The sequence below is a fragment of the Phaethon aethereus genome, assembly GCF_964289735.1.
Source record: "Phaethon aethereus genome assembly, chromosome: 20".
Lineage (NCBI taxonomy): Eukaryota > Metazoa > Chordata > Aves > Phaethontiformes > Phaethontidae > Phaethon > Phaethon aethereus.
In genome coordinates this window covers 1,232,622-1,519,888 of record NC_138596.1, presented here as the reverse complement: position 1 = coordinate 1,519,888, position 287,267 = coordinate 1,232,622, and the positions used below count along the sequence as shown (strand labels likewise).

At 47.5% G+C, this 287,267-nt stretch overlaps 2 protein-coding genes across 2 annotated transcripts; one reads left to right on the top strand and one right to left on the bottom strand.

Annotated features, from left to right (window-relative positions):
- Nucleotides 1-89,135: 89,135 nt before the first annotated feature.
- Nucleotides 89,136-249,608, top strand: ZNF618 (zinc finger protein 618; the record flags this gene model as incomplete). Its single annotated transcript, XM_082009003.1, has 17 exons — nucleotides 89,136-89,189; nucleotides 158,958-159,001; nucleotides 176,640-176,896; nucleotides 180,738-180,833; nucleotides 184,499-184,576; nucleotides 191,545-191,583; nucleotides 204,804-204,887; nucleotides 210,774-210,863; nucleotides 212,321-212,356; nucleotides 213,123-213,200; nucleotides 214,204-214,293; nucleotides 221,007-221,195; nucleotides 224,711-224,794; nucleotides 225,917-225,973; nucleotides 241,766-241,843; nucleotides 246,909-247,010; nucleotides 248,095-249,608. 17 exons carry the CDS (start codon nucleotides 89,136-89,138, stop codon nucleotides 249,606-249,608), a joined length of 2,970 nt encoding a protein of 989 aa, XP_081865129.1.
- A 14,763-nt stretch (nucleotides 249,609-264,371) lies between these two features.
- LOC309412251 (cholesterol 7-desaturase nvd-like) lies at nucleotides 264,372-285,332 on the bottom strand (the record flags this gene model as incomplete). Its single annotated transcript, XM_082009123.1, is given in 9 exon segments — nucleotides 264,372-264,409; nucleotides 264,412-264,550; nucleotides 266,539-266,658; nucleotides 266,921-267,046; nucleotides 268,470-268,648; nucleotides 275,151-275,196; nucleotides 275,199-275,341; nucleotides 281,205-281,220; nucleotides 285,282-285,332. Coding segments are annotated over 9 exon segments (858 nt in total).
- Between the last annotated feature and the right edge of the window lie 1,935 nt (nucleotides 285,333-287,267).

The window sequence follows — 287,267 nt, the reverse complement described above, 5'->3', positions numbered from 1 at the left end:
GTCAGTTATTTTTGTCGCTCATTATTACTTGTGAAAAATGTGTGTAGCAAACGTACTAACATACTGTAGCAGCTGAATTCGGGATGCTAGCATTTCTTTTACACATTTTTAGGACATGTGTAAATGACATGATTTCCTGATTGCAATGTAAAAGCCAATTATTTCCAAAGTCCAGCATATTGGGACATGCCGTATGAAACCACCTCTGAAATACCTGTGCCAATACGCTGCAGTGAGGTTCTCAAAGCAGCTGGATGCACCTTGCTGAATCTTGAGGAGCTGGAGTCTCACCTGAGCTACGGGATTATTTCTTTTGCTGTTATTTACAGAAATGTGTTCTGCCATATGAAGCACACAGGACTCAAGCCCCCCTGGCAGGACACACGTAGTGTCACAGTAGGATACATCTCCTCTTGCCGCAGAAGTCAGCTCTGGCTGCCTCTATAGTGAGCAGAGAGACTTGGGCACCCTCAAAGGGGAATCCACCTTGTCTGGGAGTGGGGGCCGAACCTTCTCCAGGAAGCTTTTCTCTCTCTGTGGACTTGAGCTGGAGATGGGCATCTTAGATGTTAATGTTAGGGGAAATTAATCTAGAGTCTATCAACATCAGCAGGGGTGTTTCCACCAGCTGACAGTTGCCCTTGGTGGTCACTCTTTACAAAAACCCTGTTGGCAGTCAGATGCTCTAGTTACAGCATGAAGAAGCTCAAGTAGCAATTTCCAGGAGTAATTCCCGAGTGTCCACCCACTGCAGAGGCTCAGGTACAGCTAGAAAATGTACACATACGTTTAAAGTAGGGCTAGGTTGGGATGCAGAGGCTGGGGACAGCTCTTGGAAGAGTCCTAAGCTGGTAGCACAACTGAGCATGTTGGGAAGATGAGGTGCGACCAAGGGCTCATCACCCTTGCACTGAGGGACAACGGCTGTAGGGAAATGAGGTGCTGCTTCCTGAACTCCTGAAGAGCAGATGGGGACAGAGCAGTTTGCAGGGCTGTCCCTAAGGTGTGTGAATGGTCGCAGGGGAAAAACGAAATTCTGGGCCAGGTGGCGTGGCGCGTTGAGATTACGTTCATCGTAAATCAACTCCTTTTGGAAATTTGCTGAATATGACAACTCACGCTCTTTGTTCCTGCTTCTTTCCAAATGGTGGGTCATACCTGCCTTGAGGGGGAAACTGCATCTGTATGTTCACAGTCAGGAAAGAAAATTTTTGCTCCTTTTCTTTTTTTTTCCTTTTAAAATGCAATGGATGACAAATATGTGAATGGCTCTTGGGTTAGGAATATCCTGATTGAGAACTCCCTCTTGCTCTCTGACTGCACTTGCTTCCAGCACTGCCAACTGTGGCTGATACACGGAATATTCTGGCAAGAACAGAGTCACTTTTTGGCACAGAATACACACAGAGTCCCTGGAAATGCCTGTGGGAGGGTCAGGTCGGCCCAACAGGGCTTCACTGGGTTTTTTGTCATGCTTAGTGGGGTGCGCAGTGGTGGTGGAGGGAGGATGGGTTCCTGCACCGCTGTCTCAGTTTGCACTTAGAAATGTCAGTAGCAATCTGAATGTTCTGTCGGTGTTTCTGCTCCTGCGCTGGCAATGTGTACTACAGTTCAAAAGAAAATTTTAGATATTTTCCAAGTAAAATGAAGACATTTTTCCCCAATTCCTCATCTCAGATAATCTCTTGGGGCTTTTCGTCTTCCATGAGGAAAAAGACAAAAAGGAAAAAAAAAAGTTTTTTTACTTCTCGCACTGTAGACTCTACTAAAATTCTGGCCTCAAGGCTAAACTGTGACATTGAGTCCCTCAGAGTGATCATTTATTGCATTTTCTTTCAGTATTTTTAAATTTCATGTCATTCAATATTCTTTGGTGTTCCAAATATGAAAATAATCAATTAGAAAATTACTTCTTTCCTCTAGACCATTCATTATTTCCCATTACCTTACCTAGGCCCTGCTTTTCTTGTCTCCTTCAAAACGTAATACTCCCCATCTTTGAAGTCTGTCTTCACAAGAGAGCCCTTCTTTTTCTGTAATGCCTGTTTTGAGATGGAGTTCTGCTATCCAGAGACGCCTAAGGGTGATCCTCAAAGATGTTTAAACATCTGAATTCCACAGAAGTTGAAGGGAATGAGCTTTCTAAACGCTTTTGAAGAGCTGGGGCTTGTACTTCTACATTAGGTGCATTTGAAAGCCCGGCTCTGAGCAGAACTGAATGCAGCCGCAGGGATGACATGCAGACAACCTGGGCAACGGTTTTAGGATGTCCTTTAGATTATTTTTTTTTCCACTTGCTCCAAAAAATCAATCAAAAGGCATTTATAGAAAATTGTTGAGTCCATTTGGACATGCTCTCAAAGTGAATCTGTAATTTCATTCTAACAATTCTGTGTGAACAATACTTTGAAATATTCCCTCACTTAAAAATCCGAAAAGTTGACCAAAACCAGAGAAATCACACACAAAACGATAGATGATACTCACCAGGCAAACAAGGCAGTTGCTGTTGAGCAAGGAAGCTCTTGTGAGAAACCGTGAGCACTGCTGACAATCGCCTTGTTTCGACACTGACCTATGGACCCAGTTATCCATGCTGAGATTTCCCATTCTCCTTGACTAAGTTTTCCATCTCCCAAATCTCCCTCTTCTTGTTTAGACCATTCCAGTCATCTGATTTGACTTTTAATATGTCTGGGAAAGAGAAGTTTAACTTACTTTTAAAACTTGGGCTCTATTAAGGTCAGTGGTAGCACAGTGCCAGCAAGAACTCGATTTGGCTGAGTACATATACAAATATATATTTCCCAGCTCAAGGAGAACCCGACTTACTGTGTGTCCCAACCAGTGGTAACCAACCCCCAATTAAACCAACGCAAGCAGTCGAAAAGATAGCAAAAAAAGAAAGCACACCTACAGTGCTGCTGTAAGAAGATCTTTAAGCAAAGCCAGAGGTGCAGGACTGAGAAGTGGACATCACCTGCATAAGAAAGGAAACCTGGAGTTTCTTTATCTGAGCAGGAAAGCACCACTCCTCGTAATTATGTAGGAATCCTGGTTCCCTTGTGACTTGGTCCTAGGCAACCTATGCAAAAGGTACAGCCTTCTGAATGCTACGGTAAATCCCTGCTTCCGCAGGGACATTAGCTTAAAGCTGGAAATTACATTCAGGAAAAAAAAAAAAAGAGGGGTGGGGAGGTGCAATCAAGTAAAGGAATACTTTCTTGAATTAAAAACTGCCTTCTTCCTCTGTTTGCATTTTTTTCTGTGGCTTTTGCTTTGCTGGCAAGTGGCAAAATGTCTCACCACCAAGGATGCTCTCCTGGCCAGGAGCTCTGTGCATGTGTGATGAGTTGGGGGCCGAGAACACCTCCAGGGGAAGGGACTGGGGCTGCTGCAAGGAACCTGCGCTGAATGTAGGGTGAGCGGAGCAAATAACTCACCCCGGCCCTCATCAACCCCTCCCTGCCCCAGGCAGGGCTGACGAATGCCCCTTCCCAGAAGGAGAGGAGGAGAAGTGCTTGTGGACCTTCTGCGTGTTACGCGCTCCTCACCTGTGTCCCTGGATCAGGGGCTGTGGAGGAATGGAATAATGCAGGCAAGGATTATTTTGTGAAATGCTCACTACTGGTACCAAGAGATATAACTAAGCAGCCGTGTTCAGAAAGGAGCTAGAAACGTTCTGAATTTTGGACATGTTGTTATCCCGATTTAGTGTCTTCAAGCCACTGAGTGGTTTGAAGCATGTCATGTCCTTCTGTTGGAATGGAAGGCAAAACCTGACTTGAATCTGTATTATGCTATGGGTTTTCAAAATAAAAACAGAACAGGCTAATTCCAGACATCATTCCTCGTTTTCAAACAAGGCTTTCCTTTGCTGCAGCCTTACAAACCATTTTTAATAACTGAGATGAGACATCAGACTGTGACCTATCACATCACATTGCATCAGTCAAATTGTGTTACATCCAATAATAAACTACTGCAACTGATGTTACCCAACATGACAAGCCAAATATAAACCTAGAGCTGGAGAATTCAAAGAAAAGTGCAGTTTTGATAAGCCAAGATCTTAAAAAAATTTGAGCTGCTTTTGATGGTGATTCTTAGATTTATTCTGAAGTCTAAAACCCTTGGAGAAATTGGACTGGCTGTGAGCAGGCATATTTTTCTAGACAGTTTTGAGCATATGTGTCCTATAATTACTTTTGAAATAAACTTCGGTTACTGTTTTTACAGAAACAATAATTCCTTGCAAGAAGCAGGTAGTGGAGGAACAACAAGAAAACTAGGACCTAGAACTCCCTCTTGAAATTTAGGGTGACAATTGTATCTGGGTTTTATTAATCCAAATATCCAGTTTCAGGATGCCCCAGGGTAGTGGTGAATGCCTGTCAAAAGAGAATGGGTGAAAATGTATGGAAAAATCAGAGAATTTCTGACTTTTAATTCTCAATGCTGTTCAGTTAGAAATGTAGTTGTACGGGAATTTTTACTAAAGGGAAGAAAATCTCATCAGTCAAGCCAAAACAACTTGCTTTGGGTGAAATATTTTGGTGATTTTTGCATTTGGAGAGCTTCGTTGTTTTAGGACACAGAAAGGACACAGAAAATATATTTTAGATCGTGGTAGTTTTAGACAGAGTGCAATAAAAATATAAAATCCTTCAACTTGGGACCGAAATAAAAACTCAGTTACTTGCAAGGTCCAAATTCTTTCACAAGGAGTGGCATCACCTTCTTTTCCTACACCCACTGTATTTTAAGGGTGTACACAGAAGGATGAATGGCAGGTTCAGCAGAGTCATTTTCAAAATGTGATGTCTTGGCATGGTTTAGCCCAATTCATTCTTAGTTACTTTTGGTCTGGTTGACTTCTGAGGAGCAGAGGGGCAGAATCCCCTCCCTCGCCCTGCTGGCCACGCTGCTTTGGGTGCAGCCCAGGACACGGTTGGCCTTCTGGACTGTGGGCGCACATTGCCGGCTCATATCTGGCTTTTCACCCACCAGTACCCCCAAGTCCTTCTCAGCAGGGCTGCTCTCCATCCCTTCACCCCCAGCCTGTGCTGATATTGGGGGTTGCCCTGACCCAGGTGGAGGACCCTGCACTTGGCCTTGTTGAACCGCATGAGGTTCACATGGGCCCATTTCTCAAGCTTGTCCAGGTGCCTCTGGATGGCATCCCATCCCTCAGGCATGTCAACCACACCACTCAGCTCGGTGTCATCTGCAAACTTCTGAGGGTGCACTAGATCCCACTGACTATGTCGTTGATGAAGACATTAAAGAGTACTGGTCCCAATATGGACCCCTGAGGGACACCGCTCATCACCTATCTCCATCTGGATGTTGAGCCGTTGACCACTACCCTCTGGATGCGACCAGCCAACCAATTCCTCATCCACCCAACAGTCCACCCACCGTATCCATCTCTCTCCAATTTTAGAGAGAAGGATGTTGTGGAGGACGGTGTCAGAGGCCTTACAGAAGTCCAGATAGACGACATCGGCAGCAATTCCCTTGTCTACTGATGTGGTCATCCCATCATAGAAGGCCACTAGGTTGGTCAGGCAGGACTTGCTCGTGGTGAAGCCATGCTGGCTCTCTCAACTCACCTCCCTGTCCTCCATGTGCCTTAGCAGAGCTCCTAGGAGGATCTGCTCGGTGATCTTCCCAGACACAGAGGTGAGGCTGGCAGGTTGGTGGTTCCCAGGGTCCTCCTTGTTACCCTTTTTAAAAATGGGTGCAGTGTTTCCTTTTTTCCAGTCTCCAGGGTCCTCACCTGACTGCCAGGACTTTCCAAATGTCACAGAGAGGGGGGACTTGGCAACTGCATCAGCCAATTCCCTCAGGACTCTGGGATGCATCTCGTCAGGTCCCATAGGCTTCTGTATGTTCAGGTTCCTCAGGTGGTCTCGAAGCTGGTCTTCTTGCACAGTGGGAGGGACTTTGCTCCTCCAGTAGCAGTAGTATGGTATGACTTGGAATAATTCCGTATCTAGGAGGCATCAAGTATAACATTTCAAAAGTACCTACGTTTATAAACTACTTTGCACCTGCATTTGCTTATGCATTGAAGTTGTAGATATTTACTCATAAATACCTGTTAAAAGCTACTGCCCCAGAGTCTAAATCTCATCAGCCATACTTTCCAGTCTTTCTGATCAGTAGGCCAATCAGGATCACCAGCTATCACAAAACCATCATTATTCTGAGCTGTCATTAGATCAATTATATTGGTAAGTGTTGTTTTGGGTCAAAAAATCATGACTGCAGCTGCTTCCCTGAAAATTCAGCCAGCGCCCAGTTCCTGTTGTTCTGGGGTCCATATTCTCCACATCAGTGTGTTAGACAACACACACTTTCACACAGTGTAGTTGAAAGACTGGGTGATAAGGCCATAGGTTTTTACATAACAAGTTATGAGTCATTCAAAGGAAAGATCATACTAAAGCTCAAAGTATTTTACTCCAAAATGATACAAAAATTGGAAAACCCCAAATTCTGACATATCTCAGTCTGTTTACCAGATGCTTTTATATTAAACACAACTCTATCTAGTTGCATCTACTCTTAATATTTCTATCTTCATGTGGAAAAAAATCACAAATAGTATATCCACTATTTCTTACTCATTTTCCTTTATTTCACACAAAAAGAGAAAAGAGATTGATAGAGCTGAAATTTGAAGCCATTCTCAGGGGATTAGTTTCATATTCACTTAGTTTCCTGTAAAGCTTCTGCATTTATAGTTATTTTTAAAGAAAAACTAAACTGAAGGTTGAAAGCCATTAGCAATAACTCACTTGGATTTTAACTCATTCTGATGTTTACTTATTTTGATTTTAATGTAGTCTGATATTCTTATGCCATTTGTTGGCATATTTCCATGTGTTCAAGGGCTGAATTGTTCTTATTTGCAATACATAGAAGGAATACAGCGTACCAGACCCACCAAATCACCAAGTTCCTTAAGATTTAATCTATCCATTCAATTTCTCTTGATAAAGATTCAGTTTAACCCTTCAGAAATTTTGTCTTCATCCAGTCTGATGTAAGTTCCTCCAAATTCATTGAAGAGTTTCTTGAAGGCCTTAAAATCTCACAGCCACAATGACCAGAAATATTTTTTGTTTGGTGTAACCAAGAAGGCAAAGAGCAGACGCCAACCCGCCAAGTGCTGATGCCCAGGCTGACCGGGGCTGTGTGTGACTGCGGGCTCTCTGGTGCTCCTCTGCCCAGGAGGCACTTTTCGGATGGCAGCACATCAAGTCAGAGAGCAAAGGGAGAGTTTTCTTCAGTGGGGGGTGGCAGGAATCGGTGCTCAGCGCAAGACGTTTGTAAAAACCCTGCAAACACTGTTTGTAAAATAATAGTGCAGATAACTCGTGCTACAGGTACTCACCGGCTTCAGCAAGAGCAGAGGATGGGTGGGTTGTGTCTAGCACTGTGACCCCAGACCACGCACAGCCAGAGGGTAATTCCTGGCACTGCGCATGAAAACACTGAGCATGAGAAAGCTGTGGGTCCGTCGGGCGCTGTGAACGTTGATGATCCCTTCCATCCCTTACACAAAACGTACCAGAAAGCTCAAGAGAATCCTCAGCTGCAGGGCTGAGACGCGGAGGAAGATATTTCAGGCCAGCAAAAATGTGGACGGTGTTAATGTCAAGCCAAAAGGGTCCCCGGACAAATCCCCACTGGTGTCCCTGTTAGATTACCGGGGTAAGGGCTGTCCCTGTGCTTCGGATGCTGTGACCACACAAGAGTTTTGTATTTCAAGGGAGCTTGAAAATGCCTTCCTGGTGTGCCTGGGGCTGGCTCCAGCGCAGCAGCAGAAGGACCTGCTTTTTCCTGGTGCCAGGAGGATTTCAGCAGGACTGTTAAAAGCAATGCATCTCCTCCGCTGCATCACCCTGAGCGGTTCTTCTCGCACAGACCCTGCCCAGCTCTCCCACAGATCTTCTCCAGGTCTGCCTGCATCCAGCATCCCCTCCACTGCATGTGAAGAGATGAGGGCACGCATGTGGCCCATGTGTATACCATGGCTGCATGTACATGCCCAGCATGCACCCTCCCTGACACCAGCGCTGGGTCTTTCAGACACAGAATAGTAAAATATGTTCCCAACACACCTATTTGCACAAGCACACGTGTGTGAGTACACACCCACCACATTTCTGCTCACTGACTCATTCGCAGTCAAAATCAGTTGTCCTGACAGGGAGTAACCTCAAGCCTACAAGGCATCCAGGCTTCCCTCGACAGATCCTCGTTTTCTGCTCGCAATCTCTGTTAATCTTCATGTCTGTGAAAGTTATTCTTTTTCTTCAATCAAATAAAAAGCTATAAATAAAAAAACTAGAGTGCACTTCTAGCTGGAAAGACCTTAATAAATTCCTCTTATATGGATGGCATTTCCAACAGGTTTCACCAGGATGAGACCTGGATTTGACTCTCATCAACAGTTCTTTCATAATAAATGTGGTGGCATTCAACGCATACTTGTGAAATACACTTCCATGCCTGAGGTTGGGAGAGGTTGTGAATGCTTCATAAGACAGCATTAGTGACCGTGAGATGTTGGAGGAGGAGTGTCAACATCTGGGAGATGATCCAGAGAAGAACAGTAAATATTATAAGAGACTGGAAATCATGACCTCTGAAGATGGGTTAAAAGAATTGGGTTTCTCCAGTCTAGAAAAGTGGAACAGTCAATTGTGTCTCATGGCTGCTTTGGAATAATTTGTAGGAAAACAAAAGATATGCAATCTTTAGGATATGGCATTAGGATGGTTTTGCATTGGACTAGATTATCTAGAAGCATTGTAGGACCTCATCTGCTGAAATACTGGGGCTTGGGAGAGTGGTACGCAGCACTGCTCAGAGCAGCACCGTGCGCACTTGGTCTGAGCTTGTTGGCTGAGGTCACATTTACAGGTTCCCATCTCTCAGGACTGGAAGGAGGGTACCCTGACTTGCACTATGCTTCAGGAAATCAGGACCAAGTACATGTGTATCAACACCAGTAGCTTGCCATTGGCCAAAGGTGATTTCCCAAGGAGGCAGCCTGGGCTTGTATACATTAGGAGATGACAGAACCACCACTTTCCCCTGTGGCTAGCTCCAGTAGTTTATGTGCCTTCCAGTTAGAAACTTGAACTTTTTTTCTCATTGCAGTTGAGTCTGGTTTCATCTTCCAACCTCTGGCTTGACCTATGTCTTCTCTTCCAGGTCAGTAACCCCTTGCTCTTGTTACACAGTGTATCTTCCCATGAACAGCACAGTCAAGTCACTTCACCGCCTTTTATAAACTAAGACCACAAATCCACCAAAGTCCTACTGAACACATTTGTCTTAGATGTTGCTCCTTGCTGGCACCCTCTGCATCTCATCTTTTATTAAAGGAAGTGACAACGTCAAGAAAGAAACCCAAAGTTGAAACAAAAAATTAAAGCATCAAAGCCACAAGACCGTAAATGTTCACAACAGAAACCTGTTGTTTGGACCTTTGGCCGTCGCTACCTGAAACCACTTACCATGACCTTCCCCTTCTGTCCTCGCCAGGCTATCATGGCCACTATATTACTGTTATCTTCCATGACTGCTCGGCGTTAGTGATCCTTTTAACACATACTGATATCCCCGAGCGCAGTGATTTTTTCCAAGTGTATATATAGCACAAGCAATAAGCTTGCTATAGTGTACAGCGCTGCAAGCAGTGGGTACAACCCGAGCAGCCACCCTCAGCGCAGCTGTGATCGCACCTGATGGGAGAGCAGTGCAACCGAAACAGCAACTAAGCTGCGAAATCTGCTTGGAAACTTGGGGAAATACTCGTAAGTCTTCCTAGCTGAGCTTCACTACCAATTCTTCAGCTGCTTAATTCAAATGAGCTTAGCTTTGACTACGCTAGCTCCACTGCTCCCCCGGGTTGCGGTGTAGACGCTCTGGTACACTATACTCCGTCCGTTATGTCAGCTGCAATCACATCTGCAATGTGGGAAACAGAGGAAATCAGGGTTGTTTGAAATGGTCTATTTTTCCATAAAATCCTGTTGATTGACATTCGCCATATTGCTAGCTCTGCTTTCATTAGCAGCTGGAGCTGATTCTGCCTTTGCCATTATCTTGCCAGGACTGATGCTGGTTTGCAGTTTCCTCAGGTGTCCCCCGCCCCCTTTGGCATACAATTACCACTCCTGTTTTCTAGGTTTTTGCCTTGAACTTTCAGACGAGTCAAAAATGAACATCTGTAATACAGAGATCTCAGTCAGCTCTCTTAGGGCTTTTGGTACAACCTACCCAAGACTGCTGATCTTAAAATGTTCTTGCACAGCAGACATAACATAATGTTTTATCTTTGGCTACTGATGATCTTGTAAATACTTCATTGGCTTTATGTGGGAAAAATACATCAAACTCCTTCTTTTCCAAGCGTATAACAAATATTTATTGCATATAGCCCTTCCCATTTTTCAATATCCTGTTGACAGTAAATAACTACCAAAGTAATAAGCATTTTTAAAGTACTACTGCTAGGCAATCTGCTGGAAAATAAGCATGTGCGTGGTTGTCTCCACGCAGCGTGGATGCAATTAGCCCCTCTTCTTTCTGAGATGTCCAGATTGCCAAGGCATCCTTTGCAGACAATACAAAATTGTATCCTAAGTCTACCCCACAGCCTCACGCAACGGTAGAAAAATTCTCCAGTGCAGTATCACCACAATACCACCCTGCCTGAGGTTATTGTCTGCAGCACTGATCGCTGGAGGCAGAGGAGGATACCAGAATGCTGCATGTAACATCAATAAGGAATAAACAGCAGGACTTGCTGTATGGCTGAATTGCTCCAGTTCTGTGGCTTTTTTTGCTGGGAAAATGAATCTTTTTCAAGCTTTTTATAGTGAAGCTCGAAACACAAAATATTCAGGACAAGACTTCTCCATACTGGAATGATCTGATAAACTCAGGGAAGAGAAGCAAAAAATTGGAGGAAAAAAAACACTTTGGAGGGATTTACTCTTGGAGAAAGGGCACTAACTGTATTAAAACAGTTAAATGAATACAGTAGTATCACAGTGTAGATTCTGTCCTCAATATGTGACTCTAACCACAAGTAGTGAAATAAGTTACAGAATCAGAGTTTTGTGGATCTGCATCATCAGTCTCCCACAGATATGAGAGAATGGGATTGAGTACCGCTCTCCTAAAATATTGTTAAATGATCTGCTGCAAAAATCTCTACTCAAATTTTGGCAGCAGACCAGAACTTGGATTTGACATCAATGACAGCATGATACAACGGGTTTTCCCAGCTTGAAAAGCCAACTGGATGAGACAGTCTTGTCTAATTGATGCAAGGGTGGGATGATGCACAAGAGATACCAGACCATACTGATATGAAATGCTGTAGATGTTTAATTTTTGACTCCTTTCTTCCTGTTGCCTAGTCAGGGTGCTACATCCACTGCTAATGGTGGTTTTGCCACAACAGCTCTAGCAAAGGTGCATTCAAGTGCCATGTTGAACTGTGTCGACTGAAGATGTCCACTCTGCAGATGAAGAAAACCACAGACTTTCACCTAACCTGCAGATTTTCCAGCCCTGGTCTATTGAATTGAGTCTGGTCCTGACTAAAAAGGAATTGAAACTGTCTTCCTTTAGGCAGCAGCACCTCCGGACAAGCAGGCACCCTCTGGAGTTACATGCGTATCTCCCAGTGTCTTGGTCTAAGATCATTGGCATGTACAGTCAGAGGCTCCACCAGGTGAAACTAAAGAGGTTTGCACATTTGTGTGGACATCCTCATCAGTTTTAACCTTGCTCTGTCGCTTTGGCATGAGTAACAGATGCTCAGATTATCATGAGGAAGGCTGAAATGCACTGGAGAGTCTGTAAAAATTGCATCAATTTAACCAAAACTGTATAAAATGGTGCCTTTCATGGGCAGGGTCAACTCAGAATGCAACAAAACCCACTGATAGCAGAGGCTAAGCCATGCTGGGACATGGATAAGGTGCATTACCTCAGACATGGTATTTGGGAGCTTCATTCACATTGAAGAAATAACAAGTGTCCTCTGATACAGCTGTCCTGATGTCACAGAGGTGAGGACAAAACCTCTTTGGTTTTGTCTCGGAGTCATCCTGCTAGTGCAATAAACAAAGAATATGTGACGTTACCAGCTCAGAGAAGAAATCTGAGCGTTTGCTTTCATTCCAATTCAGAACACGAACAAAATGTTGAAACATAAACGAACTGGAAATTTTGACCAGCTGTGAGGGGGAGCTCCTGCTGGTTCAGTCCAGCCTGCAAGCAGAACCGCAGACGTGGTGCCAAGAATAAGACACAATTAGTGAGTGGTATTTCATCTTTTGATGAGATTGAGGATCTCCCCCTGCTGCATGCAGGATGGTGAGGATGTCTGCTGTAAAATAACACAGCTGGAATGACAGTGTCTGTCTCCAAGGCTTAGCAAGTCAGAAAAGGGAAATTCCTGCCTTGACCCATGAACAGCTCAGGGCCTCACATTTTAATTCAAGCTAGTTTTATACTTCATTCCCTATAGTTCTGTGAGGAGAGACTGACACCACAACTCCCAATCTTATCACATCCAAAGAGCTGAATCCAACCACATTTCAACCTTCCTTTCCCCAACTGCCCTCTGATCAAGTGCAATGGGAAGGAGTAACATAGAAATTATTGCCCTGAGGAGCATAAGAGCAATCCCCTCATGCCTGAGGGAATGGGATGCCATCCAGAGGGACCTGGACAGGCTCAAGGAATGGGCCCCTGTGAACCTCATGAGGTTCAACAAGGCCAAGTGCAGGGTCCTGCCCCTGGGTCAGGGCAACCCCCACTATCAGTACAGGCTGGGGGATGAAGGGATGGAGAGCAGCCCTGCCGAGAAGGACTTGGGGGTACTGGGGGATGAAAAGCCAGACATGAGCCGGCAATGTACCCTTGCAACCCAGAAGCCAACCATGTTCTGGGATGCCCCCAAAGCCACGTGGACAGCAGGGTGAGGGAGGGGATTCTGCCCCTCTGCCCCACTCTGGGGAGACCCCCCTGCAGTGCTGCATCCAGCTCTGGAGCCCTCGGCATAGGAGAGACATGGACCTGCTGGAGCGGGGCCAGAGGAGGCACCAGCAACGCTCCGAGGGCTGGAACAGCTCTGCTGGGAGGACAGGCTGGGAGAGCTGGGGGGGCTCAGCCTGGAGCAGAGAAGGCTCCGGGGAGACCTTAGTGCAGCCAGCCAGGGCTGAAAGGGGGCTTAGAAGAAAGACGGGGACAGACTTTTTAGCCGGGCCCCTTACAAAGGGTAAGCGTTTTAAACTACAAAAGGGTAGATTTAGACTAGATCTAAGGAAGAAATTTTTCACAATGAGGGTGAAGGCCCAGGTTGCCCAAAGAGGCGGTTGGTGCCCCATCCCTGGACACATCCCAGGTCAGGTTGGACGGGGCTCTGAGCAACCTGCTCGAGTTGAAGATGTCCCTGCTCACTGCAGGGGGTTGGACTAGATGGCCTTTGAAAGTCCCTTCCAATCCAAACTATTCTATGATACTGTGATTCTATGATATTTACCTGGTGTTCCTTTAAAATGCACAGAAAATTTACAGTGCCCGTGATCAGCACCAAAGAAAGATTAGGAACTTGCTCAGATACGGCGTTTCCACCTTTGATATGTGCCAATATCTTAAAAAAGTGTACATATGCAATACACTTGATGAGCTATGATCTTCAAGGTACTTATTTTGGATGAACCATTTGTGTTGTGAATTATCAAACCTTACCTTTTCCTTGCTGCCATCCTGTTGGTCTGCTTGTGATCAGCCCTCAGCCCATGGTTCATAAGATTCCTCTTAGGGTTGCTGCTATGGAGAATAGTTGGTATACATTTTGCTATTTCCCTCTGAAAAATCCCTTGTCTAGATGATCACCTTAATCATAATTGCAAGAGTGCCTAATGGCAACCAAAATAAATGGGAGTTGCAAGTACCTCTGGTGCCTCCGACCTCCATGAGCTCTGGGAAGCAAGAGGTGGTCAAAGTCGCTTTGAAAGGGAGCAGAGGCACAAGAAGAGCCTTTGGAGCAGCTTCTGTCCATATGAGCTCTTCCTGTGGCCCAACAGACTTCAGGAATCTGCCCTAGCTGGCCCTCCTTTAGGCAGGGGAATTGGACTAGCTGGCCTGCAGAGATCCTTCCAATCTCCACGGTTCTGTGATTCTATTATCCTGTATACTTGCTCTCTTTCTCTCTCTTCTCTCTTCATCTCATGCCTTTCCCTTATCCTGCCTCTTGGCACAAATGAGCTAATATGCTGAGATCAAGCCATCAGTCACTCTAAGACCCATCCCTAGTTTGTAAAATGAGCATAATAACACCCTTCTACATGGCAGGAGAAGGTTACTTCATTCCAACAGTGTCCAAGATATGGTAAATCACCTACCTCTATATCAAAATGTGTAGTAACAGCTCATGCAAAGCACTGAGTTGGCACACAACACTCTGCTAGTTCAAATTTCTTGGAGATTGTTTACAGGGGAATTTTGCCCTAGCAGGCGCTCTGCCTGGTCTGGTATTGCCCGTCCCACAGCCAGCAGAAAGGCAGCACGCACACAACGTCACGTAGTCCGGTTAATCCAACAGGAATGTGATCGATGCTCATGCTTGATCCGGACCAAACTTACACTGAATGGTGAGCTGAGACTGCACAGGTTGCACTGCTAGACACAGCCTAGGAAATGTTACTTGACTTGAAATTCAGTTTGAGTAAACCTATTGACTTACCAAAATACAAACATTAGGAAAACCCTCAAACATTACATTCACCCTCAGCTGGCTTGACAGAGAATAAACAAATATTCTGCAGCAGATCGTATTACCCTCAAATCTCCATTGTCTTAGGACAAGGTCCTATGCAAACACCGCTGATCGCTCCATGGGGCACCCATGGTTCATCCCTATTAGCTGTTACGAAAACCTTCCTGTCACTGAGTAACGTGTGGGCAGATCCATCGCCCTGATCTCTGCAAACAAGATAAAACTCACCTTCTCAAAGTGCTCCTTCAGCACACAGGCAAATTTTCTAACAGCCTGAAGAGAACTGAAGCGTACGAAATAAAAAGCAAGTTGCAAACCCAGACGCAGCAGTTGTGGCTGGAAGGATGGTTGAATACTTTGCTTCTCCTGTGAAGTGCTGTCAGCTCAAACTGAGGCTGGAGTCTCAAATAAAATGAACTAGTTTTTCCTGTCTGGAAACATCCCAGGACTTCCAAGTAATCTGGTGTCACATTGCCAGCAGAATTGAGCAAATGATTTAGTCCACAGTTTTGGTCTCTTTTTTTCTCTTGCAACATCTGTGAGTCGTTCAGGATGTCTTCAAATACATTGCTTGATCAGATTTCTTCAATGAAATGATGACAGGGCTTTTTTCCAGTCCCTGATCATTATGCTAGGAAAATCAGGCTTCTGCCTTGTTGTGAGCTGTGTTGCAGTTTCTATTCCTACAGCTTCCTGACACCCTTATAGGCTGAATCAAGAGCCTATAGAAGTTTCCCTAAGTGCGCCTGGGCAGTGCATGCTGGTATTTAGGTTGCCTAATGTATGTAACTTACAGTTGCTCAAAGCAAAAGGAGCAGTTGTCTTGGCTGAGCCAAATACTATCCCAGTTCCCCTTGTGGGACCGCTTGGGATGCCTGGATGCTGTGAGCCTGGCTCAGCGAGGGAGGCCAGCAGACGTGTGTAAAAGCTAGAGGAGAGCCATGGCCACCTCTGGAGGGTGTCTGCACAGCTGGGAGTGGGAGGGTCAGCCCCTCTCAGCCTGGAAGCGGGGTGAGCTCACAGCTCTCGCAGCTCAGTAGTGTGCCCCAACAGCCAACTGAACTGTGAAAGACCGGGGCTGCAAATGCATGTGGGCTCTGGGTGCCTACTCAGGCTTGTAAAGTCCCACCGAAATATTTGGGGAACTGAGATAGGCTTGATGGACCTGGCCCAACCACCCATTCAAGAAACCTAAGAAGTTACGGTAGTGTCTACCGCACAACTCCAGAAAAACTGTTATAAGAAATCAGAAGCCCACTGAGGGTGTTTGGTGCACATGGACAGGTTAATATTAAATTTATGCACAATGTGGGGGAAAATAGTGGAGGCAGCTGGAGGTCGTTAGTCCTACCTCAGAAGAGTTCAGGCTTTAGGACAAACTAGAAAGAAATATTAAAGGTGTGGTGGAAAATGGGATTCCATGCAACAAGGAAATTGCCTTAAAAATAATTCAATCTACTCTTTAAATGCTTGGTGAATCAGACAGTACGTTGCAGCAGAGTGTTTTAGAAATACATTTCATTGAAAAAAAATCATATAGTGCAGATAAGTATTTCCCTCTTGGCAAACAGCTAAAGAAAATTCACTAAACAAAGAACAGAGAGTGGCCTAGAAATAAATGTAATCCAGGTGAACAGGTCTAAGGTAGAAACCAACAATAACTGCTGGCAGCAATGCCTAAATGTGCTGACACTTCCCATTATGAGACTCAGTTTTCACTTTTTGATAACTTTGCTACTTTAATTCATTTGGGCTGCAACTCTCCCAGCCAGGGTCTGCTTCAGCTTGGGTTTGAAAAATTGCTACTGCAGATCAGGGCTAGGGGTAAGGTCTTTATGAATTTATTAGCCCTGACTCTGACAGCAGTGCATGCAAGAATGGCTCCACGTTCTTTTCCTCTAAAAGTTTTTACAAATCAGGAAACTCATCCAAACATTTCATTACAAGGAAAGTGAGGCTCTAAAGGGAAGCACCAAAGAATTTGAAAATGGCAGCAAAAAGGTTGCCCTGATCTGTCGGCCATATGGCCAAAGAGTCCCAGCTTGCCTGCCAGGCAGAATGGTTGTGTAATACCACTGCAAGAAGTCAAGGGATTATAATGCCGTATAATACCAGATTTTCCATTTTAGCTGGGAGAGAAAAAAACCTGTAAACATATGACTTTCACATTATAATTTCATTTGAAATATTTATTGCTATTTGTGCATAGGTTTAGCAGTGGAGAGAATCTCCCATTTCAGGTTTGTTATGACTATTTCAGTGAAGGTCATCAATTACATCCACAAATGGTCTTTGGTGCCTAAATATCTATTCAGCTGTTTAAATCCAACCCCCAGTTCACAGGCTCCCCTGACACTCACTAAAGCTCTACTTAGCAGTCATCTCCTCTTGGAGAGACTCAGACTTTCTGTGCTTTATGGGCTAAGCCACCCCAAGTCCTGGCACAACCTCTCTGCTTACACCCCTGATTGGAGTCTTCTTCTGGCCAAAACCTGGGTTAAACTCTCAGTAGCTGATCCAGACTCATGTTCAGAGCTTTACCAACTCTGCCAAGAGGTAACCAGCGGGAGACCCTGGACCCAGCAGAGCGAGCTAAACAAGTGTCTTCTCTATCTAGATGGGTGCCCTAGTGTAGACAGGCCAACATGGACAGGTTTTTTTGGTCTGCCACACTGGACAGGAAGAAAAAAGCTTGAGTTTCTTCTGCTACAGCTCTATAGCTTTGGCTTTTGTCAGAGGTCGAGGATAGCCAGGTTGGCACCCTCCGCCTTTGTTACTGTGAGAGTGGTCCAACACTGGAGCAGGTTGCCCAGGCAGGATGTGGAGTCTCCATTCCTGGAGACATTCAAAACCCAGCAGGACTTGGTCCTGAGTGACGGGCTCTAGCAGGACTAGGTGATCTCTGGAGCAATCCTCAAGCTCAGGGGCTGTGATGATACTTCACAGTTATCTCAGACTCTTGCCTTCTGAAGACCTACATCCTGTTGAGGAATGAAACGATGAGATCCTTTATTTTACATAGACTAGATGAATTCTCAAAATTGGAGGTTTTTATGAAAAGCATATGCTAGTGTTAGATGATAGGATTCTGGGATAATATGAGCCAAATTTGATTTTAGGTTAGTCCTTGGAACAGAATTTTTTGATGCCCAGAAAGCTATTAAATCATAGGCTGACCTTGCCAAGATTTTCAGCTTCTTGCTTCTTTTCACACACTTTCCATAGTGCAGCTGTGGGTGGAGATCATGTGACACACTCGTATTTCCATCAGTTTGTGCTGGTTTTGGGCATTGTTTGGGTCAACAGTGGCAGGATGTGGCTCTTTATAAACATGCTGAGCTGCCTGACAGTGCTCTCAGCTGCAGAAGAGCTCCAGTCCTGCTGCTTATGTAGATATTACATTTACCTGGCACGTACTCTTAGATGAAGTTTCAGTGCAGATCTCACTTCTCCTCAGACAAACATGTTCTAATCTGTTCTTTGGAAGGCTGCTGACCTCCAAATGTAGCTGAGGCATTTCCCAAGCAGGTCATATCCGTGAGAAAAGCACAAACTTGTACCTGGAGTTTGAGGTGTGATTCAAGACAGCCCCCCAGTAACAAACAATAGTGGCTAAAAGAGTTGTTAGAGGGTGCTCAATCCTAGGAACATCTGTTCTTATCACCATGAAGTCAGAAGAAATCACTGCTGCTGCAAATTTCAAAGGAATCCAAGGATGCTTATAGATGTAGGCACACAGATTTAGTCTGCTTGCAAAGGAAAATTCAGCAACTTAACTCTACCAGGGTAATTATACCCCTACAGCTCCTCACATGAGCGCTTGTATGCAGCACAGTTTTCTGTTTTACCTTGCATTACATTCAAAGCAAAGCAAAGACACTAAACTGTAAAAAGCATCTGTAGGAAGGGACGTGAGTGGGAGCTGTGCTGGTAAAATTATAACAGTGGTATAATTACCCTGATCAATTTTCCATATAAAACAGACTTTAGAAGAACTCATTTGTTAAACTTTGTAAACCTCAGCCTTTACTCTAGTGGCATTTCTGTTCACCAATCAACATAATGAACACAGGCAATTAAGGTGCACCAGAAACCTGGTTACATTTCCTAAAGGCATTTCCCAATGTCCAAATGCTTGATTTGCAAAATTAATGAGCTGCTAAAGTCCCTTGGTATAAATCAGTACATCTCCACTGACTTCAGCTGAGATCTTGTTATACTTACCAGGTGAAGGTTGGGTCCTTTGTAAGCCATGGACTGCTCTGGGAAGCGGAATGATGGTTACTTTCAATATTTACAATTTGATCTTAGAAGTTAATTTGGACAATGTAACCAGTGATTGAATTAAATAGCAGCCTCGGCACAACCACGAGCTCTTATGCTAAGAAAAGAACGGCAGTTTCCTATGGTGTGAGTTCTACATAGTGAGGTGCCATTCAACGCCCTACCATAATGGCCAGGCTTACAGCCTCCAATTTTCATTCAAGCAAATTTCTTCCCAGAAAACTGCATAAAACCTGCCGGATTTAGCCCCCCAGAAATTGGGAACGAGCCCTGCCTCCTCATTAGCAGTAGGATGTAATAGTAGCTGTGGTACCTTTGCCATTTGCTAGGCGAATACCATTTAAATGTATAAAAGATTCTGGTACTTGATTGTTAGGCAGCAGCAAGAGAATGGACCTCAAGTCCTTTGCTCACAACTGTGTTGGCTAATGCTGCCCTCAGGGGGTGAGACTCTTTCTAAAACCTGAGTGTTTATGGCTGATTTGAGTGAAAGTGTTTTGCTCAAAACCCTCCCTGTATTTAGTGGCTTTAGCATTAAAGGACCGGCCCTACTCCCACAAAGGATCTAATTTCAACACTGTTACCAGCATTTTGTTCCAGAAGAGTGTCAAGAGGACAAGGAGCGCAAGGAGCAGTGCCAGAGAGGTAGCGAGTCCTGCCTTAGCAGCAGGCTGACCCCACAACCTCACCACCCTGCCCGCAGGGATCTGTTCTTACACCCGCACTCACACTCAGGAGCAGCACTCGTTTGTTAGGAAAGGTGCCGCTGGAGAAGAGGGAGGAGTTTGGGATCTGACTTTGGTCTGTAGCTGCGGGCTGCATCCCTCCCCAGGGCTGCCGACATTCCTCACACTCACGCTTAGGGGGTATCATTAGGACAAGATTGATTATTGGGCTGCCTTCATTGCTTTTTTCTTGCAGGCTTATGCTTATTGAGAAGGGTCCAGGCTATGCTGTGCTAATCAAACATCATGCAAAGTTGGGCTTGTGTATCCCAAGGCAAACTCCCTAACTTTTGAGGCAAGAGTTTTGGCCAACTAAAGCAGATGTATGGAAATCCTAAAGGAGATGTGTAATTTTAAATGGACTGTGAATTATGGCTTTGCCATGAACCTGACTATGTGTAACTGCTGGCATGTTGACCTTGTGCCATATCAGAAAGGCGATTGCAGCTCTGCAGCTGAGCGATGCCATAGGATAGGATAGGATAGGATAGGATAAAACAATTTCACTTGGAAGGGACCTATAGTGATCATGTAGTCCAACTGCTTCACCAATTCAGGGATGACCAAAAGTTAAAGCATGTTGTTAAAGGCATTGTCCAAATGCCTCTTAAACCCTGACAGGCTTGGAGCATCAGCCATCTCTCTCGGAAGCCTGTTCCAGTGTTTACCATGTAGTATAGCAAGGCAGCTCGGAGACTTCCAAACAATGTTTAGGGATGAACATCCCAAGGAAAGCCAGCAGAGCACTTCTGTTTGCCAGCTCTCAAAATAACCTGAAAATTAGGGTGCACATGGTGACGATGAAGGACAAATTCTCCTGTGCAGCCCACTGCCCCAAAGTATCACTGAGGCCATGGGAACAGAAGACTGAAAAAGAATTAGAAACTACCCGAAACATTGTAAAGACCATCAGTGACTCTTAGGGGAGTAAATACGATTGCAATAAGCATTTATGTTTCTGGTCACATTAAATCACATTTAGAGGCTGGTAGAACTTCCCTAATGTCCTTATGGATACAGACTTCCTCTTCACCTGGCTCGTCTCCTCTTACAAATGTGCCTCATTTCAACTGGTTATCAGACCTGGTGGACCAAAGTCTGAAATGTTGGTAAATGAGACTTTGACATTGTTGATTTTGGGGTTTATTTCCTATTGCAGACACCATTTATTAATTTGACAGAAAGTGAGGGGTCTGGCTCTAAATCTTATACTAAGTCAGGAATTTTTCATGTTTTCCTGAGCTACCAGCCACGCCACAGAGAGAGAAATCAGAGCATATTAAAAAAAAAAAGAAACACTCAGTGGCAAAATTTTGGTTTTCTTTTGATAACAGCTGTTAGATAGCTGCTATGATGGCAGGGCTGTTAGGAATAACTCCGTTCGTTAGATAAGATGGGTAGGCTGGTGGAGGACAGATGAGACAGTCAGTGGTATGTAAACAGAGAGACATTTTCTTTGTACATTACTGACGAGAAAGAGCAAGGAAAGGTTTGATCCGCTATTTGAATAGAGTAAGATATATCAATAGGTGACATGAAGGTGACCAAACATTTAATGCCTCTTTGGTATTCACTAAAAAAGTCAAATGCAGTCAGACAGAGATCATAATTAAAACTAGTGTTAAATAGAAAGTGCTTAGCCTTGAATATTTGCAAGGACTTGTAAGAGAAGAAGATACGTATTTGTATTCAACACAAGCAAATTGTCTGCTGTTTATTTAATTTCATTCTAAAATTGGAAAAGGAGTTGTGTGGACAAAAAAGGAATTGTATACCTGTACTTCAAGGACGTGACATTCAAGTGCCCCCATTCTAGTAAGCAAGTGAGAAAAAAAAAGGTCTGAGTGAATCCACAACAGGTGGGTGCACAGCTGAGTACTGACAAAGATGTCACCAGTGGCTACACAGAGGGGTGCACTGAGAGGGACTCCACAGATGTCTGCCCTGGGAACCAGATGATGAAGTAAGAATGTGTGCTTTAAAGCCATGGAAGACACCAAGTCCAAAGGGTCTGTTAATATGTCAAAAGACAGGGTTAAATTTCAAAACTTCTCGGTAAACTTGAGAAACAGTCTAGGGAAAAACAAACAAACAAACAAAAAAGGGTAATTCTCAGTAGCGCTTTGACACCAGTAGTCCTGGGTGGAACAGCTGGCTGGAGAGCAGCATTTAGGAAGAGATGGAGGAATACATGAGTAGTGGTATTCTGCTGCTACAAAAAGACCAAGATACATACAGGAGCCTATAAATGGATGTTTCACCTGCTAGATATGGACCACAATCCTGATGTTCTTAGAGCTGGGGAAGCATCAGCCAGAGCTGGGATCTGGGCTTGGGCTCTGTGCTTCAAGAAAAAGGTGGGACAGTTGGCATAGAGGAGAGTGATGAAGGTGACTAGAGGTCTAGAAAGCTGTGGGTTGTTTAAACTACAGTAGAGAAGGAGGGATAGGGACAGAACCAGCAGTGCTGAGAGCATCTTCAAAGAGGTCTTATCCAGTCTCTGGGGCAGGCAGGATGAGAAATGAGGGCTGGATTTGCTCCAGGGTTGATTTGAATTAGCTGCTGGGAAAGCCGTCCTAAGCACACAACACTAAGCACACAAGCTGCTTGTGTTGAAGCCTGTTAAGTGTGTGTCTTTGTTAGTCTTACAGAAAGACAAACTGCTCTTGAGTTTCACATAGACTGAACTCATCTGGCCCTAGGGCAGAGGATGGACCAGGCAGGTCCATGAGGACACCAGGGACCTTCTGACTGTAACTGTGAAGCACTCCATTGTTTGCCCCAGCACTCTAACATGAGTTCTGTGCTCCCATCCCTGTGCATAGTCATAGACAGACACACTTGCATGTCTGGCTTAAGTGTTTGGCTCCATAAGGTCTCTGGCAGCAGCAAAGCCTGGGAGATCAGCTATCAAAATTCTGTTCAGCAGCAATGGGACTATGAAGAAGGGTAGGGATGGTGCAGGGAGCGGGAGCAGAGCTGCTGCTGCCCCACTGTGAAAATGCCTTGTGGTTCTGGCAGACATTGAACCAAAATTCGGCAGAAGCACAGAGAATTTTTTAAGAAGCTTACACATTTCCGGAAAGAGTTGCATTTCTTTCAGTGTGCAAATAGGCCAGACTGAATGTCCTTCACAGAAGAAGGACACTGAAGTATTTCAGATGCAGAATTTAAAGCATTTTAATGACCCATTCTTTACTCACATTCATTATTTAGGTCTGACTGTTTCAGAAACCTGACTATTTCTCCTTATTCTTAAAGGCAGATACTGATGCTGAGCTGGAAGTTTTTCATCTTGTATTTACATTGAGTTGACCTCTGTCTCTCCTCCTAACATGAACACTGAAATACAGAAGCCAAATCCAGAGTCCTCATTCTGTTCTGAAGAGCACAGAGGCTAAAGCCTTTCCTATCATTGATAAATTGGTGTAATACAAGTGATGTCTTTATCTCACTGGGCAACTGTATTAGGCTGATTAACTGTATCCCTCTGTATCACGAGTGCCTTATCATTCCTCAGAGTCCCCCCCGTTCTTCTCCTGTGGCACCCTCAGTCCTCACCCAACACTCAGCTATTTTTGATAAAGCAAGACCAGCCCTACATAATGACATGTTGTTCCTCAGCGAGCACCCCGAGAGTCACGCACAGCCCTACCTCCTGGAGAAGGTCATGCCAGACCATGCAAAGAGCCAGCCTAGCTCTGGAGGACCTAAGTCAAGAATGGGCAGAGGAACACGGTGGAAGCATAACATGCTGTACTTCGAATCAACCCACTCGTTCATTAGTCCAGCGCACCGGCTGACTTGCTTTTGCTACCTCATTTTGCTCTTTGCAAGGGCTGGGTACATCCTTTGCCCTTGCAAGGCTGTCTGCACAGCACGGTGCCACCAAACAGAGGGTCTGATGACGCTGGAGACTGAGACGGTTTGTACTGCAGTGACAGATATATTAAACAGCACCTTCTCAGGAGGGACTGAGCTCAGCTGGAGACATTATTGTGTCATGGTTACCGCAATCATCACATACGCTGAACGCAAATATTCACCCATCAGCCTCCAAATTTTCTGCAGCAAAAGCTCAACAAGCAGGGATGAATCCTGCTACTGGCTGCATCTCTGGGTTTCAGGGGGTTATAATGGTTTAAATGGGGCAGAATTTGGTCTCTCACATGCTGTCTGGAGGGAGGAAGGTAGAGGGGGACACTGAGGTTTCCATGTAGAGCCGGTTGTTTTACCCATGTTTCCTCTTTTATGGGTTTTAATGTGTTCATTCTAATTTCTTGCTCTGGTAAAGCCTCTAAAGGTTGCACATCAGAAATGTGCATAGAGGAATGTCAGTCTTGCACAGATTCTGTAGATGGAGATAGTGTTTTCTGACCTGAGTCTTGGAGAGGAAGACAGGGACAAGTCTCATCCTGCATCTGCAGGTACGTAAGAAAAAGCCTTTTACCTTTATAACAAGTCTGAGCCACAGCCTGAATTCTGGAAAAAAATGACTGATGGGGACCTAGCAACCCTTGGTATTTTAGTTCTCATTTTACAGTATCCATAGGCAATTAACATTCTGCAACCCCCTTTAGAAGCTCTTGTGCTCCTTTAGAAATACTCATGTTCTTTTTGGGAAGCTGACAGGCTCTGCCAAGTCACTGCGTCATTTCAATTCAAAATGTTCAGAATTGCTGTTATCCAGTCAGGATAAAATAAAATAAAAAAAAATCTTCCTGTTTCTAGCTCTGGGGCTATCTTTATGGTCATACTCCTAAAAAGCACAATGGAAACTGGGGGTATCTACTGCAGGGTAGCATCCACACAAGACACTTTCTAAAGTAGCTTAATAGGTGTAACAGCCCAGAGAATCGAAGTTGAATGGCCATGAAGAGAAAGCAATGCTAAAAATGTTTTGCTATGTGTACAAATGAACTGAACTGTGCACTAAACCTTGAGACCAAACAAGAGGAAACATTACATTCTGGTAAAAGTTAAAAAAAAAAAAAAAAAAAAAAAAAGGCACCCCCCGCAACTTGTCTCTCTGTGACTAAATATGGTTTCTTTGTGTGTGTCAAGTGGCCAATAAAATTTTTGTCTTTGAAAATGCATAGAATGTCATATCTCTGTGGATATCAAATTAGACAATTGTTCTGCAAAGTCATCGTGAAGAGGGTGTAGGAAACACATGTGAGTTCCAGAACCAATAAGCGGAGGAAAAAACCCTACAAGAAAACAAAAACTGTAAGTGAACTTGAAGAATTTAATGTTGTTTTTGTTTGGTTGCAAATGAAAATCCTGTGGAGGCAATGCAGAAAATGCTCTGCAGATTTATATTTTCTTTTTACTTAGGCTAAGTGGTCTTTCAAGATTGAAAGGTGGAGAAACATTCTTCCATGCATGCAGAAGGGAGACAGCCCCTCTTTGACCATTTGGGCTGGAGAGGACCATGTGATGGTCTGGGACCATGTGCTGGTCAGTCTGCGAGCAGTACGTAGGTACGATGGCATTCAACAACATGAACAGGTTGCTCCCCTGGGTGCTCCCCATGTTTCAAGGACCACAGTACCTCCCTGATAATAGATTTTCTGAGAACCCTCTATCTTTAGAAGACACTGAAGCCTTCAGAAGCATAGTTCAGAATGACATAGACTGCTGCTGTCACTTCGTGGGTTTGCTTAATTTTCCCAACAAACCTATAGACCTGAGACCCTGCGACTACACAGCTGGGGTGAAGGACTTGGAGGCTTCTAACCTGAGTCAAACATGGCTGAAGCTACTTCAGTCAGACCCATTTCAGGACTTCCAGCCAGAAATGCTAGGGAAAAAAATCCATAATGATTTCTCCTGAAGAAATACACCAAAAATAAAATGAAAAATAGAAGACAGGCTTCACATACAGTGCAAGGAGCTGAATGCTAAAATCCCTTCAAACTGCAAGCCAAATGTTGCAGTCAGCCCTTTCTCGGTTTTATACGCTTGAGCTGCCTAGTTGTGCACCTTGGTGTGGCGTGGGGGGCACACGCTGCCCTGGGGGGCTGCGTTTCTGTAGGTGGTGTGTTGGGTACCACACGGCTATAGGATGCTGTCGGTGTCTAGCTGCGCTGGCACATCCCTTTGTCCCCGTGGAACATTTGCTTTGTGCTATGGGACCTGGGAGTGCCCAGTGCCCCTCTGCCCACCAAACACTAGCCCATTGCTTCCACAATGGCAACGACTGGTCTCTGGGCAGCTTTTCAAAATGAAAGGTGAGGAAACGGGTAGGATAACATCTCTAGATGTGCATGAGCTTCAGTGGAGCCATCTTCACCTATGGATCAATATCACAGAAACCTGGGCTGAACCCGGCAGGTCTTCCCTGGTACTGGAGGCTGCGACCTCATTTTGTTAGACTGGCCTCCTGCTCTCCAAGGATCAGAGAGGGTGATGTTCCCTCTCTGGAAAAGGAGTTAGATGTGGAGTCCAAGCACATAGTGTCATGCAAAGAAACAACAAAGTCTGCAAAAAGCTGTACAACCCTGGGCCAGGTTTGGTGTGGGTTGTATGGCTCAGGATTTCTTGGTTGTGGCAAGGTGTTTGCCTCCTATCGGGAGAAGAGTCCTCTCCGATGTCCCTCTGTTCTGCAGGTTTCTCAGAATTTCTATTTATGGGTGATCACAAATGTTGATGTTTCTGCAGTGCCACCTCTTCCTTGAGCTCTGCCCGCCCGCCCTGTTCATTCAGAGAAGTGCTGGTGTTTGACAACTGGCTCAAAATCCCTGTCCACCCTGATTTCCTTAGGCAGCTTTCACTTAATTAGCTCCTCATTACAGAGTCTTCGTCCAGAGAGCACCTCAGCCCGATGCACATCAGGTTCCTCTCCTGACTCACACGCAATGGGCATCTAACCTTTAAGTAAACGTTTGTGTATATATATATAAGGAAAAAAGCTAGGGAGGGCAATGTCTTTTGAAGTGGAATTGAAGGGCACAGAGTGGGATGAGGACTGTGTCAAGCAGATTTTGCTACCAGGCTCTCCAGAAAGTGAAACTTTGCCCCTAAGACCATGACACACGTCACAGCAAATACACCCAAGACATTGCTTGCTGGACCCTGTGTCCCAGAGTGTGGGCTGAGGAAGGTGGGGGTATCCTGTGATGTGGTGGGGCTGCAGCTTGGGCTGGTGGAGGGAGAAGCAGAGGAGAGAAGTGCAGAGGAGCTCAGGAGGGGAGAAATCAAAAGGGAGAAGCTTGAACGTGGCAAATTGAAAGGTCTCTAAGCAAATTCAGACCCTGCTGATCCTGACTCTCACCTTGAAGTTTCTACCTTCTCATCATTGGCACGTTTATTTCTGATCAAATCAAAGGCTTTTGTCTTCAGTGGCTGCTCTGCTTTTCGTTTTTTTCGGCTTGCAAGAACTAGCAGGGAAGTGACCCCAGCAGCTCCAAACCCCAGTGTTCTGCTCCAGCTCTCGCAGCATCTTTTCCCTTTTGCCTCTGAGCTACAGAACGGCATTTTGGCAGCCCAGGGCAAACAGTGTAAGTAGGGTTCAGGGATGCGGATGGATAGGATGGGTCGGAAGTATTTAGGAGCGAATTAGAAACACAGTCAATTCTACTTCAAATGTTTGTTTCATCTGGGTACGAAAGCTTTTTGAGACCTCGGATACAAAGGGAAATTCAAGAAATGAGAAGCCAGGAATGTGAAGTCTGCGCGATGTCAGACAGAATGGCATTTAATGCTCTGGGCATTTGATGATGCAGTCGGAGGCGAGAGGGTGTGACACAGCGTTTACCCTGGAAAGAGGGAGAAGGGTGGGAGGCAAAACAAGGGATCTCTCAGAGGTGCCGGCGGAGGTGGCAGCATTGCAGTTTCCAGACTACACTGCAGAGGATGAGCAAAGATGGGCTGCTCCTTGCTGGGAAGCCTTGTGACGAGAGGTGACCTGCAGGACAGGGCATCGGTTCTGACTGTCAGGTGATTCGGTGCCTGAGACGGGTGATTCCAGCAGTTTCCCATTTCACGGGCAGTGCTAGCCCAGACCCAGCCGTCAGCTACGCCACACTGGCGACAGCTTTTTCCTCTACTGCCAGTGGTGAGTTTTGATGCCGCTGTCATGCCAGCACCAGACCATCAACTTGGCAGCTGCCTTTGGAGAAAACTGGCTGCGCCAATTCATTCAGTACTAACCCCGCCTGAATTTGGCTGTTCCTGCAAGCACGTGCCCCACTCCGGCAAAGGTCTGTGTTTGCCCCCGTCCCCTCTGCGAGCGGAGCCAGCCCGCACTGCTGAGCTCTGACGCGATTTCTTCTTAACCAGAGCGAAACTGTGCAGCGCCTGAAAGACAACTTATTTCAGAGGGAGAGGGCAGAAGCGCCGCGATGCACCCCGCCATATCGTACGTGTGAATCGAAACACGAAAGGGCAGGTGCTGAGTCACAGCGAGGCCTCGGCATTTAGGGGGAAGCGCGGAGCGAGCGGGGTGCCGGCCCCCCATGGCCGTAAGCATTTCGTCTCCGCAACCGTGCACGGCGGGCACCGAGTCCCCTCAGGTCCCGGGCAAAATCTGATTACTGCCAGTCCCTTCCCATGGGAGCAAGAGGAAGAGATCGCCCCAGCTGCTCTGCCTTTAGGGGCTGTGTGTCCCCAGACCAGGCACTCTTTGAAAAAGCTAGATATTTTTTGATAAAACGGGGTTTCTGTCTTGCGAAGGACGGGCAGCGCCTCCCAAACCAGGTGCTGCCAGGGGTCATGTCCACCTGCACTCTGCTGCCGACACGGCTGAAGTTGTCCAACCCGGCACAGGTTTTGTGGTCGCCGCTACTTGCTGTGCCACAGTAACCCGACGTGTTTTGCCTTTCCTACAAACCCGCCAGCTGTATTTGCCTGCCTGGTTGCCTTTTTCATATTAAAGCGTTTAGCAGTTGTGCTTTCTAACTCTTACTGCTTTTAGAAAATAGATTAATATACGAAATAACATCATAAGCAGCAGGGATCTGAAAAACTCAGCTGGCTAAATAACTGGTGGCAACGTTTGTTCCTAAATCGGAAATCATTGTCTAAGGTACAGGATTAAATGAATAGTGAGGATCAGCGGTATCTCGTCTGTGTGTGTGTGCAAACGTGTGTGTGTGTGTGTGTATAAGAACTACGGGTGTGTTTTTGAATCAGCTCAGCATGCAGATAAATATTTCTGCTGAAATTATGTTCAAACAGTCAAAGTAGAAACAGATGTATTGAAAATATAAATACAGGGTTTAATAAATATTTTATCATCAAATATTTCAAAAATGTCATCTTTAAAAACATGAAAATTCAGCCTCAGGAGGACCAAAATATTTAATCACTCTCAAGAAATTCTTAAAAGGGAATCTCTTTCTATCAGATTCCTTATAAATAGAAGAATGAATTTCCAGGTGCTGTGAGCTATATTTATTTTAATCAAAATCAGGCACTCGGTTAGAGGAGATAGAATAATCAGTGAGGTCATTATTAAGCGAGATAACAACTTCTGAATGAATGCCCTCATTAATCTAATTATAAAATGGAATAGTATCTTCCTAATCAGGCTGTTAATTGAATCACTGAAAATGTGAGGCTGTAATCACAGTTACTCGAACCACGCCAGGCTCCGTGACACCGATGCCGTGGGAAACGCGCAGGAATCACGCCCACTGCAGCCGCGCAGGGACAGCCGTCCCGCCTCGCACTGGGCCCCGCCGGTGACGCAGGTACCTGCCGGTGGAACACCGCCTGCGGCTCATCTTCACACTGCTGAAGGCCATTTAAAAATCGGCTGAAAACCCCGTAATTATGAGCTCTGCGGGTGGCAGCCGTCGGCGCCTGGGGCGAGGGCCCGCGTTTGGGGACGCACGCCAGATCGGGTCCCTTCGGCACCTCTGCCTCCTGCTTTGCCCTCAGCGTTGCCCTGCGCCTTGGGCACGTAGCAAGACCCCGGGAGCCTTCCCAAGCACCGGAGACCACCGGGACCTCCAGCAAGGCCCATATCTGCTCTGCAGAGAAGGGTTTTTAGCTGGGGGGTTGTTCAAAACGGCCACTTTTTTGGGAGGAGGCAGATTCAGCCAGGCACAGGTGGGTGAGGAGGGCTCGGGATGGCCTTCGGGGCCGCCTCGCCTCAGAGCCCGTGGTGGGTTCGCAGCTGGGGCTCCTGCTGCCCAGCATCTGCTTCGCCTGGGCAGACCTTTACGGACAAAAATACCTGGTTTGGACAGCGGGACTCCAAAGCCCCTGGTGACCTTCACACAACACACCGGGCATGTTCAGATCCTCCAGCGCTCCGCCCCGCCGACGCCGGTACCTTTTGCTTTCAGTTTGTGGCATCGTCCCATTTCCTGTGGAGGTTCCACATTTAATTCATTTTTGAGTGATTTTCCACTACCCAGGCAAGCTGTCCCGCGGGCCTGCTCTCAGCAGGGGCGCCCCAGCCCACCTTGCCCTGTCTGGGCGAGGCCCGCCCTGCCTGTGGCCGTGAGAGAGCAGCGCGAGGGTCAGGAGACCGGCGTGGGCAGAGCCCGGCAGGGCAGGCGGGGCAGGCGGCGGGTTTCTCAGGGGCTCTGGCCCCTTGTCTCCTGCAGATCGCAAGCAGTTTCCTTCGCCAGTTTTCCTCTCTAAGCTGGCAATTGCCAGCGATTTACCCGGATCAGCGTTCCGGGTCCGCGTAACGCCAGGCGAGCATGTGTCCGTCAGAGCAAGCGCGCACACGGCGGGTATTGACCTGCTGCCGAGGCACAGCGGTCAGGCATATCTCTGAGTCTTCCTCAGCCCGAACTGCTACCGGAACCTGCGTCTCCTGTTGCGAACAGCAGGCTGGTCAGTCCTGACCTGGCTGGTCAGCCATCTTGCGAAGCGGTGGCACCTCCGGCTTTTGAGGGTGCAAACTTGACAAGTTTTTGTGAAAGTCTTTGTGTTTCGGCTCTAAACCCTTCATCCAGCCCTGCACACAGGTGTTGCTCCTCTTCTCAGCTCCTTTCTTTGCTGCTTGCGGGACAGGGCAGTTTGGAGCAGCAAACGCTGCCGGTACATCTCGCCCTGACCCAAGTGGCCCCGTAACTCCGCCCTGGTGGCCCTCGGAGGCTGCCCTGCTCAGGAGGGGGAGATGATGGTTCTGCATCTCTAACTGATGCCAGGTGAATGAGGAATGCTTGCTTGTTTTAAAGTGTATACGAACAAATGTAGGCATTGGAGCTTGACGGAAACCTGCAATGACATACCCCGAGTGAGCTTTCCAAACAGCGTAACGGGTTTTAAAATATTTGCGAAGAAGATGACACTGTACAAATTGTATAAAATGCATGCGGCTGTCCCGCTTGCACAGCAAGGAATGCATTTCAAGGGGAGCAAAGGTTTATTTCTTGCCTAAGTGTTTTCATAAATCCCACCCAGTATCTTTCTGCATTTTAATTCCTAAATTCCTTTAAGTTCTGACGTAATAATTTATTTCCGGGGCGGGTGAGAAGAGAGAAAAGATTTTTCTCCTACTTACTAATGCCTGCTAAGAATTGTCACAGCTATTAGTAAAAACACAGTATTTTATTTCATTTCAGCAGATACAGGAGCCAAGTGATGTCCTATCAGACATATTTTGAAATTTCCAGTAAAAATACTTTGCCACAAATAATACAGAAAGTGCAGTTCGTTACAACACCCGCTTGCGGTGCATTACAACACTCACTCTATTTTCAGTTGTCCATACAAATGTTCTACAGCCAGATGCATTCAAATTTTGAAATATGAAATAAATTTAAGCTTAAATTAAGTAAGAAATGTTACTTGGAACCTGTTGCAGAAAAAGTCTTCCTTCCTAAAAATTTCAAGTCAGCACTCCTAGATTGTGGGAAGAAGGTCCTCAGAGAAGTGGAGCATGTGAGAAAAGAAGAGCGGGGGTAGGCTGAGGGATCAGGCTGGAAGTTGCACACAGGTAGGGCTTTGTTTTCTAGTGCAGTAATAGACATCATTATTTTATATTTTCTTAGATGAATAGTAAGACTTACTCAGGTGGTTCGAAACAATGGCTTGTTTTTGAGACTGGCCAGGACCAGACACACCAGAGGAAAGTAAAAGATGTCTTTGCTGGAAGGACTCATGTCAGCTCATGGAAGATGCCACGTGAAGGGGCAGCAGACTAGGTCCTGCATGTAGAGCTCCTCCTGTCTTAGGCCTTTGTATTGCTTCCAAGATCTTATTTGACCTTTCCATTAAGGGGAAATTTTCGGCCCTTTATAGGGGATCAGCTTTCCATAATTTCATGTATGATGTATCTTGGACAACATCTCGATCATGAGTTCAATGGAGGATGAATTTCCTGAGTGACTTAGGGAATTTTCATGAACATTTGGGAAGTCATATGCTTGAGTTAAGCAAGCAAGTGATCAGTGTCACCCTCCTATGATACTGCATTGATGGACATCACGCTCTGATATTGAAGTCACTCTCATCCAGGCATTTCCAGAGGAGACCAAAGCTACAGTTCAGGAACACTGCGTGCAGTCTGAGAACACTGAAATTCAAGATATGAAACTATGAAATGGGAGCATTAGCCAAGATGTAAGCCTGATTGCCCAAATCAGTGCTAATATATAGAGAGAATTGTAAGTGCAGGTTTCTCTTGCCAAGCTATGCCCCAGACCCTGCTGAAAGCTTGAATGTTTCCATGGAAAGTATCCAGAGGCAATGGTCCAAAATCCAGACTGATTTCATTTGGGTTGTTGAGGGAATGGACTTCCAGGCTGTGGTGGTTTCTTACTTACAAGAGCCAGAGATTGTTTTAGTCTTATTACAGTCAACTACCACAATCACCTCTGCTCCTTGGGATTTGGTACCATTTTTGGGTTAATGCATAACACAACGTCTGAGGGTGGAAATGTCATCACCTTGAACAAGTTGGAAGGTTTCACTCAAAGCAAGGGTGCCATACAAACAGCCCTCCCACGTGATGGTGAGGCTGAACAGATCAGGCAACAGTCAAGGATGCCGCAGAAGGGATTGCTGAGGCTCGGTGGGCTCTCCATCGCTTATCAGGCCAGTCTTTAACTCACTGTTGGAGCGAACCAAGTTCATCTGCTCATAGGTTGATATCTGCAGTGTCACAACCCTCATCTATCTAAGCCCTGAGGGGAACAGGATGCTTTTTAGTGTATTTGTCATCATGTTCCTTGAGTTCCTCTGTGTTGCAGCACTCATGTTTGAAGGATTTGGAATAGACTCCTTCACCAGCTAGCATGGCCTCCACAGCTGGTCCATTAAGGTCTAAACTGAGGAAGGCAAAATCCAAAGCCACTACACGGGTCCGGGGAGAGCATCCTCGGGCGGCACTGCTCTGGAGGAGCACCCGGCTGTGCTGTTTGAGGACGTTCTCTCAGCACACGACGCAAACAAAGCCTTCCTACATCATTTTAGTGGCTGCCTTGTAAGCAGAGGAACAGCGTATGACCTGAACTCCCTTGGCACCAACGAAGAAGCTTAACTCAGGTGTGACACTGCACAGAACTACCATTCCCCTTGCGCAAGGTGGAAGCAGCATCCCAGTGTCCATGTCCCAGTCCCTGAACAGGATCGCTCCAGTGTCAAGGAGTGTCCCCCAGTAACATCAGCCCCCTCTGACACAGCCCTCTGTACCCTCAACCTCAGCAGCCGATGCCTCCGGCCTCACTGCAGAGCCCCATCCTACACCTCAGCTTATCCCACTTCCTTACGCTTCTCTCCTGCCCCAAAGCCCCTCCACTACGGACCCCAGCCCCTTCAGTGCTCCTGGCCTCCCCCTCTGCCCTTGTTTCCAGCGCAGCCCCCTCGCCCCAGGCCCCCATGGAGCCGTCCCCTGCCTGCGTTGCCCACCCCAGGAACGCGGGTGGCAGCACCGGGGATAAGCATCGCCCTCGTCCTGCCTCACGTCCCCCTGCCCCAGCCCCTCCCGTAGCGGCCATGCTCTGGCTGCTGCTCAGCGCAGGGGGAACACGGCGGTGGGCTGCGCCGCGGGGACGGGGGCAAACCGCGATGGGGCTGGGAGCCTGCGGCCCCGGGCAGGGACGCGCCGCCGGCGGAGGGCAGGTGTCGGAGCACTGGTACCACAGAACAATTTCTGCAGAAGGCACTGAAAAGGCTCTCGGGGCCGAATGCTGGTGTGTTGGCTGCCACCAGCTTCGCTGCCTCGCTGGGGTGGGTGTGTGAAGGATGATGAAGGGTGAAGCACTTAAGATAAAGAAGAAAATCCACCATTATTAAACATTTCCTTTCACCGTTTCCCAAATCACATCATACTGATACTCTCACTGTTTTCGCGTCCGGAAAGGCACGGTGGGTTAAAATTAACAGTGATCCTATATTCATTGCAAGCTCCTAATTACCCAGGCTGGGCCGTACTGCTCCAGCCAGCTAATTCCCCAATATTTAGCCATTAGTTCTTTCCAATTCGGCCTGCTGCTGCTTCTGGCAAGTTTTGTCTCGCAAACAATTATGCTGAATGCCAGATGTCCTAACAGACTGCCCTGCTTCCACTGGCGGCTGTCTCCTCAGGCCGGCCTTGCTGGAGCTGGGGAGACAGCTTGACATTTGACATCCGTTTGTGTGTAAAGCTAAGGGTCCGCCAGAATCCCAGTGAGGACTTTTAATTACAGCAGTCTCACGGACTGAGCACACACATCCATATCACAGTTATTTTCTGACAAGGCAGGGCCCGCATTTCATGCTCATGCAAGGTCCCGCCATCCTCTTCTTCGACTCGAGTTTGATTTGCACAGGAGAGGGCTTTTGGAGACGGTGATCTGGATAGCGGGACAGGGCAGAGTATGTGTGAGTATAAAGTTGGTATTTTACTCTGTAGAGAAAATAAAAGTGCAGACAACAGAGGCCCAAGCAGTCTTTTCAGCTATCCTGCTGTGCGCCAGGGCCCCTGAGGAGTCACAGCTCTTTTAGCTGCAGACCCCCGGCAAACCGGGCATAGGGTCATCCCCCAGTGCAAGACGTCCCCGGTCTGGCTCCACGTGCAGCGGGGCTGAAACCAGAGCTCTGGAGATCCCCGTGTCGGGCCACCATCGCGGTGGGTGATACCTTTCAAATTTCACGACACTGCCCCAGCCAGGAGGATTTTGCTGAGACCCTGGGACTTGTCCCATGGCTAGTGGGGCATGTGGGACAGTGGGGATGCAAAGAGGCACTGGGGTCAGTGGGATGCACCTCTGTGCCCTCCCTCCATCGGGCTGCTCCTGGGATCGGGGGATTCCCACAGCTCAGGGTCGAGGTGCTGTGCTCCACCACATTTCTCTAGACCTGCCTCGCTGGACCAGGGTGTGCAGCTGCAGGTTTTACTGCGGGAACACAGGAGATGGTGGGCCAAAGAACTGGCTCATTGTTTATTTTAAGGCAAACTTCACTAAAGGGTTGTGCATTACATGAAGAAACTTTTCTAGTTGAAAAGGCGTGATTCACATTAATGTGGAGGAAAGCAGTTGCCAGCTGAAATTCCCCGGAAGAGAGTCTCATGAGATTCAGAAAAGCAGCAAAGAAATATGCATTTTAATATAATATTCTTTCAGATTCCCACATAAAACGCTGCATGTTTTTATGCACAGTGTGGCAGCTTACTTTTATTTTAAAATAAACAAGTGCAGGTTTAATGGAAGGGCACTTGTTGACAGACACATTAATTTCTCACCAGAGAAACAGAGAAAAAGCACAGGTAAATTCCTGAGACAAGTGTATTTTGAGATAAAAGGCTAATGACGTTTTGTATTCCTGAGTTGCTGGTGTAAGTAGCTGAGATGAATTGATTGAGGTGGAACCGTTCAAGCTGGCTCTAGGGCAAATAGTGTGGCGGCACCCTCGGGTTCCGGCTGGGGAGACACAGGGGTGGCACACGGGGAAAACAAACTCTTACAAGACAGGGTCTGGTTGTGACACTGTGCTGTGATTTTTAAGCAAGTTGAGAAATAGAGGAGCTTTTCTACTCCGCTGTCATTGCTAAAATAGTCCACTGGTGTCCACCCCTGTCCTAGATCATACGCCCAGCAAACAGAAGTTAGTAACACTTGCTCCCAGTCATGAGCATCTCCTCATTTAGGTCCTATTCCTACTCAGTTTTTTCAGCAAAACAATAAGCCCCTTGAAATTGCAGAAAATGCACTTCTGGGAACAGCTAGGTACACTCTGTGGTCCTTCCACGTGGCTGTCCTTTCTCTCCGCCTCTTAAATCAGGCTCTTCTTGGAAAGCACTGAGGGGAAATGATATTTCTTGTTCCTGACGCTGGAGCTGTTTCAGCATGCGCAGAAAGGTTGGGCACCTTCCATCGGAGCAGCATCGCGCTCTGGCAGGTGAGATGCAGTTCATACACACTTCAGGCTGGACCACCCCAGATGTTCCTGCCTGTTACAGGCAACACACCTTCTCCAGAACTCTGTTACCAACAGGGAGTGATACAGCATTACATTTGCATTTAACTAGCAGAACCAATCAGTGATAAATCACTTTATTTTGAATTATTTCAGTTCAGACAATTGGAGGGCTCACTTTATTATCTGCAAATAAGGCTCTTGATTTCAAAGGGCAGAGGATAACTAGCCAAATGAACTAAGATGACTGTCCTGAGCAGCTCGGGGATGTAAGTGAGGAAGCAGTGGGAATGTGTTGCAATCAAATATGCACAAGTATCTGGCATGGGCTTCCAAAGCAAGTGGAGAATTCCTGGAGGATTAGGCTCCAGGTTTTACACAAGGAATAACTTCATCCAAAAGTCTGTTATGACCAAACAGAAAGGTTTCAAGGACAGGAAGAAAGAACTGAGCAGCAAATAAACCTACATCTTGAATCTCAGAATGTGTAGGGGAGAAGTGAGAATTGGTAAAAGTCAAGCTGAGTTGAAGCTGAATTGAAGAAAATTGTAAAGGACTCGCTCGTGTTACGAATAAAGAGGGAAGATGGGGGTTTGCTGATCAGCAACAGTGAAGGTTAAAGATCTTCTGGATATAGCCGCAAAGCTACACATCTGTTTTGCGCCAATCTTCACTAATGAAGAAAACCTTGAATGCAGACGCAACAGCAGGGTGAACGAGGGTGTGGAAATGGAGCTGATCACATCCGCGGAGGAGCAACTTCTGAACAACTCAATGCGCTGGAGCCAGGGGGGCTGATAATCTCAACCTCAGACTTCTAAAAATAACCAGAACATCAAATTTCAGGTCCAGTAACGATTATTCCAAATAAATCTACTAAGTTGAGGGTGGCACTGGAGGAACAAAGAGCAGGCAGGGGAGTTCCCAGGGCAAAGGAAAAGAGTGAACCGGCACCTATCAGCCGGCTAGTTTGATCCCTGCGGTATCTGAGCTGTTAGAGCCAATTTGGACAGACAAGAATTAAAGATGTAGGACAAATGAAAAGAGGTTAGAGCTCAGCATGGGTTTATTAAGCTAGATGGTGCAAGACTAATCTGACAACTTTGAATAAAAAAGTGCATTTCTCAGTAAAGAAATGTAGTACCTCTAACCACTCACACTGGAGGAAAGCTTTTAATACTGCATCATATAGGAAAAGAGCATCTAAACTACAGTAAGAGACAACCAGGACCAATCTGAAAAGGTGCTTAGGAGACAAGTTAGGGCAAAGCTGCAAGGGCTGGCTGGAAGGAAGCCACTAAGGAAATTGTTCTGAATTCAAATGTATTTAATATCTTCGTTAACAAAGAGCACAAGAACCAGTATGCGATGTGGCTGTGGAAAAGGCAAATGTGAGGCTGGGATGGTTTCAAGAGAAGCCAGGAATTACAGGTGTGATGTGACCAGACACACCGGTCATCACCCACAGAGCTGGGTTTGGGCTGTCCCAGAGACACAGGGCTGACCAGCCACCCAAAAAGAAGAGATGACACAAACTTGTGGCACCCAGAAGAAAGCTGATAAAGGGTGGTGTTATTTTTGCAAAAGAAAATGGGGAAAAATAATCTAGCAGGAGAAGAGTGAGTTTGGGAACAGAGGAGCAGCAGCACGGGAGCAGATGGGTGTCAATCGGGGAAATACTTGTCAGCGGTGCATTGGAGAAAGGCTTGTCCTGCAAGGAGGAGCTCCGAGCCCACCCTGGGGGCATGGGATACACAGTGGGGTCTGAAGGGAGATGTGCCATGGCACAGGAGGCTGGTCCCTTTTGGCCCCTGCCCCATGCTTCCAGAACCCTCACAAATCTCAAAACATTCACATCACAGTCTCATCATGCTTTAGCTGGAAACTGCTCAGCCCTCTCTCTAAATCTGAACTGACGTTTGTTAATTCAGCAAATGCCACCCTTTCGGGGGTTCTGCCAGAAATTCTCTATGGTTTCGCTACCCTTTCTCACCCTAAGCCATGACCCATGTGTTCCTCCTGAACTATTTTCTATATCTGGTCTACTCCAACGTTGCTGTAGGCTCACCCATACATCTTCTCCCAAATCCTCACCTCGGGTTTTCTCAGCTCCTTCATCTCATTTTTTCACTGTAGAATAATTTTTCTGCTTGCACTAACACCGCTTTTTTTTTCTTTCTCATAAAAAAAACTTTGTACATGCTTACCAGCCTATTCAGTATGTCCTCAGCCCAGACCCTGCCCTCTCTGCGCTATCTTCAGCTCTTCCTGAAGGGTCATGTAGTCAGGACCTCTCCAAAATGCGCCAGAGCCTTTCCTTACATATTCTTCCTGATCAGTCTTCCACACACTTGTTTTGAGACTACCTTGATATGTTCATCGCGGCACCTGAGTTTTGTGAATCTCCTTATGTGATGCAGATGCATTTGTTTAGCAAACCAAATGCAGTATTAATTAATAGTACCACAAGAAAAAGTTGATCACATGTTTTACTGTATACCTCCATGTGAAAAATCACACTGCTGCAGAAGTTGCCTCCGCACTGAAAAGTCACCTGGATGAAAAACAAAATTAGGCGTTTCTATTTCCAAATCTGTCACGTTCAGCCTCTGGATATCAGTGTTGCAGATATTTTGACTTCTAAATATCTCCCCAGGGGTACTTAGATCTCTCTCTGTTTTTTTAAGCTGGGCAGAATCTATCCAGCAATCACTGATCATTACTTGGTTTCATGGCCCTGAGGTTGAGACAGTGTCCTGCTGATGGAATTTCTTACGAATGCCTCTCCAGCTCCCCCAAGATGTTTCTGCTGGAGCGTAAACTTCTGCAAAGGGGTGAGTTAATCAGATCTCTGGGCATCCTTATGCCCAACACTGGACTGATTTCAGAACTGCCTTTGGTAGGTGTTGTTGCACCACCGGGAGCAGGCTGTCACCCAGGGGACTGCCTGCTGGGGGTAGATCTGTCCTTGGGCATCATTGATCTCATTACTTCAACATTTTCAATGGGAGTCCTGGCTGCTTGCAGGCTTTTGAGACACAACCAGAAAAAAAATCATTCAATCATTCTTTTTTACCCTAGGACTGTTTTCTCCCAAACTTTCTGTTAGTGCTGGCCTTTTGAAACCCAAATCAGGAGCAACTGTCATTGCCCGGTTAACAGCTCCTTTGTGTAGTGGGAGGATGGAGGAGAGGGAACCTGGAGAAAAGCCTCTGATTTCAAGGGCACGAAACCACAGGGCAGCCACCAGCAGTGAGGATCAGCATCACTGCGGTGAACCGCCCACAGTATCTATCTTTGCCCCTGTTTTGTCTCTGTGAATATTATCTTCTTATTAAAAGAAGGAGAAATAATTAATTAACCAATTAATTAAACTTTCTTTACTTTTTATTCCAGTTCAACTTGCAATTTAAAACTGGCATAGTAGCTAAGATAACAGTAATTAGGAAGGTATATACCAGGATTTCAAGATGAACTTTACTTAGAGAGAAAAAAAATTCAGAGGCCCTCGTCTACTTTATCTGAGTCATTTCATTCTTCTCTTAGGGCTCAAGCAGCATTAAAGTACCTGTGTCACTACAGGAGGCTAAATAGAGAGAGAACCATATCTACCTGTCGGCTGAAGGACTCAGCAGAGCATGTAGACGTGGCACTTAGGGACATGGTTTAGTGGTGGACTTGGCAGTGCTGGGTTTACAGTTGGACTCAGTGATCTCAAAGGTCTTTTCCAACCTAAATGGTTCTATGATTCTATGAAAATGTAGGAGCAGGAAAACAGTTGACAGATATCGGGTGTGTTCCTCAGGAACGGGCTGGGTGCCCAAGCTGAGTGCATCCCAGCAGGTCTGTGCATCACCTGCACCTTCTTCTCCAGAACTAAGTGGCCCATTAGTCTCAGCTGGACTAAGTGAGGATGAATTTTACCCCGAAAATTTTTCTTCAACACCTTGTAATTGGTTCCAAAAAATGAATTTCAACCACTGTTGTTACCATATGCATTTTAAACATTTTAGATACCTCTGTAGCGGGCAAAATGAAGGCTTTCCCCCCACCCTCAACAGTTCCATGGTAAGTGAAAGTTCCTGTCATGTCTGGTGATAATGATCCTATGTCTGTCACAACTCTGATATGCTCAGAGCCTACTCACTGATTAATGTCAAAATAACAATTCCTGTGCTTTTTGCATGCTTGAAAACTTTTCAGAATTATGCTATCATCAGTAATTATTTTTTTACCCTTGTATTTATGCAACATATTATAGTGACTTTAAAATTTAAATGAAGATGGAGTTAAGGACATAGGACATTGTATAATGTATTCCCTCATCTGCATATTACAATTCAGAAAGCAACAAACGATCATTTATTTTTATTACAAGAGGTGTTGGCAGAATTGCGTTGTCTGACAGCTCCGTTTTAAAACATTCTTCTGAATTGCTTAAAACCTTGCCAGATCTCAAGCATTTTGGCTGAAACTTTCGAAGTTAAGCTCCTGTCTCATATCGATGCCTTTATATATACTTTTTTGGAAACTGAATCTCAAATAGGTCAATCATTTCACATTGGATGCAATTAGGGGGAATACATTGCTATGCTAATGTTTAAAAGCTCTTAAGGTTGTTTTGTTGAACAGTTCTAATACCTTCCTGGTTTGGAGCAGCATTTAAAGGTCGGAAGGGTTGGCAGTCTGGCTAGGTGTGTGTTTTATTGTTCCTGTGGACAACAGCCAGATTTATATGTGTTATGGACCACAGGCAAGAAAAAAATGTATTTTTTACATGTTCATGAAGGTGCAGCTAAACTGTCTGAAAGCCCATCTACACTGCAGGGGCTGCCCGCAGCGCTGGGGCGAGGTCTGCGGTCGCAGAGCTTGTCTCCCTCCGAGTGCGGTGAACGGTGCAGAGGTGAGGGTGGGCTTCCTTCCCCCTGCGGTCCCTGTCGGGGGGAGAGCGGAGGGCAGCGGGAACACAGCTGGGACGTGGGCCCGCGGCGGGGATGAGGTGTGCGGCTCCTCCACGCGCGCTTGCTGCGCTCCCGGGGCACCAGGTCAGGAGTGCCGTGGAAAATAGCAGTGAGCAATCACACAATGGAGGCCTTCTGCAAACGGGTGGGGAAACGGGGGGGGGTTCACTGCTTTTGCCCCAAAGTGCCCTTTGCTAGGCACATTTTAATAGGAACACTATTCACCAGTCCCCACTGTCTCCAGGGCTCTGGTCCAGGGAGGATCCAAGATTTTTGCTGGAAGCTGCTGTTTTTGCGGCTAAAGCTCCGTCCTAGGTTTTTCTCGGTGTCACGCAGCTGGTGACGGGTCTTCCGTGTCAAGGCCACAGTCGGGCTGGGCAGTTGCAGCCAGCCCTCCAGCTTTGGCAGCCCCAAGGGAGAAGCAAACGGAAGCTGGAGCATGCAGCCGGCAGCTCGGAACCCTGCTGCCATCCTGCTGCCACCTCACGGGGCGGGCAGGGAAGCCCCCGGAGACCACCAGCTGGGTCTTCACTGCTCTGACCTCCCTGCGAGTGGGAAAGGCTTCATCAGCAATGCAAAGCCGATTGAAGCAGCGAAGAGTGAGGAGAGGGGGACAGGAGGAGAGGGGACGGCTTGGCTGGACAGTGATGTGCTGTGGAGGGCATGGGAATTGCTGGGGTCGCTGCCAAAAAATGCGGTTTCCTCCTCCCGGGATCCTCCAGGCTTGCAGGGAGCTGCCAGCGGGGCAGGGAGCGGGGACGGTGCCGGGACAGCGGCAGGGCGTGCGGTGCCCGCGCACGGGTTTGCTGGAGGATGAAATGCAGCTCCTGGGTGTTTCCTGCAACGGCATAGCTTTTCGTGTAAAAACGACAAAATTACTAATTAGAATTTTCTTTCTGCATTTGGCTTTGGAAAAAAAATTAAAAATGCATAAGCCCCTCTGTACTGCATATGTATATTTTATTGCTGTATAATTGGGATCTTCATTAGTTCCCCGGGTGGTGAAGTGACAGGCTTTTCATGTGATACAGACGCTAATGCATTGCGATACGGTTCTCTATTTTTTTTTTCCCTGAGATGCTCCTTCCTAAACATGTGCAACGCTCCCTAATAAGGACTTATGTACAAAGCCCCTTTTTGGGGGAGCACTCTCCACTGTAGTGGCACTGAAAGACAAGACTCTGATTCCAGCAGAAGGGGCGGAGGGGGACATTTGGAGATCGAGAAAGTATTAATTATGTTAATCCCAAACCCCAGGGTATAATTGCTGCTGCTCTCAAACAAAATGTTTCTTTTATCTAAATTACTAAAGTGGGAAAAGCGCAATCGGGTTTAATTTAGCCCCGGTGCTCCCAAGCAGACGTGCAGAACCAGGCTGCAAAGGGGAAGGTGCCGCGGGGGCTCTCGGCACAAACGCTGCTCCCTTGGCCTCGAACAGAGACTTTCCCGGGTCCAGAGGCGGCTGACCCGGCTCCACCAGAGACCGCAGAGAAAGATGAGGGTGCAGTAAGCTTCTGGGAGGAAGGCCACCGGCCCTGTGAGGGAAAGGAGATTCCAGCCCTTGCCTTTTTCCCTTTTGCTACCAGGATTCAAGACCCTCATTCCCCGAGGAACCCGAAGAAGACTTTCCCCTGCAAGCTGCTGAGAGCAGCTCTCAACCAGGCGTGTTTCGTATTCCTCCTGGTGGCTCGTGCCTGGTCACTGACTGATGACTTCTCTGTTCTGAGGCAAAGAAAAATCATGCATATGTGGCTCAGTACTGCAGTATTTTTAGGCAGAGGGTGCTGAAACATTCACATCATCCCCAGAGGCATGTTGAAAGCCAGCTTCATAAGGCAATCTGACCCTGACCTTGGGTTTCAAGTCCCTGGATGCAGCAGCATCTCTCTGCTCCTCTCCCTGTACTGGGAGTGCTGGTCCTATCACCCGATCTCCCCTCTCCAGCTCTTCCTTCACCCTGGCTCATCAGGCTGTTGCCTCTCCAGCCTCCTGGAGAGGCCTGGTCATAACTGAGCTTGCCAATGTGACGCCCGTCTACAAGAAAGGCTGGAAGGAGGATCCCGGGAACTACAGGCCTGTCAGCCTGACCTCTGTACCGGGGAAGATTATGGAGCGGTTGGTCTTGAGAGTGCTCACAGGGCACCTGCAGGACAACCAAGGGATCAGGCCCAGCCAGCATGGGTTCATGAAAGGCAGGTCCTGCTTGACCAACCTGATCTCCTTCTATGACTAGGTGACCCGCCTAGTGGATGAGGGAAAGGCTGTGGGTGTTGTCTACCTGGACTTTAGTAAAGCCTTTGACAGCGTCTCCCACAGCATTCTCCTGGAGGAACTGGCGGCTCGTGGCTTAGACAGGTTTACTCTTCGCTGGGTGAGGAACTGGCTGGATGGCCAAGCCCAGAGAGTTGTGGTGAATGGCGTTAAATCTAGCTGGCGGCCGGTCACAAGTGGTGTTCCCCAGGGCTTGGTTCTGGGGCCGGTCTTGTTCAATATCTTTATTGATGATCTGGATGAGGGAATTGAGTGCTCTCTCAGTAAGTTTGCAGATGACACCAAGTTGGGTGGGAGTGTTGATCTGCTGGAGGGTAGGAGGCCTCTGCAGAGGGATCTGGACAGGCTGGATCGATGGGCAGAGGCCAACTGTATGAGGTTTAATGAGGCCAAGTGCCAGGTCCTGCACTTTGGCCACAACAACCCCATGCAATGCTACAGGCTTGGGGAGGAGTGGCTGGAGAGCAGCCCAGTGGAAAGGGACCTGGGGGTGCTGGTTGACAGCCGGCTGAACATGAGCTGGCAGTGTGCCCAGGTGGCCAAGAAGGCCAACGGTGTCCTGGCCTGTATCAGGAATAGTGTGGCCAGCAGGAGTAGGGAAGTGATTGTGCCCCTGTACTCGGCACTGGTGAGGCCGCACCTTGAATCCTGTGTTCAGTTTTGGGGCCCTCACTACAAGAAGGATGCTGAGGTGCTGGAGTGTGTCCAGAGAAGGGCAACGAAGATGGTGAGGGGTCTGGAGCACAAGTCTGATGAGGAGCGGCTGAGGGAACTGGGGTTGTTTAGTCTGAAGAAGAGGAGGCTGAGAGGAGACCTTATCGCTCTCTACAACTACCTGAAAGGGGGTTGTGGCGACGAGGGTGTTGGTCTCTTCTCCCAAGTAACTAGAGATAGGACAAGAGGAAATGGCCTCAAGCTGCGCCAGGGGAGGTTTAGATTGGATATTAGGAAAAATTTCTTCACTGAGAGAGTGGTCAGGCATTGGAACAGGCTGCCCAGGGAGGTGGTGGAGTTGCCCTCTCTGGAAGTGTTCAAAAAACGTGTGGATGTGGCGCTTCAGCACATGGTTTAGGGGACATGGTGGCGCTGGATTAATGGTTGGACTTGATGATCTTGAAGGCCCTTTCCAGCCTTAGTGATTCTGTGATTCTGTGATTCTGAGCTCAGATCTCCACATTTCTCACCTCTAAGCATAAAAACCCTTGTGGGCTTTGCAGCTGGTGGAGGCACAACTTAGACATTCAGTGGGAGGAAAGTGAGTTGCGAGATGGTCTGGTCATGGTTAGAGGTGGTGGAGGGCATGGCTCTGCACATGTGCAAGCTGGGCCAGCGCACAGCTAAGGACCTTCGTCCACCTAAATCGAACAGACTGCTGGGAACATCAGAGATAATTCACTGGGTGAGAGTTAGATGCCTCCAAGCGCCACAGATTACTAACTCACCATTGCAAGAATCTGACCCTTTATTCATTAGTTCCAGTGGGTTTGAGTTCAGTGGGGTTCTGGCGTCCTACCACATCAAAATTTTTCAATTCCTTGTGACAAGCTCTTAGAACAAAGGATATAATATCCCTATGCGAGTCATACTGTTGTCCTGAACAGACCTGCCTGTGAGCTCACCAGGATCAAACAGCCTGAGAGAAGGAGCTTTCAGTGCAACAGTGTGAAGAACGAAGAGGAAAGCCAAGTGACTCTGCAGGCACTGTCAAGGGCTGGCCCTATCCTCAAAGCATGTGTCAATGATGCTCCTTCAGTGATTCATAAGCTCATTAGAACATGCAGTTACTGGGGAAAAAACCCCTCCACACCAAGAAATATGCTCATGTCACTGTTGAATCGGATGTGACACCAGCATACATTTTAAAAAGTGCATTTTTTTAATTCTAAAAAACTGTTGACAAATAAGTGTCCCAGTTTTTTAAAAGACTGATCATATTTTTAGTTTTCTAAGCAGAATAAAGATCAGCTTTTTCCTTTGTTGTCAGAAATTCTAATTCACCGCTGCCCACTACAGTAATTAGGGCTTCTGTCAAAACACCCAACCAAGAATCCCTACATTGTGGAAGTCACCAAACTTGCATCAGGATGTAATAAGACTGGAAGAACGGACATCCTGGGTCAGATCCATCCTCTCAGTTACCTGTCCCTGCCAATGGTCACCACGGGATGCTCAGAAGAAACAGGACAAACACGGAGTGGCATTTCCCCGATGAGTCTCCCTGCTTCCAGCAGAGTGTGGCTCAAGGATTTTTTTTCTGAACGTTGTTCTGCATCACTGTGTTTCAGACAACATCCTTCTCATCCATAAATTGGTTTCCCTGCTTTCTGAACCTATTTGTACCTTTGGACTCCACAACATGCTTAGCCATAGTGTTATGAAGTGTAATTGTGCATTCTCAGGGGATCTTTCCTTTGCTGGTCTTAAACTTCTTGCCTGATAATTCAAGATGCTGATTGCAGTGGTTTGTGTTTTGGAAAATAGGAAATAACTATTCTCTAATCACTGTTTCTATGTCACTCACGACTATGTACATCTTTGTCCACCATAATCTTTCTCTTCCCTGTGCAACCACCCAAGGTGAGGTGTGGTAGCCTTCTAAAATCTATTATGAAAGTCATTCTAAATCTCTGGTTATCCTTCTTGCCCATCTAAAGCTCTTCTAGTTTGCCAAAAGATTTTCAGGGCAGTTTCAATAGGAAAGTACATCATATTCAAAATGTGGTCATTCCATGTCTCGCTCCTAATGTCCTCTTTGTTTTCTAACACTTCCTTTACAAGCACTACCAAGGACTGTGCTGATGTTCCCAAGAACTCTCTATAAAGATTAAATCTTTATACATCTTCATACTATACCTGTATGCATCCTTATATTACACTTGGCAGGGCACGACACATATCCATACCTTGTGTTAATGCTCTGCCTCCCTCCAGAAAAGGCTGGTCGCACCCACACGGACCGTCGGGAGCGACCGCGGGCTGCGCCAACTGCCCCGCAGTACCTGCGGACTGTTCAGTAGGGCGCGAGTTGGCTGGGGAAAACCGAGCCAGAGGCCAGACTAAAAGAGTAACAGTATCACGTTGTAATTAGTGAGTTCCACCACCCAGGAAGGTCCCTGGCACTGCTTACTTGTTGTAAGAAGATTGTCCTGAATCCATCATTACTCTCTTGAGACACGGAAGGTTTTATTCCTGCATTTTTTCATGTCATTTAAGTGCCCATTATACCGTATAAGGACCTTTCCTTTTACCTTGTAACTGCGTTTGGGGCAAACTTTATTGAAAGCTTTTTGGAATCCAAGTACTCAAGGCTACATCTGTTCTCACCTCCAGAATCTAGAAGTGCTCTGTTGGTGAGTCTTGGATGAGACACTATCTTGTTCTACCTTATGTACCTGCTTATTTTGTTCTTTATTATAGTGTCTTCCAGCTTTCCTTGTAAGAAACCAGGCTTCCCATTTCACAGCTTTCCATACCTCTCCTTCAACTTTTCTTAATAAGTTGGCAAGAAATTCTCCACCTTCGAATTTCTGGTGCCTAGGTAGATTGAAGTGACAGATTTCTCAGCACAGTTAATAGACTGGAATTTCATTTTTTGATTCCTTTGCAGCTCCTTGGAAAATACCATCTGGTCTTGATGAATTTTTATTATTCAATTTTAATTTCAAGCCTAAAATATAAAACAGTTCCTTATACTCATCCTTTGTAATGAAAATTCCCCATGTGGGAACATTACCAAATTCCTATGTTTATTTAACTTTCCTGCTATGCCCTTTCTTTCACAGTTCTCCCATTGAATTCTGATCTTCCATGAACTGTACTAGCCCTATGGCATATACTCACCTTCTAATGCTTGAAAAAAAAAGTCATTAGAAGTTGCTAAAGACATAAAAACTTCCTCAAACACATTTTTGGCCCATGTTAATATGGCTTTACATTAACTTGACAGAGTTTATTTTCCTCATTTGAAAAATATCCTTTCAGTTCTAGATGTTTCTACGTAACTGCTGTATAACCATGGCCAGAATTATTTTTGTCCATTTAAAGTTTTCTAATAATGTTCCAGAGATTCTAATACAATGTCTTTCAAAAATATCCCCTCCACTTTCAATCTTTTTACCCTTCTAGCCATTCCCTTTAAATTCCCTTTTAACTAGTCCCCTCATTTTTTTTGTAGTATCCTTTTAAACTTTATCAGAGATTTCTGCTTTTTTCCCCCCTCTCCTGTAGAGTATTGAACTTCAGTCTATTATGGTCACGCTTATGGAGATGCTTTTTGACAGTTAGACCTTGAACCAGGTCTCCTGGACTGCTGCATACTAAATCAAAGGTTACTTCTCCTCTTTCCTATTCTCCGAAGAAAGTCACTTACGTTGCCTGAAAATGTAGTCTCAGCACCTTTGTAACAGTCACTAATCACCATAGGGGTAATTGAAGTCTACTTCTATTTTTGTGTTTTCATCCCTGAGAGACCAGATGACATTACCCAGTGCTTGATGACCCCGTGCACCATCACGGAGTTGTTGCCTGCCCATAGAGTACAGCATACAGCCACCGTGCCATTTCTTCACACGAAATTTCAGTCCACAAGAATTGTACACTACTTACTGATACGGTGAGCTTCTTTACCTTATTGGTCTTTAAGATCTCCCTAGTGTCTCTTCTCCACTGATGCCAGTTACTCCGTTGTTACTATATGAATGACACCCTAGTATGAATGTCCCACTGATTACTATCTCACTGTGAGGCACCTAGAAGGCCTGTTAAGTCAATACATTCCTTTACAACTGAGTCTCCAGATCATCTATCTTATTTTTTTAAATTCTAGCATTCAAATAGACACTTGCAAGTATTTGGCCTTGGTTCAGCTGTTGTTTTCTTTTTACCATATTCTTAAATGCCATCTCCAGCCAAGGTCTGTTTCAGCTGCGTGGGAACCTGCATCTCATGGGCACATTCCACCAATTCAAAAAATTTATTCAGTTTCTAGCAGGTCCAGATTCTGCTCCCATATACATTTTTCTCATATATGCCTTGAGACTTCTAATTCCTCTGCTGCATGCTTGGTTCTGAGAGCATTTTGGAAATTATGCTGTTGAGATCTTGCTACGTAACAGCCTCATTAGCAAATTGAACTTTGTGTCTAAAACTTCTGTCCCATTCTCCTTGGGCCAACAGTACTCACACAGACGCCTCGGTACCAGGAGCCTACCTAGACACCTTAGGAGGTCTGCACCTTTGTGTTTCGCCCCGTGGTCCTCTCAGAGCAGCTATCCAAACATCCAGCAGTGGGAGCCTCCCCGCGCCTCCATCTGGGACATTACATCCTACAGCTTGGTTTTGTCCATTGGGCAGGTGTCCCTCATCTCTTGGATTTCCAGATATGGCTCTCAGATAGCGATAATGGGACAGAAATCGAAATCTTACTGGAAAAATGAAAATTATATGTGTGTTCTGCTTGGCTTGGATTTGTTAAAAGTTATTAGGAATGAATGTGACAAATCAGAATTAATCCCCAAAAACGACTAGCTGCAGCTTTCTCAAAAGCACTTGATAAGATCGCTTGAGAATTTTGATGTCCTGCCAGTATTTTTTCCCAGCAAAATTTAGAAATTGAGCCAAACCACTTATAGAAAACTCTGTGCTATTTCTAACAGTTTTGTGAAGAACCGAGCCCTAACCAGTTTCACTAGGGAAAACACTCTTTTCTTGTGCCTCTATTTTTATATTTTTAATATTAGGAAATGAACTATTGGCTTACCTATACCAAATCACCAAGGAGTAGAAGAAATTAAGTCTGGAGACCAAGTTCCAGAAACTAGTCTGTATACAGACGGCTCACTCCTGATTCTAGGACCACAGGAGGATCTGATGCAATGGAGATGGTGGAGTACTTAGATTCCCAGGGAGGCAGAGAAGTAGGAAATGATGCCCTTGAGTGATAAAACACTGAGATTTAAATGGAAAACTTTTACAAGTGGAGATACATACACACAAAATGCATGCCCGAGCATGCTGTCAAGAACAGAAATGGTCAAAGGCTTGAGCAGGTGGGAGGTTGCCTCTCAAAATATCTGTCTTCGTTAAAACAACCTCTTAAAATACGTGTGCTGCCCTGACCTTTCTGCTGCCACCAGCAGCCCACTGCAATAGTTCAGTCTAGTGGTTAAACGCAGTGACACATTACTGGCTTTCTGCGGAAATGGGCAAGGCTTGTGGTAGTTTCCTAAAGCAGCCGGAGTGACACATGATTAGCCATTTATTCCATTAACGCTGGATTTCTTTTTCTCTCAGAAATCAACTCTGAACAGTGTGTTTTGTAAAAATGTGCTCTGTTATTACAAATGTACTTATCATGGGAACATATTTCTATTCACCGATGACTTTTGAGCTATTCACAGTAGTATTTTCCTTCCACTACTCATTATTTATGGTGAATAAACCATCACATAAGTCATTTGGTATTGCTTTGGCTCCATGACTGGGTGACTGAAATGTTTATAGATAGGTGGAGGGATAGCAGAGTATTTTCAAGCTGGCCAGGCAACCACATGCCGAATAAATGCTAATGCATGTGTACTGCGAAGGGAGTCAGGATAATATTGCTGCTTGTTGCTAAAGAAATTGGAAATACACTGAAAATCTCACAGCACAACAGCAAAGATAACATCCTTCATAAAACTTGGGCAATAAAGTTTCTTTTTTTTTTTTCAAATAGCAGACAATTTTAACATTAACCAGTGTGGAATTAAAAGGGGTCACCAAAGAAAAACATAAAGAGGAGTAAAGCTGGATCTCCAGTTTGTGTGGATAAGCACAGTTCAGTCCATGGCTGCATTGTTGCACTGGCACTGGTTTACATACCTGGGACTTGGCCTTGGGAGGGGACACGTTCATCTTCTTGCAAGGTTCAGGGAGAGATTCAACTTCAGAGGACCAGAGGCTTCTGGGTGGAAAAGGATGAACCTCTCTGTAGGCCCTGACAGCAACATCTGCCAACACAAAGGGAAGGTCTGAGCTGGAGAAGGAATGGGAGATGAGAGAGCAACGGCATGGGAGAGCATCCATGCTAAAGGAGTGGTCCCAGATGCTGAACTGCATCATTCCAAGCGAGACCCTGAGCTGCCAGCTCTTCCGCCAGCTCCATAAGCCCTGTGGACCCTGTGATATTAAAATATCTTTCATTAGAAAATGTCTCTTCACCCAGTTTTCAGCCAGGAAGGCCCATTGCCTTATTAAGATCCATCCCTCACTATGAGAAAGGGCTTTACCTCTGCAAAAAGGCAAATCCTTGATGTTTGGGTAGAGCGTGTCTTCAAAAAAAGAAGCCCAGGCCTGAACAGAAGCTATCAGGAGACAGAAGACAACTCGCCTTCCCTCAGGACTTTCTGCCAGTGTTTAATCACCTCCATTATTAAAACCTTGTGCCTTATTTACTCTGAATTTCTCCAGCTTCAGCTCCCAGCCATTAGTTCTTATTACGCCTTTCTCCATTAAATTAAAGAGCCCTTTAGTACCTGGTATTTTCTCCCCATGAAGGAGAATTAGGCACTAATCAAGTCACCTCTCACTCTTCCTTTCTACAATCTAAACAGAACGTGTTTTTTAAAATCATTCACTGTAGGGCATTTTGTCCAGTCCTCAAATTATTTTTTGTGGCTCTTTTCTGAACCTTCTCCAGTTCCCGTACCCTTTTACAAGCACGAACGTCAGATTGGTGTCTCATAATCCAGGCTTGACATGGGCACTTGCACGTGGAGGGAAGAAATCTTTCCTGACTCCTACTCTTCCCTGTGTTAGCATGCATCAGACTACATTAACTCTTCATGCACTAACAGCTTACATTTGCTCTCTTGCCCACAGTGGTCTTCAACCCATTTTTGGAGCCACTGTTTTCCAGGAGGTCCTTTCTGCCTTTACATGGATGAACTTGCATTTGGCTTCACATTAATAGATGTGAATGGGCCCGTGTGATCCCAATCACACAGATAGCTGCCTTGTCAGGTGCATTGCAGACATCTGCTGTACCCAGGCAATACGCTTCTCAAATCTACTTCCAGTTCCAGCAAAAAAAGGGAATCAGACTTGTTTGACAGGCTTTAATTGCTACAAAACCATGTGGACCAATATTTGTTGATTTTCAAGGTGTTTAATTGGTGGTGGTACCATTATTTTGCTTAGGACCTGTGCCAGGCTCACTTGCTTAGAAATAACTCACATTAGCCTGCTACCCCAGCTTGAATATCAACACATCGCTTGCAATGGGTACTAAAAATCAGCATCGGAGTGCAAGAAATCTCCTCAACCTGCTATTTTTGGATGCTGAAGTATAAAGTGAGAGATACGCCAATGTTAAAACGTTCAGATCTAATAGATGTTGCTTAATAGTACCCTGACATACACTAAGGGTCAGAAAAAATGCATCTGCAAGCCTTGACATACATTTGCACCGAGGGATTCAGTGTCCACTCATGCCATTCGAGTGACATTTTGCTGTTCAAATGCACATTCAGTTTGGGCATCTGGAATGGAAAACAGCCAACTGGAGTCTTCCTGTATGTCATTTCTTAATTCTTTATTTATAAAACAAGGCTGACATGACCAAGTACTTGATAGAGTATATGTCAGGCAGGCTGATGTGAAGGTGATGGTGGTGGGGCTGAAACTACAAAATGACTTGCTGGATCTCAGCTGAGCAGCTCCTGGAGAACAGGGTTTTCATGCAGTGCTACCGGCTCAGTTTCTTTAGACTTCTCTCTCCCTTCAAAAAAAAGTGTACATATATGAAAAGCATTTGTAATTATCATACAGTGCAGCACATTAGCACAGATATAGCTACAGTCCTGTCACTTTGTAATGATAATAGTATATTGTTGGTGTTGTGTTCCTCCTACAATGACAGCACTAAAGCAACGCTAATGCCTGGCAGCCCAGATGCAAAGATACAGCATTATTTTACTACAAATATAGGGGTAAATACAACAGATTTATGGCATGTACAATGTGCACTGTAGGATTAGAGCACAACACAGTCCTTCCTCCTTATGCCATGAGGAAGGCTGTGGGAAGAAATGGTTGAATATTCCATGTATTATAGATGCCAATTACTGCAGAATAACACAGTGGAGCAAGGTCTGTATTGACCTTGCACTCAAATTACAAAATAAACGTGCGTTATGCAGCTCACTGTGCAAGGCTGACATGAAAGACCCACGGGGATGGCTGCACAGGAGAAAGGACTTTCATTACAGAGGAGGAGAATAAACCCAGACTGACAAAATTGCAGCCCCAGGTGCCAAGCAGACCACACTAGCTCTGAGCAACTCTTGGGTCAGGAGGGTGTGGAGACACCCCACTTTGCCTTTTCCTTTTGCTCTGGTCCCTTTGCTGGTCCCTCTCTTCACTTCTTCTGTGTCTTTGACCGTCACTCTGTGATCGCTGTTGGGTCATCAGTCAGAAAGTGGAGAGGACCCCACTGCCAACCTGGGCACTTCCCCCAAGCCTGGCTCGGCAAGGAGTCTTTAGGCATCTTCCACAGCAGCCAGTTTGGGATCTCAAGATCCCACCCCAGTGCCAGAAATCTTACTTTTAAACAGGCTGTGAGGCCTTTATAGGATGATGACAGCATCATTTGTGCAAATTATCTGCCCTAGCTCCTGCTTTTACTGAAACGGACTGTACTGAAGGAAAAGCCGCTCCATATGAACACTGTGTATAAAGCTGCAATAATACAACTCTAAGTAGATACCTCCTGTGCCCACCAGACAACAGGAGAGCCCACAGACAGTGATTTATCCTGCAGCCAGTGCTACCAGTGCTGGTATTTATCTCACCATCTTGGCATCAGGCATCCTCAGGACTGACAGCAATTATGGTCTGAAGGAGAAAATCAAAAGATGACCCTTTGCAAACTGGGGACACGCCTGCTGGCAAAGAGGAGCTGCTGGAAGGAACAAGTCCCAGCATGATTCAGCACCGTTCGCTGGTCCCAAACCCCAGACTGGGCAAGCACCTGCAGGAGCATTTGTAACGAGCGGCCCCCGGGAGCAGCTCGGGAGGCAGAAACCTGATGTGGACAGCCTGCAAAGGGATAGCAGTTTGCATTTCCCCAGAGTTTCCTTGCTTCTATTAGCAACAAGGTAAAATCCTGAGGAAACTCCTCGCACCTACCTCCATCCAGATCACAGCAAGATTGTGGCTGCTGTACCCCATCCACCTGTTCTGCCAACCAACCAACAAACATCAACCATATATCAAACAACAATTTGTAGAGACTTACTGGGACTTTCACTATATCGGACACAAATTTTCTACAGCACACAGACCCTGGATCTTCAGCCTAGCATTCAACTTTCTGCCTCTTTCAGCCTATTTCTACACTTTCAGCTGCAGGCAAGGCCATCAAGACTTGTTTGACACACAGGAAGTCCCTATTTTCTCCTGACACTTGGTGCCAGCTGCACCGTTTTTGTAATATTCTCAGAGGAAACCCACCTGGGAGCAGAGACAGAGCCCAGAAAATATCAATACAAAAGGTTTTCAGCTGTGTCCAGCTTACAAGGCTTGGAAACAGGAGGTTGGAAAGGGAAGGTATCAGTAGCCTGATTGCATTCACAGATGGTCCTACTTCCTCCGTATGCTGTGGACGCTAATACCACTATTTTGCTGATTTAGGGTGACACAAAAGCCACAACAGGTCTAAAAACTGCAGAAAGAGGTGAAGAAATGTCAGACAGCAGCTCTGGCCAGCTTTGTAATCAGTCTTTGATGCCTCTGAGAACATCCTCACATAAGCATCACTGACGGCTCTCGGGTCTTCACTCTGCTGGCTGTCCATTTCCCTTCAGCCTCGCCCGGCACACGCCAGCTGCCCGACAACCCCATGGTTCGTTGGCTACAGCAAAGGAAAGGAGCATAAGACATTTTTTACTTCTTTGGCTCTTTGACATTAGGTGAGCTCTGCCGTTCTGTGCTTTCGGAGCCAGGGCCATATCTCTGCACCTCACCATAAGCTCCTCTGAATTGTTTCTTCACATGAGTTTTTCTTCCTTGAGGAGCATGTGAGGTGGCTTGGCACCCTCGCCATCCCGTTGTAAAGGCTGCATTTTTCAGTGGCGAATTACAAAGATTGATTGATCAAATTCTTCTGGCATTTTCCAGCTGTTTTGTCACACAGGGTCACTGCTTTGGCACCCTCATGTTAAACCTTCATCCTGAGACGCTGCTGCCAGGAAATTCATTATTTAACAAGGGAGTTTCAAAGCAAGGTCTGGGGTTCCCTGTGCCATGGCCTCTGATGGGTTTTCCAGCCAGCTGGTGACATTTCCCTCCTGCAGCGTGGCTGAGGAGAGCTGCAAAGGGAAAAACACCAGGCAGCTTTCCTGGCGTGGGCTGTCTGAACTGCCATAACCTGCTCCAGGTTTCCAGATTCAGGGAGGGCTGAAGAAATGGAGGTGCTCCACACTGGCCTTGCAGACATCCATCCTTCACGCTGACACAGATGAGCACCACAGTTCCTTTTCCTACTTCTCTCAGATGGAGCCTGGTGACTTCTGCATGTGTTAAAAGATAAATATTAAGCAAAGAAGGCTCAAATGTACCTACTCAGTGGTCTAGAGCTGCTTGCCATTGCTCTAGGTACCAGAACAGGAGGAGGTGACGTGACACAACGAACACTATTTCTATTGCTATTGCCATTAGATGATGGCTGTGCACATAGGCTGTTATATATGAGGGATGTCCCAGAGACCTCACACAACCAAGGTACAACCAACCAAGGTGACCCAAATGTCACCCCTTGCTGTTGCAAGCTCAGGTCTCTATTTTGGAGTGCACCCACTGACTCATTTTGCCAGGCTGGGAGGAGATCAGGTCTGCATGTGTGTCACATGCCAACGTGCAATGCAGGTGAAACCAGCACATCTCAAGGGCATGTGGATGTATGAGCTATGGAGGTGGCCAAGCACCCCTGGGGCATCCTGACCAACAGTTCAGATGTGTCCCAGCAGGTCTTGTAAGCTTGCTGACCCCCACTTGTTTCATAATTTCCACACCAATTATCGCTGGCACAGCCTCTCATTTCTCCCCACCAAGCCATGGTACTACCACTCACAGTTCTGGGAAGCCAAGGAGACCTCATCTCAAATTAACATCTGGATCAAAAGAATAGCAGTTTGGTGCTTCCTACCATGTTTGCCTGTAACTTTTCCCTCCAAAAAGCTGAGGCAATCGCAGCTGAGCTCTTCCAGGCGGTTCTCCTTAGCCCTAGACTGCAGGTCTGGGGAGTAATTGGCCCATATTATGCCTAATTGCTTGGTGTCTTTGTGGAGGGGGCAGTCAATGGAGGCGCACAGCCTTCTGAGGTCAGGCCCTTACCCTCAGGTCTTCCTGTGGGATTTGGGGAGCCAGAACACTCAAATCCCGGAAGTACATTTCCTCCCACCACAGACCTGAGCACAGAAGATGCTCTTGGCTGCTCTATCCTCCCCTCCACGGGATGTCAGGCAAATGACCCCTTTGGGGCTTGTCTGTGCTTGGACTTGTGCCCATTTAGCATCAGGTGTCATGTCCACATGATTTAGCTCAACCTGAGGAAAGGTGCAGCATGTACTCTCTTCTCCATATCAGCCAAGCCTCTCTCAGCTTGCCTAAGATAATGAGGAAGAAGCTTAAGCTCATTTGAAATAGGTCACTGCAACCACACTAAAAATGCCTTTGCATTGATTGAATTAATTTAACTCTACATGGTAGCAGCAACCTAAATCCTCCTAAGTGAGAATTTTTGTTCCTCCAAATGCTCCAGAGCAGAGGAAAATAGGGAAAGCAAACACATCTCAGTGACCTTCAGATAGATGTATATCCTGTAGGTAGCCTGTAATCTAGAAGAGACTGTATACTGAGCCATAGAATTACGGTGTCACATGTTGTGCTCCTATAATTAAAGTCTTTCCATTGTAAACTCAATTTTTAGAGGTTTATAACTTTTCTTAAGAGAATGAACAGCAATGACCTGTTTCTGCATTCTAAGCAGGTTTTAAGGTCATTATGTGACTGTTAACGTTCCGTTACAGTATATTGCAATGAAATGAGTCTTTCAGACTAAAAGCATTTCACAGTATTGGCAAAAATGAGCATATTCATCTTAATTTTCGCATCTACTTAATTTCAGGAGCTTTTATAATTAAATGTTTGGTTGCACTGGCAAATAGAGGAAGCGAATCCTTGTCATCATGAAAACAATCCTATTCCACCTGTGTGCTCTGCTGGGGACGAATGAAAATAGCTTTACACAGAACTTCTTAAAAAGCCAAATGATGATTTTTCTATACTGGAGGAGCAGATGGGTGTTATTTTCTCAACGTACTTACAGGCCTTGGCTGCTGTGTCCCATCTGGTAACCAGCAATCACCTGCTTGAGAACATGCACTTTCCAAGGTGCATGTTTTCTTGCACTGCTGGATAGAGGTCTGCTACAGCACCAAGAGTGGCCAAACACCTCCAGGGATCTGCCGCCCTGACGTTAAAATAGAGCTGTAAGGAGGTGGTGAGTGAGAAGCAGAGTGGTGGTCATGGGGGTCAAGCGATGCCCTGCTCTTTACAGCTGCGTAGGGGGACCAGGACATACAAAGTCTTCTGCTTCTCATGGGAGAAGGGCATGAGCCACCATACATACCGCCCTTCCCACAGGCAGATGACTGCCTTCTCTAGGCAGCAAAGCTGCCCAGGCGACCACAAAATACATTGGGAAGAGTCTGGCTCACACGCATTACCCTTTTCCTAGAAGGAGACCATCATATTTTGTAGGATTCCCATTGGGATCGTTGCTCAGGTGCATGACTGCAGAGCAATTCAGGACAGTGCTTAAGAAGTTTAACTTCTCTCAGATGTATGATTCTATCTTCACGCATAATCAGAATTTTTTTCCTTTAGAAAACCACCACTCCAGAGTGAGAGAAGTGGGCTGTTCCCAGAGATGCAGGTGTTGCTACACAGTCACCCACCTGCGATTGGTGAGCCCACAACTGGAAATCATATCCCATTGGGGTGCTCCTCTGTCAAAAATTTGTTGATGCTTTGGACAGGTGGGAGAGAATGAGAATGATTCAAAGGCTGGAAAATAGTGTTATAATTAAAAATAACCACTCAATCTTTTTTATCAGTCCAGAAGATGTAATTCATAGATTTCAAGGTCTTCCATGGGGAGAGGAGCTCAAACGGTGGATGATTCTTGGACAGAGTAGGAAAAGGCAGACTGACAGCCAACAGTTAGAAACTAAATGTAGACATGTTCAGGCAAAAAATAAAGTGCAATTATTAATAGTGAGGTAACTGATCATGGAAATAGCATGTCTGGGGACACAGTGGATTTTTCATCACTTGGAGCCCCTTAAATCAAGTCTTGCCATCTTTTCAGAGACATTAAAGAGAAGTTATGGGTCTGAGCTATAAATTATTGGCGAGAGTCTTTGGCCTCTGTTAAGCAGAAGGTTTGACCAGCAGTTGAGATGGTTCTTTACGGCCTGAAGTCCATGAATCCCCACCTTTCAGCAGATTTTTCTGTCAAATGATGAGAATACCCACATCTTTTGAATCATATAACTGATAGAAGCTAAACTTCTTATCACTCAGCACCATCCTGAATTGCTCTGCTAATAATTAGGGTTGGAAGTAGCTGAACTGAAGGATTTGCAGACACAGATCCAGTTCAGGAGAGCATTGCAGCATGGGTTTCTTCAGAAACATGTCCCTGAGTGTGCTACAGCAAGCTCCAGTCTCCATCTGCAAGGCAGAATACACACACCCTGGGTGCTGCTTGGGGATGGGATGGGATGCGGCATAAGCCACCTTCATCCCCCTGCTACAGTGGGGCCAACACTCAGAGTAGTGGAGATTGCTTAAAAATCGTGAATAGGGAATGAGGAACAGGAGAGAAAGTAACAGAAAAAAGGTCTTGGATGTCAGATGGGGCTATTGGGCTGTAGTTTGTTAAACTGGACTATGAGTTCTCCTTGCTCGTGTTCAAGAACCTGCACTTGCAGCTGCCAGGGAACGGGGAGTCTTTCTTAGAGGAATGAGCTAAAAACCTGTGTCTGAGCAGGCTAGCAAAAGAAGGTTTTCTGTTCGTAAATCTGCCTGGAGGACATCAGGGAGGGAGAGAAACTCTTTGAACTGCAAGTCCATGGTGGCACAACAACAGATGCATTGGCCATAGGTAAATGGAGGCTGTAACCTAGAAGGATCCAAGGCCCCAGAGAACTGGTGTTTGGGTGGGACAGGCAGGAAACCACATTGATTTCCAGATGGGGAGGAAAACATTTATGAGCGGGACTGTTATGAACATGGTACAGGCCTTGTACTGAGGGACACATGCTTAAGATCCTTCCATTTTATGTTTGCCATTCTTAAATTTCTCTATCCCCATCAACAGAGATAAATCTCCCATGAAGCAAAGGATATCCTACTTTAACACAGTGCATAGCAGAACAGGTCTCCCAGCAAAGGAGAATCAAAAGACACAGCTCTCACTTCAAAATCCAAGGGTGTTAGAGGTGGAAAAAAAAAGAAGAAGGAAGAAACTGGTCCTGAAGCCAGATATTTCAACACTTCTGCCAAAAAACACCTAGTGTGCACCATCACAGCCAGGTCAAGGAGGTACCTGCCACTGGCAGGGCTGTCACCAACCACCCTGCAGCAATGCTCCCCTTGCATCTTGAACCCAGGGACCTGGTGCTGGTGCTACTTGTTTGTTTGATGTCACCATCCCAGTTCTCTCTCTGTTTCCCATACACACCTGTATAGGCACAGGGGAAACGTTGTAAAGGAAATTATGACAGGACATGCATTCCAACATCTTTAGAGTAGGCAGTTCTACCAGTTTTACCAAGAAAAACTTAGAATATTTTGACGTGTCTTCAAGATAGAACACTTCCTGAAAAGTGAAGTGATTTATTGACAGAGATCAGCTGGAAGCAGGCAGAGAAATGCTGTTTTTCTGGTGAGTAAAAAAAAAGGTGTTAGGCTGGGGTGGAATCACTGAACAAATTTTTTCCTCTCCAATTCTACAAGCCCCTGTGTTTGTGTGCACAGTGCCACCAAGGTCATAGCGAGGATTTGCAGGACAAGGGTTAGCAAGTGGCTTGTGAGAACTCGGATTTCTTCCAAGGAAAGCTATCTCTGAGTCCTCCGATTCACTGCCTCCAGCAGCCCCACACTTCCTCCCTTGTGCATCTTTGCTCTCAGCAATGGGCCAGCTGGATGCTGCTGTGACCAGATGAGAACTGATCTCACCCCTCGGGAAAGGATCACCTTGTTCCCTGGGCAAACAGCAGAGAAAGGGGTAAAAAAGGGTTTGTAGCTGAATGCACCGGACTCATGGGTGCAGGGGGGCTGTCTCAGCGTATAGTCCTGCCTGGGTTTTTGACACTAATGCCCCGGGCTCGGGCAGGGAGCAGCGCAGAGCACAGTCTCTCTTCAGACATTTATCAGGGTTCACATGGTTAACTGAAACGTTTCTGCTCCTACAGCTTTAATTTGCTCAGTGTAGTTCAGAAGCTTCTGATAATAAGACCTAATTTATAATTAGGTTTTATCAGTAATCAGTTAATTTATAGTACCCTAATTCTCACTAAGGTATTTCAGAAGCTTTGCTTATTATATTGTGGAGCTAATGCCCATAGATGACCAAATCACAACGATAGGATGGAAACAAATTTCAGGGTAATCCTGCTCCATAACTACTTAGGTATTTACTTCAAATTTCATGCAGTGGGTGTAATACTATAAACGTTTATGCAAGCAGCCAGGGACGAGGGTACTTCATTCAAACATGTCAGGAGTCAGTGTTACCATCAGTAACAGGTAACCTGTCCTGTGCATTTAGCCAGGTGCTACCTCCTGGGGATTTCCAGAGGTCTGCTACGCGCCGAGAAGAGAGTCCTGGGGAAAGGAAGGGAAGGGAAGGGAAGGGAAGGGAAGGGAAGGGAAGGGAAGGGAAGGGAAGGGAAGGGAAGGGAGAAGGGAAGGGAAGGGGGAAGGGAAGGGAAGGGAAGGGAAGGGAAGGGAAGGGAAGGGAAGGGAAGGGAAGGGAAGGGAAGGGAAGGGAAGGGAAGGGAAGGGAAGGGAAGGGAAGGGAAGGGAAGGGAAGGGAAGGGAAGGGAAGGGAAGGGAAGGGAAGGGAAGGGAAGGGAAGGGAAGGGAAGGGAAGGGAAGGGAGAAGGGAAGGGAAGGGAAGGGAGAAGGGAAGGGAAGGGAAGGGAAGGGAAGGGAAGGGAAGGGAAGGGAAGGGAAGGGAAGGGAAGGGAAGGGAAGGGAAGGGAAGGGAAGGGAAGGGAAGGGAAGGGAAGGGAAGGGAAGGGAAGGGAAGGGAAGAGAAGGGAAGGGAAGGGAAGGGAAGGGAAGGGAAGGAAGGGAAGGGAAGGGAAGGGAAGGGAAGGGAAGGGAAGAGGAAGGGAAGGGAAGGGAAGGGAAGGGAAGGGAAGGGAAGGGAAGGGAAGGGAAGGGAAGGGAAGGGAAGGGAAGGGAAGGGAAGGGAAGGGAAGGGAAGGGAAGGGAAGGGAAGGGAAGGGAAGGGAAGGGAAGGGAGGGAAGGGAAGGGAAGGAAGGGAAGGGAAGGGAAGGGAAGGGAAGGGAAGGGAAGGGAAGGGAAGGGAAGGGAAGGGAAGGGAAGGGAAGGGAAGGGAAGGGAAGGGAAGGGAAGGGAAGGGAAGGAAGGGAAGGGAAGGGAAGGAAGGAAGGAAGGGAAGGGAAGGGAAGGGAAGGGAAGGGAAGGAAGGGAAGGAGGAAGAAGGGAAGGGAGGGAGGGAAGGGAAGGGAAGGGAAGGGAAGGGAAGGGAGGTGGCAGGGCCTGGATGGTGAGAGACATCACCTCCAGGACTGAATTGACAGCCCATGGAGAACCACAGAAAGCTTCTCATAGGCTTCAGGTTCCAACATTGCCAGTCTGGATTAGTACAAGTTCCCAAAAATGCCCAACTGGTAGGATATGTCTGGTGGAGCTGATTCCTAGATGGACAGTCACTGGTCTCTTCTGCCTCTTTGAGAGGCATTCCCAAATTCTTCCAGCCTTTCCTGCAATCATATCTCCCTGCAAACTCATCTTCACCTTTCCATCAGGTCTCGCCATGCTTTCTGACCTTTCCACAACTCTGACTCCTGGTTTCTTATGCAGGTAGCACATTGCTCTCACATCGTTCCCTCCAAAGCACTGAGAAAAAATAAAAACAAACCCCTCTTTTTACCTTTCTAGGCCCTTTCAAATCACTGTCCATTCATGCTTGTTTCTCTTTCAAAGGCAATCCACAAGTATTCTTGCTGTGCTTGCTTTCAGGGAATTGATAATTATTTTAGGACCGAGCCCAGGCCCTAATGAGCCCAGATTGATGCCTTGCAGTGCAGTGCTCACCTTGGTTCACTATCATTTCTCCAGCCCTTAAGCCCTCTGAGAGCTCACAGCCAACCAGTTTCAATTAAATTTCAATTAACACATCTGAGCAAAATGTTATACGCTACGAAGTTGCCAGGAGAGATGGATTAAAGTACAAACACGAGTAGCTCACTCTGAGGCACTTGCTTTGGGGACTATGCGGCCATATTAAAGCCACATTTTGCTCTCAAAATCGTGACTCTTCCCAGCGGCAGTAGGCTCGACGGCAGGCTTGCGAGGGCAGAGTTGGTGGGAACTGAAGGGAGTCACCACCCCACCAGGGACCTCCTGGCCTGCAGAAGTCCTGGGCCAGCACACCGGGTGATGCTGCCCACGTGGCACAGTGCGGCTGTTGCACCACAGCATGGTCCTGCCCTCACCCCAGGAGGATGCAGAGCCCTGTGCGGGTGGTGACCCTTGGTCCACGTTTTCCAATACATCTCTTTAGCTCCTGACTTCCCTTTGGTTTTGCCTTGTGAGTGCCTCGCTCGTCATTTGTGTTTGTTTTACTGACACTCCCTTTGTGAAGAGAGATTTTGTCAAGCCATTCAGGGTCTCAGCTCCGGCAGCTGTGAGTCACCATCCATTTCACCTTTCCCCGCGGGCACTGCTTTCCCCAGCGTCCTTCTCCCGCCCCATCGGCCCACGGGATATTTCCGTTCTCCACACGTGTGATGGCGGCGCAGCTCGTGCTGTTGTTTTCCGGTCCCTGCCTTCTCCCTTCGAACTCCGCCGTTCCTCGCTCAGATCCCTCCCACCCCAGTCCTCTTCTAGGACAGGTTTTCTTTTATCCTCCAATCTATGAGCCGCCTTTTCCTGATGCCACATCAGCCAATTCTCCTTCCTTGTAATTGCAGAGGAGCTGCAGTGTGTTGTGCTTTAATTAAAGTGTATTAGTAGTGGCATGTTATTGATTTACTATACATTTGCACTAGCTGAGCACTTTACACTCTTATCTGATGGGCAAAGGCCTGATAGGGTGCACTGAGCCTCCCGTGATGAAACACAAACGGGAGATGCAGAAGGCCCACCTGGGTAGATCTGCGGAGCGCCGGCTGCTTGGCAGTGCCTTCTGTTATTGCCAGCCACAAATCCAGATGATAAGGCATGAAGCTTGAAAAACAGTTTTATTTAGACTGGCAGAACTTTCCAATAAAAATCTTTCACGTTTCATGCTTCTGTCTTTATTTCCTTGCTTGCAGCATAGACAAATGCTTTGGCTTGTGCCCCCTCACACAGGGCGGGAACTGCCCGGCGCAGGAAAATGCACAGAAAATTGCAAGCAAGTTCATCCCTTCGGAGCAGGCTCTGGGTGTGTGGAAGCTGCATTATCAAGGTTTGTGCCTTGTGACCATGAAGATACCCTCTACGTCTGCAGAGAAGCCTGGGTTTGATCCCATCAAGGTGAAAAGGCAGCTCCTGTGCTCCACCAGCAGCACAGCTTAGCCAGAGCCGTCTTGGTACCATGCTGTGAAATAGAGCTCACTGCTTCCTCTTTGCACGCCAGAGCCTTCATGGAGATGGGGACACTTCAGGCAGTATCTCTTTTCTCCTGGTGTCTCCTTTCTTCTCCACCACGTGCCGTACTCATGTGCCTATTCACATGGCAAAGAGGGGAAGGGGACATGGCACATCTCAATGAGCTCAATGCACCGCACCCCGCACAGATGAGGCACGTTTGGCAAGAGAATATTTAGCAACCGGTCATTCTGCTGTGATTTCCATTCGCAGACGGGCTAGGGCACGCCGAGCTACGGGTGGGGATCAGGGAACCAGAAGGGCTCTGTAAAGGGTCCCAGCTGATCAGGCCTGAGCACTTGGAGCTGGGCAAGATGCATTTTGCAGCTTTGGCTTGGTGTCATGGTCGTTTGTCATACCAAGACAAGCAGAAAGTCCTGGTCACATGCCTGGCCATGGTGTGTCTGTAGTGCTGACCTGCGCAGCTCCGTGGGAGCACGAGGTAGAAATGCGGCCGGTTGCCGACCCATGGACGTGCTGGCTGCCCCAACGAGGCTCCAGCGGCAGCGGGAGCATCAGTGGCTCTGGTCTCCAGGGGTGGCTGAGTTGGACTTCACCCCATAAGGGTCTGCACTGGCTTTCCAGCCCCACATGCCCTGAGCACATGCAGCAGCAGCGGCGAGTCACGCTGAGCCCGCTACGGAAGGGCCCTTCTGGCCCGCGGCAGGGCCTCCCTGGCAGTCGTTAACATCACGATCTCCGCTCAGGCGCTGCCAGCTCCCCTGTGCCAGGTTCTCTGACCGGCACTTCTGCATCTCCTGCCTTCGGTTGGACCTTTCCCTGCAGCCTCCTCCGATGGCGTCCCGGTGGCAGCTTTCCCAGGAGCCGAGCGGGGATCCGAGCCAAGCGGCAGCACGTGGCCACGGTCAGCACAGCGGTCTCGCAGCCCAGCGGAGCAGCTTCTCTGGCTGCTTTGCTGTAAAAGTGCATTTTTTGCAACAGCTGCGCTCACGAGAGGTGCACGGGCTTCTCTGCAGCATCTAACGGGCCAGCTCACAGGGTGCCAGGGATCTGAACGTTCCTCTCTTCCTCGCTCTCCTGAACACCCGAGCAACACTACGAGGGTCTTTGCAAGTGCCAGCAGTGAAACCACATCTCCCTGCGTGTGCAGAGCCTGGAATTCCCTCTGCCTAGGCTAGCAAAGGCGCTTCCCTGACAAGTACCCTCACCTGGAGTGATGGCTTTTCTTGTTAATATTAGACCTGATTGAAATTTCTGTCCTAAAAAGCAGATTTCTCAAGGTCCAAGAGTGTCATAGAACTGTATAATTTTCAACAGATATTTGGAGTTTAATTTGTTGAAATACTTGAAGAAAGTCATAACTCATTTTTCTGTTCAAATTTTCTAATCATAAATACCACACAACAACATTTTTCACCTACTGGCAAAGTTTTTTTTTTAAATTTTCTTTTTAGAAGGACTACTCATTTACAGATTTATTTTATACAAGTTGTAATGTAGTATTCATTCATAAAATGCACCTTTTGAAATAGAGCATGGACTAAATAAAATGTTAAAGTAGCAATACTCAAGAAATGTGCTAAATTTCTTTTTGCCAGATATTTTTGCACTTTTAAAATGTGCAAAGGCACGTTGCAGGCTGGATTTACTTTTCTGTCTTGTTCTGGTTATTGTGTTCCCCTGCACACTTAAGCACCCGCATTTCATCCTAGGTGATATGCTTCAAGGTTAAGAAATTAAATTTGTTACGTTCTCCAGCCAAAGAGGGAAAACGCAGCGATTTGCTCTGCACCTGAGTGCTGCTCAGAGCTCTCACCTGATGCTCGCCAGCCGGAGCAGCCGCACCCCTCCCAGGGCCACCCGCGAGCCGTCGGCGTTAAATACTGCACCGTTTTGACCTGGGACTGCATTTCTGCTGCAAGGGTCAAAATTTCAGCATCAGTTCTCCCGGAGACAGCAACTGGTCCTTGCTGCTCCGGCGTGACTGGCACTGCTAGGAAATGCAGCCTTGGAGCTGTCAGACCCGGTTCATTCCCTGTTTTTTGGGCACCGTGAGGGGCAGCGTCACACACCCCGGGTGCTCCGGGGGGGCTGGGGCAGACGCGGGGGTTGTGTGCCTCATGGCCCCGGCCCCGTGCCAGCGTACCGCCCCAGATTTCGGTAGCACTAAGCGCTGAACAGAGTCAGGGCTGGTGATGCTCATTGTACTTTTAGCAAGGACTTTTTTATTGCTCACTAGATGGCTAGGGAGAGCGTTAGCACAAAATGCAAACCAGAACCAGCCAAGCCCCCACAGGAAACATCCCCACATCGGTACCTCCAGCAAGGACGAATAAAGACTTTTTGTCTCATGGTTTGCACCTCCCAGCCCAGTGCAAAGTACAAAATCCCAGGGAAGGACCGTGGTCGTGGGCTGCGGCTGTGTACACCTCCCGAGATGAGCCTGGAAGAGGAGCCAAACGCCCAGCCCATGCCGACACGAGCTCATAGCCCAGCACCAGGGCTAAACCCCATCCCAGCTGAATGCCGTCTCGTGCTCTGGTCCCAGCTGACGGTGCAAGCGTGGCGGAGAATGACCCTCCGTTAGGCTCCTCACCCATGGACAGCACGACTGTGGTCGGCATGCCCCTCAGCACAGGCAGCTTGACCTCAGACTGAAGGAGGGCTCCCAAAAACAGTGTGGCAACAACCTCGGCTTGCATAGGTTCAAGGCACGGAGGGTTTGTGCCTGGTCTGGAGGTAGACACCAGCTCTCCAGATCGCACTCTGTGCACTGGTGCAGCACTTCTGCTTTTGGCCAGGGTGGTCCGAGCATGCTGCTCCCTCCTAGATTGAAGCTGAACGTTTGACAGCTTTAAATCTCCAGGGTTTCACGTGCACCTTCTGCCTTGGGGGAACAATTTAGCAGCAGAAGCGAACCCCACCCCACTGGAAAATCCCAGCACACATTGGGAAGTCCCATATAACAGGTTATCTGCAAAAAGCTCGTGGACCTGCCCATGCAATGGCACCATGGAGAGTCCGCTCTGCTCCCTCACCCAGCGGGCACCCTGCCCACCCCAGGGCGGCCTCCTGCCTGCACACGCCGGCAGCTGCCTGCCAGTGCCCGCCGGAGCGGGCAGGGCGGCCAGGCCGCGTCCCGAGCCGCTGCCCGCTCCTTGTGGCAGGACTGAAGTCCCAGCCAGCTCTGTCTTCCTAGCGGGGAAGGAGATGGAGGATGGTGCCCAGCCAGTACTGCTCCGCGAGCGATCCCACAGCCTCTCCTGCCACGTGAACCTTGGGGCTAAATCAGCAGCAAGCAGGCACCTTCGTGCCGCCCCCGGCGATGTTCTGCTGCGCTTGGGTAGACCTTCAGGAAAGCCAGTATCTCCTGCTTGCCCAGCTAGGGATTCCTCACAGCCTGGGCACCTCACCCCTGCGGTCCCCGCTCGCTGCGCCCGCCGGCTGCGCGCCTTGCCCCTTCTCGTGGGTCTGTCAAGGCAGGGTCCAACTCCATTGAGTTTGCAGCGCTATCGACTGAGTGACTTTATTCAAACACTCAGACAGTTGTAAATCAACAAATCTTCAGGGTAATTCCAAAGCAAACTGAAATGAGAGGGAGTTGGCCTATATTAATCTCAACTAGTTCTCAGCAAAGATGTATGCAAAAAGCACATTTCCGTATGGAGGCTGTTTCATTAGTTGACAAAGATAAGCTAAATAACTCTGTCTCTGTTCTTCATTACAGATGTGGCAGCTGTTTTAAGTATTTGGCTGTTCAGAGTTATCTGCTGCTGCGCCTTTGTTTAACCTGACTCGCAGCGGTGCTTTACTGACCTTGCTGCCTAAAGCAGCTCAAAGAAAATAAATGTTAGACCCTCACTAGAAAGATTCGGAACAAGCGTCAGCCCAACTGTGAGCATTATCCATCCCACCACCTGCAGCAAACTTCAGCCTGTGTTTGCATCTAACTTAAATTATCATCTCACTTGTGTTCATTATTCTAGAAGTCCTGCCTGCTTTGTGGGTGCAGAGACACCACACGCCGCTGCCCCCAGCGAAGCCCAGGCTGGGGAGCGTAACGCCCAGCAGCAAAGGCTCCACTCGGGCTTGCAATGGACACGAAAGCAGGCTTGGAAAAAGCACCCAACTAGAAACTCTGTTGGGAGACCCGCTTGCTCTGACACGCAGCCCACACCAGAGTTTCTGCTTGTCACTGCGCTGCTGAGATCTCTACCTCGTGCTGCATAAGGTGCTGATCTGCCTAGTAAATCCTCTAACTTGATCACCATCCTCTTTATCCTGGGATCCCATTCAGAGATATTCCTTAACCTAATTGTAATTCCTGCCTTTCACAGGCCATGTGCCACAAATGTTCTAGCTAAAGTAACTGTTTCAGCCTCCATGAGAACACTCTGTCTTCACAGACTTGTACCTTTTCCTAAAATTCTCCTCTTGGAATGAATCTGTTTTATGGAAAGTTGGAGGGAAATCAATCTGGCCACATTTGCATTAGGAGAGAAGGGGAAAAGCATACTATTTTCCTACCTTGGAAAAAAAAAACCCCTCTATTTTTCACACAACGCAAACAGCTCTAAAATCCTGCAAGTCTGCATTCTGCCTAACCCACCACAGCGGGGGCTGCCAACAGGGGCAGGACAGCAAAGGGGCAGAGATGTAGAGGAGGAAGAAGAAATGAAGGATTCAGCATTCTGACGTTGTTTGTTGGTCACTAGTGTGATAAATGAAGAAAATAGAAAAGGAGAGGAGAAGAGAGGAGAGGAGGGAAGGGGAAAGTGTTGAACAGATTAACAAACCTTTACAGTCCCAGGTGGAGCACTTTCCTTCCAGTTCCACAGTTTCTATAGTTATGTCATCAGTGTACGCACCTACTTACCTTTGTATATTCCATATTGCAAAGGATTGGTTGTTCCACCTGGATGCAAGCAAGCATTCTCCCAGCAAACCACATAAAAATACAATAATCCCTGTCCCTTCCCAAATGCCAGAGGGAAGAAAGCAGGGAGAGATTCAGAGAAGCCTCCAATGGTGTATGATCATCTGAAGGCACGCCAGTAAAGCTCTTGTTGTACATCATCTGGCTGGACCACCAGGCCAGGACAGGGAGGAGCTGGGAGATGCTCAGAGGGGACTTTCTCACTTTCTTGCTCTTTGTGTGCTTTTCCCATGTGCTTTCACAGCAACAGCGGTCCAGGTATCCCACAAAACCAAGGTCGTCTCCTTGTGGCTTACTGCAGTCGAGACTGTCAAGCCAATGTCACACTTTCTTCAAGAATGTGCTTCTCTGAAGAGAAGTTTTATTCTACATTAATAATCTCTGCTAAAGTCATGGGGAGCGACATTCTTCTTGGTGGTTTAAGACAAAGAATCTCTCCCTCCATGTTTTCTGTTCTGTTCTTCAGTGGTTATTAAATAATGCTATTCTCCTCTCACTGCCTCCAGAATGCTGTTGGTGTTTTGCTAACACAATTAGATCTGAGAGGGAATGAAGGAAGACTTCAAGAATTCAAAAATTTTCCCAGTCTAGTCAGGACAATCTGAAAATCTACAGTGTTTCGTATGAAGCCCTGCAAAACCCCTCACCTCTCTTATGCCCAGTAAGCACTTCATTAAACCAAGCAGCACAACTGCAGCCTGACAGGTGATGCAAAATGGCACAGTCATGTCTCTGGTCGCAAGGTTTGCCTTTGTCCAAACTAAGGGCTGATTCTTGGTGTGACTCAGACAGCTGGGAGATCTGAGTGGAGGTTTCACCTACAGCACAAATCTGTGCAAACCACAGGCAACGTGGATGTGGTCACAGGGGACTGTCCCAACACACTTCTATGCCCTGGCTATGCAGGAGCCATGGTAGGACTCTCTCAGATGGGATCGATCTGGCTGACAATCCCTTGGCCTGTATGAGATCTTCCACTGGGAAAGGAGGTTGTGCTCAGCACTCAATCAAAACCAGACAGGAGTTTCTGTCTTGCCTCCTGCACATCCCAGTTTCACCCTGTTTCCCTTGGGCTGGGACCAGTGTTGGACTAACATCTCCAGAAATGAGCCAGTCCTGAGCATAAAGGACCAAGAAAGAGAGAGTTCAATCTCTTAAACAGTTTATTCCAATGATTAACTGTCCTAATTGCTAAAATTGTGCCCGGTTTCCAATACAAATTCAACCGACTTAAGCTGTTGGTGATGGTTCTTTTCACGCACTTCTCTACTGAACTAAAAATCTCTCTCTAGTACCTGATATTCCCCACATGCACACACCAGTACAGGAAGTCTGGACACACTATGAGTCAGCTCAATTTTCTTTTTGATAAACCCCAAACTGCTGCAACCAAAGTCAAATACTTGACTCACCTCACAGAGTGGACTTAGAGCACACAAAGTGACGTCCTGTCAAATGAAATTAAACCAGAAGAATGTGCCCCAGCAACACTTGGTGCTCTCCATCCACTAATGTGCCACAGGACCACACTAGAGATAGTCCAAAATAACCCTGCCAGAACACAGGCAGCATGGATGCCAACCGCTCCATGCCAGCTGTTTCACTCTACGTATCTGCTCCTATTGAGCTGCACAACTTGTTGGTGCGACAGTTCACCACTCTCCAGACAGAAAATAGCTCCAGTTCGTTTGGGCAGGGTCTCTTACAGAAGAGTTTAAAAGGCTGGCAAACAACAGTGTGCCACAGGGAGTAGACTGAAAGCCTCTCGATAGGACTTTCTGGCTGGTGGGCAAACAGCTGAACACAGCAATGTCTTCAAGTGGCTTTTTAAAGGTTTACCTTCTGGGGGCGGTGAAGGTCCTGTCTGTGTGGCCATGATAAGATTGTAAGACTTTTGGAAAGACAGTTGTCTTCTGGTTTCTTCCTTTTTGAAATGGTTTGCTCCTGTGGACATCATCTTCTTCATCATCAGGCCACCCCATCAGTGGCCACAGGGGAGGCTGTTACAGAAGGTACTGAAGGACCGTCCTGGTGGACAGGTGAGCAGTGGTGGGGTTTCCTGGCAAGCAAACGCAGGCAGATGATGATGGAAAGGGTGCTGCGGTGTGTGAAGGCAGAGAAGGACTCAGAGGAACCACCAAGGGGACAAAGCTTCAGCTGTCCCCAAGCACGACATGGGTGACTTGGAATGTAAACTAACATTGGTGTGCCTACACAGCAGTGTCCGTCTAGCTCATCTTTGTGTCTGTCAGAAAAAGGTATGATCTTGCTTCAGCTTAAACCAGTTTCTAACTGGCTAAAAATAAACAAAGGAATCTTGGTCTCATATTTAATGAAAAGATCTATAGGCAGATTCCATCATTTAAAGATGTTGATTTTAAGCCAAGCAATGGTCTATATGACGGGGTTTCATCAGCTTGACACCGTTCAAAAGCTTTTGCTGTGTGCTCTGGTTCACAAAATGTGATGCTCCAGCTGAGATATAAGTAAACATAGACCTGCCAAATTACTGCAGCTTAATGAGTTACCACTCATTAGCTGAGCTACAGGAACTGGCCTTGAGCATACCCTCTTTGAAGTGTAATGTACTCACGTCAGCCACCCTAAGAGGCTTTAGGTAGGGATTCTTGTTTGGGCAAAGCTTCACAATGGCTGGTGCTGGGATTGTCAAGAATTAGGTAGTTGCTTTGCTAATATTTTCCTCCTGTTCCTGCCTCCAGTTGAGTCTCTACTTCATAGACTAGCTCTAAACAACATCCCTGAGCTTTTATCTGCAGGTGACAAACAGAGGCATACAAACTGGATTGGCAGGAACACAAAGGCGGCTTTCATCTCATCATTGCACGAGGCACTTACTTACAGTAACTTCTCAAGGAAAAAAGAGATTATGCATCAACATTGTGAGCATAAAGACAATTTAAAAGGGATGTTAAGAAACTTCATGTCAGGAAAATATAGAACATCTGCAAACAGATGAGTATTCAGTAATAAGCTACGTCAATAATCTTGGAGGAAAGAGCCTGTTTTCTTGCAGTGACAGGCCATAGAATATCTCAAAGGGGATTTTAATGGATGAAAGTGCTCCTTGTGGTCCAAAAAATTAGCTGTCTCTGTGCAACACTTATGGTGGTTTGGCTGGGTTTGCTTCACCTGCTCGAAGCTCTTTGCTGCCTGTCTCCACCACATCTCACAGGGCTCACCCTCGGTGCAAGGTGGTATGAAGCTCTGCCCCAAGACCGTGACAACTACTGTCCTAGAAGGTTTCTGGACTTGACATACAAGCTACCATTTGGTTTCGTTGCAGTTTATGGTATTTTACCACTGTGCTTGGCAGGACCAGGTTTTTGGTGAGGTGTGAGAGAAGCAGCAGGGTAGTTGCAGGCTGTACTCAACTCCCTTCTGGATGACATTGGGGCTGTGCAGGAGCATGCATAGTAATTGTTATTATTATAATAATACAGGGTGACAGGGAAGACTCAACCACTAAATAACAAACTGGTTTAACTGGTTATTAGTCTACTAATTAATGGATAACTAATGGTTGTACATGTTTATTCCCAGTTGTCAGTAAACACTACTTACACTTCTGCTGCCGATGCTTTAGAGGTGTTTACATCTACCAGGAAAGCATCGAGCTGAATTCATGTGCTAGCACCAACACTGCCAGAGCTGCCAGGGTGACATGGTGCCTGGGATTCCTGGCTGTCTTCACTCCTTCAGGGCTCTGTGCTCTTGCCTCTGCCAGCTGGATACAGCATGTGTTCCAATCTGGTGGGAGTTCTAACTTCTCTGAGACGTGCCTCCATCTCAGCTTGTTACCTTCTGTTGCGTTAATGGACAACGGAGAGCTGGCTCAGAGCTTCAGTGAGGTCTGGGGTGTCACCACTGGGTTCACCTGAGACATCCTGAGGTGAGCCACACCCCACCACATAAGGCGTTTTGCTAACATCATGATGACCAGGTACAAGGCAAAAGTGGCCTCCTTGAGTGGAGTTAGCCAAATGGCTGTTGGTTTTGCAATATTGTCTGTTTGTGACACACCTTTCCGAATACCTCCCTACTGCTGCACTGTGCCAGGATGCCAGCCGGGACAGGCTGTCCTGCACCTTCTCCAGCTGCTCTTTTAACTCGGGGCAGTATAAATGTCCTGGCAAATAAGAACCTGGGGAAGCCGGTGGATTTTGATCTGTGCTACATACAGTGTTTTACCTCTTGAGTTTGAGGCCAGCAGGCGGGCACTGTCACTGCTTCTCTGGTTTTAGGATGAAACCGTGTGAGATTTGGGTCTCAGCACAGTCTGGATCCTGTCCCAGCAAAGTGCCTGTCTGCAGTGCTGTGGAAGGCAGTTAAGTCTAAGGCTGGATGCTGGGTGCCCACTGAAGCCACTCTGTCACTCCCCTTCTCAGCTGGACAGGGGAGAGAAAGTACAAGAAACTTGTGCGTCAAGGTAAGGATGGGGAGAGATCAGTCAGCAATTACCCTCATGGGCAAAACAGACTCAACTTGGGGAAATTAGTTTAATTTATTGCCAGTCAAATCAGAGTAGGGTAATGAGAACTAAAACCAAATTTTAAAACACCTCTCCCCCACCCCTCCCTTCTTCCTGGCTCAACTTCAGTCCCGATTTCTGTCCCTCCTCCCTGCAGCAGCGCAGGGGGACGGGGAATGGGGGCTGTGGTCAGTTCATCACACCTGGTCTCTGCCGCTCCTTCCTCCTCAGGGGGAGGACTCCTCACCCTCTGCCCTGCTCCAGCCTGGGGTCCCTCCCACGGGAGACCATCCTCCACGGACTTCTCCAGTGTGAGTCCTTCCCACAGGCTGCCATTCTTCACGAGCTGCTCCAGCCTGGGCCCCCCATGGGTGCCATCCTTCAGGAACAGGCTGCTCCAGCCCGGGTCCCCCCACGGGCGCCGTCCTTCAGGAACAGGCTGCTCCAGCCCGGCCCCACGGGGTCCCAGGTCCTGCCAGCAAACCTGCTCCAGCCGGGGCTCCTCTCTCTCCCCACGGGGCCACAGGCCCTGCCAGGAGCCGGCCCAGCGTGGGCTGCCCACGGGGTCACGGCCTCCTTTGGGCATCCCCCTGCTCCGGCATGGGGCCCTCCCCGGGTGCGGGTGCAGATCTGCTCCCCCGTGGAGCTCCATGGCCGCAGGGGCACAGCCGGCCTCCCCGGGGGCTTCCCCGGGGGCTGCCGGGGACCCTCTGCTCCGGTGCCTGGAGCCCTCCTGCCCCGAGCTGGGGGCAGCAGGGCTGCTCCTCTCACACCTTCTCACTCCTCTCTCCTGCTGCAGTTCTGCAGTTGGGCTTTTTTCCCCTTCTTATAATATGTTACCCCAGAGGCGCTGCCGCCGTCGCTGACGGGCTCGGCCATGGCCAGCAGCGGGTCCGTCTCGGAGCCGACTGTGTTGGCTCTATCAGACACAGGAGAAGCTTCTGGCAGCTTCTCAGAGAAGCCGCCCCTGCAGCCCCGCCGCTACCAAAACCTCGCCACGCAAACCCGGTGCAATCCTGCTCTTCGCGGTTCCCATTGAAGGGGCGTCGCAGTGCCCGGTCAGCACGCGCCTGCCGGTCACAGTGCCCGGGCTCTGCAGCGTGGGCGCTGGCCGCCGCACCGCAAAATCCACGCTGAGGTCCAGGTGCTGAATTTCAAGCGCTGGTTGTGTCACGGGACCTCTTGAGCAGCGTGTGCCCTGTTTCTGCAGAAGCCACCGAGCTCCTCCACGTGAGATCCTGTCACTCCGGCCACTCGTCGCTCGCCGCTTGCCCCACCGCCACTCTGAAGGCGGAAAGAGATGTGTTAACTCGCCGTGCCTGCCGCGGATTTGGGAGTGCGCCCGCCGTCCCTGCGTCGAGCAGGGCTGGTTGATGGGCAGGAGCAAGCAGCTGGGGAAGTTTCTCACCACTTCAACCGCTTGAAAGGGAGCCCGTACCCAGCAAGAAGGACCAGGAGAGCCGGAGGAGCAGCGGGGGGGACCACACAAACCATCTGAGCGCAAGCTGCTTCCTGCAGGAGTTGGCTCGGCAGAAAGCAGTATTTCGACTGAAATGTTTTAAACTGTGGTGAGCACGAAGGGTGTGAATTATCTGACTCACAGCAGATGCCTGGTGCTGTTTTAAGCACCTAGAAGTTTGGCAGTGATTCCTCTCGACTACCCCAAACACCGCAAGATGTTGCTTCTGCGAGTGACTGCATTAGCACGCTCTGCGCGGAAAGATGTCTACACCGTCTGCCGCGGGCTGGCTCACCGTGCACAGCCCAGGGTGAGGTTTGCTGAGATTCACCTCCTTGGGATGTCTTCCAGTCCCTGCTGATTTTCCAGCTGCCTACCACTAATTTTCAAAATAGCCATTTCTCCCCAGGTCTGTTTGCAGCCTTTCTATGAGCTCAGGCTGCAAAAAAGCGATCTGGTCCCCTGGACCAGGCAGGCTTGTGCCGTCCCAGGGACACACGGCTCACCAAGAAGGCAGGAGCTGTGCTTGTGCCCTCCAAGGGATGGGTGTGCGACACCAGCCGACCCTCCCCATCCAGCCCCAGCGGTGCCACGGAGCTGGGGTGCTCAGCGCACAGCGGTGGCAACGCTGCACCTTTGCTTTCGGTGCGGTCTGAATCCGAGACCTCCCTCCTGCCACGGCTCACGGCGCTGATGGCTTGTGGGGCTTGGCTTCTGGGTGAGCCCTGGGACACAGGGAGACACACCAAAGGTCTTCTGGCAGAAGTGACTCATGGCAGGCGTGATGGAGGAGGAGGAGCGTGCGCAGAACAGAGTACGCAGGAGATGGCCTGTGCTTGCGTCCGTGAGGGTTTTTACTGACTTTTGACCACCTTGTGAGCACCTTTCACACGCAAATGGCTGATGACGTCCCCATGACGTCAGTTAGGTCTGCATGGGAACCTAAACAGCTGAAAAGCCTTTTGTGGACCAGCTGGTCAATACATCTGGGCCATAAATAGGCATCTGGTTTGGGAAAACCATCTCTCTTTACTTGGAGAAATTCCACACAAGATAGTTACACACATAGGCACAGAAATGTGTATAAATACACAGGATGTATAAACCTCTTCCTCTATGTTAATTCTTTGAGGCTCTTTCTTTCTAGAATGAAATGACACAGATGAAGATCTTAAGTACATGGTCCTTCCTGCCATCAACTGCCTTTCCCAAGTTTTGACTGCATTTCTACTTAATGAATCCAGCTTTGTCATTTAGGGGATGTTCCGGCAATAAGATATGACAAGGTGTGAATTATAGTACAATAATTCATGCCTGGAGCATTGTCAGGCACAAGGCTGAAAGCCGAGTGCCGTCCATGCAACTCAGTGTGAATTATTGCACCATAATTCAAGCCCTGAGGAAACAATAAGGGACTAGCCAGAGACTATCAATATGAAAAAAAAAAGGGTTAAATCTATTAATTTTATTTAAGTTGCTGGATTAAAAGGAGAAAATATGCTCCTTGCAACATTCCTTTCTCTCTGTCCCCATGTTTTCTTTGCAGAGAAGTCAAAAAAATAAAATCCCAGCTTAATGTGAAATGGGAGAGAGGACCGTCCGGGCTCCTCAAGGGGAGAGCGATCAGCCGCAGGCAGAGCGGCTGGCAGCTACCTGCTCATTTTTCCCTCTTCCCTGCTTTAAATATTCAACACATGTCACATTCAACACCTCCAGCACTTTACAAACTTAGCATGAAGTAGGAACAGGGACGGCTTCACCTGCCGGGGAAGCAAGGCAGAGCTCAGGGGAGGGTACGGAGGGCGCAGATGGGAGCGTGTTACCTGAGGTGGGACCTGAAGCAGAGGGTCGGTCGCGCACAACGTCGATGCGCTGTGAGTGGTGCCTACGCTGAACCTGAAGATGACCGTCCCCTTCACCCAGATGAAAAACACATCTGAGCGACTGCGGAAAGTGGGCGAAGAATCTGCAGCAGCAAAAGGGACGTCACAGCCTCTGCCTTAGGTCAACCGTCGGGCTGCTTCCCTCTCTACCGCTTGTGATGTGCAGTAGGGTATGCAGCAGAGGCTCTAGAAAAGGGCTTGCTGAACATTTTAAAGTCTGGTTTTGCAGTTTTCAGGTAGTCAGTCTGCAGAAGGTCACACTTGTGAACTTCTTATTTTTTTAACCTGAGAAAACAGCCCTGAGTTTTGTTCAGCGCTTCCTAGAAACATGCTACAGTTCAAAAATAAACCAGCCAATTTTCCAGGGCTATGTGAGAGGTGATCTGCCTCCAGGAGCCCCAAAAAACAACTCTGTTTTGCAGTAGACATGATCCAGCTTGCCCCTGTTTTGGGGCTACAAATCCAAATGGCCTAAAATTTCCTTCCAGGATTTCTTCTGTGGAACAAGGAGGCAAATCCTCACCCTGCCAGGTCTGCTTTTCTCCATGTGTCTCTTGGTTTCTTTCTAGCAATGTCTCCAGTCCCTCCTCTGCAATGACCAAACTGGGACAGCCCTGAGCCCTCTTCTTCTCAGAGCCGGCCAGCTCTGAAACCAGGGCTGTTGGTGGCTCGGGGGCGGTGACAGACTGTGGTGGACCTCAGCTGAAAGGCAATTTAAGGTTATCCAGGGCAAATTTTAGGTCATTATTTGGACCTCAGTTACCCAGTCAGTAGAGATCCCATTTTGAAATGTCTCCAGGTGAACTGGTTGCTGTTTCAGACAAGTATTGATTTTCAAATAACTGTTCTAACTATTTTTCACCTAGCTATCTTTCTGTCCCTCTGCTCAGGCAGCCTGACACGGTCTTGAAAGAGGCTCTTGCAGAGTCCCACACAAGAGGCTGATTTTTAGTATTTCCATCTGAGAGTGGGACACTCAGACAGATCGAGTCTCGAGGAGACACCCACCTCTTACTCTGTCCCTGACAGGGACACAGGACCCACCACGACGTCTACCAGCAACGGTGCAAGGGGTGACCCCACACGTCCTGCCGCAGCGCTGCTAAGGCACAATGCAATATTTGTTGTGAGTGGAAGTGGGTGACGTGTTTGTGCCAACTCTTTGGACATCCAGGACGGATGCTCTGCATGTTGGTTTCCAAGGTCCTTGGGAGGACCCACCTTCTGGCAGCTGGAGATCCTCACCCCCGGGATTGCATGCGACCCTATCCACAGGACAGAAAGCTTCAACAGATTTACCCTAGCCTTCACGACTGCGGGAGAAATCAGTTCTATTCCAGCCCTGGTTCCGCTGGTAACAAAGGACTCCCTGTGTGAAACTGGGTATTACTATTACAGATTTATTTACCATTACTTACAACAATTTACCATTACCATGGCATTGTATGCTGTTTAAATATGCCAAACAGGAACAGGACTTCTTTCCCAGGATCTACACAGATATAAGATGCAATCTCAGCTCCAAAGACTAAAGACAGTCAGTCTTTTTTTCAGTCTAAAACCAACCAAGAGGAAATAATAATGGACAGAAATACAATGACAATGTTGATTTAAAAGTCAGTTGTATTCCATAAGCTTGATTTTTTAAATCACCAGTTTTCATCACACTTCTCAAAATTTTGAATTACCCTAATTGATGAAAAACGTTTAAAAGCATCTGTATAACTTAACACATTACAGGTGGGCTGGATGGGATTCCCTCCATTATTCTGGTGGGGACACAATTTTGAAGCTCTGCCATTCACGCCCACGCATTTGTGCTTGCCTGGCATTGCACAACGAGGGGGGTAGAGAAGTTGGAGGGTCTTACGAAGGGTTGGAGGATCTTCTTCGTAAGAAGACATGCAGGGGCTCACGAGCATATCGAAGGAAGATAGGAAGGAATATGAAGAGAAGAAATAGTTGTGATACCTCATCTGGCCACAAATGAGAGGAAGCGGCAATTCTCGCTATGTTGATAAGCAGTAATACACGCATGGTGCAACGTGCTAACCAACATTGCGGGAAAAGGCTGGTTGCGGGCTGGTACATGCCATCACACCCCATGCCAGGTGAACCTGTCTGTAGGGTATCGAAAGAAAACTTGCCCTTTTCCGCGGGACATTACTGTGGGAGGTGAATGCTGGAGACCTCCTGCAGGCAGTAATAAAACATCAGTGGCATCTCTAAAAATTATATATGATAATTTTCTAACACAAAAGGAATGGCACCTAACGTGAGGTAATTCTATTTTAGATCTTATTATGATGGATAAAGATGAATTGATCACTGAACTAGAAATCGGTGGTTGCCTAGAGACCGGTGATCATGACCTGATTACATTAATTATGGGATAATAAAAGACAGTCCCAACCAGTAATATATACCTGGTGCTTCTCCCTGGATCTGTGAAGCTGAATAAAGAGATGAGTGAAACTCACCGGGAAGAAAAATAAACGTGTAAGTAAATCAGTGAAAAATGAAAAGTTCCCAGCGAGAGTTCACAACCTGGCTAAAAAGTTGTATTTCCACTATAATTTTAAAAGAATGGTGTTTGATTTTGACACCATTCTAGGTGAAAATGAAAGGAGCTGTTAGAAACAGCATATAAAAATGGGAAAAGAGGGAAAACCTCATAATCAAGATAATCTAACATTTCTGAGTGGTAGAAAAAATCTAGCTGATGAGTTATAGATAATAGGAGCTGTTATTATCAAGAAAAAGGACCCTAATTGTGCTATATACCAAATACTTGAAAAAGATCATAAAAATGGTAAAATTAGATCATAAAATTAATAACAGTGACACAGAGAAGATCCAAAAATGTCAAACTGTATTATCTTGGTCAAGCAGCTCATAAGCTCCTCAGGGCAGTGGAGGAAGCTTAAATTTAGAGAATCTACAAAAGACTTTCTCCTTCGAGGGCTTTACAGCAGTGTTGCAAATGGCACATTGCACGTTGCCCGGACCCTCTGAAACACGGCGTTTCCCACCCTTCGATCACAGTCACGAACCATGCCACAGATTTCTGTTTTTCCCAAGCTTGTCCTCCCTCACTGTACTTACAGTATTTGAAAATCATGGCTTTACTAATCATGGCAAATTGCCCTCTCTTACTTTGTATAGATTTTATCTAGGGACAGCGGCTGGCTTATGGCCTGCTGTTGCAGAACATTTTGTAAAAAGCAGACAAAATAATGATTATTTTTAATCTAAAACCAAGATTATTTGTATAGCCACCATTATTAAAACAGCGGAACCCCTCGCAATCTCTGATATATTTACCCTTGCAAGAAGCAGTGAAGGAGGGAACAGGATTGGCGTAGGTCTCCACTAAGGCTCACACAGATGAAACGGAGGGTTTGTCTACAAGTAGGACGAGTCCCGCTCCCAAAGTAGGATGGGTCGCGCTCCCAGTGGAGCCACAGCCGCGTCACCACCAGCACCGTGTCCATGCTCAAGTCTGTGCCTGAGCCTGTAAGCAGGTCTCCCACCCTGTACGGACCCCCATGCCACTACAGCCATGGACACTGGCCTCGTCCGTGGGCTACACCAGCTCCGGTGCCCCGGTACTATGGGTAGTGGGTGGGACGGGGATGGGGTACAGGCCCCTTACAGGTTTTTTTAATGGTGTTCCTACACAGACCCAGCATGAGACAGCAGCCCTGAGGCACACAAGGAGCTTGCAGAATGGTTGAAACTGGATCCAATCTGCAAGCCCACAACTGTGTCACCATCCCACCATGGTGACTCTGCAATTGTCCTGCTGCAAACGAGTGAAGGTGGATCCTGCGCCCACAGATGGCCACAAAACTCCATTTCATTTGAACATGTACTACTGTCTTATTTATTGTTTGCATTTCTACAGCATCAGGAGGTCGCACTTGGGAACAGAGCTTCCCTGCCAGCCTTCGCACAAAAATCGGGTAAGATGGTCCCTGTCTCTAAGGGCCTCCAGTCTCTCCAGCAAGTGGAAAAGGAGGAAAGACAACTGCTTCTGAGATCAGTTGTACTTAGCAAAATTTAAAGTTGATGATTTTTGCCAGCCTGTTCAGCATTCTGGATAACCCAAGTGAACCCAAAGCATTTCAGAGCAGGTTTCAGCTCCACTTGTTGCAGGTGGAGCTGGCAGCAGCGCTGTGCTCCTCGGGGCGGTGGGGATGGGTCTCCTGCACCTGACGGACCTCCCTGCCTGGAGGGAGGTTTTCAGACCAGCAGCTTTGGGACCCCTGAGCTGTTGGTGCCTCCCCAAAGACATCAGCCATGGGCCTGACGTTTTAGCCAATACGGAGGCACGCTGCTCCGCGCTTCACCGAACTGCCCTGCTGCTCGTGGTTTGGGGTTGTGCTTTTTTGGCCGAGAAGCCCAAGGCACAGAGCCCTGGCAGGGGTCCCCGGCACAAACACCGGGGCAGAGATGCTGAGACTGAAGCTTCCCAGCCGCAGGACAGCGTGATGCCTGCGAACACGTCGCGTCCTGACGTCATCCTCTGTGGGCTAAGCCACGCACGCAGGTTTATGAATACTCGTTACGATTTCTGAACTAATCATTCGCAGTGCTGCAGAGGAGAACCCTCGCCCCTCGGGTACCCCCGAGCCGGAGCCACGGGGCGCGACCCTCCGCACCCACAGGCAAGGGACCAGCTCGGGATCAGCGGTCGCAGTTGAACTTCAGACCTTAATTCGTATTTTAGCCCCTAGAGGGGGCAGAGAGCCACTCCGTGCTGCGCGGGCGCCGCTGGCCCGGCCCGGCCCGGCCCGGCCCGGCCCGGGGTGCTGGCCCCCGGCCGGCCAGCAGCCCCCTCCGGAGCGGAGCCCGTCCGGAGGGTCTCTGCTCTCGGCACGGGGAACTGTTTGCCTTGCTCTGGAATGTAAAATACCGGTTTCCAGAATGCCAAAAAGGTAATTTAAATGTTAAAACATTTGTGATTGCATAAATTGCATGTATTATTCCAATTGAATTGTAGTGGGATTAATCTGACCTTAATAGAATACTACTAATAATTTATATTATTATCTTTAATAATATTAATTCTACTTAATTTTTTTCCATTTACTTTGTTCATTTAAGGGCAGCTCCATTGAGCTCTGGAACATTTAGCTCTTGGTGTGCGGCAGTCACTTATCATTTGCACAAGTGGGGATTCCACTAGGCAATTTTCAGAGAAATAAAGATCATCTTTCAGTGAAAGGAACCTTAAAAAAATTATAGTATTAAATGAGTCGATATCAATGTGTCATATTTAGAATATAAAACAACCCATAATCTGTTCTGAAGTCTCTTCCACCCAAACATATACTTTTTTCCTTCTAGAGGGATCTTTTATTCTGCTGTTTAACTTATTAGGCACCACCATTCTAACTGTTAAAATAAAATTGTTAAGATCATAATGTCAAGGAAATAAAAACCTTGGCAGTATGATAGTGCCTTCTGAGCAGAGCATCACAGTTTGTTGGTGATGAATTGGAATTGCGCATTTCATTAGAATTTATATCACAAGCCAAGGGATGAAGCATTATTTCATTAAGTATCTTGAAATTTCACCAACCTAATGAAGCTGTCAAAATTCTATTAATAAAGCACTGGAAATATTTATTTGTTTGGTTGGTTAGTATGCATTTGCCATTATTTAATGTTGTATGTGCAATTTGTTCATTTACGAGCGCCGGCTCAGCGGCGCAGCAGGAGGACGAGCGCCGAGGCCAGGAGAGGGGCTGGTGGCGAGGGCTCCTGTCTTGGCGGAGGAACCGGAGGGTCCCGCATGGCCGAGGAGCTGCTCCGTCCTACGGCAGGAGGGGGCTGCCAGCCCAGCTTCACGGGGAGGGGCGAAAATCCCTAATTGCTACGTACTGCTAGAGCACGGGTGCTCAGGGAAGGAACAGGACTCTAGCGAAGCCGGTGCCGTTGGGGAACCCGGCACTCTTTGGTCAAGGAGAGCTACATGCAGCCGCTTCATTTTTAAATGTGCCTTTTTCTGATTTACTCAATTTTACCTTAGTTTTTTTCCTCAGTTCATCTCTGAGGGGTAGAAAACTTCAGTGAGAGCTGAGTAATTTTAGTGATTATTGCCGTTAACAAAATCCTGTTACTGAGTGCCCTTCGGTGAGGATCCATGATTTTCTGCCAGTTGCACAACAGGGTCGGGCACAGCCCAGACTTACCCGAGGTGGGTCAGTAGCCACACTGACAATATGTTACGTTTTCGTCCAACTCTTTGTCTCGAATAAGCCCATGGAAGTTTACAGGCTGTTTTCAGAGGCGATGCCGTCTGCGGTGGTGCGGCACAAAGGGGTTTACTGGCGTGCGTCTGGGATGGACACATTACTCATGCGGGGTGAAGCCGTGAGTGGATGGTTTGGAGCACCCTAGATGAGTGCTAATAAAATTAATTATACCCGTTCAGTCACGTATTTAGTATATTCTATTTGTGACATTAAGAAATAGCCAGGAAATGTTTCACTTCTTCAACCTCCCAGCCCGTGGCCCACACACAATGGTGTTATCACGACTTTAAAAGACAACTTATGTTATTCAAACTAACGCTTACAGCCCGACTGCCCCATGTGCCTGGCTCGTTCGTGCTGCTCCAGAGCTCCCACAACGCCCCGAGCCCGCTGCTCCCCGAAGCTTCACTCCGGCAGAGCAGCACAGGCGGCCCAGCAAGCGCGGGCTGGGCTCGCGCTTGTGACCCTGCCAGCGGGGACCACGGGAGCTGGAAGGGCGGCAAATCCTTACGGGAAACTGAGGGAAAACCTTGCAAACCCGCCTCGCTTGGTAAACTTTCAGTTCTGAAGTATAATCTCGTAAGAGGCCATTCATGGTAAAACAAATTCTCCGAGTGAAATTCATATATAAGATTTCAGTGAGTATTAATTACAGAGGAAGGTTGCAGGGTCTGCATTATTCTGTTAATAGGATCTTCAGGAAAAAAAAAAAGAGAAAGACAGGTCTGACACAATGTGTCAGATTTGGTAAAGGACCGATTTTTAATTAGTTTTAACTGATAAGTTAATTAATGAATTTGCAAATACATACCCAGGACATGTATTTGATATTCAAAAAGTAGATGCTGGGATTTTGCAGGGAATACTCTTCAGCAAAGAGATTGTGTGCCTGCCTGAAGTGCAAAATTCAACACAGCCATAACTACGGATCCCTAAATAGTGATTTCCATAATTACACAATTAAAGCAGAGAGACTCAATTTAAGGCATGCAAATATTCTTAATTCTGCTCTGCCATGACACTGTAAAGAAGAGACAGATGAATCTGATTATGGGCCCAGAAAGCTACAATTCCCCTCTAATACTCGGTCGACAGTTGCGTGTTACGGCAGAGAGGAGTTAGGATTTCCTCAGTGAGCTGCATGCGCTTCCTTTAAGTACAACTTTAACTTTCAATTTCTTCCTTTTATACTACTTAGCATGGGGATAACTGCAAATCACTTTAATCTAATTTACCCCAAAATAGTGATGATACATCTCTCAGTATAAACTCCTTCTTAACATAACATCTCTCTAGGAATATCAATACCACGTACGATTTTTCAATTAAAGCAGAAACTCAACCTTTTCTGTCTGAGGAACATTTTGTTATCTTTTTCTCAGCTTACAGCACCTGATGTGTGGATAAAAAAATCCGTCTTCTGGGGATTTTCAGCTAAATCTATTATTTAAATCCCATTTATTAAGGTTCTCTGCTTCAGTGTCTGAATTTTCTTGGACACCTTCTTCCTGCCAAATACAATCCTTGGCATAATGCACAGCCGGAGCCGTACCCCGAGCACACAGCCCTGCCCCACGCACAGCCGGCATGCACATGCCAACCCTGAGCATCTCCCGGGGTTATCTGCCAGGCTGACTGCACCCAGGGGCTTCGTCCACACGACGGGATGTTCTCCTTCAGTCCAGCATGTATTTCCCGAGCGAGGCAGAGCTGCTCAAGCTCTGCTCACAGCCCAGCACCAAACCTCGCCGCTGGTGCAGCCGCCGGGAGGGCGGATGGGCTCCCAGCATCCTTCTCCCACGGCGGTAGGTGGCCAAGCGCTTTTGGCTGCCACCCAACCCGGTGGACCCACAAGTGGGGATTCTGCTGCCATTGCACCTCCAGATAAAGGCAGGGTAGACTCCTGCGCCGGGAGGTGCCGTTGCATTATTTGTCGGAGGCAGAAGGAAGCTCTTTGTTGTAGCAATAAACCGCTCACCATCAGCAGAAATGTGTTGTACGGCTGTTGAAGAGCGGGTAAGAGGTGCCCCATGGCTTGGGGTGTTATTGCTTTGCAGCTTGCTCTGGAGAGTGTCGTGTTTATACAATCCTAATGCTTTTAAACCCAAAGGTTTCTTTTTTTGTATAGGTAAAATATGCGCTCACATGCTTATAAATGCTCCCGCACCCTTGCGTGTGCTCCTGAAATTCAGCCGCATCCTGGGATGTGCACAGCTCCGGCCTTTTCACACACCCACTCGGAACAGGGGGAGCGAAGCACCGCGTGCACCCGCAGTCACGCCATCGGCTCCGCGGTCTGAGGCCATGGCTTCCACCGGAATTGCCCCAGGACAGGGGTTTATCGTCATCACCCAGAGCCAACCCCAATGGCTCAGTCGCTGCGATTTCTGAAGAGGCTTTGATGCAAATGAAGAATGTGTTAACCATCCTGCAGGGAAAAGTATTGGACCTAAAGCCATATGTTTTTGGGGCTCCTGTTCCACGCAGCTGTTTTTTTGGTGCATTATTGGTATCCACCCATTGCAGAGAGCATCAGCCCGTGTTGGGTGTAAGATCACTGCGGACTCTTTCGAGGGACCTATAGGCACTGACGGCGAGTGCTCAGAGCACACAAGGTCCCGGCGACGGAGGGGACGGACGGGATCACAGCTAGAAAAGGAAGGAGCAGTTCAGTGCTGACAAGGACAAATACAATCCAACACTTCCTTTTATATAACCGTTGGCAAACATTTCTGATGAGCTTTAATGCCTCAGAGTGAAGCAAATAGACAGTGCTGGGGTCAGGAAGAGTGAAGTGGGGTTATTTCTTTTTTTTGCTGGTCTCACAAATATCTTTGCAGATAGCGGTGATTATAAATAGTCCTTTTGCCATTTCCTGATTGTGGTTTGCCGACTCTGCCTTTTTTATGGCAGCGCACGAGAAGCGTTCAGCATTTCACCCCGGCGTGGGGCTCGACTTCAGCGGTTCAGATGCAGAGTTCAAACTTCGGAGCAGGCACCAAAAGAGAGGGATCCCCCGCGCCCCATCTGGATAGCCTCTGGTGCAGACGAGCGAGAGCTGTGGTGGGATTAAGGGGATCGTGAGCTCTAGATTTACTTCTCGAGCAGACCACTCACAATAATTTCCTCCTTCGGACTATTGAGCACGTACCCCCCGAAGAGGCTCCTCTGGGGAAGGAGAGCACAAGCGCCTTATGCAGAATTCTCATCACCTCGCTGGGCTTTGCCTCCAGTGTGTCACGGCTTTATCCTCGGCTGCACTTTTGCAAAATGGAGTTAGTTTTGCACTGTAACACGGTTTCCAGGGGCTAAGTGGCATCTCCCCCTGATTCGTCCACCCAACAACCTTCTCCCATTTCCAACACCCTTGACACAATAGCTCACGCAGAAGCCTATGCCGCAGCACGCAAACTCCCCTCATGATAGATGCTGTGCGGGCTGCGACACTCGTACAGAATAGAAACTGTGTGTGCCGCCTGCCTTAAAAACACACTAGGGTAATGGGTGGAAAAGATTATCAAGCCTGCAGAACCAGCCCTCTTACGTCTATGTATTATGACAGTCTTTAATCATATTATCACATCGGTTTATTGCAGCCGGGACCCTACCTCCTCCAGCGCACGAGAGGTAGGTTCCTGGTAGATACCTACTCCTGGTTCCAACCAGGATGGCAATCCCAGCCTGCAATGACTACAGAGCTCCCTTGGGAATGGGGAAGCATCGCTGCTGCCCCACTTTACAGGCAGGGAAGCAGAGAGAGGCCGCCGAGTTACCCGTGGCAAGACATCGAGGTCTCAGGAGGAATCCAAGGCTTCCAGGCTGGGAATCCGGCAGAGGTGTGAGTGCTGCTGTGCTCTCCACCCGCAGCCACCGGGAACTGGAATATGAAAAGAGATTGATCTTATTGGAAAGTCATTTTTGAAATGTGGTGGGGACACCTCCTGCCTGGAATGGGCCCATCAGTAGTCACCCAAAGAAGGTCTGAGGGCACTAAAAAAGTAAGGATGTGGGTTTTCAGGTTCTGGTCACTAATCATGGGGAAGTTTTGAGAGATAAAGCAAAAACCTGATACCAGGCAGGACAGAAGAGCCCACCAAATGCTACCGGAGTGGCAGGCTGGCATGGCTGAAACCTCTGTCCCTAACACACAGGAGAAAAGGCCACCCTGTCATGAGGGACTTCAGCCTGAGTGACAGGACAGATATCTCATACTGCCAGGATTAAAACATCCTTGGAATTCTTTACACCTAATCAATAGAAATTTCCTGACTCAAAATGTCTTGATTTGTAGAAATTCTGCATTAGACCTCACGCCGACAGAGAAGAACAGGCTGTTTGTTCTTCAGGAGCAGGAGGGATGACCTCCTGATGCTATTTGCTCTGTGTACGCAGCATGAAATCCACGCTCAGCAGCAGAAACACACGCTGGTTTTGGAGAGCCGGTTTCATAAAGCCAAAACCAAGCAGCAGCCAAACCCCTCAGGAGGAAGACTTCAAACTCCAAGATCTGACCAACAACGGGCAACTCTCTCCTGTGGGGCCCCAATCCCACCACCTGGCGCGATGCCAAAGCAGACTGTAAGGCCATTTTAAAAATATGTGTGAAAAAGAAGACTGGTTGGTGTCTCTGGCCATTTCCTGGTTACTGCTCAATCCCTGCATCTGTTCTGTGTCCACTACCAGAAGAAATGGAAGAAGGTTTCCACTGAGGAAGCTTGGAGAGCTCAAATACTCTCTTTCCAGAGGGAAGAAAGACCCCAAAAGAAGGCAAAGGTATGATTTACCTACGTGGCTCATGGACACGGGATGGTACCAAAATAGGAGCAAAACAGGGTTAGGCTAGAACTGAGTCACGGTTTTGTCTTTCAGCGGTGGAGGTGATGAACGATTGGCCAAGTCACCATCAGTTGTGATGGATTCTCCATAGTTGAAGATGCCTAAAAGCACACAGTGACCGCTCAAAACAGGCCCTTAGACATCATGGTACACAGAGGGGTGGAGACTTTTCTCTCCAGGCTTTTGACTTCAGGAAGGAGGGCAGCGAGCAGGTTTCCCGAAGGCTGTTGAGGGCATCTCAATGAGCCTTCTCAACCTGCAAACTCCACATCAGAACGGCATTTTTTCCCAAACCGTCCTCAAACTATATTATTTGTTAAACACCCTATTCTGCTTTATTCTGGCCCATCAGGGATTCCTTCTGGCTCCTCTTCACGCCGACACTGGAGGTGAAGGAGCCTCATGAGTGGTTTTTGCCTCTTGACTTCCCACATCCCTTCTAAAATCATTTGGAAAACATCTTCCCTTGCCCAACATCTCCACAAATTCCCCTGCCCCTTTGTTTTTATTTAGCTCAGTAATTACATTATCGGACTGTACAGCGTTTTGGAATGAAATCTGCATGTGAGATATTAAGAAAAATAAATTTGTTTTTTGCAATATCTTTGAAGCTATCTTTAGTCTGGACAGCAAGAACAAAATCAGCGTTTGACTCTCCACAAATTTCTAGCTTTATGGAGCTCTTGGGAAAGACAGTTTCGTGGGCCAGGGCAGGGAAATCCACGAGTTCAGATTATTTTATTAAGATTATTTTATTAATACTATTAATAACTATTTTTGGCAGCACTTCACAAGGGAAAAAACACCAGGTATGCATGAGATGTAATTATGTTTATGGTTAAAACTGTGTGTTTTCCAGGGGAAGAGAAGCGCTGCTTTTTTTTTTCCTGTTTTGGAGGAAAATAGCAACATTTGCCGGGTGGCACCGAGCGTCGCGAGCACGTGCCGAGGAGAAGCTCTTTGCGGAGGGAGATGGTGTCAGGACGGGTTTCACACGAAGACGAGGACAGACTTTCCCCCGTTTCGCATCGTGGCGAAAGGGCTCCCAAAGACGGGGGGGGACCCCAGAATTGGGAGCTCGGGGGCCGGAAGGACAGACGGTGCTGTGAGGGACGGCTGCCCGCGCCCCTCGCACCCCGCTTCCCCTCGGGTCCCGCCTCGCCCCGCGACCCTTCGCCTTCGGCCGCCACGAGGCGCGACCGTCCCTTCCCGAGGGACCGGACACCCCCCCGCCCCGTTCTCACCCCGCTGCGGCCCGCCGGGCTGCCACCCCCCGCCCCGGTCCAGGGCGCGACGCCCTCGGGGCCAGGCCGGGGCCGCACGGGCGAGGCGAGCGGCGCTTTGCTCCCGCTTCTCGGGGCCGGCTGCGGGACGACGCCGCCCCGGGGCGCGGGCCGGGGTCCGCGCGCACACCCTCCACCCCACGCCCGCGTCGCCCGCGCGGGGCCACCCCACGGGGGGCGCCGCGGCGGCGGCCCCACGGCGCGGAGCGGCTCCGCGCCCGCCGGGCGGCGGCGGCCGGGCTGGGCGGCCGCGGCGGTGCCCGGCGCGGGGCCGGACCGGGCCGGGGCCGCGCGGGGGCGGAGGGCAGCGCGGGGCCGGCCGGCGGCGCGGCGCGGCTGCCGCGCTGGGCCAGACTCAGCCCCTTTCTCCCGCCGCCGCTGGCTGCGAGCGCGCTGCGGCTGGAGCTGCCCCCAGAGCGGCTCGTGATGGCGGCGGCGGCGCGGGCTCGGCAGCGGGAGGCGCCCGCCCAGCCCTGCGCGCCGCGCCGCTAGCGGCAGCGCCCGTGCCCGCGGCGGCCGCCCCGGCCCATGCCCCCGGGGGGAAGGGGGGCTGCAGCAGCCCGGCGAGCCGCCCACCCGCGCAGCGGGGGCATCGCCCCCACTCGCCGCTCCTGGGAGGGCGGAAAGCAGGCGGCGGCGGCGGCGGCGCCGGCATTGTGCGCGGCGGATCGCAGGCCCCGGCGGCGCGGGGCTCGCCTGCCTCCCGCCCCAGCCTCATGAACCAGCCGGACGGCTCCGCTCCGGCGGCGGCGGCGGCGACGGGAGCGCAGGTACGCGGCGGCCGGGCGGCGTGTCCCCGGGGGGAGGCGGAGGGAGCGGGGAGGCAGGGAGGGAGGGCGGCAGCCGCAGCCGCCCCGTCGCGGAGCCCCGCCGGCGGCGCTTTGGCGCAGTGCGCGGGGGGCGCCGCCGGGACGCGGCTGCCCGGCCCGCCGCGGCCCGCCCCGGCCCCGCCGCCCCGCTCGGACCGGGGCGGAAGACAAAGCGGCGCCCAGCAGCCATGTCGGCGGGGACGAGCCTCCGGCCGCGGCCCGGCCCGGCCCGGCGCCCGCACCCGGCCCGCCCGTCCGCCTGCCCCCGGCCCGGCCCGGCCCGGCCGGCCCCGCGCTCCGGGCCCGCCGCGGCCTCTCGCCGCTCCCCCGCTCCCCTTCCCGGGGCTCTGGCGTTGGCTTTTTTTTTTTTTTCCCTCTTTTTTTTTTTTTCCCCCTTCTCTAATTTTCCTCCCGAACGGTAGTAGTGTGGTGGTGGTTTTTTTTTTTTTTTTTTTCCATTAAAACGACGCCACCTAGAGGAGACTATTTCGTAAATAAAAAAAAAAGGAAATTAAAATTGAAAAAAAAAAAGGAAATATTCTGCTATTTCGTATTTTTCAGGAAAGTTGGGGCCGGCGGGGCGGGGCGGGCCGGGGCCCCCCGCCGCAGCCCCCGGGAGCGCCCGGCTGGCCCCGCAGGTTCCATTTTTGTCCCTTTGGAGGCAAAGCCCAGCTAATATGTAAATGAAAATTAAGCTGGAATTTGAATGAATTCAGGTTTCCCCCCCACCCTTTTTTTTCTGGAGGAGAAGGGAGCCTGGGAGCAGCAGAGTGCTCGGGAACGAAAGTAATTCAAGTTTGAGGTGGGCACCCCGGGATTAGCTGCAATAAAATGATTAGTTTGGGAAAGTAGGAGAATTGCTGTTACGGAGCAATTATGAATTGTACTTCATTGTAATTTTGAACTTGTGCGGCACGCTGTGCCAAAACTGGTTTTTTTTGCTGCAGTGCTTAAAGTTATTTGTTTCAAATGAGGAGTTTTGCAGGAAAATTAGAGCATAGAAAATTTGCTGTGGACACACCCAAATTTTTTTTTTTTTTGGCGATTTTGGATTTCATGCAAAACTGCTCTTAAACAATGAGGTTCTAAACACAGTCCAGGAAAACACGAGGACAAGCAAAATTAAGAGTCAAATGTCAGTTTTATTTTTGAATTTCTTGGCTTTTCCGATGGTTTCTCCTGGCATAATTAAAACATAGTTTCCAGCATTTAATTTCCTACTTCTTTTGTAAAGAAAAAAATTTCCATGGTAGGGTTTTTAGTTTTTTTCTTCTTTTTTTAAACACACTGTAACAACTCCAGATACTGTGGATCATATAAATCTAGTATTTACACAGGTTTATTATAAGGTCCGCCATGATATTATGAATATGCATAATTAGCAATATTGTGAAAAAATAATTGCAGATTTAGTAATTTTGATTTTTTTTTTTTAACCAGTAAAACTAAAGTGCCTTTAAAGGGCTCAGCCATTATATTTTTCACAATTTCAAAATCCTTTTTCTCCTTGACTCTTAGTATAAAGCCCTCCTGGAGTTTCAATTGAAAATCTTTTTTTCATAATTTTTTTTTTTTTTAATACTGTTATGTTCCTGTTATTTTGCTGTTAAGGGGTGCCTGCGAGTTCTGGACTGTGCACACACTGGTTTATTATTGTAGGGTTGCCCTTGAATACTAGGGTCTTGGTATTGATCTTTTTAAAAATAAATAACAAAAGAGCACTGAAACATGCATTGTTTCAAGAAAAAAGCAATATAGGAGAGATACATGGCCTTTCCACCCAAAAGTGGGGGAGGGAGAGGAAGGGAAAGATTAGGTCAACATTGAGTTTTACCAACCTTGACACAGTCTCCTCTCTAAAATGGGGACAAAATAGCAAGATGGCTGGCTCCACAGCTGCAGCAGGGTTGGTTTTTTTTTTTTTTTTTGAAAAAAGGCATTTTAAAATTTTCAACTCAGAAGTGAGTTTCTTGGAGCTGCTGGGCACCCACCTGCAAATGCTGAGATCCAGGTGCTTAAAAAAAAATAAATTTCAATCCAGAATGAATTTTTAAATCTGAATCTCAAACCCCTGAAAAGTTTTTTTTTTTTTTGCTGTGGTGGTTTTTTTTTTTTCTGTTTTGATTTTTATTTCACTGTAATTTGATATTTGCTGGAAATTAGGCAGGAGTGGCTGATGAATTCAGGGTTCTGGGGCTGTTTTTCACCCTCCTCCCCTTTATTTGTCTCACGTTTTGTGTTGCTCGGGGCGGGGGGGGTATGGAAAAAATTTGCAAAGCAGGATAACTCTTGGGTGGAGGAGAAAATACTCTGAAATGTCAACTTAATATTTTTCTTTTTTTTTTTGCATTTCTTCCCCCCCTAACCCCCCCCCGAAAAGGACCCACCCTCTTCCTGAATCTCTTTTTTAGCAAATAATGAGGCGAGTACCACGGTGACAGACCAGCAGTGGTGCAGTTAGAGTGGGGTGGCACGTATGGGCAAAAATTACACACAATGCTCCAGATTGGATTAAACAATTCCGGAGAATATTTTATTCATGGTTTCATCCAGGAAGCTTTAACGTGGTGGTTTTTCCATATTCTTATACTCCAAGAATTCCCTTCCTTGAGCTGCACCCCAGAACTTTCGCTTACTCTGTGATTATACCCAAAGAAATTGTTTGGTTGTAATTTTTTTTTTTTTTAAGATTTCATACATTTTTTCCAAATGGAGATCTTTTGGTGCTGCTTTTTCTCTGCCCAGCCCCTCACCCCGAGATCTGGGGAGCAGCACCGTGGCTGAGCTTTGGGCTGGGGGGAAACACCTTGATGGGTGCTGCATTTTAATTACAAATAATGGCATATATTCAATTTTAGGTCACAGTGGCAACAGTTTACAGTCATATCTTTAAAGTTGATCATGCTATCCTAAAATAGAGGAATTGAAACTTGAAAGGCCCTAGTTTACGTCTGTTTTAACCTGTTTTCAGCTGTTGTGGGAATAAGTGAATTTTCTGTCGATACTCGAAACGGGTTTGCGTTGTTGCACGTCTCCTCTGCAGAGATGAAAACGCAATGCCATAGTCCTTGACTGCAACTTGTGGGGATGCTGTCACACCGTGGTGTGCGTTCCGCTACCTTTGCAATCTTTAACTCTGTGTATATCAGTTTCTTTTAAACAACGGCTTCCATTATATGTTCGCCGGTGATGAAAAGCTACGCTTGAGGTTATAATGCGTTTCTGAATCTAACCTTTCTGCGTGCCGGTGTCCTTCCAGGAGAAACCTCCTCCTGCTTGACAAATTTTTCATAATTTTTTATCGCAGTCTGCTTTCAGGGGGATTTTTTAATTTTTTTTTTTTTTTTTCCCCTGGCAAGTTGATCAATATTTATCATTTAAAAAATTGCTGTTTGGCAGCCTGGAGGGGGAGGGAGGGAGCCCGGCAGAGCGATACCAACAGATTTCTTGTGACATAACTGAGATGTATTTTTTAAAAAAGAAAAAATTTCAAGTACCTCATCCTCAGCGAGGATGAAAATAGACAAATTTTCATCCCTGGATGAAAATAGACATAATATAATTAAAGTAGTAGATAATATTTACACAAGCGCCATATAAAACCTTACGATGTTATTCGCATAGCTCCCGAATAATCTAAATATATATCGCTGCCATAATGCAACGCCGTGAACAGTTCGGTTCGCGGGTGCAGTCACGTGGCCCCGGTGATGCACAGTCAAGTTTGCAATTATGCAAGTGCGGTAGTGAAATTAGCGTTCTAAAAATTAGATTAATTTAATTAACGTTTTTGTGCGTGCGTGTGCATGGGTTGGAACCTGCTGTAAGGCTCGTGCTGAGATGGATTCGGGGCCAGTGCCCGCTTCTCTGCGTGCTGTGCCAGTGGAAGGATTGAGACCTTCCCACCATGGCGTGGTGGGGCTCGGTCCCCGGTGCTGGCTGCTGGGCTGGGCCCCACGGCACGGCGCCCACGGCACGGCGCCCACGGCACAGCTCCCCTTGGGGCCGCGCCGGCTCCGGGCGGGCGAGCGGTGTTGGGAACTGCACCTTTCAGGGTCCCCGGCGTTGCGAGTTGAGCTGCCGGCCGCCTCAGTCTGAGCGTCTTGGGCGTCGCTCAGATTTGTGGCACGCTGCAGGCGTTACCGGCGTGGCGGAGCGCGCGGGCGCCCGACCCCGGTAGCTCCTGTGGGGCTCCGTGCGCGCGTGACGCGTACTGCACGCGTGGAAGGGTTTGCTGGATCCCACCATAACCTGCTGGTATTGGACGGGGCGCTGCTCCCGTTCACGCTCGGGTCCTCGTGAGCAATAATTTGCGTGCTAATCGTGCTGGGGGCTTTCAGGAACAGCATGCCGTAACGTAGGCAGGGTTAGTGCCGCGGTTGTGGGGGGCTGCCCATCAACACGACTTGTGTCAGAGGTGCCGTTGGCAGGATTTACGGATATTTGTACATAATGTGCCAAGCGGGGACGCAAAGGGGAGGGCGAAGGGAAGAGGCGCCTGGGCAGGGACTGCAAGCGCCACTGGAGCTTGCAGTTGCTTTTTGGTAAGGGACCTGAGCAAATGGTACCATGAGATACTTATTTCTTGTTATTTCTAAATTTCTGAGCAGTTAAGACTCCAGGGTTACGTGTATTTAGAATTTTGCATTTATGGATTCAGTTTGGCCATACCGTGTTTTCTGGGTAAGAAGTTTCTAAGTTTTAAAGGTCTTTTATGGATTAATTGCTAGTCATCTGCCTCCTTTTCGCTTTTATTTGGTTCCTTGAATGTCTCTTGATTATTTTGTAGTATGTGATGCCAATTTAGTGGTTAACTAGTATGCAAACTACATCCGAACATGTTGACTTTGCATTAACAATCATTGATTTGTCTGGAGCGAGGGAATAGAAATGAATGATGATGTTCATCGTGGATAGTATATGAAAAATAACCATTTGCAATGTGTCTTTCATCAGTGGCACATGGCTCTGGTGCAGCTTGTCACAGTGGCTCTGCCTGGCCGGCTGTTGTGCGAGAGCTGAATTTTTAAGCCGTGGCACCAGGAGTAGGAAGAGGGAGCCGGGAAGGCAGCGGCACGTGGTGTACGGTGAAGGGGTTGAGTACATGCCCTGCGTTGGGAGAGGCACGGCACGTGGCTCCCGGTTATCTTGGTTAGCTCTGGTGACAGTGGCAGTGGGGTAAAGTTGTAGCAGAAAGGGAGTGGAAAGAAATATATAACACATAAAATATATATAATATATAGAGAGAGCGCTTTTCACTGGGAACATAATCAATAATAAGCAGCAGATTGAGTTGATAGGTGGCTTCAGTGACAGCTGATTCTCTGCAAATCCTGCGGCCGCAGCGGCACGGTTGGCTCTGAATGGAGCAGAGTTTGGTGCCTCCCGTCCTTGCCTGGTCTTGGTGAAGCTGAGATGCACCCGTAGCCGCTGCACATTCAGGTAAGTCGTGGGCTGTAGGCGGCATTGCTACGTGCTTGTGTCTTCTGTGGAAGAAGGGAAGGGCTGGAGGATGTGTCCTTTCTGTGGAGTAGGTCCCTTCCTGAGACAGGTGCGTGCTGGAGAACTCAAAGCTGCCATGCCCTACTTCTCGGACAGGGTCTTTATAAAGGCACGGTTGCTTTCCCTTGGTTGACGTTGGATATTTGGACCTTCAATGTGTCCTCCCACAGTCCTGGCCCTCATTTGCTGTCTCCTGTTGAGCATTCTCATTGCCGTTGGTGGGACTACGGTGGTGCGTTGAGCATGAGCGATGGTCTTCCTTTCGGGCTGGGATCAGCAGTCTGGGCTCTTCCCACGCAGAAATTGCTTTGCTAGACTCTGAGATGTGCGTGGTCGGATACCAAAATGACGGACATAGGTGATCTCCTGTAATGTGCGTTCCGTACGCTGACCCTATGAAGCGTGTAAATGCATGTGGAGGTGCCCGATAAGCTGCATGATGGCTTTTCTGAGTTACTTGGGTTTTACTTATTTGGGTCTCTGTTGCTCTCAAAGTGAGCAGTGTAAGATGTGGCAGAAAAAAGAGGTTAAGTAGAGAAAATCCTCCTCCGTGCTCTTTGAAAGTGCAAAGGAGTTTCTTGCTCAGAGAGGTGTGTTTGGGGAAGGGTACAGCATTGAGGGTAGAAGTGATATTAGCAGATAGGACTCTGTACTCCTATTTAAGCCACCTCTGTACCCATATAGAAGAGTTTTTGTGGGCAATATCTTTTGGTGTTTTTTGGCAACTGATTGGCAGGTAGCTCAGGTTCATTGACCCATCTGTGAGTGCTCGTGCCAGCACTCTGGAAGCCGTGGCCCTCAGGCTGGCGTGCTGCGTTAGCGGCTCGGGGAGCGGAGGCTGCCGTGGGGGGCACAGGGCGTGTTGTGCTTCCCTTGGGGAGGTCGAACCAGCTGAACCCCCGTGCTTGTGCCTCCGTGGGTGTGGATGGGGCTGGGTGACTCTTGGACGAGGTCAGGCTCCCACCAGGTGATGAGACTTGTGGTTGGCAGAGTTGTGGTGCCTCTGGAGAAACCGGAGGCCATGCAGCCTGTTTTGGGGTGAAATTGCAGAGCTCTGGGTCAGCCCGGGTGGGGGCCTGTGCATGCCCCCTCGGCTCTCCCTTTGTGAAGGGCCTGGGCGTGACTGTGCATGGTGCTTTTCAGTCACCGTGCCAGTTCCTCGTCTTAGGGGAACTCTTCTTGGGAGTCTTTCTCCTCTGGCTGTACTCCTCTCACCTGTATTGACAAGCGCTCTTCAGCGTGCTGGTGTACTGTACCTGCAAAGATTTAATTATATAGGCAAGGCCTTCCCTGCTTGTAATTTACAGCACTCCCGTTTGTTTCGCATCTGTATTTGGCTGGCGTAATGTGAAAAACGATGCTGGAAATGGAAAAAGGGCAACCGGAGATTTTGCTGGCGCTGATAGCGGGCTGACCCAGGGAAACGTGAACGTTGGCGCATGGAGCAGAGGCTGGCGCTGCCGGAGCCGTTGAGGGGTCGTATATATGAGGGGTCAATACGTGTGTGTACGTGTTTAAGCATATGGGTGTGTCTGAGAGACTCGACTCATCGACGGAGGGTGCAGATCTCTGGTGAGTCTGGGATGCTGCATGGGCCGTTGCGTCCCTACCGGCAAGGGGCTTGGCCACGCTTGGGTCAGACCTCGGCGAGCCATCGTACCCTCTGTACCGTTTTAGAAATTAGGGGTGTTATCACACAAGGTTCAATATCTCAGTAAGTGATAGGAGTGAGAACAGCCATGTCGGTCAGACCTTTCCATCGCCGGTGAGCTGAGCAAGCATGTCACTCAGCAGCTGTGATGGGCCAGACATGGTCACGTCCCGGTGCTTGTGCCCCGATGGCAGCGTCGTGTTTCCAAGGTCTTCAGGTTTTAATACTTGTTGTGATTTCATTTCACTAGATACACTCAGGCAGCAAGTAATTTTTCGAAAGTTAATTTTTTACTCTGGGTGGGTGTAGGTATCCTCTCCTGCCCGAAAATAGCAGCAGAAGTGAGTTTTCAGAAGAAATTGGGTGTGCTTGCGTTGAAGGCCCGTCATTTAGGTTCTGCTTCCAGTATGTTGAGAACAATTTTAGTACAAGCATTTAATTGCTTTAGACCTATTTTTAGAAGTATTAAACCTCAGTTTTCAAAACGCTGCAACCAAAGCCAACAGCTCTGCCGGTGTGGGAGAGCTGGGAGGGGAACCTGGAGGAAAACCCAAAGCGATGTGGGTTGACCCCGTAGGGAGCAGAGTGTAGTTGTGGTCCTCGGCCAGGGCTTGGGGTGCCGCGGAGCCTTTGGGGTGCACGCTTGAAATTGAGTTGTCTGTATTTTGGTGAGGGGTTTTTTATTTATTACTATTTTAAGTACTTGGCTGCACCAGGGGAGAATGAAACCCTATTTGAGCAGATTTGTACAATTTCTTGCATTAAGCCTGCAGACTGTTGGGTGTAGTTCGGAAACTGAGCTCAGAGCGTCCCAGTGAACAGCGTGCAAACGGCCCCGGGAGGTTCGTAGCTTGAAACCCAAGAACAGCTCCTGCTTTCTGGGTGTAAATCTGTCACTTGAGGTCTGATGGTCTTTAGTCTGTGGGCTGCAAATCCTGAGCTTTTACTGGCATTGGTGATATTTGTAATTTCAAGGGTGGGAAGGGAGGTTTGTAAGGACACAGGATAATTATTTGCTGGAAACAAAATACCTTTTTGAATTTCTCTATGCATTTTTGAAACCCGTGGGAGGCACAGCTGGACTTGGGTTGAGCTGGTAGCAGAGGGGATCTGAAAATCCCGTTGGGAATCGGTGGGATTTCTCTGTGTAGTCGAGTGATACCGTTGACGGGAGCCGACATTGGGCTCTCGAAATGCTCAGGTGCGTCCTCGGGACCATGCTGGTGGCAGTGGCACTGGGCACGGGTTGGGACCCGGCAGTTGGTGGCCCTGGGGCTGCCGCAATGGGCGCTTGGCGGTGGGTGCGAGTTGGTGGGGTCAGTGTGGGCTGGCGGGGCCGGAGGTGAACTTTGCCAGAGAAGGAATTAATAATTGAACACCAGAAGGACTGTCCCTGGGCCTGTTTTGACTGGGCGGTGTTTGGGCTGCTTTGGGCACGTGGCTTGGCTGTTATGGTTAACGCCACCGAGGGGAACTACGCACCGGCTCCGAGGGAAGGCTGTTTTTACCCTCTTACCTGTCTTTATTTGAGAGGCCTGTAAATTTGGCTGGTTGGTGGTAATAGCAGTTAGAAGGAGCGTTTCTCCTGAGTTGTTAGGACACTGCCGGAGAGACAGCCTCGGAGTGGGGCCTGCCCTGCCCCGAGCCGGGGAGGACGCTGGGCAAGAAGTAAAAAATGCAAAAGTATCCAAATAAGTTGCATTAGGTGGAGGAAAAATACATCCGGAGTAAGTTCGCAAGGTCCATGTTGCGCCATGCGGGGTCTGAGAGCAGTGATGAATTCCCGCTCCTGGAAGCAGCTCGCGGACGTCGGAGGGATGTTGGCATGAGTCCATTGGAGCATCCTCAGTGGAAGTAGTGATGCCATTTGTAAATGCAAAAGAACACCCCAAAATAGAGAAAAACAAGAGGCCACTTCCCTGAAACCTTGCACGTATTTAGATTTTTTTTTTTTCACCGTAGTCTTAATTGGTTTAGTTGCTAGAAAGTAAATTCGCTGAGAATGCTCCATTTGCTTTTGGTTTCTGATAACGTGGAGGAGATAGCAGTCACATCTTGGGGATGTTTGTTTGTCTGACTCGTAAATGTTTGTGCTCTCCTCATGTTACAGAGAGCTCTTTGGCCTTCCTACTCCAGCATAAACAGTGTTTGTGATTGTAGTTCATCAGGTGATATTTAAAACGTATAAAATGAAATGTTCTTGTCTACTTTAAGCAGACGTATGTCTGTGTTTTACAAATTAACCTAATTAAATATATATGTAGAAATTTATGATATTCAGCTCCTAGCATAAGGTACGCAATTAGCATCCACGGGGCCAGGAAGGAATTTTCCATTTGTATCTTGACTTTTCCTCATAGGATGTGTGGTTTGTTTTTGGGGGTTTTTTTTGGTTTTTATTTTGTTTTATCTTCAATGCCTTAATTTTTGTTCTGCTTAGGAATTCACTTAAGGACCAGTCCTGCAGGAATTTAGGCTTGTGGTTAAATTTCCCCACGGGCAGCTTTGGCTGAAGTCAGTAAAATGGTACCCGGTTCCTGTGCTTCAGCCTATCCCTTTGCCTCTGCAGGACAGAAGGATTTCGTTTTGTTAATAGAATATCATCATGAGCAAACTATCATTCTGGAGAAAAAATGGCATTAGAATATTTACATTTTTCAAGCCTCTTCCTTCCTCCCACCCAAAAATAGCAAAAAAAATTATCTGTCTCCTCTGGATTTATGTAATTTTCAAGTGTTTGGCCAGCGTTGTTTCCAAAACACACCGTCCCTCTACCTTAGCTCTCTCTATGGCAAGAGAGCCCTTACGCAATAAATACAAGGAATGTATTCCATTAATACGTGCTTTCATTTAGACATTCTGGAACCAGCCATAACACATCTTAGTTTCTTTTCTGCCAAAGTGTTGGGGTTTTTTTCTAGTATTTGAAGTTTTGTCACATTATAATAGTTTGTTATATAAATAATCATTTGGTCTATTTTGCATATCAATAGTTGAATCCATTTTATTCACAGAAAGCCTTTTTTCCCCCCATAAACATCCCCACTGTTCCATCCCAGAAGGTACTCTTTCTTAGCAAAACCAATGAAATAAATGTCGTTCCCAGCTCAGCTATTTTAATGATCCCACAAACCCAAAAAAGCAGTAGGAAATTTTTCAAAAGCAAACTGCAGAAACATTTTTTTTGGGACATCCTAACTTTTAAACTTTTTGTCCAATTATTTTTGTTAAATTTTTCCAAGTTGACATCACAGCAAGCTGTAAACTCGAAGAATTTGTGCCTGTTCTTTCATTCTGGAGATAGGTGAGGGGTTTCAAAGGGGACCCAAAGGTGACTCCAAGAGCATCCCCCAGCGAAGGTGTGGATCCAGCAAACACGCTGGCTCTGTTACTAATTTCTGTGCAAGAACTATTAATAATTCTGCATGAGGAAGGGGAGATGTTTGATCATAACCATTTTCCCCCTCTTGGACACCTCTATAAATCCATCCTCCAGTGTTTTCCTTTGACTTTCTGCATTGCTGTGTTTCCCTGTCTCTGTATTTCAAGGCAGAGGAAATTTTGCTCTAAGCCACGTCTCCGAATCTGTCCCTTTGCATGAAGGCTCTGCTGTCTCAGGTTGAGGTTGTTGGTTTCTCCTTCCCTCCCTCGATGTTTTCGTGCCCTCTCCCTTCCGGGTGATGCCTTTTCATATGAGATGCTCAAGTCATCAACAGCTTTGATTCCCAGTTCTCCATCACTGGGTGTTACGTGGTGACCAGCTGCATAGAAGAAAACAGTATTGCAAACTCTTCTGGGTTTCCTTGTCAGCCTGCAGCCTTGCCAGCAGGCTCTGCAGGGCAGGAACTGTCTGATACCCGTGTCCTGTGTAACTCCAGGTACAGGACAGATGATTTACTAACAATAGCTTTATTTTCCACTCCGGCAAGTATAGCATCCAGCTGTTTCTTTCTCACCTCTGCTTCGCAGTGCTGTGCTCACCCTTTGGAGGCTCCTTGTATCTTGTCCCCAGGACGTGCTGCAGCCCCTCGTTATGTGGATTTTCAGTAGCCTGGCGTTACCGACTGGCAAGGCAATTATTTGGATAATAGCAGCGTCCACAATTTATTTAGACAAATTGGAGTGCGAAAAATATTTGCTTTCCCTTGCTTGTGAGGTTTATTTTGGGGCTTTAGCTTTGTGCTTTGGGAAGCAATGACGAGCCGTCCTGTGTGCCCCTTCTCCTAGCCCGTTCTCGGGGTGCTGCTCCGGGTGTTCGTGGACACCCTGTACACACCACGGGAGTTTCTTTCACTCTTGTTGCCCTCCTTTGCTTCCTTTCTTCCCGTTTTATTTCTGCAGTCGCTTTCAAGGTGGGATCGCCAGAACTATGCACAGTGCTATGGATGCAGCTTTATGCATCGGCACATTCTCTCTTTCTTTACTCATAATTAGTTGTTGCCTTGCTGGCTACCACTGAACGCACGCTCGTGCTGCTGGAGAAGTGCCCTCAGTGTCTCCTCGATTGCTTTTGTGAATTTTAATGTCTAATTTAGATACCTTGATTTTGTGTATGTTGTAGTTTTCCTTCTGGTATATTACTTTCTCCAAATCTTGGTGCACAGAGCAGATGCCTGCAGGACCCTACTGGGATAACAAACTCTTTCTGCCCTTTGTTTTCCATCTTTTAATCAGTTGTTAACCAATGAGACGACTTCCTACTGTATCCCGTACATATGAAAGTACTGTGAGTGTACTTGCCGTAAGAACCTTCGTAGAGGAAACTTGCCTAAGGCTTTTTGGAAATCCAGGTATGCTACAACGTTCGCTCACCCTTTTCTACTTGCACATTGATCCTTGCCAACAGTCCTCATAGCTCAGTGAGCTATGACTATCTACAGAGGCCGTATTGATTCCTGGTGTTTCTTTTTAATATGTGCGAACACTGATTTTTATCTCTATTTTTTAATTACTGTTTATACAAATTTTACTGCTACAAAAATGAAGTTCTGCAGGTAGTTCCTTGGATCTCTTCTGTAGCTCTTCTAAAATGGTGGGATCGCATTCATTACTTTCTGATTCTTAGGTACTGAGGTTGATACCAGTGATTTTCTGGTAGCTGGGTAATTTGAATAGCTTAATGCCTTTCAGACTTTTGGATGGATACTGTCTGGCCCTGTAGATCTTTTTTTTTTTTTTTTGCTGTTAGTTTTGCTAGACAGGTCTGCATCTTTTTCTGGTGACCCTGCAGTTTGAGGCAGCTACTTGGCTCATTCCTGTGAAGGAAGAGTCCAGGTTGGGAACTGCTGAGCCCTGTGACAAGTGAGCACTGGTGCAAAGAAGCTGAATTTTTATCCTGTGGTTTTACCTTTCTTCAGTGCTTGATTTGTACCAGAATCTGTCAGACTTCTGGTGCTTGTGTGTTTGATTTTTTTTTCTTTCCTAAATTAGGTTTTGTTCCTTCAGTGACCTGTTTCTCAAAACCTTTTTCTGGATTGGCTTTTTACAGCTTTAAGTGTACCTTCCTTGAGTTTACGTTCTGTTAATTTTGATTTCTTTTTGAGGGTGTCTTTTTGTTTCTAATGGCCTTTTTCACTCTGCTGTTAAACTATGCTTATTTGTCTAACAAGCCCCCTTTGATAGGTGATAACCATCTTCTGGGAGTTCTCCACCTCACCTACAAGCCTTTTTAGCTGCTCCGTTAGCATTCTTTTAACCCATTTTCCTATTTAAGTATCCTTTTCTTCAGTTAAGTGTTAGCGTAATGGACTTTTTTTGTGTGGCTTTTGTGTTGTGAAGACTTTGGGGTCGGCTGCATGGTGGGCTCTGCAGCAGGGCTGAGTTTTTGTGCTGATCTCTTGAGCCAGTCTGTGTGACCACCCTCAGAGGGTGCAGGAGCAGCAGGGCTGGGCATGCTTGAGGGGCTCCAGAGCCCGGACCTCCATCCCTGTCAATGCCCGCTTTCCTCCTCCTTGTCCCCAGGCTCGTTGTCCAGGAACAGCGGGGCAGGACTCACGGACAGCTGCGTTTCCCAACGTGCCTTGGCTGAGGACACGGTGCTGGGAGAGGTCCTGCGTGGGACCTTCAGCATCATTTTTGCATCAAACCTGGTTTCACACTTGCAAGTCTCTGTGGGATTGACTGAATTCTGCCGTTTACTGCGATTGTATTTCTGCCCTGGCAGAGACCTGCAGCCTTTCTGGGATTCCTTGACATTTTGTAGGCACTGTCACCATCCTCTGCTCACCGATCCTGTAGCCTATCTTGGATGGGCTTCCAGTCCATAGAGGTTCTCTGCTATCTATTGGCATAATAATCATGTTTAATTTACTGGGCTGCACTTTGCTTCTCTGTCACAACACCATCATTCCTACATAACTGGGATATGGACTGTAATGCCTTGAGTCTTTTGTTTCCTACCTGCATTTTTATAAGTTTTTCAGGGATACAGTACACTTATGACCTCATCAGTAGAAAACGCTTCACTAAAACTGTATGTTCTCCTACTGATGCTTGATAATCATAGAATCTTTGGGTTGGAAGAGACCTTTAGAGGTCTTCTAGTCCAACCCCCCTGCAGTGAGCATCTTTATGATGATCTTCATGAACATCTTCAACTAGATCAGGTTGCTCAGAGCCCTGACCATCCTGACCTGGAATGTTCCCAGGGATGGGGCATCCACCACCTCTCTGGGCAACCTGGGCCAGGGTTTCACCACCCTCATTGTCAAAAATTTCCTCCTCAGATCTAGTCTAAATCTGCCCTCTTTCAGTTTAAAACCCTTACCTCTTGTCCTATCGCTACAGGCTCTGCTAAAAGGTCTGTCCCCATCTTTCTTCTAAGCCCCCTTTAATCCTTGGCAGGTTGCAATAAGGTCTCCCCAGAGCCTTCTCTTCTCCAGGCTGAACAACCCCAACTCTCCCAGCCTGTCCTCCCAGCAGAGCTGTTCCAGCCCTCGGAGCATTGCTGTGGCCTCCTCTGGCCCCGCTCCAACAGGTCCATGTCCTTCCTGTGCTGAGGGCTTTAAGCCTTTTTGTTCTGGCATCTGTTTTCATTTTGGTTTTGATGGCATCTGGCTTTCTTGCAGGGACTCTATCCCCTTTGGCATAAGCCCTCCTTCAGATCACACCCCGCAACCCTCTTAACTTGCCCGGACATACAGCTGGTTCCTCATGGGATTTCCAAAAAGGTGCCATGTGGGTCCTGAGTTCAGATCCTTTTCTGGGATGTGTTGTCCTCTGTGTCATTCACAGGTGCTTTTTCACAAAGGATGGTCACTGCCATGAAATGAGAACCTTAGTCTGGGTTTAAAATTGCTCTAAAACTAGGATGCAGCTTGTGTTGTGCAGGACCCTGAGCTCCCCTCTCCCGCCTCTTCTCCCGCTGGCCACCCTCTTGCATGAGCTGGCTGAGCTCATGCGTGAGCTGGGCAGCGCTGCGCTAGTGAGAATTAAAAAAGAAGAAAAGCAAAAAAAAAAGGGGAATAAGAAAAGGAAGAGATGACAGTTATCCTTGAGTTAGAAGTTATCAAGTGCATAAAATTGATAAAGGAATTTAAAAACACAAGGGAAAAACCTGTGACTGTCAGTGCAAGGAACAGTAAGAAAGTATTTGTATTAGGAACAAAAGAAATTCTAATAATGGTTTGTGTAGACTTATCACGGCTGAGGAGAGGTAAAATGCATACTAAAGCAGAAAAACTAGACATGTTTAATAAATATTGCTGTTCCCTGTTTGTAAGGAAGAGGTATGATACACTTACAGCCCGTGTGCAGAAGAGCATCCAGGTCCAGCATTAACCAGGGCAGGTGCTGAGCACGGGCTGAGAGGTGGGAGCATTTTCCAGTCATCACGTGTAGGTGATGTTCGCTGGGGACTCCTGTGGGGTCTGCCTGTCTTTTTTTTTCCTCTTGTGCGACTTGGATATAGCGAGAATATTCCAGGAAGATTGGATAATGCTGTTGTTGTACCATCTTAGCCTGACATCAATCTGGGGATGAGGACTGACAAAGCAAAGGAGTGCACAAAACGTAGGGGTGGAGGTGATGGGAGTATCAAATTGAGTTTGTTCTTTAGCAGAAGGGGTGGAGGATGTGTCATTTCCCAAGCTGGCAAAATGTCTTGTTTTGGTGTCATGCACCAAAATACCCTCTGGTAGCAGCAAGCTGGTGTGAAACAGGTAGTGAATGGGGTTTTGGATGACCGCATGCATTGCCAATGGTCATGGGGTCCAGCTCCACGGTGCCGGGGGCTGATGGTTGTGCTTGCAGAAGGTGGAAATGAGGTAACGAGGGAGTGTAGCTGTTCAAAGGAATTTATTATTGGTTAGTCTCCATTGGATGAACTTTGTTTCTTAGGGTGAATGATAGGATTTGTGCATCTGGAGGTGAGAGCTGGAGGGAGTGCTTTTGGGATGGGGAGACCAGAGAAGGGGCAGAGATGTCAAACCAGGCTTTGGGATGGGAAAGGGACAACTGCTGCAGCATAAGCAGTGATGCTGAGTCTGTGGGAACGGGGTGATGCAAACCACGGGTATGCAGAACAAGTGAGCTATGTGAGAACAGCTATTCTGTCTTCTCTTCCTTAAGCTTTAATGCAATAGCCCCATTTTCAGTTCTCTCGTTTTTTTAAGTGATGTTGAAAAGTTGGAGAAGACACAGGCCATGTGAGTGGAGGGAAACGACTCGAGGAGTCAAAGGAAATACTCATTGGTGTTTGTTCCTAAAGATTTGGGGACATGCACCATATTTTGGGAAACTCCCTGACAATAAGTCTGAGAAGAAAAAAACAAAACACTTGTTGATTTTTATCTTCATGGAGCCAGTTCTCCATGGGTTTAAAAAAAAAAGAGAAAAAAGCAGGTACCAGAGACCTTCATTTTAGCAAACTGCGTAGCAAGAAACAATACCTGGAAGCTGGATCCAAACATTCAGATGACAAAATGAAGACGCAAAAATATTTTTAAAAGTAGGAGGTGGAAATTTTGAACAGCAGGGGAGATCAGCTATTAGAGCAAACTACCAGGGGAAACTGTGGATGCTGCATATCTCGATGCTGTTGCTCATTCTCTGCATCTATGGAATATGTGTTTCAGAGTTTTCTGGCAGAGCTTAGCAGTTAGACAGGGGAGGATTGCTGTTATGTTATAAAGAATGGCTATTCTGTGCTTTAAACAAAAGATCTCACTTTCTGTCTCTCTTTTGGTATCCTGTTTCCCAATGTCCAGTAGCAGATGGTTGGGGAAGGTTTACAAGGAACAGAGAAAATACTGAGTGAGCCTCCCTTTAATATACTCTCACTCCTGCTGAATGGACCCTAAATTACTTTCACTTCCAAACCCAAAGGGATGCTCCAAAACCTCCTCTGCTAATGTCGGACCGTTGCATGTGCACGCACACACCCTGGCACAAGCCCTTGCGTGAAACCAAAGTACTTGGAACTGTTTTTTCCCCCTTAGTAGTGTTATAACTAATGAAATCCATAGGTAATCTCCTGTAACATTGAGCACAAAAGGCTATTTGTTTACTTTTTGAGGCAGGAAATGATAATGAATAAGGTAGTTAGGGAACACATGGGACGCAGTCATTAATAATCTGCTTAATAGTCTTAATGCAAAAGCAATAGGCAAAACAGTGGAGAGAAGTTTGCCTAAAGCAATATATAAGAATATGGATTTTTCTCGGAGTGCTTTGTGGTCTAGAGGAGACTTCGTTCCCTCTCCCAGATACGAGGGAAACATACTGTAGAAAAAGGGGGAGGTATTTACAAACTGCTGTAGAGATCAGAGAGGAAATTTCCCCCGGTTAACTCTGAAACCAGGCAAAAAGCAGGAATGGAGCTGAGGTGGCTAAGTGAAGATGTAAACAGTATTAGAAGCAGTAAGCAGTAGGCTTTTAAAAAGTATAAACAGTCTGGTAAGGAGGAGGATAGGAAGATCTATTAAAATAAGCAGAAGGCAGTTAAAAGGATAATTAGGAAGGCAAAAAGAAATAAAGAAGATCTAATTGCTAAGAATATTTTGACTTCAAAGGATTCTTTAGATATATTCAGAGCAAACAGAAACTAGTGGAGGAAACTTGTCCACTGAAGATGATGATAGCAATTGGAGACAGGAGATACAGGGAATAACATGTCTGTAAATGAGCTATTTAATTCCTCTGGTAGATGCTAGGTATACCTGCACCCAGGACCTAGTTCGTGTCACATGCTGGGAGCTCCGTGATCAGCGAAGGGAGTTGCAAAACACTTGGGCACGTTCATTTTGTGCAGATACTGTTTTTAAACTAAGAAAACTTGCCAAGAAGCTTGAAGTCTTCTCGTTGCACAACAAAAATGCCTTGTTGCTGCACTCACATGCTAAGTGTAGAGGTGACCTCATGCCATAGACAATCCTGAAGGATTAGCTCTTTCTTATGACCTTCATGACTGTCAGGTACATGTACGTGTGTCTGTGTGTATACACGCATGTATTTGTATATATTGTGTGAGTGTTTGTATAGAAAAATTTTACACAGAAACACAAAGCTTGTCATCTGGAAGTGGACATTCCTGGTAAAAATGCCCATTTTTGTGTATGTGTTTGTTGTATGCTTCACCTCCAAAATCCTCCTTAAGTGCAACAGGCACATAAATCGGGAAAAACGGTAATGCCACAAACAAAATGCATTCTGGCTAGAAGTTCATGAGTCTTGTGCATAAAAACCTGGGGATAATTTATGCAGTTACTCGGTAAGTTCACTAGATGTTCTTTTTTATGGTCTACAGAAGGGGCCTGGAAGCTTTGATCAGAGTTGCTTTTCTCAGCAAGCTGCCCTTACAGTAGAGCTGGAGTGTTATGAACTCCTTTGTGTATGTAATTAAAAGCCGTCCTCTATCTTGATATTACACTGTGGTTACTGTTCCATTTAGAAAAATGGGTTTACTTCAACAGGCTGGGAAAGTTGGTGATTCTTCTGGTGGCTGCCGCAGGGGCGGACGGGTCTCTGGGCTCCTCTTTGCCTGCTTACCCAGATTTGGAGAGTAGGATTAGCAATGCCAGCAGATCTTGTTTTGTTCTGGTTTTTATGTTCATGAGGATGGATTCCATGTGTTACTGCTGCAGCAGGCAGGCTGTCCCAGCGGTGGACACCTCCTGTTGGGTCCACCAACGTGCCCATCGCTGCCTGGTCAAAGACATTTCTGGAGTCCAGGATTTGAATTCCTGCTTTTCACCCAGCCACCACCATAATCTGTATTTCAACAAATTTGGGAGGAAATTAGAAATGTTTCAAGCGGCTGCAGCGCGTGGCTCTTCAGTTATGTTCCTGGGGTGCTGTGGTTGCACGGTCAGTGCCTTGCCAATAGATCGAGTTTCCATGTCAGCGAGTGCCGGATGCCTGGTGTCACATCTTGACTGGAGGGTGGAATTCGCCTTGTCGGGAATGTGACCAGATCTATTGTTCGTAGATTATGGCTTGTCCCTTAAAACATTACAACACTTACGCAGAGTGTTTCAGACTCGCAGCCTTGCCTGTGTGTGTTTAGCTTGGGGTTGCCAACTCCATCTGCTTGAATGAGGTGTCCAGCTGTTCTCAGCGTTGATGCTGCTCTCTGCACAGCCCATGCTCCATGTCCTCGTCCGAGAGGCCCCTGGGCCTCCTGGTTGCTGTTGCCTTGCACAACCCTTCCTTTCTTTGCAGACAGTGAAATAGCAAGATCCTTCCTTGGCATAAATGAGCTGATGGGGTGGGAGAGCAGCAGCAGCACCCAGGATTCACACCTTGGGGCTTGGGTGTAACCAGCAGATAAGCAGTTAGCCTGTTTCGTGATGGCAGCAGGATGGTATTCTTTAAGCTGTTATGTTTCTAATGGAGTGGAGAAATGTCCTAGATATTGAATACTTAAGTTTTCAAATGGGATTTGAGAGGTTTCATATTGAATATTACTAGCCCAGATAAGGAGTTACAGTCTTATGAGTGAAGGAGCTCCTGATGTAGAGAAAGAGCTTAGCATTGATATTGGGCAAGTTCAGACAGGTCCGGAGTGGATGTTTTCCATGTGCCCACGCTGTTTTAATACTAAACCCCTTTATTTTCACCTGCATTAAGTGCTAATGAGAGCAGGGTGTCTTTTGGGCTGAATGGGAAATAAAACAAGACAAGAGCGCACTGCATTTGTCGTTGTGCTCTGCTTTCCTCTTTTCCTTAAATCTGATATCCTTCAACTTTATATTTCATTTCACCAAATTATAATCGGAGGAAAATGGTAATTTGATTCAAGGGGAAAAAAGTTAAATTAAAGTAAAAAACCAGTATGTGGGAGATAGTTGTGCAAAAGTAATGTAGATCTTGAGGAAAAGCTTTTGTAAATCAGCAGATGTAATTGGCAGCAAAGGAAGTTGCGTGTCATACTGGAAAAGGAAGGCTACGGAGTCTTGGAACTATCATCCCAGACAAAGAAGAGATGAAAGCAAGAGATCCTGATGGAGGGAACAGTTTGCTAATGATATGTGGTTACTGCATCAAGCCTCGCTTGTGCTGGAACTGGCACTGCTGCTGTTTTCAAATCACAGCCCACTTTGGAGAGGAAAGTGAACATATTGCTTGTGAGTGTGCCTGCAGCAGAGGACCTGCTCACGTTCCAGCTTCTCTGAGTGTGTTTATGTGGTGCAAAATCAATATCGGTAACTTGCTTGGATGGAAGGAGAGAAGACCTTGTAGTTAGTGTTCAGATGTGAGAGCTTGCGGGAGTACACAGCCTCAAGTCCTGGTGTCTTATGTAGCTTGTTAGACCTAGGTTGCATTGTAGGAAAATCAAAAACGTGTCCTGTGAGTAGTGAAAACTTGAAATTTTGGCAGATCTGGTCTTGAATTCCTTGTTTGCCCTGCAGTGATTCAGGGGTTGCCTAGCCAGCTTACTGTCTTCACCCCAAGGTTGACTGCTGCAGCTATTAAACTGATGGTGCCCTTCATCAGATGGTTTCCTCTGAGAGCAGAAAGAATGACCAGGAGGTGATGGTTTTCATGTGACACAGGGGCTTAGATTGGAACAAGAGCAGACCAGAAGAGGTGTCTTGGTTATAGAGTGCAGAAGTTAAGCTGCGGGGAAGAAGTGGCAGGGTTGCTTGTGTAGTTTGGCTTGGGTGTGCAGCAGTGCTGGACTCTTTCATATCAACTCTTCTGGTTCATTACATGGAAAAGGAAAAATGTGAACAAACCTTAGAGAAAGTTTCAGATGTTGTGACCTGCCTTTGTTCCTCTTCGTGGAAGATAATAATTGAGGTAGAAGGCTTCAGAATGAGATTTAAGACTTGTCTAGACTGTGGGAGACCTTCTTTCCCTGTTTTTGTAGCCTCCTGGGAAGTGTATCCTTGGTATTTGCTGTGGAGTTACGAAGCCAGAAATGTGCTGGGAAGGGACACCTTCTGTCCACCATCAGCTGGATGCCGAAGGATCTCATCCAGTACACCGAGATGCTTTTCTGGTATAGGATCAGCAGAGAACTTTGAGGCTGTTTTTACCATGGTGCACCGAGGCTGGGAAGTTTTATTCCTGTTCACAGATGGACAGTAAGAAGTGTCCAAGGAAGTCTGCATGGTTCAGTGAGACATGAAGACCCTGGGTCTCCAAGTAGCCCAGACCTGTCCATGTGGCACTGTGGCTGTGTCCTGTGTCAGGTGCAGGCTGAGCTGCTGGCTTGAGGTTCAGGTTGGGCAGGGCACGTTTACAGGGTCAGTGGAGGTCGAATATCTATTTCCATGGTTCAGATTTGCCATAAGCACCTTTCTCAAACCATGCAAAGACTCAGCTCTGGGCTCGTTTCGTTAGGGCCCAGATCACCTCCAAAGCTACAGTTCCTTGCTCTTTGTGTGTTCAGATGTGGATGTGATGTGTGTGTTCAGATGGAGGATGGATTTCTGTGAACTTGCAGGATCTTTCCGCTGGTTAAATGTCTGCAGCTGAATACAAGATGCGCTGAGGCTTGCTATAGAGTCTGAGTAGTGCTTCAGCATTGGAAGTTGTGCCAGTGACATGAAACAAGGGAAGAAGCAGGAGATTAGGGTGTTTATTTTCCCAAAGGTTGAAGGACAGGGATGCTTGAGGACTCTGTTCGGAAGAGCTCTATGCTGCCGTGGTGTGAGGGACCTCAGGGTGGGCATGTGTAGGACAAAGGAGATCGTTCGTGGAGGAGGTGGGAGAAAACTAAGGATGAGGCAGATACGCAATGTCGCTAAAAATGTGGTGTTATAATTAATATTTTTGGGGTCAGCCTTGTCGCTGGAACTTACTGCTTTACTTGATATTCAAAAGGAATATGAAAATGAAATTTCTCTGCAGTGCTGATACCTCTGCTCTCTCCCCACACACTGCAGTTTGGGTAGCATCCCTCCCATCAGCCCAAATGTAAATGAAGGGGGAAGGAAAGGAAGGAGATGACTGAAAGGAGTCTCTTAATGTGCCTTCGGGGTCATGGCACAGGTGTGAGTGGCTGCAACAACATCACCTTGGGATGCAGGACACTGTGTTGGGACTCATTGCTCTCAGGAGACCTTGCTCTTGGAAAATGCATCCCTGGAGCTCAGGTCCTGGCAGAGGAGAGGTAGTTGCATAGACCTGTTGCCTGTAGGAGTAGTCGTGACGGATGAGACCAAGATGTTGCCTAAGGTGCCCTACCTTGTTCTGTCTCTTCTTCTCTGTTTTGTTGGGAGAGGTTTTCCAACAGTCCTGTCCTTCAAACACTTTTAATTTGAGGTCTTGCTGGTTTTGATCTGTCCCAGTTACTGAATTTGTAGTGAAATGTTATACCTATTTCCATTTCTAGAGATTAATACTTTTTCTTCACCAGTTCTTCCATGAAAGGATCGTTGGGAGACTTTAAAGGCTGGATAATGTAATTTTCAGTAAAATTCTCACTCCAGTGGGCTTTCACTAATTGACCTGTTTGCATCAACTCTTATGAAAGCAAGTGCAAGACTATCCACAATCTTGTGCATTGTTCAGTGTCATGTGCACAGCGTCATAACAGCCATCAGCACTGCACTATGTTGCGTTAGTGATTTCTGACCTCCAGCAAACAGCTGATGTGTCCTCTGGAGATCCTTCTGCCATGCTCCTGGCTACGCTCTTGTGTCTTTTGGCATCCATCGGCAGGACCGTGGCTTTGGCCAGAACTTCAGCCTCATTCCCTGCTTGGCTGCTGCTGCTGGAGTGGCCTAACCACGTGGTGTCAGACTACCAGATCCAACCCATTGACTTGTTGGCTTGGCATGCCTTTGCGGCTGCCTGCTGCATTCGTGTTCAGAAGCACCCAAGGATTTCCTTTAAAAATATCTACGCACTTTTTATGAGGAGTATTTTCCAAGTGCAATCTGAAGGCAGACCAGTGCGTTGTAGTCTCCTTAAGTTTTCCAGCAGCATTACCCAGTAACTCGAGGTGTGAACTCCCTTAGCCCTCATTAGTTGGATGTTAATGACACTGCTAGTCATCCTGTGGAAGGGAGGAGTGGGTGGCAAGCAGAGCCTGTAAGATGGGGAAAGGGAGCCTGGCCAAGAGCATGCTGTTGCCAAAAGATGGAGGTGCTGGTCCTCTGCCTTCTGTCCTGCTCTTCTGCTGCCTGTCTCGTGGGCTAATGTTTGCTGGAGCCTTCTGTGAGTTGATTTATCTCCCTAACCCAGGAAAAGCACATGAAAAAAAAAAGCCATGGAGGGGCGGGAAGGGCAGGGCTTTCTGCCAGGTTGGTGAGTAAATGGGCTGACGGAGGGGAGCGGTGAGTGGGGAGCAGGCACAGGGAGAGGAGGAGGATAGGTGGGAGGAAGGCGGCACTACACTACCATTAGATCACTTCAGCTACTCAAGGGCTCACCTCCGGTGTGGTCTAAGGGGCTGAGGATTGTGGCATTAAAAATAAACACAGGACTGAAGCTCAGCAATGGTGTGGACATGAAGGGAGAAGTTTCCTTCAGTGGCTTTCTTTGCAGCATGGTCAGCAGCTCACATGGATGTGGTTGAACCTGCTGTAACACAGCTCATGGGGTTTCTGTGACCTGGGTGGGGATGTTGCCACAGCACTGTTCAGCAAAAGCCAACATCTTGTGTCTTAATTACCCACTCGTCAGGCAGGCTCTGCTGTCCTTGCACTCGCTGTCTCTCTGGGTGTCCTACTGCCAGTGCCTGCTGGCATCTGGGGACAGCCACCCTGCCTGAAGCCTGTCTCAGCCACCATGGCCATGGTGCAGAGCAGAGGGCTTAGCTCCATTCCTGCCACGTGCTTTAAGGCATGGCACGGTTCAGGTTCGGCACTGAATCTGGAGTTGCCATTGCTCTGTGGTCACAACATCAGGGGTCTAACACCATTTTCTGGCACGACTTGATAGCGGTGGCTCTGTGGCTTGTGTTGCATCAGCTCCTCAGCATTGCTGGCTGAGGTCAGGTCTCATGGAGCTGAGCACCGTAGAGTCACACAGTTTCTAGTCTGGTGACAAGTGGTTGAAGAATAAACCGTTCCCAGGGTTGTCAGAGCCACGGACAGGAGCAGGACCTCTGTTTCTGAGCCTGGGAGCAGTGCCATGTCTCCCAGGTTGCGGTGCTGCCCTTCCATACCCAACCTCCACTGGACTTGGACCAGACCCCATGCAAGGTCCCGTCGCACCACAGAGTCATGGGACAAAAACTCCTCCAAGCAACACAGTCACACCTCCAGCTGCTGCTAGGCCTCCACGGGATTTTTACCACATTAACTGTATTTTATGCTTGCAGGCTTCACCACAGTTTGGTAAGCTGCTGCGTTGCAGTCAGCTGTAGCCATGCAGTGGCCATTGGAGTCCTTGTTTTTCAAGAAGCTGGTGGATCTTACTCTTAAGATGAAGTCAAATGGAGAATTTTATTTTACCGTGTCCTGTATAAAAATATTTGTGTCACAGTATCTTCCTGCTCCCTGCAGTCATTGATGTGCCAGGTCTTACCCTGAGCTCCTTTGCAGCCCCAGGGCAGTCCTAGAAGGCTCTGAGAAGACATGTGGAAACTCTCAGGCTCACTCCTGTCGCCCTTTCCAGCTCTCTGCCCTCTCTAGAAATGTTGCAGCCCTGCTGCACCCTTCGGATGTTGGCTTTGAGCAATTGCACTCAATAGCAGAAGTGATTCTTGAGCAGGTTCCTTCAGATGCACCAACCAGTTTGGTTCACAGAGAGCAGAGCTGTTGGGTGTGGGAATAAGAGCTGTGGCTTCTGCTGGGCAGCCCGTCCCTGTGGGCAGGAGCCTAGCACCCCTGTCCTCTGGGTGCTCACTCAGCACCCAGATCACTCCTGGGCTGTCGCCCACTAATTTGGAGCCCATGGGATGAGGGGGACCTTCATGTCCTGTGGTCTGACCTGTCCTCTCCCAAGGGATTGGGGAACGAGGTGTGCTCTGGGCAGCTCCAGCTCTGATGCTGATGGTAGAGTATTTCTCTCGTTCTGATGACTTCCCAAGCTGTAGCTCGCCAGGGTGTATAAAAGGTTGGTAACAAGAAATGAGTTGAAAGCAGCCTTCTGTTCCCGACTTTGGAGGAGGCAGGTGTGCTGGAGTGTGCTTTCAGTCAGCACCATACCTTGGGAAAAAGGGTAGAATCCCAGAATCAGGGAAATCGGGCAGTTTTCCTGAGATGCTGTTCTACTTTATGTGAAACCTCTTTATCAGGAGAGTGTCAATGGAGGGCAGCACCTAATTTCACCAGGGACCAAACTCATTTCTGAGCAAATTCTGGTCTGTTTGCCAGTGATACCGCAGGGATGGACGTGAATGAACCAGCTGGGCTTTTCTGTTACGGTGAGAATTCATTACGGTGTTTTACCTAGCCTGGCTTGCAGTGTCAGTATCTGCCTTACTCTTTCCCCATAATTCTGGCTGTGCTGTGGGGATAGGGGCTGCTGATCCCTGAGTGCTGGAGATGGAAGTAAAGGGCCTTTTGCTTCCTGAATTTTGAAATAAGGCACACTCTACTTTTATATTTTGGGGGGTTTTTTCCCATAAAATGCTGGTGGACAGAGCTACATGTGGCTACCCTAAGTGTACAGTACCTTAAGTATTGTGTCTGGTGGTTTATTGAGACATGTTGTGCTGCTCAGTTTTACATTAAGATTTCACCCTTGATCCTGTTACTGGGATTCTTTTGACCTAAACTAAAAAATGTGAAAATGGGCATTATTGGTTTAAAGCGCTACTATGTAAAAAATTGTCTTTTTTAAAAGTTAAATAGCCTGCTTGAATATTTAAGAAAACATATTTTGCACTTCTGTACCCCATTTCCCAAGTAACAAATACTTAAAGCTTCTGCCCGAAATGCCATCGCTGTGTCCTCCCCTGCCTCTGCACTGGTCCCGGCAGAAATCTTGGCACCGCAGCCAGCAGCACCGGAGTGATGAAGTAGTGAAACTCTATGGATTTCCGTTCCCGAGGTCAAACAACGCATAATTCATCCCCCGCTTCCTTTCCCTCTAACTCAAAGGACATTCCCCAGTGAGCCGTAATGGGACTGAGTGGTACAGACTCCTGCACCTCTCTCCAAGTGAAACAGCTACGTGCTGCACGGGGGAGGAACGGCTGTGCTTCGGGGTCTGCACAGGTGCCGCGGTGCTGGTGCGGCCGTGGGCTTCGCTCTTCCCCTCCTCATCAGGAGGCTGCTGTGGGCATCGCCGTGCATGCCAGCTAGGGTCTTTGCCATCTTGGTGGTGTCCAGGCTGGAGCATGGTGCAAACCCTGTCCCTCCCGTGCCATCCTGTGCTCACACCTGCAGCACTGGAGGATGCATTTAAGCACTGTCACCCATTTGAGGGGTCCCATCTCCCTTTTCCCTATTGTTTCCTCTCATCTAAAAGGTTTTAGTTCATTTTAGTTCTTCCCCTGATGGTCTTGTTCTCTGACTTCCCCAGAGGCAGCCTGCCTTTGGGGCAGGGTGGCCAAACCTGCAGGCTGCGTTCAAACCACAGGTGTGGTAGGGACGTGGACGTGGCACAGTTGTGTTTTCTGTTTAATTTGCCTTTTTAAACAATTCCTTACCTTCTCTTTTCCTCTTTGACCGCTAACAAGCACTGAGCTGGTGTTTTCTCAGGCCCACTGAGATCAGGTTCGACTCTTTCCTAACATAAGGCACGAATCTGTTGCTTTTTTTATAATTTTACTCCACCTTGAGTGGTTTGCTTGATTTTGGTGGTTTCTATTTGTTTTCCCACTGGTGGTCTTCAGTCAGCCGCATCTCCACCTGCGGAACTGTGAGAAGGTCCCTGGCTGGGGTTTGCACCTCCCGTCGCCTGTCAGAGCGTGGTCAGCACAGGAGATGCTTCACCCATGTCATGTGTGCTTTCCCTGAGGTTTTGTTCAGTCCCATCTGGTCTTGGCAATTTCTTACAGCTTGGTTTATCCAATTCACTCTGAAACCTTCTTGGCCGTGTTGTGGAGATATTTCCACGGGTAAATGTGGTTAATTGTATGTGGGGGTGAGGGGGCAGGCGAGGGGCGAGCCAGGGGGAGCATAAGCCTCAAAGAATCTTAGAATCATTAAGGTTGGAAAAGACCTTTAAGATCATCAAGTTCAACCATCAACCCAACACCACCATGCCCACTAAACCATGTCCCGAAGTGCCGTGTATACATGTTTTTTGAATACCTTTTTTTGACTCCACCACCTCCCTGGGCAGCCTGTTCCAGTGCTTGACCACTCTTTCAGTAAAGAAATTTTTTCTAATATGTAATCTAAACCTCCCCTTGAGGCTGTTTCCTCTTGTCCTGTCGCTGGTTACTTGGTGGAAGAGGCCAACACCCACCTCACTACAACCTTCTCTCAGGTAGTTGTAGAGAGTGATAAGGCCTCCCCTCAGCCAGGCCGTCAATTCATGGGGCAGTTGGGAAGCTGGTTTAGTTATGCCAGGGAGAGGTTTGGTTTTCAGACCGGGAAGATGGCCAGGCCTGTGTGGGAAGGAAGCATTTCACACCTTTTAATGTGGTAATTAGAAATGCCTTCAGGGGGTTAAAGTCTGTATTGTGAGCATGGTCTTGATCTCCAGGTTGCCCAGGGAGGTGGTAGATGCCCCATCCCTGGCAACATCCCAGGCCAGGCTGGACAGATCTCTGAGCACCCTGCTCTGGTTGAAGATGTCCCTGCTCACTGCAGGGGGGTTGGTCCCTTCCAACCCAAAGATTCTGTGATTCTGTGGTCATGGTTGAACACATCAGGTGGTGTCCATCCCTGTTGGGGAGTGGGTGAGATGTACTATGGACAAATAGATGATCAGCTTATTGAAAACAGTGTGTGTCCCAGAGGATATTTGGATTTTTTATGCAGTGTTTCTCTTTGACCAAGCCAGAGCCAGTGGTGTTGGTGTCCTGCTGCCTGAGGACCTGTTTGGCAGGGGTGCAGCTCTGCAGGTGTTGCCTGTTTGACTTTTCCCATCTTTGGCACTTCTTGTGTAGGTTTTGAGGCAGCATCCCACATAGGCGAGGGGTTGAAAGCTGCCTTTGGCTGCTGCCTTCATTGCTAGCTGAAGACACTGAGGCTGTGGATGGCCATCTTCCTGGAAGCAGTAACCCTGGTGGAAGAGCTTATTTCACTTATTTTGAGCAAAGTCACCCCAGTTAACATTTATGATTTCTGGTCTGAGCAAGCACGTCGTTTTCCCAGAGCAGTTGTGTGCACTGCTGTGGCCATGCTTGGGGTTCAGCCCCAGGCCAGAAGCGTGTGACTGTCACCCCTCTGCCCGTGCTTGCCTCCAGGGCCCTTGGAAGGCACTGCTGGAGGGGGACGCATTGCACGTGTCATGTTGCAGCCTCCTAGGGCCGAGCTGGCAGGATCGGTGTTAGCGCAGTGCGGCGGGAGCAGGAGCTGCCGGCTTCTCCTGCGTGAGATGGGGCTGAGCACCCAAAGGAGAGAGCTCTTACCAAGCGTCAAACTGCTTCCCCGAGAAACCCCATGGTCCTCTTCCCTGGGCCCTTCTGCTGGGTGCGGAGCTGTGGGGGCAGCTGTGCTGAAGGCAGCAAGTGAGCCCGCCGCATCCCCTGTGCAGAAGGGGCTCGTTTGCCCCACGATGGCCCCGCCATGTCCAGAGCTGCCGGCAGCCATCCGGACGTGCTCAGCGGACGTGGTGCTATGCAAAACTACCTTCCCATTAAGCATTAACAGAAAGGCAGCCTTGCCTCCGACTGCACGGGTGAGGCGGCGTGAGGCTATTCCTGTTTTCTTGGAAGAGCGGATGCCTGCGCCCGCTCCCCCACGCTGCCCGTGGTCATGCTGCTGCTTGTGGTCTCCTGTTTGCCAGGGCTGGGATGCAGCTTGTGCTGTCTGTAGCTGATCTGACTCTGATCGCACTTTTCTGCTCTCCGTAGTGGTGATCCTCTGACCACAGACATCCCCCAGCCGAGGGGGAATGATGCTCTGCCCCACTGACCGAGACCCGACCCCTTGCTCCAGCCATGCCGGCGCAGCGCGCTGCGTGGGACCACGCACAAGCTCACTGAGGCATCTGAGTCTCAGCTCCCATCCTGTCGATGCCGGTGCAGGCAAGGGAACGCTGGCAGTGTCCGTGAGGCTGGTGGCACCATTCCCAGTGGGACCCAGGCCCCCATCCCCAATTAGTGCGTGCGCTTTGCAACGCACCCTTTCGCCATGAGCTCACAGAGGGATTTTTCCTATCTCCTCCTTGACAGAGGGACCATTAATTAGAAGCGTGTGGTGGCTGTCCATAGGAACCAGCTTGGGGAGTGGCAGAACGGCGGCGAATGGGGCAGGGGATGCAGGCGGGGCATGCAGGCAGGGCATGCGGGCAGGGGGAGGAGGCGTCCGGCTCCAAGTGGCTGCTGTTTATTTAGGAAGGGAAACACTCCACATCGGGTTGTGCCCTTTAGGAGCATGTCCCCGTATGGGTGAAGGAAACTGGTTGAAGGGTTGGGTTTTTCTGGACTGTGCTGTAAGTGGTTTGAAACTGTCCTTGAAGTTTTATTTGACTGGAAAGCATTTAGGAAGTGATTTTGAATCCATTTGGTTGATTCAGTGCTATTCCTGCAGTAGGATGCAGAGCAGTGATTCTGTAATTAATTTAATTACATGCTTGTTCAATCTTTCCTAAACTAGTAAAATTTCAGAATGCTTTTGAATTCAATGAAATGTGTTTTTCACGGATGGGGGGAAGGGAAAGCAGGGAAATTTCAAGTTACTTTCTTTTTCCCTTGCTTGGTATGCCAGCCCCCCAGACCCGCGGTGCCCGCTGCGGTCGGCAATGGGCACCCCCAGCCGTATTCCCAAATTCCTGCCTGTACTTAGTGCTTCCCAGCTGAAGGGAAACCTTTTATAGAAGCTTCACTAATAAAATCCTGAAAAGCCTTTTCTTTTTTTTCTGTCCCCCACCTCTTCCATCTTTGCTGTTACCTAATGTTCGTTTCTCTTGCTGCTTTTATTGCCTTTGAATTTGGCCAACACAATATATTATGTAATTGGGCTAATGAGTCCCCACCCACTCTCCCTCTTCCCATCGTGGCACAGCAAGCAGCTAAACTCTTCCTGGTTTACCTCTTTCCACTTTTGGTTGTTAATTTAAAAGTATCATTTCCAAATCTGGCTCTCCTCCTCACTAAGTCTCATTTTTATTTTTTTTAAACTCTGCAGAAGGCCTTGAATGAGTAACCGAATATCTCCTGGGCTCTGGAATTTAACAGTCTTTGCCCTTTGTTCGGCTGGGTCAATGCATGAATTCACAAGTTACTAAATTAAAAACGGAGAAAAAAGGCAAATGTCTGATTGTGGATTGGATTTGTATTTTTTTCCCTGAAGAAATGAAATACAAAGAGGAACTAGTATTTTCAAATAGTTTAGAAAATAGCGATTGATTTTAAAATCTAGTTGTACCAAGGCCAATTTTTAATGCAGAACTAAACATTGAATTGTTTTTTTCTGAAGGGAAAGTAGTAAAGCATAACTTTCTGTATTTAAGAAGTTAGAAAATGTAAATCCACTTACAGCATAAACACGGGTAGACAGGACAAAGGTTTGATGGGCAGAGGTTATAGCTGGCACATAAAATTACCACAATGCCAAGATGGTTTCCTTAATTTTTCTTGCTTGAGGAAGAAAATAGTGTCAGGCGTGCTGTATAAAAAGTCGGTGTAAAGCAGCAGAGCCCTGAGCGCACACAGGTCCTGTTTGTGAGGACGGGCTGCGACAGCCAGCGCAACCTTCTGCCTGGTAAGCCTGAACAGACCTCCATTCAATTTTTTATGAGTGTGTCTTTATGAAAAAATTAAAAAAAAAAAGAAAGCGATATTTCCATTAAAAAATAATCAAGGGAGCAGCGCTGGCTGGTGTGAACAGGTCTGGTTTAGACCAGCTGAGGGTTTGGCCTTGGCTGTGGCTTTATTCCTGATTTGGAAGCCATCCCCTGGCCAGGATGGCTCTCGATGTGGGACTGGGCTGGGCTGGAGACTACAGCAGGAAAAGGGGTGTTGGGATTGCTCTGCCTTTGCTGCTGCTCTTTGTGAACGAGAGGGATGAAGAGCTGCCCAAGCAGAGCTTCTTTGGGCGGCATGGGAGGAGCTTCAAGCTTTTCATAGGGATCCCATGGGTGCATGAGGTGGGCTTTATAGTGCTATAAATCTCTACAGATGACTTATTTACAAATAGGAGGACTCATAAATCTCAGCAAATTGGTCGGTGGGTTTGATATTTTTTGGGGGAGGGTTTGCATGAACATTGCTTTTCTTCTCACTCCTGTCTGGCAACACGAGGCAGCTCAGCTTTGCGTTTGGGCCGTCACGATGGCTGTTTGAGCTCCAGCAATGCCTTCAAGGGCTCGTTCGTGCTTTGCGGCTTTGCAATATTTTCCGTGTTTGTGGGAGACACCTCCCACCCTCCTCCTGGTGGCCTTTGAGTCAACTCTGAAACATGCCTTCCTCTGCTCCAGCTGCTCAAGAAGAGCATTTCCATCCTGCCCCCTCCTCCTCCTCCTCGTCACCATCTCTCAGTGTTTTTAAGCTCTGAATGGAGGATCTCCAGGAGTTGAGCTGGCTGGTGGTGGCAAGCAGAGCTGGTGGCATTGGTGCCCGGTGCTGGTAAGAGCCCAGATGAGTGGCAGTATGGCTTGAGGACTGTTGGGTCTGCCATGAGAGATGGTTCAAGCCCAAACTTTAGTTTGTATCTGTTTTGTGGAGAAGTGGCAGTTGATGTCTGGCAACATGTGGCAAGAAGAGACTTGAAGCCTGGGTTCCCTTAAACGGAAGTGTATTTTAGTGTATTAAAATTGGCAGCCATCCCCAATTTAGGTGACTTTGGCTGTTGGCTCCCTGAGCATTGCCTCTGCCTTTGAGAACTTCTTTGCATTCAAGATGATAAATGCAACTAGGGACCTTAAGTGACCTTAATTTCTTTGAATTGGATGCCTCATGCCCAATGTGACAACCTCAGAGTTAAAATTAATACAAATTTTGTAAATCAGTAGACTGACCTTTTGGTGAACTGGAAAGAAATGTCAGATTTCTGTTTTTTTCCCCCCCTGTAATCAGCAGTCTGTAATGAATGAATTATTCCTAATTTCAAGATTGTAGCTCAAAAGGGCATTCAAATGGCTGAAATCCCATAAGAAAGGCTGACCTTTTGGTTGTCTCTGATGGAAATTCAAGTTTTTCCCCAAACTTAGCAGTCTGTAATGGACTGCACGAGATGCTATTGTAGCTCAGTGGGAGCAGCTCCCCATTTCTTTTCTTAATATATTTATAGTAACATTGTATGATCCCCTAAAGCGCCTTCACAGTCTCGTAGGGGCATTCAGGGTGTAGTTAAGATTCAGTGCAAGGCTTCTCTTTAGGTACAAAGCAACTGTGAAATAAATGATTCCACTCCAACTCCATGAAGAATTGATTATTTGTCATCCCCCACATTGGACCCAGCGTTTCCCGTGTCTGCTCCGAGTCGCTACTGCAAGTTTGGTGATGGTGGTACATGCAGGAGGGTCCTTCAGCTCTCTCATGCTTGAGATAACAGGACTTCGAGGTCCAGAAGGAGCAATAAATCTGTGTTCCCCACAAGATGTTACCAATGACTGTAGAGCTGGTTTTGCTCAGAAACTGCTGGAGAGAGTTCTGGGTTTGGAAAACGCATTTATCTGATGGTAACATCATGTACTAGCAGGACCGTGTGCCAGCAAGCGTGTATTTGGATGCTTCTTGCCATAGGGGTTTTTCCTTTGGGTGCTAGGTGGGAAACAGCCGTGGTGCTGGGTAATAAATTGTATTTGTCTGCAATATGTCCTCTGTGTGGTACCCCGGTGTGCGCTTGGTTGCGATAGCTTACCTGGCTTTTTGGCTTCTGGGTACCAGTCAGATTTATGGTGACGGATAGAGGAGGAATCGCACGGGCTTTGCCTTTATAGCTTTTTTGACTGTCTGTGTAGCACGGGCTTCCCTTTAGGTACAGAGACATGTTTTGTAATAGAAAACAACTGAGTTTAATTTATGGAGAGAAAAAGTTTCATAAAACTCACCCGTATTGTGAAATGCGCAGCCATGCGGGGTTGGAGGGGCTGGCCGGCTGCGCTGGCATTGTCCCTGCGGCCGCCGTCCTGCCGCTGCATTTCAACACCCCTCAGCCACCCGCCCCGGGGCCGAGCCCTCCCCGCAGAGCCCAGGGCAGCGCTCGCCTGTCTCTGGTGCCTAATTTTGGTCCCTCCCCAGATGCTCGGAGCTTCTCCCGCGGGAAGCGGCAAGGCAGCGTGGAGCACCGGGCTCTGGTGGCTGGGCATCGCCGAACCGTTAAAAAAAGGGATCCAAATTAATTGGGCAAAAGTCAACAGTAAAGTGGACTGGATAACTCCTTCCTTACGTTGCTGGCAGAGACAAAGGTTCCTAAAACGAAATGAAGCAACACATCCATCCTATAAAATTCTCTTTTGCATCTCTTTTAGAGATGAATGCAGACTGAGATCACTTTTGCTTTTCATTTTCTGGTTCTCCTCCACAACTACAGCACAGTAAAATTTTGGAGGCAGCGATGTGAAAGCCATATTTGAACTTATGCTCATTTTTCATTTTAATTTTATTAAATCGTGAAAATATTTCTACTAGAAATAGCTTTTGAAATAGATTTTGCAAATTGTACCACCAGCAGCGCTAAAACAATGTCAAGTGTTAAATTATTTGGCACTGTTTCTGAAGTGTCCAAATGCTGGATAATGGCTTAAAACCTGGTCTCTTGTCAGCCTTTTCAGCTCTTCTCTCAGATAATCGAGACCACGAGCTGTTCAACAAAGTATTTTGCTCAGTGAAGTGCTATCACACTGGGCCTTAAAAAATAATAGTAAAAAAAAAAAAGAGCAGAAAGTTTAACATCCTTAAGTTTGTGTAGCTCATTTAAAAATAAAAAATAAGATGAAATTCTGTTTGGGTTTGGGATTTTTTTGAGCCTGCTGTAAGTTGCAGGTACGTAATAGCGTGCGTACGGGACTGGGACTGCTCAGTGCCTTGGCTTGCATGAAGGGCTGCCAGCCAGCTTGGAATAGTCTCTTGAGTCAGAACATTTGGTTCAGAAATGTTGCAAAGCCCACCTTCTCACAGTGGGAAATGTTTGGTAACAGTCAAGTGTGCCACAAAGTTCCCCCCCCCCCCCAAATATGTGCCCCTCTCATGCAGCAAAAAAATAAAAAACAGACCCCAAACTGAAAAAAAAGCATAGAGAGATGTGTCTGCAGCCTGTGTCTGGTGCTGAGTGTGAATTTAGCCGGTGCAGGCTGCACGTCGTCCCCGCAGCGTCATGGCCAGCGGTCCCTGCACGCCGGCACGGCAGCGCCGCTGGTACCTGGCTGCGCTCGCTGGCGTGCCTTCTCACCCGCGACACAGAAGGGGCCTCCTCACTGTGCTACTGCTTAAAAATAAGTTAATGCTTCTAATTGTGCTCCCAACCAGGGGTGAGGGTGTGCTGAGCGGGGTTTGTCAAGTCGTGCACCGAGAAGTGGGTTTTGATGGCTCTGCTCTCTCCAAGTCGCCTTTCAGTAGCTCCTTCTCTGTTTCTTTTATGTGTGTGATGTGTTGACACGTCAATGAGTGAGGCATTTTAAATGGTTTTTATGGGAATGCTTCAAGCTTCTTCCATCCTGTCTGTTTCTCAGAGTCTGGCGTTAGGTTTTATGTTTATAAAGTAGTAAAAAAAGCGGCAACTGGATAAATTCATGAATGAAATTACTGCCAACAGCGGCCAGGTACAAAGGCAATACCTCTTGCCTGTGAAGTTCCTCGGCTGCAGCTTGCTGGAGGATGGGAGATTATTCTGGAGACATCCCACTTAGGTTTTTGTGATTTTATACACTTTTCTAACCTAGCCACTGTTGGGGACAGAATAGTGGCTTATATGGACCATGGTCTGAGCCTGCTCGGTCTTCCTCACACAGGCACTCTTACACAAGAGTGGTTTAGCTGCTTTTCAGACTTTTTTTTCAAGGGCTTGATCCTGCATGACGCTGAGTGAGAAACAGAGGATACAGGAGCCAGGAGAAACCAGCGAGTTTCGCCCTCGGTGTATGAAGACTGACAGGTCTGGAGCAAGGCCAGCACTGCTGGCATCTTGCAAGGGTGCACCCTGAGCCAGGATGTCTACCTGTACTGTGTACGCAGGATAATGATGCTTTCCTGTCTGAGAAGGAATATTTTCTTCCAAGAAATGCTAGAACAGCCAGAGGGGCGTTTTTAATTCAAGTGTGCTGGGATGTGCAGCTCCCGTTGCTTTCGCTTGCTCTGTTCACAGCTCTTGGAGAGCGTTGCTGGAGTAAGGTGAAGAGCCCAAACCTTCACCTGTGTCCGGGAGAGCATAACAATGGGGCTGATGTTGTGTCCACAAACCTCGGCTGGGCACAGCAGCTTCCATTCTGGTACAGGATGTCTCCATTCATCGCAGTCATGAGAGTAAGGCTGGTTATGGGTTCAGTCCTTATGCAAAACTTTGGTGTTGGCTAGCTGGAAGTGTATCTTCTTTGAAGTGTAGATGTGGTGTAGGGGGGTGAGATGTGCTAAGAGTATGAGGAGGTGGGTACTGTGCAAGTGGATGGAGCTCTGAGCAGAGGCGGTGGCCTCCGTGCACATTTGGGATGCAGCATGGCACCCTTCCCTTCCCTTCCCTGAGATCCTGCTTGCAACAGAAGTAGGAGTTTTGAAAATGGTCTTAAGTTGCCTTTATCTTTCGGTTGAGGACTGGACGTTGCATTTATTCATAGATTCAAAATTTGTGTTTCCTTTTCCCGTGCCTTGCCAGGCACTGGGAAGCATGTGTCAGGAAGCTGTTGTTAGTGGCAACTTTCAGACCAATAGCGTAACTTTGCAAAGGATAAATATTCTGTTACCACCCCTGCTTCTCAAAGCGTGGCCACGGGTTTGTGTGGAAATGTTACTCTGAGCTATGACCCGCTTTGCAATGCAGTTCTCAGGTTTCACCGGGCACCGAAAGCATCTGAGCCCATGGCAGTGAGTGTGTAAAGGCAGGATGAGCTCAGGGCTCTGGTTCCCATCCTCCAGGGCTGAATTAAGGGCAAAAAGTCCTAACGGTGTTACTGGTCTTAATGGGTAACTGGTCCGTCTGAGCCGGCACTGGTATGGATGGACCTTTGGCTGTTTCTCAGTTTGTAGGCCAGCAGCCTGGATCAAACCTGCTGTAAACAGTGATGTTTGTGCTCTGAGTCCTCCCATATCTGATGGGGAGGGGATGTGGTGGCAGTACTGGTTGTCACTGGGATGGGTGTAGGCACCCCTCTGTGCTGCGCGTGGCCAGAAGGTTGCTGGGAAAGCAAGCCCGTAGGAGTGCGCACACCTCCGAAATGTTTAAGCCCACGGTGGGGCTGGGAGGAGCAGTCTGGGTCTAGCAGTCCTCCCCTGCCACCCAGCAGCTTTCTGGGCCTGTCTCTTCTGGCACTTGGTGTAGTTCTCTCCTGTGCATCAGAAGCTCTCCATTGGTTTCTGGGGGGGTGGTGTCCAGGTGAACCCCCTTGTTATATTACAGTCTCTGCAGAATTTGAGTTGCTTGAAGCTTTCTGTTAGCTCCTCTCTGCCTCATCTCTGGTCTAATGTGCAACCAAAGTAACTTCTGTGAGTACCTTGACTTCTCAGGTGTACACCTTCCAAGAGCCGGCACTGAACCTCTTCCTATGGGATCACCTGGGGCGTTTCTTGAGGGTGGTCGGCAGTGCAGCTGGGGCTCTGCAAACACACTGGTGCCGCCGTCAGACAGTGCTGAGCTTTGCTTGGAGGCTTTCCTTCTCTGCAAAGGAGAGAATGTGTCCTGGAAAGCGTGTGTCCCTGTGGGAGTAGGCTTTTCCTCTAAGCACTGCAAAAGGTGAAGGTAATCCCACATCACATTTACATTGTCTGTTCCTTAAATGAAAGAAAAAAGGATAAAATTCCACTATTTGGTGCTTCCAAATGTATCTCCGCATATGATAAAAAGCTTTTGCTATCCAGCACTTGTGCATAACTGCTCTAACATAGTCAGCCTCTAGTCTTCAAGAAGGCAAAGAACTTTGACTGGATGAGAGCTCTTTCCGCTGGCTCAGCAGCTCATCTGCATGCCCTCATAAGGCATGTCTGAGCAATAACAGGATTACTGGCAGGAGAGCAAGGACCACCGTTGACCACCATTGTCCAACAGTCCCAAATTCCTGATGATGGCTGCAGAGTCATAGGTTTGAATGTCAGCCAATAAAGGCAAAAGACCTTTGAACCAAAATGTGTAATTCAGAAAATAGCTTCTGGTTACAGAGTCTGGGCTGTTTTTTGTAGGCAACCTCATTGTAGAGTTCCTGGCAGTCTTCATCTGTCTGTCTTAAAACTAGCTGGGCTGGATAGTTCATCAGCTACATGGCTAATGTGCTATTTGAAGTAGGATTTTCTCACCTGATACTCAGAAGCTTTGAAGATAGGAGCTGCGTAATGCTGGAAGTTAAATACATAGAAGTAAAACATGGAATAAGTATTTGGCTCTGAGAGTAAGTTTGTGGATAAGATGTTGAAGAATGGCAGGTCTGTGTGGCATATGTAGTTGCCCTTTCCATCAGCTTATTTTGGTTGATTTGTTACACAGTTCGTTAAAAATGAGTTAGTGCTCATTCAGACTGACATTAACAAGTACACCCAGGTCCTCAAAGTTGTGGGTAGTCACAGATAGTGGGAACTGTTTATGGTCTTCAGCACTGTTTGCCAGTTAGCTCATAGCTATGGAAGATGGTCGGAGAAAAATAAATCTATCCACCAAACACAAGTGGGTTGAGATTTATGCTTTGTGTTCAGTTTTTATGTTTTCCTACACATTGCTGGAGGAGGACAGTAGTTGCATTGGCGTTGCAGGGACATAGATTAGAGCCTTAAGACCAGAAGCAGTGATCTGGCAGTTTCCATGCCAAGCCACATGTGTTGGCCAAGACTATTTGATGCCTGGCCAAAGTGCTTGGATGCCCAGCCACCTCTGCAAGTGTCATTGCCTGCTATTTGTGTAGGAGTACTGTCGCTGCTGGCCATAAAAGCTCTGCAGTTGCATTGTATTGCCTGAAGAGCAAATCCACTTGATTGATTGCCAGAAGAGGGTGGGAAGTGTCACTTCTGTCCCAAGAAGTTACTGTGTTGGGGGTGACTTGGAATCTGGGCTCTGGCTATTTAAGATTGGACCTCGGTGGAGAGCCAGAGAGAGCTTGGTGGCTGGGTTGGGAGATAGAGCAAGGTCTTGTTTGATGGTTAACAAGGAGAGGCTGAAACAAGCTTTTGGGTCTCGGGCATTTGTGTATTTTTGCCAAATCCAAATGTCAAGTTTAGCAGAAGCAAGAAGCTGTGGCAACTTTTTAACCTTTCTGCTTGTTGAGTTTGTGTTTCTGCTCAGTAGCTGATCACAGTGTTTGATTATGTTGCCTGCCACATGGGAACCCTTCAGGAAACTTTAATTTTTTTTCTGAGAGAAAGCTATCAACAGACCCCAAAGAGCAATACCTGCTTATATGTTGTAGCTGCTTGTGTGTCAGTCTGCATAAATGCCCTCTGGACAGTGTTCTCCATCACAGAGTTCACCACCTGGATCCCTCCATCCTGGAACACCCTTCTTAGCTTTGGAAAGCAGTCAAGTGGCCCTGTTTTCATTTAACAATAATTGCAGTAGCAATAAGCTGTTTGAGTGCTCTTAATATTTTCCCTTTTACTGGCCAGGTTGTGTCTGTTGGGTTTTTGATGTTTTGACTACCCAGGAGAGGCTGGGGATGACCCCAGGCACTTAGATAACCTCTCCAAAATGAAGGAATGATTTTGTGAATAAAATGCAAGACTGAAATTCAAGAGATAAGAATCTCACAAATTTTATTCTGTGGCTCTGGGCAAGTTGTATAATCTGTGTTAGATTTCCCAGCACAAGAACTGAAGAGAAATTACTTCACCAGCTCACATCAAAATTGTCAATATTAACTAGTGTTTGGGAGACATCAGGATGTTTTAGACACTTTGGTTGGTGTTTCTCATAGCTTTGAATGATAAGAGTGATTGAGTAAGATTTACTTGCGCCTCTGGAGCCCTCTTTCAGTAGAAGCTGTCTTCATTTGCCTTGTCCTCTTTAGAGGTAGGAAAAAATACCATCTCATGGCTTCAAGGTGGCTTTGTGCTGGTAGACTTGACCAAATGTTTTGTGGACTGTAGATAAGCAATCATCTGAGCATCAGTCAGTAGTCTCAGCAGAGGTGCTGGGGATTTTGATATACAAGGAGATCAACTGCTGCGTCATTATAACGGTGGTTACTTCCATGTCAGAGTTGAGGTACCCCAGCAATAAACTCTTAGCACCTTGAGTATATTTTGCTCAGTCTGTGGATAAACTCCTTCTTTATTGCTGTCAGTCTGCCATCTTTCACTGGCATTGAATTTTCTTCCAAAATAGCAATAAATAATAATAATAATAATAATAAAAAGTTGCTTCTATTTTGCTTTTTGAGCACTGACAATAGCCTTTGGAAAAGTCCAGTTTTGCTTTCCGAGAAGGTCGCCATGGCTACTCTCCGTGCTGAGTTTAACAGCCGTGCTGGCTAATGCAGCAGAAACAGATTTGGCTTTTCCTTTTGGATGTAATGAATGGCAAACTGCTGCGTATTCATTAAGAGAAGCAACTTGCAGAGGTTAAGCGTTTCATTTCTGGAGCTGCCGTCTAGGGCAGTAATAAAAAATAAATTGGGCAGCCAAGGAGGAAAAGGGGTTTATAAGACATAAAGTGGGGAGAAAATAATTGCTACCTCGTTCCTTCTTTCTTTCCTTGGATTCTGCAACTGTAAGTCAGGATCCCCGAGTCCAAGCTATGCAGATTTTTGCTGGATGTGTTCAAATTTACAGGAGGATTAGCTTTGTTTTTGACAGGAACCCATCTGACTAATTCAGCAAAAATAAACAGGCTCTTGGTCTGCAGTCATCCAGTCCAGGAAGGACTGAGGAAAATGGGGCTGGCTTTAATGTCTGAAGCATTAGTGTGAGTCCAGATGATGTTCTGACCATCTTTCATGGACCTCTAGCTTTCAAGGCTGGAAAGGGTCGTGGTCATCCAGCTATAACCTCCTGCACTACCCAGGGCAGCAATCCCAGAGTCAAACCCATGGGTTTTGTTTGGCCCGAAGTTTATCTTTAGAAAAAGGTCTGTGACCCTGATTTCAAGGCTCTGGAAATGGTTTTAGTCTCTCCCAGTTTTAGATGTCCGTAGTCAATGAAGAGGGATGGGTGCATTTCAGATATCTACTGTAGGGTATGAGAAGTTGGGTGGTGAATGAATCACATCTCATTTGTGATTTGTTGCATGAGAAATGGAAAGAGCACAAAACAATGATGTCACTGGTGGTCTCAGTACCTTGCAGAGCCTCGTCATCCTCTTCTAAACACTCCTTCTCCATGGCTTACATGGGCAGCAAGGACTCCCTTTGGTCTCCACCACGACAACTAAGCAGTTTCCAGCCGTTCGTCCAGGACAGTGTCCATCTGCTGCATGTTGGTTTTGGTTTTTTTGCCTAGTTGTACAATCTTATGTTTGGCTGCATAAAAATGCATCTTGTTTAGATGAGTCCAGCACACCCATCGATCCAGATGGCATTGTATTAGTGACCTGTCCTCTTTAATTACGTGCAACTAATTTTTAATTTTATGTTCTCTGCAAACATGACTGGGAGTGATTTTCTGGCTGCTTGTAAATCATTGATAGATACTGAATCCTTTCAGGGATTGCTTTCTCTTGGAAGAAATGAGGATTCCTCCAGTAGAGTTAGTTTTCAGAATTTATCAAATAGCTATTTTTTAATCCATCTAATACGTGTTTACATTGATTTCTGTTCTAGGGCTGCTTTTTTTTGAATCAACATCTTGTGCAATAGTAAGCCCTGAAAAAAATGTAAGTCTCATGCTAAAATAGTTATCTTTCTCAACCAAAGTCATAAATCTTATCAGGAAGTAATGCCAAATCTGTTTGACAAGGCTCGTTTTCTTTCTTCTTTCCCATATGAAGACGTACAGGTTGAATGTCTTGCTAAGAAATTTTTAGCCAGGTTGGCACAGGGTGTTCACACCTGCAGAAAAATGATTTTGAATCCTTTCCCCACATTTTTCTGTCTGAGGTGTGTTCATTGTATCTACCATGGGTGCGGGAGTCTCTCTGGTCTGGCAGCATCACACAGTAACTAACGTTTCTTCATAATTACATTTTTTTCCTCTTTTTTGTTAGGGAGGACAATGTTACATGGTGCTTATAGAAACAGACTGACCAGTGAGCTGTTTGGAAGCTCCATCTATGTTAAAAGTCCATGTTATTGCTTCCTTGTGACCTGATCTGTTGACATTTGGTGTGGTAGGACGTGGTAGGGATGTCCATCAAAAGCCCAGTCCTTGTTTCGGAGTCTGAGGAGGAGGGCCTGGACCTGGGAATAGTCCAGGGGGAATGAATGGATGAGTGTCCCTGACCTGCTCATAGTCATGGCCATGTTTTCACAGGTGGATTGGCCCCAGTTGTTTCATGTCCATGAAGTGTCTGGGCATGGGGATGGCATGGCTGTCACCAGGGCTCATGGCAGCAGGGACAATCAGAGTGGTCACATATAGCTAGTGATTTGGATTGGGTTGAAAGCAGTGTGGAAAGTTTTAGGTGTCTTCATAGCTCCTGGCTAGATCCAGGTTTTGAAGACCTCTGTTTTTAAAGACTAGATGACCTTTAAAATTCCCTTCCAACCCAAACTATTCTATGATTCTGTGATTCTATTTAACCTGTTTCAGGTGTTTCTCTGGTGGTGGTTTGGGCAGGTTCTGTCTAGGTGACTGCCCTTGGCAAACACACAGCTGTGGAAGACGGAGAGCTTGGGTCTGCTGGGTGTTTTCAAAATGAGATGTGAGCGCTCATGTGCTAGAGCAGGGGTCTGAGTCCTGCGGGCGGTGTGTGTCCTCGTAGGTCCATGGTGAGCAGCTGACCCTACCCCGTGCTGCAAACATGCAACACAGTGCCAAGAATCAGCTCCAGGGCCTGATTTCTAGATTTGAGTAGGACCGTAAGGCAACAAAGAGCTTGGCAACAGGGTGCCAAGCCTAAGCACAAGCCAGTTTGTGTGAAGGTCTCTGAATAAGCATTTGTTTTTCATAAGTTGGGCTGAAATGCTTTGTTGCCTTTACAGGTAAAATGAAGCCTGGTGGCTGATCAGTCCCTTTAAAATGACACATAGTGCTGTGATATGGAGCCCACTGCTAGACATCAGCGATGATAAGAGCGTCAGATTTTTTGAAGCGTCTTTATTTGGATGCTGAAAGCCTCCATGGTTAATACAGCTTGGGTATAAAGGTTTTTATTAGAGAGAGAAACCCCTGTAGTTTAGAGTAAAAGCCAGCCACTGGCTGATCAAATTAAGCAGAAGCATCCTCATGCACGGGACGGCTGTAATTGCTCACTTTGGAATTTCTTTGCCTCTTTCTGCCTTTCAGCTGACGATGGCAGTGCCACAGTCAGGGCATCGCTCCTGCTGCTGCGATTCATCTCAATGGTCGGTTTGTGCTAAGGGGACAAAGTCTCGGGAGGTGAATTCTGGTGGTGCTTTAACGGAGAAGATAATTGACTCGCGGGCTGGAGAGACGTGACAAAAGAGGGGAGTTTTGGTCTGTGGAGGCAAAAGCAATGCTTGGCTTTAAGAAGAGATACAGTAGGCACCCTGAACGAGCTAATGCAAAACCCTAATTGGGTAAAACTTTTGTGTGATTCGCAAGAAGGACCAACAGATCAGAGAGCAGATCCATGGAGCCCAGTGCGCCGTCTGCATAGGAGTGATTGTCGCGCTCCTTGGGATGTTGCCAGAGAGATGGGCTAGATGATGAGTAGCTGGGAGAAAGGCTGGAGCAGGCTTTAAAACCAGTCTTTGAGCATTTTTCTGATGAATCAAAGGGAGAAATGCAAAAGAATTTAGGAAAAGGAGAGTTGCAAAATTAGCATGGCATGGTGTGATGCAGGAGAGGGACAGTGGCCTCTTGTGGGAGGTGCTCGAGAAGGTGCCAGTCCTCAATGATTTCCAAACTCACAGCTGACATCAGCGGTGACAGAGCCTGGGAGTCATCTGAACTTGCCTGTCTCCTACCCAGTCACGATGTAGATATGTGCAGATACCAGTAGTGGTGCTCTTATTCGAGTTGTGAACAATGCTTTGCCCTATTCAATTTTTACTTTACTAAAATGAATATCATGTGCTTCTTAATAGTCATAGGAGCATAAAAATCTCAGTGTATCACAATTCATCATCCTTTAAAAATTGAATTTCTGTTGAATTATGCCTTGCTGCTATAGTGCTGTGGAAAAGCTCTTATTATTCATAACTATAAATACAATGATGTCGAGATTTAACTGGTGCCTGAAGGCTTTATGCTGTACTTTCATACTGACAAAGCAAACAGTCTTATGGATCGATTTAAGTTTATGGGACCGGAGGCGGCTGAGCCCTTCCCTGCCGTTGGAAGCAGCAATCCTCCTCTCCAGCCCCGAGCTGTCTTTGGGTAGGCAGGAGGGTTTGTGGTCATTTTGGTCCTTCAGGACTGAGATAAAGGGCCACCAAAAAAAAAAGAAATAAAATCCGTGTTGGGTGGATGCTTGTCCTCCTGGCTGTCAGCTTGGTCAGGCTGCTGGAGGACATGTTGTGGGACCAACACCAGCTTGGAGGGAGTGCTTCGGTTTTTTGTAGCAGAGAGCAGGTTGCACGGGCTGAAGGACAAGAAGGAGGAGCTGGAGAATCAGAAGGATCCCCAGAAACCACCTGAATGGCCAGGTCTTCATCTTCATCACTGCTGAGGAGCAATTGGTCCTTAATGAAAGACTGTTTCCCTGGAAAGGTTCTCATGTGCTCTCCTTGGTGGGCATCAATAAACCATTTCATGTTCCTCCTTGCCCCAACTGAATGCTTAAACAGACCTTGACCGAGTCGTGTGATTGCTGATGAGGACAGACCTGGCTGGATAGAAGTTTGCTTGGGTTTATGTTTTGCTTCACAAGTATCTATTTTGGGTTCGAAAAGTGGAAAAGTCCCATAATTTGGAGCTAAGCTGAGGCTAAATTCAAGCCCTTCACATGGATTTTACTGTAACACAAAAGAGAAGTGAGTTAATCTTTTACAGGAAATAATTAACATATGGAAATAATTTTTAAAACTGTGATTGGGTAAATTTGGTCTCTGGGGTCAAGGTGGGAAAGATTCTGATTGGATTTGGAGGGATTTTTTTTTTTTTTTGGTGTGGCTATAATTAGAAATTTACACGTAGCAAAAGAAGTATTGCTGTTGGATGTTGGTTATCATGGCCCGTAGGTTGTTTGGAGTTTTGTTTGTTTTATGATCTCTTTTCTTAATATAGCGATTGGGCCTCGCAGAAGTTTGGCAATGGCATGTTTAACTTTTGACTTAGTTTAGACATTCAGTATTTTTGTTACAAAATAACTCTGTTGCATTTTTGTTTTTAAACAAAAATTAATAATCTCTTGAGAACTGAAATTCTGTTTTTGAGAAATTGCAAAGCCTTCATTTTGGGCTTTCTTCCACTGAAAGCAAGGCAACAAAATTGGTGATTTCACAGTAGTTGTATTTTCTAAGGCATTTCAAAACTAGTTTCCATGTAGGCATATGGAGAGGATACAGAAAAGTGTTAAAAATCAGATGCCTAAATGTTTTGCCTTTTAGCGGGTCTAAACAACGGGCTGGTCATTAAGTGATGGTTGATGTGTTGACCCCCTACAAGTGAGGGTGCTCAACACCATTTGTTTGCCTTAGAGTTATTTAAAAGTCTTGCTGAGTGTGCCAGAGGGTTGCTGCCATCACAGGACCCCTGAGATGGAGCTCGTCTCTCCGTCCGCGTCTGATGTCCTGGGCTCACTCCCTGCGTGTCAGGGCAGTTGGGATACGTTTGGACAAGGATGAGGATGGTGCCAATGGCTAGGCAGGAATTCATCCTTTCTTTTTTGCAGAAGTGTTGGGGTTTTGCATAGAAATGACCAGCACCTGAACAGAAATCATTACCATGGAGGGGTTTCTTTCCTAGAGAAGACCTTGAGGCTGGCTGGGTGGTGACTCTGTAATTCTCTGTCTGTGATGTCACTTGACTGTGATGCTGTTAGAGCAGGAGGAGAGTTGTGCACATGGAAGCCTGGTGTGGCTGAGCACAGCTTGCTGGGCTGGACCAGACCTCCTCCTCCTCCTCCTCCTCGCTGCTGCAGCACCACTGGGGAGTGGCACCGACACCTTGCCCAGGGGGGGTCCTGGGGGGCTGCAGGCACCGATTTGGGGGGACTGTAGGAACTTCCCCAGGGAGAATGGGGCACTGGGACTCCTGGAAGCTGCCCACATGGGTGCGGGGACTTGAGGGGTGGCAGTGGCGAGTGGCAGTGGCGAGTGGCAGTGGCGGGTGCCAGCAGCTGCTTTGGTGTGCCCGCTGCACGGAGAGGGAGGTGCTGGCACGCACATTGAAATTTGGCATCCAGTGCCCGCAAAGGGCAATTTCTGCAGCGCTTCCCAGCGCGCGCGCCCAGGAGATGCTCCACCACGCTGTGCCGCGGCTGGCGCTTTTTGCGAGCGCCCGGCACTGTTTTCCCTCGGCGTTTGGTGGTGACCATTAGTTTGAAGCAAAACAGGAAAAACTGGTTCAGTGCACTTAGGAAACTTGAAAATGAGAGGACAAACGTACCTGCGCCTCTAGAAATGGGTGAAGTGGGGGGGTCCCCACGCCAGCTGGGGGGGGGCCTAGACCCTCCCTGCTCCCCCTGCGTTTGCACCCAGCATAATTCAGGCGGTATTTGCACAGGCTGTGTGCTGCGCCCCTGGGCTCAGTGGCCACTGTGTTTGTAAAATTGAGATCAGCTAAATGGGTAAATGCTGTCGAAAGAGGGGCTCCAGCTGCTCCCGAAACCTCACTCAGACTTTAAAAGATGTTTTTTCAGTAAAAGACGTGGGTTTTCTGACTTACCAGCCTTGGAGGACCCCAGAGCCATGGGACGCAAATACTAGCGAGGGGGAATGGAGGGTTGATTAATCAAATCCCTAATAAAACGGGAGATGTGGCTTCTTGTCCCGCGAGTGCAGCTGGTGCAGGGGAAGCCGCGGAGGGGGAACGCTCTGGTTCCCGTGGGCAAGATGCGGTGGCAGCTGCTGAGAAGGGGACACCTCGATCATGGCAGTGCTCACTTCTTTCTCCCAGCGTGTCTTTTAAAGTTGGAATAAGGTGATGGGTTTGTGTTTTGCACACACTGATCGGGGTTTTTCCATGGGAGTAGGAACTTTATCGCTAGATTGGAGCCTCTCTGGGATGCTGGAGCAGCGCCGGTTCCTTAAGGGTGTTATTTCACATGACTTTCCTCAGCAAGGCACGTGTGTGGACTCGGTGCCCGTTGGCCTCCCTGGTTAATGATTGCCCCTGGACTGCTCAAAACTTGACTTGGTAAATGCCTGGAGTGAGCACGGAGCCAAACCTGAGCAAGGGGACCACGTCCCGGTGCTCATCCCGCATCCCAGCCCAGCAGCGCTCAGGCGGGACCAGCATGTTTGGGTTTTATCTGGCTTTCTTCCAAAATCAGCATAGTGAGCCCCAATGCACTGTTCAGGTTCAGAGAGTCTGAACATGAAAGGAATTGGAGAAACGTTACCCACTTTCCAGAGCTGAGCCTTGGGTGGTGGCAGCTGTGATGCCGCTCTGGTCCCTGGTGCATCAGCAAGTGGTCGGAGGAAAATGTGTGTATGCCTTAACTTGCAATATCTAGTTTAAATACAAACTTTACTCGTTGCAAGTCTTGCTTCTTGCAAGACAGGGAAGCTCCAGCTTGAAGGGCCAGGCCTCCAAACAGATTTTTTTTTTAAAATTTATTTTAAAAAAGTGCTTATTGCTATAGACATGCTTATAATTGCATTTTTCTTGCATATCTGCATCCATCTTTGGGCTCTTGGAGGGTGCTACTGCATGTGGTGGGGGCCCAGCGCAGCTTAGCCGCCCTCCCATGCCAGGACCGAGTGACTTGCAGGGCTGAAACCAAACCCATGGAGCACCCAGCACTACCTTCAAATTACATTCACCGAAGGCGATTTTATTTTTATCGATTTACCAACAAACCAGCTATTTCAGAAATGACTGGCTGCTGCTGTTGGTCATTTCTGGATGACCAGTTGGCTCTGTGTCACATGGTTTAATGATTGCATACTTTGTGCTGGTTAAATAGTGCTCAACAAGGAAACAGGAGAAAAACCACACTGGGATAATCTAAGAAAAACAAGGATTATAAAAATGTCTCTGAGGCGCTGACTGCTGGAAGCGAAACCTATTTTGTGGGTTTGTTGCTGCACCTTTGCTTCAAAAAAAAAAAAATTGGAGCAGTTGTTCTGCTCGTTTTCTCAGCAGATGGGCTACTCCATCGCCTGCACGTTCACCCGTCTGGAAAGTAATTATGTCGCTTGGCCCGGTCTTGATTTGCACTTCTATTAGCGTGTGCTTAACTATTACTGCCTTCGGAAGAGGGCTTGATGGATTAGTTACCCTTTAAAAGCAAAAACCGAAAACAAAACCAAACCTACGATGCACCACAGAAACGTTTCTTTAAAAAAAAAGGGGGAAAAAAGCTATTTGGATTCAAAAGGCTTTAAAAACTGTTGTAAGTTAAACCGTTAAGGTTTTATGTTTAATTCTCCTCTTGTTATAGGTAAGGACGCGATTCATGACACAGGCATTCCCGTGCTGCCAGCAAGAGCTGTTGTAAAAAGCTCTGCTGATGGCAAGCATGGGGGTCTCCAAAACTGGCCTGGATTGGGACAGGGACTTCTCTGCTCCCCATCAGGCAGGGTGTGCTTTTCTCCCCCGAGCAGCTTTGCACTTTTACCTCTGATGTCATCCTGTAAATCAAAATCTGGGTGGCTTCAGTAAATGGGCGTGCTGCTGGGGTGAAGCTCGCAGTCACTTATTTTAGCGTATTTGCTAAAACTTTAATGGGAACTACCAAAAAAAGCCCATATAAAGCCCTAAGTGTTTTTTAATTTTTTTTTTTTTTTTTTTTAATGCAAGACTTTATGAGCTTGAGGTAGTAAAGGCTTTCTCAAAATTCAAATGCGCTGGCGTATGGGATGGGATTTGCAAAGCCACCTGCGTGGCGGCTGCCCTGGGCACGGCACGGCGGGACGGGCGCCTGCCGGGGCGTGGGTTTGCGCTGGGGCTGTTTGTTTAAATTCTTCCCTACTTCCTTATTGCCCAAACGTCTTTTCTTTTTGTTCTCCCGACAGTTGCGTTGAGAAGGATGTAGGCTAGCAAATGCGTTTGTCTTCATTTCCTAGTTCTCTTTAAAAAATAAATGAGCGGGAGTTGCTGGTGGCTCCGCAAGGTCACCAGGCACACGATGTGTTCATGATTCATTAATGTTATTTCTTCTTTACTTCATCAAAAAGGGAAAAAAATCATACAAACAGCCCTGAAAAGACCCTTTTGACCTCAGTTTGCCTCATCTGTGCCGTCGTGTGCCACTGGTTGTTTTGTCCTTGCATCCTCGTGTTGCCCTTATTCCTGCAAATAGTTAAAGCGATTTGCATTAACTGCTTACGTGTGCAGCCCCATTTTGGCTTTAGCTTTATTTCTCCGACTAAAGTCAAGCGCAGGAGGAGGCGTGGGCCGGGCCGGGTGTGCGGGAGGGTCCGTCCTGGCGCTGGGTGCCTGCTCGGGTGCTGGGTGCCTGCTGCGTCGGGCTGCTGGTGGGAGGGCCCATCTATTTTTGTGTATTATAAAAATACTACTTTGTTCATTACCCGGAGAATATAGGCCGTGACTGACAGCCATTTTGCTCGTCATTAATAGCTCTACTTAATCTCAGAACAAGACTTTTCCTGTGATATATCTGTAAAACAAAGCAAAACAAAACAACCTTTCTTCCTTCACTATCTGTAACGCCACCCCCCTCCCAAACAAACAAAAAAAAATCCCAATTCCTCCTCCCCTCTGACGAACAATGACTCATTCAGCTTATTTTTTTTCTTTACTGTTTTTTTTTATTTTTATTTTTTCATTTTGGCCTTTGCTTCCCTTGGGTGGCTGCGTTGCAGGCGGAGCTGGCAGCGGCACTGCTGGTGAAGATTGCCCAACTCTGACGAGCCCCTGCATTCAACTCTTTATAACTCTGCCAAAACTTCTTAAGTTTTTGGGATGAAATTTTCCAAGCCAGGTGTCTGCCTAAGGGGGGAATTTGTTTGGAGAAGTTGCAGCAAAAGCTACCACTGCCCTGGCTGATGAATGAGGCTCAGAAGAAGGCGGCTTTGCCTGTGGTGAGCCCGAAAAATTACCATGGGTGGGGGAAAGAGCTGGACCGTGTGCTGGACCCGGGCAAGTCTGAACCCCTGCCCCTCTGTGGGTCTTTCCTCTTTTGCTGATCTTTAGGAATTTTTGTGGGTTTTGAGACCTTTCCTCCTACACGTGGTTAAATGACCTGCTGGGCTTGGGCGGCCAGGTTGGGGCTGGCGCAGTCACCGCGCGCTTGGCTCCAGAGAAGGAGGCAAAAAACTGCTATTGGGCATCCAGTGGAAAATCGGGAGAACTTCTTGTATTTCATGGACATGGCACTGTGGAAAAACACCCTGATCTGGCTGAATTATTAACCTTGGAAAGTGCTCGAGCTGCAAATGCTCAGCTGAGCCTTGAGGGGAAGGGGCAGCTGGGGTAGCACGCGGTGGGACCGGGGGGCTGAGCAGAGCATCCCTCCTGCGTCCTTGGTGTCCCCACATTGCCCAAACCCAGGTATGGAGGAAAGCACAAATATGGGAGGAAAAAAAAGAGAGAACCATAGACACATTTAGATTGAAAAAGACCCTTAAGATCACCGAGTCTAACCGTTAACCCAGCACTGCCAAGTCCATCACGAAACCATGTCCCTAAGCACCACATCTACAAGTCTTTTAAATCCCTCCAGGGAAGGTGAGTCTACCATGTCCCTGGGCAGCCTGTCCTGTGCTTGACAACCCTTTTGGGGAAGAAATTTGTCCTAATATCCAATCTAAACCTCCCCTGGCACACCTTGAAGCAGTTTCCTCTTGTCCTATCGCTTGTTGCTTGGAAAAAGACCAACCCCCACCTCACCACAACCCCCTTTCAGGTGGTTGTAGAGAGCGATGAGGGCTCCCCTCAGCCTCTTCTCCAGATTGAACACCCCCAGTTCTCTCAGCCGCTCCTCATCAGACTTGTGCTCCAGACCCCTCCCCAGCTCCGTTGCCCTTCTCTGGACACGCTCCAGCACCTCAACATCCTTCTTGTAGTGAGGGGCCCAACACTGAACACAGGATTCAAGGTGCGGCCTCACCAGTGCCGAGCACAGGGGCACGATCCCTGCCCTGCTCCTGCTGGCCACACCATTGCTGATACAGGCCAGGACGCTGTTGGCCACCTTGGCCACCTGGGCACACTGCCGGCTCATGTTCAGCTGGCCGCCGACCAGCACCCCCAGGTCCCTTTCCGCCGGGCAGCTCTCCAGCCACTCCTCCCCAAGCCTGTAGTGTTGCATGGGGTTGTTGTGGCCGAACTGCAGGACCCGGCACTTGGCCTTATTAAACCTCATACAGTTGGCCTCAGCCCATTGATCCAGCCTGTCCAGATCCCTCTGCAGAGCCCTCCTGCCCTCCAGCAGATCAACACTCCTATCCAACTTGGTGTCGTAATAATAAAAATAAATTTACAGTAGTTGCTAAAAAATACTCTAAAAAATTAAATTCTAAATTAAAAAAAAATATTATGCAAAACCACTGCAGAATCAATGACCTGGTCATCCAGCAGTGACCCCGGCCAGGTAAGACTGGCCACTAGAAATTTTCTTTTTTTCCTCTTTATTTTCATTTTTTTCTAAATCAGACTGAGCACTGGAAGAGCTGAGGGTCCCGTGGAAGAAGTGGCGTGGGTTCAAGCATCTCGGGGCTGCGTCAGAGTGTGGGGCAGGCTGGCGGCACACAGCACAGGGTGGATTCCACCAAAATGTTGGCATTTTCTGACTTTTGATTTTGCAATGGTGTTATTTTCAGTGTGGTTTTAATGTAATGTGTGCATGGGGTTAGGTTTCCAGAATGGCCTTTTAAAGCTGGATTTTTTTCCTGGTGCAGTTCATTGCTGCTCGGTTGCGGTGGTAGGTTGGAGTCGCCGTCGGACTTCCCAGGATTTATGAGCCTGTCGGTTGGTCATAGAATCATAGAACAGTTTGGGCTGGAAGGGACCTTCACAGGCTATCTAGTCCAACCCCCTGCAGTGAGCAGAGACATCTTCAACTAGACCAGGTTGCTCAGAGCCCTGTCCAACCTGACCTGGGATGTTTCCAGGGATGGGGCATCTACCACCTCTCTGGGCAACCAGGGCTGGGGTTTTACCACCCTCAGTGTCAAAAATTTCTTCCTTGGATCTAGGCTAAATCTGCCCTCTTTCGTTTTAAAACCGTTACCCCTTGTCCCATCGCTACAGGCCCTGCTAAAAAATTTGTCCCCGTCTGTCTTCTAAGACCCCTTTAAGCCCTGGCCGGCTGCAGTAAGGTCTCCCCGGAGCCTTCTCTGCTCCAGGCTGAACCCCCCCAGCTCTCCCAGCCTGTCCTCCCAGCAGAGCTGTTCCAGCCCTTGGAGCGTTGCTGGGGCCTCCTCTGGCCCCGCTCCAACAGGTCCATGTCTACCCTGAGGGCTCCAGAGCTGGACGCAGCACTGCAGAGGGGTCTCACCAGAGCGGAGCAGAGGGGCAGAATCCCCTCCCTTGCCCGGCTGGCCACGCGGCTTTGGGTGTAGCCCAGGACATGGTTGGCCTTCTGGGCTGTGAGCGCACATTGCCGGCTCATATCTGGCTTTTCATCCACCAGTGCCCCCAAGTCCTTCTCGGCAGGGCTGCTCTCCATCCCTTCATCCCCCAGCCTGTACTGATAGCGGGGGTTGCCCCGACCCAGGTGGAGGACCCTGCACTTGGCCTTGTTGAACCTCATGAAATTCACATGGGCCCGTTCCTCGAGCTTGTCCAGGTGCCTCTGGATGGCATGCCGTCCCTCAGGCGTGTCAACTGCACCACTCAGCTCAGTGTCATCTGCAAACTTGCTGAGGGTGCACTAGATCCCACTGACTATGTCATTGATGAAGATATTAAACAGTACTGGTCCGAGTATGGACCCCTGAGGGACACCGCTCGTCACTGATATCCATGTGGACATTGAGCCGTTGACCACTACCCTCTGGATGCGACCATCCACCCAACTGTCCACCCATCAAATCCATCTCTCTGCAGTTTTAGAGAGAAGGATGTTGTGGAGGACGGTGTCAGAGGCCTTACAGAAGCCCAGATAGACCATATTGGTAGCTCTTCCATTGTCCACTGATGTGGTCATCCCATCATAGAAGGCCACTAGGTTGGTCAGGCAGGACTTGCCTGTGGTGAGGCCATGCTGGCTCTCTCGATTCACCTCCCTGTCCTCCATGTACCTTAGCAGAGCTTCTAGGAGGATCTGCTCCATGATCTTCCCAGGCACAGAGGTGAGGCTGACAGGTTGGTGGTTCCTGGGGTCCTCCTTGCTACCTCTTTTAAAAATGGAGGCAGTGTTTCCCCTTTTCCAGTCTCCAGGGTCCTCACCTGACTGCCAGGACTTTCCAAATGTCACAGAGAGGGACTTGGCAACTGCATCAGCCAATTCCCTCAGGACTCTGGGATGCATCTCGTCAGGTCCCATAGGCTTGTGCATGTTCACGTTCCTCAGGTGGTCTCAAACCTTGATGCATCCCCTTGTTTACTTTCTCTCACTTTGCCTGCTAATTTCCGGATTCTTTCACATTTTTACTTTCAGCCTAATGTCTTAATTCTGGTTCTTTATTAAACCATCTAATTATGTTGAGTTCAGGTTGTTTGAAATCCACTTATGTAAGTATAGGAAGTACTTAGTATATTAATGAAACGATCCAAGGTGGCTTCTTCTCTGAAGTCCTTACTTTGTGCTATACATATTCCTCCTAATAATACTGAACTTCGTAACAATGCACATTTCCTCTGTGTTCCCAAGGAGATATTGAAATACATTAATTCTGTGATTTTTTTGAGCACACCAATAACTCAGTGTCAGTGTCAGGAGTGTCAGTGTTCCCTTGCGCAGCCACATGAAACACCATCCGTCTCCAAAATCTCAGCAATTGTCTCTCAGTGAGTTCTGCAAAAGGCTGTGGGGAACAGCTACTTATGTCATAAAATAGTTTTCTTAAAGATTTCAAATATAATATTTGCAGTAAGATGTTGAGTATTGAAAATTTGAATAATATAATAAATATATATATAATAAAAAGTTTTATTTAAATAAGTTTTTAGGAAGGACAGCCTAGGCAAGGGAGCGGACCCTTGGAGTGTGCTCGATTTGGGTGGAAAGCTCTTTTGCAATCACAATTTTGTCTTTTTTTTCTAGTAAAACAAATGGTGGTGCTCAGTTTTGCTCAGCATGTATTTCTGAGCAAATGCTGTGGATGAAGATCTGCTCCATCTCTGCAAGGAGCAGAACGGTGTTTCCCACATGTATTCATTGCATTTTCATGAGCCTTTTCCCCTGCTGGGTCATACGGGCAGTGAAACCTCGTAAAGGTGGTGGTGGGGTTTTCCCCCAAATTTTGTGTCCCCTGTGTGCCCCAGCTCCATGGTGAATGCTGCATAGGGGAAGGTCGTAAAAAACTTGCAGAAACTGGGTTTCTGAGTCAAACTGGAGGCTCAGAGTGGGGGATTCAGCTCTGGTTAGAGCCATACTTTTATTTGAAGGATTCGAGTTGGGGAAGGGAAAGTGGCATGGGGAAGTGCTGAGCTTAATTCTAGGTCTGACAAACCCTGGTGCTGGAGAAGCTACATCTATAGGGTTTAGTTAGAGGAGCCCAAAAGTTCTCAAGAAGCAGCATCTCAGTTGCTGAGACAGCAGAGACCATACCAGCCATGGCAATTCTCCACAGGAAGAGAGGAGAACTGTAGAAATTAGAGGCATTTAGGACCATGAATGAAGAAAAAAAAACCCCAGTTTTTGCTGATCTCTTAAAAGTCACTCCCCATTCGGAGCCGTGCGATGCCGTTAGCAACACCAGGGAAGTGGTGGGACCATTGGCAACGCGTGGCTGACTCTCCAGCCTCCGAAAGCATTGCGCTCTGCTCTGCTCGTCAGCAGGCTTTGCCCTGTGCTTTTTCTGGGTCTGACATAAAATCAGTTAAATGAGGCGATGTAAACACAGAAAGCTTTGAAGATTCAGTTTAGTGTTTCTAAATAGATGAAAGATGGCTCGTGCATGAACATGAGTGAGAGAGGATGGGTTGGCTTGCAAGGGCCATGAGCACCCTTCTGCCTTTCCATATTGACACTGGTGACTTCTTTTTAGACAGCAGCTATCAGGGCTGGGGTACCAAATTTTTTCTGCCCTTGTCCTGTTTGTGCTCCTCTGTCTATGGAAAATGGTGGTTTGTCCATTGGGTGATTTGGGAGCAAGAGTTTTCCCAGCCGGACTGGTCCTTTGCAGCATCAGGTGCGTACCAGATAACAGCCCCGATCCTGAGCTTAAGTGTGTCACGCCAATAATAGCATTAAGGTTTCAAACTGAAGGAGGGATACTTTTTTTTGTGTGGTGGTTACTGATTAATTAGGTCAAATTCTCCAAAATTAGACTGCTGGAGAAGGAATGGGCCAACAATTTGCATTTTGACAAAACCTTGTGACAGGAACTGATGGGGGCCGATTCCACCTCCCCCTGCACACTCTGTCCCATGCCCCAAACTCACTTCTCCCCAGAAGAGGTTCATTTTTAAAATTGTATCCATTAATATCCCAATTTCCTTTTTTTCTCCCCTTTTCAAATCTTGCATTAAACCCCTGTAGATTCTGCTTTAAGTAGGCAATTAAGCTAACAACATAATTATATCCCTTAATGCTCATTTTAACCGGTTTAGAGAAGAAACAAAAGGGGAAAGCAGCTTCAAATATATGGAAATAAAAGCTCTGTTGTAAAGATATTTTTGATACTTGCGATAATTTGTGCAAAGTATGGTGCTTGCCCATTAGTGGCTGCAGGGAAGCCTGGGGGTCACATTTAAAAGCCTTACAGGCAACCTGGGGTTTTACCTTCTGAATGTCCTTTTTCTGAACCCTCTCCCAGCTGCAAATTTCGGGGAATCCCAGGAGACCTGAGAGCATGTCCACTTCATATTGCAATATAGTGGCTGCATAGCTGTGGTGTGATAGGTTTGTCTTTTTTTTATTACCTAGGCAATTAGTCACCAGAGACCAATACACTGAGTCTGCAAGCTGCCGCCTTACCATGTGTATGAGCAGAAAACAGGGCGCTGCAGAGGCACGTTGATGGAGAACTGCCGTGGCGAGCCTGTGCCGATGGAGAGGAGCTTTTGCTGCCTGTGCAGAGGCAGACCTGAAGGGTAGCCGTGCCCTCGTGGTGGCAAGCAGAATAACTTACGTGGTTTTCTGCAGAGCACACACCGTCCGCAAAAATCTGTTTGCGAGGCACAAAGTTTTATGAAGACGCCCCGAGCTCAGAGCCAGGAAGCTGCTTTGGCATCTCAGATCTTGCTGGGGAATCCAAGGACTTGGCAGAAGCCTAGCTTTCTGAGGCTGCCTGCTGGCTCTGAAAGGCTGGTGTTGCAGTACACAGTAACTGTAGACACTGCTGTCCTTTGCAGAAGCGTGGGTTCATCTTCACTCTCCTTTGCCCGCTCCCAATAGAGGTGCTGGTCAAGCAGTTTGGCCCATGTTTGTGGGTCCTGGGACAAGCATCTCAGAGCTGCAAGGTTCCTGTGTGTGAGCGGCAGTAATCATCTAGATCTAGTGAGGAGCACCAGCTTGATCATCTTTCTGGGTCATTCAGGTGGACATACGACAGTTAATATATATCTTTTTTAACAGAAAGGGATAACCTGAGCTGAAGCAGCTGGGATCCTTGGGCAGAACCACGTGCATGGTGGCATGGTTGTGTTGCGTATCTGCTCACATTGGCCATGATGTGTACGCACCTAGGCTTCTGGGGACCGGGAGCTTAGATGGGGAAATACAGGACAACCACTGCTTCAGGAGCTGTGGTTAGACCTGCAAGAAGCTTTCTCACATGTTCACCAGTCACTGGAGGAGGTGTTGTGGGTTATATCAGCAGATACTCCCCTGGACAACCTACTCTGGCTTCTCTGCAGGCACTGCCCACCAGGAGTGCAGTGAGCATCTCTTGGAGCTGTGGCTTCATGGACTGAAGCTTTTGTTAGCTCAAAGGAGGAGGCGGCTTACAGTTCAGTTTTCTTTACACCAATAAACAACCAAGTTAATAAGAACTTTCCATTTTTGCTACGGTGGTCTTGTTTGAAACCACCAACGTAGGAATTAAAAGTTGTCTCTATCATTCCTGGTGTGTAGGAAGGTGGTGTCCCTGAGGTAGGTTTTTTTGGGGTTGGCAAAGCAATACAGTGTAATTAGCTGGATATTGGTCTTCTGTCTTTAAAGTAAATTCTAGATAAAGGAGTGAAGGAATTGGATAGAAGGATGTGTGTTCCTCTGCTTTGAATAACATCTCTTGCGTGACTCGCTGATGTGAGAGGAGGGACTATTTTCAGTGTAACATCCCAGGTTATGTGTGGTCCCAGTTCGGTCACCATCCCAGCAGGCGTTCAGCTTGTCTGTGGGACACTTACGGGATGTCTCGAGCCTGTGCCCTAACACGCTGGAGCAATTTGATCTCGCTTTTTTCCTGAGCCTGGGTATGGGTTATTTGTTTCTCTCCTCTTCACGGAAAGTACGGTGTCATGGCTTATTGCCAGGTGTCTGCCGGCCCAGAGCAGATCTCTGACCTGCTGTAGCTTCAGCAAACGTTGTCCGTAGCTCCAGCCTGCTCACCCCTTCAGGGATGCATTGCAATGGATGAGGAGATGTACGGCATTTTTGAAGAACTGGAGATGCCCCAGTTAAGCTGCCAGCTCGACAAAGCAGGAGAAGGCTGGAGTGAAGACGCTTTTGAGTATTTGTAATGGTGAAGCTCTCTGAAAGGCTCTGCACGCCCTGTCCTGTGCATGCCTGGGGGTGTGCGTCCCTCGTGTGCCCGTCTCTCTCCAGCCACCTTTCTCCTAGACTCAGGAACGTCCTGTGTCCGCTTTTGTGTTTAGGACAGTGTGGAGACAAAGTGCGTCAAAGTGGAGGCCCCTCACCCAGGATGGAGTTTGGGGGATTCAAGGACAGTCCCCAGTATTCACTGGGCTTTAAACAGGTGCCCTGAATTGTCACAGCTTCCCACACTTTTAATCCCACACTTGGAGTGTTTTGTGCAGAAAACAATTCTTGGGCTGAAGAAATTTTCCAGATGTTCCATAGAAGAGCTTCCTGGAGATGATGTGCTTTATGCCAGTCCCAGAACTTGTGGTATACGATGTTCCCTGGGTCCAGAACAGTTCATATAGAAAATACCCATGGCTGCTGCTGAGGTTGTGTGCGATCTGAGTGGAAAACAGTGCACCCAAGGCGAGTAATTGTCTGTGGGGCTGCCACAGCATGAAGTGTAGGTGAGCGCCGTGTTTTCTTTTTTAATGGAAGAGCTTGTGGAAGCCGGCACCCGTGAGCTTCTCCCAGCCCAGCAGCTTCTGCAGTGGGTACTGACGGGGGCCTGGCGCAGGCTGGCGGTTGGAGGATTTCTGGTGACACATCTGGAGGAGGAAACTACCCTCAGCCTGACATTTCTTTTCAGGCAAAGATCCCTTTCAGTGGGTTCACTGCTCCTTTCTCGACTGGGAGGCAGGACCAGCCCTGCCCGGCTCTGGCAGCAGCAACGTGTGCTGCAGGGAGACCCCAATGCCATTTGGGAATTGGGCCCAAGCTTTGGGAATTGGGCTTGGGCTCGGGTCTTTCCCTCTAGTTCTTAGACCTAACCTAGGGCTGCGGCTGAATTTTGGGGAGGCGATCGCACCGGCTGGCTTTCCTTTCGCAGGACTGTGCAGCAGCTGCTGGCCTGCAGGGAGGCAGAGGACTAACGATGGCACCTGCAAAATTCAGCCCCAAAATGGATCCTGTAAGAACATTTGTACCTTTTTCACATCACGGTGGCGGTTCTTCTGCACTACTCCGACAAATCTGTCTGGCAGCAGGGCTTTGCAAATAATAGATTTTTGGGGGGTTTTCTTGAAGCTCAGACAAATTGAAAAATTCCTTTTCAGACTGAACCAAAAGAAAAATACATTGATTTTAATTTTTGTTGCTGACCGGAAAATAAAGAATATCTTCTTGGGTTGCATAGTTTCAAGTTGAACAGAATCTAGGGCTCCCAATTGCTTCGTTTGGATTTTGAGCACATCTTACAGCTCTTGCTTTAAAAAATAAATAGGATGTATTTTGCTTGTATGAATCAGAAAATTTTAAATGTCAGACTGTGTCACTTCCACTTTTTGAAAATGAGTGTCGTATTCTATTGTATGAATGGTTCAGCGAAAATGACACTAATCCATGCAATGCTCGGTCTCACTATAGCTACACTTTTGGCTGAAAATAATGTCCCTGCAGCTCTATGGCCTCATTTTTTTCAGCTCCGTGAGCTGTAGAGAATTGAAGGTCACACAGGTCGGGTCCGGGTGCTGCTTGTCCCTTGCAAACTGCTTGAAAAACAGTTTCTTTAGCCCAACCGATTGCTCGGAGATGTCGATTTGGGAGTGAGAAAAGTGAAGGTTGATGCTTTGGGGTGACAGCCCGCGCCGCCCAGGGCCGTGTCAGGTTTGAGGACTGCTGGATGAGGGCTGCGGGGTCACCATCCCCTCTGCGCTTGGGCAATATCTGGGTTCTCTTGAGGAGAGGCGTGGTGTCTCAGCTGGGTCGCTGCCGCAGCCTTAACAGGTTTAAATGTACCCAGTAAAAGCTGTTTTTCTTCTTGCCTTATTCTCCAAATTGCCATCATTCTTGGGAAGCTGGCAAACCCAACCATCCTTGCTGAGAGCAGCTAGGCTTTGCTGGGTTTTTTGGGTCTTTTTGTTTCTTTTTCTTTTTTTTTTTAAATCTTGGAGGTTTGTTTGTTTATTTGTTGATTTATATCTGCTCGGGGAGTCGATCTGGTGATATTTATAGGATTTGTGGTTGGCTTATGGGAGTTATTTTGCAAGCAGAATTTCTAAGATTTCTACTGTAAGCCTGTTTTTTCTCCAACTTCCTTCATTTCCCCCCTTCCTTCTCTTTTCTCTTTTTTTCCTCTTTTCTCTTTTTACTATTTTTTTTCTTCCCCCCCCCTTTTTTTTTTATTTTTGAGGGAGCCAGGCAGACTAAACTCTTTCTGAATTTTTCCCTCTGTAATTACTGCTCTTTTTTAAGTTTGAAAAAATCATCCAGCTTTGTGCGCCTTCCCCCCTTCTTACTTTTAGATCAATGTGGTTTGACTTTTTTTTCCCTTTCCAAAGTAAAGTTAGCACCATTTCATGCTATTAAAAAAAGCCAATCATACAAAACTGGGATAGAAGGTGACATCCTGTAGTTAACCTCTCAACAGTAAATGTTTGTTTAGTTTCAGCCTCTTAGCCCATGTCAAATGCTACAAGGGATTTTGTTTATAAGGATAAAATTTCTATTTTGCAAATGGACAGCCTTCCCCGCTAGCACTGGGAAAGGGTGTCGCGTAGTCTCGGGTGCCAGCCTTGCAGGGGACCCTTGGTCAACGCTGGACCTCTTCATGGTCCTGTTCCTAACACCACCTCACTGCGATATTTATCAAATTAGGCATTTTTTTAATTCTAGATACTAATTTTCTGCCTTAGATGATCATGTGTTTGATAAATGTTTGATTTTTCATTATGTACCTCATATTTAAGCTGAGCATTGTCAGTACATTGCATCTGTGCAGTGCTGCTAATTATGGAGGGACCCAAAGTGTTCTGTGAAATTAAAAAAAAAAAAAAGAAAAGAGGTAAAAACAACTCCAAAATGTACAGTTCTGGCCAGGGATCACATTACTCCCACTGAAACACAGAAGACTTAACCATGAGCTGGAGCTGCTCCTCTGGGACATGCTTCACAGCCTCTGCAGATTTAAAGGGCAAAGTTTTAGTCTTATGAAAGCTTCTTCCAAGAAGTGCTTCATCACAGGGCTCCTTCTTGGCTCTGAGATCCACGACGCTGCAGCCAGTGGATGTCCCACCAGTGCGAGCAGTCCTCAGAAGGTGTTCCTAACATGGGTTGGCTTTGGTTTTGTTTGTAATTTTTCCTAGCGTCTTGGGTTGGGGCTTCTTGGAGGTCACAGGCTCTTGCGATGGACCAGTAGGATGATCCGTGTGAGTCTGTCCTCCTCACACTGGGGAAGTTTCATGGGCAGGTTGGGGGGTACCCAGTTCAAAGATGGTTTTTACTCTAGATACAGGCTTGTCTCTCTCTTTCCCAGCATTATTTTTAATGCTTGGAGAGCAGGATTTGAGCATCTGCAACAGCTCATGATACAGGTGGGCCCATACCTGATGGGCCATCTTGCTGTCAGCTACCCGACCTGCTTGACCGTGCATCCAGGAGCGCATGGTAGGAGATGCTCCCACGCAGTGCCCATGTTGCAGTGTTGCACCTGCAAGTGCACTGGGATTTGGGCATCCTGCTGTCTGAGAGCTTGAGGTGTCTCCTGGCTGGTCTTCTTTGGCCAAACCGTGCTGAGCTATATGACCACCACCTCCACGCTGTGACTGCCCGGGAGTCTGTGCTCCCTGCCGCGCATCTCCAACCACTGCAAACCCCTGCTCTCGCTGGGATTGCACGGAGGCTTCTTTTGGGGTAGATTAAACTGTTCCTGGTCAACTTCTGCCAAGTTCTTCCATGTGCACTTGAGTTAAAATGGTTTCTCAGGTCGCCTCCCATCAGCGGAGCTGTGGTGAGAGCCCATGCACAGGCACATGCTCTGCTCGCGAGGTGGTTCGTCTTCGACTCCGCTTCCAGGTCTTTCCTCTCGGTCTCCAGCGGGAAGGGCTGGACCGCTGCAGGTGGATGGTTCCTGCTGGCTCCTGCCGCGGGGGTGACTGGTGCGGTGGGAAGCTGTCGCAGCCCCATCAGACGCAGCAAAGCCAGGAGACATGCCTGCTCTCAAGCGCCTGAACGAGAGGGGTTTAACAGCACTTCTGTAGTAAAATGTGGGGGATTCCGTGTATAAATAAGTCCTATTTTAATTTTTCTTCTTTTTTTTCCATGTGCACTCATAGCTCGTTAGATATTGTTTGTTTTATCAACTTGGAAAAGTGCCTGTAACAGGATTTTGTAAAAATTGATTTCCTGAGAGTTTCCTGTGAAATTGGAAACCTGGAAAAATGGGTGGAATTCTGAAAAGCTATCGCATGGCTCCTTCTCCCCCCTTTTTTTTCCCCAAGTAAAAAATAATAATCCTCTCCTTCCCCCCCAAGGTTTCATTCCATATACATTTATTCTTTAAAAATATTTCCAGCTGTTTCTTTTGCTGGGAAACTCATACCATCTGTAAACAACTGTTTGATGCAGATAATTCTGTTGTTTTGCCCGGTCACTCTTATTTTCCAGCTTTTATAACATGAGAGTTCAGAAGTAATCAGTAATGCCTTTTCTCCTCTTCACCGTCAATTTGATTATTTTTCTCGTAAAGAATGGAGTAAGGAGAGCACTGAGCAACAGGAGATGGAAAAAATATTTTGATTACTTTTCAGTTGCTTATAATCAAGGAGTAACTCTTTAAGTCCAGACCAATTTGCTGCATTGATTTAATTCATAATTTTAATTTCATGACTGTCTTGCAAAAAAAAGAAGGTACATCAGGTTGAAGCTTTTTAATACTTGTTTGAACATTTGTAGTTTTAGGTTCAAATTTATTTAATGTTCCCTTTCTTCGGTCTACTTCTGCTAGCATGTGCTACTTGAATTTCCCTGGGCTGCCAGGGAGAAGAATTGAAATTCAAAGCACAGATTCTGCCAGTACTTTCAGCAAGTTCATAAAATCACTCGTATGAATATTCCCTTGACTCAATGGCAACTGCTTACAGCCCTTAAACATGTCTGCGACTATCTGAAGTATCGGGAGCCAAAGCAAATGGGAGGTGACGTGAAAATCTGGGGTCCTCCAGGGGCGATTTTTTCCCATTTCAAGAGAGAAAAGTGCTGGTGTGGTTCAGCACCTGCCCAGGCTGGTGGTGATTGGGATGGGGTTTTTCACTGCCTCGCTGGTTTTGGTGTTTGCACAGCTCTCCTGGTTAGCAAAACCCTGTGTCTGCCTCTTCCAGCAGCAATTCAACCTTTTCAGTTTGAAACTTTTTAGAAGAACTTGTAATTATGAGTTACTGAGCTCAGAAATTGGGTGGATGCAGGCAACACACCCACGTTATTAAATTAAGATTATAAAATGGGAAGACAATAAACAGTAGGCAAGAAGTAAATACAATGAAACTGAATAATTTCTAGACTTTAATCACAATTTTTTAAAATTATTATTATTATTGTTATTATTTGCCTTCTTACAATTTTTGTCTCTGTGCTGCAACTTTCTCTGCCCCAGATAAGAGTTTGGGGAGAAGTTTGAGCAAACCCAGTCCCACCGTCTGCAAGACCAAGCAAAAAAAAATCCTGAAAAAAAAAGGGGGGGGGGGGGAGTTAAAAGAAAAATAATTCTCCTGCCAATACAAAGAGAATTGAAATCAGCATAGAGAGGGCCCCTGGGTGAAGTCAGAAGTGAAACTACAAGAGCAGAGGGGATCATTCCCGTCTCGGCCTTTCTAGTGAGATCCCATGCTCGTGCCTGACCTTTGCGTTGGCCTGATCAGCCTCCTAGCTGGTTTCATCATTAGTGTTTGTTACTAATTAGTATTTGGGAGGCACCTAGCGGCTTCGCAGCGACTGGGGACCTGCGGGAAGGCGAGTGGTGAGAACTATTGTCAGCTGTTCATTATCCCCAGTACCGCAGGGACGGGCACTGGGAGAGGGGGGTGACTCCACACCGCCCCGGCTGGGACTGGAGGAGACGCCTGGCTTCACCTGGCACGGACGGCTCGGCCGCGGGAGCGTTGCCTCCGCAGCTGTGGTGCCGTCGCGTGGTGGAAGGTCCTGGGTGTCCTTGACGGAGCACTGTGGTCCTGCAGTACCATTGCCCTCGGTGACGGTGTTCGCTGGGTTAAGGTCTTCCTTGACATGCATCTGCTTTGGGAGGTTGGCCACCAGCAAGAAGGGGACGTGGCCAGGGCCCTGGCCAAGCTTGGGTGATGCTGTTTTCCTATCTAGAAACCGCTCTGATTTCTTTTTAGGCTGAGCAGCCGTCTGCAGCAGGCGTTTGTTTGTTTGTTTGTGGTGGAGGTGCTCGTGTGGGCGCTCAGCAAACCTGAATCTGCTCAAAGGCGCTCCAGACACGGGGCTTTAGTGGGGAAGGACGGGCTCCCCGTGTCCCCGGGTGCCGCGCATTGGGGTGCTCTATCTCTCCACCACGGGGGGTGCTGGGGACGGGTCGTGCCCCTGCAGGTCACAGTCACCTCAGCACCTTCCCATGAGTGAACCTGGGAAATCTCAACGTTAAAATAAGTCTTTCTAAAGCTGGGTTTAAATAATGCCTATGCCTGGGAGTAAGGAGCACCTTCCTCTCACACTGGAGACCTTCTGTATGCCTCGTTAGAGCCCGAACGAGATCACGGGTCTTCACACTGATGGGTGGTCCACGGGCTTTTGGTACCACCGCATCGTGAGTGTCCCCATGCTCCGGCAGTGGAGGTGCTGAGCGTCACCTGCGTGTGTCCCCAGCAGGTTTGATATTGTCAGCGCCGCTGTCATCCTTCTCGCCTGCTGGAAAGCTCGTCCCTGGCTTGGCAGGAGCCACACACGCTTCTGCGGCCGAGATGGGAGTCGCTGCCTTTTTCTTCTGATGACCTCAAGTAGAAAACACTCCCGCTACTGTCATCTCAGAGGGTTCAAAAATCTCAGGTTTTTTTTTTTACTGTTGAGTTTTCCCGCTTGCTGCAGTGACCTCAGCCCGTCTGCGCGCTGCTTTTTCTCGCAGCAAGGCAGCAGCTGAGTAAAAGGATGGAATTCCCCTGGATGCTCACGAATAATTTTGACACTACTGTTTTTTAAAGCTGCCCCCAGCATCCCCAACCCGTGTCTCGGCAGTGTTGCCCCACGGTCAGGACGGGGGTGTTTGCAGACCCCGCGATGGACATGGGGGGACGCGGGACCCTCGCTCCTGGGGCTCGGCTCTGCCGTGGGACCAGCGAAGCTGCCTTGGGTAGAGTTCAGACTTCCTCCTTGCAGATATATATATTTTTTTTATTATTATTATTTTGGTTGTTTCTTGAGGGGAAGCTGCAGCTGAGGAAATAGGCAGCACATTCCTCCGGCCCAAGGAACTTAACTTGTTCCCTGGTGGAAAATTCATCCCTTTCGGAGGCCGCCCTTACGGACCCGCAAAGGCAAAGGGTGCAGACGGGACCAGCTGCGGCAGCCTGAAGCGTCGGAGATCAGTTTCCTTTGTGCAGGGGATGCCCTGGCTCCGGGAAGCGCCCGGGCGCGGGTCCTGCTCAGCTCACCCGCCAGCTCCGCATTGCTCCCTGCTCTTTGTAGACTTTGGGGGACGTCGCTGAGCTTGGCGGGGGTGAGAAGGAGAACATGGGGGTGACGCAGGGGACTGCGGTGCCATGCAAAAGCCGGGGCTTGGGTTTCCTTAGCATCCCCTCTATTGGCAGGAGGAAGCAAAGATCCAAAAAAAAAGGGGGCATGGGTGTATGTACGGGTCCTGGTGCTCTGCAGATGTTTCGGTGTGATGCGGGGCTTCTTTTTTTTTTTTTAATGAAAATTAAATAGGAAACTACCAGTGTCTTGCCCTTTGTTTAAAAAAAAAAGGCAAAAAAAAAGCACTTCCTGCATTTTCTGTTGCTCTGAAGTTAATAATAACAGACAGCGCAGGTAGGCAGGCCTGCAGTTATTTTTATGGCACATTCCTTTGTGAGACCTGTTTTCAGTTGCTTCTCCTGTTGCCAAATCTTAATTATTTGGGGTGAAATTTTCCACGCTGGGTGCTGCTGGCTTGTTTCTAAACTGTACGTGTGTTTTGTGTTTCACTGAAAATTATTCAGCTGTCTTTGGGAAGGCCTTCGTGGAAAGTAGGTTGTGGGTTTGGGTTTTTTTTTATTTTTTTTCCTCAGGTAAAACAAAAAACTCAGCCCTTTTACAAAGCATCTGGAGAGTAAAGCTGACTTTCCCTGCTCTGGGAGAGGAGCTGGGGCGAGCGGCTTCTGCTCCTCCTGCAAACCCCGGGCAGAGTTAGAGGCATCTCCCCAGGGCAGAGCCGGGATGAAGTTTGGAGGCAAATCATGGGGGGGGGGGTGGCTGTGTACAAATAAATAAGTGGATTTAAAACCTTTTCCCCCCTGGGGAGGGCTCTGGCGGTGGTGGATGGGGGGATCCTGGCACCCCCGTCCCGGGCATCACGCCCATGGGAGCAGATCTGAGCGTGGCATACGTGGATGCAAATCCAAGTGATTTGAATAATTGTTTTTAATCATCATTTAAGTGATCAGGCAGAAAGCTTAAATCTTCCAAAATCTCATTTAACATTTTTATGGTTCTTAGTTATTTTTTTGTTTTGCAGTAGCTGTTAAAATGTTGGGGGTTTTTTCCCAATATAGTGTAGCCCTTTCTATAAACATGGATTTCTCGGGTCAGTTATACATCTGCTTGGACTCCTAATTTTTGACACTTTATCCCGTTAGGAGATGTTGACTGATACATTTCTTACTTATCACATACTTTTCGCTTACGACTTGAGTCGAGGAGCATATGGCCAGAAACCACATTCTGCTTTCGTGCATTTTAATTTAAAAGATATTTATTAGCTTTCGTTAAACAAAACTACCCTAAACGTACCCAATACGTACAAAAGCAGCTTTAGGGAATCGTATTTTGAATTGTAAATTATTTTACATGAGAGATTGTATGACTAATTATCCAGCCTGTGTTTCAGAGCCCTGTGTCCGTCCTCCCGTTTGCCGACTGGCAGGCAGATGCAAACTCTGCTCCTCTGCTTTTTCAATTATAAATGAAGAAGTCACCGAATTAAATTACCTGGGTAAACTGGTGCGCAGGAGATTTCTCTTCACCCTTCCCAAAGACGCCGCTTTCTCTAAAGCTGCTCTGACCCATTTCGGCACATTCTGGTTGCTGCTGATTAAATGGTGATTTCCAGCAATTCACTGCTTCGCCGTGCTTATGATATTTGTAGTCCTTAAATACCACTTTTTAGAATTTAAATGCAATGTTTTATTTTAAATGGATTAATAGCGTAGCCTGCAAAAGGCATCATCCCTTCACATTTGATTCCAAATGGGCTTACTGCAAAATAAGAGGAAAAAAGATTATTTCAGCCAGATTGTAAAAAATAGGTGTACGCATCTCCCAGATTTCCCCCGTGCCGAAGGTGAGCCCCGAGCGGAGCGAGAGAGGACGACGTCGCCTTTTGGGTGGGCTGGCAGGCTGGGGGGTGCCGCCACGGGGTGGAGGTGCTCTGCTGAGCACCGAGGTGGCCGTTGCCCAGGGGGTCCCGCCGGCTGCCGTGGCCGGTCCTTCGGGCAGCACAACGGGCGCCGCCACCCGGCCCTGCGCCAAAGGCGCATCCACCAATTTGTAGGTCTTTGGCGTCAAGGCCGCCCTTGAGATCTGCTTTGTGATTGCCGGGGGTTGGAGCACCGAACAGGTCCCGGGCGTCGTGCCGCGGTGGCCCTGCCTGTCTCCATGGCAAGCAGAGGGACGTCAAAGGGCTCACGTAGGTCAACTTATACATACTCTGCTGAAATAGTTCCTTTTTTATTAAGCTTGTGATTGTGTCTATTTTGCAAAGTTTGAGGAGAACACCATGGCACTTCTTGATTACGCTTTTGCACCTTCGCATACTGTGTACGATCGGAGGAAATTCTCTTCCCATGCTGGACATGCTGTGGCCCTGGGTAGGGTGGGTGCCGGTGATTTATGCTGAAATGATCTTGCAGCCTTAGGACGGGGCTGGGATTCACTGTGCTTGGCACTGCCCAAGTGCTGACCTAAACAGAGCTGTTCCTAAAGAGTTTGTAACCAAGACAAATTGCTGGCACAGAAAATTTGCCTGCTAATTGCATGTTTGGAAACTGGGGTGGTGTGCGAAGGTGTCTCATGGTGGCACCTTTGGTGAGAATGGGCTTACTTAAGTGTCCAGAAACCTTTAAGACAGCTAGACCTGATTTTCTTCAGACTTGGCTTGCTGTTTAGGTCTAGCAGGCTCAAAGTAAGTTGTCAGCCATGGGCTTGCAGCAGCCCCAGAACAACCATGCCAGCTCTGCCCATGTCTGTCGGTGGGTTTTGAGTGTTTCCCCCACGGGAGATGCCCAGGAGATGCCTCCTCTCATCTTGACTGGCACGAAACCATTTAGACAGAGCGCTCTTATTTCTTGTGGTTCCTTTTTTCTCTTTTTTTCTTTTAAAATAAAGAAACCCCCTAATGCTGGTGGGGTCACACCATTGCACCTCCCATTGTGTGCTCCTCACGGACATGTCCTTTGCACTGGCATGTGCTATGTCCCGAGAGAGGGGAGTCCACGAATTGCTCATGAAAAGAGATCAAAAAGCCAAAAAAATTGGCATTAGAAAAATTCAAAAAAGACAGAATGGGGAAATTAGGCAGGGCAGACACGCCCAGAATGGGGAGGGTAAGCAAAAAACGGAGTAAGTAATAAAACTGCTGTTGGCCCCAGAAGGTGCCAGGCAGTCGGCTGGTGGCGGTCGGGCAGCGCAGAGGCTGCAGTCACCAGCGTTTATTTCCAGTGGTTCATTTGCTGAACTCCAAATACAGATATGAAAAAAAGGAACATAAAATGAACAAGATGCGTGATCCTTTGCAGAGTAATACCTGCGTTACATTGGGCAGTAAATCACCCGGGAGGCACCAGCTAACACACGTGCATAACCGGGAATAAAATACGGCGTCGGGGCATCGACATGCTTCGTGTCGGGAGCACGGTCCTGCACGATGCATTCCCCAAACGAATTTATATCTGAAGAAATTCGTGCTTACGTGGAGGGTGCATAATGCTGCAATCTCAGACGGTTTTCCAAAGTTGAGGTTGGCTGCATGCTTCCCAAACGGAAATATTTTAATTTTTGGTAATATTCAGGTAGCACTTGGTGTTGCGGCTGGAGCGGTGCCGCAGATGATGCGATGCGCACCGCTCCGTCGGCAGAGTCGAGGCTCTGCCTTTAGATTTGGCTGCTGCATTTTGCAGCTTTCACGAGCGCTTGCCCAGGTGACCTCTCTATTCAGCGGGCGTTTCTCACGTGGGCTTGTAACTGCCGGAGCCGGGCGATCCCCGCGGCTGGGGAACGCGGCTCGCAGGGCCGCGAGGTTGGGTTGCGCAGAAAGCTCTTCAAAGGGATGGGAATTGCAGCGTACCCCATCTCCCGGGGATTTCGGGTAACACCGATGCCCCAGCACCCTACAAGGTTTCTGCCCTGGCTGTACATGAAGTCTCCTTTTCCCTTTTTTCCCCCCCTTTTTTTGTACACACAGATCTAATCTTCTAGAAAATGCCCCGAAGGTTTGAGCAATCTACCAGTTGCAGGAACCCATAAAGCTTTTTTTTTTTTTTTTTCCATTGTGTAAGCATGACAAATCATTAATTTTTGATTGATTGCTTTGAATTATGGGTGCTCTGACATCCTTTCTGTAGCTGAACAGCTGTATAACAAATGAACATATCAGTGCTCACAAAAGATTGGAGATCTAACAGAAGCAATTACATTGTCAGCTCCTCCCTTCTGGCTTATCCCAGGCAATGGAGGGAGGAAATTTTTTAACAGAAATTCCTCAAGAGGCTAACAATAATAATAATAATAATAAAAAAATACCTTTTTGTAATTGAATTAGATTTTTATCTCTTAATTTCCAGTGGATTTCTTAAACCTTCAGGAGCCAGGACGTGTTTCTGCTTTGTGTAACTTGGAGAATCTCTTTAAACAAAATTTCACACGAAGAATTAAAAAAGTAGAATCGAATTGCAATTTTTGGTTGCTATTCCTTTAAGATTTCAGAATTGCACCAGTGCACTAAATGTGACCTCCATAACTTTTAAATTAAGAATTTATGCTGGCTTGAAATTTATGAAATATTTCAGCATGAAAGAAAGCCTTTTTCCCTCAGGAAAATTGAGCAATAAATCACAGCACTCTCTATTTACTGCCCTACAGCCAGCCAAAGATAGGATTTTTTTTCCTTCCCCGCTTCGTTCTGGAAAGAAAAAAAAAAAAAAGAAAAAAAAAAAGGTAATCATATAAGACAGCTTAGCTGCTATCCTCCCACTCTCTAGAATTTTTAATTTCAGCTGTTTCTGCTTGGATTTATTTCCAATATTCCTGCTCGGCTTTTCAATTTCCTCAGTTATTAAATTTTAATTCAGTGCATTAGCATTTAAATTAAAAAAGGGTTTATTTTATCGAAATCGTTGGCTAGCCCCCATCCTGCTGCACATGAATTGCCTGTTTCTGCCATTTGCAGAAAATGTGAAATGCAGCTAATATCTTTTAACTTGTATTTGCACAAATTCAGAAATAAAATTTCTGGGTTTGGAATAATATTGTCTTTCCAAGGAAGCCTCTCCTCAGAGAGCCGAGGGAAGGAGACGAAAAGGAGGGGACCCTGGTTACTCCTTGCTCAGCCCCTTCTAACGGCCCGGAGGGGCTCAATTAGGCAATTCACCGCTAACGAAGGGAGGTGCACTGGACCTGCCCCTCTAATCCGGGTGCAGGGCCATCTCAGCTTGGACGTAGCGTTGAATTTGGCTATTTCTGCCTTATTTCCCTCCTGCAAATTGCCTATTTTTTGTATAGGAGGTGTCATTACTTTAAACTTTGGTAAAGCGCAATAAAATAATTGCACGAGTCACTGGAGGGAATCGGCTCAGCAAATCGCCGCCGTGGTGGGGCTGCATCCGAAATCCTGCCTCAGCCTCCTGCAGACCCGGGTTTCAGCGCACGACGTGTCCCACCAGCGCTGAGTGTGGGGCACGTCGGTAGCTCTGACTGGGAGAACCCCAGGTACCGCGGGTGCAGCGTGCCAGCAGGGCGAATTTGGAGGGCAGTCTTGCCTTTCTCAACCTAAACAGCCTTTTTTTTTTATGTCTTTTGCCCCCTTAGGCCGACGAGAGCAACAGCAGCGGGCGGAGGAGCTCTTCTAGCAGGTAGGTGGGTGGTTTTCTCTGCTGGGCTGGGACGCGGGGGGCGGGTGCAGCGCTGCTGGGGTGCAGCTCTCCGTGCTGGAGGTGGGTGGCGAAGGGCAACCGCATGAGAGGAACGAGTTGGGAGCTGCTAGAGCGCAGCGTCCATAAACCCCCACTTTTGGACTCTGCTCAAATGACAGATGGAAGAAGGATCGTTCTGGCCTCGGGCGCTGTCAGGAGAGGCGGTTCACACGCAGTGTGGGGTGGTACGGCCGAGTCCCCCCGGCCCCGTGCCCAAGCCAAGGTGCAAAGACCATCGAGGTTCTTGGATGGAGACCTTGGGCCGTGCTGCGGCGGTTGGGTGCAGATTCCCCTGCTCCACGCGGGAGGAGAGGGGAGGGGGGTGTCCCCCAGCCCCCTCTGACCCCGCTGAGGGGTGTCTGCAGCACCCGCTCTGGTGGGTACAGGACGTCAGGTCCCAGTTGGGGGACTGTGCTGCAGGTGTCCCATCTGCTGCCACCCCCGGTGTCCGTGGCGGGGGGCAGGGTGCCTGGGGCATGTGGCAGCCCCCGGCCGGCGAGGCCTGCAGCCCTGCACGGTGCGGGAGGGAGACGCGCAGCCCTGGCGCGAGCGGCAGGAGGGACGCCCGGCACAAAGGGGAGGGAGGCGACGAGCTTGGGTCTGCCCTGTGCTGTGGCCTCTGCTGTAGCACATCTTACCTTGGTGGGCGTGCTGGGAGGCACCAAAGGTGGAGCAGCTCAGTCCCTCTCTGTCCCCGGAGGAGTGGGCAGCAGCCCGGGCCGGGCGGGCGATGGGCAGTATGGCCGAGCTGCGCCAGCGCTGGGGTTACCAGAGCAGCCCCCAAATCCCCACAGCGTCGGGTGTGCGGTGGCTTCCCCCCACAAGATGGCTGCATTTCCGTGGTGGGTGGGTGATACTCGTGTGGGTGCTTCCAGCGGTCAGGGCGATCTGCTGGAAGAGTCTCCTGCAGCGTCCGCCACCTGACATCTGTGCCTGGTGGAGTCAGTCCGGAGCTGTGAAGGCATGGAAGAAGCTTTCCTTCCTTGGCCAGGCACAAAGCCCTTTCCGCTGGGTTTGCTCTGCGGGGCAGCGCTGACGTGCCAGGCAGTGCTGGGGAGGTGGTGGGAGCCAGGAGCAAAGCGTGGCTTCCGTGACAGTCGGATTTACCTGGTCCCATGCACACTCGAAGCTGGTTCCTGGTTGTCAGCCATCCATGAGCAAACTGGCAAACTCATCTCTCAGGTTTAAAAGGTTTTGTGGTAAAAATAGGTGGAGATGTAACAGATGAGAGATTCCAGGCTGGAAATGGGGGCAACGCTAAGATGCACCAGGGAGGGGAGCGCGTGGCCCAGGAAAGGGAGCGGGCTGCAGCCAAGCACAGAAACATCCACGAGAGTTGGAGAAGATGGTAGGAACGTCAGGGAGGTGCCATCACCTGGTGGGACGATGCACAGCTTGTTGAGGGGAACGCTGAGCATCTGAGGCACGTGTGTGGGTTACATCTGCATGGATGGGGGAAGAGGGACAGCAGAAAACTGGAGCCAGTCGAGCTGCTTGAGGAGAAAAGTCAGCATGGTACAAGGGCATTTATGTCCTCCCCTCCGCACAACCACCACACGTCTCTCCGCTAACCGTATGCCAGAGCACTTTCCTGCTCCCTCCAGAGACTTGAAGGCTCTGCTGAAGTTTTATCCTTCAGATGAAACACATCCTTCCACGTTAAAATCCCGCTGCGTTCTTCTGATAGCTGAAACGCTGCGGTGCAGGTCCTCCTCCCACCTCCCGCTGCCGAACGTGCACCGAGTGCTCCCCGCCACAACAGCCGCGGCCCCTGCCCGGCGCCCCGGCTGCGCCGCTCGGCGTTTCGGAATGAAATACTCTCATTACTGGCAGCTTCTTGGTACGGCGGCGCTGCCCGGCATTGAACGCCTCTGGGGTGCCTGCTGGGCTGGGCTCGGCCGTGGGGAGCAGCGCCAGCATCGGGTGTCTTACGCAGAGGAAAACCTCCCTTTGCCCAGTTTTGGGGTGGCTCGTCAGTGCGGCCCAGCGGTGCTCGCTCTTGGGATGCCAGAATTAGCCTGCACGCAGCGCTGGAAGGAGACCTGGGTGAGGAGCAAGGGGAAAGGAGCCGGGCATCGCTTCCTTCCCCTGAATTCTTTATTCTGACTTTTAACTCAGTTTTGTAGCTCTTGCCAGAGAGTTTTGCAGAGCAGGTGGGTGAGTGCGTTCTCCGCGTGGGAGCTGACCCGCCGGGGTGTCCCCTGTGGGCGTCCTCCCTTCCCGGGTGTGCGGGGGGTGCCTGTGGGGCCGAGCGCCTGAGCATCCTCGGGGCGTGAGCGATGGCCCTCCCAAAGGCGGGTACCCGAGCGCCCATCCGCGTGGCAGCACTTCCTTCCGTTATCACTGCTGCTTGGTACGTGCAGGACGCAAGAGGTGTGAGGTTGGCCACCACTTTTTTCTTTTAGAAAAGTGGAAACAAAACCCACTTCGGCATCTACCTGAGTGAACAAAAGATCATCAAAAAAAGGAAGATGACCAAGTTGCTTAAAATAAAAAAGAAAAGAATAAAAATTTAGTATTTCAAGGAAGCTTTATTAGTGACTGAAGGTTGAAATGTGGCTTTGACAAAATCTGTGAGGTCCTTAGTGGCTGGAGATACAAGGTAGATGTTTTTCGAAGTTGTTGCGTCTTGAAACTCTCACTAACTGCAAACTATTGAGGAAGCTTTTCACGATTAATTTATGTCAGTAAAAATATAAGCAAAATAAGGTTTCCAGGACAACTTTATCTTTCTGCTTTTTTTTTTTTTTTTTTACTGTAGTATGCTTGATGTTAATGTGGTGACTGCCATATTGAGTCGATCCTATTTTTATTTATTTATTGAATTGAATTGATTTTATTCTGTTTCAAGTAAATGTTTAAAGCTCTGAGGGCACAGGATTTTTCTCATCTTTTCACCCCACAGCTCTGATCGGGCCTGTCTGCTGCCTTTGGAATAACACGGTTCAGCGTATGCAGCTGTTTGCAGCTGAGAATTAGTGATGGCAGAAAGCACTCACTCTTCTCTTACCTTATTAACTTGTGTGTGGTTCCTGTACCTCACTGAACGCTTATTAATGGGGAATTTTAAAAAGTGAAGAGAATTATTAGGAGCATAGAAAAAAAACCTTCCTTCAAGGGAGCTAGAAGAGAGATGGCTGTTTGCCTTGGAGAAGATGACAACTAAGAGACAACATGACAAAGCTGTGCGTGTTTTTGAACACTCCAGAAAAGGTAGATCAGAGACTTCTTTCTTCCTTTTGCAAGAAGAAAAAGAGATAGTCAACAAAATTAAAAGGCAGCAAATTAAAAGCTAATAAAAAGCAGGATTTTTACTTGCATGATGGGCAGTTAGCTGTTGGAGCGTGTTGCCAAGAGTTGGGTGCTCGGCTGGGGCTCGGAGGGGACTCCACTGGAAGATGGCATCAGTAGGTGACGTGGGCTCTCGTGGATGAGGCACGTTGCCTGGGGATCAGTTACCTTGCTGCTGTCTACTACGACTGGTTTCCTGACGCTTCTTCAGAAGCCCCTTCTGCACATGGTGGACCAGCTTTGGTATCACTTGCTCGTGTGAGTCTGCGTGATGGTCCTGGAGGGCTGGGAGGGACCGGAGGGCAGTGTGGGAGCTGTGGACCTCGGGGTAGTCGTTAGGAGTCTCCATAACGCTATTGTAAAACTAACTACTTACCAATAATTAATGTCAGCGTTCAGATGGTGGGCTCTGGATCTTGACAAGAAATAATTGAAAAACCAAATGTGCAATTATGTCTGACAAGCAGCGTGTGCTTTTCTTGGTCACCAGAGCCTTGTGTAGTCATGTGTTAGACACGCTTTCATATAATTATTATTGTTTATATGGTGGGTGTCAGAGGAAGGAAGAATTTTAGTTTCAAGTCCTCCGTTGGCTATTTATTTTAAAGTCATTAGATTTGTTTTCAGACTTAACTACGCTTAATGTGCGAGACTCCTGCTGAATAAATCAGACCCTGATATAGGAACTGCATCTGTTTGCGGAGGGAATGGAGCCAGCTGGAAGCTCAGTCCCCGTCTGCACCAGGGCTGTCACCAGCCGGGGAACCCGCTCGCAGCACAGATGTAGCTCTGCAGAAAAGCGTGCTTTGCTCCCGAAACGGAGATAAAATCCCAGAGCTTCTGGGGTTATGAGCTGGCTGTGAGGGCACGGACGGGTCTCATCTTTATTGCAGCATTAACAGCGCTGTGGTAGAGGTCCCAAAGATGGTGGGAGGTCTCTTGGAGACGGAGGTCCAGCAGAAGGGCTCTCTGGTACTGGCCTGGACGAGGAGGAAGGCGCTGTGCAGGCAGGAGCGTTTCCAGCAGGTCCTTTAGGCTGGGACATGGAGGTCTCCCAGCACTGACAATAGTGCGTTTTTCCCCGATACGCCAGACCAAGACATTGTGCTTAGGTGGTCTGGTCGTTTCAGTCTCTATCTTAGAAGATGTGGCTTTCCAGCTGGAGGAGAAGGTATTGCGAAGTGGTTGCACCACTCCTTCTCAGTTCACCCTTCTCCAGCCTCGCTGGTGGCATCTTTTCCTCTTCTCCCCACGTTGCTTTTCCGTCCTTTGCGGTCACGTCCTCCCGGGCAGCTCCTGTAACCCCAGGGAGGCTCTGCCCTGGGATGGCACCAGCTCTTCTGCAGGCTCCTCTCCCAGGTGTCCAGACCTCACCAGTGTTTGGGGAGGACATAATCTGTGCATGCCCGAGCTGGAAGTTGTGGTCCTCCGAACGTCAGGAGAGGGCCCCACACCCGTGGAGGGACGGGCCAAGGGCTGAGTGTTTCCAAGAGGCAAAACAATTTAAATTGTTTCTGCTTTCTTTAAAAGGCCACCTGTGGGATTTTCAGTCCCAGAGCATGAAGAGCTTCAGACTCATCCTGCGTCAGAAGGAGAGAAAACTATTAATAATTAGCCAAGGTATTTAATAAGTTGTTGTGCTCTCCGAAGGACTCTCACCAGCAATCTTCAGAAAGAAACAAACCAGCCAACCAGCACAAAACCCCCCAAAATCCCCACTGGCCGATTTAAGAGAAACGGATAGTTCAGTTCTGTGCTGCGACCAGCCCAGAATCCGCGGGACACCCAGGCAGGTTTCCTCGAAACCCAAAAGCAGGTCAAATGTACACATATGAAGAGATGGCAGCGCTCGGACACCTCCTGGCTCCCATGGCACCAGCATATTTTCTGCACAGTCCACACCAATTTGCCAAACGCCAGAGCCTCAGCGGGCTTTGGACGGTGTGAGGTGGAGAAACATCCCTTTCTGGAGCTGAAAAACACTGAGACACGGTAGCTATAATGTCCTCTGCAAAGCTGAGTAACCAGGAAATCGTTTTCATTGGGTCACCCCCTCTCCTGGCCAGCTGGAGTTGTTCTGATAATGGTGTAGAGCCTTACAGCGTGTTTACGTTAAATGCATGTGTGTCTCCAGCAGCGGGACATCTGCCACCTCATTTGTATCGCTCCCTAGCTGGGGAGTTTTCCCAGTCCTAAGGTCCTGTCTCTTTTTCTGTCCATCTTCTCCTGTTGCTCGTTCTACCCCGTTCGTCTTGCGGCTGTGCCGTGCTGCGCTGCTGCCAGCGGGTTGGTGGCACGGTCCGGCACAGGCTCCTCGTGGCCGTGTTGGGGGAGCTACGGGCATTTGCAGACAGTTGGCACCCCCTCAGTCATTTCTTAGTCAGGCAACATAGAGCTCTTTCACCGATATAAATAAACCCTTAACCTATTCTCTTTGTTTTTCCCTGAATCTCTTTGTCTCTGTTGACATTTCCACACTTGAAAATTTAAAGACGCTGGCAGCTGTTCTATTATCATCTTAAATTTAGTTTTGAACCTGCATCATTTGTATGTCGCATTTTTTATCTGACTGAATTCTTTGCTTTTGGCAAATAGCGCGCGTTTGTTTTTTGTTGGATAAGCCAAATTTTTTTTATATTTGGTTAGACTTTCCTCTTCAAACCATCCTCAAGATATTCCTAATAAGGACTGAAGGGAATTTGTTTTGCTAATACCTTAGGAATTCTTTGTGGCTCTTGACTATTGTTCTGGTTTGTATTTTCATGTTTAATTTCTAGAGGAGAGGCAGCCTGCTTTGGTCCTGTTGTTCACCTTTTCTGAAGGATTTGGAGCTGCCAAGCATCCCTTGAGGACTGCACACATAATTAAATTCCTCTTACACTACTGAAGCGCTGTTTGTTGTCAGGAAAGGTTGTGTGTTTTAGTAGACCAAGAGAGTTGGAAAAATTAAGTATGCTGCTTTGTTTGTTTGTTTTCCCCAGATTTTAGCACTGACACCACACCACACCATACCACCAAGTGTTGCGTTAGTTATTTTGGGGTTTTTGAAAGCTGTTGCCTCTGTTTTTAAGAGCTGGCTGCCCTTAGAGGCAGGTAGTGATCCTACATGAGGCATCCCTCTTCTAAAAAGCCTTTAGGTTTTTCTAAATTTATGAACTCCATACTAATGTTGGTATTTATTCAGCTAATTTCTTCCAGGAAAATCTAAGTGGCTGTTGCTGTTGTATTTATACCTGCAGAAAGATGTGGTGTCGTGCTCTGATTTCAATTTATTCTGGGTGGGGAAAGCAGAAAACTTAAATGTGTCCCAGATAAGGACAGGATTTTGGCCTGCTTCTCTTGCCTCAAAAATTTTCTCTGCATGCCCAATTAGTGTGATCTCCTCAAATCTAATTGCTGAATTCAGAGCATGGGCCTCATAGCCTTTGAGAGTTGAACATTCATCCTGGTTAGCTTCAGCTTATTTTGGTAAGTTTGTAAGTGGTCAGTGTGTTCAAGAAAGTCATGTACAGCAAAAGGTGGATCCACCAGCCTTGTGAAGAAAACCAACCCATCAACCACGGATACAGCCTATAGGACCATGGGCAAAACAAGTAGAGAGATTTGAAGTAACACTTGTAATGTAGCAGTGACCTTGAAATCCTTGAAGCATGCGGTTCACATGAGCATGTTGCACGTGGAAGATGCCATGAAGCTCTGACCAGCTTTTTCTTTTTTCTGTTCTTCAGCAAGTCTTCACTCCTCTACCACTGATGGAGGAAGGAGTTCCCATTCCCTAAAATAACTTCTGAGAAGTTGAACAGGTTTTTCCTATAACATTTGCTTTCAGAGGTTAAACCCACATGAGAATATGCAATGGCATCTTGGAAAATAGTAGTCTTGAAGAGAACTGAAATCTCTTCATGGAACACAAGTGATCATGAACACCTTGTACCACGCTGTGACCAAGAGAAAATTTGGGTTTCGGACACATGCAGCAGCATGTGCTGCCACTGTATGTGTTATTAAGAGTGCTGGTGGCATACTTTCTCCTGCTCCAGTATTTGTGCTACGGAATGTGGACAGGTTCCCAAATGCTTGGGGAAAGAGTCAAGGATTAGAAGGCTTGTTTTAGTGTGTATACGGTACACATTAAGGAAGTGTTTGCTTTGTTTCATTCAAGAGACAGCAGAACAGGTTGTTCCCTTCTATGGAGGAGTGATGCCCAGCAGCAGGATCTCTTTTCCAGCAAACTGATGGCTGGAGGCAGCAATCCATGCTGGAAGTACTGTGCCTGTTTTGGAAAATAATTACTCAGAGGAGGGACCCAGAAATGAGGTGGTTAAAACAGGACTTTATGCATGAAAATCAAGACAGCCTCTATAAAGAGGTTCTGGCTCAAGCTGCAGATACAGTTTTGAGAGAGAAGTGGCTCTGTGAGCTGTGGCACAGGAGGTTTTGTTGGATGAGTAGGTCGCTCTTTTGGCTTTCAAGTCTGCGAGGGAACATCTGAAAACTGAAGCAGGAGGCACGGAGACTAGAAGCAAAGTGCTCAGCAGTTTTCACTGGAAGAAATAGCTCCTGTCTTTTCTCTCTTTTAACCCTGAACTTGAAAGTCTTTTTGCCTAGTAATGTCTGCAAAAGAGATGTCCCTGATGAAGGACACCAGGCGGTTCCTCTGCTTCCTCACCCACTCCACCTCCCTTCCTCCATGCCCATGCAGCTGAGCTGCCCCAGGGAGCAAATGAGAGCTATGGGGACAGAGTAGGAAGGCCACCACAAATATTTATCAGACAAGCAGATTTTAAGTTCACATCTTTCTTTTTCTATCTCTGCTTTCATCAACTCTGTGTAAAATGAGGGTTCATTTACATCTGTCCATTCCACTTCCCGTAGCTCCAGTCATGGCAGGAACCTTCTGGTTCTTTTAAAACTATGGCAGACGTGTAAACTGAGCCCAGTTTCAGCCCTGTCCCCCCTGCCATTTTTTGCTTCCTTTCTCTTGAGAGCTGAGGCCTTTTGATTTGGCATGGGAGGAGCCAACTGCATGTCAGGTTCAAGAAGGCATCGTATGGATGATACTGTCCTGGTGGGCTCTGCAAAGCATGTTCCTTCAGGTTCCCACTGCACAGTCTTCATTACTGCACTCTTCTGAACCTTGTTGGTCCTGCAGACCAGAAGAGCGTACCAAGGACCACACAAGAGCGTGTTTCAGCACTGTAAATGGGCACACAGCATGCTCTGCCAAGTAGTTGGGTATCACCATGATTGATACCATCAAGGCCTTAGTGATGTGTTTCTGGTTCTTCCAGCTTGAGTGGTGTCCATGCTCCATATGAAGCTGCTGGGACAGAAGAGCTTTGTTTGTAGGTGTTGATTCAAAACGGCATGTCCTCCTCCATTTGTTTCCTCCTCCATTTGTTTCCTTTTCCTCTCCTTTTGAGGAGAAAATACACAGGAGATGACATTGAAGACCGATTCTCCACTGATCTCATTTTGCCCCTCCTCAAAAGCTCAGCAGGATGTGTGCTATAAAAACAGCCTCATTAGAAGCCATCTGAGTACATATACAATCACAGATCACTCAGAAGGGAGCACAGAGCATGCATGTTTCTGTTGCTGTCTTCAGAGAATTACATGACAAATTATTCCTAGCTGGAAGAAACGTCCTTTTATAATTGGGGTTTTTTCTCATGCTTTCATAAGGGAGGAGTGTGTGTTTTTTAAGTAGCTTTTAGTCACTTTCATTATTTATGAGAATGCTACTCCAGATCAGAAAAAGCAAACTGCAAACGCGAGTTTCTTCTGGCTGCAGCAGCTGACGGGCCCCATTTGCTTTCAGTCATTGCCGGTTCTGCTTATCACAGCCAGAAAGAAATGCTCTCCAAAGATGAAAACAGCACCATATTGCAGCTCTTTGGTTTGCACCCCCTTCTCCTCCTTTCCTCCTTCCACAGGAGACCGGCTGGAAGGCGGGCCGCTAGCTTCATGGGAAGAGCGTTACCATGCAGAGCAGATGGTGCGAACGGTCAGCCATCGCCTTTCTGCCCTTCCATCTGGAAGAGCTCCTTGCATTGCCCTTGTGTTGCTCCTCGCATTGATGCTGGTGAGGCATCATCCGGACTACTCAGCTTTATGGCCAAAATTCTACTTTTGGCACAGTCATTTGTCCATGTTTTCTTGTTGCATCATCTGGCTGTACTAAAGCCTTGGGCTTCATGAACTATCATGGGTGTAGGACCATGGGAAGCTGTACCTGCATGGGTCCAGGAACCCATTTTTACCCCTACCTTTCCAGTTCCCCACAATGAGTCTTCATCAAGGCCTCCTTAAATCTCTTCTGCCTTCATATGCTTGTATTTGACATGAAAGTGGCCGTAGCGTCATCGGAAGATGAAAGTCTGATGATCAAAGCAGGCATCAACGTTGAAATGAGCATTGTGAGATGGCAAAGCTGGTAATACAGTAATTGGCTATGTGGCCTACTTACTCAGAGGAGTGATAGATGCAAGTGTAATGTTTCTTTGCCTCTAATGTTTAAAATCCATAGAGTCTGTTCTGGAAAGTGAAACAGTACCTCACCTGTAGGAGCAACCAGGCATGCCACTGAGTGACAGCGTGAGCAACATGTGCTCCTAAGGCTTCTGCCTCCTCTCCTTGGCAAGGAAGAGCCTCTTGGATCGCCAAGTTCCACAACTCAGTAAAAACAAGACATTAAACAGTAAAGGAGGCTGGTATTGCCCAGGAAAGCTCAAAGACATGGAGAAGTTGTTAGATACACCTTGGGGAAGGACGTGTGGTCTAAGCGAGATGTGCCTGTGCGCTCTGCTAATCTCTGGTCTGATTTCTCTGAGAAGTTTTTGTTCTATGCAAACAGTGCTTTGTTTGAAGAATGTCCTTTTCCCGGAGAACATCATGACATGGATTTTAAATGCAGGTTGGACCTGCAGAGGGAACTGCAGCTGATCCCTGGAAGGCCACACTTAAACACTGTCAAATTGCATTGTTTAACCCAGAAAAGTGATGGCATGAGGCTGGGGACTGTGTTCAGAGCCACCATGAGAGGGGTGGCCACCAGGAGTGGGATCTGACTGATGGTAGGTTCTCCCTTAGTTCTCGTGCGCTGTTGTCTCCACCAAGTGGAGGCTCTGACCAGTCACTGGTACTAGTGTGTTACCCAGCAATGCCCCACAGGAATTTAGAAGATGGGGCTGATCTCTGTGTTAGCACAGTGTGAGCTCAGTTCCTTGCGGTCACAGTGCTCTGAGACACAGTCACCTCATGTTCATGTTGGGGAGTACTCCTGCTTCCAGGACCAAGCACCAATATTTGACTTAGCTGATGTCCCGTCCCTCTTCTCCCTGTGGGCCCCCACCCAAAACAAGTAAGACTTGCTTCCAGCCTTGGGACCTGCAGAACTTAAATTCACTCCTATTCTTACTCATCCTCTTTTTTGACACCTTTCTGGCAGTTGTGCTTCAGCTCTGGCAGTGAGGAATGGCAGAACCAGGTCTGGACATGGTGGTGCTGGGGCTCGACTTCTTCCGTCCACCAGGCAGCATGTTCTCTGTCACCATGGCTCTCAGGGGAAATTACTGGAAAAGAAGTTCGTTCTGTATCTGCTGCTGCTTTATCCTCATCTCTAACTGGAGGCTCTTTGAGCTGCTCAGAAGCAGGGGAGGCAAAATTCAGCACTCCACCAACGAAGTGCAACATCATGGGGTTACAAGGGATGCAACATCCAAGGACCAAGGGGTTGGTAAAGAAATGATGCTTTACTGTGTCACCTCTCTTGGGCCAGCGCGTATGTTCCCTCCTGGTTTGATGCCACGCTTGATGGAAACTGTGGTGAATGCTGTCTTCTAAGTGAAACCAGTTCTGCTGTGGCTGTGCGTGTATCCCTCTCCATCCCATCTGAAGTTTTCCAGTGTTGGTAATTCCTTTTTCTTTCCTGTCTTGCTGCGTGGTGCTGGTACTGTTTCCCCAGCCAAACCAGGAGGCTTCAAACTCTGCTGTCCCATGAGGATCATTCCTTCAGCCCAGCTCCCTCCTGCGCCCTGGGGACAATTATACCCAGATCGGCACAACATCACCTCAGGAAACTGGGGAATTGAGCTTCAGACCCAGGAAGCCTGAACTGATCCTAGTTTTGTTCTAGTCACAGGAGCACTAACTGGATTTCATGTGGGACTAGAATAAAGCAATGCTACTTCTTGCTAGGAGAGCTGTCTTCCACCTTCTTCTCTCCGAAGCTCTGTAGCCCCCAGCAGGGGCACCGAGAGCTTTTTGAGAGCGCAGGCCTGCTCCCAGGGGTTTCAGTGCTGCGCCATGGGGTGTGTTGCCAGCAGCAGCAGCAGCTCTCTCGTCAGCCCTGCACCTCCTGGCCTGGAAAGGGACCCACCTTCGTGCTTGGGGAGCTTATTTGTCGCAGTGTCCAAGCAGAATGAGAGATTGAACTGTTACTAGACAGTCGCCGTGCAAGTGATGATTGCTGTGATGCTGTGCTGTTGGGGACCGCTTGCTCTGTCATGGCAAACAAGAGGCTGGTAAGAGTCGATCCCACCGCCTGTCAGGGTCTCGTTTTGTAGTCTTCAGACAAGTTGTCCTTCGTAGTCTTTCCATCCGTCCTTCGGGGGCTGTAAGGATGGAGATGGAGAAGATGTTCTCCATGTGCAGAGAATCACAGAATCACAGAATCACTAGGTTGGAAAGGACCTTCAAGATCATCAAGTCCAACCATTAATCCAGCGCCACCAAGTTCCCTAAACCATGTCCTGAAGTGCCACATCCACACATTTTTTGAACACTTCTAGAGATGGCGACTCCACCACCTCCCTGGGCAGCCTGTTCCAATGCCTGACCACTCTCTCAGTAAAGAAATTTTTCCTAATATCCAATCTAAACCTCCCCTGGTGCAACTTGAGGCCATTTCCTCTTGTCCTATCTCTAGTTACTTGGGAGAAGAGGCCAAGACCCTTGTCGCCACAACCCCCTTTCAGGTAGTTGTAGAGAGCGATAAGGTCTCCCCTCAGCCTCCTCTTCTCCAGACTAAACAACCCCAATTCCCTCAGCCGCTCCTCATAAGACTTGTGCTCCAGACCCCTCACCAGCTCCATTGCCCTTCTCTGGACACGCTCCAGCACCTCAACGTCCTTCTTGTAGTGAGGGGCCCAACACTGAACACAGGATTCAAGGTGCGGCCTCACCAGTGCCGAGTACAGGGGCACGATCCCTGCCCTGCTCCTGCTGGCCACACTATTTCTGATACAGGCCAGGATGCTGTTGGCCTTCTTGGCCACCTGGGCACACTGCCGGCTCATGTTCAGCCGGCTGTCAACCAGCACCCCCAGGTCCCTTTTCCGCCGGGCAGCTCTCCAGCCACTCCTCCCCAAGCCTGTAGCGTTGCATGGGGTTGTTGTGGCCGAACTGCAGGACCCGGCACTTGGCCTTATTAAACCTCATACAGTTGACCTCAGCCCATCGATCCAGCCTGTCCAGATCCCTCTGCAGAGCCCTCCTACCCTCCAGCAGATCAACACTCCCACCCAACTTGGTGTCATCTGCAAACTTACTGAGGGAGCACTCGATCCCCTCATCCAGATCATCGATAAAGATATTGAACAAGACCGGCCCCAGAACCGAGCCCTGGGGAACACTGCTTGTGACCGGCTGCCAGCCGGATTTAACGCCATTCACCACAACTCTCTGGGCTCGGCCATCCAGCCAGTTCTTTACCCAGTGAAGAGTAAACCTGTCTAAGCCACGAGCCGCCAGTTTCTCCAGGAGGATGCTGTAGGAGGGGTCCATTGCCTCTGCCTGCCGTTAGCAGCAGCTGGTGGTGCCCCTCTTGTGCACCATGTGAAGCAATCAGAGCCTTCTGGCTCCTCTGTCCTCTGCATAGCACACGAGGAGAAGGAAGGAGGGCTGGGACTGTTGCTGTTTGATTATGCTTATTTTAAGGTATTCTGCAAAGCCATAATGTTCCTCTGGACGTTGAGCTGGAGAGAGTCTGCAGCTGAAGTGTGGCTGAACCTTGCTATCAGCCAGTGGCTAGAAAATCTCTGTGAGATACGAAATAAGAGCAACGTGAGAACACAGATCTTCCTTCTTAAGAGAAACAGCAGTGGCCATTAAAAAGGTAGCTAAAACTGCTCTCAGGTAGTGTGGGACTGATCCCATCCTGGTGCAGCTCAGCAGCAAAACTTGCATCCAGGGATGGTGTTTCCTGCGTTTTGGCTTGCGCAGTCCGGATGCCGGGGCCCCGTGAAACAGGCTCCGGCTCATGCAATAAAACACCGGGACCTCAGGGTGTCAGCAGAGAATGCACGTCCTGGGGCTGCCGTGGCAGAAAGGGCGTAGGAGCAGGGTGCGACAAGGGGATGCTGCTGGGGACACAAGTATCAGCCCTTCTTATGTGTATACACGCGTATATGCGTGTGTGTGCACGTATACAAACACACATTTATATATTATATGTATTTTTGGTTTTAAAGAGATATATAATCTGAAAAAAAGTCTTTATGCTTATAATTTATTCCCTTTTCACCACCTTAGAGCTCTTTCCCTGGGATCTGAGCAGGATGTGGGTCTGCGCAGACCTCTCCGCAGTGCCAGGCCTTGCACAAGGTGCTGGGGTGCTCGATGGGGAGCGTTGTAGGGGACTGTGGGTTCACCTCCCTGACACATGCAGTGGGTATGTCTGTACCCATTCTGAACCTGGTACATCTGCTGGCTGCAGCTTTCTTCTGTCCTAGAAAGCTTCTGAAGACAGAAGGTCTCTGTTGTAAAATTGTTGTAAAAATCCAGTGGTGCTATGTTTCCTATGCTTAAGTTGTTTTTGAGAGGATCTGCAGGCTCCTGTCAGGGCTTCTGTATGATGAAATCATGCAGAAGACAGTTGCTAAAATATTTGGGGTGGTGTCCTTCTGTACGCCTGCTCAGGATTCTTACTTACGGGGCAATGTCAGAGGAACAGTATTGCTTTCAATTCATATTTGCAGGTTTAGATCCCACCTAAGAGCAGACAGCCCAGCCAGTAAGTTGTTTTCTTGGCAGAGGTAGATCCAGAAAGTCAGCGAGTGTGAAGAGCAAAGTTTCTGAGGGTCCATCAGTCTGGTCTAATAATTTATGTATTCCTACAGCTTCAGGCCACCAAGTCTGGCCAGTGCACATCTGAGTGGAGCCCAGTAACCCAGGGCCGGCCAGATATGGATACTCTGGGTTTGAAGACTTGGAGAGATTTGTTCTCCCTGAGCACATCCTTTGGAAGATGGTTGTTCCAGTGGACCACCATCTGTGCTAATATCTTATGCCTCATTTCAGCTGGTTCCAGCTTCCAGCAATGAACTTGTATGCTACTCTTCCCTGCCAAATCAAGGAAAGATAGTGTTTTCTCCCCATGAAGTTGATAATATGCTGCAATCAAATAATCTCTCAGTCTTCCTTTTGGAATGAGAAACGGATTGAAGTTGTTTGGTCTCGCAGAGTCATAAAGTGTCTTTTCCCAGTCTGGAACAATTTCAGTGCCTCTTTTTTGAACCTTCTCCAGCTTTTCTAATCACCTTTTAAAAATGAGGGTGCTCAGTCTGTCTGCAGCACACTGGGACTGGCTTCACCACAGCTTCATACAGAGAGAAAATTACCTCCTTGTTCAATCTCAGGCATGTATATCCAAAAATTGCCTTAGTCCTTTAGGTCAGAGCGTGGGTCTTTGTGGCTGCAGCGTGACCTGCCTGCTGGCATCACAGTTGAGCACTGTGGGTACACCCATGTTCCCGGACACGTTTGACTACGCTACATGAGCTTGGTTTGGGCAGAAGCTTACGAAGTGATGGATCCACTGGTGCTGATGTCCCTTTCACAGTCATTGCTCTCCACCCCTCCATGGGTCACCCATAATTTTTAGAAACCGTGATGTCAAATTTAATTCCAGAGCACCAAAAAATCTGTCCCACACCAACCATTTGAGGAGCCCTGTGGAAATAGGCAGGAGCAATACACATTGAGGACAGCATTTTGCCTTACAGCACATGGCCCGTTGGTCGCTTCGTGCCGTGTACTGCTGATCTGTTTTATATCTGAATGTGACATGATGCAAAGCCAGACACCATCAGAAGGTCTCTTATATTCTTACTCAATTTATAATCTCCTCAGAAAGCCATATCCTTCGCCTCACTGCTAGTTGTATTAGCTTTTAATTCCACATCACCTGGGCTCCTGCATTGATTTTTATGTTGTTTTGTCCAGTACTGGCAAGTAAGGTTGCTGTAACGTCTATAACTGAGGCATTTTGCCTTCACTTCAGGTGAAAAGCTGGATTTCACTGGCTTTCTTTCACCTTTCTGCTTACCTGTGGAAATTGTATTGGTTTGATGTTGATCTTCTTCCACAGTCCTCACCAAGGGAGGAATGTTTTCCCACCCCCACCTGATTCCTTTGCTGCCTTTATCAGTGTTTTGCATTTCACACCTTCTCAGTTTGATTGATTTGCAATTAATACCACCCTTTTCTGATGGCTGAGGGTTTTGTACTTGCGCTCCTGGCTGCTGCCTTTCCCTTGGCTTTAGAATGGGTGCTCAGCCACGCTGCTGTCGGGTGAGATCGATGGTTCTTTTGGACATCCAATAATAATATTACCATAAAGATTGCCCAGTTTTCAACCACATGTTCTCTGTCTTAATTCATCTTTCTCACTTGTAAAAGCCCTGTATGATTTTGGGAGCATGGGGAGGACTATGTGTGAGGAGGATGGGAATGAGTGCGGAGGCGGGTCAAGGCTAATTCTCGCTGTTTAGGGGCTATTAATTGTACATTTCATTTCATAATGAGAATGAAGGGATGAATAGTAAAATATCTGGTGATATGATGTGACTGACCCATTTTGAAATAGCAACTACATGTCTGTGTAGGAGGTTGTGCAGTAATTATCGCAGAAGATTGTTCTCTTCGTTCATCTGCTCCTCTGATCTCCATCCTCCCAGGATTACCCGCTGGGCACTCTCGCCTTCAGCTGCAGCATTTTGATTTGTCTCTCAGCTTCATAACCCGTATCAGAAAGCATTGGAGGTGTTAGTAATCTAACATTTTAATTCATACTTTATTCTGATTTTCTATAATGTTCCAAGCAATGGGATTTCCTTCTCTTTTGCTATTGCATGGTCTAATGACTCTTATCCATAAGTTCAGCCCGTTTTTCACTTAATTTTGCCTCTTACTTGTGCTTAAAACATATTCAGCTGTTCCCAGTGTTTACATGACTCTAAATGTGTCAGAGTCTTTAAACTCGCTGTTTCTGGGCAGTCTAAGGTTGTTGTATATTTAGTTCTGATTTCTGCACAGACTGAACCGGCCGTTATTTTATCTTTGCATTGCATGGTGGAATTTATTAATAACCAGTCTTAATAACAGGGAGCCCGTAAGGAATGGTGGGATGGTGCATTTGGAAAAGGAGCCACACTGGCTTATTCCCTGGTCCTCATCTGTCATGCTCAAAATCCCTCTGCCTTTTGCCACCAGAGCACTTGTTGATGTTGTTTTGCAGCTTTGGGGTGTCCAGTTTCCTTCCTTTTCTTAAGGGGTTTTGAATATTTATTTCAATATTTTATTGTTTTCTTCCATGAATTTCCAGCCTTTTCTTTCCAAGATGAAAACACATACTATTTATTTCCTTCATCTGTTTCTAAACACACTGGACCCATCCTTTCTTCCCTCTGCCTTTCCCCAGCCATCACACTTTCTCTGTCATCTTTGATACTTGTATCTGTCCATGATGTAATAGTCTCCCTAAATATCGTTATACTACGTGTGATCCCCTTTGATTGTCACCATACATGCTAAATAAGGCTATACAAATACATAGGATGAGAGTTGGATTGCTTTGAAGGGTTAAGAGAGAGGATGTGATGGTAGATGAATCCATGGAGAAACGCACAAGGGCGGGGATAGCTCCACATTGAAAATGTTAGCGGGATATGGCGTTTTTAATATTTGACATCAGGACTGCTGGAGTTGTGCTCCTGGTGTGCTAGGAACCAGGTGAAATTCTGTGCTCTTGTTTAGACGTTCACTCTGTTTATGACTGCTGCTATTGTTTGTGATGATTAAGGTTCTTTTCATTACTAGCAAATGGTTTTATTACTTTATTCTGGTTAAATTTTAATTACTTGCCATATATATGACAGACACGCATACCTACCCATCCTTATTTTGAATAAACTGCATTAAACGAAAGTACCTTTAGGTCCTAGTGATGAGAAAGTGAGCGCTTGATAATGAGAATTGATGGTTTTTCCTCTTTTCCCCCATTCAGGGAGTGTTTGAAGAGGAGCCCGCGGAGCCCAAAAGCGGAGGGCTCCGATTCGGTGACATCTCAGTCCTCACCCAGTGAAGAGGCTGGAATGATGACTGAGGTGAAAGTGAAAACAGAGGTACCAGATGACTATATTGAAGAGGTGATCTGGCAGGATGACACCAAAGATTCCAAGAAGAACATAAAAGATGGGCCAGGAGACGTGCCCGCGGAGATCTGTGTGGTCATAGGTGGGGTCCGCAACCAGCAGACGCTCGGTAAGCTGTGGGATAACGCACCCCATCAGTCAGTTCCCTGAGTCTGTGGTGTTGGGGAGAATAATGAAGCTCTGGAGAGCTGTTCCTGGAAGCTCAGCTCTTCCAAAGGGACCAGAGCCATGGTGCACATCAATCTCAGGGCTCTGGCTCAGGATTATTAACCTTCTTTAATTTTTGCTATCTGTTTGTATCTGGTCACCCCTAAAGGCTCAACCAAGATCAAGGTAACTGTGCGAAAAAGCTTATTACTGTCTTTTGACGTGTTACATGACTTGCCCCTCAGTCATTTGCAAAATTCATGGTGAACCTAGGGCTGGCGGTAGGTGTGTTGGGCACAGATGAGGAGGCAATCGGGACGAAAGCCTGAGAAAAAGTTGAAATGTTTTGAGGAAAGCTGCTTTGAGGAAAATGGCTGCTTTCTGTGAATAATTAGATTTAGCTCAAAAACAGGTTTTACAGGTTGCTGTTTGTTTGTTTTTCTGATTGCTAGTAATGTCGTGGGAATAATTTTGACTTTTGGCTGGCTGTGGTGTGCCACTTCCAAAATAGTACTTTCTATCCCCACCCCACCTCAAGCGGTGATGCAAAAAAGCTTTTTCTTTTTTGCAAACCTCAGACTGTCCTCTACTCGCGCTCCAGGGAAAGGACTTTCTGCGGGATCCTGGAAAGGCACGACTCTTGCTAAAGGGACTCATGAGTTGGCTCCAACATGGAGCAAGTCCCAGCAGTGACTCTGAGAGACAAAGGCAAAGAAGAAAGAGCAGTTGGACCATGTTTTCTTCAAGGGACTCAGGGAAAAGTTAATTTGAGCTGCCCAGCATTGCTGTTCGGGTTGGTTTGTCTTGCAGTGGGGAGAGAAAAGAGGTATTGATGTTAGATTTTCTCCTGGTTTTCACCTGATCATTGTCCACATTGTTGGAAAGAAACCTTGGAAGGTGTTAGCTGGTGACTGTCTTGGGAACGTTGTTGTCCTGCCTGTCCTCCCTTGCCCAGTAGGACAGCCACTAAGAATGGCAGGGTGGGAGGTCACTGCTATTTATGCAGGGACAAAACATCTAGGGAAAGCCTAAGAAGTCCATAACTAGTTCCAACTTAAAGATCTTACAATTTGGAGGACATATTCTGTGTATATTCAGAGCTTTTGTGTCCCCACAGCTCTTGAGAGGTTGGTCACTGCATGGGCAACCCTGAAATGCAGAGGTGACCCTGGCACCCTGGGAGGGATGGGTGGAGACATGACCACTGATTGGAGGCAATAGGAGCTTCTCCTTCAGCTGTGGTCACCAGCCCTTGATGAAAGCATCTGCAGAATGGAACTGTCATGTAGAACCCTGGCTTCTGGCTGGGAAGCAGCAGCTGCTTTGCAGATGATGTCCCCTGAGAATGGTGGTTTCTAGCTAAGGTTTACTATGTTGTGCAGAGTGGGGAGCAGGCTTTTGCTGTTGCCTAACTTGAATATACACCAGCATGTTGTACCTACGGAGAGCACTGGGGACGGGTTGGGCTGACGGGACACACGGTTCAAAGTATAGGCACTGTCGCGGGAGGGACAAAGTGCTATTTACTAGTTAACAAGTGGTGGTTGAAAGCCATAGAAAGTAAACTGGAGAATTACTATCTGGAAGGGCCTTTTCAAATGAAATGTGCATCATATTTGTTATTTTATAGCCTCACGCTGGGTTTCTTTAAAGGCAACTTGGTCCTGAGGCGATTGGCAGCTGGCAGCCGATTCCTTTGTGAAAAGAGCCCTGTAAGTGCCCCTATTCATCCGCCATTACATAACTCTTGCTTGTTGGGGAGGTGGCTCTGAATAACTTTTCTGTTTGGCCACCAAATACTGTGCTCTGTGTGGACCGACCCTGGTGCCCAGATATCAGTTCCTTGTGGTTTCTTGAACTGGCTCCCAGTCAATTCTTCTGGTCCCCTCCGTCCCCCTGCAGAAACCACAGACAGGCACTATTTCCATTGCTGCTGACATCTGTGTAACTCGCACAAGAAACGTCCCATGCTGCTGCTTCACCAGCGATTTCGGCTGCTGCTCTGGAACAGCCCAAGATTGAGAACAGCTGAAGACACCGGTTCCTCCTACCTCCAGAGCAAAGGCTTCGTGCTCTCTGCTGCTGCTCACTGGTACTTACAGGAGTTTTTCTCCCCAAAGACTTTCTCGTCATGTGATCTGGTAGCCCTGTATCTAAATCACTTCAGCTGTGCAAAAAGGCAAGGCTTTGGTAGGATTTTATTCGCCTTCATCAGGGAAGCTGAGATTGGAGGTGTCAGAAATGGTTATTTTTCATCATAATTCATGATGCAGGATGAAGTGGTGAATTGGCAGTAAATGAATCCCTCTCCTTCACACAGAAATGCCGTCCCCCAGACTGTCTCTTTTCATGGTGTGCTGGGAATGGTCAGTTAAATGGGGGATGTGTTGTCTGAGCTGGGGCCACAGTGCTGAAGGCTTCAGGGCACACATGGCTCCACATGACAGACAGCTTTCCTGCGGGGCTTGGCTGAGATACACATTAGAAGATTTATGTCTCTTTTCTGAGTCACACATCAGCAGGAGCGTGCTATATTTGTATTTTTATTTGATACTTGGAGCAATTTGTAACTGGAATTCCTAGCTCAGTTGCTGCTATTCACTTCTAGTGTTTTCATCCGATTAGGCCTTGTGTACACTGCCTCCTGCTTGGTTATATGTTCACACGTCTCTCCCTGCACTTTGGACTCCTCCAGACTCTGTTTCCATCCATTTGGAGCAGCCCAAACCCCACGATGGATGAAAGCGGATGCAGCGAAGCGGGATGGGTGGTGGCGGTGGCTGCAGTCCCCCAGCCAAAGAGCTGATGCTGATGTTTGGGGGCTTAGACCATTTCCCGCTCATCTGCTTCTCCACAGAAGTCTTGCAAGCCCCGTGGGATCCCCCTGCAGGCATCCCAAGCAAAGAAAGCCAATGGTTGGTTCCAAACGTGGGTCTGGGCAGCAGCAGACTGATACCTGCTGCTGTGGAACCCGCTCTCCTCCCTGTCCACAGACCCATACCCCGCTGCAGTACCGCCAGGTCTCTCTGCCTCACAGGTGATGTGTTTTGGGTGCTGCACAGCTTCGAGATGCAATATTTCCTGTTCTTTTTTTCTTTTTTCGTGCTAGCTTCACATGCTGGCCTTGGGCCAGGGCTGTTTGAAGAGCTCCAACACATTAACATTTCTCAGGGCAGGGTGTCAGGGCGAAAGGCAGAGAAGTCCATCATCCAGTCCACTACTAAGTGTCCTATCTGGAAAGGAGAAGAAAAGCGTTGTAAATCAAGAGAAAGGGGGAGAGACTGTTTGGATGATGTGGATGGTTTTCTGTTGTTGTGAAGAGCATCAGGTCAGTATTTGTGTTTTGGAGGACTGAGTTATCTGCGAGTTGATCAGGAGAAGTTTTATACAGGACTATTTAAGATCTGAATCTGGTCTGTGCTTTATGAGAAACATTTTGGAGAGGATTTTTAAAGTAATGCATTAAATCAGAAATGTTTCTGAGACAAAGTGAAGAGTGAATCCTTCTGCTTTGAGACGATCAATCTTATGTGCACATGCTTGATTCATCCAGTGATGCTGACGTTTGTTGCTGAGCTGCTCAGCACACATAATTCAAGAGCACTTTCGATTCTCCCTAGTTATACCAAATAAAATAGTGCTGCAGAAGCCTTAAGAAACTCTGTGTGACCTCTGACATCTTGTTATCAAGGCACAGGGACAGATGGGTCTTGGAAACTTTTAATAGGCTTCAGCCATCATTATTCTTTGGAAATGCATCCACTTTAAGGGCTCTTTTCTGATTTTTTTTTTGCACAATTTAGATGGAAAAGCAGTGGAACATGGCTCTCCCGTTGGATATACACGAAATCGATATTCAGGGACCTGGATTTTTGACCATGCATTGAGATACACGTCCGGTATGTGATGGAAGGGTGTGAAAGTCTAACCAGGTATCAGGGAGCAAGGGAAAGCTCTGGATGCAATGGGTGTGTTGCCCAAATTCCAGCTGCCAGGCTCAGGAAAAGCCTGGCAAAACTGAATGCACCAACTAACCAAAAGCCTTTCCCATCTCCCCTCCTACTACAAACAGCTTTAACCTGCATGACACATCCTGATGTGGACAAAGTCCAAGATAAACCATGGCAGTGTCCACCGCAACACGGGCATGTTCTTTGTAAGGCCATAACACACAGGAATGTCTTTTTTTTTTCCCCTCACTTCATCTTGCCTCCACTCCAATAACACATATGCTGTGGCAAGTCATCGCTCTTTTCTCTAATACGAGGATCTGTGTCTCTGTCCCCCAAATCTTGGTGTGCTCAGTACACAGTTGTGGCTGTTGAGTTGTCTTGGTGCCTGCAGGACATTAGATCTGTAATGCACCTCTCTTACACCCTCCACAAACTCACTGTCCTCCTGAGGTGGTGCTCTACCGTCCGTGCACAGGAGATGGGTAGAGGTACCCCCCTCGAAGATGACTCCAGCCTTTCCTGGGTTGCACTTGAGACCAGGGTGCTTCAGGACATCTGCACAAAAGCACTGGCCATGAGATGCGCCGGTCCCTCTCTTGCCTTTGGCTTCTGCCTTTGCTTTCCAAGCACAGCCCCTTGCATGAGGGCTGCGGCACCGGTTTGGTTTCGTATTGGAGAGGGAAGGCACTACACAGTTACTTGTGCAGGTTATACTCCTCTTGAAGAACTTCTGCACAACAAAATGCATTTATGGGCCATAGACTATCTTTAGAGGAAGGGGGAAATATAAGAAAAACGGAGAAAAAAATTCAACCTCGAGCCCCTGACCGTTACCTGTTTTCCCAGTGCTCTGTGTGCACGCAGCGCTGTTTCGGAGTATGGGTGGGCGTCAGTGGCATTTTGCTGTCGGTACAGCTGAACCTAGGCTGTTGCACAGGGTTACTGGTTGGTAACCAGAGGGTGAGTGCGCTCGTCTTCTGGTGGTGCTGCTTTGGGGCTTTAGCTGGAATAGTTTTCAGGAAAGAATTTTGGAAGTTGGTGATGAATATAATCAGTCCTTGAGCATGGCAAATGAGGGCTGGCAGATGCTGCCAACTTGCTGATACAGTGTCCCTCAGGGGTCCATACTGGGACCAGTACTGATTAATATCTTCATCAGTGACATAGTCAGCAGGGTCGAGTGCACCCTCAGCAAGTTTGCAGATGACACCGAGCTGAGTGGTGCGCTTGACACGCCTGAGGGATGGGATGGCATCCAGAGGGACCTGGACAAGCTCGAGGAACGGGCCCATGTGAACCTCATGAGGTTCAACAAGGCCAAGTGCAGGGTCCTGCACCTGGGTCAAGGCAACCCCCAATATCAGCACGGGCTGGGGGTGAAGGGATGGAGACCAGCCCTGCCGAGAAGGACTTGGGGGTACTGGTGGGTGAAAAGCTGGACATGAGCTGGCAATGTGCGCCCGCAGCCCAGAAGCCAACCGTGTCCTGGGCTGCATCCAAAGCCGCGTGGCCAGCAGGGCGAGGGAGGGGATTCTGCCCCTCTGCCCCGCTCTGGGGAGACCCCCCTGCAGTGCTGCGTCCAGCTCTGGAGCCCTCGGCACAGGAGAGACATGGACCTGCTGGAGCAGGGCCAGAGGAGGCCCCAGCAATGCTCCAAGGGCTGGAACAGCTCTGCTGGGAGGACAGGCTGGGAGAGCTGGGGGGGCTCAGCCTGGAGCAGAGAAGGCTCCGGGGAGACCTTAGTGCAGCTGCCAGGGCTGAGAGGGGCTGATAGGAAAGATGGGGACAGACTTTTTAGCAGGGCCTGTTGTGATAGGAGAAGAGGTAACAGTTTTAAACTAAAAGAAGGTAGATTCAGACCAGATACATAAGGAAGAAATTTTTGCCACTGAGGATGGTGAAACCCCGGCCCAGGTTGCCCGGAGAGGTGGTGGATGCCCCATCCCTGGACACATCCCAGATCAGGTTGGACGGGGCTCTGAGCAACCTGCTCTGGTTGAAGATGTCCCTGCTCACTGCAGGGGGTTGGACTAGGTGACGTTTAAAGGTCCCTTCCAACCCTGTGATTCTGTGATCCACCATTTCACTTAGAAAAGCCTGTGTGGAGTGACCATGGGTGATGACTGTGCCATATATGTATATCTATATATAAAATACAACTAGCTGCGATAATTAAAAGGCTGTGGAGCAGCTGAGACATAATAAAACTGACTAGAGTATCAGTATTTTAGCGTATTTTTTCAGATGTGTACTCTTGTGTATCGGACTGTAGCGAATCACCTCTTTCAGCATCGATGACAAAGTAGCCTCCCAAGCTCAAAAGACAGTCCCAAGTGATGCTAACAGTGATGGACAGAGAATTCAGCGCTGTTACAAACTGGAAGGAAGGTTGTTTTCTTCCCCAGCTGTAAGCAATAGGGCATGGGAAGGGAGAAAAAGAACGTGGGTATAGCATGTTCAAAAAACACAGCTGGTTTTGTTCCTGGAAAGAGCTCACTTTGAGTAGCACTGGGTAAGTATTCCTGTAAAATGATGTTTGGGAATATTTATTTGGATGTGTTTGTGAATGCTTTGTTCTTGTTTGTGACTCGTCCCTGAGTTTTACTGTTTTGCATGGTTGGGAGAAGATAGTTTCAAGGTTCGTGAGGAAGCGTCCATGGAAATGAAATGCTACGTTCACACAAAACAATATTCAGCCCTTCTTTCTCCCACCTCCTCTTCCAGTAAGTGCTGCTCTCGCCCTACTGAAGAGCACATAAGATCACAGTTACTTTGCTGCCGAAGGACAGCTAAGAAATGCAGTACATTTTGCAAGTGAGAGCTTGAAAATTGAATTTATAGCCTGTTCACCAAGTTGGAGTGGGGGAAAAAAAGGTTGAATCAACTTAAATAAAAAATCTAAGGAAATTTCTGTCTGCCTGTCCAATAAACAGAAAAGGCTAAATTCATTGCATAATTTCATCATTACAAATGATTCTCCCAGCTCTGTTTCTCTGGTTTCGTTTCAAATGACTGTTTGCAGATGTGTGTTTTCTGGAATTAGAGACACAAATTGAGAAGAGAGACTACTGTGGTCATGTGCTTTTCCTTAAAAAGGTCAAAAGTTCTATTTGTATCTATTTGGTTTCCTCTGGGTGGATATTTACCAAATCTCTGTGGGTTTCTTGAGAAATTTGTACATTGTGCATTTCTTGAGAAATTTTGAAAACTCCTTGCCTCAAGATAACATATTGCCTTCTTTTTTCAGTTGAAAAGCTTTTTTTCCCATATACTAGGAACTTACTGAAAAGTAATTCAAGGTTATTTCTGTCCATAGGAAATATTAGTCATTATTATAAAATTATAAGTCAGGCTATTTTGAGAGTGGCCCTTTCATGTTAGCAAAGTTACAAAGATATACTGAAAGTGTAAGTTCAGGGTAATATGCCAAGGAATCTTAAATAAGGATGAAAAAAAGAATTGAGTCTGGTATAGTGATTTCCTGCATTTATCTCCATGTACCTTCCAAAAATTACTTTGCTGCAAACTGCATTCTTTTGTCCCCAGTTCATGGATAAGTATGTGGTGAGGGTGTTTTTCCTGATCTAATACGGTTCTCTCTTGGTTTTCAGGGTCTTACGAGTGTGGAATATGTGGGAAGAAATACAAGTATTACAACTGTTTCCAGACCCATGTGCGAGCGCATAGAGGTATTTCACTCCTGCTCAAATATTTGGGAATCCTGGGGTAACATTCAGGTTCAGGGAATATTTTCAGAAGGGTCTTGAAGGTTGCTCTGCTGCTTCTCTGTTCATCAAGAACGCTTCTTTCGGGTGGCCCATTAATAACAAATTTATAAATTTTGGGGATAAGCTTTGTGGGTCTCTACTTCAGCAATGTTTCTCCTGAGGTCAGGAGCAGCGCTTGCGTTCGGTGCAGTATTTACTGTCCGGGGCTCTCCGGGGGCATTGCTGTCTGTTGGGAGAGCCGCAAATCAAGAAGTTTGTCCTGGCAGATGCTACATGCCAGCAGGGTAGTTACGGCCGCAGGGGCCAGCATCTCCCCGAGGCGCCGCATGCTCCTGCCCAGCTGGGTGTTTCAGTCCATCCCAGTTAGGTCAGGATGGGCGGATATCAAGTCAAGATATCGGCGTTGCTATACTGCTGTATTTTTACGTTAATATCAAGATGATACTTGAACTCACCCCCATACCCCTGCTGTCAGCTGAAGTCACTTTCCAAATGTATTGTTTGTATGAAGTATCTCTTGCTTAGGCAGGAGTGACTTTATTTGAATTTTCTGTAAGTCTGGCCAATTTGATGTTGCTTAATTGCAGATACGGGAAAGTTTTTCTTGGTGTTTTATACCATTAGCATAGTTTGTATAGTTTGGAGAAATAGGTATCTGAAATAACAGAACAACAGGGACTTGAAACTAGCTCATGAGCCTTTCAGTGGTTTTATTTTCTTTCACCCGCGTTGAGCACGGAAGTCTGTGTGTCAGGCTTGTAGAAGCATCTGCTTTAGCTCCTCAGATGTAACTAGCAGTATTGGTGCATGTGGTCTTCAATGAAGTGATTGACCAGAATGTCTAAAGGAGCATAAAGGAAACTCCCAGTGAAAAGTTTGAAAATCTAGGAATAATGAAGGCTAATGCAATGTTAAATTTTAAATGTGTAAACTCTCAGAAGTCAGCAAATGCACAGCTGAAAAGTGAACATGCATAGTTAACTTCTCAGAGCTTTTCACAGTCTCATAATACAACCTTTAATTGCATGGTTGCTTATTTCTCGTGTGCTGTTTAACATCACAGAGCTTCTTCTGTGTCCTTAGATACATGCAGCATTGTTTTTTGATGCTGGTATCCCTTTCTAAATACCAACAAAATTCCTAAAAGTCCTTTAAATGTAGCTACAAAGTAGCTTCACTCTGCAGTTTAAGAAAAAAAAAAATCCCTAAAATAATAGTGAGCAACAGTTATTTGCTGACATGCAGAATGCTGTACTATTGCATCACAGCATTGCAATAATTTTGCAATAATAATTGCAGTATTTAGATTTCGGACAAGGATTGCTTTTATTTTACTTCTCTTCCCCAAGCACTATGGGATCTTTAATTCAGCTGGAATTTTAGGAGCTATATTAGTATGAGGTCACGTCCTAGTGTCTGATCCAATTGATTTGTGTTTATACATTTCTTTAATTTTGATCATGAAAACAAGCTTATATATTAAATGTCTGGATGCATCACCATACACATGTACAATTGATATCTGTATGTTTTGTCATGAACTCAGTGGAGACATGATTTTACCTTTTGCTTCCAAAGCCTTTTTAAAGTGTAGCTATAGAATATGGAAATTTTCAAAATTTTGAGTGTGGAAATTCATTAGTAATTTTCACATCAGTGGTGGAGAAGCACAGTTTATATGTATGAAACTTAGAAAACGTTGGTTTATGTTGCTGTAAATTGATGCATGTAATAGTAACATTTAAAATGCATTTGAATTGCCTTAAGACAATAAAAATCAGAATGAGATACTTATTCATGTACAATTCTTAACAAGAAATCAAACTGAAAACTCAGTGCAGCTCTGTAGATGTGATTCTCCCGGAAACAGAACCTGAGCTGGCAGTTAAAGCAGTCAGGAAATGTACCTGTCTGCAGAGAAATAACATGCCGTTGAATGCACATGTAATCTATAGTTAGGGGAAAAAAAAAAAAGAAAGGATTTTATGGAGGAAAGTCCTGTGTGATATTATCCAGTGAGAATCATACATGGAACTGTACCAGTGACAATATGGAAATAGCTTAAGAGTGCAGGACTGAAAGACATTCTTGTGAAAGATGCTTTCATTGCCACGCATATCAAAGGTTTCATATAAAGAAGTGGCTGGTATTGCACCATCATAACAAACGTGAGGTAACTTGGTGGTTACAGGTACATTGAAGATACGATTCTGCACTTTGCATACTCGCCCTGTGTATCTTCGGTCCGTGTCCTGGATAACACCCCAAGGCACTGGCAAGCCAGCTCCCCTAGGTCTGCTCGTCCTCGAAACGCTGAAAATTGAGCTCCCTTGGGCTGTTACATGCCAGAAACTCAGATCCTGAATCTTTTAGTCATTTCTTTTTGGCTGGGCAAGGAAGGAGCCGTACTGCAGTGGCAGGACCTGGCATTCCCTCTTTGCCTGATGTATTTTCCAAGCATCAGCCGTGGTTTTCCCAAAGTCTGGGCCACCCGTCAGTCACATAACATCAGCCTTTCCCTGAAGGTTTGACTGATCCTGGGTAAACTCGGCAGCTCAGCATCAGCGTAGCTACAGCAAACTCAGGCCCCTTTTTCTTCTCTTTAGGTGCTTTCTTCCAGGGCTTTCTGGGCATTCAAGCAGAAATACCTGCTGCTTGTGATTTGCTGAAGGATAGACCCCTTCCCCTTGAATAGCCCTCTGCTTTTTGCTGTCTTGTGTGGTTTCTGAGTCACTAATGGTCCTTGGCCAAGCTGTGGGTTGGTTCTGCAGATGGTGATGCAAAAGGTTCAGCTCATGGGAGAGCAGACAGTGATCATCTTGATCTGGTTTTGGACCTTTGGGGCAAAACAACTGAAAAAACAATCTGTCTAGCCAGCCCCACTGTCACCCTTCAGTGACCCAACTTCTGTCCCCAGGATGGGAGGTTTGGAGGTCTCAAGTAATCCTGGCTTTGAACGGGGTTATTTCTGAGCTGGTTTTTGTACATCTTGGTGTCCAGTTTGAAGCTGCAGCAGACAAGCTAGGGGCCTGTGGCTGATGGCCAGCGCAGGTGGGAGGTCTGTTGCCCTCTCTGCTCTTGCAGTCAGTCCTTAATTAGTCACTTGTTTTGCCCTGTGCAAAACTTCTTCTCATCCTTCAAGCTGTTCAGTTCCACATTAAGACTTTCACACTGGCAAGATTGCTAAAGGCTAAAAATGACGTTTTTCTTTGTAATGATAGTTTTTGGGAGAAATTTCCTAGATTTTTTTATATCGACACCTGCCTCCTCTCTAGATCTCCATGGTAGAGATGTGTTGGAGGTGACCTGTGTTCTTTAGGCTGATTTTTTTCTTGTCTGCCTGTAGGATTGGGTGTTTTCTTATTGAAAAATGGGGCACTTTCTTAGTTTCTTGAGCCTTCCCTGTGGAGTGATTGATCTCCTGGCAGTTGGCAAGTGCAAAGGGTTGAGGCAGCTCTTGTTCAAGACATGCAGCCTCGCAGGGGCAAGCTCCCTTTCTGCTTTGCTCCGAAAGCTGAGATGCAGGCACGGAAAACCCCACGTAAAGGGTTCTGCAAAGAATCAGAAACGTAGGTAAGAAATTTACTCAGTACGTTTTATCAAGGAAGAAATGAAGGCGTTCCTTCCCCTTCGCCTCTCCAAAACGCACAAATAAAATAAAAAAGAATCCCAACAAAAAAAGTGACATTGTCGAGCTGAAAGGCTCCTTTGTGAGCTGTTGCGCAGCCCTGCAGGATCGCGGCTCCTTCCTCCTGCGGAGCTGCTGGAGTTCAGCTGGAGCAGAAGGGCTGCGCATTCCTGGTGGCGATGGAAGGCTCCGTCCCAGCGATCGGCGCCAACAAACGTTACCGCTTCGCCTACATGCAACCCAGGCCTTAAAAATGTGTTACTTAGAGTGCTTTTTGTTCAGCTGTGTGGGGTTTTTCAAGTCGTTAAAAGGTTTGGATTCCCTTCAGGAGTTAGTCAGCTAGAAAGTTTTGTTTTGTACAGTTGGGTTGTATTTAAGCAACATGAGCAGCAAAACATCTGCATGTTTTGAGTCAGGAGAATTATTTCACTTTTAGATAACTCAAAAAAAATGGCTGAAATTACTTTATTAGACTTTCAAAAAGTAAATTTAAAAACCTCTGGGCTGAGGCCAAGCAAGGGAGATTTTTTACCCAAAGGAGAATTCTTCAGAAAGCAAATGAAAGAAAATAGCAAGGCTTAAGTTTAACCCTCGCAGGATATATCGCTAATAATTGGTGGAAGTTCTCTGTTTCCAGATAAGCTTTTCTGGGCTGAACGATGATTTTGCTCAAGATGTTTTTCTTTATTATTTATTTACATTATTTAGTTGCTGCATTGCCTCCCTGTGAACCGATCAACTCTCCATTACCTTCCTGCGTGGGTGTGCCAGCCGAGGGGCTGATCTACCATCATCAGAACAGATGCCGAATGCACTAGAGTAGGGTGGTTTTCTTAAGGTGAAGTTTCTAGTTTAACCAATCGTTAAAAAACTTCTCAAAACTTTTGAAGTTTCATATTAATATTTTCCAAGAATGGGTTCTGCTCGATTCCAGAAAGATGAAAAGGAAGATGAGTCGTTCAAACTGTGAATATGGAAAAATGCGTTTTTCCAAAGTGCACATTTTTGGAGTCTGAGTTGCAGCAGTTCTGTGACTGAAATGATTTTGAGGTGAGAAGCTGAAAATTAATAGTTAAATAACCATTCCTGAGGAGAGATTGTGTCTCCGAGTTGAAGAAAGCTGAGTTTCATTTGTATGATGATCTACTGAAAAATCATAGGATTTGGGGGGAGTCCTTGGCCCTCTGTGCCTGCCTTTCAAGCATCCATTTTTTTACTGTATACATTTCCCAGTCTGCAGCAGATTTTTATAGGAGATGCAGAAAGTTACTTGAGACACAGGAGTTAACTTGCCTATTTTCCAGCTTTCCTGCCGACCTCCCTGCTTTCACTTATTTTTGCAACTTTCTCAGAAATTGGTCTTTTGTTTTAAAGCTGTAATTACTTGGTCTCAGCCCAAAGGTGATTTAGAGTGGGCTGTTAGGGGATTTTTAGTGGGTTTTTTTAATTCATGAAGACTTTGGTCTGTCTTATGACTAACATTTCTTAACATAGTTCAGAAACGGCTGCTCCTTAAACCTTTGTGTGTTGCTTCATTCTTGTTGACTGAAGTACTTTTTAAAGCTATTTAAATGACAGAAATGGCCTGGTGCATGCATAGTACGTATCTTTTATGGTTTATTTATACCATTGTCTGTGAACGCCAGGACAGCATTTTGCAGAACTCCACTGTGCCACAGCTAGCTTTTTCCTTGAGTGATAGGTGGTAATTCAAACAAGTAACAGCTGTGGAAAAATACAGGGGTTTGACTGTCGAGGTTTTTGCATATGATCCTGAGGGTTTCTGATCTGGCCCCTCAGTTTATGAAGTTGTGCCAAATTAATATCGTTGCCTAGAAAAGTGATCTAATCAGGTAGGTTAATCAAGTAGAAACGTACAAATTCACAAACCCATAATCATTTGTTTTTATTATTTTTAAGAAATGAGGAAATTAAATGCAAACAGTGTTCATTACTTAAGGTTGCAAATTTTAAATTCAAAAATGCTGTGACATTCTGCAGCTGTGGTTTTCAGAGCAATGCGAGCATGATTCCAACAGACATACGGAATATTTTGAAACGTAGTTGTGTTATTAGATAATGTGACATACAGTATATGTAATTTAGGATGAATATGAAACACTTCAAAATGGCTTGGAAATCCTGATCATTTATGATCCTTGACTTATAACACTGGGTTTTGTTTTCCAGCTTGCAGCTTTGCCCACCGCATTATTTAGGGCTTGAACGTGATCTTTGCTGTGTGCTGCTTGTGGTCCCACGTGTTACAGCGGACAGAGCTTTTTCCCCTGTCCTTTCAGATGTGCCTTCAGTAAGACCAGGACAGGATAGACCCAGGGGGGATTCTTGTGGCCCATCTCTTTAGAGGCTTTGGCATCGCTGCCTGTGAAGGGGAGGCACGGCAGTGGAGCAGGCTGTGCCGTCTCCCACAGGAGGCTGAGCTGGGCACACTGTTCACTGTTTGCCTTCCTGGGTTGACAGCACTTGCCCAGGAATTAAGCGCATGAGCCATTTCAAGAAACCCTCGGTAGAAATTACAAAACGCATCGTTACGAGCTCCATCAATGACATAGGGACCGCTAGGATGCGTCAGCCCGGGCTGTGCACACCTCAGCCAGGACCCCTTCGTCCCAAGACGCGGCCGGCGGCTCACAGCCCCTTTGCCTTGCTGCGGCCCGAGGTGCGAGAGGGGTGGCGGGGGCTTTCCCCAGGCTGGGTGAGAGCAGGGAGGCGGCTGCCCTGGGCGAGCGGTGCTGGTGGGCACTGCCTTGTGCCCAGCGCTTTGCCAAAGCCCTCTCGGGGCTCCCTGAGTTGGGGCTCTCTGCAGCTCCTCCGAGCAGGTTCCAAGCTGCAACCTGTGTGCAGGCCTGGGGTAGGGATGTCCCTTGTAGCCATCCCATTTTGAATCCAGGCCCCTGTGACAGCTTGGGAAACAAGAGCCCCACTTTTGGAGGCTCTTCCTAAGGATTGTGGGCAGCTGTTCTAACAAACAGCCCTTGAGGTGGCCCGGTTTGGCCCTGCAGCCCATTCCTGGTAAGGGCCGCTGGCCTTTCACAGTCCGCTCCATTGGCAGCTGCCGTCCCACCGAGGAAGCCCGCGCCTTTCGCAGAGGCAGCCACTCTGGAGAGCTGCTCTCAGCCAGGCCTCACGGGCCACGATGGCAGCGGCATGGCAGAGAAGAGCTGCGGTCGGAGGAGCGTGAGCGAGTGCGGCGCCACGGACAGCCGAGGCGCAGCCTCGCACTGTCAGACGTGGGGCAGAGTCGGCCGCCAGATCTAAGTGCAGCTCTTTCTCTTTGCAGACACTGAAGCTGCCTCAGGTGAAGGAGCCTCACAAGGCAGTAAGTACTCATGGCGCAGTGGGTAAGGCGGGGCCGGGGCCTGGCGTGCGTGAGCACCGCGGGTGCTCTCCCCTCGGGGGTACGGCCAGGCTTGCTGACCGCAGCTCCCCGGCATCCCTCGCCCCCCGGGGGTTTGGTGCGGCCCCTGCGCCGGGGGATGTGGTGGGGCGGTGCCCGGTGCGGGAGCGGGGGTGGCGGGAGCTTTCAGCCGCCGGGGCAGGAGGCCGAGGGGCTGGCTGGGCCCTTCCCCGCAGGCCGGGGCTGCGGCGCGGCGGCGCGGCCGGCAGAGGGCGGCCCGCGCCGCGGAGATGGCGGCGGTGGTGGGCGGGAGCCGCCGGGGCAGAGCTGGTGGTGAGGCCGCCTCACGGCGCGGCAGCCGCGGGGCAGCCGTTTGTCGGCGTCTTCGCGTCTTGAGGGGAGCGCGGTGCCGGGGCTGGGCGGGCGAGGCCATGGTGCCTCGGGGAGCTGGGCAGCGTGAGGAGATGGAGGGCGGCCATGAGCACCCGCTGCCCTGCTGCCTCAGCCCCCATAGGGGAGATGCTGGGTGCTGCCAACATCTCTAGTGATCAAGTCTTCTATGATTTTTAAACCTTAAACCTACAGTTCGGGGGGCATATGTGTCCCTGCCCCGAGGAAGGACGTTGATAAACTGGAGTAGGTTCAGAACAGCCTCCCAGGCTGCTGGAGGGGCTGAGGCAGCAGGGCCTGTGCACCAGGGGAAGAGGTGGCGTCAGGGGGACCTGATGGCTCCTGTGAGGTGGTGATCCAGAAGATGGAGCCAGGCAGTTCACAGTGGTGGGAGAATGAGAGATAACGGTCGTAAAACAGTAAGAAGAGAGGTTCAGGCTGTGTTGAAGGAAAAGCTTTTCCCCATGCTGTGGAGCAGGTTGTCCAGAGAGGTTGTGTCTTCTGCATCCTTGGAAGTTTATAAGACCAGCCTGGATAAAGTCCCAACTAACCGAGTCCGAGGTCAGAGCAGACACTGCTTTGAGCTGGAGGTCGGGCCAGAGACCTCCTGAGGTGTCTGCCAACCTGGATTTTGCTATGATCATGTTAGGTGAGGGCCATGGGTTGCATTGGAAAGGTAAGTTACCAACCTTGGTAGTTACAGAGGGCAGCTTGGAAGCACCAAACTTACACTGGTTGGGTATAAAAATGTTAGATAAATAGTAAAGAAGAATAATTTAAAGACTGCAACCATGCCACCTTTTTTGGACTACTGATTCTTTAGCCCCATTCTGTGATAGATGAGGAGTTGGGGATAGCATGAGGGAGTCTTGGCCGCCTGTCTGCAGAAAGAAGCAGGACTGACTTCACTCCAGGCAGGGGATGAAGATCCTCAGCCCTGAGCTGAAATGTCTCAGTAGCAACCAGCCGTCACACAGTGTATACCCACTCCTGGTGCCCACTGGAGGAGAGATGGGCTCTGCAGCTGGGCCTGTTCGCTTTCCATTGACGCTGTGACATGCCGTGTCAGCTCCATGCAGGGGATGGACACTCCTTCCCATTCTTCTGTTGCCTCCTTTGTTGCCTCTTTCTCTTTTTCTCTGCTCTTTGCTCTGCTGCCCATTAGTGTTTTACTTGTCATGAGTCTTTCCAGGCTCATCTCCTGGCCTCATTGCTCTGAATTTTGACACGGGGCCCTACTGTATTCTAAGCTAGGCTGTATGCATCCTGGGCTTGGTATTCGGGTATTAGACGTAGTATCCTTTTTGCCAGAGTTTGGGAATGACCTTGTGCAAAGAGATGCTTTTTTCTGTAAGTCAACTTTTCCACTTCTTACCTGTTGAGGGATTTTTTTTGGCTGAGAAAGACAAGGCAGAGTGAGGTATGGAGAGTGAGAGGGGAAAAAACATGAGGGTTCATGCCCTTGCTCTGTGGGAAAACCCCATGTCATTTCAGCTATGAAAGGATTTCTGTGGACATAACTGCCTCTTCTGTGGTGTCTGGATTTCAGGGAGCTGGGGACAATGGAAAATGGCACGCAAAAGTCTCGGAGAGAACAGCAACAAGCAGCTGCTGTCTGCACCAGGCTTCAGAGGAGATGCCGTGGTAGCAGTGGAGAGGGAGCAGTAAGAGAGGCAGAGACTGCTTCCATCTTCACATGTAGGGCTGTACAAATCTTGTCCATCCTGCCTCCTCCCCCCCCCCCCCCCGAAATTACTGAACACCCTTTTTACCTTCTACACTCATTGCTGTCCCAGAATAGTCTCATCTAACTGAAAGACCTAGAGGCAAGACCAAGCTACCAGGGCAGGGAAACAGTGAGTGGTGGGGCTAGTGGAGGGGGAAGAAAGGTCCACCACAGCCATCCACCTTGGTGGAAGAACAGGCCGTGGGTGTCACCTGTCTTCCTGCATGAACATGAAACTGCTCAGACGGTGCTGCTGTTGCTAAGTGCAGATGGTTTTAATTTCCTGACAAAGTCATCTTCCTCTTCCCCTCCTCACTGCTGCAGTGAAATAGTTCAGCTGCCTTCTTTCCTCCCTGTGCCTTTCCCTCTGGGGCTGGATTAAATCCCTGGCCTACCCTGGTTGCCTCTGCACGGCTCTTCCCAGCTCTTCCCCTTTTTCCACTCAATGGCCCTCTTGTTTCCTTGTCAGTCTGTTTGCTCCTCATATATTTTAGGAATTTTTTATTTATCTTTCCTTTCCTGCTATTTTTGTTTTCCCTGCTGCTCCACTGCTATTCCTCTGTGACCCGATTTGGCTGTTCACACCCTTTCTATTACAGATGTCTGTATTGTTCAAATCTTCCTCTGCTATTTCTGTCTCATTGGGAACCTCTAGATTCATGGTCTCTCCAGGCTTGTTTTGCTGCCTTCTTCCAAAATTTCTCAGTATTTAAGGGATACAGCAAGATCTTGTTTTCTCTTACGTGCTTCTTTCTGGGGCATAGATTGCATCCATCCTAAACTGGTGTGGATGAGGAGCTCCCTTGACCAGCCGTGCGTCCTTGGCATTAGTTCTGGAACTGCAGGTTTTTAAAAGCTGTTAAAGTTTTCTCTGTGGTGACTTTTTGGAGTTACTCACGGCCACAGCAGGCACCTGAAAAGTTTTTGTGAATGTAACATTGTGTGTCAAATGGGGACACATCTCGGCCGCTGCCTCTGCAGAGCATGGCGAAGGCACATTGGCTTGGTCCTAGGAGTAGCTGAGCTTTGGTGGCAGCTGCATTGTGCTCCAAGGACTTATCCTGAGAGAAACAAGTTGTGTTTGTTCTTGGGAGACAAAGTCTGCATCTTGCCATACTGGGTCTGAGAGCGAGTCCTGCTTGGCCTGTTGAGGGGATGAGTGACTGACGTGGTGGGTGAAGCCGTGTTGTAACAGACCTCTGCGTTCAGGTCTGAAGGACTGTGGTAAGAAGGGGATGCTGTGGGAAGGGCTGGCCTGGCCTTTTTTCCTGGGAAGAAGGGAGCCATGGAGCAAGCTGGGATGCAGCTGAGGCCAGTTATTTGTTTGCTGCCTGCTTAAAGAGGAGACAGTAGTGTTTAGACTTTCCAGCTGGGAAGGCACTTTGAAGACTCCCTTGAGGAAAAATTGTTGCACTTGGTTGGTTATTTTCAGCCTTTGGGTTTTTTAGTCTATAGATTGTGTCTCTGGGACTCCCTTTTTTTTTTTTTTTTTTTTACCCATTCTTGAAGGGATGGGTATTGAGGAGAAGATGTGCTCGTGAGGACATAGTTACATGGCTTTGGGAGCTGCTTTTCTAGCCTTGGCTCAGGGTCCAAGACCAGAATTCCCACATGTAGAGGGAAGAAAACAATGCAACTCACAGTGCTAATGTGTTAATAAAAAGTCTTGTCTAACTGCTACCAACTTTGACTGGCAGGGAGAAGGAAGGGAGGAAAGAGGTTTTGAAAAAAAAACTTTCTATTTGATATTTTTCCCTAGGCAGGGGTGGCCAGTTTGACATCTAGGTCACTGACTGTTCCTGTAGAAGAGTCTGGCAGTCTTTTCTGAGACGCTTGTACGCATGTGTGGTTTTCTCCAGACTTTTGGAGGTGCTCGGGAGGAAGGTGTTTGGGCTAGATCTGCACCATCATTCTTCGTGGAAATTCCAGTCATGTTTAGGGGAGTTACAAACTTTGTAAAAACAGTCCCCCTTCTGCTGCTCACATACCACGGGAAATTCTTGGCAAGCTGACAGATAACTAAATAAAACCACTGGCAAGCAGGGGTCCACAAGCCCTGAACCAGCAGGGACAGTGTGCCAGAGACACGGCTGTGGGAAGCATCACCTCTGACGTGAAGGTCTTTGCACTCTGCTGGGTCATGAAGCAGGTTGCATTCAGTGCATGTCACAGTTTGGGGACAGTAGTTTTAAGATCTGGGCTGGCACCAGTGTTGGATCAGCAGTCCTACCCATGGCAGTGCCTATACCTGGGAGCTGCGGTTGGGTTAGGAAGAAAACCCAGGATGGTCTCCATGCTGAAAAGCTTGTTTCTGGGCTGATCCCCAGAGGCAGAGGGGACTATGAGCTTCCACCAGCACAGCTCTGGTCTCCAGAGCGAGTTAGCCTTCACTGTTTCCAGATCTGTAACTCTGCTACAGATTATGGATTGTAATATTCAGGCTATTGGATTTTGGTATTATTCTTACTCTTTGCTGTAGGAGAGACGAACTTATGTACAAGAACGTCTCCAGAATAGCCGTAACTGTCTTGTAGAGCTCAAAGTTAGACTGTGAGTTTTATGGTTTCCTGTGAAACCTTAATTCATCTGGAAGTGTGTAAGCACTTAAGTTTTTGTCTACATGCTCACTACTGCTTTTTCTAATAGTGTTTCTTTGGACCAGCCTAGGACAGAATTAAGGTTGCTCTGGCGACTGTTATTATGGCACTTCCCTAATTACAACTTACAAATGGCCTTTTAATACCTGTTTTCAGAATACCAAGTGTTAACAAGTGCAGCAAGTAGTGTTACTAGGCTCTGGTAGTTCTAAGCCTTTGGCCTGGATGAGCCTTGGATCACTTTGTAGAGGAGTTTGGTATTCTGCAGGCAGGCGGGCAAGCAGCAGAGAGAGTGACTTGCCAGAGGCAAGCAGCATGCGAGTGGCAAAGGAAGAGAGCACGAGTCTCTGGGCTTGCAGCCCAGTCCCTGTCTGCTGGGCACAGCCTTACATTGTTGGATTGCATTTCTGTGCCCTGTGAAAGAAAGCAGAAAACAAATGCACAGAGAAATAGGAGGAGAAGAATTGCACAAAGCTGAAGGTTTCTTAAAGTATAGCTCGTGTATTAACTTCATGTATGTCTGGTCAGCTCTTGGAGACTTAGAAAGTGTTCCTCTTGTCGGGGAGCAGTCCTGAGCCTGATGGAGCAATGCTGATTAATTGTGAGGAAGAGTCTTACTATTCCTGGAGTCCTTAAATAGAATGCTGTTAAAAGTGGGAAGAATCAGGAAGAGGTGATTTCGGGAGCCTTGAATTCATCTCCAGTGTGTCAGTCAGGTTGGGTGAGTTCAGGGGAGCTTGCTGATAGTGTGGTTTGCTCTGTTCTTTTGGCCTGGTAACAACTTTTTTGAGGACCATGACAAGCAAGATGTAGTTCAAAAGCAGGCAGTGCTCACAGGCAGTACTAGCCATAAGTGTGAAGCTTGGTCCATTAGACTGTTAGCACCAGCCAGTTATTCTGTGATGTGCAGGAAGACAACATGAAAATACAATTCCACTAAAAGACGACAGTTCAAACGCGCTGCTTGCTTTCATTCCTAGCAGTGTTGCAGTTTGTTACTATGGCAATTCAGTGACATTTGCTGGAGGTTGGAAGATCACTAATGGTTGTTTTCTGGTAGATCCTCTTTTTTCTGCCTCCATCTCCCGTTTTTGTGCAAATGCAATTCTGTTTAAGCAGTGAAACTGCATTTTGTGCTGTTTCTCAAAAGCAGATCCTGTGCTCTTGCTGCCAGCAGGTTACTCCTCCACAGCTCTTCAGTGGACTGCACCATTTGCGAGATGCCTGAGAGCACAGCGTACAAGTCCTGTCTGTAAGCCCAGACCATCCTTTGCCTGGCAGTGCCTGACAGCCTCCTTCCCTTGTGCTTTAAATTCTAGTGGAAATGAGAGGGACTTTCCTAGTACATTTTTGCTTGCTGTGGCCAGCCCCATAGGTTGAAAGCTCCTAGGCCAGATCCCACAAAAACCCAAGATTGATCCGAAGTTACACAACCTGTTTTTTCTTTGTGTCTGTTGGCCTTTCTGTTGTGTTGGAGCCCTCTTTTCCTGTTCGGACATAATTTCTGGAAATTAGTGTAACCCTCTCACAGGTGATATTTACTAGGTATTTTAGACTGCCCTGTTGAGTTACCAGGTTGCAGGGTGTCAAAAAGTGGTCTTTGGATGTTGTGTGACAGCGTTGTGTCACCTCCACACACCCCAATGAGCAGCTCTTCCGAGACCATTGTTATATGAAGTTTTTCTGGCGTAGATGGGAAGTTCTGGCACTACAGAGAGAGTGTCCTGCCTCTGGAAGGACACTGGAAGGAGGCAGGAGTCTCTCCATGAAGAGAAGAGAGACATTGAAGAGCCCATTGAAGGAGAGAGAGAAGTGACTGTATTGACTGGGGGAAAAAAGGTTATACCTGAGCCCTTAATGTTCTTGTGTCTGGACAGTGGGGAGAAACATAAATGGGAACTGGCAGAATCAAGGACGAGCAGTAGCCCCTGCGTGCCTGAGGCAAGGCTGAGGACAGCAGCGGTACACATGTGAGAGGGACTACGTCCAAGCCGTGGCCAGCAGGGCTGGTGGGAGGCACTGGCTGACCTCAAATAGTGTCCTGCCTCCACCCAGGCTGCAGCCCCGCCTGAGCCGGAGCACCCTGTGGAGCAGGAGTCAGTGGCAGCTGACAGAGCGGAGCTGCAGCAGGAGTAGCTGCAGAGCCGAGCTGCAGAGCAGTAACTCCCATGCCCTGCACAGCAGCAGCCTGTAGCGTCCCTCTTGTCTCCCACAGAGGAGTTGGGTTTCAGCTGTGCTTTCCTGAGGGAGAAAAAGCCGTTCCCTTATAGTCAGGTGCTGGCAGTGGCATGTGCTGGGGTCAGTAATGGATCCTCCTGGAGGAGCTGCCTGAGTTAGGGACCCTGCTGAGAGAAGCGTTGGAAAGAACTCAGCCTGCTGCACGGCACTGGCCTGGGTTAACAGGCATTCATCAGACTGTATGTGAGGGCAGTAAGTGTGCTCGTTAGGAGTAGCTGCTGATTGCTCCTGAAACTACAGTTCACGACTCTGAAGGCACTTTTGCTTCTAGTCATCTCAAGAGGACTCCTTCCTCGTGCACAAAGGCATGGTAAAAATGACTAGATGAAACTGGTTATTGTTTGTCACTGATAAAAATTTGGGCTGGCATTGGTAGCTGTGAGCTTGCAAGAATTTAAAATGTAGGTTTGGGCTCCAGAAAGTTTAATTGCTTCATGGGTGAAAACAACATCCTCAAGGTTGTTTTTCTAACATGTTCTTCAGCAATTTGCTGTGCAGACAGTTCCTCAACCTCTCAGATGTGTGGCCTTTCCCAGTGCCATCCCTGCTAGCGCCGGGTGGGAGTTTCTGCCAGTAAGCAATCTTAACTCCTCTTTGCTGCAATTAAACTGAAGTCTTGTCTTTCCCTCTATGGCCAGATTCGATCACCCTTCCCAGTTTATAGCAGCTTTTTAATGTATCATGTGTTGCTTTCCCTACTGAAGTGAGTTGTGTTACTGTGTTGTAGGTACAAAGTTTGTGTAATCGAAAGCTTACACAGATACTGGTGTCCTACAGAGAGAAAAACCCAGATATATCTTCCAGGGAAGATGGGGTGTAGCTGGTGGTACGAAGAGTTCTTGGCCTCTTTTGATACAGTCCAGGCTTTTGCATCCTCTCCAGCTCAAAACTGACCCTCAAGAAGAGACTGAGAAATGGGTGGACTACACTCCCCTCTCCTCTTGAGTGACAGACTGTTGTAGTACAGGCCAAAATCATACTGCAAACTACAGTTATAAAATGCTGAGAAGCATTTCAACTCCAAGGCTACCAGTACTATCAGTGCAATCTAGGCAAGGAAAAGCCAGTCAGGGCATTTTCCTCGTGCTGTATAGGAGCAAATACCAAGGAAGGCAGGGATGCACAGTATCTGCTGCAGTGTCACAGAGTTAAAAATAACTGCTCTTAAGGATAGATATCCTTATAATACAAGAGGGGCTAAAGTGATCTTCAGAAGAGGTACTCCAGTTCCAGCTGTGTATGTTATGAAGCAGGCAGGACACCCTAATATCTCTCAGGTTTTGTGTTAGTAGCTGAGTGCTATCACCGTCACCGGTTCAGAGCTTGACTCCAAGCTTGGACTTTGCCATAGCCTAGAGGGACAGCAGAGCTGGTTGCCAGGGACATTGCCAACCTGCTCATCTGTCTCGCGCTGAAGCTCCCACACTGTGGCACCATTTTTAGTGGGTGCCGTATGATGTCTGAGTCATTTCTCTTTGCCAGATCTTCAGTCCCTCTTTATCAAGTACCCAGATGTAGTGAGGCATTTATGCCTCAATGCAACATACTTTTTAGTTTATGATCATATCCCAGCTCCTGGTAGCTGGCTATAATTCTTACCAGACTGATGGTGGGTCAGACACATCTTTTGAAAATTAAATATGACTGTGCTGTCGTCTGTGAACTTTATTTCCTCCTTCCCCATTCATAGTAGTATCGTGCTTGCTTATTGTGCACTAGAGTGTACCTAGATGCTGGGCTAAGATAGAACATTCGGTGGTAGGAGGGACACCAACTTTCATCTGCATCTGAGGATGTTGTAGCCTGCAAACAAAATTATGTTTTTCTTTCCAGTTTCTTAGCCAAATGCATTCAAACCTATCACCTGTGTACAGGGCAGCATCCATGAGGAGTGTGTGTCTCCACTGTGTGACATTTTTTAGCTACAAGAAGGAAAAAAGAAAATGGCAATTTTTTTTTTTTTTCAAAATGGAATACATAGTAAATATTTCACAACCCCATAAATAAAAATGATTGGCCTGATCTTTTAAAAACATATTTCCCTTTGGGCTCTGACTAAGCATGAGAAAGTTCAGCCTAAGAGGGAATTTATTTTAAAAAGCAATGAAAGGTTAGAAGCAAGGATGTGGGCTGGAATATGCCTTGCAAACGTTAACTGTGGAGGCATAGTGCTAATGGTTTGCATGTGCAAAAACATTTTGAGGGTTGTGAATTTAAACCGTGAAATTAATATATTCAGAATTAAGGTTTTCTTTCCGACCTTACGCATACAGGATATGGTGATTTTTAATGTTCTGACTAGTGGTGGAAAGATATGCAAGTGGTTTGCTGGTGTTAACTTAATGTTAAGGATCTTTAGCATCTCCATTTCTTCATTAATTTTAAATATTCAAATTTGCAACCTTAATGTTTCCTTAAAATAAATTTTAGCTTTTGATTTCCTTTTACTTTTTTGGGGGGTAATAGAGCAAAAATTGGAAAGTTCCATTGTGCTTGGTAAAACGTAGTAATGCCTTACACAATTAAAAACCTAATGTACATGACGTGTGTGTGTGTGCACACCCACGTACGCATGGCAAAGTGAACGGTTAGTCATTTACAACTTTGTGATTAATTTTTCCAATATTCTTATTTAATAGTTCTCCTGCTCCTTGGGGAGAGCTATAAAAATGGTTTTTATTTTTCTAATGTGTTTGCATTTTAAGTAGGTAAAGTCTCTTTAGATTCCCATTTGCCTAACAAGTAGATGAATATGTTCATCTTCAAATTTAAATGACCAGTGGGCTGAGACCAAGAATGATAAATTTCGGTGCAGGAGGGGAGGACGTTAAGAAAATAATAAGGAGCTTAGTTCTGGGATCTACAGTGTGAACAAATTTTGACCTTAAGGCCTGAGATATGTTCCTTCCATGCTGTAGTTGTTGCCTTTCACAAAAGCGTATTTCTTTGCAGCTCTGGGTCATTCATTCTTGCCTGGAACAAGACTTCTTTGTCAAGGTGCAGTGCCATCCATTGCACATTAACACAGGTTACTCTTGCCTTGCTCTTACATCTCCTTCTCTGAGTACATTGCAGGACTGGAATGGGAGAGGGTTTATCACTGCAATTTCTCAGGTTTTATGTAACATGGGAGATCCATTTCCCTTTGCCTTTCTCTGCTGCTGTTTGCTAGTTTTGACCTAGTGTCTTCACGTTACAGCACCAATGTCTTTTTTGAGGCTGGGTAACAGTTCCTCAGCCTGTTTTTTAATAGGGTAAATTTGAAGTTGCTCTTCTGACATAACTGTTATGCTGAGCGTTTTTTTTTGGATGGTCTCACTTTGAGTATCCTATTGTCTGTCTTGCCTTATAACCGCGTAAGGTGTGCTCGGGAGCATGACACACAAGCAGCAGTCATGCTGGAGGTTTTGATCTTCATGCAGATCCTGCAATTCCATAGCTCTGGAGAGGACCAGTTGCTCTGTATGTACTTTTAATCTAAGGTTTTAGGAAAGGAGGCTTTCAAGTTGTCTATATATCTGTGATCTTCACATGATCTTACGCAGAAAATTGATAATATACCGATAAAAATTAAATTTCTGCCCCTTTCCCAGATACTGACCAAATAGACCATGTTTACAGAAATCTGGATGTTAATACTTTGCAACAAATCCCTTACAGAGTTCCTAGGCCACAAAATTGATGGAGAAATACATTTATTCTAATAAAAAAGGATGAGAATTTTAGTAATCCTAGACTGTTCTGATCATCTGCCAGTTTGTCCTGAAAATGCCAGGAGAGCTTTACTGAAGATAGAAATACATCCCTCCACCGTTCACTGAGAAGGGATGGACTTTCCATCTTCCAACATGGGTTGAAATTTAGCAACAGAAAAGGTGTACAAGCAGCAATGCCGTTAATTATTCCAGGTTATTCTTTTAGCCTGAACCTTTGTCTGTTGAGCTGCTTGTTGGCATTTCAACAACATTGAACCTGAACAATGTTGCATACAAAAACCCAAAACACTTCAAGTATTTAAGTTCTCAGTATTTTCAAATCTCAGGATATTCATAACCAGGAAAGGCAGAGCAATACAAGGATTGCCTTCTGAAGACCTCTTCCTTTCAACCTAAGCAAAAAGGTTAAGAGTTCTTGATTATCTTGGGTGATTGTAGAGAGGAGGATTCTACATCCTTCCTAGCTTATTTTAATTGGATTTTGTTCTTTATGAAGTTTTATGGAGCCAGGATCTCTTCTTCAGTGCTGCTCAGTCATTTAACTGTCACTTTTCTTTTCCACTTTGGAAATTAGGCAGTATCCAAACTAGATACTCCCTCTGAATTCCCAGCTGGAAATCACAGTAAGAACAAAATTTCTAGTCATGGACAAATGAGTAGGAAAAAGTTAAGATGATGTTTGCTTTTCCTTTATGAAACTCTTAAGTGCTACATCATTAAATCTAAACAGTTGTGAAGTAGGTAAAGTAACGTGTGTTCCCAGCCAAACCATTTTGATTCCAAAAGGAGTTTAAAATGGCTTTTATTTTGTGTTGTGCATAACTCCACAATGTGGGCTGAATTGAGTTGAAAAACTCAAGACAGAGATTCAGCGTCCTTATTGCTACAAAAGGTAAATCTTATTGCGTCAACAAGTTAGTTGTGTACAAGTACACCTATTTTTTTAGAATTATGCAACGTTGAGGCTGTTCATTGTCAAATTGCTGGTAGTAGCATGTTGAATCTCTCTTTCCAACATTCTTTATCTTACACTTTGTTACAACGAGAATATAAAACAGTGCCCTGAAGTCACACCAGAATGAAGAACTATGAAACCAGATCTGCTGGCATTAATTATATTGTCTGGTGTGTCTGAATTTTGTGATGGAGTCTGAATATCCTGGTTCAAATGCCAGTTTTGGGGATAATTTTAAAGCGCCGTAATATTTTCACTTTAAATTGCTGGTATTTGCTGTCTGTTTGTAATCAACTTCAACATACTTCTAACTGTGGGAGAAGGAAATTCATTGATGTGTAACATGCTGAGAATGCCTGGGAAGTCTTTTCTCTCTCAACATTCAGCAAGTAGTACTCAAAACACCTTTTCCCCAAAATGTTTAAAAAAATGTGACCATCAGACTATTATGAACAAGGGGACTGTCTCTGAGAAATTGAGGATATTCCCCTCTGTATGGAAGTTCCTGGTAGTCTGGCATCAAGTTTCCAAACCTGGAGGGATTACACGCAGACCTCCATCATGCCGATACATTCAGCTGACACATGGTTTGGATGAAGTATCCCAGAATTCAGAGAAGTCACTGGCCATCTACTTGAAAGCAGCTTAAAAAATGCTGTAAGGTCAAGTCAGTCCTGTAGCTACTGAATGCACCTGCAACAGCTCTTCCTAGGAGCTGGGACTAAGCTCTGAAATGCTTCAGCAAGAAACGGAGCACAAGCCTGCGGCTCCATGCCCTCTCACCTGTCATTTAGACCCTTGCCAGCTTAAAGGTGAGCTAACATCTTGTACCATTTTTTGGTGATTTCAAGGGATTTAGCTCCTCTGTGTGAGGATTTGAGATTACCTTTTTCTTGGCTTGGTACTTGGCAGCCTGAGGACCCCCCTTTGTGAAGCATGGGAAGCACCATGCCTGGTTAAGCCAGTGGGTGCCTAGATGTCTCTTGTGTTCCTGACAAAGGCCAAATGTTTGTGGGAAGGAAATAAATGATCATGAAATGAGTGATCTTGGAATAGTTTGCCCACAGGGAAAGTTTTTTCCTAACCCCCACTTAGGAGCTGGCTTGTGCCTTTGTGTGTGAGGGTTCCTGTCCTTTCCAAAGTTCTGGATTTTATTATTATTTAATCCTTACTAATATAACTCTGGATACTTTAATCCTCTGAAGGGGTTGCTGCTGACTTTGGGCTCAGTCCTGCTCCCTTTTCAAGGAATTTTGCCATTAAACACCTTGAAGTTGAGTTCTGATGTATGTTGCAACTGATTTTACTGGCAGCTCTCTACTTGGCTGTAAAGTGCAGGTGGAAAGCTCATAACTTCTGTGCAAGAACACAGTTTGAATGAGGAGTAGGTGGAGTCTACAGGCAGTAAGCTCTATGTCAGCAGAGTTGCATTTTACCTCTCCCCAAGTGCCAGTCCAGCATCTAGAAGGAAGCCCCTAAAGATGCCAAAGGGTTAGTTAGGTCAAAGGAATCGTCTGTGAACCTGCATGAGGAATATCCTGCTAGCTTAGGAAGCCATAAATGTGTTCCTTTCCCTCCAGGTGCCCCTCTGGCTGCTGAAAGGGAGAAGAAGCCTTTCTCCAGAGTTGCCTTTGTGCTGCCCTGGGTGGAAGCCACAGAAGCAAGTGAGGGTCCTAGATGTTTTTTCTCCCTGCTGTGTTGTAAGGAAGCAGTAGCTGCACTCTGGGTCTTCTGGGGAGGCTGCTCAGGTAGTCTGTAAACTGGACACAGCTCAGAAGGGTGTTTCCTAGTGGCAAGCATGTATCACAGCTCAGAAGATGCCAGCCTTTCCTGTTTCTTTGCATTAGGGGTTTTAGCTGTGGTGGCTTTGGCTCTTACTGAAGAGTGCTGGAATTGTTTGTAGTTCCTTTCAGTGAGACAGACATCCCAGGAAAGATGATGCTTTTCTCAGTACTCCTACACAGCCGAATATTCACCAGGTCCAGCGCTCTGTGTTTATCACCAGCAGGACTCATAAGGACTCCAGCATCTGCCAGCAGAGTTTCAGGAAACAGTTAAGGAATGTGTGAGCATAGAATCATAGAAGAGTTTGGTCTGGAAGGGACTTTTAAAGGTCATCTAGTCCAACCCCCCTGCAGTGAGCAGGGACATCTTCAACTCGAGCAGGTTGCCAAAGAGCCCTGTCCAACCTGACCTGGGATGTTTCCAGGGATGGGGCATCCACCACCTCTCCGGGCAACCTGGGCCGGGGTTTCACCATCCTCAGTGGCAAAAATTTCTTCCTTATGTATCTGGTCTGAATCTACCTTCTTTTAGTTTAAAACCGTTACCTCTTCTCCTATCACAACAGGCCCTGCTAAAAAGTCTGTCCCCATCTTTCCTATCAGCCCCTCTCAGCCCTGGCCGGCTGCAATAAGATCTCCCCGGAGCCTTCTCTGCTCCAGGCTGAACCCCTCCAGCTCTCCCAGCCTGTCCTCCCAGCAGAGCTGTTCCATTTTGGTGGCCTCCTCTGGCCCTGCTCCAGCAGGTCCATGTCTCTCCTGTGCCGAGGGCTCCAGAGCTGGATGCAGCACTGCAGGGGGGTCTCCCCAGAGCGGGGCAGAGGGGCAGAATCCCCTCCCTCGCCCTGCTGGCCACGCTGCTTTGGGTGCAGCCCAGGACACAGTTGGCTTCTGGTCTGCGAGTGCACATTGCCGGCTCATGTCCAGCTTTTCATCCCCCAGTGCCCCCAAATCCTTCTCAGCAGGGCTGCTCTCCATCCCTTCACCCTCCATCAGAGCATCTTATGGACTGTCCTGCGATCCACTGGCGTGGCTGGAGGGACAGTGCTGATACTTCGTTGTCACTTAAGCCTTACTCAGAAAGTCTGTTTAGGGTCAGGGAGAAACATGACAACCTCAGAAAGAGGAATGGCAGATAAATGTATTGCAGTGGGATTAACTGTAAGAAATCCAGTCCCCCTCCCCTTTCAGAGATGCTGCTGGACTTTATGAACTGTTTGGGAAACGTCGTTTCCCAGGGTGAGCCAGGAATGTGGAATTCCTGGAGTCTGGTGCTTCCTTTCCTCTCAAACCTTCTGGTGTAAAAGTGCCACTCTGATCATGGAGCAGAACAAGGAGTGGGGTCCAGACTGCCTTCTTTTCTTTTTTAATTTTGCTGGTTTTTTGTTGACTGGGACCTAGAACACTGCTGGGTTGTAGAAATGATTCAGCAGACCATTGCAATCTATTCACATTCAGCAGTTTTGTCCTTCCACATTTAGAGGCTGTCCTCTTTCTGCAGTGCTCTATAAGAGTAGGATCACTTAGGATTCAAGAGTATCTGCAAAGTGCCTAGTTGCCATGAGAGGTCCTCTGTCAAGTAGCTTTTGTGGCTACTTCCATTTGAAAGGTCAGTATGAATTCTGAATCAGGTGAAGAAAAATTTTGTTCTTTTCCTTGGAGAAGTCCTTAAGATGCTCCCGCAGTGTGCTGTGTTGGAGACCCATCATTCTGGACCCTTGACGGGATGTGCTGTTGTCATTGCAGGGATGTCATCTGGGTGATATATGTAACTGTTTTTAATTTGGGTCTCAGTGATGCTGCACAGAGCTCTTTGAGCCCAGTGGGAACTAGTTTTTGAGGTCTTCTATTGCTGCACTTAGGAGGGAGGGTTAAGTGATCTGTAGTTTTAGCTTGTGATACAGAAGTCCTGACCTTTCAACAAATTTCTGATTGCTGTCATTCATGGGTTTCTAGAGCAAAATCCACTGATGCCCTCGGCCAAGTGCCCTAAGGAAAGAAGCCTCTTCTTCTGCCTGCCACTGTTGGGCATGTGTTCTCTTCCCTCCTTCTTTCCTGACAAAATGAAATACGTGCTTTCTTCTCTGCTGAATATTTGAAGCAAAACAACAAAAAATCTCAAAATATTTAATGTTACATCTAGAAAGAAAGATGACTTGGCTGATCATCCCTAGGGCAGGGTATTCAGCAGCTACAAGTCATTGCGGAACACAGACCACACGACAGGCGCCAGCCGGCAGCAGCCCCAGGAGACAGGCAGAAAAGAGCAGCACGTTGCCTGTATTTTACTGGAGGTGCACTTGTAGGCAGAGTACTCAAAATGCCTTCAGATCCCATGGAGTTATTTCTTGGGGTACTTGAAAAACCTGCTTGTTTGCCATCTTAGTATGTCAGTCATTTCTATCTGAGGCTTGTAACAAGGCTGTTGCTTGCTAAGATGTGATGCCACATTTTGGTGCATGTATTTTCACGAGATTGAATGCGGGCTGACTAAGCATATAAGGCCATTAATCTTAGACCTATTTCTGGAATCTCTACTCCCCTTGGAAAGACTCATGAGCATGAAGGAGGAATGGTATTTGCTGGAGTTTGGTTTTTAACTGGATGTCTTAAGCATTTTGAAACCCCAGCTTTGCAGCAGTGTAATAGGGTGATTGCTCAGCTTGCAGCAAGGATGCGTTCTGCAGGACTGTTGCCTGAATACCAGTAAGGGACAGCACTGAATCTCTGTGCTAGTGGGCTAATGGGTATCTTATCCTGTCTTTTTCCTGATGTCCTAATAGTGCCTATTGGTATGTTTTTGCTTTTCGTGGAGCTGCACTGCGTTCATGTCTGGTGATAGGAGACAGCTTGAATCTGAGCAGACTTGCTTAAGTACCATTAGTTTGGCTATGTCTGGTACCACCTCTCCAGAGGTTTAGGGATGGGGGTTTCACTATGGGCTTGCAGGCACACCTGAGCACTTGGAGTCCCTTGTAGCTCTTCCCATTGAAAGCTATGTTGTTACATATATTGACTATGGTACCCCAGCTGGAATCTACCTTGGTGTAGTTGTTATAACTCGGAGCAGGAAAAGTAGTAGCACACAGGCTAATTTTGCTCAGTGAGCTTCTTGCTAAGAAAGCTGTCGCTGCTGGGAACAGCACTAGAAGTTTTCGATGGCTGTCAGCAAAGACAGCTTTATTGGGTAAGAAGGAGGAATTCTGGCACTTGAGTGCAGCCCTAGAAGAGTGACCATTGTTCAGAGGGGGTAAAGCTTAGCTACACATCGGCAGTCGCCTGATACTTTCTGAATTCTCCGTAAACCTCCTCGTCTCTGAGACTTGGCACCGTTTGCTGGGCGTTATCTCCTTTAAAGAGTTGAGGAAGAGATTAGTACCAATACCAACTGGAACAAATTCTTATTTCTCATAATGATTTGTTTCACTATAATCTCTGGAGGTCATTCTTCCTTAGGGAAAACAGTCCCCTAACAAAACAAGCAAACCCTATTCTCTTGGGGTGCATAGTTATACTTTTTATCATGTTTTAATTTTCTCCACACTGCCTACAGAAGGAAGTGGTCATACCCAGCATGTGCTATTCAAGTCTTCGCTGTTCACAGCAAGATCCCCACAATCTTTCTTAAGTTATAAAGACTACAACTAGCCATGCCTGTTTAAGTCTGTGAGATGGTGTGCCTAGCATTTAATTTTATTATTTTCTAACAAGTCTCTCTCTTTATTGAGCACTTTTCTTCCAAACTAAGGCCATAATAGTTTTATTCCTCCAAATGGAGGTGTTGAAAGTGCTTAGTATTTGGTACTCCTTTGAAGAATTAGTCTTCAGTTCATGTACCACATGGCTCATTACAGTTCAAAAAGAAGGTTGGTTTCTTGTCTTTGGGGGAGTCAGCGATGTGGGACTGGTTAGTGATGACGCATTATGAATTTCCTTTGCTAATAACTGATTGTAATTGTTTTTTTGCAACAGATAGATACACAGATATTCACTAGCAATCATTAGATTCTCTTCATTGTCAGAAAGGGTCCAAGATAGATTGAGAGCTCCCATGCTGTTGCATGACCACAGCAGGAGACTGCCTAAGATTAAATAAAGAAACACAGTTGAATGTGACCCACCAGTGCTTTTATCACTTGAATGGTCTCACAGTCGTGTTTTTCTTCTCCTCCTTTTCATCCTTAAGCAGCGCACTGTGTGAAGCAGCGAATCCTTTTCATCTCGGTATATACGCCTGGGCTCTGTCTCACTTTTTCAGCCTAGACTATTTAAAATCTCTTAGATCTAGCTTAACATTGCTCTGATGAAATACAAATATTTTTTGGTAGCAGAAGTAAAGTTCCAGTGCCCAGCTCTTTAACACCCTTTATATTTGGTGTTTTTCTCTTCTAGACCACCATAGCTTCTACTTCGACTCTGCCAAGTAGAATAAAAGACAGAAAGTGAATCTTCGTTTAGTGTTGAAAGCCTGTGTGCTGATGGACTACAGTAGTGAACCCAAGTGAGCAGTTAGACTGTACCAATGCATACTACTTTAAAATACTTCATTTTTTTAAAAATAAAATTATTGAGACGTAAAGTAAAAGCTTACTTAATGTGCGTACTCTGGTGTGTTTGAACACAACGTGGAAGAGGTAAAAACAAGGCTTTAACTTTGCTAACCGTATGGATACATGAATACAAACAACTGAGCTACTGCAGGGGAACTTACTGAATGGCAGCTCATCTGTGGAGCTGCAGTAGCTGATGTGTACACTCCTAACTTGTTCCTGTTGTGAAGTAAAACACATTCGTTTCAAGATCCTTTGTGCCTACACAAGCTGATGTGTTTTAGTTCTCAACAGGGCAGCAGCACGGAACCCATCGGCTACTGTGGTCAGTTGGCAAGGACAGTGCTGCACGTTGCAGTGGGGTAACTACTTGCGGATGTCAGTCTGTACCCCGAGGTGTATGTATGACATCAGACAGTGGAAAAACTCCACCAAGCTGACAAGTGAAATTTTACTCTTACACTGACATGGTAGCTGAGCCAAAGAAAGAGATTCATTGTCACCAGTCAGACCAAAACAAATTCATAAGCATCTCGAGCTTTTTTGCATCTGTCATGTCTTCTCCACACAGCTGTGGTGAAGGGGTCTGTTGTTGCTGGGATAAAGGGAGGGGGTCTAGGGTGCAAACATCTATGAAACCAGGCTCCATCTGTCCTCCTGATCATTGAGCACTTTACTGTTGTGCGTGTTTTGGATTGTTGGTTCTCTTTGGTTTTGTTTGATATAACATGCCCATACGGGATCTTGGGTGCAGTTGGTAACCAGTAAGCAGCAGCAGCAGTGAGAACCGAGTGTGGTATGAGCATGCAGGTACATCCAGTCCATGTTGTAGTTGGCATATTAAGGCTTTGACTTCTAACAGCTCTGTGTTTAGTTCTGCCAGTTTGTCCCCATCCTGACCAGTGCTTGCCTACTGTAGCCCTGAACTTCCAAAGGCCTGCTGCTCTGCATCTTCACTGCTGTGAGGTCCTGTGGAGGCTGTACTGGAGAGCAGAGCTGCCTGAGTAGGAATTAAAAAACCAGAATATGCCCCAAGCCATATAGCGTGGTGCACACGGGGGACATTGTGAAGCAGTGGTTGTCTGCGTGCCTTAGGGATTTGACAGAGCATGTGGGCTGAGTGTAACTGCATGAGGGGTGTCTGACTGAGCAGCGTCGTCTGGAGTGCTTGCCTTTTACCTCAAAGTTTCTAAAGTGGCCTGTTTTCTTCTTCCTACAGACAATTTTAGGTACACATGTGACATTTGTGGGAAAAAGTATAAATATTATAGCTGCTTCCAAGAGCACAGAGACCTACATGCCGTGGATGGTGAGTACTGTTTTGACACTTAGACACCCAAACTAGAATGAGAAGTCTTTGCTGTGTCTTTTGTTGAAGAAAGTCTGAGAAGTCTTTTGCTGTGGAAGGCAAAATGTGGTTCTGCAGGACAGTGCGGCCTGTGATGTACAGGACATTGCACAGCATGGCTCACTCGCCTTTGTCAGTGGAGGCACAGTCCACAGGCGCTGCAGCAAGAAGTTTGCCGTGCTTGATTCTCTTTGCGTGCATCAAAGTAACACCCTCTGCTGGGATCTGTAGTCCTTGCAGTCCTCCTATCTGTATTAAGGTTCATGGTTAGAATAGATATGCTAGAGCTGAGTCCTTCAAGGTAAATTGTCAGTCTGGCTACTCATTGGGCAAGAGTTGGTTGCCTTTTGGTTTCTAACTTCACAAGATTGTTCCCAACGTGCTTCTCTGTAAGAAACCACATTTCAGAGTTGACAAACGTTGTTTCGTTCTTGTTAATCACTGTGGTAGTGAACTGATGCAGTTGTCAGTGGACCTTACAGGCCAACTTTTGCTATGTGAATGTAGGTGTGGCCTAGGCTGGTGACACTCAGACAGAAGCAGGCACCTTCCTCCAGAAGCAGTGTTTCTTTTTTCTGCATCGGGGGAAATAGAAGCAACAACATACTGTCTTTGACTGGCCCCCTGCTCACTGAGCATCTAGAGCTCATCAACTCAGAGCTCACAGATACTCCAAATCCTCACTTGCGTATGCTACAAGCCTGTTGGTATTGCTCCTCAGTTGGCCAAGGAGGAAGCCCTGGCAGAGTTTTAGAAAGACGCTGCTTGGAAAGCAGAAGGTTTTGAAACTCTGGACTGTCTTGGAAAAGAAAGTGGTTTTTCACAATTATGTGGTGTCCAAAAAACTGCTGGTTTTGACTGGAATGTGTAGACATCTGAATATGCTCTAAGAACAGCCAGCATGCTCTTGCAGTGTACCACCACAAGCTCCTTTCCTCCCATGCGGAGCCAAAATAAAATTACTGGGACTGAAAGTGACTGTGAGATGGGCTTCTGCTTCTGTCAGAAATGTGTCTTCATAGCTATTGCTCAGGGACCTCTGCCTAGGGTTGAGAGGGATTTGGAAACACCTTCCACTTGTGTCTTGCAAGGACACTGTTTGTCTCGGTTCCTCCAAGGTGCTGGTTGTGTCTAGCAAACACAAGCATGAGGCAGCTGTGCATCTGAACTTCACACGGGGCTGTGTCAGTGTCAGAACAAAGGCCTTGAGAATCTGTGTACATTAGGGCTGGGCATGCTCAACTAGTTCCTGTGTGGATGCTGCCGGGAAGAGGAGGGACTGGGGCACAAAGCCTGGTTTATTCTGTGGGGCTGCAATATGCTGAAGTGGTACGTGAAATACAGGAGGAAAACAAGGCCATTTAAGAGGATTTAATTTCTGTTTTGTTTCTTCCCCTCCTTCTTCTATTCTGTGTTAGTTTTTAGTGTGGAAGGGGCCCCAGAAAACCGGGCAGGTAAGCCGAGATCCGTCGTGTGCTTTATTTCACAAACCTTTTCAAATATTTAGTAATTCAGGCACAGCAGGTCCGATTCTACACTTGTAAGAGTCGAGGGAGTTTTGTCACTGATTGCAGCAGGAGAGGAGCAGCCTCTCTCCCTTCCCCAACATGTACAGCCAGTAGGTTGATGCCCAGCCCTAGTAGATACCAGGCTTTTGTTGTACATACAATTGATCAGGCTTTTGAAAATCAAAGAAACAGGTGTTTCATGTCTCTGGTGATTTAGTGAATTGTTCAAGGCATAATTAATTAAATTATTTTATAAAATGGGTTGGGTTCTGATTTGTTGCTAGCTGTGGTGTTAGATGGCAGAAAGTCACTGGTCAGTATTTGTTAGCTGACTTGTGTGCAGACTGCCTTACTGTGCCCACTCTCAGACAGTATAACGTCATTAGATAGGAGATGCACTGGAAGAAAATCAGAAAATATTAATCAGGCTTTGCAGTGTGTTTGTTCAGTCTTTCTCTGTATTTTTTAAACATTATTTATCTACAAGGCGTGTAACTGATCTGGAAGGGGGGTAATATCTGCTTGGGGCACCTGAGGAGGATGAGGGACCCAAGTCAGACAGAGGGGTCATTGGGTTTATAATTCCTGTCTTGAAATCTTGTTACAGATTGAAATGTTATTACAGATGCAGGAGCATTCAGTGCCCATGCAGCTGTAGAAGGAAAACCTGAGGGTGTTTGTCAGCTCTCTTGCTGGTTCTGTTTTCTTGCAGACCCCTATGACCAGGCCGTCATAGCAGCAGATGAAGTGAAGGAGGAGGAGCCAGAGCCATTCCAGAAGATTGGTCCAAGTATGAGTTATTATGCAGCTTCAAATGGGAAAGAGAAAGCACAAGGGTTTCAAATCTGGCATTAGCTGGAGTGCCTAGCTAATCTGGCATTAGCAGAAAGATATGTTTAGGTTCAAATGAACACCAAACACCAGCAGCCCTGGCTCTAAGAAATGCAGTTTTATGGTGTTTTCTGCTCAAGAGCTCTGCAAAGAGAACAGGGAAGAGACTCAGGAGAAAAGCAAGCTGGCGGTCATTAGAATGGGTGTTAAGGTGTATTGGCAGACTTGGCAGGTGGTTGCATTCACACTGCCTTTGTGGTGCATTCATCAAACAGATCAGAGTGAAACAAAGAGAGGACCAGACTTTGCCAAAGCATTTATGTGAACTCTCCATTTTGAAAACAGTTGATTAACCTGGATTTTCCTTTGGCTTGCAGCTTGCTGTCAGTTCTGTACTTCCCAGCACTGGCAGGAGCGGGAGGTGTCAGTGTATGGTTACGGTACTTCATTATTTCAAGTACCCCTAGAGGAGGAATTAGCACAGTTATTGCAGAAAAGCCCCTCCTGGAAGAGAAGCTTACAATTCCAATATAAAAGTTCTGTAATTAAGACTTAAACTTGACAGCTTGTTTCCTAGTTTGACTGTTGCTGTTGTCCACACATCACAGACGGTCTGTAACCAGAAGACAGAACTGTGTCATCTGTAATATAGACTTTAGAAATGGATTCTCTCCTTTGTTTACCTGCTGTAATTTTGGGATAATCTCCTGTAGGTCGCTCAGTTCTGCTGGACTTTTTATGCACCATCCATAACTCTGGACACTGGCTTTAACCGTTGCATTTGTTGGGGAGAAGGCTGTGTGAAAGACAGGGCAGATAAGTTCCAAGTGCATGAAGAATATACTCTAGTTTTTGTGACCTGGCCCATTTCTATGTAAAAAGTCAGGAATTCGGTGGTTGTATCTCGGAGTGAGAGGATGCTGCACTCCTTTCTGATCTTTGTATTTGTTTCATCTTCACAGAAACTGGCAATTACACCTGTGAATTCTGTGGCAAGCAGTACAAATACTACACTCCCTACCAAGAACATGTGGCGCTGCATGCACCTATTAGTGAGTATCCTGCTGGAGATCTATTTCATTACAGACTATGATTTACAGTGGCTGGTGGCAAACACAAGGGTTGCAGGAGAGAGTGTCATTCTTGTGGTTCCTTCCACTGGACCTGTGGGATCGCAGCTGGCAGGACATAGATCATGTGCTGACCAGGGCACTGTAAAGCTGAGCTGGAATCTCCTCTCAGAGGGACACTGTTACCGTTAGGTCTGTAATGTCACTGAACTTTTACCAAAGTCTATGCAATTCTACATGTGTTCCTTGGGGGTTTGATATTTTATTTGGTTGTTTAACTGAAGGTGCTGGTACCTAAAGTGCACATTACAAAATGATGCACAGAATTTTTAGAATCCCCTAAATAATGAGTGAACATACAGGCTAGGGAAGAAGAATCTTTGTTACGAGCTTATGAGAAATTATTACAGACAGTGAGTTAAAACTGGTTTTCAAAATCATGTAAATTACCTTGGCAGCTTGCTACTAAATCACAGGCAATAAAATATTTATTTCAGGGAGCTCAGGAAGAGGCAGTTCTCAGCATACTACACGACACTACGATCTGCAATCTGGAGGGGCACTACAATCTGCAGTCCCCAGACAAAGGGGAGGTTTTAATGAGCAATTAAGTGTAATTCAGTGCAAAATTTTAGTAAAATAGTTGAGAGAAATTCTTGCTACATGCTGGTTTTCAGTGCTTTAAAAGTATGCAGAGAAGTTCTTTACACCTGAACTTCATGCTTCTTTCATAGCACTGCCCTGTGCTTTACTGTGATGTTAATGCTGTGAGCCAGCGTGGTTGCTCTTTGCCCGTGTCTGTCCAGCTGCCAGCATTTTGGCTGATGGTGAGGATGGATGAGCCAAGCTCATTAGCTTAGTGGGTTTCTTTAGCTGCTCATCCGCAGCCAGCAGAGGGAGCGCACACTCCTTCCTCACCAAATTCAGCTTCAGTTAGGTTTTTAAGTTATTGTAATAAGGCAGCTTTGGTTTTAGACATATTTAGAAATAAATTTGGAACATAGTCCACCAGACTATCACTTTTAAGGTGGGTCATGGCTTGGTGGCTCTTGACAGCTCCCATGCAGGTTCTCTGGAGCATGGAGATGGACCAAGATCATGGTAGAAGGTGGAGGGTGTAAACCTCTACCACTATCATCACAAAGTTATTCTTTTCATCTCCCACCTGCCCAAGGGAACTAACCCAGTGCTTATGATTGCACACATAACTGTTATTACTAAACATTCCTGCACCCGCAAGTGCAGTAGGTGAATCTCCTAATATAGATGAGCCCCTCAGACACCAAGGCTTTGATGTCTCTAGTCCACCCCTGTACAGATAGCTAAGGAGCAGTATGCTGTAAGGACTGTGCATTGACTCTCCTCTCAGCAATAGGAGATTCTTAGCTTCCCAGTACTTCCCATTTCAAGGGTATTTATCGCTATGGATATCTCTCTACCCTCCCAAACATCTCTAGGCTGAACCTGCTCGTTCCAGTCCAGGCTATCCAGCATAAAAGAAAAACACAACTATTCTTCTTTGAGAGGTATTTGCCTGAAGTAGGCCCTGCAGGTCTGACTGCAGATTGAATGGTCCACACAGATACTGCCCTTCTCCCTGTGCTGAGTGCAGCTGCAGGGTCCTGATGGCCACTTTTTGAGTACCAGAAGCCAGTTTTGGAGGAGGAGGCGCATTCTTTTGAATACTGGGGTTGAAGCTATTCTTGCACCATGGTTTCTGCAGTAACCTTTGTGAAAGCAAAGCAAAAGAAGCTGCCCCTGCTGCAGACTAGACAAGGAGGCACTGAGATGTGCAGATGGGTTTCCAGTCCTTTCAGCAAATATCTTTAACTATGAGGACACTTAAGATCAGATGAGGATAATATTTTCATAAGGTTTAACACTGTCCCCATAATCTTTTCTTTTTCCTTTTTTTTTTAACCCTTTTTTTCCTTTCCTAATCCCCATGACCAGTAAGATTTATGATTTACAGTGACAAAACCACTAACCCTGACGAGCATACAGGAGAGGGCATGATTAGCTCCCAAGGCAGGCTGGCCAGTACATCCTCCCACCTTTCTACTGCTCAGATTCTGCTCTTCCTGTAAACCAAGGTCCTGTGAGGAAGCTGTAAACGTATCACTTGTGAAAAGCACAACTGGCATTTCTCATGCCCTAGCAATCAAGTAGAGCTGAGAGTGTGTCTTTACCCTGGTCTTGTTCTTGTGGTTATAAGACAAATGCTGAAAAGTTAGTCGTAGTGGGAGCTGGTAAGGAAATCACTACAGCATTACCAGTTTAGCTTTCTGGGTCTCTCTGCTTGAGTGCAAGCTTCCCTTCCGGAGCCTGTCTTTCTGGTTTTCTGTGATAATGGATAAAAATTTTTTTAAAATGGGCTAAAACAAGGACTCATATCCCGCATGGTCAGTAGGACCTTGCAGGGTAATTTTTGGTCAGTGCTGCTGGATACCAGCTGTGTGGAAAAGAGCTCTGCTGTGGAGTTCCCTGGAATTTTTAATGCCAAATGTCTCCTTCGCAAGTTCCCTTTTCTTAGTGAGGAGTAGGGGCTTTTTCACATGCTTAGGACTGGGCTGTTACTTTTAAAATACATATTCTTATGCTCTTTCTGTCAGCCTATTCACGCTTTCTAAGAAGGGTATCAGAGGCTGTTTCCCAAAAATGTGGATTGTAGGCACATTCATTGCTGCAGTTTTAGGAATGTCTCTGAATGGAGGTGCACAGGGGGAGGGTTCAGAGATTTCTTTCTGTCCTCCTCCAGGCTCTGTCTGCTCTGTAAAATGGAACTGATTTAACCACATTTGCAGGTGGCTGGGCTATTGTGATTGCTCTTAGATGATGTATTTACAGTGCAGCAAAAACCTAGTGCATTTGGGATGTGGACTGGCTAGAAGAGCCATCAAGTGGGTTTTAGCTTGGTGAGTTCAGGCTCAGGAGTGTGCACTCACCGTATCCTCTTCTGGTAACTGCAGATAAGGCAGCAGACTCCCTGGTCACGGAAGTATGTAGTGAGAGCACTGAAATCTGCACAACTATCCATGGTCATTGCTTCCAGGATGAAAATCTAAAGTGATGTCAGGGCCCTGAGTGCACTAATAAGTCTTAATGGCACTGATCAGCCTCACATGGGGCCTCCATCCACATTCAAACCCTGTATTTCAGCTCAGCTCTGCATCATCAGTCCCTGCCTGAGCTACACTGTAGGATATTGGTCTCCAGCTCAGTTGTAGACATGCCCATGGCTGGCTGTGGATCCCATTGGTCTGTACCCCAACCTGTAGACTGACTTCTCAGCTTGACGTCAACCCTGTCTCATCACTCTGGACTTCTCTGAGAATCACTGGTATGTGTCTGGCCCTGGTTATCCTCACCAGAGTTGATCCTGCCCCTGACCAGACCTGTTGATTGACTTTGCAGCTTGACCACGGACCTGTCTCATTGCCATGAACTTCCTGATGATCTGGACTCTTGGTTGTACCTGTCTGTCATCTCTGGCCCTGCCTTGCTAACCTCTTTCAGGGCCTGTGGGATGGGCCCTGTCAAAGACCCTGTCCTGCCATACCTGCCCATGATCATAGTTGGCTCTGTAGGGGATGGACCAACCTACATCCACCCTGACACCTGAGATGCTCAAGGAAGTTCATCAAGCCTCTCTGCTTAATTACTTTTCTTACCATGAAGGACACTGGATACAATTTGTTCATCAAAAGTGCTTAGACGCAGTGTTTCTTAAAGGCAGCTGCCATCATGGCTTTTCCTCTTTGGGAAAGGCATCCTTTTTGGTAGCACATCTAGTTTTCCCACAGGTCCTGCCTCGGCAAGAAAAAAACAGACCCAGATTCCAGTTGGATGGTGTGTCTTTGCTTCCTTCATCTCACTGAGTGAAATCTGTGAGTCCACATGTTTTTCCCATGGTCTGATCCTACAGTGCCTTAGCAACAGGCTCCACTGGCAATATTTGTTTGTATGTATAAAGAAGCACATTAAGAATTTGACAGGTTTGAGCACAGGGTTTTTCCTGCAGAAAGACGTGTTTCCAACAGCGGAGGTTTCCACTCAGCGTATTGAATTTCAGGCCATTGTTAAGGAATTGCTTTCCATCATACGCATTAAAGATACGGTTTTGTTCAGAGCTGATGGTATAATTCCATCTGAACCATCTGAATGGTTCCTTACGCATCCTGACAAGATCTCTCTGAAGAAATGTGATACATAAATTATTTACCTGGAAGAAAGCAAAGTTACTGGGATAATCTGATCTCTGTTCTGTTGTTGTGATGCATTGTGGTAGTGTGGTTTTATGTAGCTTTAGGAGACCTGTTTAAATGTCTGCCAGATTTTCTACTTCACTGTCACAGCTTGCCGCTCACAGAGCTTGAAGATCTTATCAAAGATGAGAAAGCCAGGAGGAACCACTGTGATCTCTGGTTAGACCAGAGTAAGGCATGCTATAGGATTGCCTTGATTTAATTGCTCATGTATGTTTTAGAGAGACATCTAATCTTGCTGTTAAGAGTGACAGAAAATGCAGCAACCTCTTAAGGTAATTATTTCGATGAATTATTACCCTCATTAAATTAAGACTAAAAATATCCAGATGTAGCTTTCAGACACTAGCTCCTATTTGTAACTTTGCTAGGTGAAGGAGGACTAAGTTACCAGATTTCTGTCCTTGCTAGACCCTTGTATAGCCTGCTGTCAAGTCACTTCAGAGTGACTAACCTCCCAGTTAAGCCAAAGGAGTGACTTGATGTTTCCATTGTAAGGTGTGCTGTTCTTGTCCTTTATTTATCCCCTTGCCTTCTCATCTGAATATTCTCAAGTCTTTTAACCACCTTTGTGAAGTGGTTTTTTTTCAATGAATTATTAGCATCCTCCAGACTGCTAGGACTAATGTTCTTTTGTCTGTCTTGCCTCGCTGGTTCAAACTCTGTCTCTGCCTAGTGTCAGATGGAGCAGCCTTCTCCCTGGGGCCTGAATTTGAGGACACACTATTTGTTTAAGTTGGGAGGGAAAAAAAATAATTTTGGAGGTTTTCATATCATTGAGACTTTTTTCTTCAGATCTCAGAGAGAGGGCAGTTATCTGGACTGCAGAGGATTCACAATGATACTTTCTGTTTCTGACACTGAATAGTTGGGTGATTGCTACTTCTTCTTGGTATAGATGGGAAATAAAGCGGCAATTGGTGGGAATGGGCCTCGTGGGAAACTAGATGACACGTAAGCAGAAAATTGTCATATCTGACTACATTTTTGCTGGCAGTTTGGCAGCAACTGGAAGAGGATTATCCATGGAGATTGAAAGGAAGTACAGGAAGCAAAAGCAAGCTTCCTGCCTATTCAGCTGGCCAGAGACCAAGCAGAGGAGAAGTATCTTGACCTAAACTATGAGACAACCTAGTGCAGAATCTGCTGCAGGAGTAAACTAACATGAACAGAAAATGTCATCTTGGATCTGTGTAACAGACCAAAAAAAAACCAAAAAACTGTTTCCTTTGAGTATCTGTTTGTAGGCCACTTCAAAAGTACACATTCTCATTCTTCAGTGCTGCTGACTGCTGACAGGGAAAGATGAGATCACTTCACAGTGAGCATCCAGTCCCAGTCTGGGTGACCTTTCTCCTCACCTGTTTCAGAGACAGGTTGTTGTGCTGCCATGGCAGTCTGTGACAGAGAACTGCTCCATGTGGTTAAATATTTCTGAGTTACACTATATAGGATGAACAGGTGCTAGTGTTCATCCATCCAGCATCTAGCATCCTAAAATACCACTCTGTAGAAATTACTGGCAATGAGCTTGGGCTGTGGGTTATGTGAACCTTGTTTCTTAGTGATTTTTCATGGCAGATGGTTAGAGTGGGACTTGGCTTCAGGAGCCCTATCCAAATTTCCGTGGAAAAAGCCACTGGGGAATGAAGGGGGTTGTTAGGTTGTTTCTCCATTTTTGTCTTTAATCCATGGGGCCTAGACAAAGGATTGTCCTCCCAAAGGTTTTTCATATGATTTTTGGCATTGAAAATTCCTGGTGATCCTCACTGTGCATTGCAGAGACCAAAATGTAGATACGTTCAAAGAGCATATCCCAGTAATACTCAGAATTTCTCTACATGTCACCAGTACTTATCTGGAGATGGGGGCCAAAAGACTTTTCCTGACTTGCAGGATGAGAACTCTGTCTCCTACTTCCCTTCTATTACCAACAGCCCCCTTTCCTTTGTATTTGGTTAGCGAGACAAGGAATTTAGCTGGAGATCTCTAGGATTTACGTAAGGATCAAGTAACAGAGATATAAACTTCTCCCTATTCAGAGCTCTGAGTATCATACTAGAAACCTGCTTTCAAAACTCAAACTCTTACGTATATAGAAGTGGAGGACAGAGATGCAGGTACACCCAGCCAGGCCATGGCAATCAAATAATACTCCCGGATGAATGGGGTGAGTCCTGCTGGAGGAGGAATGGGTTGGTCACGTGGCAGTTAAAGGTGTGGAAGGGAACTAACAAGCTTCAATAATCTCTCCCCTCGGGTGAGTGGGGAATGCAATTTTGTTACATGGGATCAGTGGATCCACAGTTGCTGCAGGTCCCCACGCAAGGGATTCGTGAGCATGGCTGTTAGAAAGCAACCCTCCCAGAAGGCACACAATCTGGGAGCTGACTGACTGTCCAGGCACTAGTTCTGAGTGTTCATATCCAGAGTTCTCTCGATCTCCACTCTTCGTGGCAGTGAAGACACAGGCGAGCCAATCCAGCAAAAAAACACCGGCTTCAATAAACCGATGTTCTACCCTCCTGCACCGCACCCCCTCCGGTGTCCCACCGGCATCCCAATCCCAGATGTTCCGCGCTCCAAATTCTGGATCCCCAGGAAGCAAGGCCATCACAGGTACCAATTGCCTTTCTACCATCAACTTTCTTAACTGCTTAGTGTCCAATCCTGCCCTGGATTGGCTTTTGACCCTTCCTGGACTCAGTCTGCTCTATCCATGACTGTCCCAGAAAAGCTACTCCCAGAAGCAGTGGAGGGGATTAGATCCTTTGGCACATTACAAATAAAAAATTAGATCAGCAGTAGGTCTTTATAACCTTTTCTCAGTGACAAGTTGGTTGTTTTTTAAGCGTTGTGCTAACCACGAGGTACAAAAGACCCTGTTTCAAATCCTGGTGTCACAAACTGAGGAGACCTTCCTGACAAGGATTGGCATAGTGGCTTGTCAGGTATGGGGATTTTTGTTTGGTTTTCGGCTTTGTTTTGTATTTAGTGTTTGTTTCCCTCACAGCTATATCTTCAGGGCTAGGCCTCTTCCTGAGGGAGTGAAACGGAGTACAGGTGTTTTCACAGTACTCCACTCCCCACAGGAACCACCGAGAGAGAAGCTGGGCTCCAGCAGCAAAATTAATGGCACAGAACCATTACAGAGGTGTTAGAAGACTCAAGCTAAGGTTGATCTTCCCATAGTCCCTGTTTCCTCCTTCCAAACAAGATCAAGCCTTAAAAAAAAAACAGAAAGAATAAAAAAAAAAAAAAAAAGCAGAGAGCACTGAAAAATAACTATTAATAAATAGATGTGGGGCATAGCGTTGACACGTCCAGGCAGCAGGGAAGCACTCTCTTAAATCTGTGGGATTGATAGACACATATTCCATCTCAGTACAGAGAAAGGGCTGGTTAATCAGATGGTGTTAAAACACCCCTGAAATGTCTGGCATGGACAGATGCCAAGTAGCAGAGGTGGCTGTGGCTGTGGGAGAGGCCGCAGGATGCTGAACAAGGATGCTTTTTCTTAGATGACACACATCTGCAGCTACCAGATGTTGCAGTGATTGACCTGTCTTACAGCTTGTGGATCCTGAGATTCCATATTGTTATTGCACCTCTATGATTTTATTTCTATGATTTTATTACTAATTTGAGGTCCATCCAGTTCAACCAAGTTAGGAGTTAAAGCTTAGAAACGTTTTTTCATTATTTACTTAAACTTGCAACAGCTTCTTCCAGTTTCATGTCTCCTACAAATGTGGAAAAACTGGGAGCCTTCCTCAGGCCAGATTCATCTGAGCAGTAACTGGGAGATGTTTTTTATAAAGGCACTTTTTTCCTCCAACTTTAGAGCTCTAATCAAAAACTGTATCAGTATATTGGGTAAAAACTTTGAGCTAAAAACTTGAGTAAAAACTTCCTGTATGGAGGAAGGAATTGCGTGATGCTTGAGCCTGGTAGATTGATCTTCAAGAGACTAATACTTAGTCTGGGGGTCCTACCCTGTCTATCTGGTGGTGTCATTTCTGTGGTGTCTTTCAAGGGAGCATCTTGTACAAATGCAATCTGAGTGGCTTCTTGAATTTCTGGTACAAATGCATTGACCATAACACCTATCAGGAAGACAGTCTCCAGAAGGGATGCCTTCCAAGTGTTGCGGTTAGAAACGTTCCACATGGGCCTAGATAATACCAGAGATGGTGGAGTACCACTCCACTGACAGTGTTTGCACAGACACTTAGTGGAGTGGCACTTATTTTGTCTATACAAATAATTTTGCTTTGCATGCAAAAGGTTCAGGAATGGGGGGGGTGGGGAGAGAGAGAGAGAGAGACAACTTCTATCAGCTGCCCTCTCCTGTGTGGGAAGGAAACAGTAAGACCAAGGAGACGCATTAAAACAGTTTTTTCTTATTGACAGACTTGGGGGAGGAAATAAAGAAAAGATAGGGGATGAGGACAAAACTACCATGCAAATTTTTCCAAACATTTTTGGAGACCTCCAACTCACTTCCACGTGTGACGTAAGCCAGGATTTGAACCTGGGTCTCTTGGGGGGTAGGTTGGCCTAATCCATTTTGTCGTGGTCTCTTTTTCCCACTGTGCCATCTTATTTTCTAGTTACTTAAGGCCTATTATTTATCTGTCAAGGGGGATGGACTAGATAATATCTCCAGTTCCTTTTCAGCCCTGTTTTATGTGACTGTGTTTAAACTAATTTGATTACCAAGTTTTCCTGTTCTCATGCATTTTAGAAAGAGTCAGGAATGTAGCGGATAATTTGAGGAGCCTGCTCAGGGTTTGGAAGGGCCCACTAAGGACTGACTGCGCCAAAATTCACGGGCTGGGAGCTTCATGCAGTTCAGGTCTTTTCTAGCCACATCAGACATAAAGCCCGCGTGTCTGAGCCACACTTCAGCACAGGGAGGCTGTGAGGCTGCAGGGAGCTGGGGCCTCTTTTTGAAAGTCATGACAGCAGTTTGTACCACTTCAGTGGTCTGCAGAAATACATAATGAAATAACAATCTGATACCAATTTTCAACAGTCCCTGTCAGTCCTGAGTGAAAGACTTCTTTCCCCCAACTCCCTCCCTACACAATTTGTGTGGTGCTGAGCCCAGCAGAGCCTTGCTAAGCCGTGCTCAGATGAACCCATTGAGTTACAGTGGACTGTGAAAGGATCCACATGTGGGAAGAGTCTGTAGACCATACACATTAGTTTGGCCAGTTCACCTTTCCTTTTATTTATTTCTAGTTTATCCTTTGAGTCACTACAGTAAATACATTTGCCCACATATTGCAAACCTAGTTGAAGTGAGGTGAGACCTCACACTACTTATACTGTTGCACTTGTGCTAAGAGAAGGATGGGAGGCACCTCAGCTGTGCTGTGCAGTGACGTTTCAGGACACTGCAGCTACTGCCAGGGTGACGAACCACCTCTGCACGCTGGAGGAGTCTTCCCATTACAGTTACTGGGAAATTGCCCTAGCTGTGGCTGAAGTGTGCGAAGGAGGTGAAGGGCCAGGAGCGCTGGCTGGGAGCACAGCACAGAGGAGCAGAGATGGCCTGCTTGGCCTTGGGGAGAGGGGAGGTGACGAGTTCGCTCTTGGAAAGCACGGAGGGCCACAGGATCTGCAGGAGCTTTTCCAGACATGGTGGGCAGGCTGTGAGACAGCCCTTCAGTCCTCCACTTGAACATGTCAGGAAGGGAATGCAGATTACTGGGAAGCACAGGGACACTCTACATGTTGTGATGAGGACCCGAATTCAGTCTGTAGGCCTGGCACCTGTGCCAGAGGCTTTAAGGGCTGCTCATTGTCTTAAGGAAGAGGAAGATAAGGGTTGGGGTTTTTTTGCAGGGGAATAAGCCATGATACTTCTGGTTCAGTCAGGACTGATGTTCATGGGCTCCCTAAGAGTTAGTCCAGGCCACTTCAGCCAGACGGCATTCAAGAAAAATACCTACCTGTTATCCCTTAATGAATCTGGCCCATTTGCCTCCAAAACGATGTATTTGACCTTTCTGCTGTATGCGGGGCATGTGATTATGTGGCGCAGGAGCATGTTATCTTGCCTCCTGTCTGTGTGGTTCTGTGTCCAGTATTGACCAGTCACCATCCCTACTTTGTTCTCCACCCAGCAGAAAGTGCTTTCAGCAGGAGAGTGGAAGGCAAAGTGCAAAACAACTTTGAAGAAACAAACAGCAATTCTCAGAACTCCAGCGGTAAGTGTGTTCACTCCCTCCTGCCGTTGCTTACCATGTCTCTCTCCAAAGCAGGATCCAGCTGTGATTGGTGATTGTTTATATATTTGGGGTACCTCCTTTAAGCCTGCAGGCAGCTAGCCTTCCTGGGGTAGTGCCCTCTTCTCAGCCCTCCCCAGGTTCCTGGCACTCCAGAGCCTATAAAAAATGATGATGTGTGGGGATCCTGCTCCCAAGGTCCACGTACTTTAGCACAGATTTTTCGGTGGGGAGCAAAGATGTGGAGAAAGGGGAATATGGATGGAGATAAACCAGTACTTGTTCTTTGTCTGTGCATCAGTGAAGTCCTTGTGAAGCAAAGCCATTCGCAACAAGCGAAGTTTGAGCAACTACGAGTAGAACAGCATTTTGCATATTACAGTGATGCTAAATGTGGCAGTTTATTTACACATCACTGTAACCAGACTCCAGCTCTTTGCAAGTTTGCTACATCGAGGTCACATAGCATATGAGATGTGTAGATGTGGGACCAGAATACTTGTGCTAGAAGGAATTCAAGTTTACCCCACTTCTGGAGTTTCCTTTGAGTTTCAAATCCAAGTGGTCGTAACTAAACATAACCACTGGCCTAGACAATTTTGTTTAGGTACACCATTTATGGAGTTTTCTTTATAAGATTTTTATCCTGCCGGTGTACCCCCCTGCCTTCAACTGGGACACTGCCATTCTCTTGTGCTCCATAATTGGAGCATAACAGACAGACCAGATGAAATGTGATTTTTGACATCTTGATGCAGAGATAAATAACATGCCAGACGAAAAGGCTGGCCTCCATCCCTTCCCTGTTCAAGAGTACTAACACGTGTTTGCAGTGCCGCTAGCTGGAATGGACAGGTAAGGGAAGGGATTTCTCCCTGGAGCAGATTACACAGCGTCTGTTGTGGGGGGGTCTATGTTTGCCTCTGAAGCAAATAAGGGGCTTTGGAACCATCTTGAAAAATAATAAAGTGGTGTTGGAAAACCCACATGCAGTACCAGAGTGGGCAATAGTGAATGGGAGAAAAGTTGTTTGTTACTACAATACTGCGTATTATGTTTTGGGGAACAATCCTGTACTAATCCAAGCATTCACCACAATTACAGCTGTTCATTCGGGGACAGAAAAACCTAAAGAAAAGAGATGTAAGCAGAACCCATCAGGTGAGCTTGTCTCTGTGTTTCAGGCCCTTGTACTCTTTAGTCTTGTTCTACTTGGGTAGCAGCAGGCAGGAGTCCTTAGGGGTGCCAAGTCTGTCTTCAGTCAGCCTAACCAGGCTGTTAGACATGACACAAAACAGCGTAGTTCACTAACTGCCAAGGGTTACCAGCCTGACTTGCTGCTCTGAAAGTGGCCACTTGCCTCTCAGCAGGTCTGCTCCTCATGTCTTGTCTTCTGTGGGTAGTATGAGTGGTTTGTCTGAAGAGTTTCAAAGCCTTTAAGTGCACATCTTTAAATGCCAATATACCATTTGGGTTCCTGGCTCCTCTGGGCACTTTGAAAGCAGCAGCCTTAGATCATTCAGTTTTTATTCCTGTCAAGCCCTGTATAGCCTACAGAGGAAGGACAGAGGTATCTTGCTTTATATCAAACAGCTCATCCCTAAAGCCAGGAAAGCTGCATTGTAAAACCTTCTGGCTGCAAACCTCCTCTTGTTAAGTTTTGCAGGAGGGGAAATGAGCCTGTAGCATGGGAGGGGGTCCAGGAACCACTGGCAAGATGCACACAAAGAAAGAGTGGCTGTATTGAATAGTCCAAGACTTTAGTTCTGTCTGAACTGCTATTAAATACTGACCCATTGTTGCTGTGACACATCTCACAGATTCTCCCTGCCATTTCCTTGTACCAGCTCACATCACACTCATCCCTCTAAATCTGTTTCTATCTGAACAACAACTTTTAAAGCACATGAGTAAAAGCTCACAGTAAATATCGAAACAAAGCCAGAAATTCTTACAAATTGAGTAGTGAGTTTCATATGATTTGCTTGTCTTCTTTCATTATGTTTCTGTCTGCACCACATGTATGGTCAGTTTATCTTAGTGGCTTAGTCTAGGGCCTGGCAGGCTGCAGGTGCTCACCTGAACTTTTGTTTGAGTCAGGAAACCTGAAGCTGCTCAGGACTGGCCCGAGGGCAGTTGGGCTCTGGTTGGAAGCAGTTCTTTCCTGCATTAGGCAGCTGACACACTCCTCAAAGCCAGACTGTTGCATGGGGTTGTATAAACTTCTTCCCTTTTTCCCCTTCCCTTATCTATCCCACATCCTCTTTTCTACCTCAGCCTGCTTTTCTGCCTTGACTCTATCTTTGTCCTACTTCCTATGTGTCCCATTCAGTGCTCCTTTCCAGCTCTTGCACCAAGTCATTTCTTCTGTTTTATTTCTTCTTGTTCTCAGGAGTCAGTCTAAATGTTCTCATTGACAGCAGCCTGAGTGAGCATCACCATGTCACACTACAAATGTGACACACTACTACTGGTGATTAGAGAGGCCATGGAAAGCTCTGCAGGTGTCTGTGTGCTTGGGTATCAAAGCAGAGCTCTCTAACTTTCTTTTTTAAGAGCTGACATGTTCCTTGCCTCCCCATTTTCCTTCTTTCCATAGCTGTGTTTCAGGAGGTGGGACAAACTGTGTGGCTCAGCGTTCACATGTGTGATGTGAACTCTTGTGAGTAATTCTGGCATTGTTGGCTTGTCCTCTCTTGTGTTTCAGCCAGCAGATTTTGTACAGGCAGGGGAGCAGCTGGTGATAATGTGGTTGACAATGACAGAAGGATGAACACTTCTGTCCTCCCGATTCCCATCTGCTGCTTATCACCAAACTCCTGCTGCTGCAAAGAATAGTCCCCAGGTTTGGGAGGTAAATGTAGGTCCCAGTTGAGCAGCCTGAGAGCTGTGTGGCTTGGCCTTATTAGATGCTTCATTCCTTGTACCAGTTGCTTTTTGTGTATGTGAGTTTTGTGTCACAGGCTCAGTTTGATACCAAACTGAGCAGCAGTATTTTTTTTGGCCACCCAACCAGGTATGTTATGCTCTTTCTGTGTGTCACCATCCTGACTTGCAGTGCCACAGACCGCTTCATATCTGGAGTGAGCAGGAGGACAAGCAGAGCAGGAGAGTCAGCTACTAAAGCCACCTAAAGTAGACTTGGATGCAGTTCTGTAGGGAGTCCTAAGTGGGAATAAGACAACTAGAATGGAAAATGTTGGATTTGCAATGTCTGTTCCCTACACCCAGCCCCAATCCTTGTCATAAGGATAGCAGGTACCTGCATTCACTATCTGATTAACCTGGCATCTTACTGCCCATAAAACAAGTTCCTCTTATCCGTGGCAAAAACTACTTTGTGGCTGCTTTTGAGTCCCATCTACTAGCAGAACATCCTTTTCCCAGCAGGCCTATGATGGAGCCACAGAGTGGATGGAGAAGGAACATTCAGCTGCCGTCCACTTCATGATTGAGAGAGTGTCCTTTGTATTAATAGGAAAGAGTCTCCACAGCCCCTTAAACTTGTTTTTTTGATGAAACCTGGAAGTTTCATGGTGCTTTAAAAAATAGCATCCACTAGAATGTGCACACTGCTTCCTTGTGCCGCCTCTGGAGTGCAGGCAGCCAACGCAGAGGTCCCAAGTTGCATGAAGCTTGTGCTTATTCACTGCTGAACTGAGCAAGGTCATGACCTGATCCTGAAAGATGGAATTGGCTCATTGTGATGCGTAAATGTTAAACATCTAAGATGCTGTAAAGCTGCTTTCAAGAAAACACTCCTTGGTGATGGTCATTTTGCTGAGTCTTGACATGTGCAGGATTTTTTTGTATTAAATTCCAAAAAATATTTGAAGGCCAGTTTGTGAAATACTCTTCTTGAAAAGCTAGTGATTATCAGCCTGAACCTCAGAAGGAGAGAGCCCCAAAAAAGGGGCAAATACATGTCTTGCATTCAATAGTGAAAGTGTGCTTCCTTCCTCTTCCACCATGCACAGCTGGGGTGGGTAGAGCAGCATTTGACTGGGACCCTGCAGACGTGGCCCTGCAGCGATGTAGAGTGTAACCACGCGTTACTTCCTCAGCTTTTGGATCTCTCCATTGTCTCACTTTTGTCTGACTTTGGAAAGCCTCAGGAGCAATGACCATCTCTAACTTAGTGTTTACAGCATAATCCAGCCTCGATCTGTTGTTTTGGACGCTATGGAAGACTCCTTAGTAAAATTAAGACTTTGCGGTTACACCACCTGTAGGCCAAGGGGGATGAAGGAAACTGTGAGATTTCAAGAAGAAAAAAAAAAACCAAAGCAAAAAGCAAAAAAAAAGTCTTTATTTTAGATACCTTAAAATACAGCCATCAAAAGAAAAAAACTAGTTGAAGTTGGCAGTATTTGTTGATGTCTAAACTTGCCAGACATTATGAATGTGGAAGAGACAGCATTTAAAATTATGTAGGGAATTGGGAAATATTTTTAACTTTCAAGGTTGATTTAATTATGTCTCAGTTTCACCTGCTGCATTAGGTAACTATTTCTGTCATAAGTTCCAGCGGAACAAATTTTAGCATTTACCATTTTTAAAATGTCAGTGGTTTTCATTCATATTTATACAGGGAAGCTTTTCTTTCCAGCAGTGTTTATTTCAGACTGGATAGAGGGGCAAGGGAAATACCTTCTTTTTTGAATCAGTTCATGCCAAGCTGAGGTGAGATGGAGACCAAAAAAAAGTTAAGTTCCTCCTTTCGTTTTAGAAGTAAAGATTTTTGGAAAATACTGAGAAGTGCCAGTTCTCAAAATTTAAAGGACAAAGGACAAAATTTTAAATATGCGCTTAGTGGGATTTTCAGACTTGTTAGTCTGTCATTTCCTGATCTTATACGCTGTATTTCTTTTTAGTGAATCAGTTCTTAGTGCAAAACATTTTTCAGTAGTGCACTTTATTTTCCCATGTATGCAGCACACTAGTGAAAATGTACATAAGCAGCATCCTACAATATATTATGGTTCCTAATTCCCATCCAGTTGTAGCATTGAACTATTTCAAGCAGAAGGATAATTAGAAATGTTTCGTTCACCACTTGCCACATAAAAGAATATTTTTAGCAAGTGTTAAACAGGGTAGTCTCTTAAACAGAAATAGGTAGTATGTCTTTCTTAGCAACTGAGCAGAACTAACCTTTAGTTTTATGGAAAGCAGCAAAAAGGCAGAGTGCAAATCAGCATTAAACTTTTGACATAAATCTCTTCTGAAGCTTTGTTCGGTGGTGATGGGAGCAGACATGTCTGCTTGAGTCCCCTGTGCAAGTTCTGTTGCAGTAACAGGAGTTCACTTCCTACCCTTGCCCTTACAATGGCAGGTCCCGTAGTGCACCCAAATGGAAGGCCGGACCAGGACGCCCAGCAGTGGCTACTGCCAGGCTCTGGGATGAAGCAAATTGTGTCATTATGTTGAGACTGTTGTCAGCATTACTGTGTGTTCACAAGTAAGTCCTGAGTTGATGGATGATCTCAGTACAGAGTAAGGATGTTCAGGTCTTCAAACTGCCAACTAGTCCAAAAAAGCTGGTTTGCACTGAAAGTGCAGGTGGTCATGATGCACATATGGGAGGAGTCAGCTAGGTGTGTTACAAACATGGGGATCTTCCTCCTTCCCTATTGTTGGCCATACATTCTCTTCTGCTCTTTCCCTGTAGTCCAGTGATCATACGGCACATCCAAACCTGGCTGGGTTTCTTCTGGGAAGACATGACTTTTAGGCTAGGATTTTTGGTGAGTGAGTGCAGCTTTAATGCTTGGGGCATAATTCTTGATTGTTGGTTACAGTTGGATGTTAGCACAGCCAGCCCCTTACGCCTCTGCCTCCTGAGACACATAAAACTGTCTTGCAGGTTAAGTCAGCTGGACCGAAGCACAAAATACAAATCCCATTCAAGTGGTTCATCTTTTGGTAAATCTCTTTCTCATCTATTGCTTGGTTTGCAAAGAGTACAAGCCTGCTACTGCTGCCATTCCATTGAGCTGGGAGGTCCAAACCTGCTAATGACCAAGTTTGAAGAGTGAGGAAAAGGGTGATGGTGGTGGGGTGTTGTTACATGAGCTCCCACATTGTTGTAACTAAGCTGTGCAGAGCACAGATTATGCTGACCAAGGGGCACAGATTATGCTGACCAAGGGGCACAGATAATGCTGACCAAGGGGCAGCGCAGTTTCATATGCATAGAGCTGCATTTTTTAAGGCAGGCTAAAAATTATGTGCCCAGATGAAGGATTGCCACCAGAGTGCAGTTCTCACCATTAGAGGAAGGGTAACATAGGGAGAGGCTTCAGGTCAGAACATGTTGCTTTATTCTGTTGCATAAATACGAGTTGCTGTGTCCACTGGGCATTTGCATGGAATTGAGGTTTCCAGGAATGAACTGGTCATTGCTGGTGCCACATTCATTTAAGTTGTTCCAGACTGGTCATGTTGAACAGGCAACTTGTAGACAGGAAGAAAGACATCTGGGTTAAAATAACCACTCAGCAGCATGTCTCTGTGGGTGAAATCCTGCCAATCAATCAAGAGCTCTGGGACACCAGGAAGGACAACGAGACAATACGTTGAGGCAAGAGTGTGAGCAGTCATCAAAACTGGGAACAAACAGCCAGTGATACAAGCTGTGGATTGCAGTCTTCAAAGCAGAGGTACTGTGCCATGCTGGGGCTGGACAGGACGTGGCAAAAATGGCCACTGAAAGACTAATGTATGGGCAGAAAAAGGTGAACGCCTGTTCAGTTTTGCCTGGAGAATCTGTGGAGTGAAAGATGAGCAAATACCTAAAGCAAGACTAATTATCATTAATCATTCAAACTATGACACTTCCATGGGTATTCTCTGAGTAGTTGGCTTCAGTGGAGCTGACTGTGCTGAGGCAGGGACACTACAGTGCATGGATGACAAAATGGCCCATAACATAAAGACCAGAAAAATCCCAACAGTCTGTCTTCACTTAAAATACCATAGTAGCAATGTTTAGCAAGTGGCCTGAACTCCTGTTGCAGACTGACAAGGGTTTTCATGTGTGGAGGAAGTCAAGCATAACCAGGAGACCAGGTTAGCACTTCTAGCCAGAGGGTGTGTTGGGAATTCATTGCAGTGTATTAAAAGTGGTGTACGCCACTGCTGTGTGGCTCTTCCAAATGAAGTTGACTTCTGGGGGGATGGTAAAATGTTGGGGTTTGGCCCTCAAAAGCTTACTCGCCTCTGAGGTGCTGACAGAAGCCCAAAGCTGCAGGAAGGTCTAGTGAGCATCCATGTGTTCACTGAGAAAGTACAACACTTCCCAAAGCAGAGGTAGAGAGCACACATAGTGAAAGGGTGGTACCTAGAGGAGCCTGCCGTGCTTAGCTGCTCAGTAGGACCAGACTAGGAACTCATTTCAGTGAAGATCTTTCTCCAGCTACAGACCTCAACAGCTACAAATAGCACTTTTAGTGCCACGCTGGCTAACAGAAACGTGCCAAGCAATCGATCAGCAGTGTTCTGTATTCTGCTGGTGCCTTCCATGCATACCCTTTCCATAGCATTGTCTATTCACGTCTTTGCCTAGCATCGTCCATGCCTTCATCTTCATTCCTTACCAGCTGGCCCTGCCGGCTGAAGCCTTGTTCAATAGCGCAGGTCTTCATCATGTTGAACTATCTAGCACGAAGGCTCACTGTCTTGATCTGGGAGGTTAACAAGTTAAGCTTTCCTTCCAAGCAAAACCAGTCCAAGTCTGTCAGCCCGGAGAGCCTCATTCATTGATACATCAATTTATAGCTTCGGACTTGGGACCATTCTGTAAATGCACTGAACTGATGACTGAATAATTAATACTAACGATTTCTTCCCCTCTGCAGAGGTTTGACACTAAAGGACCTCACCTGGAAACTGTAGGAAACCGCACAGGGTCTGAGGTGCTGAGAATCACTGCTTCTGCTCCCGTGCACCATGGGGTGGATGCAGATGGCCCCTGGTTGACCAAGGGCTTGTTGACCATCCATTCCTTTCAGTCACACTTTAAAGTGAGGCAATCCGCAAGGTGTGCTCGACAGAAAGTGTGTACTCCCAGCCGGAAGGAATGTGCACCGCTTAGGAACTCTCTCCTTGGGCATATCATCCAGTGAGGCTAAAACACCCTGCCCAGCTTCAGTTTGAGGAAGCTACACAGTGAATCAGGGAATTTGCATTTGGGGCCCCAAAAAACGCATGTGTAAAAGGGTTTCTTGCTCCCTTAGCTTTTCTTCTGCTGGCCCTCCCCACTTGACTGTATCCATTACTGTAGCATAGAGTATATGTTAAAATCTCTGGACATTTCGAAATGGGAAGGAAAGACACAGATTCCCAGCCATGAGAGACTTGGCAAGATACTGACAGAGAAAATTCACAGCTGGACGTGTTGTAATCTGCAGTAAACGGAGAGCCCCATCCTGTCACAGTTAAATCTGGAAGTGCAGACTAAGGATAAGGATCAGTGAGCAGATAGGCAGAGCTGTATAGCATACAGCGAGGTCTCTGCCAATCTCAATATTTAAATCTCTCTCTTTTTTGCAGAAACCGCAAGTCCCCTGATTTCAAATCCTTTCCCGCTTTTACAAAGTAAGTGTGATGGATATCTGTGGTGCGCAAAGGCGGGGACTTCCACCTGCATCCGTGCTGGCCTGCCCTTTTAGAATTTTTCATGAATAAATGTTTTTTTTATTATGAGTCCAGGTGTCACAAAATATCTCACTTCTGTGGCTCTGGTTAAATGCAACAGAAATCCTTCAGGGTGTTTCTGTGCAGTATGTGGCTGCTAGACCATTTAGACTCACAGCCTTCTGGGAGTTAAGTTTGGTGAACTATGCCAATAATACATATTCGGAGAGACCAGGGTTTGAAGACTGAAAATGAATGCATGTTTAAGTTACGCTTACACACAGGAAAACTTGTCTTCATGGCTCAGCTCACTAAACACCTTTACAGAGACAATTTGCTTTGACCTGACAGCACAGATGAGAAATGGGAGCCCAGGACATGGTGAAGAGCAAGCAGCAGGGGAACGAGAGCAGGTTTGGGATGGGCAGATGCAGGTGGTCTCTGCTCTTGTTTCTGCCCCTTGTCCTTGATGCTTTCAACAGGTGGATCTTCTTCCTTTGCGTTTCAGCACGTTTGGTTACTGCTTGGCTTGTGTCTGGATTTTAGGGGTGATACAGACTGCGCCAGCGTCATACTCCAGGACTGCTGTCCCTTAATGTAGGACAGCCCTGAGTGTTACACCCTGAGGCAGGGTGGCGGAGGATGCTTGTTCTTTTTCCACTTACAAATCTGAGAAAAAAGTGAGAGCTTTATTCAGAACCTGAGAGTTCACGCTGGAGAGAAATCAAATTGGTGCCAACAAATTTAATGACCATGATGCTCCCCTTTTTAAAGCATGCTTCATAGCACCTCTTTATATAGCACCTCATCAGTGGAAATGGAAGAAGTCCCATTTTCAAGAAACTTCCACTTATTTTGGTGTGTGATGGCATTTTTCTAGGAGACTGCTGCTGTGTATGTATTGTTTCATTGGTGTGTGTCAAAGGTATGGGAAGGTGCAGTTACACTGTTATTAAAACTAAAGCCAGTGGAAACGTTGGGTGAAAACACTGAGAAGTTTCCCTTACAGTTCTTCAGCATTTGTTTTTCATCAAAATGTGGACAGAAGTGTTGAAATGTGAGTCGTTTCTGTTGAGGAGAGAGCTGCCTGGGGGCCTGCTCCCTGCGCTGCCATCAGTTGTTGAGCTGGCTGTGCACAGGCAGCTCAGGGCGTTTTCTGTTGAAACTTTGTGTTAAAAGCTCTCAACTCATGTTCACTCCTGGCCTCAAACCAGTCTCTGCTACTTTCTCTGGCTTAGATGTGGCAATGAGAGTTAACATGGGAATTAGAGTGATTTATTTAACCTAAGCACAAATGCTGGTTTTTCTCTGTCTTGGCTCATACAGCCTGCTGCCTTACTCTGAAGCCTTGTTCACTGGGTATATATAAAGCACTAATGAAAGTGTCTAATAGCCCTGGGAAAAGATGTTTTAAATTGTGCAACCAACTGTGAGTGTTAGTTCTGTGTGGCTCAAGAGACTGAAGAGGCTTCAGCAGCTGCCGGTGCTTTCGGTTTATGTAAAGGTGTTTTCAGAGAGTACCTGCGCAACCAGTAAGGTTGACGTGATAGCCTGTCTGGTTCAGAGCAGAGAGAGACCTGGCTCGCAAAGGAGGTCGTTTTTTGTGGGGAAGGATGCTTTTGGGGAGAAGAGTGCTTTGTGCTCAGCACCCAACACCCAGTGCACCACAGACAAATGTCTCTTCTTCTTGGGGAGGAAAGCTCTTTGGTGCTTGATAGGAGAATGAAATGCTGTTGCTTGGGGATGCTGCAATGACTGAGTTTCAGACAGCTTGCAAGAGGCTGTTAGAAGTGCCCTGGGGTGGGCGTTTGCAGTTCCAATGGCACTGCTTGCTTGCAGCAGATTTGTTTGTGCTCTCTACTACACAACCGCTCTACATTTGGAAGAACTTGGGAATGAGAGCCAGACCCCACTGAGATGAGTTGGCTGTAGAGTAGCCCTTTTCTGCTGGCAGACAGGACATGTCCAGAGTGATTTCCTCGTTTTTCCAAATTTTCAAATATTTTGCCTCAGAAGAGCCATACAGAGTCAGGATCCTGGCTCAGCACGGTGCGATCCTCAGGTTACTGGAGAGGGGGTAGCACTGCTGCTTCAGAGACGGCCATCTCCAAGCGCTGGGGTCTGCTTCTCTGCGTGGTCGACAGTGGAAGGAGCAGGTAGCACAGTGACAGCTGGCACAGCTCAAGAGAAGAACCTGCTGGGTCTGTGCCACGAGCTCTGAGTGGACAGGGATAGGCAGTGAGGAAGGAGAGACTGGAGACGGAAGATGGTGGGGGAGCAGCATAGGTGCTGTGCAGCCAGTTGCCTGTCATACACTCAGTGTTGTACCCTCTCCCCTTCTTCTCTGGTGCTGTGTGGACACGTCTAGCCCACGCAACATTTGCCATTTCATGCACAGACTTTCCGCTGACAAATTTAGGCTACAGGCTTTCAGGAACCTTCTAAACGTACAGCAACAACACAGGGCCAAAGAGACAGTGGGGCTCACGTGGCAGCCGGAATTCTCTGAGGGTCCACTTGGTGATTTCTTACCCTTTTGTGAAGACTCAGAGCCTGTTTCCACCCCTTCTGCAACAAAGCCTCATGTGTGCAGCTCACCTGCGTGAGAAGAGGCAGAGGAGGTCCCCAGAGCCTTACTCTGCGAGGCTCCCGGCCCAGCAGCGTGTGTCAGGCATCAGGCAGAGCCATTTCCCTGCTGCTGCCCAGGCTCTGCAGCGTCCGCAGGAAAGTGTGTCGTAGCCGTGGCTGAACATGAACCCATGGGAGAGCTCAAGCTGTATTCCAAGACATCCAGAAAATGTAGTATCTCTGCTGCTCCAGCTTCACGGCTCTGTTCTTGGCTGTGTGAGGAGCTTGCTTTCCAGAGGTGAGTAGGGGAGTGATAGTCTGGCATTTCATCTTCTGAGCTGTTTAGTGATGTGTGAGAGTGCTGTGCTACAGATTTAGAGTTGAGCATTGTAGGATTTTAATGGCTTGTTTGCTAACATGAAGTTTTTGTAGCAAGGCCACAGTCTGCTACAGGCGAAGTGCTGGGCCTTGTGCCTAGGTCACAGCCTGGCCCACAGAGCAGGAGCAACCAAAGCTTGGGATTTCAGCCCGTAAACGGGGAGTGCCAGCCTTGGTGAGCTCTCTGCCTGTCTCCTTCCACCTTTGGTGGCTGTACAAGGTGAACTTCGGGCTGTTCTTACACCCTCCCTTCCCATCCATCACTCAGCTGCTTTAGGTTGAGCAGTGATTACTTAGAAGTGAGTTGTGCAAACAAGGAGAGGAAGGGAAGGCTTCTCATGCAGACTGGTGAATTTATCCTCCACTCCCTTGAGATACAAGTGTGAAGGATGGTTGTGTGAATGCGGCAGCCCTGCATGCCCACTGGGAATTGGTGGGATCTTGGGATGATGTAGCCCACATCCTGCACCAGCCCATGAGGGCTCAGGGCTCTGGGAATTGTGGTTACAGGTGGGAACTGGAGCAACCTGAGCAAGCCAAGTACACGGGGAGAGAGCAGCTGGCACCAGCATGTGTTTAGCATCTGCCCATGGGAGTGCAAGTAGAGGAAGCTTGCAGAAAGGAGAGCACCCTGCTCCCCAGCCCACACCAAGGGAACAGAGCTAGGAAGTTCACAGCACCTGACATTGCTAAGAGGCCCTAAGGGAGGGCCGGGAGCCTGTCTGAGTGTGTGGGGTAAATGGCTGGTTTTGTCTCATCGAAAGGAGGTACTGTTGCTCCTGCCACAACTCCCAGCCCCCTCAGAGGGGGAGCAGCAAGAGGAATCGGTTCCTGAGAAGCAATTCAGGGTTTGAGGCAGTGAGGGAGAAGGTTTCCAGCAGCGTGAGATGGGCTGCCTGGGCAGTCCTGCTGCAGGTCGGAAGTCTCTGAGCCAGTTCTGAGCTGACTGCACAGCCACTCCTCCTGCTTTGCTCATACATAAGGCCTGCCTTGGCCACTGTCGTGGTTTAACCCCAGCGGCAGCTAAGCCCCACGCAGCTGCTCGCTCACTCCCCGCCATGGGATGGGGTAGAGAATCAGAAGGGTAAAAGTGAGGAACCTTGTGGGTTGAGATAAAGACAGTTTAATAAGTAAAGCAAAAGCCGCGCACACAAGCAAAGAAAAACAAAGAATTACTTCACCACGTCCCACTGGCAGGCAGGTGTTCCGCCATCTCCAGGGCTCCATCCTGCGTAACGGTGACTTGGGAAGACAAAACGCCATCAATCTGAACGTTCCCCCCTTCCTTCTTCCCCCAGCCTTGTATACTGAGCATGATGTCGTATGGTGTGGGATATCCCTTTGGGCAGTTGGGGTCAGCTGTCCCCGCTGTGTCCCCTCCCAGCTCCTTGTGCCCCACAGCCTCCTCGCTGGCAGGCTGGCATGAGAAGCTGGACAGTCCTTGACTGCTTATCAACAACAAAAAACATCAGTATGTTATCAACATTATTTTCATCCCAAATCCGAAACACAGCACTGTACCAGCTATCAGGAAGAAACGTAACTCTATCCCAGCCAAAACCAGCACAGCCACCCCAACCAGTTGGGGCTGTTGGGGAGCACAGGTGTTCTCAGGGGGGTTGGTACAGGCAGCATGAATGGGTCCCAGCTTTCCTTGCACTGCCACCAGCGAAGCCGAGAGGAGAGAAGAGGTTTGTGGGTTGGATCAGTCATGGGAGGACCCATGGGCCCCTTGCTGAGTTCAGACCCGCCCGATGGAGAGCAGATGCGGATGCTGTAAACCTCAGTCTGAGCAAGGATGAGGAGAGCTGAAATGGCTGCTGGGGAAGGAAAAGCAGAGGTCCTGCAGTGGTGTGGAGGGATTTGTGCTCCCAGGACGGAGAAAGGGGCACAAGTGTGGCTCACAGGGGTGTTCAGAGCCATTTTGACAACTTTTCCAGTTAATTCTACCTTTGTAAAGTTGCGAGCAGAAGTTGAAGGGAGGGAGGATTTACTTGCTGTCCATGCCAGCCCAGTTGAGCAATTCTTTTCCAGTGGTGGCTTTTGCCTCATTTCAGATACAGATTGCCTCTTTCTTATCTCCACCTTCTAGATCCCTCCTCTAGCACTGACACATCCCACACTCCTTCCAGCTGGCCTGACTGTTCCCAGCTCTCTGCGCTGTGGAGCATAAGGTGCTTAGAAGCTGAAATCTCAGAAGTATGAGGATTGAGAAAGCCCTGGGAAGTAAAGCAAGTCCATTCATTCCCACAGGGATTCTGCACATCCCCCAGGCACCCTTTCCCTCCTCCCCAGGAAACTTTGGGGATGAATTGTTGGATGAATTTAAATTTTTTACTTAACTCATTTTGTTTGTGGCAAACTGTAGACCTCTATGACTTTTTGTCTCAAAACTCTGTAGAAAATGTTTTAGCATTTTCAGAATGCAAAATTAGTTTTTGAAAGTAAGCAGTTTTGCTTTCAGAGGTGGACATTTCTGTAGTAGAACAGAAGGGGAGTCTTTTGGAAATGGGATGAAAATCAACAGGATTTTTCTGAGAAAGAATCACAAATGCGAGACCTTTCAGAGTCACTGAATGCACTGAGTACACAAGATGTTGTGGTGACAGAGAGAGTAGCTTGAGATGAAGAACCATGGAGACCTTGATGTGGTCATCACTGCATGATGGATGGAGATGGGGAGAACCCAGAAAAGACTATTGAGGAGTGAAGGGGAATCGGACAAAGGGGAGAGCTAGAAAAAAGACAACACACCTTTATGGCAATAAAATAGCTGAGAATATAACAGGAGGAAGGTGAAGCAGCTCAGTGAAACAAAATAAGCTGAGAAGGAAATGTGAGCATGTAGTGAAACAGGAGAGAAAAATGAATGTGAGAAATGTGCTGCCTGGAGAGTGATGTATGGGAGGGATCTGCTTCCCAGTGAGGTGCCCAGTAACCAAGCTTAGGGGCACAGTTGTTCTGGTGGCTACTTGGAAACCTGCTTCTAGGGGAATTGCGGAGTTTGTGTACTTGTCTGGGAGCAGGGAAGAGTCCTGGAACTGCAGACTGAAGGATGGACTGCTCTACCACTGGTTTCTCTGGCCAAGGTGACTGCAGGCAGAGATGGCAGAAGGGAATGCATGTGCCTGCTTATGTTTAAATGGCACATAGAGACCTGAAAGTGTCCCAGGGAACTGTGGTGTGACATCTCTAAATTTCAGACTTTCTGAAGCACCTGAGATGTACAGCACGTTCTGTTCTCCCAACTCTGTTGTAGGGGAGGGGGCTCCAGCAAAGCAATGGGGCAAAGAACAGGGGTGGTGGCTTTGTAACCTGCCCTGGCTGCAGCACCAGAGCTTTCGGACCCTGCCAGGAACCTGTCAGCAACATTCAGGAGGCTCTTTGAAGTGTGACTTCTTTCATTAGATTAATCAAATCTTAATTTTGACACTTGAAGGGGGTGTCAACCCAGGTAGTTTGAGACATTTCCATGTGAGCAGTCTAGGCTTCATAAGCAGCAAATCGGTGCATCTGTAACACAAGTCATCTGACATTTAAATACGTATCTGAGAGTGATGGTTTGCACCCATGTGGGGTCTTCTCCTTTCTGATAATTTCAAAAGGAATCTAAGCAATTAGATTACATTGTACCTTTTGTGGCATTTTGCCACAACTGACTATTTCACTACTGATAATTTCAACAGAAACAGCCAGTCCACGTTAATTCCCCCAGTCCTGAAATTCCTTAGTGTGCCACTCAGCTGCCAAAACATTCCCTTTTTTTCACAAGCACAGTTACTTAAGTACAGTATTTCCAAACTAACTTCCTCACTACAGCAAAAACACAGGAGTAACATCACAAGAAAATACAGTAAGTTAAATTAAGTAATGCATTGAGCACAGCTCCTCCAGATGGAGCTGGCTCCATTGTTTCAGAGGGCTGTAGGTTCTGTGGGAAAGGCACAGCAGGGTGTTTAACCTTATGGTGTACAAGTGTAGCTTATAGAAATCACTCATGGTCTCTTTTATATTTTTCCTCACAGCTTCCTGTAGCCATCTGATGAATTCTGGGGTTTGCTACCCAAGATGAGATAGACATCTTACAGATTATAGCCAAGTCAGGCTTGTGCTTTCTTGTATTTTGGTTCTTCCATCTTGGATGCTGGTGCTTTTGCTTATGTGCAATAGATTTCTTAAATTTCATTGATGCAGAATATGTTTTTCCCTTCAAATGTAGATACAGATTTCTGGTATATTGTAGCAATAGACCATGCTCTGTGTGTGTGCCAGGCATTTATACACCAAGTTGTTTATAATCAAATGCTTGCATTTGTCCATTCTGCTGTTACAAAACAAAATGCCACAGCATAAATCGTGGCAGTGTGCTGGTATATCTGGAGGTATAGAAGCAAACTGCAATGTTAACGTATTTCAGCCACTGTAGTTTGATATTACAGCTGTCAACTCATGCATTCAACTAATGCTGTTTAAACGAGCAACTGCAAACATTTGCTATTAGGTTAATTCAGTGGAAAAAACGCACTTTCAACACACTTGTTAGAACTGAACTAAGCATATCTTTCAGCTCATGAGGGAGCTCTGCACCCAGCTCTTTCCTGACTCCAGCTCATCCATATTACTCTGGCAACACGGCTCTCCTGCTCTGCTCTCAGCCTTCTGGCACAGCTCTGATTTCTGTGCTTCCTCCCCTCCACCTCTGCTTACCCCAGCGACTTGCTGCTGCCGAGCCCAGTGGCACTCACCATTCCCCAGTCTCTTGTTGACAGCCACAAAGAAAACAGGCTGAGTTCCCCTATGGCAATTCTCCGTGCCCCAACTTCGGAGCAACAGGATTTTTCACAACCCAATGCTCCTTGTCTTACTCAGGAAAGGCAACAGAGACCGGAATTTGGCAGAACTGAATAAAATTAATTCACCATGCTTTGCTTTCAGACTTAAAAAGAACAAGGGTGTGCTTCAAGCAGCCTGCAGCAGGCATGAGCTAGTAAACCCCAGTCAGTGTGTAGCCTCTCAAATCGTCGTGCAGCTTCACTGAGATCCCCCCCAAACACACATCGGCAGGTGCTTCGCTTTAGTGCACGAGCTGTCCCTCTGCTATCCCGGGCCTTCTCCTGGCAGTAAAGTGAAGCACATGGAAAAACACCTGACCCCAGCCCAGGAAGCAGTGACGTGCCCTAGCACTTTCCCAAATCACAGCCCGAGCCTGGTGCTCCTTAGAGGGAGCCGCTGTGATGTGCACACGTGGGCTGAGGTGACAAGGACCGGGCCCTAAGGCACTGCCCTACTGCTGTACAAACTGAAGTATGCACGTGTGCTGCTTCCCTGCATACTCTGTATAATTCTTCTGAACTGATTTCTCCCAAACAGAGCCTTACACCTGTGGAGCTTGTGGAATCCAGTTCCAGTTTTATAACAATCTCCTGGAGCACATGCAGTCCCATGCAGGTAAGCTGGGCACTTCAACTCGCTTAAAGCGGAGAATTAAATTCTGCGCTGATGCCTGATGTTGACCCCGTTGTGTGTCAATAGAGCTTTCTGTGCTCACGGTTTCCAAAGCCCCAGTAATTTCACCTGCAGCAAAAAAGATACTCAAAGGCTGGAGCACACAGCAGTGACTGCAACAATGCAAGGCTCAGGGCATATCATAAATATTTTCCCTAGGAAGAGAGGAAACACGCAGTGCTAGCACAGAGCACATTAAACTACTTGTTCCCTTTATCCAAAGGTATCTAGGGAATGCTTATTGCATAAGCATTAATGGGTCACTCCTACAGCAGATTAAATACCTCCTCCTGCAAAAAGGGTGGTTCTGATTGAAGCAAACAAAGCAAAAATGCTTGCAGGGCAGCAGAGCCTTTGCCCGCACAAGTCCTTTTCTGTGCTTGTGTCTCCTGGAGTTCTGCAAAGGACTGAAATGTGTTCTCAGAAGAAGGATTTGCCATTTCAGCAGTTGTGTTCATTTCCTTCTCAGCTATCTACAAAAGAAAATCCTGAGGAGTAGTTCCACTACTTTGTTTCTAAGGCACCTTTTTGTTTTCTATCTCAATACATGAGAGACGATTTTAAAATTTCAAAGCCAAAGCTGTTTCAAAGACAGCATTCAGAATATTAAAAAAAAATGGAAACGGGATTTTTTTTGTATTAGCAGAATTTTATTCTTTTTTTCTCCTCTTGAGTGAAAATTCAAGTGAATTAACACAGGTTTACGAATTAATTCGCCTTTGACAGACCTGTGTTCTCCAACAGACAGCTGCTCTGTTGAGATAATACATGTTCAGTGCTTGCATTTTCCCTCACTTTTACAGGTAAGCCCTGAGGAGTGTGGCACAGAAGGACAAGTGTCTTGAGGAAAAGCGTGTTTTCCGTTCTAGTAACAGTAATTCTAACCAAAGTTCTTGTCTTGTTCTGTGTTTTAATTTTAGTCCTGATTTTAATATTGTCCCTTGAGTACTTCATCCATGTGGTTGCTCAGTTCCAGTTCAGTTCTCATTGGCAAATCTTAGTGCAGGCTTTGTGTGTTGTTCAGCAGGTACTTTATTTATCAACTTTGTAATGTTATAAATAGGCATTTAGGGTGATTTGTTGTAAGATGGTATGAATTTTGTGGATGTTATGTTCTGTTAGAGCATAAGCTGATTAATGTGGAGTAACTGAACTTTACAGCGAGGATCGGTGAAGCTCCGCTCAGGGTAGTGGCTGCTGTCACTCCATGGTGTTGGGGTCTGTTCTTGCTGGTTGTCGATGGCGATTTCTCCTTGCCTCCAAGCTGCATCCTGACTGTCCTGTTCCTTGTTCTGCTCTCTGGTACTGAAATGCAGCATTTTGAGTTACAGCTGTTGGTGATACTGAGTAGAGGAGCTGCAAAGGAGGGACCAAGGCTAAGGTGTCAAAGAGGAGAATGGTAATTCGCTGGCAAGTTGTGAGCTATTGAAAATTTTAAGCTAGTGCTGTCTGCAGCTTCTTCCTTCTCTCTTCTTTGCAAATGACCCGTGGCCTCTGGGCTTGTTCACCTAGGTTGCTTTGGACACAGAACAGGGCTGGAGGGAGCAGGCATCTGTGATCTGACTCATGTAATGTCAGCAGAGATATATTAATGGATAAATCCCTTCTCCCCAACTCAGGATTAATTCCTGTTAAACTCTGTATTTTCTCATCTGTCCCTGCTCTGTTTGTAAGTCACTGTCTTCTGCTTGGCTGCTTCCCCCTGAATGTCTCTCTGGTACAGTGACAGCAAGCTTCTCCGTGTCTTCTTCAAGTGCTTTCTCCAGGCGTCACCGAGGCTGCACCCTGTGAAAGCAGCTGCCCTCTGCTGTGGTGTCTCTGTGCACGGTGCTTGCCAGTCCTGTGTTCATGCCTCTTCCTCTGGAAGGAACAGCAGCCTTTCCTCCAGATCTGTGCAGCTGGAGGCGAGCGGCGTGGTGTTTGCTACTGTGGGATGAGGGCAAAACAAAGTGAAGAGCTGTGAAAGCTATAGACGGCTTTGGAGGGTGTCTGGTTCTGGATATTGTACTTAAGCAGAGCAACAGTGGAGATTACACAGGGCTTGCAGTTACTTTGGTTGCAGTTTGTTGCCTTTTAGCCTCTCGGAGCTTGGGGGTTTCCATATTCAAGAAACAGCATTGGCACAACATCTCTGAAGTCTGCGGGTGCAGAGACCTTGCAGTAGTCAGCAGAATTGGTGGCACAGGATCCACATACTAGGGATACTGGCATAGTAGCAGTTTATACCAGTTCATATGCCTGGCTCAAGGAATGTTACAATATGGGGATGCAGAGATACAAGAACCCTGTATGAGTCAAATACTCCCTCAGTTTATGTGTTCAGGAGTCCAGTTTGGCTTATTGTGTCTGATGCTAAGGGCTAATCTCTTCCAACTAAGTGTGATGCATCCACTGAGCCCTTCTCACAAGTGACTGAAGACAGGGAACGTGCTGCTGGCCTCAAGGAGCAAAAGCAGGGACATATTGGCTCTTGAGTCATTCAGAGGGCTGAGCCTGGAGGCTAGAAGGTAATAAGGAGAGATTATAGCTCCGTAAAGCAGCTACACAATGAGAAGAAGCAATTAGAATGTAAATTGGACACTGAAAGGCAGAAATAGAACAGCAGAACACCAAGCAAAGGAATTTGTTCTGTAATTACACTGTACAATATAGAGCTATGACTCCCTTTAGAGTGCTTTGTTCAGGTCGAGTGCTACCATACAATGCCTTTCCTACAATCTGGAGCTAAAAAAATATAAGGATGACTAGGCTGAACCTGGATTAAAGGATTGGAGGCATGAAGAGAAATTAAAGAACCATGATCTGTGTAGTTCACAGACTGCCTGATAAGGAAGATGAGGCTGAAATGCACAAATCTCATTAATGCCATATTGAATACAGGCAGATATTTGTACATAATAAATCCCCTATTATTATCAAATGGATGAAAGAGTTGGGGGGAGGTAATATAGAGGGTTTGTCCCCCCACCCGCCCCGCACCAAGACAAGGAGGGCCTGAACCATGAACAAAGTTAGTAGGCAACAATCCAGCATTTTCCTTTGCCTACCCACAGATGTTTGGAGTTGAGGATGCTGGTGGCATTAGCTCAAGAGCAATTAGTCTAGGCAAATGCTGGGGGAAAAGTGATGTGTCATATCTGATCACTGGCATCCACTGGAAGCGCCTCCTGCTCTTCACATTTCTTCCACACCTGCAAAGACCAACCTCTGGCTGCAGTCCTGAGCATGGCAGTGTTCCCCAGGTACCACCTGCGACCAGTGAATTCCCTGGGCACATACAGTCCTCGAGACAGTCCCAGACTCTATGCTGCTTCTGTCATATCCTGGATTTCTCTTAGGTGTTGATCTAGTCTGTGGCCAGTGCAGTGCCGGGACCTAATAATAACTCTGCAGTCTGTGGCTGTTCATCAGCAAAGTTTGTGAATGTCCCAGCAGTTAACATGCAGAGCTGCTCAAATTTGGGAGGACTTGCTCGTGAGGAAGAGGGTACTGGAGTTTCATCACATCGTTGCTTGTCTCTAGATCCTTGCTGGTCTAACAACTTTGCCCTCTCCTGTTTGTTCTGAGGGGTAGCCCACTGCTCTGCCCAGCACCATATCAACTTGGGCTGCAGAGCAAAGTCCCTGTTTGTACCTTAATAGGGCATTCCTCTTATTCATGCTCTGCTGTTGGGAGCGCTGGGGCAGGATTCATTTCACTGCATGCTGGTGTGCGTAGGCTATAGGTGCTGCCACCTGAGCTGGTCACTGTGGACTCCCTTTATAATCAGTGGAGAAGAAGTCATTGGACTCCAGGTGAGTTCAGAGCATGATGGATCTTACACTACAAGAGGCATCTAGTTCTCCCTGGGTGAATGAGTCATACTCTTAAGCCCATTTTGTACCACTGAGTGTAAAAGGAGCCCCAAGGGGCCACTTTGAAGAGAGGCATGTCTAACAGAGATGTTCAAAATTAGGTGAGGTGAGCCCAGCTGTGATGAGTGAAGGACCTGTTTTGTCATCTTTGTTTTTAATTCCATCCTGTTCAGCTTGGTCATCAGTCTCTCCATCTTTCTCCTTCCTCTTCCACCTCTCTTCATTGTGCATTTTATTGTTGCTTCACAGCCTATTTCAGAGCACAATTTCATAGTGAAGCATACTAAGAACTAGAAAATTTCTGCTAGAGGCTGAGGAGAAGTCTTGAGGCACAGGAGAGGAAAGAACATGGATATGATACAGAATTTACTGATCTTGACTACACTTCCTTGAAAGACCCCATCAAGATTGGCAGCCAAAATATTTAGCCCAATTACATATACAGAAATGGGAGCATGAACACAAAGACCCATAGGGCAGTTGGTATCTTTGCAGCCATAAGGAGGAACAGTCTTTGGTCGCACTCCAGAAACTTGTTTTTTTTCTTTTTGTTTCCAGTCTGAGGCAGCAGTGAGCAGCCCAAGAGGAGATTGGCCCTCTCCCTACAGTGGGAGGAAACCAATATGAAGACTGTAATAACGTCTTTAGATACAGAGGAGTTGAGCATAGCTTGGAAAACAAAGTACTTAATGGTAAAGAAAAAGGAAGCCACCTGCGGTGCAGAAAGAGGCAGTAAGGCAAAAGAAGGATAAAAGTTTGTTACAACTGCTTTCATGTAGAAAGCAAGCAAATTGCACAAGTCAGGCTGAACAAGGAACATCTCCTGGTGTGCAGCTTCAGTTGATTGGGAGACATTTCTTAAGGTGTGCTGCTGATGGCATCAATGTCACTGATGCACAGGAAAAGCCGTTGTCATTTCAGCCACACTTTGGGAGGTGATAGGTTGCAAGTCCAAAGATGGTTTTCAAGGTTTCTGACGGTAGTGTGCCATCTCGCTGAAAACTGCTTAAAAGCTACAGAGAATGTCATAGGTTGTTGTCACCGTAGTTAAGGGATCCATAAGTAAATGCTAAGCAGATGAATACTGTTTCCCCTTTGTATTTTAAGCATTATTATCTTGTGCTTCTAACACCTCCCTGTCTCTTGCCCCACAGCTGACAACGAGAACAATATTGCCTCTAGCCAGCCCAGATCACCTCTAGCTGTTGTTGAAGAAAAGTGGAAACCACAGCTCCAAAGAAATAACGCCAACAATAGTATGTAGCAGTGTTTGCTCTTCTGTCCCAGGCTTACCTGTGCACTTTGAATAAGTGACTATCAGAGAGGGTGCAGCAGTGATGGGCATTGCACGAGGCCCTTGTCCTTGCCTAACTGCACTTGATTTCATCTGTACTTCATGTACTACCTTGCAGAGCAGAGCACCCTTTCCCATTACAGGAGCGCTCATATGCAAAAAGTACTGGGAACCCTGGGGAGGTGGTAGGTAAGGTTTGTAAGGAAGATCCATTTGGCAACTCCTGAAAAAAGTTAACTTCTGATCCAAGGTCAGACTTCCTGTCTGGTGTTAAAAAATTAATCCAGTCATCATGGTGTGACATAGGCATGACGTGTCACTCCCTGTGCTGGCAGACAGCCAGTGTCTGTCATTAATCCCAAGCTAGTCCTGCGAGCTTGTGCTTCACTACAGGAAAAGGTAAAATACAGCCCTGTGGGAAATCAGTTCCAAAGCACTTGAGCTGAGCAGCCTGGGGGAAGGGTGATACAAAAACGTGGTGCTTTTGTGTTCTGTTATTACCAAAAATTACATTCACTTTGTCCAAAATCAGCCACAAAATGTGGCTGGAGTTCAGAGGAATAAATGGAAATTTGGGCTTCAGCACTGTTTGAGGTGGTGGAGGAAGTTGTATGCTTCACTGAACTCTCTTAAAATAACTCCTCTTAAATAACTGTCTCAGAGAAAAGGCTGAAATCACAAGAATGGAAAGACGCCCAGCATTATAACTTATCTAGGCAGTTCCTCAGTAAACACCACAGAGATGGCATTGGTTGAGGCACTGGATTGTGAATAGATAGTGTGTGTTCTGTGTCAGTCCCTACATCAGGGAAAGCATGCAGATAAGCTCCTTGCTGCTGTAAGCAAGACCAAGGCCTGTCCCTGGAGTTTCCTCTGTCCAGAAACCCCTGGGGAAAGAAATCCAGGGTTGGAGATGTCTCTGCCATCATCTGGGTATGTTCCACCTCTTTGGCTCTCAGAATTGTTTTGTGACTTCTCCCTCTCTCCTGCTGCAGAGGAGCAGTTCTCATCTGGTGCTTTCTCTCCCTCCTTGTATTTCACTGCAGCATCCACAAGTGGTTCTGTAGGGAACAGCGCGATCCCAGAGAAGGAGCGGCAGAACATTGCCGAGAGGCTCCTGAGGGTGATGTGCACTGACCTTGGGGCTCTGAGCGTGGTGAGCGGCAAGGAATTCATCAAGCTAGCACAGACCCTGGTGGATAGTGGAGCTCGCTATGGTGCCTTCTCTGTCACCGAGATCCTTGGCAATTTCAACACACTGGCTCTGAAGCATTTGCCTCGGATGTACAACCAAGTGAAGGTGAAAGTCACCTGCGCCCTGGGCAGCAACGCATGCCTTGGCATCGGTGTCACTTGCCACTCACAGAGCATTGGCCCCGATTCTTGCTACATCCTGACAGCTTATCAGGTGGAAGGCAACCACATCAAGAGTTACGTCCTGGGAATTAAGGGCGTAGACATTCGAGATAATGGTGATTTTATCCACCACTGGGTACAGAACGTGCTCTCAGAGTTTGTGATGTCGGAGATCAGGACAGTGTACGTCACAGACTGCAAAGTCAATTCCTCTGCATTCTCCAAGGCAGGCATGTGCTTGCGTTGTTCAGCCTGTGCCTTGAACTCGGTAGTGCAGAGTGTGCTGAACAAGCGAACACTACAGGCTCGCAATATGCACGAAGTGATCGAGCTCTTGAATGTCTGTGAAGATCTGGCAGGATCCACGGGCCTCTCAAAGGAGACCTTTGGCTCCCTGGAAGAGACCTCTCCCCCACCCTGCTGGAACTCGGTCACCGACTCCCTTCTGCTCGTCCACGAGCGCTATGAGCAGATCTGCGAGTTCTACAGCAGGGCCAAGAAGATGAACCTCATTCAAAACCTGAACAAACACCTGCTCAGCAACCTGGCAGCCATTTTGGCTCCAGTGAAACAGGCAGTGATCGAGTTGAGCAACGAGAGCCGGCCCACCTTGCAGCTGGTACTGCCCACCTACGTCAAACTGGAGAAACTGTTCACTTCCAAAGCTAACGATGCTGGCGTAGTCAGCAAACTCTGCCACCTCTTCTTGGAGGCGCTGAAGGAGAACTTCAAAGTTCATTCGGCACACAAGGTAGCCATGATCTTAGACCCTCAGCAGAAGTTGCGTCCTGTCCCACCATACCAGCATGAAGAGATCATTGGCAAGGTCTGTGAGTTGATCAATGAGGTGAAAGAGTCCTGGGCAGAAGAAACAGAATTTGAACCTTCAACCAAGAAGCCTCGGGCAGCAGGGGAAGCCACAGCAGCTCAGGAAGAAGATTGGTTTGGGAAAAATGAAGTCTATGATTATTTGCAAGAACCTCTCTTCCAGGCGACCCCTGACCTGTTTCAGTACTGGTCGTGTGTTACCCAAAAGCATACAAAACTAGCCAAGCTAGCCTTTTGGCTCTTAGCAGTGCCTGCTGTTGGTGCCAGAAGCGAATGTGTAAATATGTGTGAGCAGGCTCTCTTAATCAAAAGGAGACGGCTACTCAGTCCAGAAGACATGAACAAACTCATGTTTTTGAAGTCCAACATGCTTTAAGACTGTCTTTTAATTAAAACAAAACTTTAAAACACTGTTCCAAACAAAGAAAAAGAATTTTAAGTTCTAAACACTGTGGACCTCATTATGAATGCCCCTGGAAACCAAGTGCTTTTTTATATATATATAAAAATATAAATATATATAAAATTAAGTTTGAAAGGAAAGCTGAGCACGTGAGAGAGACAGCCCTCTGCCAGGAACGTGCTCCTTTCCATAGATAGTGTGTGGACTTGACAGACTTTCTAATGTTTTCAAGTGGGCAGACCAATGGGAGGCTGATGTTCTAAAGTCTTCAGGCAGCTGAGATCTAAAGTGACTTGAAGTTTCTTTTGTTTCTCCTCCACCCCACCTTTCCTCTTGTCCCCTGGGCCATCTTGCCATGGATAATCAGACTACATTGAACAGACCAGTTCTGCACTGGACTTTGCTCCTTTGAATAACTGTACACCTTGAGGGCATTTGTCTGCAGCCTTCTTGACATATGGTGCATGTTATCAGGGCAGCTGTGTTTTATGAACACCAGTATCTTTAGAAATCAGGAAGGGAGACTTTAAGGGTTTTTTTTTTATTTTATTTTTAACTTTTCTCATACACATTTTTTCCAAAAAACAAAAATTACTTTTCTATCTCCACTCCCAGTTTTGAGTTTAACATGTTAGCTAGTGATTATAAGCTTGATTTAAAACGAAGATAAATGGTTCATGGCAAAAAATGTCTGTAATTGTTACGTTTCTTGGATTTTTTTTTGTTTTCTGAATTCCCAGTGTTAATTAGCTTCTCTGTGAATTTTGTACACCAGGGGTTCTCAAACTTGTTCTTGAGTAGCCCATTTGCAATTAAATAATATCCTTATGGGAACCACAGCAGCTGCTTATATGTAAAAGCTAGAAACCAGGAAAAGCAAGCAAGTGGTGACAGCACAGATGCCTGTGGGCCACCAGCAAGCTTGCTAGGGTCTGCCAGCTGCCATTGACAACCCTTGTACCTAAACTTTTTGTAAAGAAGTTTCTCAATACACACACTCAAAGTAACCTTCACAAGGCCAAGGACAAACCAAGGTGTATGATTTTTCAGGGGAACAAAGATCATCAGTTTTGTCAAACTAGGGTTTGAAGGAAGCTTAGAGAAGTGCATGGGCTCAAAGATCCTTCTGAATGTAAGTGCTCCTGATTGAGTGCAAAGAATATCCTCCCATTTTATTTGGAATGGTTTCCTCTAGTAGCACGAATGTCTTTTTAATGCCTACAGTGCATTACACTACTTGTTATGTTGCTGAATCGTTCTGGCTGGGAAGGCCACGGACCCTTAAACATTCACACTTACTGGCTCACCCCAAATGCAATTGGAGATCATCATAATGCAAAAACATCTCAGTCACTCTGCTGTCCACCAAGGCCAGTGCTTTGCTATGTCCGGTGCCCGTAGCCACAGCTCATACGCTGCTGGATGGGATCTCTGCAGGCTGTCGGGTTTGGTGCCTCTTGGACAATTCCCAATTGCTGGTGCCAAACTGTTAATTTTTCATCACTGCAACTTGTGTCCTGGAGGCAAATTGAAGCAAATTCTCATTTTTGAAGTAGTCTTTTCTGCTTCCAGTTGTGTGCTCTGGAGCTGTTGGTCACAGGGGCAGCAGAGCAGCATTGGAGGTTTGGGAGGATGGACTCTCAGCTTGGAGCAGGCAGGCTGGAGGTTGAAGCCCTTCAACAGCGCAGGGGTGTCTTCTGATTGCTGAAAACGCAGTGGTGAGACTGGGAGCCCTCAATGAAGTGCTGCTGTTAAACAGATATTAAACCAAGATTCTACCTGCCCATCTTTGATTGTAATAGAAGTTGCAAGTCCCAAGACATGAGAAGTGGCAAACCCAGTCTCTCGGGCTTTGTTTGCAGATGCCTTGAAGCTGACAGGCACTAACTGACAGCTTCACTGCCATGGGGCTCAGACAGGGGAACAGTTTGCATGCTAAAGACCATCCCTAGGTCATCCCCAGGTCACCGAGGATAGCTCTTGCACCCAGCCGTCTTGCCCTTTTCAGCCTGGAAACAGGACCTGCTGTAAGCTTGAGTCAAGCGTTTGGGTTCACCTCTCAGCACTGTTACTGGCATCAGGGCAAAACTAGTCTCCTAAATGTAAGTTTGCATATGGGTATCTTAAAAAAAGAGAGTCTGCAACCCCACTGACAACCAGAAAGGTAGCAGCACTTGAAGATGAGCTGCCAAGGTAGATGCACTTGGACATCTTATTTCTCTGGCAGTGGCTGTTGCAAATGGAGGTGTTGGTTGTAGGGCCAACTTTTCTTCTTGCTGGTTTTATTCTCTCCTGTACAAATCCTGCTGGCCCAGCCACCAGTTGGGCCCGTGGTAACACATCTGTTTGCGCTTGGAGTGCGAAGAAACCTGTAACAAACAATAACTAAGTCTCAAAATACAAACAAACAAACCCAAGTGAGATGTGTGCCGATTACAAAGTGTTTGTGCTGTGCTGCTGTTCCCACTGAAAAGCACAAGGTATCCTGCAGCAAGAAAACTTGGCTGGAGAGTGAATCCAAAGCAAGATTAGCTTTTGAGGCTGCAGAGTGTGTACCGTGCAGCTCAGCTCATGGGCAGAACTGGGGACAGGATTTGTAGTTCTTTTTCCTAATGGCACGTTACACCTTTTTGCTCAGTTCACCTGAGAGCTCTTTGATGTTCAGGCAAAAGTGCAAAACGCTTGCATTCCTTCAAAAAGTAAGTTCCAAACCCTAACACTCCTTTGCTAAGGGATGGGATGATAACTTCTGTGGGATTTGCCAACTCAGGCTCATCGTGTTGTCTGTCTGCAAGGCATTAAGGGTGGGGAAGTGGACATAGCAGGGTTAGCCCAGGTTTAAAGCCCTGGAATTGAGAATGAGGTGACATTGCAGTCATTTGTGCAACCGTTTGATGCCAGGCTGTGCACAGCAGTGAGCTGGACCATGGCTACGCAGCCAGGTCATGCAAACAGAAAGGCCACAGCCACCCTTAACTCCCAGCCCACCTCCCCTTCCCCTTCTTACAGTGTGGTTTTAGCATCAGATCTGGAGCTTTCTTGCTGTGATGACCAAAGAGAGGGATCAGCCCTCTCAGGCCCTCTCCCTCATCCAAGTAACTGTCCCCTCCAAGGCAGCTTTGGTTGTAGTTGCACTAATGATGGATGTTGAGCAAACGTGCAGCATTGTCTGGTAGATGAGGTTCTCCCAAAGATTTAAAAACTCAGCTTAGCAGCTGAAAAAGCAAAATAAAACCTAAAGCCCTAAAATGGAGCGATCTGGCAAGTCGGTGAGAAGAGGAGCTGGTTGGCCAGCCCCCATCTCTAGTGAGTCAGTGGAAGAAGCTGCAGCTTTCCATGAGACTTAAATGTGGTTACAGGGTGCTGTGCTCAGAGAAGCTATTCACACTGTGTCTGCTCAGAGGCTGACTTTTGTCTAATGTACTTATGCTTCATTAAAAGAAGAGAAGCACATCTGGAGCACACATATCTACCCTAATTGCCAAGCTTTTGCTCCCATTTCTCCTTCCCTCTTCAAGGCTTGGATTTGCATTCTAGGGAGCATAGATACTTTAGCAAGGTCTGAATTTTGGAAGCACTTAATTTGTGAGGTTACTCCAATCCAAACTATTCTGCGATTCTATTCTATGGTTGGCTCAGTGGTATGGGGCAGCACTTGTGCTGTAAGGAGCACTGTCCATCCTGAGGTGAGAGACAGGAGAGAAGAAGGTCTCTTACTTTGGCCAGAGCTGTCGTGTGTTTCTGTTTCCTTTGAGCTGAGAGGAGAAGTCCTCAGAATTGGGATCATCCTCTGGTAGGTCATGTTGGGAATTTGCCTTCTGCTTGTTCGTTTCCTTTACTTGCACTTGAGAAGTGTGTTGGGATACAGAAATGGTGTGTATCCTCCAGGCATTCATTTGTTTCTGCTGCTTACTCTGTGCCTGGCCTTGCAGACTTCTCTTTCTGACTTAACAGTTTGCTTCGGGAGGAGTTATGATCTTCAGATGGGGAGCAGGCGCCAACAGCAGGTGAACTGTAAAAGTGAAGGGCCTTCCAGTCCTGTCTGAAGATCTTTGTTACTAGAAAACTGAGAAAGTGGGATACAAAGGCAGAGCTTTTCCAAACAGAAGGTTGTTTCTGTGTGAGTGTGGCAGCCAGGGGGTCAGGGAAGGACATGGAGCCCAGATTTGTATCCTGTCTCAGTCTCTTCTCCCCATGTCTCTAGCAGCGCACAGTAGTTGTGTTCTGACTTGCAAGATTGGCTCGGTATCTTGTGCCTGGGTCGGTTTCAGATGGAAGTAAACTTTTCTTTTTGTCAAAGCTGTATGTCTGTTATAAGGAAACTGATTTGGTTGTGTTTCAACTTGTGCAATCTGGAAAACTTTCTGTGAAAGCTGACTTGTGGACTCAGGTTTTGTCCAATTCGGTTCTCTGTTAAATTTTCGGTGAAACCAGTTTAACTTTGAGATAAATTGGTTTAAGCATCCACATGAACCACCCACACTGGTTTAACTGCGCTTGCTGGGTGTTCTCCCCTGCTGATCAGAGAATACGTCCAGAAGCAGCTCAGGGAGTCATGACCCTTACATGAATTTTGCAGATGAAGTTGTGGCAGATGATACTCTCAAAGCTTGGGAATAACTGAAAATAGAGGGGGGACACTTCTGAAAGTTGCTTGAGCTCTAAATTGTGGTATCTGAGTTAATACAGTATTCAGTGACATGTCTCAGGTTGGTTCATTTGTTTTTCTCAAACTGCTTGCAATACATGGAAGGTTTAGCATGAGAAGAAATTATCATATATGTTTATATTGGTGGATGAGTCCACTCAGCCTTACCCAGTCTGGGGGACCGTTTCCACCTTCTGGATCCCACAGTAGGCAAGCCAGGACATAGCATAGCACAGGAGCAGGGTGACTGAGACATTGTACTACTCCGAGAATGCTGTGTGTATTTCTAGACAGCACCAAGTTACTGATAAATGAACAGACAGTAAAAGAGCAGCCGAAAAGTTATTCAAAGGCTGGGAGTGCTGCTGTGCGCTGAGGACAGGCTCAGATCTCTGCATCTCTCTGGCTAAAGGAGGTGGAGAGGAGCTCCTGTGAGCATTCAGAGGGAGCACACGCAGGAGGGCACAAGTTATTCCCCATGGAATACTTAGGAGTAATGGGGTGAAAATGAACAAAAAGACACTAAAGGCAGATTCTGGGAAACCTCGTCAGGGAGGAGAAATCCATTCATCTGGGAGGAGTCTGCTGTGGGAATGTTTTTTGAGCCCTATCATTTAAAACAAGGCTGTACAGCTATGTGGAGTACACTCCATAAGGCACCAGGCTGCTTTGGACCTTGCCAACAGAAGAGAGACTGGAGGTAGAGATGGGAAATGGTAGCCTGTGTGTGGAGTCCAGCCCTGCCCAATAGGTCCAGGGGGGTTCACAGAGCATCTTCCTCCTCATCCTCCCACTCACCACTGGCACCAAACCCTTCCCAGCACTCCAGTATATACATTAACCAGGTTCTGTAAAGGAGGGAGGTAGCTGCCCGGCAGGAGGGGCAGAGGAGGAAACACCAGTTGAGGTGCAAATGTCCTGTCAACCTTTATACTGCCAAGGCGAAAGAATCAGGGTGGGGAGAGTGTTAAATGTTCTGCTGCTTCTGCTGTGCGTTTTCTGTGCTACACCATTATCTTGAATCTGTGGGATCCGTCAGGAATGCCCGGCAACATTGGCTGAGACTCAAGGTCTTGTGTCAGATACTTCTGAAGGTGTCGCCCCGTAGCAATAAGAACTCCCTTTTTACAGTGCATGGGACCTGTTCCCACACCACGGGTTATCATCTTCCTGGGGCCGCTGGAAATGTCACTGAACAAAACAACCTAATAAAAGTACGGAGAGGTAAACCCAAGCACAGCTCCAAGATGGATGCCTCATTAGTACTGTGGGATAGTTTGCTTATGCTAGGCCAGAAATGGTAAACCAATGAGAGTGTATTGCCCTGAAATTTAATTTTATATATTGAATGTTTGGGGGATTTCTGTTAAATTTTGGGTTTTGTTTGGCTGATTAGTTGGGTTTGTTAATACTACTCCTGTTAGAGTCCTTTGTTTTATAACTTGACGGAAGAGTTTTGCTCACGTTAGACAACGGTGTATCCAGTAGACCCTTTAGGGTTTAATGATCCGTAGGCAGCTGAGTTTAAATTTTTTAGAATAGCTTCTGAAATGAGTCACATAAGTGGCTCATTGATACAGAACATCAACCACTGACTGAAAGGATTTTCATCCTTCCCATGGTTCTAGTGTCACTGGCAGTGGTCAGTGTGTCTTGGTACCCGGGTGAGCAGCGCGGCCTTAACAATAGGAGTATTTTCCAGTGGAGTTGATGAGTACAGGCATGTCAAACCCTTGCTTTTTACAACCAAAGTTCCTTAAAAAGACACTTCCAGCCTCATCAGCCTTGAATGCTTCTTTTCAGTCTTCTGGGGGTTCTTGTGGCGGTCTCTGCAATGTGTATGGGTAGGGTGTTGTTTTTTTTCCAGTGGGCTAGGGGGTGGGAGGAGGGAATTTTTTTTTTTCTTGCTATCTATGGAGAAGGACCTTTCCGCTCAAGGAAGGAGGCATGGATTCTGGAAGGAGCAACAGTCTTAAGAGCTGTTTTCCACGGTCCCTTTAAACTTATTGGGACTTTAATTTTTTTTATTATTATTATTTAAAAGGAAAACTGATAACAGATGAACTGAAACATTCGTGACAGGTGACTAGCCAAGGCTGTAAGTACAGGAGGAACGCACATCGTCCTGACCATGCGGATTCTGGTCCACGCCGTAGCTAGAAAGTGTCATGCCGACAAACCAAACCATCAGGAAGTCCTTGTTTGCAGCCAGTCTGAAAAGAGAAGCTGTTCCTCGTTCGTATGTTTGTTTTTCAAAACCTCCTGTTGGGAGCTGAATTCTTGTTGTTTCATCAAGCAAACAATTAATGTTCTCCTTTCCCTCCTCACCCTCCTGCCCCTCAGTAACTTGTGTGCATTCCCCTCCTTTCTGTAGATGCAGATGTTCTAGGCAATACCACAGATGCACCTGCGTGTGTCTCTACCTGCGAGTGCAAGAATCTCATGTCATCTTAAAAAATACAAAAAAATATACAAAAAATATACAAAAAATATCTTTTTTAGGCCAGAGTTTTCTACAGGTATTAATGAATATTTTTCTTAATCCTTATAAGTTTTATGTGTTTAATATTTCTTAATACCGGTAGCATTAATTTATACTTTTGTAGCAACACAATATTTTTATAAACCGCCACCGCTGGCTTTGTCTTCATAATGGGGAAAAGTGCGGGCAGCTGGCCCCGCACTGTACCATGTACTGTATTTAAAAGGTTATCTAATGTCACACTTGCTGTGTTAATAAACAAAACAAAATCTGTTTGAAGTCTCATGTATTGTTGGTGTGGATCGAATGACTCAATAGAGAGCAATATTGCACGGGGTTGAGTTGCTGATTTTCATTGTGATATATGAACGCTTGAGGCCAACTCAAGTTCTTCTGATTTTTTTCTTTTTAGGATTTTGTTTTGTTTTGTTTTGTTTTTTTACAGCTAAATAAATTCAGTGCTGTTTGAAACTTAGACTGACGTCAAATGAAAAGGATTATTAAAGAAAAAAAAAAATCAAGATGTTTAAATGTTGCTGTTTTTACAAGTCTGTTGCTGTCTGAATGGAAATATTCCACAAGAGAGGAGGAATAGTTCCACTTAGCTTCCAAACAAGCTGAGCACTCCAGGCCAGAGCTCGGTTATTTGGAGAAATCTTAGAGACATGTTTCTGCAACATTCTTTTCAGAGTTGATGCCAAGGCAGAAGACAAACTGTAACTGTAAGAAAGCATCCGTTGCTTGAGGATTTTCATGTCAGTGTTGTATTTATGGTTTTACAATAAAACAACCTTTAGGAAAAAAAAAAATGTCTGCGGTTTTCTATTTTTCAAGCACATGAATGGGACATCACCCAGTGTCAAGTGTCTTCTTGTGAAGAGGGAGAATATCCATTAAAGTGACCTAGATCTCAGCGGCGGTCTCTCTGATGGACCTTATCAGCCATAAAACTCTGCAGTGGACTTCTCTCTGCATCCCTTGTGCAATCCAAAGCTCCCTAAAGCATTTTCCAGAGCATCTTCTGTCTCACGCCTGGTTGCCAGTGCAGTGAACCTGCTCCTCTGTCACCAGCGAGACGTTCGTATGCAGCAGAAAGTGAATCGGGTCTACTTGGCCAACCGGAGGGGTTGTTTGGTGTGTTGTAGTGCAGCCGTTGTGTTCACACCAGCAGGACAGATTCCCATTGGCTTTTGTGCTGCTTAAAGCAGTGCAAGCTGGTGCTGGGCAAGGTACTCGTAACTCACACGTTCCATGTTTCTGACCAGCGTGGTCAGAGATGTTCACTTGTATCAGCAGACCCACCTGTGAACTTGCTTTCACCTCTGCAGAAAAGAGGCTTTCGGGCATGGAGCAGGCACTGAGCGAGCTCTCTCCTTTCCACAAGACAAGGCCCTTGGCCGCTCTTGATAATGATAGCCAAAATATGAAAGGCCACAGAAATCTTTGCTTAGAGGTTGTGTCAGTCTTGACCGGCATCAAAGTGTCTCAGGGCCACAAGGATGCGCTGGTGAGTGGGGGCTCGCGTGCAGGAACGCAGCCTTGCTGATGCTGTTTGGAGCTCCAAGACCCACCTCCAAACAGACCAGAAACAACCGGGGAATTGTCCCAGGTGGAACAAGTACATAGACCAGGGTTCAAAGGAGAAGGACACCAGGCCTGCCGCTGGAAAATCTAAGGTACATTGGTCCATCACCCTTCCTGTATCCTTATATTTGACCTGTTTTGATATCCTTTGGGGTTTTCTAGCCTTGTCTCTCATACCCCTCAAAAAAAAAAAAAAAAAGCAAAAAATAACTCTGCTTGAGATTAGGAAATTTTTAGTGAATTTGTTAGTTGGGAAAAAACAAAACCCAAAGACATGGGATAATGACAGGTCGGGCAGTTGGATAAAGTCTTGGCTAGTAGTGAAGTGTGAAGATAAGCCACAATAGTAAATACAACTATGAGAACAAAATAGTAAGAATGGCTGTAGCTTTGCAGCAGATGTGATGCAAAATTTCAGCAAACAGATGAGATGCCCTCACAACCTAACTCGATAGGAGGTAGGATTTGTTTGAAAATCTAAATACATGAAGTGGATAATATATCACCAAAAGGCACAGAAGACTGGAGGACCGTGCTCCTTAGCATGCCAATGTCTCTCAGCACTAAACTACTTTTTGCTAGACCCATTTAAAGAGATAAATCAGATTGCATTGCAAATGGACACGTAAGAGGCTTAAACTAATCCTGTCTTATTTCCCTATTCTCTAATTTCTGTCTTAACAGCACACAACTACTTTAGCCTTAGTAATAAAGGAAATGGTAGCTTAGTTCAGGCTCTGCAGGAGGTATCTGGTAGTTTTCACTTATTTCAGAAGGACTGATGAACCTAGCAAAGCTAATTTAACTCACATCTCTAATCTGATCTGCAACAATTTGCCTGCCTTGGAGTTTTGTTCATCTTGAGATCCTGTATGTGAGAGCACAGCGAGGAGTGGGGAGCAGCAGCCCAGGTGTGTTGCACAACAGATGTAGCCATGTGCTGTGCGGGTAGAGCCTCTCTATTTGTGCGTGGGGGTGCGTGGGTGCGTGGGTGCGGTGGCCACACACCCCCTTGAACGTGTGGATGAACAGCACATCTTGACCCACTCTATGCGCTGGAATGTCTCTGTCCTGCTAGTTGCAACTTCTGCCTCTTGCTGCTTCTCCACCAGCCATCGCCACAAGGGCGGCTGCTCCCTAAGGAATGGGGTGCTGGGAGCCCAGGGGGTTCCCACTGCCCTGACTGGGACGGGCAGGGCAGGCCCAGAGCTCATTGCCAGGCTCAACCAGGAGTCCAGATCATCAAGCAAGCTCATGGTGATGACACAGGTCTGAGGTCAAGCTGGGAAGTCAATCTGCAGCCCGGGATCGGAATCCGGTGAGGGTAGCCAGCATCAGACACAGCCCAGCAATGGCTGGGCAGGTCCAAGGTGGTGGGACAGGGTGGAGGTCCCACTGAGAAGTGGAATCTGTGGGCAGAGTTCAGATCAGCCAGGCATGGGCATGTCTGCAGCTGAGCTGGAGATTTCCTACAGCATATCTCAGGACAGGGACTGGAGGTCCAGAGCGGAGCTGAAATGGGGCTCCTGGGCCATGGGCCAGGAATGCCCCAGGTGAGGCTGGTCAGGGCCCCTAAGACATACTATCACTCTTGGGTCCCTGAGAAGCTCAAGCTGTTGGGTTGGGCAATGCTCCTTGTCCAAGCTCCTGCTATCTGAAGTTCCTTGCTGGAGATCCTCTGTGGCTCCTGAAGCAGGACAGCATGGGCCAGCTGCAGAATTGCTTCTCCCATGCAAGAACACCCCACAAAACAGTGAAGAACAACAAACCATGAACACGAGATCAGGTTTTAAAAAAATGTAATAGTGAAATACTGACAGTGCAATAGCCAGATGTGAATGGCAAAGGCACAGCATTACCTGGGGTGCCGCCAGGGTGGGCAACGGCCTCTGCGCTGGCAGAGAGCTGCGCTGGCGTGTTCCCGCTCCCGGCTCCCGCTCTGTGAGGTAATGTGAAGGAGGAACCAGAAACCTCAGCAAAGCACAGAATTCACGGGGCACAGGCCTTGTGAGGGCAGCAGCTACCAGCCTCCTTGGAAAGCTCCTGGACTTGAGCATTTGCTCTTGCTGGCTCTTGGCACAGGGTAACTGCCAGAGTCCTGCTAACTGTACAGGGCAGGCTCTGTCTGCAGAGATGATGTGTTTCCCCAGGGTATGCAGCCAGGCAGAATTTAGCCCTTTAATATAGAGCATCTAGGCACAAAGCACAGGAGAATCTAGACCAGTTTTCGCCAGCTTTGCAGCCTAGTTTCCATGTGTTAGCTTCATTTCTGATCACAGTGACAGAAAGTGGTACCTGTGGTCTTGCCGTAAGACACAGATTTTTACAGCCAACGGTCTACCCAGGGTATGGCTGGAACACAGGGGCTACCAAAGCAGGATCTTATTCACGTCCTGACCTGAGTTGACAGCAACCAGAGTTGTTGTCAAAGTGATTTGGTCCCCAGGATAGTCCCTCTGCTTCCCAACTAGGAAGCATAGGAATTCCAACTATGGAATTCCTCTATGAGGAACTGGCTGATGCACAGAATCACAGAATCACTAGGTTGGAAAGGACCTTCAAGATCATCAAGTCCAACCATTAATCCAGCGCCACCATATTCCCTAAAGTGCCACATCCACACGTTTTTTGAACACTTCCAGGGATGTCGACTCCACCACCTCCCTGGGCAGCCTGTTCCAATGCCTGACCACCCTCTCAGTGAAGAAATTTTTCCTAATATCCAATCTAAACCTCCCCTGGCGCAACTTGAGGCCATTTCCTCTTGTCCTATCACTAGTTACTTGGGAGAAGAGGCCAACACCCTCGTCACCACAACCCCCTTTCAGGTAGTTGTAGAGAGCGATAAGGTCTCCTCCCAGCCTCCTCTTCTCCAGACTAAACAACCCCAGTTCCCTCAGCCGCTCCTCATAAGACTTGTGCTCCAGACCCCTCACCAGCTTCGTTACCCTTCTCTGGACACGCTCCATGGCTCGGTAGGCTCGATGAAACCCACAGGTATGGTAAGGGCATGGTGGGCAGCTAAAACCCATGCTGCCCTGCCTGCTGCCAGAGAGAAGGAAGACGGTGTATGTCCCTGGGCCAGGGTTTCACCACCCTCAGTGTCAAAAATTTCTTCCTTATGTATCTGGTCTGAATCTACCCTCTTTTAGTTTAAAACCGTCACCCCCTGTCCTATCGCTACAGGCCCTGCTAAGAAGTCTGTCCCCATCTTTCTTCTAAGCCCCTTTCAGCCCTGGCAGCTGCACTAAGATCTCCCCGGAGCCTTCTCTGCTCCAGGCTGAGCCCCCCCAGCTCTCCCAGCCTGTCCTCCCAGCAGAGCTGTTCCAGCCCTCGGAGCGTTGCTGGGGCCTCCTCTGGCCCCGCTCCAGCAGGTCCATGTCTCTCCTGTGCCGAGGGCTCTGGAGCTGGACACAGCACTGCAGGGGGGTCTCCCCAGAGTGGGGCAGAGGGGCAGAATCCCCTCCCTCACCCTGCTGGCCACGCTGCTTTGAGGGCAGCCCAGGACACAGTTGGCTTCTGGGTTGCGAGCGCACATTGCCGGCTCATGTCCAGCTTTTCATCCCCCAGTGCCCCCAAGTCCTTCTCGGCAGGGCTGCTCTCCATCTCTTCAACCCCCTGTGCTGATAGCGGGAGTTGCCCTGACCCAGGTGGAGGACCCTGCACTTGGCCTTGTTGAACCTCATGAGGTTCACATGGGCCCGTTCCTTGAGCCTGTCCAGGTCCCTCTGTATGGCATATCCCATCCCTCAGGCGTGTCAACCGCACCACTCAGCTTGGTGTCATCTGCAATGACATCTACCCATCAAATCCGTATCTCTCCAATTTAGAGAGAAAGTTGTTGTGGAGAACGGTGTCAGAGGCCTTACAGAAGTCCAGGTAGATGACATTGGTAGCTCTTCCCTTGTCCACTGATGTGGTCACCCCATCATAGAAGGCCACTAGGTTGGTCAGGCAGGACTTGCCCGTGGTGAGGCCATGCTGGCTCTCTCGATTCACCTCCCTGCCCTCCATGTGCCTTAGCAGAGCTTCTAGAAGGATCTGCTCCATGATCTTCCCAGGCACAGAGGTGAGGCTGGCAGGTTGGTGGTTCCCAGGGTCCTCCTTGTTACCCTTTTTAAAAATGGGTGCAGTGTTTCCCTTTTTCTAGCTTCCAGGGACGTCACCTGACTGCCAGGACTTTCCAAATGTCATGGAGAGGGACTTGGCAACTGCATCAGCCAATTCCCTCAGGACTCTGGGATGCATCTCGTCAGGTCCCATAGACTTGAGTATGTTCAGGTTTCTCAGGTGGTCTCGAACCTGATCTTCTCTAACAGTGGGAGGGACTTTGCTCCTCCAGTCCCCATCTTGCAGGCCATCCCCTCGAGAGGTGTGGGAAGAGAAGTGAAGACTGCCAGTGGAGACTAAGGCAAAGAAGCCATTGAGTACCCCAGCCTTCTCCTCATCCATTGTTGCCAGTTTGCCAGTCTTGCTCACCAAGGGGGGTATGCTTTCGTTGACCTTCCTTTTCTGGCTGATGTACCTGTCAAAGCCCTTCTTATTATTCTTTGCATCCCTTGCCAAGCTCAGTTCCAGCTGCACCTTGGCTCTCCTGACTTCATCCCTGTACAACCCAGGCAGCGTCTCTGTACTCATCCCAGGATCCCTGTCCCTGCTTCCCCTGCCTGTGCAGTTCCTTCCTGCCCTTTAGTTTGCCCAGCAGGTCTCCACTCAGCCATGCTGGTCTCTTGCCTTCCTTTCCTGATTTCTTACACCTGGCGATCGAGAGCTCTTGTGCTCTGTGGAAAATGTCCTTAAAGATCTGCCAGCTCTTTTCTGTTCCCTTGTCCCTGAGGGCAGTTTCCCAGGGGGTCCTATTGACCAACTTCCTGAAGAGCTGGAAGTTTGCTTTCCTAAAATTCAGGGTCCTGACTTTACTCTTCACCTGCCCCATACCCCTGCATGATCACTGCAGGCGAGGCTGCCTCCAGTCTTGACGTCACCAATTAGCTCACTTGTGTTGGTGACCAACAGGTCCAGTATGGCATCCCCTCTGTCTATTACCTGGCTTAAGAAGCTATCCTCCATGCACTCCAGGAGTCTACTGGATTAGCTACAGCTCGCCGTGCTGCTTTTCCAGCAGATACTGTGGTGGTTGAAGTCCCCTAGCAGGATGAGAGCCTGTGAGCGTGATGCCTCCTGTATCTGGAGTAAGAAGTCTTCATCAATAGACTCCCCTGGATCCGGTGGCTTGTAGTAGACACCAACCATGAGGTTCCCTTTGTTGCCTCGGTCTCTGATTCTTACCCATAAGCTTTCAACCTGCTCATGGCTATTCCTCAGAGACAGCTCTTCGCACTCTATCCATTTCTTGACGTAGGGGTGATGTCTCTGCCCCTCCTTCCTCACCTGTCCCATCTGAACAGCCTGTAGCCATTGATAGCCACACTCCTGTTGTGGGATTTGTCCCACCAAGTTTCAGTAATGGCCATGCCTGACCTGAACTTGGCAACCTGGGATATTGAACTGGAGACCTCCAGAGAGACCTTCCATCACTTCTACGAATCCCTGTGGTAAGGACCTGGAAAACCTCTGTCAGGAAGGGCAAGAGTTGCCAAATCTCATGATAATTTAACAGAAGAAGGATTTCTTGGCATAGTTCTCACTGAAGGAGATAGATAGGATGGTCACCAACCTGGGATGCTGGAAATCTGGATGCAGTTATTAGTTTCCCTCAAAGATTTCCTGCAGCCTGGGAGAGGTTGCCTAATCCTTGTGCCCCAGTTCCCCATGCACAGGAGAGGAGTAGCACCTCTCTGCCATCCACAGATGAGTCGCTGCAGGGACCCTCTTTGCTAAACCTCCTGTTTAGTTCTTCAGGTACTAAAACTAAAAGATTGTGCCAAGCACTGAAAGGATCTTGCCTACAAGTGCTTTCCTCCCACATATCTGAGCCCACATGGGCAACTGCTCTTCCTTCTCACTGCTCCTAGCCACCAAGCTCCAGGGGACCACTTTTGGCTGCTCTTCTTCAGAAGCCTTACCTGTGTACATCTGCTCTCAGGATGAACTTGGGATTATGGCTGGCATGTTCTTCTGGTAGTAGATTTTGTGGACAACATTCTGCAGGAGAGGCTCCAGAGGAGTCACTGTCTGCAGGATGATCCCATGGCCAAGGAAAGCATGTTCAAAGATCAGGAGAACCAGCCCTGGCCCCACCTGCAGAGCAATGGAACACCCTCAGGGAAGAGTCCCTGGTGGTTCAGGAACTCCCATAGCTTGAGACCTGCTTGAGATGTCTCTCAGGCTGTACTCAAGTCCCCCTTTACTCTGTTTTTCACCAGATAATAGGCACAAAGTCAAACTATGCCTCAGGGCCATGAGTCACAGACTGGTTGCCAATTGTTAATGCTCCCCAGGCCAGGGGAAATCCAGCAGAGCCATGAAGCCCCTATTGGCCTGGGAGATTCACAGATGGAATGTCAGAGCTGGATGGCTTTGCTGTGCGCCCACAGGAATTCATGAGAGTTTACAGTACTCTGTTAACTTTACAGTCCCCAAAAGTTTAAAAGCTAATCCTCTATGAAAGAAGATGTTGGCCTTGTTGTTGATCACTGAATTACCTTCAGGTCGTCAACAGCCTTGTTAGATTGTTGACACCAGTCCTGGTCTCCAGATCTCAGTAGCAGTGATTGCAATACGGTATGGAGATAATACAACATCCCTACTCCTGCTCTGGCTTTCTCCTTCGCAGCTACAACAGTCACATTAGGTTTTAGCTGAAGTATAAGACTGGGGGCTCAGGTTCAGCTACAAGAAGGACATTGCGTTGCTGGAGTGTGTCCAGAGAAGGGCAACGAAGTTGGTGAGGGGTCTGGAGCCCAAGTCTGATGAGGAGGAGCTGACGGAACTGGGGGTGTTCAGTCTGGAGAAGAGGAGGCTGAGGGGAGCCCTCATCGCTCTCTACAACTGCCTGAAAGGGGGTTGTGGTGAGGTGGGGGTTGGTCTCTTCTCCCAAGTAACCAGCGATAGGATGAGAGGAAATGGCCTCAAGTTGCGTGAGGGGAGGTTTAGATTGGCTATTAGGAAAAATTTCTTTACGGAGAGAGTGGTCAAGCATTGGAACAGCCTGCCCAGGGACGTAGTGGAGTCACCACCACTGGAGGTGTTCAAAAACTGTGTAGACATGTCACTTGGGGACATGGTTTAGTGGGCATCGTGGTGTTGTGTTGATGGTTGGACTTGATTATCTTTAAGGTCTTTTCCAACCTTAATGATTCTGTGATTCTGTGACTTGTTCTCTGGTCTTTGACATGCATCCAGACACACAGATGCATGGTCATACACTTGGTTGGCTGAGGCAGTGCAGATTGCCGGGTTTTCAGCTACTTTATTTACTACTTCCTTTAATGATTGGTTGGGTACAAACTTTTTGTAAGGTTATTTGAATGTCTTTTTTTTTCCTGTTTATTGGTATCAGTGCTGAATAGCACAGACCTAAGAACTGAACAGAGATACAATCAACATCCACTTTGTGATAATTCCCTAATTACATCAAGATCTATCCCGTATCAAAGTTTTGTAACATGACATGTTTTGCTATTATTCTGAATTTGTAATGTGGGAATAGGTTAAATGCCTTCAAAAATGTACTAGAACAAAGTTACTAGTTTTATCAGGTGAGCTTGGCATTTCATTAAAAAAAACAACACAATCAAAACCAAAAGTGAGAACATCTCATTCTCATTGATTCATGTTTAGTGGCATTATTTCTATTTTCCCTTAATTATTTATCAATCTCTGTCATCTATTTTTTATCTCATTCAGGGCTGATCTTGGGCTAAAAGACGCACTGTTGCTGATTGTCTTTCCCAGGTATGTTCACCACGGGCTGAAAAGGTGCACAGTGCTGTATTGTAAAGAGCTGTGACAACATGCTGTGAAGGTCCCTTGAGACTGTCACCAGTGTTTGCTCAGGTACTATCTGTTTGGGTTTTTTATGTGGGCACAGCAGTCCTTGCGAACCTTCCCTTTTCTCCATGCTCTCCAACTGTGGAGCAGCCCCAATGCCAGTGTGTAGTTTTGGCCCATGTGTCTGATGCACTTGGTAGGAAAGGCTACGCTGGGCGGGATGGGCAAGGACTCAGTCTTCTGCGGGACAAAGCCCTTCTGCTTGGGGCGCTGGTGGTCACCAGCGTGGGACGTACCTGACCAGCTGAAACCATGAAATCTATCAAGGAGACATGCTTCCCAAAGACGGTTGCGGTGTGTTGAACCAGCAGCCGGGAACAATGCTCGTTGGGCTCCGGCTGTGGAGGCCACTCTACCTGGAGGGGTGGAGAAGGACCAGCTCAGTCTGAGAGGAGGTAGCAACAAGTGGTGACAAGAGCTGGCTGTGGAGACCATCTAGAGATGAGCACAGATGAGGGAGTGCAGCTAAAACCCTCAGAGACAGAAAAAGGAGAGTGGACCTGAAGACGGGGGGATGCAGCAGAGGTGGTGAGGTGGGGCTGATGTTTTGTGGCAGAAAGGGGACCTGGTTTGAAAGCACTGGGCCACCTCATGGCTCAGAGGGAGTTAAGGTCTTACCCTCCAGATGTGCTTCATAAAATCCCACAGCTTGGACCTTTTGTATCTTAGACTGGAGCTGCCCAGAATAGCTGGTCCGTGGAAGAAAGCCAGGTGAGCCGTGCCGGCCACGTTCCTGGCGATTTCCTGCCTTCGGGGGAAAATTTGCCACTGATGAGAGCGGACTTGTGTGCGAGCTCCCTGCATTCAACAGCAGTATTGCAAGAGCACTGCAGTACGGCCCCGCACGCTGCAGAGACGCTCACAGGTAGACGGCACAGCGAGAGGCAGCCGAGTGAGTGGAGGAAGGGACCTCAGCACAGACTGACCTGGGACCAGTTCTCAACTAGTGTATGGAAACAATTTAAACAGGAAGCTCAGAAAATTCAGAGTTAATTTTAAGCTCAAAGACGTCTATACATTTAACTTCTGCAGCTACACAAGCTGAGCCTCCAAATAAGTCCTTCCTTTGGCCCTGTAATAATTGTAGGTAATCAGGCATTTTTATGTTTGTGCTCCTAGACTAGATTTCACATATTTTAAAACCTTTAAAACTCACCAGCCTGCCCACAGTATGTCACTTTGGAGAAGTTTTAACTGCTTTATTACTCAAATACACCAGCTTTCCACCAGCTTGGCAAGTAGCACAGACTGGTCCCAGTATAGACCTGTGTACAGTGGCTGGCACTGAAAAGCAGACATGAAATAAATATTACTATCACATTAATCTGCCAAATTATCCCTGCATCTCACAACTCCTCTTCCCACACCCAGAGCTGTATCTCCTGTGTGTCATGTGCATTCTTAATTTCTTCTAATAATTCTTCATTTCTTTCTAGCCCACTCGCCTTAGTTGGGATTTAGCCAGCAGGCAGGCACTGCCTTTGGAGAGAAGTGTGCTTTAGATTAAGGGTCATTTTTGTTACTGATTTTTACAAACCACAGAGGTGTTCTGCTCAGCCAAAAGTGTGTAAAAACCTCCCAACGTTTTGGGAGGACTCTTGGGCTGAGCCGATCCGTCTCCACCCCTCCAGGCAGAGCGGTGTCTGGAGCCGGAGCCCAGCGAGCATCGCTCCCGGCTGCTGGTTCAACACGAACAAAACGGCAACAGCCATTTTGTTCTCTGTGGCACATATGTCAGTGTGTGATGGTGATTATGAAGATTAATGGCAAAATAACTGTGCATTTCCATTTTGGTGATCGACGAGTTGAAAAGCCTCCTGACACTAAGTGCCGCAATTCTTAGAGAATCTTTTTTTAAATTACATCAGTTATAAGTCAAAGCAAATTAACAGATTCTTTTTAAGTACCCAGAACATCTGCTCTCTACTCAAGAAGCCCACGATCTGTGTTTGGGGAGCATATGCCATACTCTTGGTGTACGGCACAGGGGTGTACTTCTGGGGCTGAGCTCTGCCGGAGGCAGCGGTGGCACTGGGCGCAGGCAGAGCCCCGCTAAATGGGAGGGAGATGGCCCTGAATGGGTTGACTGGGAGGAGATGTCCCTGAACTGGACTGTAGGAGAGGACCCAGGCACGGACGTGCCCCACGGGAGGAGCGGGCTCCCTACCTGGATGTGTGCATCGACCAAGCGCTTCGTCTGCCTGTGGAACACCCACTTTTCGGTGGCCATCTCCCACTGCTCGGGCACTGCCCATGCCAGACCGACCCTGTCGCAGTGGTACCAGACCAGCAGCATCCCGTTCACCTCGCAGGACGGGCAGGTCCAGACCCTCACAAAATCTGGCACTTACAGAGGCCAGAAAGGAGTCGGTTAAAAGAGGCATCTCCAAGGCTGACGCTGGCGCTGAAGGTCACCTTGTCCTGAACCATGGCTCAGAGATCGTCCTGATGGGCGCAGACCGCTAGTGACACTTGCCACCTTTCAGGCTGCCGAAGAAGGACGACAGCTTCTGAAGTTCCCAGAAGGGTGTTTGCTTGAATCAGTCTTATTTCAACTGGGTGTTTCGCATAGGTCTTTTAAGGAAGAAGCATGGCTGGCTGCTCTGCAGCCACCTTTCACTTCTCTTAAAACTGTTCAAATAGGTAAATGTCTGCTGCATCAATGGAGTTTCAATGAGCTAAAAGGAGATGGTTTTAGATAGAGGGGTGCAGAGAGTAAAAGCCATCTCTACCTCTTGGGTCCAAGTCATTCTCTGTTACAATACAGCAGTATCGTGTTGCTTTAAGAATATATCTGCAGTCTTTCCTGTGAAATGAATGTTGGCATTTCTATTTACCCAATATTCAGAAAATGTAGCTTCTACTGGATTGGAAGGCTTTTGCCTTCGTTACTTTTTCTTCTAATTTGCAAACAAGCACGGAGAATAGCGCTTCCTTATTACTCAGCCTTGTACACCCACGTGGGAGGTGAAATAGCAGGAGAAATGATGTTTCTCTTTCAGTAAATGAGTATCAGAGGGGGCAGGCGGAGACCGTCGCTGCGAAGGGCTACGGAGCGAAGGATCGCGCCGGGGGAGCCTTCCCGACGCGGGCAAACCGCGAAGGCGGCAGCACAGGGAGCGAGAGAGTGCCCCAGCTTCCCCCCCCGACCCCCGGCCGGCGGAGCGGGCTCCTAACGAGCGGCAGCTCTGACTCAGCGCAGGCGGGGCCCAGGGCGGCGGCGGCCAAACCCCCTCACCTACAAGAGCAGCCCCCGGGAGCGCGAGCGGCCCGGAGCGCGGCGAACAGGGCGGGCAAATGGCGTGGCGTGTCAGGACGTCAGTTTGCGCGGGCAGGGCATGCAGGGAAGGTGTGCGGGCGGGGTACAGTATAAGTGGACATCGTCCTCCCAGAGGAGGCTCAGCCATGGTCGCCACTCGGCTGAAAACTGGGGCCTGAAAACTGAAAAGAATGTGGCGACACAGACGGAGCTCCCGCTCAGGCATGCGGCTGTCCAAGTATCCAGCTGCAAAGAGTGCCTGAGCCTGTCAATTGTTCCAGAGACCGACGGGGACGCTACCTGCGTGCGGTGTGACCAGGTGAGCGACCTGCTCAGCCTGGTGGCAGAGCTGACAGAGGAAGTGGAGAGGCTGAGGAGCATTAGGGAGTGTGAGAGGGAGATAGATAGGTGGAGCCGCACCCGGCCATCCCTGAAGCAGGGGCAGCTGGTGGAGGCCCCACAAGCAGCAAGGGATCCCCTGTCCTCTTGCTGCTGGGCAGAAGGAGAGGACCTAAGAGATGAAAGGAAATGGAAGCAGGTCCCTCCTCGGAGAGGTCGCCAAATTGCCTCCGGGCTTCCCTCACCGTCCAGCTGCCCTTACACAACAGGTATGGGGCTCTGGAATGTGAGGGACAGGAACATGAGGACCCTGACGAAGGTCCGTCCAAGGGGGTGCCTTGGAGTCAACCAGCCCCACGCATCAAGACGTCCTCTGTTAAGAAAAAAAGGAGGGTGATTGTCGTAGGCAACTCTGTTCTGAGGGGTACAGAGGGCCCAATATGTCGACCAGACCCAACTCACAGGGAAGTCTGCTGCCTCCCTGGGGCCTGGGTGAGAGACGTCACCAGGAAACTCCCTCGTCTGGTTTGGCCCACTGATTACTACCCGCTGTTGGTCATGCAGGTTGGCAACGACGAGGTTGCGCTAAGAAGCCCAAAGGCAGTCAAAAAGGACTTGAGAGCACTGGGGCGACTGGTCAATGGAGCAGGAGCACAGGTAGTGTTTTCATCAATCCCTTCAGTGACAGGGAAGAATGCTGAAAGGAACAGGAAAGCACACCTGATCAACACGTGGCTCAGGGGCTGGTGCCGTCGTCAGAATTTTGGGTTTTTTGACCACGGGGTGGTTTACACGGCACCGGGCCTCCTCGCAGCTGATGGAGTGCAACTGACGCCGAGGGGCAAAAGGATTCTTGCTCATGAGCTGGCAGGCCTCATTGAGAGGGCTTTAAACTAGATTTGGAGGGGGGAGGGGATAAAACCGGGCTCACTAGAGTTGAACCTAGGGGTAGGTTCAACGTATCAGAGTTGAAATCGATAGCCCAGCTCAGGTGCATCTACACCAATGCACGCAGCATGGGCTCCAAACAGGAGGAGCTGGAAGCCATTGTGCAGCGGGACAACTATGACGTAGTTGCCATCACAGAAACATGGTGGGATGCTTCTCATGACTGGAGTGCTGCAATGGATGGCTATAAGCTCTTCCGAAGGGATAGACAGGGAAGGAGAGGTGGTGGGGTGGCTCTGTATGTTAGGGAGTGTTTTGATTGCATAGAAATCAAAGATTGTGAAGACCAAGTAGAGTGCTTGTGGGTAAGGATGAGGGGGAAGGCCAATGAGGCAGATATCCTGCTGGGAGTCTGTTACAGACCACCCAACCAGGATGAAGAGACAGATGAGACATTCTATAAGCAACTGGCGGAGGTCTCGCATTCGCTGGCCCTTGTTCTTGTGGGGGACTTCAACCTACCGGACATCTGCTGGAAGCATAACACGGCAGAGAGGAAACAATCTGGGAGGTTCCTGGAACGTGTGGACGATAACTTCCTGACACAGCTGGTGAGTGAGCCCACCAGGGGAGGTACCTTACTGGACCTGCTGTTTACAAACAGAGAGGGACTGGTGAGAGATGTGGTGGTCAGAGGCCGCCTTGGACTTAGCGACCACGACATGATAGAATTCTCAGTTGTGAGTGAAGTAAGGAGAGGACTCAGCAAAACTGCTATCATGGACTTCCGGAGGGCAGACTTTGGCCTGTTCATGTCACTGATTGAGAGAGTCCCTTGGGAGACAGTCCTGAAGGACAAAGGGGTCCAGGAAGGCTGGACAGTCTTCAAGAAGGAAATCTTAAAGGCGCAGGAGCAGGCGATCCCCATGTGCCGTAAGAAGAGCTGGCGGGGAAGGCGACCGGCCTGGCTGAACAGGGAGATTTTGCTGGGACTCAGGGAAAAGAGGAGAGTTTATCACCCCTGGAAGAAGGGGCAGGCAACTCACGAAGAGTACAAGGATCTCGTTAGGTCAAGCAGGGACAAAATTAGAAAGACAACAGCCCAGCTAGAGCTCAGTCTGGCCACAGTCATAAAGGATAATAAAAAATGTTTTTACAAATATATTAACAACAAAAAGAGAGGCAAGGAGAATCTCCATCCCCTACTGGATATGGCGGGGAACATTGTCTCCAAGGATGAGGACAAGCCTGAGGTACTTAATGCCTTCTTTGCCTCAGTCTTTAATAGCCAGTCCAGGTATTCACAGGGTATTCAGCCCCCTGAGCTGGAAGATGGGGATGGAGAGCACAATATACTCCTCATAATCCAGGAGGAAGCACTCAAGGACATGCTAAACCACCTGGACACCCACAAGTCTATGGGGCCTGATGGGATCCACCCGAGAGTACTGAGAGAGCTGGCGGAGGAGCTTTCCAAGCCACTCTCCATCATTTACCAGCAGTCCTGGTTAACAGGGGAGGTCCCAGACAACTGGAGGCTTGCCAATGTGACGCCCGTCTACAAGAAAGGCTGGAAGGAGGATCCTGGGAACTACAGGCCTGTCAGCCTGACCTCTGTACCAGGGAAGATTATGGAGCGGTTGGTCTTGAGAGTGCTCACAGGGCACCTGCAGGACAACCAAGGGATCAGGCCCAGCCAGCATGGGTTCATGAAAGGCAGGTCCTGCTTGACCAACCTGATCTCCTTCTATGACTAGGTGACCCGCCTAGTGGATGAGGGAAAGACTGTGGACGTTGTCTACCTGGACTTTAGTAAAGCCTTTGACAGCGTCTCCCACAGCATTCTCCTGGAGAAACTGGCGGCTCGTGGCTTAGGCAGATTTATTCTTCGCTGGGTGACGAGCTGGCTGGATGGCCAAGCCCAGAGAGTTGTGGTGAATGACGTTAAATCTGGCTGGTGGCCGGTCACAAGTGGTGTTCCCCAGGGCTCGGTTCTGGGGCCGGTCTTGTTCAATATCTTTATTGATGATCTGGATGAGGGAATCGAGTGCTCCCTCAGTAAGTTTGCAGATGACACCAAGTTGGGTGGGAGTGTTGATCTGCTGGAGGGTAGGAGGCCTCTGCAGAGGGATCTAGACAAGCTGGATCAATGGGCAGAGGCCAACTGTATGAGGTTTAATAAGGCCAAGTGCCGGGTCCTGCACTTTGGCCACAACAACCCCATGCAACACTACAGGCTTGGGGAAGAGTGACTGGAGAGCTGCCTGGCGGAAAGGGACCTGGGGGTGCTGGTTGACAGCCGGCTGAACATGAGCTGGCAGTGTGCCCAGGTGGCCAAGAAGGCCAACAGCGTCCTGGCCTGTATCAGGAATAGTGTGGCCAGCAGGAGTAGGGAAGTGATTGTGCCCCTGTACTCGGCACTGGTGAGGCCGCACCTTGAATCCTGTGTTCAGTGTTGGGCCCCTCACTACAAGAAGGACGTTGAGGTGCTGGAGTGTGTCCAGAGAAGGGTAACGAAGCTGGTGAGGGGTCTGGAGCACAAGTCTTATGAGGAGCGGCTGAGGGAACTGGGATTGTTTAGTCTGGAGAAGAGGAGGCTGAGAGGAGACCTTATTGCTCTCTACAACTACCTGAAAGGGGGTTGTGGCGACGAGGGTGTTGGTCTCTTCTCCCAAGTCACTAGTGATAGGACAAGAGGAAATGGCCTCAAGTTGCACCAGGGGAGGTTTAGATTGGATATTAGGAAAAATTTCTTCACTGAGAGAGTGGTCAGGCATTGGAACAGGCTGCCCAGGGAGGTGGTGGAGTCGCCATCTCTGGAAGTGTTCAAAAAATGTGTGGATGTGGCACTTCAGGACATGGTTTAGGGAACATGGTGGTGCTGGATTAATGGTTGGACTTGATGATCTTGAAGGTCCTTTCCAACCTAGTGATTCTGTGATTCTGTGATTTCTGGGAAAATCTGGTGCTTTGGGTGGGATGCATCTCATTCATTACATTTTAGAGAGGGCTTCATCTGCCCCCACACAGGCAGCTAGCAGCAGGCTGGGCTCTGTGGCTCCCCTGCCTGGCTGTCGGGCCCCTGCCAGCCTGGTGCCGGCGGAGCTGCCCATCCCAGCTTTCCAAAATCCCTCTCCGTCAAAGTGACCTGCATGAGCACAGATGGCTCTTAAATCTGTTTAAATCAACCTGACCCATTTGGCCTGTATGGGAGCAGGGCAGCTGTCTGCAGTCTTGTTCTTTTAATAGCTACCAGTAGCTACAACTCTGAATACAGCAGTTTCAGGTGAAACAATGCATTTTGGCAAGCGTTTCCGTATGTCCAGAATATTCATTCTCATTTTGTGATGAAACACATCATTCCTTATTATTTGGAACCAACTTTTCAATCAAATGCAGCTCCTGAGTGAGTATGGAAAAAAAAATCCAGTACTAATCTTTTTTCTGGGTAAAAAAAACACCCACACAAAAAAAAAAGGTTTGCTGTTTGGTGGGATCTGTAAATTGTTTATCTTAATATATATGGACAGAATATTTCTTTCACTTTGGGAAAAATTGTCTGTTTAGTAGAAAGACTGAGTTTTGCTGCTAATCAATGTTTTCATTGCTCTCCCAATCAATTGCAATCAGAGAAAGTTGAAGTCAGGGAAAATAACTAAGAAGCACAAACCAAAGCAAAACTCAAGGTAAGTCTGTTTGCTGGTTTCAGACGCATTTAGAATTGGTGATGTAAACTAATTTGTGCAGCCAGATCAAATAATTGTTACTCGTGAACTTTAAGTAAGACACTCTTCCTACACAGTCAACGCAAACCATATCTAAAAGGTAGGTGTATGCGAAGAGCTTTCCTGGATTTCAACCAAAAGTTCCCTTCAAGCCTTAAAAGGAGAAAAAATTGCCATTGAGAGACTATTCTGTCATGCTTATGCGACAGATTTAAGCACTGACGTGGTATGAGCTACCGCTATAGAGTACAGAATAATTTCTGAAACCAAATGGTTCCTCAGGAGGGTTTTTGTTTACATCCCTTCTGGTGCAATGCATTGCCTCAGAGTTAAAAAGCTTCTTTTATACACTGCTTTGCTGAATGCAGGAGTTGTAGGACTATCAAAATCAAGAAGGGTGATGATTTGTCTAGACTAAAGTTCCAGTTATCATCTAACACAGGAAAGGGCACAGGAAAGTTATGCCCTGACATGGGCAGCCTAGGAGGAGAAGTAGGGCACTGCATGAAATAGGGGAGCAGGATGGGGGGTGAGTTATTATAAGGACCATTTTTCCTTAACGAAGTATCTTTTAATGAGGACACACAGGCCACTGCCGTTGCTGCAGATGCTTTCTGCAGATCTGGGGGAACTTCACCTTTTTCAGCATGCAGGATGCGGGTGCATTTTCCATCTTTTTTCCTCAAAACTGCCAGCCGTGAAACAGGCGTTCGATGCAATTGCCCACGACGTGCCCACCGGCGGCGAGGTTGGCCCTGAGGGGAGGGCAGTAAGCGTCGACCACGTAGGCTTGGCCATCCTGGCTGTGCAACGCAGCGACCTGTTCTCCTGCAGGAATACAAGGTTATGAGGTCGTAAACACCACATCCCCACCTGAGTGGCCTCAGGTGAGACCCACATTGCTTGGCCCCTCCTGAACAGGCAGCACCGACCGGCACTTTTACCCAACCCGTGCAAAGTCATGCAGGTATATCCTGCTAAAAATTAATACCGGAGGTTTTCTTTTCTTTCTAGCGGAAGAGCAGTGGCAGGACAGAAATGGGGTTGCTCTGGAGAAGTTATTTAACCACGAGATGGCACCAGGCAGCTGCCAGAGCCGGCAGCTGCTGCCCAGCACTGAGGGCCCGGGAGACCTGGCAGGCAGCAGCTGCCAGGCTGCAGGCAGGAGGCATTTGCTGACTGCAAAAAGGGCCACGCAAAATTGGGATGGCAGCTGCTGTAGCAAGGGCCCAGGCTGCGGCGGCCGTCGGCTCGCTGCCGGGACTTAAAAGACATCCCAGAGCAGCGAGCGGCTGCGCCACGGCCGTCGCGCCCCGGGTGTCACGCGCAGCCCGTTGGCACCCTGCAGAGCCAGGCAGCTGCCCGGTGTCCCGCGGGGGCTGCTGCAGCCCAGAAACGTCCGTGTGGAAGGGCACTGCCTTGCTCCAGGCACCGGGAGCGTAATTTCTCCCGGTCATCTGTAAACCCTCATGGCTTTGGCCCTCAGCCCTGGGTTTTGAGCTCTTGGAGCCTGTTTCAGCTGCAGGATAAAAGTTGCCTTCACAGAAATATTTAAAGGTTTAGGATGCTTCCCCTGCTGAGGGAGGGATCCACACAGAGAAGAGCAATAGCTGCACTCAAAGACATTCCTGTCCCTTTGCCCGAGAGGTCTAGAGCGGAGCGCACAGGCTCATACCTCTCAGGCATCTCTGGCGATGGCAGCTGGCAGGAGCAGCCCTTCATCTGTTTGCTCTTGAACTCCACGAGCCGTCCGCACCGCAGCTCGGCAGTGGGTCCCTTCCTGGGCAGGGACGGCCGGGTGCTGCGGGCCGGAGCACTGGCACCTCCTCGGCCAAAGGAAGTTTCCTGGTGCAGCGAGGGGAAGCACCTGACTCCGTTCCGCCGCAGGCGTGGAGAGGAGCGTCGGCGCTGGCGCGGCCAGGGTGGTACTGCCCCGGCACTCAGACTTGCTTTTCCCCGTTGCTGGGCCTGAGTCCTTGTGCTCTCTGGAGCAACGTGAAGTTTGCCCTGCTGGGATCTGTCCCTGCTCAGTTCTGGCATCGGCCGCCTCCTCCCCACCCCAAGGGTAGCACCGCGTCAGCTGAGCGGGGAACTATTGAAATGGAGGGACAGACAGACAGTGCCCGGGCTGCAGCTGCGGGGCTGCTCACGGCCTTCCTCCACCCAGCTGTGCAAGGCAGCCGCGGCTGCACGGCATGCCACAGCTTTATCTAAAGAAATGTTCTTCCCGGAGGGACTGAATAGGTGCCAGGTGCTTCCCTGGCCCGGCACAGCGCTGCTCCGAGGGTGCTGCGGCACTGCAGACCTGCCAGCGCCCGCATCCCGGCCGGCAGCTCGGAGGAGAGGGGCTGCTCGTCGGTGACCTGGCCTGAAAGCAAAGCTAGACCTGCTCCAGCGGCCCCTCGAGTCAGGTCCGGGTTGGAAGGGGATGCAGCTGCTCTGGGGGCTCAGAAGCTCTTGGGGGCTGTTCATACAGATGTGGTGGCCACCAAGTTAAGGGCCAGGTCCTCTCTTCCATACTGTGCTTCAGGTTATGCATGTATGCATCCAGATTTCATCAGTGTGCGAAATCAGATCATTATAGAGCTTGCTGTTAAGTTAAAGCTCAGCTAGTGAGCTAAGACCAAATTAAACTTTGGGAGCCAGGCTCTGTCCGTGTTTTCCCAGGCAGCCATGCTGATGACAAGCGACACAGTGTGAGCTATCCCACCCAAAACCACTTTCTTTGAAGTTTTGTGGTACGGGCAAAGAAAAGGAAACCCTGCAAACTTTCCCAGCCTTTGAGCCTAGGAAGGATTATTTCTGGTGTCTGGCAGAAATGAGTTGTTGTGCTCCAGTGCCTGGAAATCCCTCCTTACCTGGCTCTGCTGTCCCTGCAGTCTTTCCGGAACGCTCTCACACACCTGCAGGCAGCAGGCATGGGGGAGCGGAGGCACCGGAGCTGCCCCAGGTAACAGCGGTTCATTTGGAAACATCGTCATTTTCTCTCTAACCTGCCTTTCTGCCTGGCCTGAGGTTCAGGGCAAAGCGGGGCAAAGCAGGGAAAGGGTTTCTGCCTGTCTCTGGAGGTGTTGCAGGTTCACCAGGAGCAGCAGCAGCGTGGGAACACAGAAGAGCAGTGCCAGGTGGCTCAGAGCAGAGCACTTGGAGCCTGGGGGGTTGCAGCCATGTGCCCCAAGGAGCAGCCCTAGAACCTGGTGCTTTGCCCACCAGAGTTTTGAGACAGTTTTACTCCAAGAAGGTTCCATCTCTAGAGCTTTCCTTCATACAGGCAGTCTGGAGCTCTTCTGCCTTGAAGATCTGGAGCAGTGCCCATGGCCAGACCCTTGCTGGGCTCCTGAGTGCTGCTTTTGCCTCCAGCCTTTGCACTCTGGAGCCAGTAGAGCCAGAGGAGAAGCTGATCTTTTTTCTCTCCAGCTCGTCCATCAAATCTGATGTCTCTCCACTTGGAAGGACAGTATCCTGGCCTAAGATATACTGAAAATACTCTGTTGCAGGCGAATATCTATAGAGTATTGTCAGCCACATACTGATATTTCCCTATTAAATTAGCCTATTTATTTTATGGAAATCAAGTGGCAATTGTAGCAAGAACAGCACATGGGACATAAAGAGCCCCGAGGCCACCATGCAGTTCTGGTCACTGGGGTCAGAGGATGTGCTCCGGGGCTTTCCTGCACGGGAGCCTCCCCGGGGTCTGAGCAGCTCCCCTGCAGCGAGCTCCCGGACAGCCAGCGCCCCGCAGAGCGGAGCAACTCTCACCCCACTTCCACAACTTCAGGAGAGAATGGGGCTTTCCTGTGTGCTCAACGTCATGTTTTGGAAGGTGTCCTGTCCCAAAGGACGAGCCTTGCAGGGACTGAGTCAAGCGATTTTTCTTCTTTCAACTCCTCTGGCTCGCTGCCCCGGCAGCAGGGCTGCATTTCCAGGCTGTGCTCAGAGACTCCAAAATAAATTAGACATCCACAAACCTGGAGGCTACAGGTTGTTTAACTCTTATTTACTGATCTTCCTGGCACTGGTACACTACTGTCACTCTGCCACTAGAAGTGATTTCACCTGCAGATTCAGCCAGACCCAGAGGACTGGGCACCAGGAACCAGGCTTGGGGCAGATAACCAAGAGAGTCATAACAGATAGGCTGGTGGGGGCTCCCTAGGACGTGTATCTTGAGTTACACAGGTCCCATTATAAAAAAAACAAACAAAAAAAACCCCAAAAAACAAACCCAAACAACTTCACAGGAGAGGATGGCTCTTGAAAACAGAAAACAACCCACACTTCCACCACTGAGTCTGAAGGATTTCAATGCAGAAACATCCCTTCTGATGAGGAAGGCGTCAGCACAAGACCAAAACCATCTTCAAGGTGAAAGGACCCTGGACAAGCACAGCACCCCTCTGGGTGTGGCTGTGAGGCTCCATCCCGATCTCCCCAGGACATGGGGAGCTGCAGGAGCAATGCCTGGGAGGAGACCCCAGGCAGCGAGAGGCTCCGGTGCCCCAGCAGGGAGCCCAGACAGGGGTGCCCTGCACACCCTCACGGAGCCTGTGCCATGATGTCTCGTGACCCAGCAGGGATACTCAATGCCCATGTGAAAGCCCAGGCTGTGACACCCTTGGTGCCCCTGTGTGGGTGCTGGCCGGGATGCCCCAAAAGGGATGCCTGGGCAGAGTTGTCCCAGTGCCTGGGCAGGGAAGTCCGACTCCCCAGTGGGGGTGCCCAGGCAGGGATGCCCAGCACACTGGCCAAGATCCTGAGCCTCGTCACCCCCGTTGCCTGGGTGGGTGGTAGGGGCGCCTGTCGGGGATGCGGCGGTGGGCAACCTGCCTTTGGCTCAGCCCAGGGACTGGCAGGTAGCCCACCTGCCCAGAGCCATGCCACAGCCCAGGAGGCTGCGACCCCAATGCAGCACCCGCTCCTGGGGTGTTCTGAGAGGGTCAAGGGATGAGGAGAGGCTGAGGGAGAGGGGTTCACTTTGTCTGGGGAAAGGGAGGCAAATCGGGGTGGGGGGGTCCAACTGCAGCCTGCCACCAGCTCGGGGTTATGGAGCGGAGGAAGCCGGGCATTTCTCCAAGACACACAGCAAAGAGGCAACGAGTACAAGCTGCAGCAAAAGGAACTCCACCTGCACATAAGGGAAAAATGCTTCCTTGAAGGAATGGTCTTAAATCCAGTAGATACATTAATTATATCAATAAATACCACAGCCTCCTCCTGAGCTGCTATCTTGGGCAAAAGTGAGACAGCGAAGTAATGCTTGATTTGGTCTGAAGAATTGCACAGGTTCAAGAGGTAATTGCAGAAAAGCCAGCTGTTGTCTACCATGTAGATATAGTCTGAGATTTCTAGGAGAAGCAGCGACCCAAAATACCCACCCTAGTACCGAGTAATTAGAAAGGGAAAAGTACACAGAAATGGATCATCTGGCTGAAGCAAAACGAGCAGCTGAAAGAGCAAGTTCAGACAGGGTGAATTGCTTGAAGACCTGATGTGAAAGGTTCAGGTAAACACATATATGACCTATTGGGAACCTGCTCTAGGAGCAGAATGCCAGTGTAGTTACGCAGAAGATTGAACACAACAGTTGGAAGTAAACAGACATCCCTCAGAGCGGGAGAGGCTGCCAGTCCTGTCTGAATGGGGAAAAGGAGGAAAACAGCAACTCCAGCAAGTGAAGGATCAGGTCAAAATAAGGCAGATCAAAGAGGTTTTCAAGAGCAATTTACTAAGGACATAAAAGCACATAATATATACATCCATTGCACAAAACCAGAAACTTGATGGGTGGTTTGGGGAACGGCAGACCAATGAGTCTCAGTACTGTGCTGGGCAAATCCGTGGGCTGCTGCAGTGAAGGGTTTGAGAGACATGGAAATGAATATGCTCGTTGGGGAAGAGTCAGCACCCCGTTTGCACAGAGAGGTCACATCTCACAAACAGATCCGAGGAGTCAGCAAGCAAGTGAACAAGTTCATACTTTGTTCACTTGGCTTTTCAAGATGCTTCCTCTATGGTATGTTGCAAAATGTCCTCAAATAGTCCTGAAATAACAGGGGGAACCTCTCTTGCTTTTGTCATTGGAGCCAATCGGATAGGAACCAAGAAAAAGGAATAGATGCTCAGCTGTTACAACGGAGAGTAGGGATCTGCATTTATTTCCACAGAACCTAAGAAACGGGATAAACAGGTCTCTAAATCATCGGATTAACATGATTCTAAATTATTCACTATGCTAAAATGTAAAGTTGACTGTGAACTACTGCAAAAGAAGCCTTACAAATCTCTCAGTGACTGGCAGGCAAACAGCAGTGTCTGCCAGTGAAATGTAATGCACATGGCGAAGACCCACAGGAGAGGGTCTCAGAATGAGATCTGAGCATTACTTGACTTGGTCTGTAAATGCATCTGCTCACTAGTCCACGTTGCTCAAAAAGACAAATGCAATATTAGGAATAATTAGTATTAATGCTTTTGTAGGCATGATGATCTAAGCATATCAAAGAAGCAAGGTCCATAGAGGACAATAATATTTTCTATTAGATGAGCTGATAGAGCTGGAAAAAAGTTGACAAGCTTTCAGACATAATAGCCCTCCTTCAAGAATAATTAGGAATGTAACTGGGAACAGAGAAAAAAACATCTGCATGTTTGATCTATGGCAAGGTGCATGTAATGGTGGTCACCTCACCTTGCATGGAGTAAACCTAGAGGAGACACAGAGAAAAGAGGAGAGTAATCAGAAGCAGGAGTGGCAAGAATAGAATAGACGTAAAGCCTTGAAGATCAGAAGGTGACTTTACCCATCCATTACCAACCCCTAAACTAGACGAGTCTTCGTCTCAATCTAGCACTTTCCTTTTAAGCTGGCATTTGACCCCTTTTCCAAGGCTGAAGGAATTTATGAGTGGGCAGAATTGGGTCAAGCAAGAGGGAAATCAGAAAAAGAAAGGACAATTGGGAGACAACGGGAGTCCCAGGGTGTTGCTGCACAAACCCAGCAGCAATCGCTATGCCTCCATGCAGAGGAAGGGCTCAGTCCAAGAACTGCTTGGCCAGAGCCTTTATGAACTTACCCCCTTTGCTCTGCTCTTTTCCCCCAGAATTCTTGAGTATCTTTCTTCTAAGACATCTTACAGGTGCAAACAGGAGGGCCAGGGCACCCACAGTATCCCTGGTTGGACACACAGGAGTGTGTCCCCTGATGAAGCATTCGCCACCACTGATGGAACATCAAGGGTTACTCAGGGCACGTCTGGTGTGGCACTGTGGGAACCTCTGCTTCCCTGGGCAAGGAACAGAAGTGAAACAGCCCTTGATGTGTGAAGACTGCCCAGAAGCCCTGGGTGTTAGAGACTGAGTGCAAGAGGCATTTACAGATGGACATAATGGGCCCAGGACAGAGCGCTGGGAGTTCCTGAGTGGGGTGAGGGCAGGAGCACCCAGGAACTTGTTGAGTAATGCAGGACCTCCACAGACACACAGGGCATGTGGCTCTTTCTGGGGTGCTTGGGGATGGGCAGTATTAAGATGAAGCACATCCCATGCTAGATGTGAAAACCAAATCCAATGCAGAGATTTCCTTCTCATTAACTTCTCAGGCAAAGCTGGGCGATGACCTGCAGGGGACCATCCCAAGGCAGCTGGGAAACAGAAAAGGAGAAAGCTAGGACATTTGAGTCCAAGAAGCAGTAAATGTTTCTGTAAATTATGTAAACTGAGCATAATTAAGCATTGGTGAGGTAACTGTGGCTTCTGTAGGCTATTATCTCTGTATTTATTTTTAGGATATATTGAGAGTCTTTTGACTGGTACATAGCAACCTTAGCTATACTAAAGAATTAGTTTGGGGTTCGAAGTGGTGCCCGTGGCTACAGATGCTGAACGCCTTTCACCATGTACCAAACCCCAATTTCAAATGCTTCTGAGTTTGCTGAACCAACCACCTAAGGCTGAAATGCTTCACTCCCCAGGTTTGACACATATAGGAGCAGTGGTCATGGTAGAGACCATTCATCTGCTTCAAGGGGTTGAAAAAATGAAGTTTAACTCTATAGAAAAACAAGCAAAGGAGAAACACGGTGTTTAGCTAGTATTAGAAATCCTTAGACTGGCTGGGACTCTCTAACACACCTCTGAGTTAGATCAGGGCTGGGACTTGAAGTGGAGACTGAAATGGGAAGTAAAGAGTTGCAGGAAGAGGATGAAGCCTTGGAGAACTGGGTTGTTTGACACAAAGACTCTCAATGACATTTTTCACCAGATAACCCTACCTGTGTGTTCATATTTCCAGGAAGCCCACCTCGAGACTGTGTGTCTCACTTTCCAGATGTGCTGACTTGCAAGTGTCTAGAAAGATAGCTTCAAGGAAGCAGATGAGATAAAAACAGTGTTTTCTTCAAAACCAGTGGTGTTTAGCCTGGTCTCGTCATGTTTTTATATGTTTTTAGGCTGGTTTCATAATAGAACTTGTGCAGTCAATCTTTCTTTCTGTCCTCAGCAACCAGGTTGTTATCTTCCAGCAAATATAAATCACACATTGACAGGAGGGCACAGCTCTCAAGGGTGCATGTTTGCTGTCACATACCTGCACTCTGAATTTTGTGTTTGAGCACTAACCCACCAGTTATCTGTCCTGGTATGTGATGGAGCACACAGGCTCCATGCTCCAGTCTGCCAGCTGGCTCCGGGGGTGAGGTATGTCACGTGCAGCAAAAGACCTGGTGCCACTCAGCTCCTGCTCCTACATGTCATATTGACACAACTGGGCCAGCTCTGGCTTTGCCTGGCTTGCTCAGCATCCTCCAAAGCTACTCCTGAGGTCATACACCTCACATTACAGAATCACAGGATCATTAAAGTTGGAAAAGACCTTAAAGATCATCAAGTCCAACCATCATCCCAACACCACGATGCCCACTAAACCATGTCCCAAAGTGACACGTCTACACTTTTTTTTGAACACTTCCAATGATGGTGACTCCACCACCTCCCTGGGCAGCCTGTTCCAATGTTTGACCACTCTCTCAGTAAAGAAATGTTTGCCAATATCCAACCTAAGCCTCTTCCGGTGCAACTTGAGGCCATTTCCTCTTGTCTTACTGTTAGTTACTTGGGAAAAGAGACCAACCCCCACCTCACCACAACCCCCTTTCAGGTAGTTGTTGAGAGCGATGAAGGCTCCCCTCAGCCTCCTCTTCTCCAGACTGAACATCCCCAGTTCCCTCAGCCGCTCCTCATAAGACTTGTGCTCCAGACCCCTCACCAGCTCCGTTGCCCTTCTCTGGACACACTCCAGCACCTCAACGTCCTTCTTGTAGTGAGGGGCCCAACACTGAACACAGGATTCGAGGTGTGGCCTCACCAGTGCCAAGTACAGGGACACGATCACTGCCCTACTCCTGCTGGCCACACTAGTGCTGATATAGGCCAGGATGCCATTGACCTTCTTGGCCACCTGGGCACACTGCTGGCTTATGTTCAGCTGGCCGCCAAACAGCACCCCCAGGTCCCTTTCCGCCGGGCAGCTCTCCAGTCACTCCTCCCCAAGCCTGGAGCGTTGCATGGGGTTGTTGTGACCCAAGTGCAGGACCTGGCACTTGGCCTTGTGTCCAATATGGCCACATACAGTTGGCCCATCGATCCAGCTTGTCCAGAACCCTCTGCAGAGCCCTCCTACCCTCCAGCAGATCAACACTCCCACCCAACTTGCTGTCATCTGCAAACTTACTGAGGGAGCACTCGATCCCCTCATCCAGATCATCAATAAAGATATTGAACAAGACCGGCCCCAGAACCGAGCCCCGGGGAACACCACTTGTGACCGGCCACCAGCCAGATTTAATGCCATTCACAACTCTCTGGGCTCGGCTGTCCAGCCAGTTCTTTACCCAGTGAAGAGTAAACCTGTCTAAGCCACGAGCTGCCAGTTTCTCCAGGAGAATGCTGTGGGAGATGGTGTCAAAGGCTTTACTAAAGTCCAGGTAGACAACGTCCACAGTCTTTCCCTCATCCACTAGGCAGGTCACCTGGTCATAGAAGGAGATCAGGTTGGTCAAGCAGGACCTGCCTTTCATGAACCCATGCTGGCTGGGCCTGATCCCTTGGTTGTCCTGCACGTGCCCTGTGAGCACCCTCAAGATGAACTGCTCCATAATCTTCCCTGGTACGGAGGTCAGGCTGACAGATCTGTAGTTCCATGGATCCTCCTTCTGGCCCTTGTCGTAGATGGGTGTCACATTGGCAAGCCTCCAGTTGTCTGGGACCTCCCCTGTTAACCAGGACTGCTGGTAAATGATGGAGAGTGGCTTGGCAAGCTCCTCCGCCAGCTGTCTCAGTACTCTCGGGTGCATCCCATCAGGCCCCATAGACTTCTGGGTGTCCAGGGATGCACACAAAGGGGCTCTGCTGAGATGTTTGCTGCCTCCCTAAAGGTAAGTTTCAGAGTTGGGAACAACTGGGCATATTTCTGCCCCCATCAGTGTGAAGGCAATGTCCTCTCTTTGAGAACAGCTGTCTCTGGAAGGATTACAAGCTCCTGAGTGCCTCATTTGTCATTGACCCCCCTTTTCCTTGCCCTTTTTCAGCTTCATCCCAGTCCAAAGATGTAGGGCATATCCAGAGGTCTCACTCTCCACTTAATAGAGGACAACAAGGTGGCACCTCTGCCTACCAATGAAGCCTGTCACTGCCTGGACTTCGCTGGGGAGACACAGCCACAGGGAGAAGCTCATATGTCCCCTTTCCCAGGGAATTTGGCCCCTCCAACCTCTTCAAATGTTGGAACCATTTCTGCTTGAGCAAGGTGCTGCACCGTCATGCCCTACCACATCTTGCAATGAGAAGGGCTGAAGGTTACTGGTGCAACCACAGACTCTGGTGTCCCAGTGTCCACAGAGAGTCCTTGGAGACAGAGGAAGTGAATCTGGCAGCCCTGGATGTCAACTCTACCTTGGGAAGAAAAGCAGCTACATCCCATGGGCAAGCTTTATCGTGGACAGCCGAGCTGTTGGACTGAGCTCCAGTGTGGTGGGCTGTGCATGTTGGGGAGCATGAAGGGCTTGTGTTCCCCAGCATGCTCCATCTCCAGCCACTCTGCACTGGTGACTGTATCACCATATTACGTGGGCCCAGGGTCCAGCGTCCTCCGAGGCAAAGATCCAAAGGAAACCCCCAAGAAGTGACCAGTCTCTCTGAGCTCCTTTCCAGCCTTTGCTGTGCAGGAGTCACAGGGGGCTGGAAGTCCCTGAGGACAAGTTGTCCCATCCCCTGGGACATGATATGCAGGCAGCTGACACCCAGCCACCTCTTGGCTGGTTTTCCAGCAGAAAATTGGAATTTTGTGAAAATGAAAGTTTCCCTACAGAGCATTACAAACATATGAGTGCTGTTTTTCACTTAGAAAATTATTCCAGTGGAAATTCCCACCCTTTCCTCCTGCACATCTGACCGTGCATTTCTGTGCGTTCAATTCCTTCTGGTTTCACAGAAGCTGTTCTTGTGTTTCTCACCATCTTTGCCTCTGGCCATTGATGTTCCATGTCCCACCCTCTTACCAGTCCCTGAATATGTCCCTGTCCACTCAGGAGCCTCTTGGTATCCAAAAGCCAGACTAACTGCTTGCATCTTGTTTTAACTCCCCCCCAGCCTTGTGAGTGCCCAGCTGCTTTGGACGAAGGCAAAGCGCTGGTGGGTGGTGGGAATGCTCCTGCACGTGGGTGTTGCAGTGATGCAGTAACCTGACAGCGGAGGGGGAGAGAGACAACAATTCTTGTCACTTGGCATAGGACGCTGCTGCAGCTTCTTTCTGCAATGACACCGACTCCAGAGGTGACACACACTGTGCTCAGGAAGGTGGAAAAGGCCCTCAGAGCCCTCGATCTCATGCCCTGTGGGGAGAGCTGACTAAAGACAACATGGATGCCCATAGCAAGGCAGCTCTGTGCTGCACCAGCACGGGAGCAGGGAGCTGTGCTGCCTGGTGACTCCACCAGCCACATCTGGATTGCAAAGTAGGCTGGGCTGAGTCCCGCTCTGCTGGGAAAGCGTTTAGGGAGAGCACAAGACCTGCTTAGGGACTGCAGTCCATCCTGTGTATCATCTGGAAGAGAGGTGGAGACAGGGCCAGAACATACGACAGCAACAGCTCAATCCAAACAGCTGCTCAAATGTTTTCTCCTTCATCTCCACCTCATTGCTCCCTGCAGCTCCCCCACCATAGGAATAACGCTGCTGGGCACCTTACTGCCTGCAGACGCCAGCCGTTGCCTGGCGGTCTGGCTGGATGGCTGACACGGTGACAAGGATGTCCTCCTGCTGCGTGCCAGCTGCTCACACACATCGCATCCCCCAGTGGGCTGATGGTGGGGAATGTGCTGTGCCAGTCTCCAGGCGGGTGGTGAGGAGCTGTGGGGGGCCCTTGCACCCCCTTCCTGGTCTGTCGTCCCTGCCTGCTGTCTGCCACCACCCGCTGCCCACCTTGACCTCAGACTGGGGTTTAGTGCTGTTCCCCATCCCATCCCAGGCCATCCTTGTGTTGCTCATGTGGCGGAGAGCCACACACCAAGGGAAGGTGTCCTCTACCTGCAGGGTACCCAGGGCAAGGGACTCCCTGGGAGGTGTCCAGCTGGAACAGATGTGATGAAGCTGGGCGGGAGGCTCTGGCCATGGCATGGAGACCATGTGAGGAGGGCAGGGTTGCCTTCTTCCAAATTCACCAGCCTGCCTACCCCAGCTGTGCTGCACTGAGGGAGCA